The sequence below is a fragment of the Vulpes lagopus genome, chromosome 19 (genome assembly GCF_018345385.1).
Source record: "Vulpes lagopus strain Blue_001 chromosome 19, ASM1834538v1, whole genome shotgun sequence".
Lineage (NCBI taxonomy): Eukaryota > Metazoa > Chordata > Mammalia > Carnivora > Canidae > Vulpes > Vulpes lagopus.
The window spans coordinates 4,260,596-4,548,953 of NC_054842.1; the positions used below are offsets into that span (position 1 = coordinate 4,260,596).

Consider the following 288,358-nt stretch of genomic DNA (forward strand, 5'->3'; position numbering starts at 1 on the left):
CAAGGATAAAGGAAGCTGAGTCCCTGAGGGCATCACTGAACATTAGAACCAAGGCCAGCAACTGCCTATGCACCCACCTCTTAAGTGAGAGAAAAAACAATCTTCGTTGAAATCACGAACCCATTGTTTACTACTAGCAGCCAAATATAATATTTTTTTTAAAGATTTATTCATGAGAGACACAGAAAGAGAGAGAGAGGCAGAGACACAGGGAGAGGGAGAAGCAGGCTCCATGCACCGGGAGCCCGACGTGGGACTTGATCCAGGACTCCAGGATCACACCCTGAGCCTAAGGCAAATGCCCAAGCGCTGAGCCACCCAGGCGTCCCACTATTCCCACTTTTCCATCAACCAACCAGCAAGCAAGGAAAGTTCTCATTTCCTGAGATTTCTCCAAAGATATTTTGGCCTCAGGTACAATAAACAGGCCTTTATGACTTCACAATACCAAGACCTTGTGGGTCTGGTGACTCACTCTCCAGAAAACGCCCAGGATTGTAGCAATTCTGCTACCATCCTGCAGCACATGAGCGGGTCCCACAGTGCTGCTGCAAGTCTTGGACTTGGAAAAGCAGACTTGGACCACCACTAGGGAAGCTTAAGGATCATTCTCTCATCTGGAAACAGCTTTGAGAAGCCCACAGAAGCAAGGCCACTGCTTTTGGTATCTACCTGGAAAGAATTTACTGTGTAAAAACAAATTGTGGCTCTTAAGAGCAATAGAACCCCTATGTACCCACCCCTCCCATGTTTAACTGAAAAAAGAAACTTCCATCTACTCTGAATCCTCTGTGGGCAATGTCTAGTTGCAACCAAATACCCTGTTATAGTAGATATCCCTATCTAAAGTGATTTCAGCAACAGAATAAGATCAAAGGTAAATTATGTGCTTTGTTATCCACTTTCCTCTCCAGGCCAGAAAGTGAGGAAGCACTGAGATTCAGCTGGTGTGCCATACTTCCCTATCTAAATGTGGTCTCTAAACTAGGGAGCTGGAGAGATATAGACAACAAAGGATGCTCCTAAATAGCAAACTTTGATGGATCTACAAAACATGATCTCAACCAGGAGGTCACCCAATATTTCCTTCATTCTTTTCATTCATTCATTTTTTAAAAAAAAAAAAAATATATATATATTTTTTTTTTTTGAGAGAGAGAGAGAGAGAGAGCTTCAATCAGACTGAGATCCTGGCATTCTGAGATCGAGTCCTGCATTGGGTCCCTGCAGGGAGCCTGCTTCTCCTGCTGCCTATGTCTCTGCCACTCTGTCTCTCATGAATAAATAAATAAAATCTTAAAGAAAAAAAAAAAGTCTCGCGGGGGTTAGCAATGAGCCCTGAACTCCTTGGTAGCAGACTCTAGAACCAGTGCCTCTGCCTAGGGGTACAGGAGGATGAACATGGCCAGTGCCCTGAACCTGGTTTGTCTTCATCTATAATCTGGAAGCAGTAATTCCTATCAGACCAGTCATCTCTTCTTAAGCCAATGTTACTGGCCCTATGGGTTCTACTATGCATTTTCTGGTCCTTTTAGTTATAAGTAGGCAGAAAACACATCTACTTCCCCTTCTCTCTGCCCCTAGACGAGGTTCTGGATTGGCTACTCAACTGCTGACAGGTCTCTCATATTTTAAAACTTTAACACTAAACCTCAGAGGTTAAAATAGTCCAACAGTTGCAAGAAAGACAAAATGTACCATATGAGATTGTTCTGATAAGACCATGTTTTAATTGCCTATGACATGGATACAGCACATAATGGCTCAAAATGTAAGATTAAAGAAAAACATGAAAATGAGTTCGTGAATCCTTAATTTTAAGTAAGCTTCCAGCAAAAAAACCAAAAATAGGACCTCCCCCCAAAAGAACCCCGCCAAAAAAACAAAAAAGCAAAAACCAACCAAACAAAAAAAACCCACAGGGGTTAGAATCATTTTAAAATTGTATCTTCAAAACTAGCACCTTTCATCATCTGTCTTTTATTCATTTTGCTGTGATACAACTAAAAAGGCCCAAAAGTACTCCCCTCGGTCTCAAGTAACAGTTTTCTGAGAGCAAAAATGTCACTTTCTTTGTGCAGTGAAGGCTGGCATTTGGATGGGCTGGATCGGGTGGACAGGCTGGAACACTGGCTTCTTTCTCATTTCAGACAGTGTTTTCACTGCAGGGAGCAGCTGATTTCTTTTGATGATCTGTAAGGCCAGCTGGGTATTACCTATAAAAACAATTCCCATTAAAAAAAGGCATAAACAATACCACCACACACAAAGTAAGTCATCAGCATCATGAAACTAAGAGGTGGTAAGAGCAGTGGTCTGCAACCTTTGCTAGACACTGGAGCCACATCATGCCTCCATCCATCCCCAGAAATTCTTACTTAAGAGACCTGGGGTGTGACCTGGGCATAGGCATTTTCCAAAGCCCTAAGGTTTTTCTTAGATATAACCCAGCTTGCGAACTGGTCTCCAGGTAGACGGCATAGAAGAAGGGCGTGTGCGACCAATGCACTATCCCTAATCACACCTTTTATTTAGGAGGACAAGGCCAGCTGGGTACCAGGCACTTAACGCTATAAAAAAAACTATCAAAAGAGGGAACTATGTAAGGATCCCCATGATTCCAAAAGGAGGCATGATTTATTTTATTTTTTTATTTTTTTTAAAGATTTATTTATTTATCCATTCAGAGAGAGTGAGAGAGAGGCAGAGACAGGCAGAGGGAGAAGCAGGCTCCATGCAGGAAGCCCGATGTGGGACTTGATCCCCAGTCTCCAGGATCACACCCCAGGCTGCAGGTGGCACTAAACCGCTGCGCCACCAGGGCTGCCCAGGAAGCATGATTTAAAACTTTTTTTTAAAATTTAAAACTCTTGGGATCCCTGGGTGGCGCAGTGGTTTGGCGCTTGCCTTTGGCTCAGGGCGCGATCCTGGAGACCCGGGATCGAGTCCCACGTCGGGCTCCCGGTGCATGGAGCCTGCTTCTCCCTCTGCCTGTGTCTCTGCCTCTCACTCTGTCTCTCTGACTATCATAAATGAATAAAAAAAAGAAAAAAAAAATATTAAAAAAAAAAAAATTTAAAACTCTTAATATTTTAAAAGATTTCTTCCATTCGTGTCTCTTCTCTACTTCATTCTGTCTCTTACATAGGGCCCACAGTCTAATTTTTTCAGAAGCCACATCCTTAAAGGCTTTATGTGCCCCAAAGGTAGGACCTGGATTTAGGTCTGGATAACTGTCAGCAAGAACTGGTTTGCTGTAAAAGTCATTAATGACATTTCTATTCAAAATAATACAGTGTACAACTCTTAGCAACTGGCATTCGGACTCATGTTCTGTATTCAAGTCATTTGGCTGCCTAAGAGAAAGTTTAATTAGTAGGAATTAATTATAATTAGGTGTCAGAGTTAAGTAACCTCTACACCTAACACGGGGTTTGAACTCAAAACCCTGAGATCAAGAGCTGCATGCTCCTCCAACTGAGCCAGCCATCTCTGAAGGAATACAGTCCTAACTAGAGAGAATTACTTACCATTTTGCAGTTCAAGGTAGACTGCCAATAAGATGGCTTCAGGTGGCACCTCTTTAGGATGGATCATTGAAGCCGCCTTTGCTCAAAACAAAAAAAGACACCCATGAAAAACCATCAGCTTAAGACACAAACACCAAGTAATGCTGGGAGGCTGGGGTGAGGGTGGGGGAGTCTACCAATGACAAGTCAGCAGACTTACCTAAGCTCATTCCCACATGACCTCCTAGGAACTACTACCATTCTGTTCTGATGTCCCTCAACTACCTTTGTCCTCATCCCTACTGATTAAACTAGACGTGTACTTTTTTGTTAAATGATTCGTTATTTTCCTTTACCTAGTCCATGAATTCTTAATAGGGGAAAGCTTTTCTTCCCTCTTGGTTTTCACCTACTTGGGACTCTGCTTCCATGTCTTGGCTCTATTTGGTTTTAATTTATTTTTATTTTTATTTTTATTTATGATAGTCACACAGAGAGAGAGAGAGAGGCAGAGACACAGGCAGAGTGAGGAGCAGGCTCCATGCACCAGGAGCCCGACGTGGGATGCGATCCCGGGTCTCCAGGATCGCGCCCTGAGCCAAAGGCAGGCGCCAAACCGCTGCGCCACCCAGGGATCCCGTCTATTTGGTTTTGAGAAGGGTGATCAGACACTCCTGATTCTAAACTCCAGTCATTGGTCCAGGTCTCTTCACCACATGGTTACACTTATATTAAAACATGCATGTCCGGGATCCCTGGGTGGTGCAGCGGTTTGGTGCCTGCCTTTGGCCCGGGGCGCGATCCTGGAGACCCGGGATCGAATCCCACGTCGGGCTCCCTGCGTGGAGCCTGCTTCTCCCTCTGCCTGTGTCTCTGCCTCTCTCTCTCTCTGTGTGTGACTATCATGAATAAATAAATAAAATCTTTTAAAAAAAATGCACGTCCATTTGTTTTCCTAATAATGACTCAGTAGTGTGGGTCCCAAGTTCCCAACGTCAGCAATAAGAATTCAAACTTAAAAAAGAAAAAAAAGGGATCCCTGGGTGGCGCAGCGGTTTGGCACCTGCCCTTGGCCCAGGGCGCGATCCTGGAGACCCGGGATCGAATCCCACGTCGGGCTCCTGGTGCATGGAGCCTGCTTCTCCCTCTGCCTGTGTCTCTGCCTCTCTCTCTCTCTCTCTCTCTGTGACTATCATAAATAAATAAAAATTAAAATAAAATAAAATAAAATAAAAAGCACCACTAGACATGTTCACTATCTCCAGTCTTATGGACTGAAACAGTAAAAGTCTGTCAAATAAAATAATTTAATTGTTTAAGCAACATGCTGTTCTTTCCTGGATCTGAGAGTCACATCTCCAGCTAGCAGCTTCTGTCTGACCCAGTCCTGAGAAAAGCAGCCTGGCCTGCTCTGGTCAGCTGTGCCAAGATCATAGGGTTATTTCCTCAGTCTGGGCTCTGGGCTGCAGCCTTTTCCTGCCACCTTACTATCCCCTTGTATTCCCCCACCCAGTTTCAGGAGCTCTGGCTTCCAGGTTGTTCTGCTTTTTCCCTTCATCTTATCAGAAAATGTACTTGTAGAAACATTTATTAACCAGAGGTGGATGTGTGGGTAAGACAGGGACTCATCCTGATCATAAACAGGAATGCAAACAACAATAATCCAAATTTACCCAAATGCTAGAGAGGAGTGAAAGTACTGTGACTATGAGAGAGAAAAAGGTTTCTTTTGAATGGAGAGCTTCAGGGCAAAGGGCACCTGCCTTAGTCCTCTCAGGATAGACACTGGGTAGGCAGAAAATGGGGAGAAAGGCCTTGTATGCCAAGCTGTGAAGATGGAAGATGTCTAGGGGACCAGACGCTTGCTGCAGGGTCAATTCCCTGCAGCCTCAGAAGAGATTATGATGAGTGGGGACTCTTATCCAGGGCACACACTAAGTTCTTCATGCACGGAGCAGGGAGGCTTTTTTCCTCTTACCACGTCACTGAGGTATAATGACTCAGTTTAGAAAATGAGAGTTTACACTTCTAGGCCAAGCTTTATACAGGCAAGGTCATCTGTACAGCACTTCGTGGGTATTAAAATCTCCATTTTGCCTCCCAAGTGACTGGTTAACAGAGGTCATTTATTGTTCTTTGAGCTGACCAAAGTCTGCAGCTTTCCCTAAAATACAGGAATTCACAAGAGCAACTTTTTAAGACCTTTTTTTTTTTTAAAAAAGATTTTATTTATTTATTCATAGAGACAGAGAGAGAGAGAGGCAGAGACACAGGCAGAGACAGAAGCAGGCTCCATGCAGAGAGCCCGACGTGGGACTCAATCCAGGGTCTCCAGGATCACACCCTGGGCTGCAGGTGGCGCTAAACCGCTGCGGCACCGGGGCTGCCCAACTTTTTAAGACTTAATGGTGCTCTGCTTACTGGCTGTTCAGAATGGCTACTGATGGCTACTGGCGGGCAGACAACCTTGGAAACATCTCCGCGGAGCCCTTTCAAACTCTTCACGTCACTGTCCTGCCCTCCCAGGCAGGGCGGCCTCCCAACTAACAAAGGTCCAGCCACTGGATTAACCTAAAAACCAAGGGACCAAACAAAACAAAACCTCCTTCAGACCCTGAGTCAGGTCTGACCTCGTTTGTCTCTCCCAGCGTGGCAGCTGCCAGGGCCACCTGCTGTATGAGAACCTTGAGCTAGACTGTGCATCCTGTAAATTTAGATCAAAAGTCCTGTCTGCTGCAGTCAACTCCTTCCCAATCAACTTGTATAACTCAACCATACAAGTGAGATAACAGCAAGTATGTTTCCCTGGATAGTCCATCACTTAACATTTCTGATTTTGGATCAGAATGCCGACCAGATGCCACTAAGTTAACTAAATATCACTTGTGGTTATTTCCCACATGGTAAGATTCTTCACGGCTATACACAAGGTGGTCTTCATAGGAAGAACATTTCCAGAAGCCACTATCTCTCTTGAGAATAGGTTTAATTTCAATTTCAACTACTGTGACAAGTGTACAGGGACACGGACTCTCTCCTGTGCTGCTGGTGAATCTATCATTTGGCACAAACTTTCCATATTAGAAGACTTAAACCTACAGATGCTCAGGAGACCTACTGATGATGTGCCATTTCAGTGGTAGGATTCAGAGGTGTATTTTATTTCTATGTTGCCAGTGGCTTTCTTTAGTGTACGTGGAGTTTCTTTGGCACCAACTTTCTTCTGAAGTCTCCCGTTTTAGTGCTCCAGCCACACAGTACTTATCCTGCTATCCCATAACCAATGTTGGTTGCTTCTAGCTTTTATACGCACATACACAATTTTAAAGGAAAGGTATTAAATCTTGGTCTTTTCACTTAATATGTCTTGGATATCCTATTGTAATACAGAGTTTACAGCTGCACTGTGTTAGGCTGTATGGATGCACCATTATTTAAGTGAGCCCTCATTTAGATGGTTTCCAATCTTCTGAAATTCTAATTATTTTTTTAAAAGATTTTACTTATTTATTGACAGAGAGAAAGAGAGCACAAACAGGGGGAACAACAGAGGGAGAGGAGAAGTAGACTCTCCTCAAGCAGGGGCCCAATGTGGGGCTCGATCCCAGGACCTTGGGATCATGACCTAAATCAAAGGCAGACACTTAACTGACTGAGCCACCCAGGCACCTCTAAAATTTTAATTATTAAAACCTTTGGGGAAAACCCTTCATTAAGTGTCTAGATTCATTTGTAATAGCTGATCAGTTGTTTGCCTTACATGACTATTTTTAAGCTTGGAAAAGTAATACTCCAATTTTTAACAAGCTGACCAGAGCCTCAAACAAAATAACAAAAGCTGCCGTTTGCTGGCTGCTTAACAAGAGGGCTTGGCCCCGCCACCTCCAGCCTCACCTGATGGAGACACTTTCGAGCTTTGTCATATTCACTCCTCAGGCAGTAGGCGCTGCCAAGATTAAACAGCATCACGGTTCTGGCAGAGGTGACGGAACTGGGGTAGCACTGAGGGGCCCGCTTCCCAGCTGGGGAAAAAGAGCATGGACCCTGGTGAAGAGGCCGGGTCAAGGGCAAGAGGGGAAACCCAATCCACCACCCCAGCAGCTGCTCAGAATAAAGCACAGTGCTACTTCTTAGGCTGCCGAACGAAGGACACATCACAGAAGGCTTGAGTCTACATCTATGGGATGCAAACCAGGCTACTTTAAGTATTTACAAAACTTCTTACTCACAGGATTCCATTGCTTCATTTTCACCTTTGTCTGATCCTATAAAAACATGAAAATAAACCTGAGGAAGAAGGACAACAGAGTATATTTTCTAGAAACCTAATTTTTTCTTTTTATTTATTTTTTTACTAAATGAAAATCTAGTATCAAAGCGATCTGTCACAGTGTTTACTATTCATGCAGTGTTAGTTCTATTAGAAGATATCAGAAGGTACCACCCACCACCTCCCCATGCCTTCATAATAATACTGAACAAGGTGAATGCCAGTCTCCCTTCCTTAAAAACTGAACCATGATTTAAAACTGACTTCTGAATGCTTATTTCTACTTTCCTCTGACTGCAGATTCCCTTCAAGGAGAAATATACAGTATGAGAATCAAATTTTTCTAACATTATCACAACCTTTCAAAAGTGACAATTTATTATTTATTTAAAAGTCTTTCTTTGGGGATCCTTGGGTGGCTCAGCGGTCTAGCGCCTGCTTTTGCCCCAGGGTGTGATCCTGAAGTCCCGGGATGGAGTCCCACATCGGGCTCCCTGCATGGAGCCTGCTTCTCCCTCTGCCTGCATCTCTGCCTCTCTCCCTCTCTCTCTGTGTCTCTCTCATGAATTAATAAATAAAATCTTTAAAAAAAATAAAAAATAAATAAAAAAATAATTCTTTTTTCTTTCATTTTTAAAAGATTTTATTTATTGAGGGCAGCCCGGTGACTCAGAGGTTTAGCACTGCCTTCAGCCCAGGGTGTGATCCTGGAGACCTGGGATCAAGTCCCATGTCGGGCTCCCTGCATGTAGCCTGCTTCTTCCTCTGCCTGTGTCTCTGCCTCTCTCTCTCTCTCTCTCTCTCTCTCTCTGTCTCTCTCATTGGGCGCCTGGGTGGCTCAGTGGTTGAGTGTCTGCCTTTGGCTCAGGTCATGATTCCAGGATCCTGGGATTGAGGTCCACGTCGGGCTCCCCACAGGGAGCCTGCTTTTCCCTCTGCTTACCTCCCTGCCTCTCATTCTGTGTTTCTCATGAATAAATACATAAAATCTAAAAAAAAAATTATGTATTTGAGAGAGAGATAGCAAGCGAGAGACAGAGCACACCGGTGCCCACAGCAGGCAGAGGGCGACAAAGAAGCAGGGTCCCTGCTGAGCAAGGAGCATGATGCAGGGCTCCATCCCAGGACCCCGGGATCATGACCTGAGCTGAAAGTAGACATTTACCTAACTGAGCCAACCAGGTGTCCCTTTCTTTTTCTTTCTTTCTTTTTTCTTTTAGGTAAGTCATCTCTACAACCAACGTGGGGCTTGAACTCATGACCCTGAGATCAGAGTTGCATGCTCTTCAAACTGAGCCAGCCAGGTGCCCCTCTAGAGTGAGCACTTAGACCATGTGATAATCAACTCTTATGTCTACTCAGAAAACAATTACTACAAAATATGTACAGCTAAAAATGTAGAAAGCCAACCTAAAACTTCTTTCCCTTGACAACTATGCCTTTAAATCTCTACACATCCAGGAAAGCAGTGGAAATGGTGACTTGTTCTGATCAAATGTATCCTCACTAACCTTGGTCCTGCTCATTTGAAGAGATCCCTAAGGAAACATCAGTGACATTCTCCGGGTTCAAGTGAGTAATGGCATCAGATATTCTGTCCAGAGAGATGAGGGCTTCTGCAGCATATAAATGGCCCAAAAACCTAAGATGATAAGAAAAGATTCCAAAACAGGTAGTAGGTTATCACAAAAAACCCAATGTATAACAAGATTTGGTGTACACATGCTCACATATTTCATATATTTGAATTGAAATAAAAGTTTACAAATGGATCAATTAAAGGTCACTTAAAAAAATAAATAGGGCAGCCCCCATGGCGCAGCGGTTTAGCGCTGCCTGCAGCCTGGGGTGTGATCCTGGAGGCCTGGGATCGAGTCCCACGTCAGGCTCCCTGCATGGAGCCTGCTTCTCCCTCTGCTTGTGTCTCTGCCTCTCTCTCACTCTCTATCTGTGTGTGTGTATCTCTATGAATAAATAAATAAAATCATAAATAAATAAAATAATAAATAAATAAATAAATAAATAAATAAATAAATAAATAAAGGTCACTTGAATCTTATCTCTATAAAAATATCTTAAAATATACAATAATTTTTATATAGCTAAGCTGGAACACGTATCAAGAAAAAAGTTCAAAATTGGCAAATTTACTGTTCCGTTTATGCAGAAAATAACATTAACATAAGAAGGGAATGAAGTTCTAAAATAAGAGGCAGGTCCAAGGATGAATCCTCCAGTCTCTGCTGCTGGAAAAATCAAAAGACACCAGAGTACCAGACTGGACTGGTAACAGATTTGGGACAGATCAACTTTACTTCTATCCCAAAGATTCCCTGCTTTTCAAATAATCTTTTTTATGCCCATTGATGTTTTAGGACAGATATGCATCCTCCTGGCTTATAATAGCCTGCTTCTTCAGGTCTTTTACTTACAGGCCATGTTTCTCTATGATCACTTGATAGATTTTTCAAAATTAAAACAGAATGAGATATATATACCTTTGCTGAAAATCTTAATGACTTTTCCTACCTGAGAACAAAACAAAACTTCTATTTACAGTTTTCCACATTTGGTCCCACTTTTCTATATCTAGTCAATATTCCTACCCCCTCAAAAAAAAAAAAAAAAAATTCCTACCCCCTCAAAAATTGCTCTGATCCTACCAGACAGTGTCCCGGGCAGGGTACACCTGCTGCTCCCCCGGGGCCTGGCTTTCTGGAGCAAGCCTGGTTTCATCTCCACAAGTCAAAATCTACTCTAAGATTTTATTTTCAAGTAATCTCTATACTCCTTGGGGCATGGGAACCAGGGCAGCCTGGGTGGCTCAGCAGTTTAGTGCCTGCTTTTGGCACAGGGCGTGATCCTGGAGACATGGGATCGAGTCCCATGTCAGGCTCCCTGCGTGGAGCCTGCTTCTCTCTCTGTCACCCCCCCCCCCCACCTCTCTGCGTCTCTCATGAATAAATAAAAAAGAAAAAGAAAAAAGAAAATAACTGAGCCAGTTAGGCATCCTCTAGTCCTCCTTTTAAATGGCCAGCTAGGTCTCACCTGCCCCAACTGAATCTGTCCCCATGAATCTCAAATCCTCAAATTTTAGGCTTTCTTTTCTTTTCTTTTTTCTTTTCTTTTCTTTCTTTCCTTTCCTTTTCTTTCTTTTCTTCTTTCTTTCTTTCTCTCTTCTTTTTTCTTTCTTTCTTTCTTTCTTTCTTTCTTTCTTTCTTTCTTTCTTTCTTTCTTTCTTTTTCTTTCTTTCTCTCTCTCTCTCTCTCTCTTTCCTTCTTTCTCTTTCTTTCTTTAAAAGATTTTATTTATTTATTCATGACAGACACAGAGAAAGAGAGGCAGAGACACAAGCAGAGGGAGAAACAGGCTCCACGCAGGGAGCCCGACATGGGACTCGATCCCAGGTCTCCAGGATCACACCCCAGGTTGAAGGCGGGCACTAAACTGCTGGGCCACCGGGGCTCCCCTTTTGGCTCTTTTCAATATGACTTTTTAAGGGATTTATAAACACTCAAGGGCTCTTTAATTCTTTTTTTTTTTTTTTTAAGATTTTATTTATTTATTCACGAGAGACACACAGACCGAGAGAGGCAGAGACACAGGCAGAGGGAAAAGCAGGCTCCATGCAGGGAGCCCGACGTGGGACTCGATCCTGGGTCTCCAGGATCACACCCTGGGCTGAAGGCAGCGCTAAACTGCTGAGCCACCTGGGGCTGCCCAGGCTCTTTAATTCTTAAGCAATTTCTTTTAACTACCAGGGGCTGCAATGATCTTTTATTTTGCTTGTCCACCAAATACCCTAACAGAAATGACAAGTTTTTAAAAAATCAGTAACTTTAATTATGAGAAAATATAATTTAAAAATTTAATTAAAGTAGTATCCACAAGCCAGTAACACATAAATTAAAAGCCAAACACATACATTCAAAGAACTACTTCAAAAACAGATCACTTAGGGATCCCTGGGTGGCGCAGTAGTTTGGCGCCTGCCTTTGGCCCAGGGCACGATCCTGGAGACCCGGGATCGAATCCCACATCGGGCTCCCGATGCATGGAGCCTGCTTCTCCCTCTGCCTGTGTCTCTGCCTCTCTCTCTCTCTCTCTCTGTGACTATCATAAGTAAATAAAAATTTAAAAAAAAACAAAACAAAAAAAACAAAAACAGATCACTTAAAAGGAAAAAAAGTAATTTTACTTTGGAGATTATAGCTTATATACTCACAGGATGAATGAAAAAACAACTGTCCTAACGTTATACAGAGTATTTGTAGTGTTGAATAAAATTTCTAGCATGGGCATCATACAAAGACTCAAAGAATGCTGCATCTCATTCAGTCCCCATAAAAGGAAAGACATGCTTTAGCAGATTGTAGAATGACAATGTTACTAATCTGAAGTTTGAATAAAATTCCTATAGTCTCAATTCTTATTTGTCTATTTAAATTGCATTCCTTGAAGCAGATCTATCATGCTGACTAAAGTCCTTTTTCTGTGGGTCTTCTTCCTGAGGACTGACCTTATTTTTGGGACTAATATGCGAAAACACACTCCAGTCTGGCCTAGTAGTGGACACTAGAGAGTGCAAAGTTGCTACCTCCTGATGCTCAGTAGAGTGAACACTATTTCCCTGAATCTCTGAGGTACAGCAAGGCTAAAGAGCCTAACACAGACCTACCAAATTAATGTTTCAATTAGTTGTTGCTTTGTCTAGATAATATATCCCACTGGGGGAGTAGCAGCAATATGCACCACAAACTAACTGAAAACCTCCAAACAAAACGAACCCGGGACACACAGGGCAAGTCACACTTACTTAAGCGATCCTGACAGCTTGGGCTGCTGAAGAAGTTTATCTGCATGATTCAAAGCCATAAGGTTATCACCCAAAGCCAGAGCCACGTAAGCACTACAGGCAAGTATGGAGCATCTGGAACACAAAAGGGAAGGGTTGAAAACTTGAATTACAAAATGGACAATGGTTGTATCTGCTACTAAATAGTAAAGAATGTCCTAATTATAGCTGTGACAATCTGGACACTGGAAAAGAAGAGAGGAAGCCACAATAGTAATGGTAAGAATTAGGATGACATAGAACTACCATTTGAGGCACAGTGTGGCTATTTGCCTAAACCATCTTTAGCTTCCATCCAACTCACCCCCATCTCCAACAAAACCAAAAGGAGTTACAATATATACTTAGCCTATAAAAAAAAAATAACATAGTTAATGGCCTAGTGAGAATTTACTTCCCACAGAACATTTAACACCCTAGAAATAAAGCTACAGAGGCAGATATTCTTTCAAACTCATTTCACTAAGAAACACAATTTACTCATTAAAAAATCCATTTAGCTTACTGTAAAGTGTTCTTCTCTGAACCTGTTAAGTCTATAGTTCTTAAGCAACAGTATCAAGAGTAACTAAAAGAATTTCATTCATATGGGTACTATCACCCTAAATGAATATTCAAGAAAGAAACAAGGCTGAATAAATACATGTGAAGGTAAAAAAAAATTAAGTTATATTGACTTTGCTAAGGTGGGCTAGAAAGCTAAATTTCTGCTTGGTTTTCTACTTAACGGGCAGCTCATTTAAAACAGGCCCGTGCCTACGTCTTGGTGTCTTGAACTGTTTAGTGTAAGATGTCGAAAGACTTTTCTGTCGGATTGTCTCGGAGGTATAGCAGATCATTGGTTCAGAGGGAGGCAAGTCTGCTTCAAGGTTGTGAAGACTATTGACTGGCTTCTCTTGAATATTTTTAACTGAATTGGCATTTTCAGTAATAACTGCAATTTCTTTTCAAAGCATTTTATAGAGGGGCTCTTAATTTTCTACCATTAGTATATATATCTTTTTATTAAAGGAAAAAGAATGTTCCAAGAATAATAAAGAATAAAGAAAAAAAAAAAACAGGTCTTGCAAAAGACTTGACACTAATAGATCACCTGAATGTTAAACAACTGCTCCAAAAAGCAATCTTAAAATAAACCTCTGTCAAATAGAAATGAGGTCTGAATGGCCAACCGCAAATGACCCAACTTAGATACAGGGTTTTGAGTTATGTTTACAAATTACAGTACATATGTGTATCATTAAGTGCATTCGGGTTGTAATTTCATTCTAAGGAAGAATGCAACTTCCATAGCACTGCAGTTTTCTAATAATCTGAAATTCTTATAGAAATGGCCCTTCTAAAAGCGCAGCTAGGCAAATCCAGAAGTAGCTTGCTGTATACTCTTCACTGAATGAGTTCTGGTTGTTGGGACCTTGGAAACTTGGGATTGTTGGGATCTGGGTTGTTGTTGGGATCTACACAGAAAAGTAGACTGGCCAGGGAGGAGACACAAGGAAATTTAGATTTATGGCCTCAGGCTATAATTGTAGGTGCTGAAAGGGTGCCTAATGTGGTCCCTTGTTTTAGGAAGGTAGAGACTGAAACCCAAAAGTATTATAAATATATTCTGTAGCTTAGAGTATGTGATTAGAGTTAGGTCTAACATTTAACATCATGGACTCTGAATTCACTGCCCTTCCCATCCTATTACTTCACTATCAGTTCACAAGACTGCCTGAAAATAAAGTAGAAAGAAAAGATTGTTGTAGTTTTTCTAATGCGTATGTAACTGTGTATACAACTGTAGGTACTCAAGCTTGCCTCTTCATTTATTTATTTATTTATATTTTTTTATTAAGTTTTTTTTTTTTTTTTTTATGATAGTCACACCCACAGAGAGAGAGAGAGGCAGAGACATAGGCAGAGGGAGAAGCAGGCTCCATGCACTGGCAGCCCGACGTGGGATTCGATCCCGGGTCTCCAAGATCGCGCCCTGGGCCAAAGGCAGGCGCCAAACCGCTGCGCCACCCAGGGATCCCTCTTCATTTATTTTTTAAAAAAGGTTTTATTTATATATTCATGAGAGAGAGAGAGAGAGAGAGAGAGAGAGAGAGAGAGAGGGGCAGACACACAGGCAGAGGGAGAAGCAGGCTCCATGCAGGGAGCCTGATGTAGGACTTGATCCCGGGACTCCAGGACCACACCCTGGGCCAAAGGCAGGCGCTAAACCGCCGAGCCACCCAGGGATCCCTTGTCTCTTTATTTTTAAAAAAGATTTCACTTATTTGAGAGAGGGAGCATAAGCAGAGAGAACAGAGAGCAGGGAGAAGCAGACTCCCCTGAGTAGGGAGCCTGATGTGGGGCTCGATCCCAGGACCCTGAGATCATGGCCTGAGCTGAAGGCAGATGCTTAACTGACTGAGTCACCCAGGTGCCCCATGCTTGTTTCTTTAAAAGGGAAGAAAACAGAATGTAATCCAAACAAAGTTTAAATTTTCTTACGAAGCCTAGAATTTAAAATCTGAACCCTGTTCACAGGAGTAAGAGCCGGCAAGCAAGGTCCTTCTCAAAGGGATTTTTTTGAGAAAAAAATCTGGGCTGCCCTGTGGCCACAACCTCTGGGGAGCATCCTCTCTGATGGAATAAGCAAGGGCCCAAAGATGGAAGGCACTGACTAGTTAGCTCCTTTGTGCAGAAGCTCCTCAGGGCTTACTCTGTGTTGTGAGATTAGGATCACTTAATTTCCTCTTTTGGCTTATTTGTACTATGTTAAAATGGCCATGAACACCCATTCATCAGGCAGGTGTGTACTGCTTATGAAGAAAAGGACTTTTTTTTTTTTTTTTTTTTAAGAAAAGGACTTTTAAGGCCTAGGTCTACAGAGGCCCAAGACCACTATCAGCCTGGGACCCATATGAATGAAACTCAAAGTGTATTTATTTATTTGTTTGGTAAAGATTTTATTTATTTATTCATGAGACACACACACACAGAGAGAGAGAGAGAGAGAGAGAGGCAGAGACACAGGCAGAGAGAGAAGCAGGCTCCATGCAGGGAGCCCGACGTGGGACTTGATCCCAGGTCTCTGGGATCACACCCATGGGCTGAAGGTGGCGCTAAACCGCTGGGCCACCAGTGCTGCTCGAAAATCATAAAGTTTAATATCTGTTTTCATCTGTGATGTGGCCAAAGGTCAGGGCAAAATATAAGCCCCTTAAAAGCAGAAGCTTTGTGTTTCCTACACAAAGACAAGAGCAATTCCTCAGCATTTGTGCAGTAGGTATTACACAGGTCATCACTGAAGACCACAGCTCTGGATACCTTTTCACTCACTGCTCCAGGCACCCAGACCTCCACCTGTCTCAATGGTGAAGCTACCTCCTTCCCAGCTCCCACAGACAGGAGAGTCATCCTGCATGCTTTGGGGCCTATCATCTAGGACTGCCGCACGTCAGGCAGGCTCGCTGGGAAAAGCCTGCCCTGGCCTCTCCCGACAGTAGGGGGCTATTACTGCTCCAGCCCACTGTCAAGCCCACTTTGGGTCCAGAAATCAGTCATGTAAGATTGCAGCAGGTTCCTGTTATCCAGGAAGTCCAAACTACAGTTACGTACCAGGTAAAAATTTGTTTTCTTCAGCTTTTACCTCTTTTCCCAGAAGATATCATATCAAATCACAACAGTATAGAAGATTCTAATAATAATCTTTCTTTGCAAAAATATTTAAGTATGTGAATGCAGAACTCTGTGGCTGGCATTCTTATCAAGACTGACAGGATTAGCCAAGTTTCACTGCACAAAACTACAACTAACATTTATGGCTCCTCTTCCCTTAGTGCCTCACAACCAACCCCAACCTCTCACCACACTCACCCATCTTTCCTCTAGGAAACAATATTCCATTCTGCATAATTCCTACTGAATGGTGACACCAGAAGCACATAGAGATCTCTCTAGTAAGCCCCTGGAGAAATTACTTTACTTTCAAGAGTTGCTACTTAAAATACTGAACAGCCCCCCCCCCCCCCCCCCATTTCTTCGAGTCACTGTCCAATCTGCTTTACCAACCACACAGTGGATCTGACAGTTCATCAGACTGGAAGAACCATACCTCAAGGGAAGAGACACACTAGCTTCCCACCCCTCCCATCCCCCCCACCATGGAGGATCTGACTCAACCCCACACTCTCCTCTCCAAGTGGGAGGAGCTTGCTCTAGATTCACAGAATGCCAACCCTTGGAAAAGAAAAAACAAAAAAGACAGGAAAAAAGAAAGGGAAGAAATGGGGGTGGGGACTTTCCTTAAAGCATCAAATTACAGCAACAAGGCATATAAAACTAGGCATTAAAATCTGTCAAGTCAGATATTCCGTGAGTTAAGTGAATCTAAACCAAATGTTTGAAATAGTTTAACCCTTAATAAAAGAGGCTAAAATGGGGTAAATCTAGTCAATCACCATGTGTCAAAAGAAAATAAAAACAATCTTATGGCAAACATGTTTGAAAAACTGGCCAAAAATCCAATGAAGCATCTCTTCCAAGATGAATATGGTTACTAGATTATATAATTAAAAAAAAAATCGGGCGCTTGGCTGGCTCAGTTGGTAGAGCACTCCACTCTTTTTTTTTTTTTTTTTTTTTTAGCACTCCACTCTTGATCTCAGGGTCATGAGTTTGAGCTTTATAGTGCTATAAAGCAGAGTCTACTTTAAAATAAAGTCTGTCAACCTATTTCCATTTCTATAATAATCTCAAAAATGTTAAACTTGTCAACTTTCAAATCTTAAGAAACTTAAAAGTTAAATGTTTTTCACTTCATGTGCTTTGTAAACATTTTGCTTTCTAGTAACAGATCTGTGCAAAAACGCTGACAAACACACCCCGAAATCCAAAACAAATAGAAGCCCAACACAAAGAAGCTGAAAAAAGGCTTTTTCAACTAAATCTAGGATCTCAAATGACCCAGTCCTAACCTAGGCAGCAAATAAAATCCATAAAGTCATAGACAGCATTTTATATACAAACGGGACCTGAAGACCACCCAACCCAATTCGCTTTCTTGACAGAAGAGAATTGTAAGGCCTATAGGGGTTAAATGATTTGTCCAATGTCAGCAGTGGCCGTATGGGGCTTACACAGAATGACAGCACACTGAAGAATTACTCGAACTCTGCCAATTGATGAACACTGTTGATGATGTGAAGTAAGTGCCACACATACAGGTTTTCTTTGGTAGGGCTGATTATAGATGGATACATTTCAGCAGGACCACACACTCAGTTATAAAAGCAACAGGAGATTCAAAAGATTATTAGCTATAATTCTGTTTTAGGTATGTCTCATGAGCTACAACAGGATAACACTAAAAGAAACTGGATTTCCTAAGTACATGAGGACTACCTATAATATTTATATTATCAACCATTTGTTTGATTCATCTTCTCTCATAAACACTGGGTCATGGGAGGGCCCTCTTAATTGAATGGGAAATCATTCACTGAGTATTACATCAGATTCTAAATGAACTAATAAAAGTTCTATTATTTATGCTTGTAGAGTAATTTGATCTGAATGCTTCTTTTTTTTTTTTTTTAAAGATTTTATTTATTCATGAGAGACACAGAAAGAGAGGCAGAGGGAGGAGAAGCAGGCTCCATGCAAGAAGCCCGATGTGGGACTCGATCCAGAGAATCCAGGATCACGCCCTGAGCCAAAGGTAGATGCTCTACCACTGAGCCATCCAGACGTCCCTGAATACTTCTTTTAATCCATTTTTGAGCTTCTTATATATATACAAAAAAGACAAATAGAAATTTCATTTTTACTGTGTGCTATTTTTAATTTTTTTAAAAAATTATTTATTTATTTATTCACGAGAGACACAGAAAGAGAGAGGCAGAGACACAGGCAGAGGGAGAAGCAGGCTCCATTCAGGGAGCCCGACGTGAGACTTGATCCCGGGACTCCAGGATCATGACCTGAGCTGAAGGCAGATGCGCCCAACCACTGAGCCACCCAGACATCCCTATGATTTTTAATTTCTAATAGATATTTCCCATGTAGGCCCCCAAATTATTTCCTACCCTTTTCAAGTTCTGTTACACTTACTTCCGAGTTCTAGAGCAGCCTCCATTTTAGTTTTAGAGATTAAAAGTTCATTTAATATCACAATCTCAGAATGAGTAACAAAGATGTCCTAGAATATGCAATATTTAAGACTCAGTATACACCCAAGCTAGCTATTAAACCACTATGCAACAAGGAAATGTTAATATGTGATGAATCCTATGAACTTATTTCTTTCCTGTTAATAAAGCACTAGTATGGGGGCACCTGGGTGGCTCAGAAGGTTAAGTGTCTGCCTTTCAGCATCACAACCTGAGCTAAAGGTTGTGATGCTGGGGTCCTGGGATCAAGTCCCACATCAGGCTCTCTTTTCCGAGCAGAGCCTGCTTCTCTCTCTCTGAACCTGCCCCTGATTCTCGTGAATAAATAAATAAAATCTTTTAAAAACAACAAGGTACTAGTACACAAAAGAATTAAGTTGAGCCCTTACTTCATATCATATATAAAAATTAATGGAAAAACAGGTAAAAGACCTAAATGTAACAGGTAAAAACTATAAAACTCTTAGAAGAAAACATAAGGGGGATCCCTGGGTGGCTCAGCGGTTTGGCGCCTGCCTTCGGCCCAGGGCGTGATCCTGGAGTCCCGGGATCTAGTCCCACATCAGGCTTCCTGCAGGGAGCCTGCTTCTCCTCTGTGTCTCTGCCTCTCTCTGTGTCTCTCATGAATAAATAAATAAAATCTTTAAAAAAAAAAAAAAAAAGAAAACCTAAGGGCCAACCCTTATGACCTTGGATTTGGCAATGGATTCTTAGATAGGACACAAAAAGTATGACCAAGGGGCAACTGGGTGGCTCAGTTGGTTAAGTGTCTGCCTTCAGCTCAGGTCATGATCTCAGGGTCCTGGGATTGAGCCCCATGTCAGGCTCCCTGCTTGGCCAGGACTCCTTCTCCCTTTGTCTCTGCTTGTGTTCTCTCTCTCTCAAATAAATAAATATAATCTTAAAAAAAAAAAAAAGAAAAAAGTATAATCAATAAAAGAAAGAAAGAAAAACAAACAAACAAGAAGTGCCTGGGTGGCTGAGTCAGTTGGGTGTCAGGCTTAGTTTTAGCTTGAGCCATCATCTCAGGGTCCTGGGATCAAACCCGTGTTGGGCTTCATGCTCAGTGGGGAATCTGCTTGGACTTCCCTCCTTCTTCCTTCACCCCATCCTCCCACCACTCACGTTCTAAAATAAATAAATCTTAAAAAAAAAAAAAAAGATAAGTTGAACTTTATCAAACTAAAAAATTTTCACTTCAATTTTATTTTTTTTTACCTCAATTAAAATGAAAAACTTCTGTGACTCAAAGTTTACCTTCAAAAAAGTAAGAAGATAACTGATAGAATGGGAAAAATAATTGTAAATTATGATAAGGGTCTTGTGTCTAGAATGTATAAAGAACTCTTACAACACAATAAAAGGGCAATAACCCAATTACAAAATAGAAAGAAGATCTGAATAAACATTTCTCCAAGGAAGATATACAAATGCCCAATAAGAACATGAAAAGAAGCTCAAAAGCATTAGTCTGTAGGATGCCTGGGTGACTCAGCAGTTGTGTATCTGCCTTTTGCTCAGGGCATGATCCTGGGATCCGGGACCAAGTCCCCCATTCAGCTCCCTGTGAGGAGCCTGATTCTCTCTCTGCCTACATCTCTGCCTCTCTTTGTGTCTCTCATGAATAAATAAATCTTAAAAAATAAATTTCTTAAAAAAGACAAATAATCCAAGTGTCTATAATGAATGAAAGGATAAATAAAATGTGGTGTGTCCATATGATGAAATATTATTCAAAAAAACAAGTATGATACTTGCTACAACTTGGATAAACCTTGAAAACATTCACTATCCTACGTGAAAGAGGCCAGTCATAAAAGCCTCCAACATTGATTCCATCCATATGAAAGTCCAGAATAGAAAAATCTATAGAGCTAGAATAATTAGGGCTGGGGAGTATACTGGGGGCAAAGGGATGATAGCTAAGGGTTGCATGGTTTCTTTTTGAGGTGATGAAAGTGTTCTAAAATTGACGGTGGTGATGGTTGCACAACTATGCACTAAAACCTACTGGGTTGTAAATTTTAAATGGGTAAATTGCATGGTTTGTGAATTATATCTCAGTGTTTTAAAAACATAAGTTATCAGTAGAAAGTAAAAAAATGTTTTGTTAAATAAGATCTTAAAAATATACCCTTATAACTAATCATTGTATAAGAAAAACATTATCTCTCAAATGCATGTGGCAACATCAATATTTAAATCAAAGCAGATGGCCAAGATATCAGTCCTGCATAAGTGTCTCTATTCTTTTTTTTGTTTTGTTTTAAAGATTGTATTTATTTAAGAGAGAGGGAGAGAGCGAGCAAGCGAGCGAGCGCACACGCCCATGAGCAGAAGGAGCAGACTCCCCGCTGAGCAACAAGCCTGAAGACAGCCTGAATACCTTAGGATCATGATCTGAGCTGAAGGCAGACGCTTTACTTACTGAGGCACCCAGGTGCCTGAAGGGTCTACATTCTAATAAGATTCATTTGGAAATCAGGGCTTTTTTTTTTTTTAATTAGGGCTTTTAAGATAAAAATTTCTCGAAGAGATGGCTAAAATTATGGCATGTAAGAAAACTGGCATAGTAACAATATTAGACATTTGTAAAAACCATGTATCAACAAATACAAACAATTCAAACAGGGTTCTAAAAACTCAGAGCACCTGGGTGACTCAGACCCTTAAGCAGTTAAGCATCTATCTGCCTCTTGGTTTGGGCTCAGATGGTGATCTCATGAATGGTTGAGATCAAGCCTGACAAAGGGTTCTGCACTCAGCAGGAGTCTGCTTGAAGACTGCCTCTCAATCAACTCATGTAAACACGTGCAGTCTAAGATAAAGTAAAAACTCAGAGAGCACTGTCCAATAGAAATGTAACTGGAGCTGTAAAGCGTACTTTACATTTTCTAGTGGACACATTAAAGAAAGTAGAAGAAACAGGTGAATTAGTTTTAACATTTATTTTTTATTTATTTATTTTTTAAAGATTTATTCAGAGAGAGAGAGAGAGAGAGAGAGAGAGAGGCAGAGACACAGGCAGAGGGAGAAGCATGCTCCAATGCGAGCAGCCTGATGTGTGACTCGATCCCAGGTCCCCAGGATCAACATCCCCCTGTAGCGCACATAACCGCTGCCCACCGACTGCCCATATTTGACATATTTAAAATAATCCAATCTAAAATATCATTTCATGGCAGCCCGGTGCTCAGCGTTTACGCCGTTCCCCTGGTGTGAGCTGCAGAAGGTTAAGTGTCTGCCTTTCAGCATCACAACCTGAGCTAAAGGTTGTGATGCTGGGGTCCTGGGATCAAGTCCCACATCAGGCTCTCTTTTCCGAGCAGAGCCTGCTTCTCTCTCTCTGAACCTGCCCCTGATTCTCGTGAATAATAAATAAAATCTTTTAAAAACAACAAGGTACTAGTACACAAAAGAATTAAGTTGAGCCCTTACTTCATATCATATATAAAAATTAATGGAAAAACAGGTAAAAGACCTAAATGTAACAGGTAAAAACTATAAAACTCTTAGAAGAAAACATAAGGGGGATCCCTGGGTGGCTCAGCGGTTTGGCGCCTGCCTTCGGCCCAGGGCGTGATCCTGGAGTCCCGGGATCTAGTCCCACATCAGGCTTCCTGCAGGGAGCCTGCTTCTCCTCTGTGTCTCTGCCTCTCTCTGTGTCTCTCATGAATAAATAAATAAAATCTTTAAAAAAAAAAAAAAAAGAAAACCTAAGGGCCAACCCTTATGACCTTGGATTTGGCAATGGATTCTTAGATAGGACACAAAAAGTATGACCAAGGGGCAACTGGGTGGCTCAGTTGGTTAAGTGTCTGCCTTCAGCTCAGGTCATGATCTCAGGGTCCTGGGATTGAGCCCCATGTCAGGCTCCCTGCTTGGCCAGGACTCCTTCTCCCTTTGTCTCTGCTTGTGTTCTCTCTCTCTCAAATAAATAAATATAATCTTAAAAAAAAAAAAAGAAAAAAGTATAATCAATAAAAGAAAGAAAGAAAAACAAACAAACAAGAAGTGCCTGGGTGGCTGAGTCAGTTGGGTGTCAGGCTTAGTTTTAGCTTGAGCCATCATCTCAGGGTCCTGGGATCAAACCCGTGTTGGGCTTCATGCTCAGTGGGGAATCTGCTTGGACTTCCCTCCTTCTTCCTTCACCCCATCCTCCCACCACTCACGTTCTAAAATAAATAAATCTTAAAAAAAAAAAAAAGATAAGTTGAACTTTATCAAACTAAAAAATTTTCACTTCAATTTTATTTTTTTTTACCTCAATTAAAATGAAAAACTTCTGTGACTCAAAGTTTACCTTCAAAAAAGTAAGAAGATAACTGATAGAATGGGAAAAATAATTGTAAATTATGATAAGGGTCTTGTGTCTAGAATGTATAAAGAACTCTTACAACACAATAAAAGGGCAATAACCCAATTACAAAATAGAAAGAAGATCTGAATAAACATTTCTCCAAGGAAGATATACAAATGCCCAATAAGAACATGAAAAGAAGCTCAAAAGCATTAGTCTGTAGGATGCCTGGGTGACTCAGCAGTTGTGTATCTGCCTTTTGCTCAGGGCATGATCCTGGGATCCGGGACCAAGTCCCCCATTCAGCTCCCTGTGAGGAGCCTGATTCTCTCTCTGCCTACATCTCTGCCTCTCTTTGTGTCTCTCATGAATAAATAAATCTTAAAAAATAAATTTCTTAAAAAAGACAAATAATCCAAGTGTCTATAATGAATGAAAGGATAAATAAAATGTGGTGTGTCCATATGATGAAATATTATTCAAAAAAACAAGTATGATACTTGCTACAACTTGGATAAACCTTGAAAACATTCACTATCCTACGTGAAAGAGGCCAGTCATAAAAGCCTCCAACATTGATTCCATCCATATGAAAGTCCAGAATAGAAAAATCTATAGAGCTAGAATAATTAGGGCTGGGGAGTATACTGGGGGCAAAGGGATGATAGCTAAGGGTTGCATGGTTTCTTTTTGAGGTGATGAAAGTGTTCTAAAATTGACGGTGGTGATGGTTGCACAACTATGCACTAAAACCTACTGGGTTGTAAATTTTAAATGGGTAAATTGCATGGTTTGTGAATTATATCTCAGTGTTTTAAAAACATAAGTTATCAGTAGAAAGTAAAAAAATGTTTTGTTAAATAAGATCTTAAAAATATACCCTTATAACTAATCATTGTATAAGAAAAACATTATCTCTCAAATGCATGTGGCAACATCAATATTTAAATCAAAGCAGATGGCCAAGATATCAGTCCTGCATAAGTGTCTCTATTCTTTTTTTTGTTTTGTTTTAAAGATTGTATTTATTTAAGAGAGAGGGAGAGAGCGAGCAAGCGAGCGAGCGCACACGCCCATGAGCAGAAGGAGCAGACTCCCCGCTGAGCAACAAGCCTGAAGACAGCCTGAATACCTTAGGATCATGATCTGAGCTGAAGGCAGACGCTTTACTTACTGAGGCACCCAGGTGCCTGAAGGGTCTACATTCTAATAAGATTCATTTGGAAATCAGGGCTTTTTTTTTTTTTAATTAGGGCTTTTAAGATAAAAATTTCTCGAAGAGATGGCTAAAATTATGGCATGTAAGAAAACTGGCATAGTAACAATATTAGACATTTGTAAAAACCATGTATCAACAAATACAAACAATTCAAACAGGGTTCTAAAAACTCAGAGCACCTGGGTGACTCAGACCCTTAAGCAGTTAAGCATCTATCTGCCTCTTGGTTTGGGCTCAGATGGTGATCTCATGAATGGTTGAGATCAAGCCTGACAAAGGGTTCTGCACTCAGCAGGAGTCTGCTTGAAGACTGCCTCTCAATCAACTCATGTAAACACGTGCAGTCTAAGATAAAGTAAAAACTCAGAGAGCACTGTCCAATAGAAATGTAACTGGAGCTGTAAAGCGTACTTTACATTTTCTAGTGGACACATTAAAGAAAGTAGAAGAAACAGGTGAATTAGTTTTAACATTTATTTTTTATTTATTTATTTTTTAAAGATTTATTCAGAGAGAGAGAGAGAGAGAGAGAGAGAGAGGCAGAGACACAGGCAGAGGGAGAAGCAGGCTCCATGCAGGCAGCCTGATGTGGGACTCGATCCCAGGTCCCCAGGATCACATCCCCGGCTGTAGGCGGCACTAAACCGCTGCGCCACCGGGGCTGCCCAGTTTTGACATATTTAAAATAATCTATCTAAAATATCATTTCAGGGCAGCCCGGGTGGCTCAGCGGTTTAGCGCCGCCTTCGGCCCAGGGTGTGATCCTGGAGACCTGGGATCGAGTCCCGCGTCGGGCTCCCTGCATGGAGCCTGCTTCTCTCTCCCTCTGCCTGTGTCTCTGCCTCTCTTTCTGTGTCTCTCATGAATAAATGAATAAAATCTTTAAAAAAAAATCATTTCAACGTATAATGAATATAAACATTACTGATACATTTTACATTGTTTTTGGTAGTTTTGAAATCCCTTATTGTACCATACACTTAAACAGCGCACCTTTTTTTAAAAAATATTTTATTCATTTATTCATGAGAGAGAGAGAGAGAGAGAGAGAGAGAGAGGCAGAGACACAGGCAGGAGAAGTAGGCTCCGTGCAGGGAGCCCCAAGTGGGACTCGATCCCAGATCTCCAGGATCACACCCTGGGCTGAATGCGGCACTAAACCACTGAACCACCCGGGCTGCCCAATAGTGTAACTTTTATGTGCTTAGTGGCTCTGGTACTGGACACTGCAATCTTAGGGTTTAAGGAATCCATGTTATTTTTTTTTAATTTCTTCATTTTTTTAAAAGATTTTATTTATTTATAGACACACACAGAGAGAGAGAGAGAGAGAGAGAGAGAGAGAGAGGCAGAGACACAGGCAGAGGGAGAAGCAGGCTCCGTGCAGGGAACCCGATGTGGGACTCGATCCTGGGTCTCCAGGATCGCGCCCTGGGCTAAAGGCAGGCGCCAAACTGCTGAGCCACCCAGGGATCCCAGGAATACATGTTAAATACAAATAGGTTTTTTGCTGTTGTTAAGAAATTAAGTTTTTGGGACGCCCGGGTGGTTCACTGGTTGAGTGTCTACTTTGGCTCAGGGCGTGACCCCAGGATGGAGTCCTATATTGGGCTCCCCACAGGAAGTCTGCTTCTCCCTCTGCCTTTGTCTCTGCCTCTCTCTGTGTTTCTCATGAATAAATAAAATCTTAAAAAAACAAATCAGGTTTTCCTGTCCTGCCACCTTGTAAGTAATATGTAAGGGAAACTGACCATGTATCAGTCATTAGTGGTTAAATTATATTTCCCAAAAGAATATATTTAAAATTATATTAATTTTTGTAAAATTTAAAAATACTTCAAATTTTTTAGTAATCTCTACACCCAACATGGGACTCAAACTCACCACCTGAGATCCAAAGTCACATGCTCTACCGACTGAGCCACCCAGGTACCCCAAAATCTTAAAATTTTAATGAGATATAATTTATATATACTAAAATGCATCACTTTAAGTGTACAGTTTGATGAGTTTGAATATATACATGTAACCACTAGCCCAATTAAGATACAGAACATTTCTATCACTGAAGAAAGACTCTCCCAGTCAATTCCTCCCAACCACTGCTCTGATTTTTTTTTTAATTTTCATTTTTTATTTATGGTAGTCAGAGAGAGAGAGAGAGAGAGAGAGAGAGAGAGAGAGGCAGAGACACAGGCAGAGGGAGAAGCAGGCTCCTTGCACCAGGAGCCCGACGTGGCACTGGATCCCGGGTCTCCAGGATCATGCCCTGGGCCAAAGGCAGGTGCTAAACTGCTGTGCCACCCAGGGATCCCTGATTTCTATCAACATAGATTAGTTTTGTATAGTTTAGCCTGTCCTATAAATGGCATAAATGGAATGATATAGTAGGTACCTTATGCTGCATAAAAGAAACACAAAATGTTTGTGTGCAACAATTTGTTGCTTTTTATGGCCAATAAGTACTCCAATGTATACAGTAGATTATTAGTTATCCATTCTCCTACTAATGGTTACTGGGGCTATTTCTAATTTTTCTATCATGAGTAAAGCTGCTGTGATTTATTGTGTGGACAAGTTTTCATTTATCTTGGTAAGCACCAAGGCTAGCCCAGGTGGCTCAGTGGTTTAGCGCCACCTTCACCCCAGGGTGTGATCCTGGAGACCTGGGATCGAGTCCCACGTCGGGCTCCCTGCATGGAGTCTGCTTCTCCCTCTGCCTGTGTGTCTGCCTCTCTCTCTGTGTCTCTCATGAATAAATAAATAAAATCTTAAAAAAAAAAAAAATTTTCATTTATCTTGGTAAGTACCCAGAAATAGAATCACCTTTTATTTTGAAATTTTTAAGTCATAGCACTTATTTAAGGCTGTAGAATGTGTATGTGTGTGTATCTGTTTGCTTTCCTAATTGAATGAAACCAATGGCTTTGCAGAGCTCTGAGTGATTCAGCAACTGAACAATATTCTAATAGTGTTCATCTGAGCCTCACAATTAAACTTAGTTGATTTCTGAGATATTTCCTGATTTGGGGCAAATTTGTTTTAATTTTGAGAATATTCTTCTGTAAAACGATTTGAATTCTAATACAGAATCTCACAATTGCTTTAGGTGTCATCTGTCTTCAAAAATATACTTGAAACTTGGTTAGAATGAATATTTTTTGGAACCCATCTTCATTTATATACAAATGAAAAAAAAATCTAAGTATTCAAGAGGCTGTGAATCCATACTATAAGAAGTGGCCATTAGAACACACATGATAATTTACTGCATATTAGTTATGCTGGAAATAGAAAATGAGGTTTTACATTGATGTCTTGGATATTATAGGGCACAAAGGGTCAAATATAATAGTCCATAAAAGCTAAACTATACACTAGTCACAGACATTTCCAATCACATAAAAGAATTCAGGTCAGAAATGGATGGAATCTCTAAGAATTCCATGATCTTAACAGAAAACCAATCTACTCCGTCTTCTTCCTTCTACAGAAGACAGCTGGCTCCTGCCACAGAACTGCCCTTTAACACACCCAACTGCATTATGAGCTCTTATAGCTCTGAAAATTAGGACACAAATCTTTTACTACTCCTTTCCTGCACCATTTGTCTCCACATTACCATTACTACTGTCTTGCATAGCAGTTCTTTTTATAAATCTACCCTAAGGCTCCTTCCATCTTGTTCCATTTCCTTTCTCCCATCTGCTCCATAAGAAAAAAGGTTAATATATACCAGCAAACCCATCTTTACTTCACTTTATGATCATGGAATTCCCTAAGGAGACCCTCTGTCCCTGTCCACAAAAATAGGGAAGTAATTTTATTTTCTCTGAAAATCATCAATCCTCCTACTAGGGCATGTGGAAAGCAAAGAGTTGTGCCATGAAAGGTACAAAACTTAAAGAGGATGTATGCCACTCTGCACATACCCTTCTCTTTAATGCCATTTTCAGAAGGCAAAATTAATTTTCACAACTCTGCAGCTGTTCAACCATTACAGAATAATATACTTGTTAAATTGCATAAAGCCATCCTAAGATTAGTACTCAAATAAATTTGTAAAAATTAAACCAAATTTAAAATTGTTTAAAATACTTTATTCATTAAGGATTCTCCTTAAAAACTATGTACAATGATGTTCACTACAGCATTAATTTGTAACATCAACGACCGAAAACATAAACAGCTAAATATAAAAGAATGATAAATTATGGCATATCTATATAATACAATTCTATGCACCTATCAGAAAGGATGAAAAGAGCTTTGAACCAATACAGAGCAATCTCTAAAGATACATTGTCAAATGGGAAATCTCTTTTAAAGATTTATTTCAGAGCGAGTGAGCAAGCAAGAGATTCCGTGTGTGTGCCAGTATGCACACGCCCATACAAATGAGACGGGGGCCAGAGGGAGAGGGAGATGGACAGAAGCAGATTCCACACTGAGCGCAGAGCCCAAAACAGGGCTCAATTCCACGACCCTGAAATCATGATGTGACCTGAAATCCAAAGTTGGACACTTAGCTGACTGAGCCACATAGGCACCTCTTCACTGGCAATGTGTTACACTATTTTTATTTCCTTGCTATCTTATGACTCATATGATAATTCAATAAATTTTAATGAACTACAGATTACTGAATAAAACATTTAATTACCTTTGTCAGGCTTTAATAAAACAAAACTCTACTTTCAAAATCTTAAATGACCAATTCCTCATCTAACTAAACTTGAGATTTACGATTTTCTTCCATATAATCAGAGCATTAGTTCCTTCCCCTGATAATTTTTTTTTTTTTTTAAATTTATGATAGTCACAGAGAGAGAGAGAGAGAGAGGCAGAGACATAGGGAGAGGGAGAAGCAGGTTCCATGCACCGGGAACCCGACGTGGGATTCGATCCCGGGTCTCCAGGATAGCGCCCTGGGCCAAAAGCAGGCGCCAAACCGCTGCGCCACCCAGGGATCAGTTTCTTCTCCTGATAAAACCCAGGACAGAGAAAGCATTAATGCAAGTGAAAATTTATGGTACACTCTGACAGAATTAAATAAATTAAAAAAAAAAAAAGTTGTTGTTTAGGTGAACATGGTGCATAAAGCCCTTTGCCCATGGACAACAATGCCCTGTCATGAACACACTGATCTGACAGCATCAGAAAAAGGCACATCTTTATTTAAATGGAAAGAAAGAGAGAGAGAGGGGGAAGAGAGAGAAGGGCGTGACCAACTGGCCAATCTTCCTCCAAAAATACTAGACATGCAAGGAGGGGCATCACTAACAAGAATGAAATACCTTACTTTTTAAAGAGTTTGAAAAAACAGATATCCAAAAGAAAATAATCAGTTATTCCACCATGTAGGGATAATCATGAAGGTTTTGACAGATCCCTCTAAATTTTTTTATGCAAATAAACATATACATGCTATTTTATAAAAATGTAATTTTAAATTGTTTAGACAAAATCTCAACATTTTATAGTTTCATACTTTATTTTTTAAAAAATATTTTATTTGTTTGAGAGAGAGCACAAGCAAGAGGAGAGACAAAAAGAGAAAGAAGCAGGCAAGCTACTGAGCAAAGGCCCTATAATCCCAGGATTCTGGGATCATGATCTGAGTGCAGGTCATGGCAGATGCCTAACTGATTGAGCCGCTCAGGCACCCCTTTGTTTCTTTATTTGAAAATTAAATGAACAGATCTCTATCTTTTTTGCTTATATATAATACATTCTATTTTTTAAAAGATTTTATTTATTTATTCATGAGAGAAAGAGAGAGAGAGAGAGGCAGAGACACAGGCAGAGGGAGAAGCAGGCTCCATGCAGGGAGCCTGATGTGGGACTCGATCCTGGGTCTCTAGGATCACACCCTGGTCCAAAGGTGGCAACTAAACCGCGGAGCCACCCGGGTTGCCCTATATGATAGATTCTAAATGAAACAAAAATTTAGATTGGTGCTTGTGACAATGTTAGAAGAACACATGGGAGAATTATTTTCTAATCTTTGGAGGCAAGAAGGCCTTTCTACACATTAAATGAAATGGACAAAATGTAAAAAAGAGTGATAAATTTGATACTTAAAAAATGAAACTGTTTTACAACTAAATATCAAACAATCTCAGAAATGATAAAGGCCAATTTCTGTAATATATAAGAACTCTAATAAAAACAAAAAAGATGAAAAACCCAGTAAGAAAATGGTAAATTCTATGAAAAGGAGGTTCACAGAAAAACAGGTGCAAGTCATCAGTAAACCTTGTTATCAGATTGAGCACTCTGAGCAGATGGAAAGAAACAAAAAGGTCATATTTTCATTTCTCAGGGTACTAAAATATCACAAGAAAAAAAGAGACATCCCATATTTCACCACCTAATAACTAAGCTACTAAATAATATCATTTTTAAAAGATCTTATTTATTTATGAGAGAGAGAGAACGAGAGAGAGAGAGAGAGAGAGAGAGAGAGAGAGAACATGAGTGGGGAGGAGGGGCAAAGGGAGAGGGAGAAGCAGGCTCCCCACAAGCAGGGAGCCCAATGTGGGGCTTGATCCCAGGACTCTAAGATCATGACCTGAGCTGAAGGCAGACGCTTAACAGACTGAGCCACCCAGGCATCCCTATATCATTTTCTCCTAAGTATTTCCCATTTGCTTTTTTTTTTTTTTAAGACTTATTTATTGGAAGAGAGTGTAAGCAAGCGAGCAGGCCTATGAGCTCAGAGAGGGGAGGAGGAAGAGGAGAGGGAAGCAGACTCCCCACTGAGTGCTAAGCAAAGCTCAGGGTTTGATCCCATAGTCCTAAAATCGTACCTGAGCTGAAATCAAGAGTCAGATACTCAACTGACTGAGATATCCAGGCACCCCTCACCATCTGCTTTTGAAGGCAGTGTTTTTTCCTTTACCTCTAATTCCCTTGTACCTTTCACAAGGCTAAGGCTAGCACTGTTTGTTGGAAAAAATATGGTAATAAATGAAATATTTTCCAAAAATAATCTATTAATTTACAATGCTACCAGCAATGAATAACTAAATAAATATTTAAATGTACTTCTGTCACTCTTCTGCAGTAGGCAAGAATTTAAGAAATCATGGCTCTTAAAATAATGGTTCTTTGTTTCCATTTTAATTTAAGTTCTATTATTGAAATCACTCTTAAAAATAATGCTATACCATTCAGCCTAGTTTCAAAAATAATATGAAGAAATTATGGTCAAAACATATCAAAAGTATTTAAAGATAAATTTATAGAAAGTCAGCTAACTCCAAGGCAAGAGTAAAAATGAAGAAAATCATACTCATCATAGTCTAACTGCTGAAAAACAGAGACAATCTATAGATAGACAGAAAAATACAATGACTATGAACTTCTAATCAGAAATAACAGAGGTTAGGGATGCCTGGGTGGCTCAGCGGTTGAGTGTCTGTCTTTGGCTCAGGGTGTGATCCCGGGGTTCTGGTATCAAGTCCTACATCCAACTTCCTGCATGGAGCCTGCTTCTCCCTCAATGTCTCTGCCTCTCTCTCGGTCTCTCATGAATAAAGAAAAACTCTTAAAAAAAAATAACAGAGGTTGAAGATAATGCACTGACCTTTAAAAAGAGCTGACTGAAAGGAAAAATACACTCTACCAACCGAGAGAGTTCTGTTCTCAGCGAAAATATCCTCCAAGAATAAAGATGAAATAAAGACAATTCTTGGGCAGCCCTGGTGGCCCAGCGATTTAGTGCCACCTTCAGCCCAGGGCGTGATCCTGGAGACCCGGAATCGAGTCCCACATCAGGCTCCCTGCATGTAGCCTGCTTCTCCCTCTGCCTGTGACTCTGCCTCTCTGTGTGTGTGTGTGTCTTTCATGAATAAATAAATAACATCTTAAAAAAAGAAAGAAGACAATTTTAGATTTAAATAGTTTAAAAAAAAAACCCTAGGAAAATGAAGACCTGTATTATAAGAAATGTTGAAGGAAGATACTCAGAATGAAGGGAAATGGTATCTTATGGAAACTAGAATTCAGCTGAAAGTGCTAAGTATGTGGCTAAATATAAAAGGCTACTTTTTTCTTTCAGGATTTTTAAGTAATCTCTACATCCAGCATGGGGCTCAAATTCACAACCCTGAGATCAAGAGTTGCATGCTTGGGATGCCTGAATGGCTCAGTCAGTTAAGCACCTGCCTTCAGCTCAGGTCATGATCTTGGGGTCCTGGGATATAGCCCTGCATTGGGCTTCCTGCCCAGTGCAGAGTCTCCTTCTACCTTTCCCTCTGCCCCTCCCCCTGCTCATGCTTGCTCTCTCTCAAATAAACAAAATCTTGAAAAAAAAAAAAAAAAAAAAAGAGTTGCATGTTCCACCAACTGAGCCCACCAGGCACCTCTAAAAGACTGCTTTAAATTAATTTATCAAAAATAAATAAATAAATTAATTAATTAATTAATCTTTCTTTTCTTTTTTTTTTTTCTTTCGCTCTCTTTTAAAGATTTTATTTATTTATTCACGAGAGACACAGAGAGAGGCAGAGACAAGGCAGAAGGAGAGCAGGCTTCATGCAAGGTGCCCAATGAGGGACTCAATCCCCAGACCCAGCATCATGCCCTGAGCCAAAGGCAGATGCTCAACTGCTTGAGCCACCCAGGCATTCCTGATTTAAATTTCTTTTACATATGACTGTTCAAACCAATAAAGGGCTTATAGTGTACACAGACAAAAGTATATTTTACCCAAATTGACACAGATGAAATAGAAAATGTGAGGGGCATCCTGATGGCTCTCAGTTGTTAAGTATCCAGTTCACTGACTTCAGCCCAGGTCATGATCACAGAATCCTTGGATTGGAGTCCCACATTGGATTTCACAGTCAGCAGGGAGTCAGTTTGAGATTCTCTCTCCCCTTCCCTTTGCCTCCTTCCCTCTGCTAGCATTCCCATCTCCCCCCAATAAATAAATATTTTTTAAAAAAGAAAGAAATCTGAATAGTTCTCATCTATCGAGGAATTTCAATTCAGTATCAAAAATTTCCCACAAAAAATTTTTAGGCCAGACTGCTTCCCTGGTGAATTCTATTAAACATTTGAGGAAGTAATACCTATCTCACACAAACTCTTTCAGAAAATAGAAGAGGAAGAAGCACTTCTGAACTCATTTATATGGTCAAGTATAACCCTGAAACCAAAGCCTGACAAGAACATTACAAGGAAAGAAAAATATGGATCAACTTTTCTCATGAACCTAGAAGCAAATTTTTAGTTTTTATTTATTTTTTTTTAGAAGCAAATTTTTAGGTAAACTCTACCTCCAACATGGGACTCACACTCACGACCCCAAGAGATCAAGAGTCCTATGCTCTACAGATTGAGCCAGCCAGAAGCAAATATTCTTAACAAAATATTAATAAATCAAACCCAACAATTTGTAAAAAAGATAATACATTCTAGTTAGTTAGATAATACATAGATAATAAACTAGTTAGTGGGGTTTATCTAAGATTGAAAGGTTGGTTTAACATTTGACCTTCCATAAATACAATTCATAATATTAACAAAATAAAGAAGATTAAAAATAACATATGCAATATATGCTATATTAATTTTGTTTAGATACTCACTTTAAGTTTTCTAATTCCTGTTTTCTCAATGGAGAAGAAGGCGGAGCTGGAATGAATTTGTCTCCATCATGGCTTTTACTGCTAAAATAAAGATAGCTTCTGAATTATGAAGAGCAAATAAACAATTAAATATAAAATTTTGAAAAAAAAAAAAAATTTTGTTTCCCTATTCCCACTCCCATGCAATTTTTTTAATGCCAAATGTATACATGAGCAAAAAACAATCAATGAAAAATGCTTAGTAACTTGGCATCACCAATGTGTTAAAGCTATACTGTATTTCAGTTTCTTTCCTTCAATACACAATACTGATTTAAAAAAATTTTTTTTTTAAATTTTATTTATTTATGATAGGCACACAGTGAGAGAGAGAGAAGCAGAGACATAGGCAGAGGGAGAAGCAGGCTCCATGCACCGGGAGCCCGACGTGGGATTCGATCCCGGGTCTCTAGGATCGCGCCCCGGGCCAAAGGCAGGCGCCAAACCGCTGCGCCACCCAGGGATCCCGCTTTTAAAAATTTCTAATTGTAAACAATATCTCTACAAAGGAAACCACCCCTATATTTTCACACATTTCTCAGTCTTCTGATTGTTTATCACCTATAATAAAACTTAACCCCTGGAGGATAAAACTAAACCCCCCACAATTTTGTTTCAAATTTTCCTTAATAAATATATTTCTTGGGATCCCTGGGTGGCGCAGTGGTTTGACGCCTGCCTTTGGCCCAGGGCGCGATCCTGGAGACCCGGGATCGAATCCCACGTCGGGCTCCCGGTGCATGGAGCCTGCTTCTCTGCCTCTCTCTCTCTCTCTCTCTCTCTGACTATCATAATAAAAATAAAAAATAAATGGTTCATCCCTCATTAAAAAAAAATATATATATATATATATATATATATATATATTTCTTAAAAAAAAAATATATATATATATATTTCTACCATAACTTAAAAAAATGCTAGGATGAAAGACTTAAATTTAAAGGTGCCATGTGTAAAAAGAACTTTATATATAATGGAGCTTTATTATTATTAGAAGCTCTCATAATTTCTAGAGACTGGGATAATACTGAAATTATACTACAAAACTAGAAATTTAAAGAAATATTCTGGAGGTTAATGGTTTACAGTATGTTAAGAGAAAAGGCAGAGATTAAGAAGAAATGGTAAGTTTTAGGATTTAAGTATTCATTTTCTTTATGATTTTTAAAATAATTTTTAAAAAAGATTTTATTTATTCATGAGAGACACACAGAGAGAGAGAGGCAGACACATAGGCAGAAGGAGAAGCAGGCTCCATGCAGGGAGTCGGATGTGGGACTCATCCCAGAACCCCAGGATCATGCCCTGAGCCAAAGGCAGACACTCAACCACTGAGCCACCCAGCCGTCCCTAAGTATCATTTTAATGCAAGTAAAAACAAAGTGCGTCACTGAGTGCAACAAGATTTCTTTACACCTATTCCTCTTGTCAATGAGAAGCTGTTTCTTTCCACTTCTCTTCCAGTGTTCTCTCCTCACTTAGTCTTCGTGTTCTCTCTTCCAGAAATACTCAACATTCATATTTTCCTTTCTTATTATTCAAAACAGGGGATTTAGGGAATTCTGACTGGAGATTTTAGGAATTCATCTAAAGGACAAAGAGGCTTACAATGAAGTCCTTCATTCCCGAGGGGCTGCACCAAAGGGGGCCAAAGGGATTAGAATACCTGCAAGTTTCACTGCTTTCACTGCTCTCCGTGTTCCCACCTAACTGATTACTATTTTTAGATCCATTTTCCTGCTTTGGATCTTGCTGTTCTTCGGGTAACAGCAACAAGGCGTTTCTGAGACAAATGGCTGCAAACTCCATACTGGCTACAGGAATGGCTGAAGATTGTCCATCACTTAAAAGAACAAAACCAAATTAGCTAAATAATTTAAAAATAAATAAGACTTTTCAATTATCAGGAATAAAACTGATATAATTATAAATGAAAATTTGCCGATTGGTAGAAATTTGAAAATAAGCAATTATGAGAATCCTAAAGAACCTAAATCCTAAATATTACATATAAAATGTAAAATGTATGAATAATAGATTGCAAGTATACACATCATACAAGTTGTATCTCTAGGAATGGGACTAAGGACAGCAACCAACTTGAAGGTTATCTGCAATGTCGATGTTAATGTAACTGAAGAGTAATAGACAAGGAAAATTGTACTGAGGGCTGGGGCAAGTGTAGAAAGAAAGAACCGGAAAGAAAGGAAGTAGATTTTCACATCTGAGCCTTATTTTGGTTGATCCTTGCTTTCGAAAATGCTTAATTTTTAAGTTTTGTCTTATAATTTTTTTTTTGAGATTTTATGTAACTTTCTATTGGTCTGACACACCACACTAAACTTTATTAGGAAAAAAAGTGAAAAGTAGTAATATATATATTTTTAAAGATTTTATTTATTTATTTATTTATTCATTCATTCATTCATTCATTCATTTATTCATTCATTCATCCATGAGAGAGAGAGAGAGAGAGAGAGAGAGAGAGAGAGAGAAAGGCAGAGATACAGGAGGCAAAAGCAGGTTCCCCATAAGGAGCCTGATGTGGGACTCGATCCCGGATCCCAGGATCACACCCTGAGCCAACTGCTGAGCCACCCAGGCGTCCCGGAAAGTAGTAATAATTTTGAAGTTGTAGGAAATGATTCTTTACCTTAAGTCTTGAGAAAAAAGTCTGCATTATAAATTAAGACCAAAATATTGTGTGCCAGATACTATTTTAAAACTTTGGGGAAACTTTTATTATAACAATTTTATTTTTTGGAAAAGAAAAAAAATTCAGCAATTTTTTTACAAAGCCTACTACTTTAGAAATAATAGCAACTCTAAATTAGAATCTTTATACAAGATAAAGATGTTCATACTTAAAAGTTATTCATTTTTAAAAAAAATATTTTATTTATTTATTCATGAGAGACATAGAGAGAGACAGAGAGGCAGCGACAGAGGCAGAGGGAGAAGCAGGCTCCGTGCAGGGAGCCCGACATGGGACTCCATCCCAGGTCTCCAGGATCACACCCTGGGCTGAAGGCAGCGCTAAACCCCTGAGCCACCAGGGCTGCCCCTTAAAAGTTATTCAACTGAAAGTTTACATGTGACAGCTTTTTAATGCTTTGGTTACTTTTACGGATTAGTACCGTTCTCTCCAAATACTACAAATTAGCTTTAGGGACTATAAGAAAATACATAAATGAGGGACACCTGGGTGGCTCAGGGGTTGAGGGTCAGCCTTAGGCTTAGGGCATGATCCCAGGATCCAGGATGGAGTCCCACATTGGGTTCCCTGCAGGGAGCCTACTTCTCCCTCTGCCTATGTCTCTGCCTCTCATGAATAAACAAATCTTAAAAAAAAAAAAAGAAAAGAAAAGAAAATACCTAAATGAAAAGCATCAGTGATAAATTGCATAAAAAGGAAACATCAAGATGCCCTCTTCTGGACATTTTGAATAATGGTACTGAATAGAGCAGGGTCTCTTAGGGCATCGACAGTTTCAGCATAGATGTAATAAACTGAAATCCTACGTCAGGTAATATTCACTGCGAACGTATATATGGGCATCTATTTTTTTTTTATGGGCATCTATTTTTAGAAGCAGCAATAAAAGCCAGTTACAAAGTGGTTTCTCCTATAAAATGGTAAGTCTTAAGTATGTTCTTAAATTTCTTTCCTTTTTTCTTTAAATTTTTATTTATTTATGATAGTCAACACACACACACACAGAGAGGCAGAGACATAGGCAGAGGGAGAAGCAGGCTCCATGCACCGGGAGCCCGACGTGGGATTCGATCCCGGGTCGCCAGGATTGCGCCTTGGGCCAAAGGCAGGCACTAAACCGCTGTGCCACCCAGGGATCCCTTAAGTATGTTCTTATACAAAAATAACATTATGTGAGACAATATGAAGTATCTATATTTTCTCTTTGCAAAATACTTACTTATATACAGTATTCTGTATGGACTGTGATGCCAAAACTATTTTACGATGATAGCCTTGACCAACAATAGACTGTACAATTCCTTTCTTACTTGGAAGGCCTTTAGTTTCTTGTTCAGCAGTCTACAAAATACAAATGATTTCCAATTAATTTAATGCAATTACAAGACAGGATGTGAAAAATGATCTAATATTTCTCCAGTTAAACCAAGGAAGTTTCTAAGATCCATCAATGTGGAGTTTTGGTGATAAAGGAAAATAGGTTCTGTATTGAAGAGGAGTAGTTAATTAGTACATAGACCTAGACGTCTGTGATGCATGCTATACTGTATTATGAAGTTCGAGGTTATTTATTTATTTTTTTTAAAGATTTTATTTCTTTATTCATGAGACATAGAGAGAGGGCAGAGATACAGGCAGAGGGAGCAGAAGTAGACTCCATGCAGGAGCTTGATGTGGGATTCAATCCTGGAACTCCGGGATCACATCCTGAAGTGAAGGCAGAGGCTCAACCGCTGAGCCACCCAGGTGTCACGTTTAAGGTTATGCTAAGGAAAAAAGGCAAATCAAGATTGACTCAAGCGTTTATTTAGAATGATTTATTTAGAATATTATACATGGGGCAGCCCCGGTGGCGCAGCAGTTTAGTGCCGCCTGCAGCCCAGGGTGTGATCCTGGAGACCCTGGATCGAGTCCCATGTCAGGCCCTCTGCATGGAGCCTGCTTCTCCCTCTGCCTGTGTTTCTGCCTCTCTCTCTCTGTGTGTCTTTATGAATAAATAAATAAAATCTTAAAAAAAAAAATAAAATCTTAGAAAAAAAAAATTCTACATGCCAGGGACCATGCTGCATATTAAGGGCACTTTGACATCAGAGTAAGGAAACATAAGAGAGCCACAAAAACTCAGCGAAAAAGGGAAGCAACTCTGCCTTCTGAAACACATACCTTGTTCTTCTCCTTCTTTTTTTTATTTATTTGAGAGTGAGCTAGTGAGCAAACATGAGGTAGGTAAGGGCAGAGAGAGAAGTAGACTCCCTGCTGAGCAGGGAGGCCAACATGGGGCCGTGATCTCAGGACCCTGAGATCCCGATCCAAACCAAAGGTAGACACGGTACTGAGCCACCCAGGCGCCCCAATCTTGTCCTTCTTATTGAAAACATTAAATGGTCAACAACTTATAAATTCAGACAAGCTATATGTTAAAATTAACATGGGCACAATTCTCGCCTTCTAGGAAATTAAAATCCTTAAAGCCCTGAAAACATTAAACTGAAAATATACATTTTATGGAATGTAAAGTTCCTTACATATATATAGTATTTTGGGATATTTCACTAAGATGCATCATCTTACTATGGGAACTTGACAGTGTCCAAACTGCCTTTATCTTTCCTTTCAAAGTCCTGGAATTGTCTGCAAGTGGATTCCCAACTATCATTTTATAGTCAGACAGATTCTCATAATGCAGGAATAAACTGGAGCCAATTCATACGAACTTGCAGAGCTAAACTCTGCCCTGCAAAAAAGTCCTTCTCTAAGCACAATGTTTCTGTACTGTTACTTATTGCTCCTACTTTAAGTTTATTATGGTTATACTTCTATTTATGACTTCTAATAAAACAAGGGTTCACTTGCATATTCATTTGAAACAGAATATATTACATAATGCTTAAAAAATACAACATGCTTAAAAAAATACAAAACTGCTCTGTTTGGAAGAATTTTAAAAATATTTTATTTATTTGAGAGAGAGGGAGAAGGAAAGAAAATCTGAAGCAGACTCCACACTGAGCACAAAGCACAACTCGGGCCTTGATCCTACCACTGTGAGATCACGACCTGAGGAGAAACCAAGAGCTGGACACTTAATCCACTGAGCCACCCAGGTGCCCCTGTGATTGGAAATTTTGTGCTGAGGAGGCAGCCAAGCAATATTAATGAAAAATTACAGAAAATGGATATTCTGATCCATTACTGGGAGGGACTTCCATTCTGACTTCTTTTCCTAGTGGTGGTAATAAATTTATAAGGATTCATCCATATATTCTTTCCTGATCCTTAAGGTAACACAAGCTGATCAGATGGCTAGATTTAAAGATGCGACAGATGAAAACAAAGATGGGATGGAACTATAAATCCACAATAATAAAGTATACTTTCAATAATACACCAATAGGCAAAAAGTGTGTCAGATTAATCATGATGTAGAATTGCAATTAAAGGGATCCCTGGGTGGCGCAGCGGTTTGGCGCCTGCCTTTGGCCCAGGGCGCGATCCTGGAGACCCGGGATCGAATCCCACATCGGGCTCCCGGTGCATGGAGCCTGCTTCTCCCTCTGCCTGTGTCTCTGCCTCTGTCTCTCTCTCTCTGTGACTATCATAAATTAAAAAAAAAAAAAAAAAAAGAATTGCAATTAAAATATTACTTTACAGTGCCATAACAAATAGCACTCAACATATCTGAATTTCAGTAGCCTTCCCTTAAATTGCTTAAATATGCTCCCTACAATTGTCTATATTTAATGATTAGCAGATCTTCTCTCATATATTAACCTAGCCAAGTAAGCATAAGCCCTACTTTTGCCAAAAGCAGTCTGAAGCAATGTGCCAGATAAACAGGACATAAATCATCTCCTTAGCATCACAAACTTAAAACTTAAGTTGGTTCTTTTTATTCAAAAATGTTATTTCTGAAGGTGCAAACTGCTTTGTTCAGTATTCCTTCTTTATTGACGATATACATTCTATGGAATTTTATTTGGAGTTTATAATATAATCTACAATATAATATCTACAATTGGGATTTTGCTTTCTGGTTTTATTCAAGAGTGTTTTGGGGGTTGTTTTTTACTGTCTTTTAGGACACTTCAGATCCTTTTTAGAAGGAGAAGCATAGACAAAAGCTAATTATTTTTGACAAATTCCTTATTTGTAGCACAAATTGAATATTCTGAGATTCACCAAATTATGGCAATCAAGTCATCTTTACCATTTTTTTTTTAAAGATTTTATTCATGAGAGACACAGAGAGAGAGAGAGAGAGAGAGAGAGAGAGAGAGAGGCAGAGACACAGGCAGAGGGAGAAGCAGGCTCCATGCAGGGAGCCTGATGTAGGACTCGATCCTGGGTCTCCAGGATAATGCCCTGGACTGAAGGTGGCGGTAAACCGCTGAACCACCTGGGTTGCCCTACCATTAAAAAAAAAAAAAGATTATATTTATTTACTTGAGAGAGAGGGAGACTGCATGTGAGCAGGAGGACGGAGAAGCCCAAGCAGACTCCCAGCTGAGTGCAGAGCCCTTAGGCTGGGCTTGATCCCATGACCCTGATATGATATAGGTAGAACCCAAGAGTTGGATATTCAACCAACTGAGACATCCAGGGCACCCCTACCATTTTTTAAAAATTAGAAATTTAGAATTCTGAAGAATAAAATGGGGCGGGGGGGGGGTCATAATAAAATCCACAGAATGAAGACAATCCTAAAAGTACTATTTCTAAAAATAAGTATTTTAAAAAGAAATATTAAAAACCTTACTGTATTTCTCTACTCTTTGGAAGATATAATAATCCCCTGGTTTCCAGTAACTATTCAAATGAGATGCCTCCAACACTTAAATTCATGAATGGATTAAAGAGAATAAGCGATTTCTAGAGTTATTTTTTTTTTAAAGGATTTTATTTATTTATTCATGAAGGACACAGAGGAGAGAGACAGAGGCAGAGACATAGGCAGAGGAAAAAGCAGGCTCCATGCAGGGAGCCTGATGTGGGACTTGATCCCGGGTCTCCAGGATCATGCCCTGGGCTGAAGGCAGGTGTTAAAGAACTGAGCCACCCAGGGATTCCCCTAGAGTTTTTTTTGTTTTTTTTTTTTTTTTAAATTTTATTTATGATAGTCACAGAGAGAGAGAGAGAGGCAGAGACACAGGCGGAGGGAGAAGCAGGCTCCATGCACCGGGAGCCTGATGTGGGATTCGATCCCGGGTCTCCAGGATTGCGCCCTGGGCCAAAGGCAGGCGCCAAACTGCTGCGCCACCCAGGGATCCCCTATTTTTTAAAAAAGTATAAATACTCCCTAGAACTGTCAGGTAATTTAAGAATTATCCAATAAGAAAGTTGTCTTTTACTTTTTAAAAAAGATTTTATTTATTATTCATGAGAGAGTCAGAGAGAGAGGCAGAGACATAGGCAGAAGAAACAGGCTTCCTGGGGAGTCCGTCCGATGCAGAACTCGATCCAAGGACCTTGGGAACATGACCTGAGCGGAAGGCAGATGGTCAACCACTGAGCCACACAGGCACCCCAAGAAAGTTGTCTTTTAAAAGGCAAATTACAACTAAATAAATCATTAAAGCCCTTCAAAGATACCACTTATCTCTTTCCCTAGTGGTATACCCAAATCATAAACTACTTTTAAGTATCGTCTGAAAACTACCAGGCAAACATACTTCTCAATGGTAGTTTTTGCAGCTGTTTCTCAGGAAGTGCTGTTCAGCAGTAGGAGTACATAAACATCTATATCATCTATGGCAGGCAAATCTTAGGTGCCATACCTCCCAATCTCTACATGGCCAAAGGTGCAGCAAGGGTGGGGGGTGGGCAGGAAACGGGGTAATACAGGCATCTGGTAATTCCGATACAACCTGTCTCCTACCCTTCACTGACCACTCCCCACTTGAGATTCCCAAGGTTTCCACCAACCATCACATGCAGATATCATATGCAAGGACACCCAGGTAAACTGGCCTATTTCTCACAGTCACTGTGGACAAAGATGTGAGAGAGACAGCCTGATAATCCTGAACCATTCACTGAATCAAAAGTAAAGTGCCTAGGCACTGAAGGAAATGCAGTGTCATACAGTTCTTTCCACATTCATGGTGTTGGTATCAGTCCTTCTCTATCTGCGGCATGTACCACTCACACCAGCAGATAGATGATATGGCCCCTGCCCCAGGAGCCAATAGCAGCTAGCAGACCTCTATTCCAGCAGGCACAACCCTCTAATTGGCTTCACCTCTTTAATCTGCCTGCTGATACAGGCTGCTATACTTTAAGAACCAGAACGTTAACAAATGACTTTAAGAAACTAAACCTTTGTCCAATCTTTAAAGAACAGTTTATAAATTCCCTGAATTAAAAAGGGAATGAAGTCTTGTATGTTTCCAAATATTTTTTGCTATGTAACAAGTTGGGGGCACAGTATAGGTTCAAAAAGATACCCAAGGAGCACTCACCCCTTTATTTGCAGCAATGCAGCATTCAGCCAGCCTTAGCCAAAGGCGTGGATTTGCATGATAAACCTGAACAGCTTCAATCAGACACTCAAAGGCAGCAAGAGGTCTTCCAATGTGAAGAAGCTGAATGCCACAGTTATACAGCAACTCATACCTCTTGTTGGTTAGTAATGTACACATAGGTCGTCCTGAAAATTTTTTGCCTAATGATACAAATTAGGTAAGAAAGAAAATCATTAAAGTAACAGTTACATTGAAAACATTTATTCCACTAAATACTTAAATACTATCTTACTTAATACCAATGACCCCAGTGTGAAGTTGTAATAGCTCTTGACCAGTGAAGACCTTCGTCCCCAACCTCACAAATATTCTCCAGAGTCATCTCAGTTGTCTGTGCTGGTGTGGCCAGAGAAGTCTCTTCTCATTTGCTAGCTCCTCAGGCAGGCAACAATGGTCCAGAAAGGCAAAAAGAGAGAGGACCCACTGACTCCTATGAATCTTAAACCATCTTTCCACCTTTTTAGAAGACTGCACTTTTTTTAAACTTTAATTTCAGTTAACCATTTTATGTCATGTGCTTTTCTTAGCCAGAAGTATTTTTAAGATTTTTATTTATTTATCCATGAGACAGAGAGAGAGAGAGAGAGAGAGAGAGAGAGAGAGAGAGGCAGAGACACAGGCAGAGGGAGAAGCAGGCTCCATGCAGGGAGCCCGACGTGGGACTCGATCCCAGGTCTCCAGGATCACACCTTGGGCTGAAGGCGGCACTAAACCGCTGGGCCATCTGGGCTGCCTTAGCCAGAAGTATTTAGCTAATGTTGGTGAGGGTTCAGGGAACTTTACTATGAAAATAAAAATTAATATACCAATACCCACAATGACTATGGTTCACTTGCTTATTCAAAGTTTCACAGTCTATAATAAAATAAGACTACTTATGATTCTGGATGCATTTTTCATCAGTTTTTTTTTTAATTTAAAAAAGCTAAATAATTGCTTTTAAGCATTCCAGGTCAAGCATCCATACCATATGAATAATAAATAAAGTTATAGACTTTAGGAATTTGCTCAAAGACTGTCAGGTGCAAAAAAAAGAAAAATAAAAAAGATTGACAGGTGCTGCCTATAGTGAAACCTTGGAAAGAAGCTATAATAAAACTAGGGGTGCCCAGCTGGTTCAGTCTGTAGAGCATGTGAGTTTCAGGGTCATGGTTCAAGCCCTAGGGTGGGTTTATAGCTTACTTAGAAAAAAGAAAACCAAAACAAAACAAAACAAAGTTTAGCACAGTCGAGAAATCTTAGCAACATATTTTGCTGTATAACATTACCATATGTGATTACTGATTTTCAAGTCCATGAAAAAGTGAATGTAATTTAAATTTCCTTAATATTTGAAGTAGCAATTATTTACTAAAAATCTCGAATAAACCTGTTTGTTTTTTTTTTTTTAAATAAACCTGTTGATCAGGGTCAATGTTAACTGTAGGTAGGCACATACGGATGCATTTTGACCAGACACTTGATCACTATCTACCTATTTATTCTTTTTTTTTTTCTATTTATTCTTTTAGAAAAAATTACTTTTTAAATTCTAGTATAATTTTTGTACCATATTATATTAGTTTTAGGTATACAATACAGTGATTCAACAATTTTATATATCACTCAGTGCTCAGTTGCTTGCTCTTTAATATTGTGCTCTCCTCTAGTAGAAAAATATGACTATCCCCCAGCAATGGGCTCACCTGGATCAGTGCTGCCTGCACTCAGCTGTGCACAAACATTGTCATTCTCCTGTAAAGCCTTTTTAAAGTAGAAAATTCCCAGATTGTGCTTGCTCATGGCAAAATGAATGCAACCAAGATTATTCCAGAACATGCATCTCAAGCATTCACCTGAAAAAAAAAAACCACAAACAAATCTATCCTAAAATTTTACTGTTGATACATGCCACACAAGAACTGTCAATGAAACAGCAATTCCACCTAATCCTTATAGAAAAGTTTACAAGGCACCTGAAATTTGGGACATGCGAAAATTCTGTAAGCGCCTTTACTTTTAAAATCCTTTGTTTTAGGTGATAAACCAACCCTACCCATTGATTTGGTTACCCTGCTTAATCTTTTTTCTGATTTAATTTTTAATAATAGGCAAATGATACAATAGTGCAAAGGACAAAAAATACTTCTTAGTAACATTATATGTATTTTGTCCACAAAAAATATTATGTAGAAACTGGACAGAATAAGTATATATGGACACATTTACTATGGCAACATATTAATGAGTAGCAGGAATGCATAAAACAGAATACATAAATTCCTGCTTTTGCTTGTTAAAGTCTCCACTGTTCTTTCAGTTCACACTTCTTTATTTTTTAACTCTTTTTTTTTTTAAAGATTTTATTTATTTATTTATTCATAGAGACACACAGAGAGAGGCAGAGACACAGGAAGAGGGAGAAGCAGGCATCATACAGAGAGCCTGATGCGGGACTCGATCCAGGATCTCCAGGATCACGCCATGGGCTGCAGGCGGCACTAAATTGCTGCGCCACCAGGGCTGCCCAGGTGGCTCAGCGGTTTAGCGCCACCTTCAGCCTGGGGTGTGATCCTGGAGGCCCGGGATCGAGTCCCACATCAGGTTCCCTGCATGGAGCCTGCTTCTCCCTCTGCCTGCCTCTCTCTCTCTCTGCCATGAATAAATAAATAAAATCTTTAAAAAAAAAATAAATACTATTATGCTGAGCAGCTATCTTCTCATGCTTATTAGGCATTTATACTTCTTATCCTGTAATGTACACGCTGCTTCTTTCTTTTATCTATTTTTTAATTTGGTTACAGAGGTTTTTCCTATTGGTTACCTGTTAGTATGTTATAGAAATCTTCTGTCACATCTGTTTCAAATATTTCCAATGCCAGCATGTGATCTGTCTTGTGACCTGCTTCAGTGTGTAGGTGTTTAATGATAAACAAATTTTACATGATTATGTGGTTAATTTTAGTCGTCTTTTCTAAACTCTATGGTTCTTGCATTTTGGATAATATTTAATCAATTCCCCCAAATTAAAATATTCAAGTTTCCTTTAGCTGCTTTTATGATTGTATATTTCAACACTTCGTTTCTCTGGGCTTTCTTATGGAATAATGAAAACAATCCAAGCTTTAGTTTTCTTCTTCTAAACTGCTTCTCAAATACTCCAAAAGAACCTAATGAGTCCATCTTTTCCTCAATGATATAAAATGCTGGACTAGACTGACAAAATTAAGACTCAGGTTATTCAGGATGTCTGGGTGGCTCAGTGGTTGAGCAACTGCCTCTGGCTCAGGGCGTGGTCCCGGGATGGGGTCCCACATCAGGCTCCCTGTAAGGAGCCTGCTTCTCCCTCTGCCTACGTCTCTGCCTCGCTGTCTCTCTCATGAATAAATAAAATCGTAAAAAAAACCTCAGGATATCCAAAGCTTAATACTAAAATCTAATTTTCTTCTCATGTGCTTTAAAATTGAGCAATGATTTTTAAAAAGACCAAAACTAGGCTTCAGGGCAAGATAGTAAGAAATATACTAACATATTTAAAGGAGGCTGCCTCTGGTTGTGGCACTGTCAACAATTTAAGAAACATTCTATTCCCAGAGCTTCTCTAATAAGTGTATTTTATCAACAGCAAAAACTAAATTTTACATACAAGAATATTTTAATTTTTTTTTTAAACATACTTTATTTCATGATTGGAATTCAGTTAGAATTCTTGTCGTTCTCCAGACTTATTTTCTTTTATTATTATTATTATTTATTTATGATAGTCACAGAGAGAGAGAGAGGCAGAGACACAGGCAGAGGGAGAAGCAGGCTCCATGCACCGGGAGCCCAATGTGGGATTCGATCCCGGGTCTCCAGGATCGCGCCCTGGGCCAAAGGCACGCGCCGAACCGCTGCGCCACCCAGGGATCCCAAGAACAAATATTTTAAAATTAATAACTATAAAAATATCAATATATAAAATATATAATTACTGCATAAAAATCTCCCGTTAGATTTTTAAAAAATTTTTTATTTATTTTTGACAGTCACACACACAGAGAGAGAGAGAGAGAGGCAGAGACACAGGCAGAGGGAGAAGCAGGCTCCATGCACCGGGTGCCCGAAGTGGGATTCGTTCCCGGGTCTCCAGGATCGCGCCCTGGGCCAAAGGCAGGCGCTAAACCGCTGCGCCACCCAGGGATCCCCCGTTAGATCATCTTAACTGTTGACTAGTCAATTGCATGTCCTGCTCCTCACTCCACTGTAGAGCTTGACAATATTGATTCTGAAAACTGCATCAAGACAGTCCTAAGCAAAATTTTCTCAAGGATACTGAATTTTTAGCATGAAAGATCATTTCAGTGTTTGGGTATTATGGGCCTCTGAGGGGAAATTATGACAATAAAAACAGCAAAAATGAAAATTCAGAATTAAAAATGGGTACTCAGACAGAATATCCAAGTAAACTATAGTGGAACAAACTGCTTTTCTCCATTTTTACAACCCAGTGAACAGAACAGGCAAAGGGGCTGGGGGCAGTGGGTATGTCTGCAAGTGTGTTCTTTGTATCTGAATAGAATCTAAAATAAAAATTACCCAAAAACTTATTCATTCTTTGTATTTTAAGAGTTTATTTATTTATTTATTAATGAATGAATGAAAGAGAGAGGGCAGGCACATAAGCGGGGGAGGAGAGGTGAAAAGAAGTCTAAGCAGACTCCATTCTGAGCACAGAGTACCACATGTGGCTCAAACTCACGACACTGATACCATTACCTGAGCCAAAACCAAGAGTCAGACGCATAGCCAACTGAACCACCCAGGCACTTCCATCCTTTGCATTTTAAACTTGGTGTAAAGCATTTTCAATAGTTTTACTTCATTTCTTGAATAAATGGATTTTCCTCCTTTCTCTCCAAAAAATAGCAATGATATGAACTTAAAGCCCCAAATTTTACCTTTTGTTTTTCCAACAGTATTAAGCAAATTTTTTTTAAAAGATTTTATTTATTTATTCATGGGAGACAGAGAGAGAGAGAGAGAGAGAGAGGCAGAGGCACAGGCAGAAGCAGGCTCCATGCAGGGAGCCTGATGAAGGACTCGATCCTGGGACTCCAGGATTACGCCCTGGACCAAAGGCAGGCACTCAACTGCCGGGCCACCCAGGTGTCCCAGTATTAAGCAATCCATTAAAACTCTCTTTCTTGGGACGCCTGGTGGTCGTGGGATTGAGTCCCGCATTGGGCTCCCCACAGGGAGCCTATTTCTCCCTCTGGCCTGTGTCTCAGCCTCTCTTTGTATCTCTCATGAATTCTTATTTTTAAAAACCTTCTTTCTTATTAAAAAATAAATAAAAACCTTCTTTCTTTTTTATTAATTTTTATTTATTTATTTTTAAAGATTTTATTTACTTATTCATGAGAGACAGAGAGAGAGAGAGAGGGAAAGGCAGAGACACAGTGGCAGAGGGAGAAGCAGACTCCATGCAGGGAGCCTGACGTGGGACTGGATCCTGCGTCTCCAGGATCAGGCCCCGGGGCTAAAGGCAGCGGTAAACTGCTGAGCCACCAGGGCTGCCCCGAGGAGAAAGAATCTTAAGCAGGCTCCACACCCAGTGCGGAGCCCAATGTAGGCCTCCATCCAACTATCCTGAGATCATGATCTGAGCCAAAATCAAGATTCAGGTGCTTAACTGACTGAGCCATCCTGGTGTCCCTCATTAAAACTTTCTAATTAGAAAATAAATAATAATTTTTTTCCTAACTTTATAAAAATATTTTTTTGAAATATTTTTGACATAGTTAATAGTCTAAAAAATCATCATATGCAAAAAAAATCATCATATGCTCACAGCTTTATGGGAGAAAAGGGATAAGTATAAACATTATCAACTCATTTTCTTAAAACGTCTCATTTCACAAAGTAAAAGCCCAAGTACCTACGTATTGGATCTAATTTGTAAGCTAGTATTAAAAAATAAAATGAGGGGTGCCTGGGTGGCTCAGTTGGTTAAGAATCTGCCTTCGGCTCAGGTCATGATCCCAGAGTCCTGTGACTGGGTCCCATATTGGGCTCCCTGCTCAGTGTGGAGGGAGTCTGCTTCTCCCTCCTCACTGCTCATGCTCCCCCTCTCTCAAATAAAATCTTAAAGAATGAAAGAAGAAAACGAATACAATGAGGGGAAAGAAAAGTAAAAGAAGTGAGGCTTCTTCTAAAATGGAAAACAGGGGATCCCTGGGTGGCGCAGTGGATCCTGGAGACCTGGGATCGAATCCCACGTTGGGCTCCCGGTGCATGGAGCCTGCTTCTCCCTCTGCCTGTGTCTCTGCCTCTCTCTCTCTCTCTCTCTGTGTGACTATCATATAAATAAATAAATAAATAAATAAATAAATAAATAAATAAATAAATAAATAAAATGTAAAACAAATATGGGCACCTGGGTGACTCAGTTAAGCATCCAACTCTTGGCTTAGCTCAGGTCATAGCATAGGATGGGCCGAGCCCCAGGTTCTGTGCTCAGTAGGAAGTTTGCTACTCTCCCCCTCTCCCCTTCTGCCCCCTTACCCCTGCTCACACACACTAAATAAATAAATCTATAAAATAAATAAAATGGAAATAATAGAATAAATTTCAAGATTTTTCTGCAGCAGAAAAAACATTACATGTAAAAAAATTAGCAAAAATCACATTGAAGAGCACTGTAGGAAACAACAAAAGACAGAAGGACAAGAAGAAAATACCAGAATTTCACGTTTTCTTTTACCTGTTTTCATGAATCCTGGATGCTCAGCAATGTTTGAACTATTTAATAGCTTCACAGCTTTTCGATAATTGCCTCTTAAGTACTCAAAATTGCTTTTAAGAAACAGAGAGGGTGCAGACTGTAAAGAAAAGGAGAGTTAAAAAAAAAAAGAAAGAAAAAAAAAAAAGAAAAGGAGAGTTGCTTATATTTTGTTTTCAGATGCCTAATGAGAGATCATAATCATACTGCTATACTGGCATGTCCTGAAGAGCATAAATGAATCATTTAAGTCGTGATCACAAAAAAACTATAGTCTCAAAATTTTTCCTTGCTTTCACAATCTAAAAAAATTAAACTTATCAGAGAGCACCTTATCAACTGAATTAAGAGTCTGCCTAAAAAAATACATACAGTATATAAGAACACAAGACTGTCTTCACCTATTATACTACTAACTGAAAACCAATTTAACTAGGCCCTTTACTTCAATGACTATGAGAGACTGGAAGTCTCCCATATTTTTTAGGGTACAAATGCACCTTCATTAGAACCCAAAGGGATACAAACAATCATTCAATGCTTTCCCAAATAGGAAAAAAAAAAAGGTGTCATTCTATGGATGGAAGTATTGCCTAACAGAATGCCTTATTTTTGAGAGCTAATCTTCCTGCGACAAAAATCAGATTTTGGATGGTAAATCATGTTTCACTTCCCCTAAGCATCCTCCTAGTGGAGGATCACCTGTATAGTTCCTATTTAGAATGCATTTGCCTACAAAGATTTGCACACTGAACATCCAACCAAGAGGACATGAGGAATCCTGGTCTCATCATTTATTCACTTTAGCTTAGCTACAGGCTTTTTTTCTAAGTCCTTGTTCTTGCTTTGCTCTGTACCTCCTGATTTAGGTACTACTTCTACCCTGCATTACAATATTTATTTTCCTGTTTCTCCCCTGTGACTCTGGCTTCTGTTAAGGCAGGGATCATGTCTTTGTCTCAAAAAAGCTTTGATAATGGTTGGCTGGCTAGTTAGGCTTTTCCCTCTTAGCCTCAAGTCTACCCTCTCAGACCTTGCTTACAATTTGTTTTCATCAAAAATCACTTGAGTACTGACCCAGGGATTAATCTGGATCCTGTCTAGGATTTTGAGGGTCAATTTTCCTGAACTATTCCTATTACAAACTGTATCTCTTTATGCCTTCATGCTTAAAGTTAACAGTTTTCCTAAAAGCATCAAGAATGTTCACAATTCTGTCTTTTCCTTTCACAGTCTTAAAAAATTACGTATCAGTGGAGGAGTGGGGTAGAGGGAGTGGAAAGAAGGAGTAAGCTTATCTCAAATAGTCTAGCTTAGTCAAACTGAAGTTATTGTCAAGCCAAAGATCACTGGAAAAGGGCAGGTTTGGGCTACAGATGAACTGTTCATCTTTACTAAATGTTCTGAGTATAAACTAAAAAAATCCTGAAGTGTCTAATAGTAAATGTTTACACGAATTATGATAAACTACTCCCAGAATACTAAGTATTTAAAATGGTGGTTTTGAGGACTATACGCCAAGGAGAAATGCTTGGTTTAATTTTAAGTGAGGAAAGTATTAAATTATAGACACAGTATGATCACCACTTCACAACTCAATGTCAAGGTTTGTATCTAGTGGTAAATATACACTATAAGAGACTAAAATAATTTAAAACTGACAAACACTTATTGTACAAATAAGATAGTTTTAGGACATAAAAATTACAAATTGAAAAAAAAAGTCAAAAAGAAACTTACATTTCCAGCTGTGTTCATCACTGACTTGATTTCCCTTTTGCATGCTTTCAGGGACTTCATTTGGATATAAGCTCTCACTTTATACTATCAAAGGAAAATGTGAGTATGTGAGAACTATGATGGATTTTTTTTTTTTTTAAGATTTTATTTATTTATTCATAGAGACACACAGAGAGAGAGAGGGGCAGAGGCACAGGCAGAGGGAGAAGCAGACTCCATGCAGGGAGCCTGACGTGGGACTTGATCCAAGGTCCCCAGGATCATACCCCGGGCCGCAGGCAGCGTTAAACTGCTGTGCCACCGGGGCTGCCTTATGATGGATTTTTTAAAAGATTTTATTTATTTATTCATGCATGAGAGCCAGAGAGAGAGAGAGGCAGAGACATAGGAAGAAGGAGAAGCAAGCTCCTTGTGGGAAGCCCAATGTGGGACTCAGAACCCAGGATATCAGGATCATGATTGAAGGCTGACGCTCAACCACTGAGCCACCCAGGTACCCCAGGACTATGATGGATTTACACATGCTGAAGCAGTCTTATTTTCTAGTTAAAAGGAAATTCAACCCTATCTGTTTACAACATGGTTATACCAGGTACTGACAAAAGCAGGTTGTAAATTATCTTAATCTATTTTTATTATACTCATAAAAAACATCTAAAAAACAAACAAAAAAAAAAATGTGGTAGAATAAAATTTATATTTAAGTTCCACACAAAAATCCTAACAACTTTAAGCTTTAAAAAATTTATTTATTTTTTAAATACTTATTTATACATGAGAGACACAGAGAGAGAGAGAGGCAGAGACACAGGCAGAGGGAGAAGCAGGCTCCATGCAGGGAGCCCGACACGGGACTTGATCCCGGGTCTCCAGGATCATGCCCTGGGCTGAAGGCAGGTGCTAAACCGCTGAGCCACCCAGGGACCAACCCCCAAATTCATTTATTTTTAATTCAAGTATAATTAATGTACAGTATTAGTTTTAGATGCACAATATAGTGTTTCAGTAATTCTATAATTCCTATCAATTTTTATCTGCACGTGGCTAATTAAGAATGAATTTTGGGATCCCTGGGTGGCTCAGTGGTTTAGTGCCTGCCTTCAGCCCAGGGCATGATCCTGGAGTCCTGGGATTGAATCCCACAACAGGCTCTCTGCATGGAGCCTGCTTCTCCCTCTGCCTGTGTCTGTGCCTCTCTCTGTATGTCTCTCATGAATAAATAAGTAAAATCTTAAAAAAAAAAAAAAAAAAGAATGAATTTTAATAGTCTACAAACTGATTTTATCATCCAATACATTCCCAGGCCATTTCTCTCAATCTCTTATCAAGAAATTGAAAGATACTGCATTATCATTTTAGGCAAATATAGTCAGAAGAATAAATGTGCTTTTAAATTACAATACTTCAAAGCTAAACAAACATACATGCCTCGAATTATTTACTTCTTTCAACGATTTATCACATTCTTTATCATTCATAACTATTAGTAAATATACATGATAATAAAATCTCTCTTAGAGTGTATGCTACCTGATGTATCTTTGATTTTGCAGCTTCTATTAGGGCTCCACTTTCAGCTTTATGATTAAATCCGTCTTTGTTGGTGTTATTACCAGTCTGTAGTGGTAAAACAAAGTTAACCAAAATTAAATATATATATATTTTACCATTATATATATATATTTTTCACCATAATTTAAATCAGTAGTTTCCAAGGGAGCTAATCTGAATCCTCTAGAAAGCATTTTCGAACTACAGAATCCCAGGTCTCACTCTCAGATTCAGGTATAATAGTCTGGAATGAGTAACAGGAAACTTACTTTGTTTTGTTTTGTTTGGAGCAAACTACTTTTGAGAAGCTCCCATTGAATATAATGATATGCCAGGTTTAGAAAGCATGGATTGTACTCAGGCAAAACTCAAGATTATCTTTCTGAAACCCAGAACGGATCATGTTCCCTTTTTTGTCTTTTTTAACCTTTTGAAGCCCACATTTTTCTTTTTTAAAGATTTGTATTTATGTATTTGAGAGAGAGAGAGAGAGAGAGAGAGAGAAAAGACAGGGTCAGAGGGAGAGGAAGAAGCAGATTCTCCGCTGAGCAGGGAGCCTGACGCAGGCAAGGCTCAACCCAGGACCCTGGGATCATGACCTGAGCTGAAGATAGACACTTAACTGAGCCACCCAGGCACCCCCATGTCAGTCCCTTCTTAAAAACTTTCTCTGGTATAAACACTACCAACATCATATGCTAGACTCCTAGTTATCCTTCACAATGTCTCTTAGCCACTTTCAAGTATGTAATCCTATGGTTTTATTAACAATAATGACCATTTTGTATAGTGAATTATATTTCAATAAAGCTGTTAAAATATTTAATAACCCCAAATATTAACCATAAACTTTGATCACCTCAGAACACTTACCTCATTCTTCCCATTTTTGTTATTGTTACCCTGTGATATCATTTTTTCTAGGACAGCAAGAAGATGCAAAGCTTTCTCAGCTTGATAGGTTAATATATAAAGGTCTACAAGCAAAAAACACACCGCCTGGGCAAATTTTTCTTCTGGGGGAAAAGAAACAGGAAAAGAAAAGTTATAATCCAAAGTGAAGCAAACATACCAGACCACTCCTCCCCAAAAAGTTCTAAAGAGCAAAGACTAAGTTTTGTTTATGTTTTTTAAGATTTTACTTATTTATTTGAGAGAGAGAGAGAGAGAGAGAGAGAGAGAGAGAGAGAGCATAAGCTGAGGAAGAGGTAGATGGAGAGAGGCAGAACACTGAACAGGAGCCCGGTGTGGTACGGTGCTCTATCCTAGGGCCCTGGGATCATGACCTGTGTCAAAGGCTTAACTCACTGAGCCACTCAGGCGCCCCCTAAGAAAAATGGATTTGAATTCTACGGGATCCCTGGGTGGTGCAGCGGTTTAGCGCCTGCCTTTGGCCCAGGGCGCGATCCTGGAGACCCGGGATCGAATCCCACGTCGGGCTACCAGTGCATGGAGCCTGCTTCTCCCTCTGCCTATGTCTCTGCCTCTCTCTCTGTGTGTGTGTGACTATCATAAAAAAAAAAAAATTGAATTCTATCTAGTTGGTTGCTATATTCTATACTCAGCCACAATATAGATTAATAGGATTTGATGAATTGTTTCAGAAATCCTAAAGACCAGCTTTGTAGGGGGACCCAGCTGGCTCAGTTGGTAGAGTATGTGACTTTGATCTCAGGGTCATAAATTCAAGCCCCACTTAGGTATAGAGATTACTTTAAAAACAAAAAAACCAACAAAACCCCCAGCTTTTTGGAAACACATCTGTGTCATCCTAGAAGTAGAATTCTGATTTCTAGTTTTATAGAGAAAGGTCACAAGTTATACCATCTTCACCACGGGTATTTCTCCTGCCCAATCTGCCCAGCCACCACACCCACAGTACAGAAGAGGAGTATCTTAAAAATGCCTCCCTAGATCCATAGTAAGCAGCTGTTCAACCAGTTGACAGCAAAGGCGATCCTGTAACTCTTCTAAAGCCCCACAGAGGTGCCATCACACTCTACCTCTTGTCCTGTGGGGACTAATCAGCAATCAGGTATTTATAAATCAGGAACTGGCATTAGTGTTTTAAATTCAAAAGAAAGTAATGTAAGAAAAAGACAAAAATGTGAATCACAACTGAAATCTGACTGATTGTGAGTTGGAAACAAACAGCCCTAACAACCATTTCCTGAGTCAGGCTTTGCTACTTTATTTGCTCCCTCTTTGTTCCTTTGCCTTCACCTTTCTTACTATACTTACTCAAGGCTAGTAACTGCAAGCTAATTAAGATATAAAAAACGCTAAGATAGTCTGTACTATCTATTCTATAATTCTATAATTACCCACAAAAATGTCAGTGAGACAATGGACAAAAAAAAAAAAAAAAAAAAATTGTCCCTTAACATCCCCAAATACTCCTTAATACATTGTCCAAGTAACAAGATTGGGTACACTAGGTAGTGTAAAAAGAGCAGACAAAAATCACTAAATCTTTCCAATCAGAAACATCATTTTTTTAAAGATTTTATTTATTTATTTACAAGAGATAGAGAGAGAGGCAGAGACATAGGCAGAGGAAGAAGCAGGCTCCATGCAGAGAGCCCGATGTGAGACTCGATCCTGGGACTCTGGGATCATGCCCTGAGCCAAAGGCAGTCACTCAACCGCTGAGCCACCCAGGCATCCCAAGAAACATCATTTCTAACAGTTGTTTTTAAAAATAGAGTGAGGAGGAAATGCTGAAAGAAAACCTAGGTTCATCTAAAAGTAATGTCATTTTTATCTTTTCTGGCTATTAAGAAAATCTGACATAGCTTTTTTCTTTTTTTATAAATAGTAACAAGTAATTCCCTGATTTAGGTTAATTAGGTAAAAGTACCAGAGGCCATTGCAAGTATAAGAAGATACAGAATTCTTTTTTTATAGTGGGAGAGGGGCAGAGGAAGAGATAGAATCCCAAGCAGGTTCCATGCCCACCCAACTTAGGCTTGAACTCACAACTCTGAGATCAAGACCTGGGCTGAGATCAAGAGTCAGGCTCAGTCAGACTTAACTGACTGAGCCACCCAGGTTCCCTGAAAATAGGGAAATTTTCGACAGAAAAATTTTGACAGAACATACCAAAAGGTTCTATGAACTGGTAAAGCTTTTCACCAACTGCTATCGCTTCTGTGTACTGCCGCAGATGATAAAGAATGACTGCCTGATTGTAATACAACATGCTGTTCTCTACATCATCTAATCCATCCATTTCTTCAACAGCTGAGTGGACCTATGAAACAATCAACAAAGAATATGTTCTCACAACAGTAAGAAAACAAAGAGCAAAAATGAAAGAATCTATATGAATAAATAGAAACAACTCTGAATTTTTCCACATTTTTAACAGGACCTCTAGATTTTAATTATTCTCACATATTAAAAATTATTTTATTCATAATAAAATTCCATTAGGTAAGACGTTTTCATGGACTTTATGTAGTGCCTAGCACAAGGCAAGATAAGTCTCTTCCTTGCCACTGTGAAGATATCATCAATGTTTTAACTGCCAACATGGCTTCCAAATTGGATCCTCACTTTCTAGCCTCCCTGGGAGTGGGTAAAACTCAAAAGACCTTTCCCATATGCACTGTTTTATGCACTATGTATACATTAGCTGGATCCCATTTTGTAAAAACTAAAGTAAAATTTAAATGTTAGAGGTGCCTGGTGGCTCAGTGGTTGAGCATCTGCCTTTGGCTCAGCTCATGATCCTGGGGTCCTGGGATCGAGTCCTGCATAGGGCTCCCTGCAGGGCATCTGCTTCTCCCTCTGTGTCTCTCATGAATAAATAAAATTTAAAAAAAAATTTAAATATTAATAAACAATAGCTAACTACTTAGCTATGTGCCAGGCCTACTACATTAAACCTTTTATAAAAAATACCTCATTTAATCCTTATCATACTTCTAGGACATAGATATCATCATCATTTGCATTTTATAAATAAAGAGACCAGCACAAAAAGCTTAATTATCTTGCTGAAGACTTTACAGCTAGGAAGTATATTTTCTGATTTTCTTCTTAAGTTCAGGTTTTTGTTCCCACTAACTAAAAAAATAAAATAAAATAAAGGCTTTGCTAAAACTAACATTTACATCTAATCCCAGAAAAAAAAAAATCACAATACTTTGCATTTTAATAAAGTTTTGCAACCATTCTGTAATTTCATTGAACACTCAAAACTGGAATTCTATTTATATTAAAAGTAATCTTTCTTTGCCACTACTGTGATTAGAATAAATTATTTTCTTAAGGACTTACTTGAGAGTAAGAGACTGAGAGAAAGAGAAAGAGTAAGCAAGAAGGACCTCAGGGGGGAGGGGCAGAGGGCGAGGGAGAGAGTCCGAAGCAGGCAAGGCACTGAGCTCTGAGCCCCTGACCACAACCTGAGCCAAAACAAGAGTTGGATGCCCAACCGTCGTCACCCAGGGGCCACCGAAGATTGGGACAAATTATTGAGCAATATTAAGCAATCAACTCTAAGGCTGACACTTCCCTAAATTAAGCAGTGGGACTTTGATATACATGACGAACTTAACAACCTTGGTTTGGCTGACAGCAAGGAACCGGAAGGTCCATGACAGACTGATTTGTAATCAGACATCTGCAGACTTCAGTCATCTACACAGTGCGCTTGACAGGAGTACTCAAGTGTTAACAATTGGTCCTCTCAGACCACAAGCTCTTGCATCTCCTTGAGTTTGCACATTCTGTATAATCTTCACTTACCAAGTCACTAAAAACAGTCTCTTTAGAGAAAACTCAATTTCCAAAGAAAGACAATACTTCTTCATAGTAATGTAACAGAAAAAAAATGAGCTAAGAAAGGGTTAATTATTAGCCAGAAAGGGGACAAATTAAGGAATTTTGGTTTAAAAAAATGGTTGAGCTTATGACATAAATAACAGCCACATTTTCTTTTCCTTTTTTAAAAAAGATTTATTTATTTATTCATGAGAGACACACACAGAGAGAGTGAGAGAAGAAAAGAGAGAGAGAGAGAGAGGCAGAGGGAGAAGCAAGCTCCATGCAGGGAGCCTGATGCGGGACTTGATCCTGGTACCCTGGGATCACGTCCTGAGCCAAAAGCAGACAGTCAACTGCTGAGCCACCCAGGGGTCCCAACAACCACAATTTCTACAACTTACCAAAAACATCTAGTAAGTACTCTAGCCAGAACAAAAATTACTCGTTAAATGAGATAAAACATCAAGAAAAATGGAATAGATTATAAAGCTATGTAACTATGCCAAGGATATGACTCTGAACAGAAGTGTGATTTAAAGAAAGCTAGGAAAAAAAATAAAGAAAGCTAGGGAACACAGGTACAAACACTTCTAGGAAATACAGGGATTTGGGTGGTATGAGGGGAATTACTGAACCAGCCTCATTAAGAATAAAAGAAAAAAAAAAGACTAAAGGCTGGTTAAAGCATTTCAAAAAGCAGTTTTCTTTGCTTAACAGGAAGTTTGAAAAAAAAAAAAAAGAAAAAGAAAAAAGAAAAAAAAAACCAGGAAGTTTGCAGGAATCTCTTACTCTAGAAAAGTTTTTTTTTTTTTTTTCCTAGAAAAGGTTTTTAAGGATGAACTTGTACTCAAAGACCAAATAAATGTTCCCTGGAAGACACAGTCTATGGGGTCATATCGACAAGTGTACTAGATATCCACAAACATCATCTTTCCTTTGATTCTGGAGCTCCAGATAAAGTCACGGTTAATAAGACTAGAGAAATAATGAAATGTGAAGTCATATAAATTTGTGAAGACTGGGGTAGTTACAAAAACAGGCTCATAGGTCAGAAGGTCTGAGGGTGCCTGGGAGGCTCAGTCTGTAAAGTGTGCAACTCTTGATCTTGGGATCATGAGTTCGAATCCTACATGTAGAGTTTACTTTAAAAAAAAAAAGTCAGAAAGTCTGGTTCAAATCTTGTTCCTCCCCTTCCAGCCTATGTAATTAAAATTATTAGGCTCCCTAAACCTCAGTTTTACAACTGAGATAACAAGCAACTATCTCAGGATTTGAATGTGAGGATTATGAGATAAAACATAAAAAGCAGTTAATATGGAATTTGGAATCACATTAAATATTTGATAAACACTGAGTATTATTCTCATTTTCTCTTTTTTTAATAGTCTCTACACCCAAGTTGGGGCTTTAACTCACAACCCAGAGATCAAGAGTTGCATGCTATACCAACTGAACCAGCCAAGCACTCCTCTTATTCTCATTTTCATTGAAGAATTGTTTTTTGTTTTAAAGATTTTATTTATTCTTTTTATGAGAGATACACAGAGAGAGGCACAGACACAGGCAGAAACAGAAGCAGGCTCCTTGCAGGGAGCCCGAAGTGAGACTCGATCCTGGGACCGGGATCATGCCCTGAGCCAAAAGGTAGACGCACAACCTCTGAGCTACCCAGGCATCCCTTCATTGAAGAATTGTAATAGGGTTGAAAAAGTATCCGTGTAGGGATGCCTGGGTGGCTCAGTGGTTGAGCGCCTGCCTTTGGCTCAGGTCATGAGCCCGGGATCTAGAATCGAGTTCCACATCAGGCTCCCTACCAGGAGCCTGCTTCTCCCTCTGCCTGTAGCTCTGCCCCTCTCTCTCAGTCTATGTCTGTCATGAATAAATAAATAAATCTTCCAAAAGAAAAAAAAAGTATTCCTGTAAAGAATTAGGAAGAGCCTGAACAGGTTACTTATTTCTAACTACACCATGTTTAGGGTGATACCGTAGAGTAGCTTCATTCTTATAAAAAATTACAAAGAGCCTGAAGGGGTGAGTTATTTTTTTTTTTTTAAGATTGTATCTATTTACTCATGAGAGACACATACAGAGAGAGAGAGAGAGAGAGGGGTAGAGACACAGGCAGAGGGAGAAGCAGGCTCCATGCAGGAAGCCCAACGTGGGACCCGATCTCAGAACTCCAGGATCACATCCTGGGCTGAAGGCGGTGCTAAACTGCAGAGCCACCCAGGCTTCCCGGGGTGACTTATTTCTAACTGTATCACTTATGAGGGAGATACTTTAAAACTGTCTACAGCATGATGCAGTAATCAGAAGAATAGTCCATAAAGTCAAACAGGACTGAGTTGATAGAGCTCTTTTCATTTAAGAGCTTTGTGTCTTTGGACAATTTATACAAGTTATGTGTACCTCAGTTTTCCTTCTGTAAAATGAGAAAACTTATAGTAGTTGTTTCATAGGACTACTGGGAAGAATACATGAGATGCTGCACACAAGGTTCTTAGCAGGATCTTGTTCCATCATAAGCAATAAATGTCTGCTATGTGATCCTAATCATCATCATCATAATTATTGTTATTAATTAACAATAATAACTCCCTGGACTATCCAAGCTCTAAATCTGTGATGTTGCTGTTATGACCAAGACAAGCTCCAAACCATACATAAATCAGAATATCTTCTATTTAATCAATTAATCATGTCCTAATCCAAAATGCTAGAACAATCTGACATTATAATCAGGTCTTTTAGAGTTATAAAAAAAAAAAAAGATAATCTCGGCAGCTAATAAGCCTTTTCATTTATTTCCACTTTAATATAATTTTTCTCAAAACTCCAAAGCTCACTGAAATTTGGTATATTAGTCTATTCCGTTCAAGTTAAAAATATAATAGAAGGGGTGCCTAGGTGGCTCAATCGGTTAAGTGTCTGCCTTCGGCTTAGGTCATGATCCAGGATCCTGGGGTTGAGTCCCACATCAGGCTCTCTGCTCCAAGGGGACCCTGTTTCACCCTCTGCTAATTTTACCTCAAGCTAATTTTAAGGATTTTCTGTATAGATTATTCATAATGTCAGGCCAAGAATTTAAATTATTTTAAGAGAGGCATTTAATTCTAATAAACCAACTATTGGAAAAATTCTGAAATGATCTGTTTTTCCTGTCAGAGATTTAAAAAACTGAAAAGGTATACCTCGGCCAGAAAATAAAAGTTTGGTTTAGTTTGCCACTCCCTCTGCTTGTGCTTTGTCAAATAAATAAAATCTAAAAAAAAACCCCAAAAACCAATAGAAATTAAAGTTATACAACATACCTCTTATTTCCTGGAATAATAATTTCATACAAATAAAACTAATGCCAGGAGGTGCTTTAGATACATTAGAAACTGTGCTATCAATATCAGACATGTCACATTAATTTTCCTTAAGTATTTCTATTGCAAAATTGAGAAAATACCACCGTATTTTTACAGCTAAATTCATTTGTATATCACCTGATTCTTCAGCTGGTTAAGTGTTTGTCTCAAACTATCTGTTGTTGTTTGGTTATTTTTAAAAAACTCAGCCACTGCTGTATTCAAAATTATTTTATAATCATCTTTGTTTACATCTTGTAGGCAGGCAAGGTGCTGTAGACAGGCATCGTAACTTCCAGCCTAAAACAAAAAACAGATAAAATTACATATCAGCTTTATTTTTATTTTTATTTTTTTAATTTTTATTTATTTATGGTAGCCACACACACACACAGAGAGAGAGAAAGAGGCAGAGACACAGGCAGAGGGAGAAGCAGGCTCCATGCACCGGGAGCCCGACGTGGGATTCGATCCCGGGTGTCCAGGATCACGCCCTGGGCCAAAGACAGGCACCAAACCGCTGCGCCACCTAGGGATCCCACATATCAGCTTTAAAACCATATATTCATTTCCAAATATATTTCACTCTTCATTTGAAAAACCCTTTCAAAAGACCTACAACAAAAGTAAAACAAAAGATTTACAGCTCTCCCAAATATACTAATTGAAGTCACTAGATGAAGTAATATTCTTATCAATTAAGCAATTGAGATATGTCAATCTCATCTTAATAAAGCTAGAAAAAAATTGTAGATATTTATATCCTAAGACTTAAACTCTACTATCAATATTTGTGTAAGACACTTAGACAAGGACGCCTGGGTGGCTCAGTGGTTGAGTGTCTGCCTTTGGCTCAAGGCATGATCCTGGAGTCCCGGGACTGGGTCCCACATTGAGCTTCCTGCATGGAGCCTGCTTGTCCCTCTGCCTATGTCTCTGCCTTTCTCTTTCTGCGTATCTCTCATGAATAAATAAATAAAATTTAAAAAAAAAAAAAAACAACAACACATACACAGACACAGATATATACCTATATATGTATAAACAACATGATTTATATACACACATACGTATGTATATAGGTATATAATGCTAGTAAGGTATAAAAGCTGAGACTAGTGAAGAAAGGTAATGTGATTAATTATTCAAAATTTTAATTTCCAGTAAATACACTTTGAATACCCAAGTATCAAATTCTTCTGCTTACATGTACCTAACCTGATAATCAAGTAAGGTTTTTTTTTCCATATCATTTAATGTCAGAAAAGGTAGTTTTGACAAGAAATCTTTGGGGTTTCATTTTAAAGCATAGTCAAGATAAAAAATTGAACAAAACAGTGAACTGAAAAGACTGACCCACATATTTACAAGTCTAAGTTTTTAAGACTTAAAAACAACACTGTAAGAGTTAAAACATGTTTATGAAAACACAAAAACTTGGTAATGGCTCAAATTACTCCCATTCCTTTTACCATATTTAAACTCTAATTTTTTAAATGTTAAAACTAAACCTACTATCTAAACTAAATTCTTGAATTATTACAGAATAAAAATTATAAATTTAAGAATTAATTGTGAAAAGATTCATATTCGACAGATCCTAAACATGGAGCAGATGGAAAGAAGAAACTACTGCTTACTGTAAAAGCTTGGAAAGCACTGGTAGACAACTCTTTCTCTTGATCAGTGATCCCAGAGGACTGACTTGTCCCTTCATGTTTCTCTGCTCCCTGGTCTGCAAGCACACAAGTTTTACAGTTGTTTAGAAATAAAGCTAAAAGAAAAAAAAAAGAAAAAGAAAAAAAGAAAAGAAAAGAAAAGAGAGAGAAAGAGAGAAAGAGAGAAAGAGAGAAAGAGAGAAAGAGAGAAAGAAAGAAAGAAAGAAAGAAAGAAAGAAAGAAAGAAAGAAAAAAGAAAAAGTAAGTTATAAAGAAAAAGTAAGTTATACAGCGAACGTCCCCTAGTTTTCTTCTTGTCTTCTTCCTGATGAAGTTGCCACAGTTAGGGTTCTCTCAAATAATGGTATATTAGTGTTACACGTGAGTTAGAAGCCACTCCTTCAAAAACGTAAAAAAAAAAATGTTTCTCTTAGCTATGGTCAGGCACAATGAACACCCACATTTATGTAAAGATTTACATTTATGTGAAGATTACAACTCAGTCCATCAGGACATCTGGGCTCAGACTGTTGTGTTCGCTTAAAAATATTAGATCTGCTCCCCAGCAATATACTAATGTCCTACATATTCAAGAAACTATGCCAGGCTTTGGAGACAAAAGGAGATTATAAGTGTATATACAATACTTTAATAAAAAAGTTTATGATCCAGTTTATAATCTAGTAACATTAAACAATTAGAAAACTACACAAGAACTCCTAGTTAATTTCTAGGCCAAGAATACTTTCATAGGCTTAGAAATCCAAAAGCCAAGGTTAACACGTTTAAAAAGCTTCCTGAAGGGACACCTGGGTGGTTCAGTGGTTGAGCATCTGCCTTCAACTCAGGTTGTGATTTCGGGGTCCTGGAATCGAGTTCTGCATCTGGTTCCCCACAGGGAGCCTAATTCTCCTTCTGCCTATTGTCTCTGCCTCTCTTCACTTCCCATGAATAAATAAATAAAATCTTAAAAAAAAAAAAAAGAATGTATATGGATACTTAATCGTGTTAAGGAAGGACATTTATTTACTTTAAAAAAATTTTTTTAAAGATTTTATTTATTCGTGAGAGACACAGAGAGAGAGAGGCAGAGACATAGGCAGAGGGAGAAGCAGGCTCCAGGCAGAGAGCCTGATGTGGAACTCGATCCCAGGACTGTGGGATCACGACCTGAGCTGAAGGCAGCTCCTCAACCGCTGAGCCACCCAGGCGTCCCTCTATATGCATTCTAAGATTAATGATTCCTGCCCTAGAATTTGGTATTTTCAAAATTAGGTATTTTTTATTTGAGAACCAAATTCCAAAAAAAACATAAAAATCTCTGCTAAATCAAGTCTAAAACTACGTGGGTATAATACTTTTATTTATTTTTTAAAAGATTTTATTTATTTATTCATGAGAGACACAGAGAGAGGGAGAGGCAGAGACCCGGCAGAGGGAGAAGCAGGGTCCATGCAGGGAGCCCGACGCGGGACTCAATCCCGGGACTCGAGGATGATGCCCTGGGCTGAAGTCGGCACTAAACCGCTCAGCCACCCGGGCTGCCCTGTACAATACTTTTAACCGTTCTGACAAATGCTTCAAAAAAAAAAAAAAAAAAGTTTTCTGGGGCATCTGAATGGCTTGGTTGAACATCTGACTCTTGGATTTCAGCTCAGGTTATGATCTCCAAGTTGTGGGATCAAGCCCCTCATCCAGCTCCATGCTTAGCGGGGAGTCTGCGGGAGATTCCCTCCCTCTCTCTAAATGAATAAATAAATTTTAAAAAAGAAACCTTTCTCTTTCACAAAAGAAGAAACATCATCGATCCCAACATCTGGGAGCACAATTCAGTCAAATGATCTCATTTCTTCTGGTTTCTCTTTCTTAACTAAGCCTTCTTTACATACTGTGGTAGATAATTTATTGGGAGATGAGCTGACAGAAATCTTTCTTTTCCTTGGGATTTGGGGTCTCAACGTCAGGTAAGTGACAAGAACCTAAACCACGAAATCACTTTCTAGAGACAACACAACACTTATCTAGTTTTCACAAACTTTGAAGTTTGCTCTGTAAAATTACATAGCAGTAGCCTTAAAACATAGTTCCCATTCTACAGTAAGAAACATACCTGAGTTTTTAATTCTTTTTTTAAAGGAAAGGAGAAAAAGTGAATTATAAAAGTTAGTAAGAATAATTACTTCCAGGTAACCACATCTACAAAGCCAGTAAGAAAGCAGCATCTAGTGCATCAAAGACCATAAAAAATTTTAAATCCTTTAAAATCTTTCACCCTTTTCACATTTATTCAATGCAGTAATAATAATAATTAAGACTTTGGGAATGGGAATAGCAGGGTGGGGAGGAAAGTGACAGCACCTTGAGAAGGTATAGACAGCTATAATGCTATAGATTATTTTAACTTCATTTAATCTCAAATTAATCATGTTATTTCTTGCTTTTCCCTGAGATACTGAACTCAAAATATAAATTGTACTTACTCTAGATCAGTCTTTAGGGGCACCTGGGTGGCTCAGTGGTTGAGCATCTGCCTTCAGCTCAGGTCGTGATCCTGGGGTCCTGGGATCCAGTCTCAGATCGGGCTACCTGCAGGGAGCCTGCTTGTCCCTCTGCCTATTCTCTCTCTCTGTGTCTCTTATGAATAAATAAATAAAATCTTTAAAAAGGGACACCTGGGTGGCTCAGCAGTTGAGCTCCTGCCTTTGGCCCAGGGTGTGATCCTGGAGTCCCGGGACCGAGTCCCACATCGGGCTCCCTGCACAGACCCTGCTTCTCTCAGTATGTCTCTGCCTCTCTGTGTGTCTCTCATGAATAAATAAATAAAATCTTAAAAAAAATATCAGTCTTTAGAAACTATCCTCTACAATTTATAAGTATTTCCCACTTAGAAAACCTTCTTTTGATTTAAAAAAACCACCAATCAGGGGTCCCTGGGTGGCTCAGTGGTTTAGCTCTTGCCTTTGGCCCAGGGCGTGATCCTGGAGTCCTGGGATCGATCCCCACATTGGGCTACCTGCATGGAGCCTGCTTTTCCCTTTGTCTGTGTCTCTGCCTCTCTCTCTCTGTCTCTCACATGATTAATAAACAAAATCTTAAAAAAAAAAAAATAAACCACCAATCAATTTCTCTATTAATTTTTTGGATCCTTTTGTTCTCCAACCCCTCCCCCAATTTTCAATTTAGAAAATTGTCATATGTACAGAAAAGCTGAAAGAATATGCAATGAACACCCAAGGGTGCCTGCTGGTGTAGTCAGTCAGCTGAATGTCCAACTCTGGGTTTTGGCTCAGATTGTGATCTAGGGTCATGATATTCAGCCCCACATCAGGCTCCCCAGAGTCTGCTTAAAATTCTCTCTCTCTCCCTCTGCCCCTCCTGCTCATGCTCTCTCTCTCAAATAAAATAAATCTTAAAAAAAAAAAAAGAATATACAATGAATACCCATATTGTCTTCACCTAGATTGTTTTTTTATGTTAAGCTTTTTAAGATAACTGTCAATTCACATGCAGCTGTAAGAAATAATTTTGAGGGGCACCTGGGTGGTTCAGTCGGTTGAGCATTCCATTCTTGATTTCAGCTCAGATCATGATCTCAGGGGTCATGAGACTGAGCCCCATGCCAGATGGCTCCACACTAAGTGGGATGTTGGCTTCTTTCCCTTTGCTCCTCCCCCTGCACTTGAATGTGCATTCTCTTTCTCTCTAAAATCAATAAAAGTCTTCAAAAAAAATTAGGGAAAAAAATAATGTTGAGAGATTCTTTGTATCCTTTACCCAGTTTCCCCCTATAGTAACGTCCTCCAAAACCATAGTATGGTATCACAACCAGGATTCTAACAACGATATGGCCAAGAAACACAAATTTCCATCAACAGAAGTATCCTTCCTTTTAATTTTTTAAAAAGATTTTTTAAAATTTATTCATGAGAGACACAAAGACATAGGCAGGAGAAGCATGCTCCATGCAGGAGCCCAATGTAGGACTCGATCCTGAACTCTGGGATCACGTCCTGAGCTGAAGGCAGATGCTCAACTACTGAGCCACCCAGGTGTCCCAGTATCCTTTCTTTTATACTTCATAGCCACACTCACTTCCTCTCTGCCTCTCTACCCCTAGCAACCACTGATTTGTCGCTCTCCATTTAAACAGTCATTTCAAGAGCGTTATGTAAATGAAGATTCATAATTTTTAACATTTTGCCACATTACTCATTACTTATTTCTTTCACTGAATCATTTGAAAGTAATATGACATTTAACTCCCCTACTTCAACATGCCTCTCCTATTATTTAAAGATATTCTCCTACATAACCAAAATAAAATCAGACTAAGAAAGGTAATAATAATTCAATAGTATCATCTAACAAATTGTCCACTAATTTCCATTCAAATTTCCCTGATGGTTCTAAGACATGTCTTTTAACTTTATTTTTCCTTCCCAATCCAGGGACCAATCAAGGCTTACAAATTTCCTTAAATAGCTTTCATTTATTTTAGTCTAGAACACCATCTTTTTTTGCTTATCAAGTCACTAACGGTTTTATTTATTTTGTTCTTGGGTTTTTAAATTTTTTTAGATTTTATTTGACAGCAAGAGAGAGAGCACCAGCAGGGAAAGTGGGAGGCGGGGAGGGGAGAGGGGAAGAGGAGAAGCAGGCTGCCCACTGAGCAAGCAGCCAGCTCAATGCAGGCCCTGATTCCAGGACCCTGGGATCATGACCCTAGACCAAGGGAGATGCTTAGAAGGGAGATGCTTAATCCACTGAGCCACCCAGACACCCCTCTAACTGTTTTAAAAAGTCTAAGCTAGTTACCTCATAGAATGTTTCATATTCTAGGGTAGCCCGGGTGGCTCAGTGGTTTGGTGCCGCCTTCAGCCCAGGGCCTGATCCTGGAGACCCGGGATCGAGTCCCATGTTGGGCTCCCTGCGTGGAGCCTACTTCTTCCTCTGCCTGTGTCTCTGCCAATCTCTCTCTCTCTCTCTCTCTCTCGAATAAATAAAATAAATCTTAAAAAAATGTTTCATATTCTGGGTTTATCTGTTTCTTCATGCATAAAGTCTAACATTTATGGCAAGAATATTATGTAGGTGATATGAATATTAGTCTTTTTTAAATATTAGTCATTTTTAATATTAATACTTTAAGTTGGTTTAAAAATCTGCCTTTCATTTTAAAAAGGTGACTTTTATGTTTCAATATCTCCCAAAGAATATTCCGGGCTTTTTTAGTTTTACTTACCAACAAAAGCTCCATGCATCCATCAATAATGGAATACCAATAAAAAGAAATATGACCACTGCAAAGTATGATGCAATGGGCTGCAAACATAGGCATGCAAGGGTGATGCCACTATTTATGACTCAGAATAAAGAAGTCTTTAGACTATCAAAGTCTCGTGATATTTGAATTTCTTATTTATAACAGGGACTTTTTTTTTTTCCAGATAGAATTGTTACTTCCGCCTGGAATCCAAAGACCTCCAAAGCTCAAAGACAGGTGCAAAATGGGGATAAGAATACATTTTTTAGAGTTATTGGGAGGCTTTATTAAGAATATATGTGAAGTGACTGAAATGTATCTGGCAGATTAAGTCCCCATATGTAGCATAATAGTACAGAATTTATTATTTTCAACATACAGATGGGACCAGGTAGCACAGTGAGATGGAGACAATACCTGGAATTGATATAAGATGGCAAAAACTCTAGAGCCGCCTCTGAAATTAAAAGGATTATGTAGAAGTGGAACTGGGGCAAACGTCAGTTTCTCTGTTTACTAAAATGAGCAGCTCTATTAGGTGACTTCTAGAGTGCCCTCCAACTCAGAAATTCAGTAACCTCAAACAAGTTTAGAGAAATAGCTATGTTTGTTCACAAAACAACACTTATATTCAACTAAAGTATCAATGGAAGACGAATTTCCACATGGGGGGAAAAGGCAGATAATCTCATCCTCCAAATTTACTATTCAATAATTCCTACAACTACTACCATTACCACCACCCCAAGTGTCTCAGAAGACATTGTTCACTCCTTAACTCTGGCCATGCAGAAACACACAACATTTGCCGGGAATTGTTTTGTTTTGTTTTAACTATGATAGCTTGGCTTGTACATAATAAATCCAAGCCATGCATTCAATTAATAAATAACTCAGAGACCACTATGGGTCAAGCACTGTTCTAAGCGCTAGGGATGTAAACATGAACCACACAGACAAGATTCCAGCACTTGTGAAACTCAAAGACTCCTTGGGGAGATAGGATGCAAATATACAATTCCAGATGTGAATAATGTTATGACAATAACAAGGGTGTGTGAAAGAGGAGTGGGGATGGGAGGTGAGTTTGAACCTAAATCAGAAGTCAGGGATGGGAAGTCCTGAGGAAACAGGGCTCCAAATGTAAACTGCTTGCAGCTTTTAATTTTAAACATCCATCATTCTTTCTAGCCCCTACTATGCCAGGTTCTAGCTTGAGAAACTATCTGTTTCTCCATCTTACACTAACCTGCAATTTCTGCCTAACTGTAACAATAGCAGCTAACATTTATTGAGCACTCACTCTGTGTTACGTATTGTAAGCACTTCAAATAGGTTAACTCATTTAATCTTCAAATCAATCCTTCAGGAGCCTAGTGACTGCTTCTGGGTCTGTGAGGAGTCATTAAGCTCTATTTACATTCATGATGTGGGCTTTTGTTGTTGTTGTTAACATTCCAAATATATATAAAATTATGGAACACTTCATGAATTTGCATATATCATCCTCACACAGGAATTGTGCTAATCTTCTCTATATCATTCCAGTGTTAATACATGTGCTGCTGAAACAAGCATGACGTGAACATTTCTGATAACTATCTAGAAATCTATAGTCCAGGAGCATTTCAAAGAACCAGTCCTCCACAGAGCTGACTCTGGGAGTCCTGGATTGGCACATGGCAGTCAGTAAAGACTTCCAACTTCCCTCTCTCAAGAGGGAAACACGGTGCCATGAAAGCAGTACAAGCCTTGGAATCAGTCACATCTTTGGTCTGGTCTCCCCTTGGCCACCTAACTCTCTGCCTGGAGATGGGAAATACATATTAGCTCCCTTCCCCTTTCCTTTTGACAGAACAACTAACGATTCTTACAGTTTCTTAAAAAATATATACTTATTTCTGCACTTTAAACATACAACTTGGGACTCCTGGGTAGCTCAGCGATTGAGCATCTGCCTTTGGCTCAGGGTGTGATCCCGGGGTCCTGGGATCGAGTCCTGCATTGGGCTCCCTGTGGGGAGCCTGCTTCTCCCTCGGTCTATGTCTCTGCCTGTCTCTCATGAATGAATAAAATCTTTAAATAAAATAAAAATAAAATGTCTAAAAAAGAAAGTAAGAAAAAATATACAATTTAACAATGAAATTAGACTTAGTATGACTTGATTATGGAATAGCTCTTAGATTACTGTGAAATCCCTGGTAGACTACATGTTCTTTTGAGAAACCACTTAACACCAAGAACAAAATATAACTTGTGCTTAAGTGAACTTATCAAAGACTTAAATCTGCTCTACAAAAAAATGGTATTTTGGTATTAAAGTTAGTAGATAAGGAGTGCCTGGCTGGCTCAGTCAGAAGACCATGCGACTCTTGATCTCAGGGTCATGAATTTGAGCCCCACACTGGGTGCAGAGATTACTTAAATATATAATACTTTAAAAACATAAAATAAATGAAAAAAGTTAGCAGATAAATTAGTATTTCATTTCCACTTCAGTATACAGATAAATAAGAATTGAGTCCTAATAGGGAGGAGGAAAACTAAGTTTATTAGAGGAAGTTTAAAAGGACACTGTTAGGGGCATCTGGCTGGCCCAGGCAGTGGAACATGCAACTCTTCATCTTGGGGTTGTAGGTTCAAGCCCCTCGTTGGGTATAGAGATTACTTAAAACATGAAAAAAAAATTTTTTTTTAAAGGACACTCAAACAGCCTTTTCTTTAGAAAGCCAGGTGACATACATACATACATAATTTATTTTAAAAAATAAATAAAAATTTTTAAAAAGCCCAGTGATGAGTTATCATTAACCTATTTAAACACAACACATCTATTCTGCAAAACTTTCAGGTGTATAATAAGAGTAAGGACCAATTACTTTTATTTATTTATTATTATTTTAAGATTTTATTTTGGGGGCACCTGGCTGGCTCAGTTGGTAGAGTGTGTGCTTCTTGGTCTTGAGGTTGTGAGTTCAAGCCTCACATTGGGTATAGAAATTACTTAAAAATAAAATCTTTATTATTTTATTTTTTCCTTATATTATTTTATTTTTTAATAGTAAAACTGTTTTTTTTTTAATTTTTATTTATTTATTTTAAAAAAGATTTTATTTATTTATTCATGAGAGACACACAGAGAGAGGCAGAGGGAGAAGCAGGCTCCATGCAAGGAGCCTGATGGGGCACTTGATTCTGGGACTCCAGGATAACACCCTGAGCTGAAGGCAGGTGCCCAACCGCTGAGCCACCCAGGCATCCCTATTTAATTATTTTAAATTCTATTTTCTTTTAAAAGATGTTATTTGAGAGAGAGGGAGAGAGAGAGCGAGAGCGAGCATGTGAGCAGGGGAAGAACAGAGGGAGAGAGACAACCAGACCCTGCCCTGAGTGTGAAGTCCTATGTGGGGCTCGATCCCATAACTCTGAGATTATGACCTGAACCAAAACTAACAGCTGGATGTTTAATAGACTAAGACACCGGGGTGCCCCAGATTTTATTTTTCAAGTAATCTCTACTTAACGTGGAGCTTGAATTCACGACCCTGAGAGCAAGAGTTGCATGCTCTACTGACTGAGCCAGCCAGGTGCCCCAGAGCCAATTACCTGTAAATGTGTAAAAATGGGACATAGGATTTTGGGACCAGAAAGTGAAGAGTGTGTTCAGAGTGAAGCATAACCCTCAAACGCATGTACAACTGTCATACAATTTTAACAATGAACACACTTTAAAAATGTTTAGGAAACCCAAAATGTTTACTACATTTATTTTCCTCATAAGGAAGTACATACACTAAATTTAAAACAAATGTCAAAATTTCTTAGTTTGCCATCAAGCTACCTCCATACCTTCTTCTAAAATATACCCTCTCTAGGTTACAGTCTTTAATAGGACTTCTGGGCCCAACTGCCGAAGAGTGATTTATAAATACTTCAAAGCAACGGGAAATAACGCAATAATTCATCAACGCACTGAAGAGTTTAAGCTTCTACTTTCCATCATTATCCTCCAGGAATTGTAAAAGTCCCCTACAATCTTCCTGGGAAAGAGAGAAGCCAACTTTAAGATAAATAAATAAACCAGACTCTAAGGCTTACAAGAGACTCTGAAATTCCCATTTCTAGACATTTCAGAGAACTGAGCTCAAGAATTAGCCTTTTACAAGTTAATCAACCATTATTTTATCTGCATTTTTTACTTCAAAGTAAAACTTTAAAACAAAAGCACTCCCATGGGATTACTATTTTCTTTGTTATCTTTCTGTACTTTTCGAGTTTTCTGTAAGGGATAAGTGTTATTTTCATAATCAGTTTCTAAAACATTATTTGTAACTTCTGAGTTCTTACCAGAAAGAGCCTGCACATAATTCCACAATGTGTCTTTATTTGTCCAAAAGTAGTCTCCATTGCCAATTGTAAGAGTGTATGGCCGTTCATCCATTAGCTTGACTTTCCTTCTACTCTGGCTTAATGAACATGGTTGACCTTCCAGGCATACAGAGCTCTTAGGCACACAAACCTTGACACCCTTTAAACCAATAGGCTTCATTTTGAACCAAACAATTTTCTTTAGGTTTGAACTAAGTAGAAAAGAAATACGCTGCTTTTCCAAAACTGAAAGAAGTCAGTTAACTGAAAGCACAGACACATTCCAATACAGAATGTTAACAACTGAAATCTGATTGGAGGAGGGTCTTCCACACAAAGTACACTTTTAAAAATACAGCTCCAATGATGTTCAAGAAAGACATTTTTCCCCCAAAGGAATAAGGAATGTTAAGGCCTAAGAAAACCTACCAGTAAGGTCACAACGTAGTGTTGATGCCTTTGTGAAGGTAAGTTTAAAAAAAAAAAAAAAAAAAAAGCAGCATGCCGGTGCACCTGGGTGGCTCAGTGGCTGAGCAACTTCCTTTGGCTCAGGTCATGATCCTGGAGTCCTGGGATTGAGTCCCACTCAGGCTCCCCATAGGGAGCTCACTTCTCCCTCTGCCTATGTCTCTGCCTCTCTCTCTCATGAATGAATAAAATAGAATTAAAAAAAAAAAAATAAAGGATGCCAGTTCAAAGAAAAATAATTCAGGTTTGCCGAAGTCACCATACAGCTGAAGTTCACAAATCTCACATGTGGTTTTCTATCACTTGGACAAGTGTCTCTGACTTATCAAAATCCTACATATACCAGCTGATTACTACAAAGCTTAGAGAAATATGTGACCAGCAATGCCTGACTTGAGTACCTTGTCCATGAAAAATAGTCAAATAAATCATCCTAAAACACTGTTGGTATTTCCTTGGTCAAAAATGAAAGTTTCACGTTACTTTTATAGTTATATAGGGACACAGACCTTGTAAATCTCCCACTGCCCCTTTGATCTTTGTCTTTGGTTGGTCTCCCATCAACGCCTCCTCTACAATTTGATTGAAATACAAATCAGGGTGTGAGAACTGCTGGTAGATCAGTCACTGAGAAGCCACACAATCCAGAAACACAGGTTACTTTGTTACTCATGGAGTCTTTACCAATTGGAAACAGGGAATGGGAGGAAACTGGACAGATAAATTATCCCTTTTTTCTCTCTCATATGGACTATTCTGAAGTAGTTTCTCCTTGAAACCCTTTCAGAAAAATCGCTTATGCAAGTGACCTGCTCTGCCTCTTGGCTCAAGGTGAAACAGGAGCCAGGTATGTAATATACTACACCTTCCTTTCTTCTCTCACTTCTACTGTGCCTTTGTACCTTTCAAATAAAAAGCACTTTACCTGGGCTCTGCTTCTCAGAGATGAGCTAAAACATACACTTTACCTCAGTTGATACACCCAAGCTACAACTCTATGAGGTAAATAAATTAAGATGCTATTGGGGGCACCTAAGTGGCCCAGCTGGTTGAACATCCAACTCTCAGTTTCAGCTCAGGTCATGATCTTGCAGTTGTAGGATTGAGCCCCATGTCATGCTCCATGCAGAGTCTGCTTCAGATTCTTTCTCCCTCTTTCTCTTAAACAAATAAATAAAATCTTGAAAATAAAACTTTTTTTTAAGGTTTTATTTATTTATTCATCAGAGAGAGGCAGAGACACGGGCAGAGGGAGAAGCAGGCTCCATGCAGGGAGCCTGACGTGGGACTGGATCCTGGGACTCCAGGATCAGGCTCTGAGTCGAAGGCAGGCACTAAACCACTGAGCCACCCAGGGATCCCCTTGAAAATAAAGCTTAAAAAAAAAAAGCTATTAGTAAATTAGGCTGGCCCAGATGGTAGTGTGTACAACTCTTGGTCTCGGGGTTGTTAAGTTTGAGCCCCACATCAGGTGTAGAGGTTACTTACAAAAAAAAAAGGTTAGAAAACTGTTAGGATGCCTATTTTACAAATGAAGAAACTGAGGTTCAACTAAGAACCTTTCCTAAGGAACAAGTTTTTCTGCTCACCTACTACACCCAATCAGTCACAAATTCTGCCAGTTTCACTCCTTAAACATTTCTCTTTTCTGCCTCTCCTCACCATCCTACCACTTACGCCAAAGTTAATATTATCCTAGATTTAAAAAAAATTAGGGCCTGACATTATGTCATTTTAATCCTTTACTAATGCTGAGACATAGATACTGTTATCATTCTCGTTCTACACAGAGGAAAGCTGAGGCTTAAAAGGTCTTAAAATTTAACCAAGGGGCACCTGGCTGGCTCAGCTGGTTAAGCATCTCACTCATTTATATATGAGAGAGAGAAAGAGAGAGAGAGAGAGAGAGAGAGAGAGTGTGTGTGTGTGTGTGTGTGTGTGTGTGTGTGTGTAGGAGAGCGGGACAAAGGGAGAATCTCAAGGAGACGCCCTGCTGAGCATAGAGCCCCACAGGGGCCTGATCTCGCGACCCTGAAATCATGACCTGAGCGGACGGAAATCAAGAAACCACTTAACCAACTGAGCCACCCAGGTGCCCCAAATGTCTGACTCTTGATTTCAGCTCAGGTCTTGATCATAAGCGTCCCTGTTTGTTTGTTTGTTTTTTTCAGAGATTTTATTTATTTATTCATGAGAGACAGAGAGAGGCAGAGACATAGGCAGAGGGAGAAGCAGGCTCCCTGCAGGAAGCCTGATGCAGGACTCAATCCCAAGACCCTGAGATCACGACCTGAGCCAAACAGGTACCCCGTTTACATGTTTTTTTTTTTTTTTTCCGTTTACATGTTAATCTGTGTTTCATACCATAAGATTCATGACTAAAGAGATTGTTAGTGCCTGGCAAAGCAGGCCACGGGTAAATATTTACTGAATAAATTAATAGCACAACATGAGCTGGCTTTAGCTCTTCTCTGGGCTTCCAGTCTTGTTGCACTTAAATCTACCCCTCCCACACGGTGATCACTTACTTTCTTACCTTAATTAAGAATAAGCACACAATACCCTCCAGGACAGGGAACTGAGCCCAGGAGCTCAGAGATGAAGCAGCATATAAACAGACTTCGAGGAGAGTGTTTACCAGATAGAGAAGAGAAAGGAGGGCATTACTACTCAGCAGCTCAAAAGTACACAATGCTTTTGAAGAGAGTCATTTCTGGTGTGAAGAGCTAGGTGTGTCGATATAGAAACATCAGCCGGAAACAGACCAAGAAGTTTCACAAATAGCATTTAGGAGTGAGGGTTTGAGGCACACAAGATGGTACAATCTTAGGAAGTTTATAGGCACGGGAATGATATGTTCCAATTAGTGTTTTAGAAATAAAAAGACAGCAGTGAAAAAAAAAAATGGGCTGGATAGGAAGAGAACCAAACAGCAGTCAGAAAGCTGCTTAATGCGAAACAGACCACATTAAGAGATAAAGGCTAGAATCACAGCAGGTGAAATGGGGATGGACAGGAGAGATTCAAGGGAGCCACATTAAACAGTCATCTACTTAACACAAATTTAACATTACCTAGTTAAGAAGTTTCCTACAATATGGCCAATAAGCTTCAACCAAAGACACAGCCCCAAATAACTCTGGACCTTATTCCTCCACTATACGTATTAGATAGCTATGTTACATGGCAATATTACATATGTACTACCAATGGATGTGCCACTATGATAGGTCTGTCTCTCTCAGACTGAGCAGCTGGTCCTCAAAGGCAGGGAGTGTGTCATATCCAATTCTTGAACATCCAAGGCAGTGCCTGGTACTCAATCTCTGAGTGAATCAACAGGTAGAAGAATGCTCTTTGACAGGTAGGACTTGAAAACTAGGAGGGCTTTCGGCCTAAAAAGGTTATTCCAGGCAAGTGCAATGATATGGTTAAGTAAACCTGGGGAAACAGAGACACTGCCTTCAGTTAGGAAGATGTGGGTCCCTTGATCCAGCCTTGGACAAATCATGCTTATTTCCTCCTACCTGGAACATTCTCCTTATCCATTCCACCCCATTCCATATGGCTCACTCCTTCACTTCATGCGGTATCTGCTCAGATAGCAGCACCTCAGCAGAGGCTTTCTGTGACCAGCCTACCTAAAATTCTACAGCATACTCCATCATCATCGCTTTGTAAACCTTTCCTCTATTGTTTTTCTTCTCGGATTACCGATGAGACCTTTCAACAATTTCATTCATCTGCACCTATCTTAGGACTAGCTCACTTTCACTTCAAATCAAGTCCATCTGTCAGTTCTCGAGATCAAAACCTACAGAGTATTACTGAGACTCTCCTTTCTTTCTTTAAAATTTTACTGTAAAAAGTCTCAAGTGTTGACTGCTTGTAAGATCTGCCAGTTAAGTTCCCCCAACATAACTTATGCCACCGAGAACATTAATTTCTTTACAGGACACCGTAGGCGGACCGTCCCAGAGGCAGGCAGGAAAGAACTGTACATAACGTAATGGAGAAGATTCTAGGAATGGGCCAGTAAGTAATCCGTAAAGAAAATAATCGAAATTAAATTAATTAACCGTGAGGAACTAGGAGAGAATGGGTTGTCAACGCAAGGTATTACAGAGCACACAACGACGAGAGACACTCTAATCTTAGGTCTACTGGCGCAGTTAGGTAGTCTTCTCAAAGCTACCTTCACAGTCCGTCGCTGACCACAGGCAGGGTCCTGTGCGGCCAAGGAGCCCGGGCGAGTCCCATCCTGAGCCAGGGGACACGAGGCAGCTGCGCGCTCGGGCCCCACGGCGAACTTTCCACGTTCTGCTTCCCCCCTGGAACCCCGAAGAGCCTGTGAAGTGGCTGGTGAACTTAAGTCAGATATTCTGCAGACGGGGGCAAAGGCGATCGCTAGCGGCTTCATACTGCACTTAAGTAAAAACCTCTCGGATCTGGGCTGAAAGGCTCACACGTGGGACGGCTGCACGTCCAAACGACAGTCGCCCCGGGGTCCCCGCCGACTCCGCGCCAGGGCCAACCCACCCCGGGGTCCCACCCGCATCAGCGCCCGGCCGCGGGCGCCTCACCTGCGGGCTTGTCTGCAGCCATCTTCCTACCCCAGTTCAGGTTCTTCCCCGCAGGTGGCGTGGCCTCGGGTCCAGCCGCCCAGCCGGCTCCGGGCCCGGGCTTCGGAAAACCAGTCCACCCCGGCTCCGGACCCCCGGGGTCCGGCCGAGGAGCGGGCAAGGCGGCGCGCTGAGGAAGTGACGAAGGCTAGTTCGCGTCGTCTAGCAACAAGAGGCGGCGACCCCTGCCGGGGAGGCCCACCGGATCCCGCCAGGCGCGCCTTCCGGGCCGTGGCATCCCTGGACGCACCACTTCCGGGGGCCGCCGCGGGTGTGGGAACGGAGCCCGGCCACGCCCCACGCTGCGTCCCGGGGCGCCCCGCCCCCTACGGCGTGTGCGTGCAGGCGGCGTGCACGCGCCCGACCCGCTGCTCACGTGGCCGCTGGGGGCGGGGGGCGGGGGGTCTGCGCTCGGTCACCTCTCACCGCGCTTAAAATTCCCCAGTGTCTGGGTTTCCCTCCTGCATTTTACGTGGGATCACGGTAATGCCGCCTGGCCCCCGTGCGCCCGGTACTGCGGCCTGCGCTTGGCCTGTACGCTTGTCACGCGTTTCTCACAACTCTGAGAAGGCACGGTTGCAGTTCCTGTTTATTTTTGAATATATTTTTAAAGGTTTTATTTATTCATGAGAGACACGCAGTTCCCGCTTAAAAACAAAACATTTTACTTTAGGGGATCCCTGGGCGGCGCAGCGGTTTGGCGCCTGCCTTTGGCCCAGGGCGCGATCCTGGAGACCCGGGATCGAATCCCACGTCGGGCTCCCGGTGCATGGAGCCTGCTTCTCCCTCTGCCTGTGTCTCTGCCTCTCTCTCTCTGTGTCTATCATGAATAAATAAATATAAAAAATTTTTATTTTTTTTAAATTTTATTCATTTATTCATGAGAGACCGACAGAGACACAGGCAGAGGGAGAAGCAGGCTCCATGCCGGGAGCCCGACGTGGGACTCGATCCCGGGTCTCCAGGATCACGCCCCAGGCTGCAGGCGGCGCCAAACTCCTGCGCCACCGGGACCGCCCTGTATTTTTTTATTTCACCAGTTTCCCCCAAGGCCCCTTTTCTGTTCCGGCATCCTGTCAAGGACGTTATGTCACATTCACTCATTATGTCTTCTTAGGCTAATCTTGACTGTGTTAGTTTCTCAGTTTTTTCTTGTCCTTGGTGATTTTGACAGTTTTAAGGAGTACTGGTCAGGCTTTTTGAAGAATGCTCATTTAATTTGATTTGTTTCGTTCATGGTTATGAAGCTGGCATCCAGACATCCATCTTGTCAGTTCAGAACAGAAGCAGTCACGGTGTGTCCAGCCTCAGCTGGACCAAACACAAACGCAGAGGCCCAGCCCCCAGGGGTAGGAGTGCCTGCTGTATGGTTCTAAGGTAATCAGCACTACCCGAGAGATACTATTTCCAAATATACCTCATGAAATCATTAACATAAAGAATAAAGGTATTTTTAAGATTCCAAGTCTCTTGAAATGAAAAAGACCTCTGTGGAACGGGACAAAGTGGCACCAACCCTGCTAACGTGACTTCACGGCCCTCAGTCAGTGGGGTCTACCTTCTCGGGTAGCTAGGCCTAGCTGTTAGCTAGGACGCGGCAGGGGAGTCGCTTAGATCAGAGGGCAGAGAGCCTCTGTAGAAGGGAGAAGGCAGAAGGGACAAAAGCAGAGAAGGAATGGGTTTGTTTTGCAGAACCAGCAGTTCCAGCCAAGAAGACTACCCAGCTAGGTGTTCTACCTAATAGCCCCTTACCTGAACTAGTTTGAGCCACACTGGAACTGAGGATCTATGCAGAAGCCCTCCTGAGTTGTCTGGGTTTTTTTTTTTTTTTTTTTTTTAAGGATTTCATCATCATCATCATTATTTTTTTTTTTTTTTTTTAAGAGAGTGAGAGGGGGTGGGAGGGGCAGAGGGAGAGGGTAGCTCCATGGCCAGTGCAGAGCCTGACACAGGGCTCAATCTCACAACCCTGGGATCATGACCTGAGCCAAAATCAAGAACTGGACACTTAACTGACTGAGCCACCTTGGCGCCCCCAAGAAGATTAAAAAAAAAGTTTATTTTCTAAACGTTGCATCTATTCATGAGAGACAGAGAGACGCAGAAACATAGGCAGAGTGGGGAGAAGCAGGCTCCATGCAAGGAGCCTGATGCAGGACTTGATCCCGTGAATCCGGGATCACGCCCTGAGCCAAAGGCAGACACTCAACCACTGAGCTACACAGATGTCCCAGAAGATTTTATTTTTAAGTAATCTCTACACTCAAATGGGGGGTTGAACCATATGCTCTAGCAACTGAGCCAGCCAAGAGCCCTGTTATTTATTTATTTATTTATTTATTTATTTATTTATTTATTTATTTATTATTTTTTCCCCCTGAGTCGTCTTGAAGTTGCATTTAGCCCATTATAATACTAAGATCCCCTCCCACAGTTGGGGTTTGCTGCCATTTTTGAACATGCCTATATGTGCTGGCATGTTAACATGTTAGGCAAGCACAGTTGGAGCAGAGCCTAAGTAATATGTATAAGTTGCTTAGTGTATATGTGAGCTGCCTGCCCTGCCCACTAATACAATGAATAAAAGCATCCTATGTGGGCAGCCCAGGTGGCTCAGTGGTTTAGCGCTGCTTTCCGCCCAGGGCATGTTCCTGGAGACTCAGGATCGAGTCCCACCTCGGACTCCCTGAATGGAGCCTGCTTCTCCCTCTGCTTGTGTTTCTGCCTCCCTCTCCCTCTCTGTGTCTCTCATGAATATATAAATTAAAAAAAAAAAAAAGCATCCTGTGTTTTGAGAGCTGTCTCATTATATGTAACAAGTAATAAAAAGTTCTTTGCTTTCAACAACTTCTTTAGGTGATATTTAGTTTGATGCACCCAAAGCACAGCACAACCTTGAGTTCAGTTCCAGTTATACTAGGACTGTGGGTTTTTAGGAGGAAAACCACAAAACTGACTTGCCATTCTCATAACATCAAATGAAGCGTACATACTAGCAAACGATGATGTTAACTTTGCTCACCTGGCTCAGGTAGTGTCTGCCAGGCTTCTCCACTATAAAGTTACCTCCACACTACTCTTGGGAAGTGAGTCAGTAAGTGCAGTTCACACTCAGGTTGGAGAGTGGAGGATGTTTTAAACTCTATCTCCTGGGGCACCTGGGTGGCCTTTGGCTTAGGGTATGATCCTGGGGTCCTGGGATGGAGTCCTGCATCAGGCTCTGCGTGAGGAGCCTGCTTCTCCCCCTGCCTGTGTCTCTGCCTCTTTCTGTGTCTTTCATGAATAAATAAATAAAATATTAAAAAAATAAATAAACTCTACCTCCTGCTGTAAGGAATATGTGTGTAGATTATCTTCACTAAGGGAGATTTGTTTCGTCCCCGATTTAGTTACTTGTTAAATCATAAATTTTATGAGTATAGACTCATGATTCTGTTGACAACCCAATATTAAGTTATTTTGTTGCTGAAATTGTTTAGAGCTTTGTTAATTGGGGGCTTTTTCAGGTAGGCTCCTATGTCCCTTTAAAGTGGTTGCCCACTCTTCAAAAACTTTTTTTTAATTTTAATTTTTTTAAAGATTTTATTTATTTATTCATGAGACAGAGAAAGAGAGAGAGAGGCAGGTAGAGGGAGAAGCAAGCTCCGTGCAGGGAGCCTGATGTGGGACTGGATCCTGGGTCTCCAGGATCACACCCTGGACCTGAAGGTGGCGCTAAACCGCTGAGCCACCCGGGCTGCCCTCAAAAACCTTTTTTATTCACATTAACGTACACATAGAAAAGTGCACAAATTGTAAGTACAGTTTATTGAATTTTCAACGTAACCATAAAACTAGCACCCAGAGAAAGGACAACAAACCACCTGCATCTACAGGCGCCCCCCCCATGCTTCCTCCCACTTCTTTACAAGGGTAATCACTGTGATGATGGCTAACACCACGGATTAGTTTCACCTGTTTCAAATTTAATATAAATGGATCATACAGCATATTTTTATATATTTTAAAGATTTATTGATTTTAGAGTGAAAAAGTACATGGAAGTGTGAGGAAGGAAAGAGGGAGAGGGAGAGAGTCACAAGCAGACTCTCCACTGAGCATGAAGCCAGGGCTTGATCCCACAAACCTGAGCTGAGATCAAGAATTGGACACTTAACTGACTGAGCCACCCAGGTGCACCCATATAGTGTATTTTCTTTAGAGTCTAGCTTCTTTTGTTCAACATTATGAGATTCATCCATGATGTTGAGTTTGCAGTTCATTTCTCATTGTCATGTAATGTTCCATTATGTGAATTATGCTGTAATTTATTAGCTCATTTTATTGTTGAGTATTGGGGTATTTTGTCTATATTGGTTAAGGCCAATATGAATATTCTAGTATGTCTTTTGATGATTATGTTTGTAGGGGCTCAAGGGTAAGCTCTCCCAAGATAGGTCACTTTGGCATGGGAAAAACTTTATTTTTGAAACATCTCTCAGCTTCCTGCTAATGATTTTTTTCCTCTTTGTATCCTCAGACCCCTATCCTTTCCTTAGCTCATATAAGCCTCATGTTACTCACCGTTGTTGGAATTTCCATGTCTGTGTGGATTCCTCATATGGATGCTATTAAAGTTTATTTTTTCCCCGCTAATGTGGCTCATCTCAGTTTGATTCTTAGTCCAGCTAGAAGATCTTTGAAGGACGGAGGAGATTCTTTCTTGTAAACATGTTGGAGCTCACATAAAAAGATGCCTGAAGTGCTTAATGATCTTGCTTAAGGAAGGAGTCGCTCAATAAAAGGGAATTAGGAGGAACCTCTTAAATAATTTGGATTTATGCTAGATGATTTTTTTAAAAGATTTTATTTGCTGGGATGCCTGGGTAGCTCAGTCCCTGAGTGTCTGCCTTCAGCTCAGTTCCTGGGATCGAGTCCCACAAGGGGCTCTCTGCCTCTCTTTCTCTGTGTCTCTCATGAATAAACAAAATCTTTTTTTAAGTCTTTTTTTTAAGTATCTTCTTTTTAAAGATTTTATAAAAATCTTTTTTAAAGTATCTTCTTTTTTATTTTTTTTAAGATTTTACTTGCTTTACTTGCAATTTAGAATTTGATTCACTCAGGAAATAGGCAATTTAGTGATTGTCTTAATTTTTATCTAGGAGACAGGAGGATTAAAGCAAGGCTCGAGTTGTCATTGGTCAAGGGGCAGCATCCCTCATGTTAGAAGGGGGTGTTCCCTCATTTTTATGGTTGTGGAGGTCTTTGTTTCTGCCTTATTCCAAACACAGTCATGATGTAAAGTTCTTTGAACATTGCTCATATTCTGTGATTGTTGTTTGTGTCCATTTGGAAACATTCTGCTCTGAAGGATTGTTTTTATTTTCTTAGTAAGGCCTAGATGTCAGCAGTCATTTTTCACTTTCTCACATGTGGTCACTTTTTTTGTTCTTTCTCCTTTCATAGATAAGAAAACTGAGGTATGGGGCAGCCCCGGTGGTGCAGCGGTTTAGCGCCGCCTGCAGCCCAGGGCGTGATCCTGGAGACGCTGGATCAAGTCCCACGTCGGGCTCCCTGCATGGAGTCTGCTTCTCCCTCTGCCTGTGTCTCTGCCTCTCTCTCTGTGTGTGTCTCTATGAATAAATAAATAAAATCTTAAAAAAAAAAAAAAAAGAAAACTGAGGTATAGTTGTTAACTCACTTTCCCAAGTCACAAGATGAGTAAGAGACTATTATCTTAACCACTACATTCAGCTTTAGAGTTTATAGAATTTGCCTGCACTGAAGATATCTTGGGTCTCTTTTCTCACCTCTCAGTATTGGCAGTTATCCCTTATTCACATATAGGGTGACATCAATGATGGAAAGGAGTCAAATCAGAAGTGAGGGGCACCCAGCTGACTCAGACAGTAAAGCATGAGACTCCTGATCTTGAGGTTGTGGGTTTGTGCCCCACATTGTGTTATTTTATTTTATTTTATTTTATTTTATTTTATTTTATTTTTATTTTTCCCCACATTGTGTAAAATTATTTAAAAATAATTTTTTTAAAAGATTTTATTTATTTATTCACGAGAGACACAGAGAAGCAGAGACATAGGCAGAGGGAGAAGCAGGCTCCCTGCGAGGAGCCTGATATGGGACTCAGTTCCAGGACCCCAGGATCATGACCTGAGCCGAAGGCAGACACTCAACCATTGAGCCACCCATGCATCCCAAAAAATAAAATCTTAAAAAGAAAAAAAAAAAAAAAAAAAGAAGTAGGAGGTGGAAAATCTCAGTGGAACTTTGTTCTGTCACCAACCTTGGCTCTGCACTTTCCCTCCAGTCAGTGAACAGTGCCTTAGACTGGATGTGGTCCTCATCACTTGTGTGAGACTATCTCCAAGGATAGTTGTCAGCAGTTATTCCTGTCCCAATATGCATATACTACTCTTCCTCTCCCTTTGAAATTGAGCTGTGACTTGCTTTGACCAACAGAACACAGAAGTGATGTTGAGCCAGTTTTGGGCCTAGTCCTTCAACTTTATGGCAGCTTCCACTTTTCCTCTTTTGTTCTCAGCCACCGAGGTGTAAGGAAGCTCAGGCTGTCCTGCTGAAGAGAGACCATATGAAGGAGACCCAAGATGCCCCAACTGATAGCCTGCACCAAGGTTCCAGACATAAAAATGAAGCCTTCTTCTTTTTGTTTTTAAGATTTAATTAATATATATTTGAGAAAGAGTGAGAGAGAGAGTGTGTGAGAGCATGTGCACGAGAGCCAGGAGAGGGCCAGAGAGGGAGGGAGGAAGAAATGGAGAGAATCCCAAGCAGATTCAGCACTGAGCTTGAGCTGACACCAGGCTCAATCCCAGGACCCTGAGATCATGACCTGAGCTGAAACCAAGAGTTGGATATTCAAATGACTGAGCCACCCAGGTGCCCCAAGAATGAAACTTTTTTTTTTAAAGATTTTATTTTTTATTTATTCATGAGAGACATAGAGCATGCGCGCGCGCGCGCGCGCACGAGAGAGAGAGAGAGAGAGAGAGAGAGAGAGAGAGAGAGAGAGAGAGAGGCAGAAGGAGAAGCAGGCTCCATGCAGGGAGCCCGATGTGGGACTCGATCCCAGGTCTCCAGGATCACGCCCTGGGCTGCAGGCGGCGCTAAACCGCTGCACCACCGGGGCTGCCCATCTTTTTTTTTTTTTTTAAAGATTTTATTTATTTATTCATGAAAGACACACAGAGAGAGAGAGGCAGAGACACAGGCAGAGGGAGAAGCAGGCTCCATGCAGGGAGCCTGACATGGGACTCAATCCCGGATCCTGCGATCATGCTCTGAGCCAAAGGCAGACGCTCAACCGCTGAGCCACCCAGGTGTCCTCTTCTTGAAACTTTCAGCTCAACACAGTTGCAAGCTCAATATAGTCACATGAGTGATCCTAGCTGATGCCATATGAAGCAGAAAAACTGCTCAGTCAACCCCCAGAATGGCAAAAAATAAGGCATTGTTTCATTTTTTATTTTTGTTTTTAAAAAATAGTTTATTTATTTTTTCATGACAGACACAGAGAGAGCGGCAGAGACACAGGCAGAGGGAGAAGCAGGCTCCAGGCAGGGAGCCTGATGTGGGACTCGATCCCTGGACTCTGAGATCACGTCCTGAACTGAAGGCAGACTCTCAACCACTGAGCCACCTGGCATCCCTCATTTCATTATTTAATTTTTTTTTTTTAATTTATTTATGATAGTCACAGAGAGAGAGAGAGAGAGGCAGAGACACAGGCAGAGGGAGAAGCAGGCTCCATGCACCGGGAGCCCGACGTGGGATTCGATCCCGGGTCTCCAGGATCGCGCCCTGGGCCAAAGGCAGGCGCCAAACCGCTGCGCCACCCAGGGATCCCCTCATTTCATTATTTAAATCAATTTTTAACAGTTAAGATACAATTAACATACGATGCAATTCACCCTTGTAAAGTGTGCAATTCTGTGGGGTTTTTTGTACTTTCATGAGTTGTACAATCATCACCAATATCTAACCCTAACTTTTTTTTTTTAAGATTTTTTTTTTTTTTAAGATCAAGCCTGGGTCCAGTTTGTGCTTGGGGGGTGGAGCCTGCTTAAGATTGTATCTCCCCTGGGCACCTGGGTGGCTCAGTCAGTTAAGCCTCTGCCTTCTGCTCAGGCTATGATCCCAGTGTCCTGGGATCAAGCCCTGCATGTTGGGCTCCCTGCTCAGCTCTCATGCTCTCTCTCTCACTCTCTCTCTCTTTATTAAGAGATTAATAAATAAATCTACAAAAAGAAAATTCTCTCTCTGTCTTTCCCTCTGCCCCTCTGTCCCTCCCTGCCCCCTCCCTCTCATGCACATGAGATCTCTCTCCAAAAAGCCAAAAAAGATATATATATATATATATATATATTTTTTTTTTTTTTTGGTGGAGGGGAGCAGAGGGAGAAAGAGAATCCCAAGCAGGCTCTATGTCCAGCTCACAGTCCATGCAGGACTCGGTCTCAAGACCTTGAGATCATGAGCTGAGCCAAAATCAAGAGCCAGACCCTTAAACGACTGAGCCACCCAGGAGCGACCCAACTTCATTCTTTTGCATGTGGATGTGTAAGTTGTTCTTTCAAATCACCAGATTTGGGGGTGCTTTTTATGTAGCAATAGATAACTGAAACGCTATCTTCCAATTCTTCATTCCCCATCTGGTTCAATCAACCAACCAAGGTCTGTGGATTCTAACTTCTCTATATGATGGATCCTTCCATTCTCACTGCCACTCTATTCCCAAGTCATTATCACCTCTGAGACAAATGCCAGAGTAACCTTGTTATCCAGTCTTCCCCCTTCCAGAATACCTTCATTTAGCCAGAGATAGTTTTTAACATAATGCAATCATGTTCATGTCCCTTTAAAACACTTCATTGGGGATCCCTGGGTGGCGCAGCGGTTTGGCGCCTGCCTTTGGCCCAGGGCGCGATCCTGGAGACCCGGGATCGAATCCCACATCGGGCTTCCGGTGCATGGAGCCTGCTTCTCCCTCTGCCTGTGTCTCTGCCTCTCTCTCTCTCTCTCTGTATGACTATCATAAATAAATAAATAATAATAAAAAAAATTTTAAAACACTTCATTGCTGGGATCCCTGGGTGGCTCAGCGGTTTAGCGCTTGCCTTTGGCCTGGGGTGTGATCCTGGGGTCCCGCATCGGGCTCCCTGCCTGGAGCCTGCTTCTCCTCTGCCTGTGTCTCTGCCACTCTCTCTGTCTCTCATGAATAAATAAATACAATCTTAAAAAAAAAAACCCACTTTATTGCTTTTAGCACCAATTCCAAACTCCTTAAAATGACTTTTAAGAACTTTCATAACCTGCCTATAATCCCTTTTCAGCTTCCACCACATACACACCCTCCTTTGGAGCCAATGCCCATGTTTCCTTCCCAGGATCATTTTCTCAAGAATATGTTCTTGACTGCCAAAGATTGTGCTAGCACCTTTCAAATCTTCTATTGCACTATGGAAACAATCTCTTGGTATGAATCCCCTCTTTAGGGATCCCTGGGTGGTGCAACGGTTTGGCGCCTGCCTTTGGCCCAGGGTGCGATCCTGGAGACCTGGGATCGAATCCCACATCAGGCTCCCGGTGCATGGAGCCTGCTTCTTCCTCAGCCTGTGTCTCTGCCTCTCTCTCTCTCTCTCTGTGACTATCATAAAAAAAAAAAAAAAAAAAAAAATTTAAATGAATCCCCTCTTTATTACCTCAGTTGTACTCTCCAAATACCGTCTTTTAAAAAAATTTATTTTTTTAAGATTTTATTTATTTATTCATGAGAGACAGAGAGAGAGGCAGAGACACAGGCAGAGGGAGAAGCAAGCTCCCTGTGGGGAGCCTGATGCGGGACTGGATCCTGGATCCCAGCACCCCGGGATCACTACCTGAACCAAAGACAGCCGCGCAACCACTGAGCCACCCAGGTGCCCCAAAATACTGTCTTTATTTATTTTTTATTTTTTAAAGATTTTATCCGTTTATTTATTCACGAGAGACACACAGAGAGAGGCAGAGACACAGGCAGAGGGAAAAGCAGGTTCCATGCAGGGAGCCCGATGTGGGACTCAATCCCGGGTCTCCAGGATCACACCCTAGGCCCAAGGCAGCACTAAACCACTGAGCCACCAGGGCTGCCCCAAAATACTGTCTTTAAATATCATCATTATATTGATGCTTAGCAAGTATATCAAGATCTATGAATGCAGCATGACTTTAAGATAATGAGAATTCTGGGGCACATGGCTGGCTCCGGTCAGTTAAGCATCTAACTCTTGATCAGGTCATGATCACGATCATGCTCAGGTCATGATCTCAGTATTATGAGATGGAGTCTCACATTGAGCTCTGCACTGGGTGTGGAGCTTGCTTAAGATTCTCTCTCTCTCACCCTCTGCTCCTCCCCCTGCAAAGATGAGGATTTTTCAGTGTATTAGGAGTATTGACATTTTTGAATGGTCATTTACTGTTTCATGAAGAGGTTTTGCAAAGGTTGTTTCTTTTTGTCCTCAACATTCTTGTAATATGGGTATTAAAACCCATTTTATGGATGAGGAAATTGAGGCTCTAAGAAGTTAATAATCAACTTGCTCATCTAGTTAAGTGTCAGAACTGGAACTTGAAAAAAGGTCTTGGAATCTAGATCTTGCTTTTTTTTTAGGATACAAAGGGCTAAATCAAGTGTTATTCCCATAATCAAGCTTCAGGTAGAAAGTACAAATTATTTGGCAACCAATTCATCACAGTGAATACATAATTACTAAGAAATACTACAAAGGGATCCACAGTGAATACATAATTACTAAGAAATACTACAAAGATATGAAAGCATAAATGTTTACCCTTTTTGCCAAAGCAGTGAGATCCAAAGGGATCCAAAGCTGGGACATCAAGCTTATGTCCCAGCTTCACTTTTCTTTTCCTTTTTTTTTTTTTTTTTTTTTTTTAAGATTTTATTTACTTAGGGATCCCTGGGTGGCGCAGCGGTTTGGCGCCTGCCTTTGGCCCAGGGCGCGATCCTGGAGACCCGGGATCGAATCCCACGTCAGGCTCCCGGTGCATGGAGCCTGCTTCTCCCTCTGCCTGTGTCTCTGCCTCTCTCTCTATCTCTCTGTGACTATCATAGGTAAATAAAAATTAAAAAAAAAAAAAAAAAAAGATTTTATTTACTTATTCATGAAGGACACAAAGAGAGACACAGGCAGAGAGAGAAGCAGGCTCCATGCAGGGAGTCTGATGTGGGACTCGATCCCGGGACTCCAGGATCATGCCCTGGATGGAAGGCAGATGCCTAACTGCTGAGCCACTCAGATGTCCATCAGCTTCACTTTTCCTTCACTGTCTATTCAAGTCAAGCTTCTATGGCACACATTTAAAGTGTGCCAAGAATCATTTGACCCAAATCTGGTGTATTTTATAGGACCCTAAAATGGATCCAAACAGTGCTGAACACTCACTTCAGGTGCAAAAATTTAAGGAAGTGCCAAAAAATTCAGTAATCAAGACAAATCATATTTTAAGGCAATATTTTTAAAAATTAGGTATTAATGTATACATGATGAGCAGTATATCAATATTTTAAGTAAAGGCAGGATTGGTATTATTGATTTTTCTTTTTGCCTTGGGTTTCAATATGTCTCAACACAGCAATGTTAATGGTCCTCTCATACTAAAATTTTTGGTATTTTGGTCTTGGTGAATTTTTTGTATTCATTTTTATTTAAAAATATTGTATCAAAAAATTGTATCAATACATTATTTATCTTGATTGCTTACTAAGTTTTTTGGCATCCCATTAAATTTTGCTCCCAAGGTTAGTGCCTCACTTGCTTTACCCTATGTCTGGTGCCATATCCAAAGGTTATGTCACCAGATTGTTTGGAACACAATGACATTATCCAATTTTGCGAAATAGTCTTTCCTGCTATCTTACAGATGTACAAATTAGGATAAGTTCTGTTTTTTTTTTTTTTTTAAGATTTTATTTATTTATTCATAGAGACACACGGGGTGGGGGGGAAGGGAGAGAGGCAGAGGGAGAAGCAGGCCCCATGCAGGGAGCCCGACGTGGGACTCGATCCTGGGTCTCCAGGATCACACCCCAGGCTGCAGGCGGCGGTAAACCGCTGCGCCACCGGGGCTGCCCAAGTTCTGTTTTTTGTACAGTTGGGTGTATAAGTTAGTTTTGTTTTTAAAACAAAAACAACGAAATAACTCCAAACTTCATTTGGAGTTATACTTGGTATATGGTATACAGTGTGTAAGATAAAATTTTAAGCACACGACGCCCAGTTAAGTTTGAATTTCAGATAAATACTAAAAATTTTTTGTTATAAATATATTTCAAATATTGAATTGTTTATCTGAAATTCCTATTTAACTGTCATCCTGTGTCTCTCTCTCCCATTCCCTAAATCCGACAACTCTAGGTACATAGGAGTTGAGAACCATTTTAAAAATAAATATAAGAAACAAGAAAATTTAACTGTAACTAATTAAGGTTACAACCAGTGGGATGGATCCTCTCTGTCCTCAGGTCTCATTTTTGCCCTTGCCCTGTTCTGCTCTGCTCTGTATCACTGGGCTGACTCCAACAGGTTGTTTCCCAGGCTCCCAGGTCAGATGACTTCTGGCTAAGTCCAGCCGTGGGAGGTATTATTGGAAATCAGAAGGCAAGAGGAAGGGGGAAACCAGAGTGTTTCTCCTCTTCCTTCTCTGCCTCAGGTAGTCTTTCTGGTGAAGACTTCATCCCTCAACAGGCTCAGGGTAGTTCTGATTTTGCTCAATGACCCCAGCCCTTGGGCTCCATGAACACCTCTGGCTTCCTTTCTTTTCTCCCTGTGCCCCCAGAGGAGGCAGTAGTGGTGTCCTGCTTCCTGCTCTTGCTCTTTTGGAATTTTCTTGCTAAGGGCTGGGTTGCCTCAACTGCCTTGCCAGGTTCCTCAGCTGCTCCATCCAATTCCCTATAATAGGTTCCCTCTGGGGTTTTCTCCCGTTTTAAATGCCTAGAGTGGTTTCTATTTTCCTGGTTAGGCCCTGACCAATATAAATCCTTTGGCAAAAGATCTAGAAACAACATATTGAGTCAGGTAGTCTCTTCTTATCCCAAGCCCTCCTGAAGGATATTCTTTATTCCTTCTGGAGGTGTCCAAAAAAGTTTGTTAGCATTTAGGTTTGTGTCTTTATCATTGTTTCTGAACCATTAATATGCAAATAAAAGATATTGTTGATAGAAGTCTTAACAGTATACATGGGATTTTCATAATTATATCTAGTATCCTTAAAGTAATTATTCTAGGGATGCCTGGGTGGCTCAGCGGTTGAGTGTCGGCCTTTGGTTCAGGGCATGATCGTGGGGTCCTGGGATTGAGTCCCACATCGGGCTCCCTGCATGAAGCCTGTTTCTACCCTTGCCTATGTCTCTGCTTCTCTCTCTGTGTCTCTCATGAATAAATAAATAAAATCTTAAAAAAAAAAGAAAAAATATTCTATCACATAGCCTAGTGTTTTTGTGACTCTTTGGTACCATCTCCAGTGGAAATTTCTAATTTAAAAGTGAAGAAAAAAATGTACTATATTAAATATACTTTTATTAGACTCTAAAATATGATTTTAAGATTATTTCAATTATAAACATGGGAAAATTAACTACAGTTCTATCATCATCATCATCATTGTAATTATGAGATAGTTCAGAACACAAAAAATGAAGAATATGACAAACTTATTTACCACTCAGAATCAACAAAGTTAATATTGGCCACATTTGGTTTGGATAGTCTTTTGTAAAATATGCAAATCAGGGCAGCCCCAGTGGCGATGTGATTTAGCGCTACCTTCAGCCCAGGGTGTGATCCTGGAGACCTGGAATCGAGTCCCACATCAGGCTCCCTGCATGGAGCCTGCTTCTCCCTCTGCCTGTGTCTCTGCCTGTCTCTCTCTCTCTCTCTCTGTATGTCTCATGAATAAATAAATAAAATCCTTAAAAAAAAGAAAAGAAAAATATGCAAATCATTATTAGTACAGATGAGTCCCGGTTTATATTACCTTCCTGATTGCATTTCCTTTACTCCCTTCCCAGTGATATCCACTATGCTAAAGATAGTATGTATCCTTCTAGCCCACGTTTAATACATTTAAACAACACATTCATTCAATTTTATGTAAGTATTGCACAGATGATATTATTCTGAAACTTGCCTTTTTTAACCCAACTTTGTATTTTTAAAATTTTTTTTTTTTTTATTTATGATAGTCACAGAGAGAGAGAGAGAGAGAGAGAGAGAGAGAGGCAGAGACACAGGCAGAGGGAGAAGCAGGCTCCATGCACCGGGAGCCCGACGTGGGATTCGATCCCGGGTCTCCAGGATGGCGCCCTGGGCCAAAGGCAGGCGTCAAACCGCTGTGCCACCCAGGGATCCCTTTTTTTTTTTTTTAATTTTTTTTTTTAATTTATTTATGATAGTCACAGAGAGAGAGAGAGAGAGAGAGAGAGAGAGCCAACTTTGTATTTTTGATATTGAAATATATACTTATAAAATACATAGTATTCATTTTTTTTAATTTTTTTTTTAATTTTATTTATTTATGATAGGCACACAGTGAGAGAGAGAGAAGCAGAGACACAGGCAGAGGGAGAAGCAGGCTCCATGCACCGGGAGCCCGACGTGGGATTCGATCCCGGGTCTCCAGGATCGCGCCCTGGGCCAAAGGCAGGCGCTAAACCGCTGCGCCACCCAGGGATCCCAATACATAGTATTCATATAAAAGTTTATATTTATATAAAACATGTTAAAATATATATTTGTATTAAACTATATAGTGTATTTTAAAGGTTCAATATTCTCTTAAATGATTAAATGATTATCACTTCAGTATACTTTTGTAGCATGATTCCTCAGTAAGTCTTTTCTTTTTTTTAAAGATTTTATTTATTTACTTATTTCAGAGAGAGATAGCATGAGTGGTGAGGAAGGGCAGAGAGAGAGGGAGAAGCAGACTCTTAGCTGAGAAGTGGGCCCAACATGGAGCTTGATCCCAGGACCCTGGGATTAAGACCTGAGATGAAGGCAGACACTTAACTGACCGAGCCACCCAGGCACTCCCGAAGTAAAAGTCTTATAAGTAATATAGACATTAATTATCACCTTGATGGAAATCTACAAGTAGGATGTTCCATTTTATTTTATTTATTTTATTTTAGTTTTAAAAAGATTTTATTTACTTATTCATGAGAGACACAGAGAGAGAGACAGAGACACAGGCAGAGGGAGAAGCAAGCTCCATGCAGGGAGCCCGAGATGGGACATGATCCCAGGTCTCCAGGATCCCGCCCTGGGCTGAAGCCGGTGCTAAACCGCTGAGCCACCCGGGCTGCCCAGGATGTTCTATTTTATTTTATTTTATTTATTTTATTTTATTTTATTTTAATTGTATTATTTTATTAATTTATTAATTAATTAATTAATTAATTAATTTTGTGGGGCGGAAGATCCGAGGACTTTTTTAAAAAAAATCTTTTATTATTTTTTATTTATTTACTTATGATAGTCACAGAGAGAGAGAGAGGCAGAGACATAGGCAGACGGAGAAGCAGGCTCATGCACCGGGAGCCCGATGTGGGATTCGATCCCAGGTCTCCAGGATCGCGCCCTGGGCCAAAGGCAGGCGCCAAACCGCTGCGCCACCCAGGGATCCCCAGATGTGAGGACTTTATTTCCGGTCACCACCCCTTGGATGTTCTATTTTAGATAGAGATTCTGCAATGTCAGGATTCAATTTGGCATCCCTGGGATTCTTTTGTCTTCTCCTGGTGGTCCCAAGATAACTGCTATAGCTGTGCCATTGCCTGACAGTGTCCAAAGGAAAGGGAGGAAGGGGAGAAAAGAAAAACTTCCCTTTTCTAGCCTTTTTTCCTTACAGATAGGTGTCATATTCCATCAATTGTACAGCTCACATTTTTTTAACTACTAAAAACCCCAATTCCAACACTGAAACTGACACTTCCTTATCCCTTAGAATTTTTCTTTTACGCCCTTAAAAATAGCCCTTTTAAACGTAGACATAAAAGTTTTAAAATTATATATTATTCTTGAGTATACAAAATAGGAAAATAGAAATGAAATAAATTGGTTAAAGGTATTTTCAGAATGTCTTCTCACCTTAGTTCCACCCTAAATCACTTTTAAAATCGATGCCTTCCATGTCCATGTTTCCCCCCCAAATGTTACCCCCTGTGCCACAAGGAACACTGGCAGTGCAGCATCTCCTCAAAGTATGCCACTGTTTTCTCAAGAAGACCCATTCTGCATGTTGTAATTCTAGTACTTTCTGGATCTCACCAAAAGATAGTCACAAGGGGTGGGTTTTCAGATTATGTTTGTGTATACACAGGGTTGAGAGACACACTACACCAGTAGTCCAACGACGTTGCTTGTGAGATGCTATCAATTGTGAGAAGCCTGCCAATTTCAGAAATGAAAGAAAGATTGTGTGCCTTGGAATCAAGGAAGTATGGTGGAACTCACTAGACTCTCACCAACATTTCCCTTGGTTCTCATTGGCAAACTTGTTGCCTGCCTGCCACTGCATCAATCACTGCTAAGAAATGAGATTCCAACACATGCCTTGGATTCATCACACTGCATTCACAAAATATTTCTATGGGGAAATAAATAAAATCAGGAGTTTGTTAACTAGGAGGAATGTGGTATGGCTGCTGATATATTTACCTCTATTTATCTCTTCTTTTATTTACAGACCTTGAACTCATCTCTGATTTTCATTTTACAAAGTTGTACTTACAAAGTACAACTCACTCTTGAACATGATGCACAGTTATAAGAGTTTCTCTAAGATACATACTATACAGTGGGATGTAGCTGAATAATGGTGTACCCATATTTTTGGAATTTTTATTGTGAAACTTTCCAAATATGCCCCAAACCAGAAAGTATAACAAACCTCATGTGTCCATCCCCTAGCTTCATTTAACCCTAAACTTGTTTCATTTATCTCTTTCCCCTTGTTAGGTTTTTTGCTGGGTATTTTAAAGCAAATCCCAGACATTGTACCGTTCGCCTCTAAACACTTCAGTATGCAACTCAAAAAGGAACCTCCAAATATTTCCTTGCATGGCCACAATGGCATTATCACATCTAACAAAATGCAAATAATTATTTAATATCATTCAATTACCAAGCCATACTCAAATTTCCTCTATTGTATAAAAAATTCTTTTTGTAATTTCTGTTTAGAATCAAGATCAAACAGGATCCGTTTTATTTGGTTGTTATGACTCTTGTGTTTCTTATAAGTCTTTTAAGTCTTAAGTTTCTCTTAATCTAGAACAGTCCCCTCCCCTTTTATTTTTCCTTTCATTGACTTGCTGATGAAATTAGAGTCTAATGTAAAATCCCTCCTTTGAGATCTTGTATATTGCTTCCTTGTGGACTGCATCTTTCATGCTCAATATTTCCTGTGGACTAGGGGTCAGTTTTAAAGGTTTGATTGAATTATTATTATTATTTTTAAAATATTTTATTTTATTTTTTTAAAGATTTTATTTATTTATTCATGAGAGACACCCACACACACACACAGAGGCAGAGACACAGGCAGAGGGAGAAGCAGGCTCCATGCAGGGAGCCCAATGTGGGACTCGATCCCAGGTCTCCAGGATCAGGCCCTGGGCTGAAGGCGGCGCTAAACCGCCGAGCCACCCGAGCTGCCCAAAAAGATTTTATTTTTAAGTACTCTCTATACCCAATGTGGAGCTCGAACTCACATCCCCGAGATCAAGAGTCGCATGTTCCACTGACTGAGCCAGCCAGGTGCCTCAGTTTGATTGCATTATGATTCAAAATTTTTTCCTGAGGATCCTTACTAAGTGGTGCTACTATGTACTTTCTGTAACCACATCAGAAGGCACGTACTGTTGGTTGCCCCACTTTTTGTGACATTAAGATTGATCATTGGGGGCAGCCCGGGTGGCCAGCGGTTTAGGGTCTGCCTTCAGCCCAAGGGCCTGATCCTGGAGACCCTGGATCAAGTCCCATGTCAGGCTCCCTGCATAGAGCCTGCTTCTCCTTCTACCTATGTCTCTGTCTCTCTGTCTCTCTGTCTCTCTCTCTTTCTCTCTCTCTGTGTGTTTCTCTTGAATAAATAAATAAAATCTTAAAAAAAAAAAAAAGATTGATCATTGGGTTTGGATGGTGACAACCTGATTTTTATACATTTCCTATCAGCTTTTCTTGTAGCTGTTTTGGCAGTATTAATGACTAGTGCCTGAATCAGTTACTTCACTAATGGTTGAAACAATTTCCTAATTTGGACACTCCTGCATTTAACTAGAATCAGGGCTAGGTGAGTGCCTCCTTGAATTTTTCACTCTAGGCAATTGACTCACCTAACCCTCATCCCAGCCCTAGCCAGAATTCTTCTGTACTGAAACTCTTTCCCTTATCCATGGGGATATTAGGCTATACTGAAATTCTATTTATATTAGAAAAGCAGGAATGTTTAGTTCAATTTTCAGAGGAATAAATTGATGGCCTGGCTATCTCTAGGACTATTTCCTTTCTAAAAAATTATTCTGAACTCATGACTTTTTATATATTCAATATGTTTTAATCAACTGCAGTCCTTAACCTTTTTGAAATTAAAATTATTCCATGTGTGCCTGTGGAAGCACACAACCCCAATGATTGTTTGCTATTATAATTCTACCATGCTTTTAATCCCTTACTTGGCTGTTGTTGTGTTTGTTTTTAGATACATCCTCATGTTCATCAATTTCTTTGTTTATCCTTGCTTCTTTTTTAAAAGAAATAGCTATTTGAGATATCATTCATAAACCATTAAATTCACCCACTTAAAGTGTGCAGTTTGGTGGGTTTTAGTATCTTACCAAGTTGTGCCACCATCACCACTACCTAATTCCAGAACATTTTGTCTCTCCCCGAAAAAACCACCCATTGCTAGTTCTTTCTTACTCCTCCCATGACCTGGCTCCTGGCAATCACTAATCTGCTTTCTGTCCCAGATCAACTATTTGAGGATGTGCCTATTCTGGACATCTTGCACAAAGAGAACCATACAATGCTTTCTGTGACTGGCTGTTTTCACTTAGCATAATGTTTTCAAGGTTCATCTGTGTTATAGAATCCATATAAAAGCACTCCATTCCTTTTCATGGCTGACAAATATTCCATTGTTTGAAAATACCACATTTCATTTATTAATTCATCAAGTAATGGCCATTGGGGTTATTTACACTTTAGGGCTATTATGACTAAAGCAACTTCGCCTGTTTTAATTTATCTTACCTTTTTTTTTTTTTCTAGCAATCTCCACACCTAACATGTTTTTTTTTTTTTTAAGATTTTATTTATTTATGCATGAGAGACACAGAGAGGCAGAGACATAGGCAGAGGGAGAAGCTGGCTCCCTGAGGGGAGCCCGATGCAGGACTCGATCCCAGGACCCTGGGATCATGACCTGAGCCAAAGGCAGACACACTCAACCACTGAGTGAGCCACCTGGGCATCCCAACCAACGTGGGGTTCTAACATCAAGAGTCACATGTCCCACCAATTAAACCAGCCAGGTGCCCCTCTTTTCCCATTTTAATTTCTTTTTAAGTTTAAAAATATTTAATATTTTATTTTTATTAATTTTATTTATTTTCCAATCTGGATGCCTTTTTTATCCTTGCCTAGTTTCCCTGACTAGAACTTCTATTACAACTTTGAACAGGAATAGCAAAGGTGGACATCCTTGTTTTATTCCTGATTTAAGGGGGAAAACATCAAGTATTTCACCATTAAATATGTTAGTTGTGAGTTTCTTATAGATGCTCTTTTGTCAGGTTCCCTTCTTGTTGAAGTTTGTTGAGTGTTTATGTTTTTTTTTTAATGACAAGGTGTTGAATTTTATTTTATTTTTAAAGAAGATTTTATTTATTTATTCATGAGGGACACAGAGACAGAGAGAGAGGCAGAGACATGGGCAGAGGGAGAAGCAGGCTCCATGCAGGGAGCCTGATGTGGGACTCGATCCTGGGACTCCAGGATCATGCCCTGGGCTGAAGGCGGCACTAAACCGCTGAGCCACCAGGGCTGCCAAAGGTGTTGAATTTTATCAAATGCTTTTTTGTGTCTATTGAGATGATCATGGGATTCTTTTTTTGGGGGGGGAGGGGATTCTTTTTTCACTTTAGTGATATGATGCATTAAAATAATTATTTTTCAGATGTTAAGCCAAACTTGCATTCCTAGGATAAATCTTTCTTGATCATGGTGCATCATTTTTGGGTTGCTGCATTTAGTTTGCTGGTATTTGAGTGGCCATGTTTTTCTCTTCACACACTTTAGTTTCTACTTTTATGTTTTAAATTCACCAATAAAGAGTGAACCTGGAAAACCTTAGGCAACCCTCCCCTGACCCCAATAAAGGCAAAACCCCAGGCCTATGCTCTCTCTGTCTGTACCCGATCTCACTGTATGGCCCTGGGTGTGCCACGTATCCTCTAGGACTTGTGAGTAATAAACCTTGGGTTTTTTTCAAAGCTTCCTTTTTTTTTTTTTAAACATTTTTTTATTATTTATTTATGATAGTCACACAGAGAGAGAGAGGCAGAGACACAGGCAGAGGGAGAAGCAGGCTCCATGCACCGGAGCCCGACGTGGAATTTGATCCCAGGTCTCCAGGATCGCCCCTGGGCCAAAGGCAGGTGCCAAACCACTGCACCACCCAGGGATCCCCAAGATTTTATTTATTTACTCATAGAGACACACATACACAGAGAGAGGCAGAGACACAGGCAGAGGGAGGAGCAGGCTCCATGCACCGGAGCCCGACGTGGGATTTGATCCCAGGTCTCCAGGATCGCGCCCTGGGCCAAAGGCAGGTGCCAAACCACTGTGCCACCCAGGGTTCCCCAAAACAGATTTTTTAAAAAAGATTTTATTGGGCAGCCTGGGTGGCTCAGTGGTTTAGTGCCACCTTCAGCCCAGGGCCTGATCCTGGAGTCCCGGGATCGAGTCCCACGTCAGGCTCCCTGCATGGAGCCTGCTTCTCCCTCTGCCTGTGACTCTCCCCAACCTCCCCCCCTCCCCGCCCGTGTCTCTCATGAATAAATAAATAAATAATCTTAAAACAAAATATTTTATTTAATTAATTTGGGAGGGAGAGAGAGAATGAGCTAGGGAAAGAGAGTTTCAAGCTCGACGCAGGGCTTGATCTCAAGATCCTGAGATCATGACCTGAGCGGGAACCAAGAGCCAGGCACTCAACTTACTGAGCCACCCAGGTGCTCCAATGGAATAATTCTTTGAGAGCGGTATTTGAGTTGGTTCTGATCCCAGGCAGGCTCCTCCTCTCTCTCTTTCCCAGGTTCTCTAGCTGGCCTATACTTTGCCTGTACCTATATTATTCTCCTCCCACTTGTGTTTCACCGCAATCTCTTCTATTTCTGAGAGAACCTCAGGCTTGAACGTCTCCACATTGATAGCAAATGAAGTCAGTTCCTTTGGGAAGAGAGTAAGAGCTGTATTTTTATTTTTTAAAAGATTTTATTTATTTATTCATAGAGACACACAGAGAGAGAGGCAGAGACACAGGCAGAGGGAGAAGCAGGCTCCATGCAGGGAGCCCAATGGGGGACTCGATCCCAAGTCTCCATGATCATGCCCTGGGCCAAAGGCAGCGCTAAACCGCTGAGCCATCCGGACTGCCCCTAAGGGCTGTATTCTTCATCCCTCTTCCCTTAGGCAAAATCTCTGAGCTGTTGCTCTGAAGAGTGGTGTAGCGTTGGCACGCTTCTCTCTGAGTGACATTCTTGCCCTAGGAATTGAGCACTCCGTAGAGAGGGCAGTAACATCACATCTGGGCTTGCCTCTTCCGTGGAACTACTGCTTGGGGAGCTGAGGCAAGGACAATCAGAGCCCAGTGGATTCTCAGTGGCGCCACCGCAGGGTAGAGCCTCAGTGCCTAGGTGGGATCTGGGCAGAAGAAAGAGCCCTCATTTCTCAGCCACATTCATAGGAAGTGAGCCTCAGCCACAGATTGATGGGGACAAGATGAGAAATGCTAATGTCCTGCCCCTCATAGGAAATACCCCATGTAGGAAATAGCTAGGGGAGGAGAGGGAGCCATCTGTTCTTTCTTGGCTGTACTGGTTTTGAGTGTCCATCTTGCTGAGTTTGAGTGGGGGAGGGAGGGAATGGGTCTCAGCTTAAATACCATAGACACTTAGTGTTTGCACTGAATTTTTGTTCGTTTGTTTTGTTTTGTTTTGTTTAACTAAATGTTTCTTGGTAGGCTTTATGTCCTCAGGACCATTTCTAGAGATTTTATTTTAAACATTTTATTTATTTATTCATGAGAGACACACAAAGAGGCAGAGACAGAGGCAAGAGGGAGAAGCAGGCTCCATGAAGGGATCCTGATGTAGGACTCGATCCTGGGACTGTGGAAGCCAAAGGCAGATGCTCAACCGCTGGGCCACCCAGGTGTCCCCATTTCTAGAGATTTTAAATGATTTTGTTGTTTTTTTTTTCTTTTTCAACAAGAATCAGCTTTTTTATTTGTTTATTTCTTGCATGTGAAGTATCCCTCGATGACATCCTTGGCCTGCTTTGCCTTAAATACCATGCAACTGCAACCAACCATTTTATGGAGTTTTCTCTCTGTTGATTTTACAGAGGCCTACCCATCCTCCTAGTTTCTTGTTGTCATCAGCTTTAATTTGGTGTTCAGCACAAAGGGCATCCATCCACCTGACATACATAGGCTCATCACTGTTGGATGCAAGCACACAGAGATGGGCTTGGAGCTTGTCTAAGACTTTGGCCACTTAGCAAATTCCATGAGCTAGGCCGCTGTGGATGAGGGAGGTATTCAGCATGTCTTGCAAAGCAGTGTGAACACCCATTACAGCTCCAGCAGCCATGCCTTCCTCAGCCATGGCAGTAGGTTCCTGGGGGAGCTGAATCTTGAGCACACCTGAGCCTCTGCCTCAATGAGACTCACTGTCAGTGTCAGGGAAAAACAAAGACTGATTTTGTTTGTTTTAAAGAAAAATGTTCAACAGTTACACTGAAGAGGTCCACAGTATATATATATATATTTTTTAAGATTTTATTTATTTATTCATGAGAGACATAGAGAGAGAGAGAGAGAGGCAGAGACAGAGGCAGAGGGAGAAGCAGGCTCCACGCAGGGAGCCCGACATGGGACTCCATCCAGGTCTCTGGGATCACAGCCTGGGCCGAAGATGGGGCTACACCACTGAGCCAGGGGAGCTGCCCCACAATGTCTTTATGGTACTCGTGGGAGTCTTCCCCTCCACCCTGGTTTCTTGCATCACACCTTTGCTTTCTTAGTTTCTTTTCCTAATCTAGAAGTCCAAGATATATTTTGTTAGAACTTTGTTAAATTAACATTTGTTGAAGAAATACAAGATGTGGATGTTGCTGTGGTTCAACTAAAGATTATGAGAGAAATAAAAATAGACAAGGATTTTTACTCACAAGACCTGGAGGAAGTACACAGTATGTGTCAAGGTGCCACTTGGGAAGGTCAAGGCAAGTGCAGGCAGAGAGTGACAGGACCTGGGACACACGACTTTATCACTCTCCTTGGGTGGGGTGGGCTTTGGGGTTCCTGAGTGAAGGCCAAATTGGTCAATTCAGACCCAAACAGGTGGTTGGGTTTTATTTATTTATTTTATTTATTTATTTTTATTAATGAGAGACACACAGAGAGAGGCAGAGACATAGGCAGAGGAAGAAGCAGGCTCCCTGCAAGGAGCCTGATGCAGGACTCTATCCCAGACCCCAGGATCACTCCCTGAGCCAAAGGCAGATGCTCAAATGCTGAGCCACCCAGGCATCCCACCATACCTTTTTTTTAAAAAAAGACTTTACTTTTAATCAATTTTAGAATTTTAGAAAAGTTGCAAAAGTATTTCAGAAAATTCCCACATATTTGCACTTTGCTTCACCTAATTCTAGCATCTTACATGACCAAAGTACAGCGATTAAAACCAAGAAATTAACCTACTATTATCTAACATACTGAACTTATTAGAATGTCAGCAGTGTTTCACTGATGTCCTTTTCCTGTCTTGGGATTTTACAGAGCTTTGAGCTGTTATTTCTCTTTAGTGTCTTCTAATCTGACAATTTTGTAGTCTTTCCTTATCTTCCAAGACCTTGACATTTTAAAGAGTATTGGTCAGGAATTTTGTAAGCTATCCATCAATTTGGGCTTGTTTGATGTTTTCTCATGATTGGAATGAGGCTATGCATTTTGGGAAAATGATTTTTTGTCTTTCTCAGTGCACCGTATTACGGAGTTTATGACATTGTTATGCTATTACACCTTGGGGTACCTGGATGGCTCAGTGGGTTAAGCATCTGCCTTCAGCTCCAGGGGGAAGCTGTTTTTCCCTCTCCCTGCTCTTGTGCTTTTGCTCACTCTCTGTCTCTCCTCAAATAAATAAAATCTTTTAAAAAAATTGTCACAGGTTAACCTTGATGATTTGGTTAAGCTACAGCCTGTACAGTTTCTCCACTGTAATGTTACTATGTTCCCCTTTTGTTCATAAATATCTTGGATAATATCTAAGATTATCTGAATATCCTGTTTCTTTTTATTTTTAAGATTTTATTTATTTATTCATGAGAATACACAGAGAGGAGAGAGAAGCAGAGACACAGGCAGAGGGAGAAGCAGGTTCCATGCAGGGAGTCTGATGTGGGACTCCATCCTGGGTCTCCAGGATCACACCCTGGGCTGTGGGCAGCGCTAAACCACTGAGCCACCGGGGCTGCCCAATATCCTGTTTCTCCTCAAATTTTGCCTGCTGATTTTAGTATCCACGTTGTCTGCAAGGAATTAATACAGTGGTACTTATCTAATGTTGATTTTTCTCTTTCCCTCCTTCTATCTACTTGTATTAGTTGGAATTCTGTAAGAATTCTTTCCCATTTATTTATTTATGTCAGTATAAGTTTATCATTTTTATCTTATTCTATGGGTTATAATCCAACACCATAAATTTATTTTAATACTCAAATTGTTCTAACTCTGGCCATTCAGAACTTCTTCAGGTTTGGTTCCTCTTCCTTTTTTTCGGCATTTCCTTGCTTTCTGGCACCACAAAATATTCTGTATTCATCTTATATTTTCCCTGCCACAGCCCTTGAATCAACCATTCTCCAAGGCATTCTGGTTCTTTTACTGAAGAATGGTATAGAGAAACCAATATCTGGGTGCTAAGTGTGCTCACTACTACTGAGATCTCATTGCTTCTAGGCTCCTTCTGTGGAAAATGCTGGAAATACATGTATCTCTACTAATCCACACACATATGCATCTGTGTTTATTTTTTTTAAGATTTTATTTATTTATTCATGAGACACACACACACACACACACAGAGAGAGAGAGAGAGAGAGAGAGAGAGAGAGGCAGAGACACAGGAGGAAGGAGAAGTAGGCTCCATGCAGAGAGCCCGAGTGGTACTCGATCCCAGGAGTCCGGGATCATGCCCTGGGCGGAAGGCAGACACTCAACTGCTGATCCACCCAGGCGTCCCTGCATCTGTATTTCTATATAACTCCATCTGTATACATATTTTATAACCATGATTTTATGCAATATCTCTGATTCCAATCCAATACTATGGGGTTTCTTATTTGTAACTTTTTTTCAGTGGTGAGAAACCAGCCTCTCCATTGTACACAATATTCTTACTTATTTATTCATAAAGTATACATAAAGTACCCATACTCCTTTGAAAAATACATTTCTATCTTAGATTACAGTGTTTATATAGCATTTATTTTCATCTTTAATTTTTTTCTATTTTTTAAAAAATATTTTACTTATTTATTTGAGAGAGAGAGAAATAGAGAGAGAGATAGAGAGAGAGAAAGCATGAGCTGGGGGAGGAGCAGCGGGAGGGGGAGAAGCAGACTCCTTGCTGAGCAGGGAGCCCAATGTGAGGCTCGATCCTAGGACCCTGAGATCATGACCTGGGCTGAAGGTAAATGCTTAACTGACTGAGTCACCCAGGAGCCCCCGTCTTTAACCTTGTATTATGCAGTAAGATCCTGTTTTCTTTTCTTTTCTTTTCTTTTTTTTAAGATCCTGTTTTCTAAGATTACTTAGAGTAGCTCTATGGACTGAGTCAGCCAGGTACTCCACAAGAATACCTTTTTAAATTTTTTATTTATTTATTTTATTTATTTATTTTTATTAATGAGAGACACACAGAGAGAGGCAGAGACATAGGCAGAGGAAGAAGCAGGCTCCCTGCAAGGAGCCTGATGCAGGACTCTATCCCAGACCCCAGGATCACTCCCTGAGCCAAAGGCAGATGCTCAAATGCTGAGCCACCCAGGCATCCCACCATACCTTTTTTTTAAAAAAAGACTTTACTTTTAATCAATTTTAGAATTTTAGAAAAGTTGCAAAAGTATTTCAGAAAATTCCCACATATTTGCACTTTGCTTCACCTAATTCTAGCATCTTACATGACCAAAGTACAGCGATTAAAACCAAGAAATTAACCTACTATTATCTAACATACTGAACTTATTAGAATGTCAGCAGTGTTTCACTGATGTCCTTTTCCTGTCTTGGGATTTTACAGAGCTTTGAGCTGTTATTTCTCTTTAGTGTCTTCTAATCTGACAATTTTGTAGTCTTTCCTTATCTTCCAAGACCTTGACATTTTAAAGAGTATTGGTCAGGAATTTTGTAAGCTATCCATCAATTTGGGCTTGTTTGATGTTTTCTCATGATTGGAATGAGGCTATGCATTTTGGGAAAATGATTTTTTGTCTTTCTCAGTGCACCGTATTACGGAGTTTATGACATTGTTATGCTATTACACCTTGGGGTACCTGGATGGCTCAGTGGGTTAAGCATCTGCCTTCAGCTCCAGGGGGAAGCTGTTTTTCCCTCTCCCTGCTCTTGTGCTTTTGCTCACTCTCTGTCTCTCCTCAAATAAATAAAATCTTTTAAAAAAATTGTCACAGGTTAACCTTGATGATTTGGTTAAGCTACAGCCTGTACAGTTTCTCCACTGTAATGTTACTATGTTCCCCTTTTGTTCATAAATATCTTGGATAATATCTAAGATTATCTGAATATCCTGTTTCTTTTTATTTTTAAGATTTTATTTATTTATTCATGAGAATACACAGAGAGGAGAGAGAAGCAGAGACACAGGCAGAGGGAGAAGCAGGTTCCATGCAGGGAGTCTGATGTGGGACTCCATCCTGGGTCTCCAGGATCACACCCTGGGCTGTGGGCAGCGCTAAACCACTGAGCCACCGGGGCTGCCCAATATCCTGTTTCTCCTCAAATTTTGCCTGCTGATTTTAGTATCCACGTTGTCTGCAAGGAATTAATACAGTGGTACTTATCTAATGTTGATTTTTCTCTTTCCCTCCTTCTATCTACTTGTATTAGTTGGAATTCTGTAAGAATTCTTTCCCATTTATTTATTTATGTCAGTATAAGTTTATCATTTTTATCTTATTCTATGGGTTATAATCCAACACCATAAATTTATTTTAATACTCAAATTGTTCTAACTCTGGCCATTCAGAACTTCTTCAGGTTTGGTTCCTCTTCCTTTTTTTCGGCATTTCCTTGCTTTCTGGCACCACAAAATATTCTGTATTCATCTTATATTTTCCCTGCCACAGCCCTTGAATCAACCATTCTCCAAGGCATTCTGGTTCTTTTACTGAAGAATGGTATAGAGAAACCAATATCTGGGTGCTAAGTGTGCTCACTACTACTGAGATCTCATTGCTTCTAGGCTCCTTCTGTGGAAAATGCTGGAAATACATGTATCTCTACTAATCCACACACATATGCATCTGTGTTTATTTTTTTTAAGATTTTATTTATTTATTCATGAGACACACACACACACACACACAGAGAGAGAGAGAGAGAGAGAGAGAGAGAGAGGCAGAGACACAGGAGGAAGGAGAAGTAGGCTCCATGCAGAGAGCCCGAGTGGTACTCGATCCCAGGAGTCCGGGATCATGCCCTGGGCGGAAGGCAGACACTCAACTGCTGATCCACCCAGGCGTCCCTGCATCTGTATTTCTATATAACTCCATCTGTATACATATTTTATAACCATGATTTTATGCAATATCTCTGATTCCAATCCAATACTATGGGGTTTCTTATTTGTAACTTTTTTTCAGTGGTGAGAAACCAGCCTCTCCATTGTACACAATATTCTTACTTATTTATTCATAAAGTATACATAAAGTACCCATACTCCTTTGAAAAATACATTTCTATCTTAGATTACAGTGTTTATATAGCATTTATTTTCATCTTTAATTTTTTTCTATTTTTTAAAAAATATTTTACTTATTTATTTGAGAGAGAGAGAAATAGAGAGAGAGATAGAGAGAGAGAAAGCATGAGCTGGGGGAGGAGCAGCGGGAGGGGGAGAAGCAGACTCCTTGCTGAGCAGGGAGCCCAATGTGAGGCTCGATCCTAGGACCCTGAGATCATGACCTGGGCTGAAGGTAAATGCTTAACTGACTGAGTCACCCAGGAGCCCCCGTCTTTAACCTTGTATTATGCAGTAAGATCCTGTTTTCTTTTCTTTTCTTTTCTTTTTTTTAAGATCCTGTTTTCTAAGATTACTTAGAGTAGTTCTTTTCTTCCTCACCTTTAGTGAAATTTTGTTATTTATTTATTAAAGATTTTATTTATTTATTCATGAGAGACACAGACAGAGGGAGCAGCAGGCATTCCGTGCAGGAGCCCAGTGTGGGACTCGATCCCAGAAATCTGGGACCACGCCCTGAGCCAAAGGCAGATGCTCAACCACTGAGCCACCCAGGCGTCCCTGTTTTTTATTATAGTCCAGGTTCATGTGTTAACTATTTGTATTATATCTTGGATTCCCAACACATCTGGATAGGTCTTAATTACTTGTTTATTTTTGGGGGGAATGTGAAGGGCATGTAAACATTATTATGGCTCTATAACAGAAAGGTATTCCCAAAGAGGTATAACTCTGTCCTCATCTGTATTACTCCATTCCCATTCTCCTCTTCTTTTTACCCTTTTCCAACCACTCCTTATAACCAATTTCTTAAATTTCTACGCATTCCCTCCCATTAAAAAAATAGTAATATGTGAGTCTGTCTGAAATAGACACCATTAGTCACCTATTTCAACTTGTCTTCATCTTCCAAAGTCATACAATCTCTGATTTTAGCTGGTCACATAATGACCTGGATCATATGGTTCCATTTTCCCAGTCTCCCATGAAGCTAGGTGTAACCACATGGTTAAATTCTTGCCAGTGAGATGCAAGGAGTTAAAATTCATTTGGCAGCTTTGGGAAAACTGCTTTAAAAGATTGATACATATCTTTTCTCTCTCTCTCTCTTTTCACCTAGTATTCTATCCTGCTGCTTAGAATGTAAATGTGATGGCCAGAACTCCAACAGCCATCTTAGACCATAAAGACAAGAGTTCTGGGAATGGAGAAGTGGAAAGCTTAAAGAGCTTATGTTCCTGATGATATTTTAGAGTCTCCATACCAAACTGGATTTGTGTATCTATGTATATGTGTGATGATGAAACCTTATTATATGTAAGACATTCATTTTTTAAAGTTTATTTATCTTTTTTTAGTAATTTGTATATAAAGTGTGGGACTCAAACTCATGACACTGAGATCCAGAGTTATGTGCTCTTCTGACTCAGCCAGCCAGGAACCCCAAGACTTATTCATTTTTAATTTGTATTTTCTATTATATGCAGCTGATATTAATCCTAACTGTTCAATGTCTAAATCAAACTAAGCAAATAGATCTAGATCTGATTTGATTTTTTGTGTTATTTTAAATTTATTATTTAATTATTTACAGTCCCATGTAAATCCTGTACCAGGTCAGAATGAAAGCAGTACGTTTATGTTAGAGCCTATAGTATTGTGGGGGCGCGTGGCTGGCTCAGTCAGAAGAGCATGCAACTCTTGATCTTGGTGTTGTGAGTTCAAGCCCCACATTGGGTGTAGAGATTACTTAAAAAAAAAATCCTTGGTATCATAATACAGTCAGGATTAATATATAGTTGGTGTTGACATGTACACTTATGCTGGTAATATATGGCTATCTCAAGTACTGAATGAGAAGCATCTGTATCATATTAGTTGGTAAGCATTTTGAAAATCACAAGTAAGAATTGCATTCGCTGATACACACATTTAACAAACAGTTATGGAATGTTTTGTGCTAGGTGTTGATGCAATAGAATGAAAATGAACACAGGCCCTGTCTACTTACACACCAATGAGGCTAAAGACATTAATCAAAACAGTTGTACGTGTCTATACACATGAATATATATTATGACAAATGAGAGTTCGAAGGATGAGAAAAATGCTGTTCTGAGAGTACATATTTGTAGGAGTGGAAAGCTTAAAGTTTAGGGGTTCCAAGTCAGAAGAACAGGGAGAGCCTGAGGAGGCTGAGATCTGAAAGCTGGGTGGTAGTTAAAAACGTAAAGGGAAAGGATGCCTGGGTGACTCAGTGGTTGAGCGTCTGCCTCCAGCTCAGGGTGTGATCTCAGGAGTCCTGGGATCGAGTCCCGCATCGGGCTCCCTGCATGGAGCCCTCTTCTCCCTCTGCCTGTGTCTCTGCCTCTCTCTGTGCCTCTCATGAACAAATAAATAAATCTTAAAAAAAAAAAAAGATAAAGGGAAGAGCATGTGCAAAGGCCCTGTTGTGAGAGGGATCCTGGTGTGAGGGATGAACACATGCTCAGTGTGGCTCGAGCAGAGAGAACAAAGCATAGGATGAGGTCCATGAGGCAGGGAGGAGTTAGACTGTGCCTGGCTATACAAGCCATATTATAGAGTCCCATAAGGATTACTGTCCTTTATTACCTGATGCCCAATATTTTGAAAACCATTTTTTTTAATAATTTTTATTTATTTATGATAGTCACACACAGAGAGAGAGAGGCGCAGAGACATAGGCAGAGGGAGAAGCAGGCTCCATGCACCGGGAGCCTGATGTGGGATTCGATCCCGGGTCTCCGGGATCGCGCCCTGGGCCAAAGGCAAGCGCCAAACCACTGCGCCACCCAGGGATCCCTGAAAACCATTTTTTAATGCATTTTTGTTCTTTTGTTGTTCTATTTAACTTTTCCTTAAGGTTACCTAGGATTCCATGGTTTGGATGTGTCTTGATTTACATAGCCAATACTCCACAATAATCACTGAGGTATCCTCATATTTTTTTTTACCATTTCAGTGTTACCATCAACATCCTGATATATATATATATATATCACTTTTTAAAAATGTTTATTTATTTGAGAGAGAGTGAGTGCACGAGCAGGATGCATAGAAGAAGAGGGAGAGAGAGAAACAGACTCTCCACTGAGCAGGGAGCCTTTGGGGGGCTCGATCCCAGGACCCTGGGATCACGCCTTGAGCCAAAGGCAGACAGACACTCAACCACTGAGCCGCCTAGGTGCCCCTAATCATCTCTATTCTCAAGAAATGCCTCCCACAGTCTTTGCCCATTTCTACAGAAATTGCTAACACCTGCTAGCACTCACATGGTCTCCATTTCTCTATGTATTTGCCACGTATGTGGCTTGAGTAACAGATAAATTGGACAGTACCTGTCTGGACTTTTGACTTTGCTTATCTACCCTGAACTTAAAAACAAATTTACCATTGACCAACAGGTGGCACCATATCCCAAATTACAATACTACATTGAGGATAGGCATTCTTTTTTTTTTTTTTTTTTTTTAAAGATTTTATTTATTCATTCATGAGAGACAGAGAGAGGCAGAGACACAGGCAGAGGGAGAAGCAGGCTCCATGCAGGGAGCCGATGTGGGACTCGATCCTGGGACTCCAGGATCACGCCCTGGGGCCAAAGGCAGGCACTTAACTGCTGAGCCACCGGGGCTGCCCAGGGTAGGCATTTTAAGACAGCTTTCTTTGGGAAGCCTGGGTGGCTCAGTGGTTGAGAGCCTGCCTTTGCCCCAGGGCATGATCCTGGAGTATCAGAATCAAGTCCCATGTTGAGCTCCCTGCATGGAGCCTCCTTCTCCTTCTGCCTGTGTCTCTGCTGTGCTCTCTCTTCTCTGTGTTTCTCATGAATAAATAAATAAAAATCTTTAAAATAAAAAAAAAAATAAAACAGCTTTCTTTGAGAATGTCTCGTCTGACCTCCCTCTGGAGTGTCAAGTTTAAATATTGTGGATCCGGGATCCCTGGGTGGCGCAGCGGTTTGGCGCCTGCCTTTGGCCCAGGGCGCGATCCTGGAGACCCGGAATCGAATCCCACGTCGGGCTCCCGGTGCATGGAGCCTGCTTCTCCCTCTGCCTGTGTCTCTGCCTCTCTCTCTCTCTCTCTCTGTGTGACTATCATAAATAAATAAAATTAAAAAAAAAAATAAATATTGTGGAGCCAGTCCCAATATGAATTTAAAGAACCTTATAACAAGTAACCAGATAGTGAAATTGGCTGTGGTTCCTCCCCTGTTCATTCTGTATTTATTGAGTGTCTACTATGGATTAGCCACTGCCTCTCTGTAGAAATAAGTCTTATGACTTGCTTCCTTTTTTTTCCTTTTCTTTTGATTTACTTCTAACTGGACTGCCAGATATTTCTGTCCATGACAATCTCATGTGTCTCCTCCTTAGTTCAACTGGTTTAGTGTCAGAACTTACCAACTGGGCATAACCTCCCACCTTTGCCCTTTCACTTATCAGTAATACAGAAGGAAGAACAATAGGACCACAAATCCTTTCTCTACGCAAGTACAAGGAAGCCAATGCCATATAATAGTATAGCAAGCAAGGCAAGAGGAAATAAATCAAGATAACTTCTCTTGTAGGTAACTTTGATTGTTCTGGTTCCTTGTTACTTTTTAACTTCCTTGGATGATTGTAGTCATATGTCATAAGCCCTTCAAGGAGCTGAACCTTGCTTAGTGCCACCAGATGCTGGGAAATCTGACCCAATTGTCCTTCCATCTTATCCCATTGTACTTGCAAACTGACAAAACTATCTGATTCCCTGTGATGGCATTTTGCTTTATTTCATGTCTCTACCATTGTTGATTCAAAGCATTTTCAGCCCATAGTCTATATATCAAGATCCCTTTTTGAACTATATGGTGACCACTCTGTGAAGAACTTTGTCCCTGGCAAAGTATTAGAGGATGCAGAAAATTTTAAAGTAGGGAAAGTGGAGAAAGAGTTTGACAGTTTAGTTTCAGTGAAAGATCACAGCCCTGTTTACCGAGGTGGGAATCCCCTGCTGGTTTGTATTTTCCTTTAACTCTTTCGAGAGAAAACGGAAACTGAGAAACCAGCAATGTAGGGTTAACCTATTTTTGGTTTGTGAAATTCAAAGCAATTCTTGTTTTCTTTTTTTTAAGTTTTTTTTTTTCAATTTTTATTTATTTATGATAGTCACACACACACACACACACACACACACACAGAGACAGAGAGACAGAGAGGCAGAGACACAGGCAGAGGGAGAAACAGGCTCCATGGACCGGGAGCCCGACGTGGGATTTGATCCAGGGTCTCCAGGATCGCGCCCTGGGCCAAAGGCAGGCGCTAAACCGCTGCGCCACCCAGGGATCCCCAATTCTTGTTTTCTGATCACAAACTTCACGTTTATCTGTGGATAGTAATTTGTGTACACAGTGCAGAAACAACATAAAGCTCTGACTTTATTCAAAGTTTGGCAAATATGGGAACTTGGGTGGCCCAGTTGGTTAAGCATCTGCTTTTGGCTCAGGTCATTAGGCTCAGGTAATGATCTTGGGGTCCTGGGATTGAGCCTTGTGTCAGGGTTCCTGCTCAGCAAGGACTCTGCTTCTCCCTATCCCTCTGCTTCTCCCCCTGCTCATGCTTGCTCTCTCTCTCAAATAAATAAAGAAAATCTTAAAAGAAAAAAAAAAAAGTACAGGTCCAGCACTGTCCTGGAAAAGCAAGTGGCCTGAACTTCAAATTTGAATTGCCCTTCTTTGTCACAAATATAAGACAATGGCTGCTATTTTCATTTAGGCCTCCTTTTCTTTATCTATGAAATGAGAGGATTAAATAAAACAATGTAGGGAGAGATGTGAAAGATGCTGAAACAGAGCCATCAGAGCCATCTAATGACTGAGTGTGTGCAATGGAAAAACAAGTGGATCTATTTAACCAAACTCACTGGGTAATCCTTGTCCTTGAGCACTTTTGTAAGTCTATGAATTGTAGAGAGCAAAGCAAATGGCTCTTGCCCACAGACATGCAGATAAATTTCTATATGTGCAAATGCAATCAAATTCCCTATCTCCTCAAGTTCTTCTAGTTTTGCCCCAATTTGTAAATACATTTCAGCATTATTGACTGCTTATATATATGCGGATCTTTGAATAATTCTTTGAACCAGTTGTAATATCTTAGTTCTCTAACTTGTCAGTGAGTTAAGTAACATCTTTGACCTATACTTTATTTTATATTTGCATGAGAGTCAGGAATTTATTCTGTAAAACACTAGCTGTTAGCAACAATTGCTCAAAAGTCCAATGTGGGGGTGCCTTGGTGGCTCAGTTGTTAAGCTTCTGCCTTTGGCTCAGGTCATGATCCTAGGGTGCTGGGATTGAGCCCTGAGTTGGGCTCCCTGCTCAGTGGAGAGTCTGCTTCTCCATCTCCCTCTGCCCCCTCCCTGCTGCTTATGCTTGCTTCTGCTCTATCTCAGATAAATAAATAAAATCTTAAGAAAAAAAAAAGTCCAATGATCACAAATTATTTGGTCAAGAAACCATATATATATTTTTTAGTAGAATACTATGGTAAAAGTGATAAATTGCTTCCCAAGTTGCTTAACTTAGTCCATGTGATAATTATAACCAGGAATATGGACAAAAGAGATCAAGTGCTAAAGAATAATGCGTTTATCAAATACTCCAGGTGTCTGCTTTGAGTTAAGTAGAACTTGTAGTTGAAGGTGCTTTCTGAACAGAAATTTTTTTTCAAGATTTTTTTCTTTTTCCTTTTTAAGAATCTATTTATTTGAGAGAGAGAAGAAGGAGCAGAGGAAGGAGCAGAGGAAAAGCAGACTCCTTACTGAGCAGGGAGCCCAACTTGTGGCTGGATCTGGGGACTCCAGGATCATGACCTGAGCCGAAGGCCAATGCTTAACCAACTGAGCCACAGAAATTTTATTGGCCAGGTTTGTATCTGAGATTATTCAGAGTGAAAAGATTTCCATAGTAGGAACTCTTTGCCCCCGCTATATATTAGTAATATGCCATCTGTGTCTACTTTGGGCTTTTTGCAGAGAGAAGTGGCTGTGACTTACTGCACTGGAGTGGTCTCACCTAAGACCACACTGCAAGAAGTGATGGTAGAATGGAATTTGGGGCGGGTGGCCTTGAGAGAAGGAGTACATATGGGAGGAAGGAATTCTTACATGAATCTTCACAAATCTGGAGTAAATCTTATTCCTTTCCTTTACTGTGTATCTTTGAAAAGCTGATTCTATAATCTGAAAAAAAAAAAGAATTTTTAAGGATGGGGTAGTTGGGTGATAGACATTAAGGAGGGCACGTGATACAATGAGCACTGGATGTTACATACAACTGATGAATGATGAATCACTAAACTCCACCTCTGAAATTAATACTACACTATACATGAATTAACTTGAATTTAAATTTAAAAGTTTTGGGATCCCTGGGTGGCGCAGCGGTTTGGCGCCTGCCTTTGGCCCAGGGCGCGATCCTGGAGACCCGGGATCGAATCCCATGTCAGGCTCCCGGTGCATGGAGCCTGCTTCTCCCTCTCCCTGTGTCTCTGCCTCTCTCTCTCTCTCTCTCTGTATGACTATCATAAATAAATAATAAAATAAAAAAAGAATGCTTTTAAAAAAAATAAATTTAAAAGTTTTAAAAAGAAATTTTATGGCCTGATCTCCCTGAAATCAGACCTTACCATTAAAACTTATATGCAAGTTGTTTATTTGGGGATGTGATCCTAGGCAACTTGAGTAAAAACAGGGATGGAGGAAAAGCCGATGCCTATGCTCATGTGTATATGTTAGGGTTTGGAACTAGGGCAGATGGGGCCATCCTGTACAAGGCCCCATCCCCTCCCAGCCCTGGCAATATACTTGAGATTTCTCTAGCTTTTCCTTCAGAAGGAATATGTGCCTTGTGTAGGTTATGGCTTGGAATTAGGCAGATGTGGGTACCCCCAATAGCTCACTCCCCAATCAGGCCTCTCCCTGTAGCTGCCCTGTTTCAGATGCTTGCCCACCCTGCCCCCCATGCAGAGACCATCTGCACTCTGTCTACCAGCCTTGTGCTCTCAGGGCCCTTCAGGCCTGTGGGGCTCAGACCAGTCCTTAAAACCCACGTAGCCTCTGGGGAAGAGGGTGTCCATGCCCAGAAAAATCTTTCTAGGCATCAGGTTTAAGTGATAATAGTTTGTTCCCATTTAGACTGGCTGCCTGAGGCATTCCCAAGCTTTCTCAACCATCAAGGCTCCCAGATATCTGTTACTAGAGGGTACTTGAGCATCCCCCTTGCCCAGCAGTGGGGGATATACACATGTGTGTAGGTTAAGACTTGGAATTAGATAGATATCAGGTACTCCCAACAGCCCCCTCCATGAAACGGCCTCAAGATACATGGTCCTGTTCTAGGACCTTGGCCACCCTAACCTGGGCAGCTTGAACAGGCACAGTATGTAGCCCATCAGTCTGGTAAGGGCACCAGGACCTCCAGACTGTGTGCCTGGTGTCAGTTGAGAATCACCCCAGAGCAAAGAAAGCCCATTCCACAAAAATCCTTCTAAGGCAACATTCTTCAATTGGTGACAGTGCCCATTTGGACTGGCTGCCTGATGAAGTCCCATGCTCTCCAGTGATCAAGGCTCCCAGGTGCTTCTCGTGGCAGACTATCTCTGCAGCCAGTCAGAACCCGCCTTGGCAAGACAGTCCAGATTCTCCAGCTTTATCATAAGGTGGGATAAGTATGTACATTGGTGTGTATATTAGACCTTGGAAATAAGCAGATGCCTTGTACCCCAACAGTTCATCCTTTGATCAGCCTATCTGGACTTTTGCCCAATTGCAGGTCCCCGGCTACTCTGACTTGCAATGCTCCTGAATGAGCACTATGGATTTTGATACTGTAGGATGGATAGCCAAGACCCCACAGGCCTAAAGAGATCGTTTGGTCCTTAAACACCTGCACAGCATTGAGCAGAGAGACCCTCCCCCCACAAGGTTCCTTATTAGGCAGTAGGTTTAAAACTGGGGACCTACAGTCCCCAGGTGGACTAGTTGCCAGATGTGTCCCTGGCTCATCTGCCCTTCTTCTTGGTGGTGGGGGGATATACTTCATAAGGAACAGCCTCCTAGAAGGGCTATTCAGGGTGTTACAATATACATCTTGAGCTCCAAAAGCCTGAAAGGCACCTAGTACCATCAACCTTGAGGGACCAGGGCCTCAAATGAGCTGATAGGGTACATATTGTGCATGTGTCAGCCAAGTCAATGAGGGTTACCAGTGACCCAACAGAACAAGTGTCTAAAGAGACCAGGTCACGAGAGCAGGCTGTTGAACAGACAAAACACTTATCTCCTTCCAAGCCCCTAAGCAATACAAATACACATGTAGATTCCTTCCACAAATAAAGCAGGAGGAGTCTGGACTACCTTGACAAGATGGGACTCTCTAACAGAGGTGGGGCTGAGCCCACTTGTCTGGACTGTCCTCTCAAAGGGAAACCACAAATGCTTGACAGCAAGGGGTCAGGAAGGACCATCCTTGAGCAGACTGTTGGAGGGGCACCCGGGTGGTTCAGTGGTTGAGCATCTGACTCAAGTCCAGTTCAGGTCATGCTCCGTGGGGAGTCTCCTTGACATTCTCTCTCTCCTTTTGCTTGTCTTGCACATACTGTCTTGCTAAAATTAAGTAAATTAAAAAAAGGGGGGGGGGTGCTTGTACTTGGCAGTACAAGCATCCACCCCCTTCCAAGGCCTCACCTACACAAACTCACATACCTATTCCTTCGGAAGGTGAAGCTGGAGCAGCAGGGACCGCCTTGTGCAGTGGGGGTGTCTCAGGCAGCTGGGGCTCCTCCAACGGGGAACACCTGGTCACCAGGGGGCCTGGGACCCCATCGGGTCAGTGCAGACAGGGACTGAATGGGGGCGGTTCCAAGCTGCCATCTTAGAAAGACGGGCTTCCTCATCTGCTGCCCAGAGCCCCAGCAGGTGGTTTGGGACCCAGGGAGCTGCTCAGGCTCCCAGGGTCTGGCTGCACCCAAGAAGCAGATGCGGTGCTTAGAGCACATGCAGGAGACAGGCAAGCACCCTGTGGCCAGAGTCTGGGAAGAGGCCTAGTGGAACAGGACAGGCGGGTTGAGGCTGCTGCTGGTGTTTTCTGACAGCCGCTCATCCAAGCCCTGACCTACACAAATGTGTGTATTACCCCTAGCTGGACTGCCTTACCAGGCACTTGGCAGGCTGTTGGGCTACCTTCAACAGGAGACACCTTGGAGGCTGGAGGGAGCTGGAGATTCTATCAGGCAGCTTGTCCACTTGGTATGCGGACTGGCACTGCCATTTAAAACTGCAGCCTCAGAAAGATTTTTTTGTGGGAGTTCTCCCAGCCCCCTGAAGGTTATTCAGGTGGTTTGGGGTAGAGTGGATACTGTACTGGCCTGAACCCTGCCAGCTGCACCCTGCTGGCTTGGCGATGTGCCCACTGGACATGGATGTGCTGCTCGTGTCAGTGGGTCTATGGATCTGAGGCAGGGCAGCTGTAGGAGAGGCTGTGTCCTGTTAGTGGGCTATCCTAAGTATGTGGTATCCTCATAATTCCAAGGCACAACCCACACTGAAGTGCATATTCTCCCTGAAGGCAGATGTGTAAGAAAGAATCTGGACTGTCCTGAAGGGCAGGTGCCCTTTGGAAAGGTCAGGCTCCCCTCCAAAAAGAGAAACTGAGGAGGTCTGATTGCTGGAGAAGCCCAGAACCCGTCAGGTAGTCAGTCTTATTGGTGACTTTCTATCTCCATTTTTTTTTTTTTTTAAGATTTTATTTATTTACTCACAAGAAACACAAAGAGAGAGGCAGAGACACAGACAGAAGCAGGCTCCATGCAGGGAGCCCAATGAAGGACTCGATCCTGGGACTCCAGGATCATGCCCTGGGCCAAAGGCAGATGCTCACCCAAATGCCCACTGTCTCCATTTTCAATGTAGCTCAGAAACGGTTTCCTGGTATGGTTTCCCTTCCCCCCTGAGGCCGTTCAGGTGCCCTTGGTGGGCTGTCAAAGTGCACACGCGCCATCTGGGCAGGTGAATGTGTCAGGGACCTGGTACAAGGCGAAGCCTGCGAGTCTGTTCACAGGGCTGGGCAGGTGGGGTGCATGCCATCTGCCTGTTTCCAACCGCTAATCTACATGAACCTGCGTATACTCCCTGGAGGCAGAGGTGGGGGGAATCTGGAAGCTTGCAATGGCTGATTTGTACTTGCTGACTAGACTCCTCTGGCAGGCATTCAACTGCTGAGCCACCCAGGCATCCCTCACCCTCTGAATCTATATCACTTGCAATCTTAATCAAACACAATCATATTTTGTGACTGTTTCTCCTTTGATGCACATTCTTTTACACCATATGTTAATCACCAGTATAAGCAGTCATATTCCTAATATTATCATTGTCAGCATGAAAAAGGAGGCTCTTCAACATGGGACCATGTGCAATCACCAACTCACCAGAAGTCAGTGCAATCCCTTGACAATTACTTTTCCAAGTAGAGCTTCCAGGATACAGGCTTACATAGCACTATCAAGCATGCATTCCTTTGCCAAAACATCAGAATCCATGGTTTATCATTATTTTAGGGAATGCGTGTTTTTTTTCTTTCAATTCCTGCAAAATTATTTTGACTTTATTAGTTCAAAATGCTCTTTTCTTGTGTTCAGTGTTCAGTTTTCCAATGTATAATTTACATTTACTACATTAACTTTCAAAAGTCCAATGTGAAATACATCTTTGGTTCCTTTATTTTCTTTAACCTCGAATGGTGTTTTTTCCTCCTACTGTCACACCCATTGTCTATTTTAGTTTTATATGCTTCATTGTCTGAGTTCCTTGGTTTTCCTTTGACTGCAATAGATTAGTGTGAGGCTGGTGGAGGGTGTACTTTCCTGGACCAGTTTTCCAACTTAGGTATAACTGGTTGAGGAAGTATCAAGGCCATGGTCAGAGATTATACCAGAGGTGTAGGCACAGGTGTAACAGTAATAAAGGTATTTTGGTTCCCTTCCACCAACATATCCTTAGGAACATGTTTTCCTTCTGTCATGAGAGGCTTGTAGGCTCCACTCTCTTTTTTGATATTGGGGAACCACCTAAGTGTGGAAACTCAATGTCGTGTTTCCTCAGTTGGTTTCAATAATCCAATTCTATAGCTGACTAAGGAATCATAGCCACTAGGATGTGTGGTATTTACTCTACTTCAGCTGTGTTGTCACCATAGATAGGTGATCAGGATTGTCCCGAGAATATTAGGATGCCTGGGTAGTTCAGTGGTTGAGTGTCTGCCTTCGGCTCAGTTAATGATCCTAGGGTCCTGGGATCAAGTCCTGTATCAGGCTCCCTGCATGGAGCCTGCTTCTCCCTCTGCCTATGTCTCTGCCTCTCTCTCGGTATTTCTCATGAATAAATAATTAAAATCTTAAAAACAAAAAATCAGAGTACTGGTTTCAGTAATAGCTCTAGCTTGGGAGTGGTCTTGACATAGCCCTTCTATGTTTCAACAGTGACACCTTGTGGGGCAGAGATAGAAGACACTGGGTCTCAGAACTAGAGCAGTTTTCTTTCATTACTTCGTTTCCAACTTGCTTTTATTTTTTATCCCTTGGACTTTATGGAGGTATAAGTGACAAAGTTGCGATCTCTTTAAATTGTGCAATGTGATATTTTGATATACATTGTGAAAGTATTCCCACCTTCCTTCACCTTTGTGTGTGAGAACCTTAATTTCTCTTTAGCAGATTTCAATGCTTTCATTAGATCCTCTATTGTTCATCTTATGACTGAAAGTTTATGCCATTTACCAACCCTCCCTTATTTCCTGTCCCCAGCCTCTGGCAACGACTATCCTACCATGTTTCTGTGAGTTTGATTTTAATTTTTCCCCCTCTGAGTCCACATGTAAATGGTACAACACTGTATTCATCTTCCTCTGTCTGGCTTATTTCACTTAGCACAATGCCCTCCATGTTCATTCCTGTTGTTGCAGATGACAGGGTTAGCTTCCTTTTATGTCTGGACTTAGATACACATAAAATTGTGTATTTTCTGTCAGCAGACACTTGGGTTGTTTCCAAAACATGGCTATTGTGACTAGGGCTACAATGAACACTGGGGTACAGATACCTCTTTGAGATAATTACTTTGTTACCTTGGATATGTACCCAAAAGTAGGATTGTTAGATCATATGGTAGTTTTATTTTTAATTTCTTGACAAAACTTCATTTTCTTTTTCAGAATGGCTGTACCAGTTTACATTCCCACCAAATGTGCAAGGGTTCCCTTTTCTCCACATCCTTGCTAGTGCTTCATATTTCTTGTCTTTTTGATAAGACACGTGTTCTAACGGGTGTGAGGTGATAGCTCATTGCAGTTTTTTTTTTTCATTGCAGTTTTTTTTTAAGATTTTATTTATTTATGCATGAGAGACACAGAGAGACAGAGGCAGAGACACAGGCAGAGGGAGAAGCAGGCTCCATGCAGGGAGCCCGATGTGGGACTCGATCCTGGGTCTCCAGGATCAGGTCCCGGGCTGAAGGCGGCGCTAAACTGCTGAGCTACCAGGGCTGCCCTGACATATGGTTTATAAATATTTTCTCCCATTCCATGGGTTGTTTTTCTGTTTTGTTGATGGTTCGTTCTTTCTTTCCTTTTTGCTGTGCTTTTTAATTTGATGTAGTCCCACTTCTTTATTTTTCTTCTTGTTGTTTTTGCTCTTGATGTCAAGCCCAAAAACTCATTGCCAAGACTAATGTCAAGGAGATTATCTCTTATGTTTTCTTCTAAGAGTTCTTCTTAAATTCAAGTTTTTAAGCCATTTTGAATTGATGTTTGGGTATAGTGTAAGATTGGAGTCCAGTTTCATTCTTTTGCAGTTGGATATACAATTGTTGCAATACAATTTACTGAAGGGACTTTCCCTATCATTTCCCTATTGTATATTCTTGGCTCCTTTGCCAAAAACTAATTGACCAAATATGCATGGATTTATTTCTGGGCTCTCTATCCTATTCCATCAATCTATGTATCTGTTTTTATGCCAATACCACACTGGTTTGATTATTATAACTCTGTAATATAGCTTGAAATCAGAAAGAGTATGCCTCCAGTTTTGTCCTTTCTCCAGATTTTTGGGGCTATTTGGGGTCTTTTGTAATTTCATAAGAATTTTAGAGTTGTTTTTCTATTTCTGTAAAAAATGCCATTAGAATTTTAATAGGGATTGCATTAAATCTATAGACGGCTCTGCATAGTATGGACATTTTAACAATATAACTCTTCCAATCCATGAACACAGGCTAGCTTTGCATTTTTGTGTCTTCTTCAGTTTCTTTCACCAGTGTTTAATAGTTTTGAGCGTATAGATCTTTCATTTTCTTGGTTAAATTTATGCCAAAGTATTTTACTATTTTTGATACTATTATAAATGAGATTGTTTTCTTAATTTTGCTCCAAAAGTTTATTGTCAGTGTGTAGGAATGAGGTTGAATTTTTTATATTTTGTATTTTTAAACTTTATTAAATTGTCCATCTTTCATTCTTAAAGCAAGGTTGATCCTTTGGATCATTGGATCCTTTGGATTCTCTTCCTGAGCCTACCATGGAAGGACACAAACATACAGTGCATACAATGTATCATGTATACTTGCTAAATATATATATGTTGGAACCTATAATTTATATGTTTGTATATTATATATGCTTAGAATAACAAATATTCCCAGGTAGTCTCCTCTCCAAGTATTAGCCAGACCCAACCCTGCTTATCTTTTGAAATCAGGTACATTCCAGGCAGTTTGGGCACAGACACAACTGTTTAAAGTGAATGTTAAAAATAGATACATACAAAAAAACAAGTGACAAAATGGTGATATAAAATATATGACAAAAGAATATTTTTTTCATAAACAAAGAGCACTTATAAGTCAGTAAGGCAAGAAATGAACAATCCAATAGGAAAAGGGTGAAAGGATAAAATAAGCAGCTACGGAAACAATACAAACAACTAACACTTAAAAATAGTTGTTAGGGATGCCTGGGTAATTCAGTTGGTTAAGTGTCTGACTCTTGATTTTGGCTCAAGTCATGATCTCATGGGCCATGGGATTGAGCCCCACATCAGACTCCACACTCAGCGAGGCATCTGCTAGAGATTCTCTCTCTCAAATAAATAAATCTTTTTTTTTTTTAAATAAATAAGTCTTAACAAAAGAGTTCTTATTTTATTTATATTCAAGTTATTGAACATGAAGATTAAAAACATAGTGAATGCTACTCTTCATCTAACAGGTTAATAAATATTAAAAATAAAATATTAAAAATAAATATTAAAATCAAAAATCAAAAATCAAAAATATAATTTTTTAAAGTAAAAGATATTAAAAAGCAATAAGTAAAAAATAAAAAATTAACTAAAAATTAAAATTAGTATGAGGGTGAGGTGTGAAGAAACTCTCACAAACTGCTAATGGAAACAGAGAAAAATTTTGGAAGGTAATTTAGTAATATAATACATATTTAAAATGTACATAATTTATAATCAATAATTTCATTGTTAGGGATCCTTGGGTGGCTCAGTGGTTGAGCGTCTGCCTTTGGCTTAGGGCATGATCCCGGAATCCGGGATCAAGTCCCACATCAGGCTGCCTGCATGGAGCATGCTTCTCCCTCTGGCTGTGTCTCTGCACCTCTCTCTCTCTCATGAATAAATAAAATCTAAAAAAAAAAAAATTCCATTGTTAAAAATTTATCAGTGTTTTACAATCATTTTTTGTTTATATATAATTCAAGATGAATTCATTTGTAAGTAATAGAAATCCAACTCAAACAGGTTCAAATAACAATAGGGTGGTGGACCTCCCTCCCACAGACAGGGTGGGCTTTAGCTCTGGTTTGATTCAACATCTCAGTGATACCATTAGTTTCTTTATAGCTTTCCATCCTTGACTCTCTGCATGTCAGTTTCATCCAAAGCCTAATACCCCATCAAGGTTGCAAGATAGTAAAAACTCCCAAGGCATAGCTGACATGTGCATTCTTTATGCCAAAGAACAACTTTAAAAACCCTTCCTATAGGGAGTTCTCTGTTGTATGAGTCTTTAATTCACTAATATGGAATCTAGAAATTCTGTTTTACAGCTTGCTGCATGGTCAGTGCCCTTTCTGGGCATTCAGATGGAACTTGGGGACACGAAGGTACAAGAACCATGCAGAAGCCTTATGGCAAGGTACTATCTCCAGAGGCTACAGTTGTAGAGGTTCAGACAGAAGACCCCTGGGCCCAGCACCCTTTGCCTGTGGAGTATTTGTGCTCAGTGGGCCAGCAGTGATATTTTCCCTAGAGCAATTATGCAATAGGATATATTCTGCTGTATGGCCCTGAAGCCTGATTTTCTGGCCTTTTCAGAAATTCTGTGAACTCCCTGATATCCGTCAATACATTTATTTTCTGTTTACACTATTCACAGTTCATTTCTATTGTGCAAAAGCAAGAACTCTGACATACAGAGAAATGTTTCTGCATCAGATCTAAAGTAAGGAAGGTCATATTCACAAATTCTCCTAAAAGAACAAAAAGATGTTTCTTTCTCTGAGACCTCTGGCAAACCTTTTTTATCTCTCAAAAGCCAGAGTTGGGTCTTTTTTTTTCCCCCCTGAATTACTGGGGCTTGAGGATGGGATTACACTAATGATCTAAGGCTCAAGCCACATCTTTATTCCTTAAAGCTTAAAATAAAGGACAGAGAGAGAAGTGAGGACAAACAGGTGAAGATTAGAATACTTAAAGAGGATGAATAAATGAAGGTATATGGGAGGTAGGAGGACCTTGACATTTACCAGATAAAGCAACTTATCTTAAACCCTTTAGTTGTACTTCGTACCCTGCCCTTGCACATGTATTCCTCTTTGGTGCTCTCATTTCCATGGGAACACTTGTCATGTTGCTGCTGGTCACCACCTGGAACTCCTAGACACAGTCACTAAGACAGGATGTAGCTCCTTCTTCCTGGGGTCAGCAGAGGTGTGAATGAGGGGCCAGTTCTTTGCTCCTTCATTCTCCATTTAGTAAGAATTGGGGCAACAATACAACAAACATGACAATGCCTTTCTCCTAAGTTTTTGAATTTATTTTATTTGAAAAAATATTTTCATTTTTTTATTCACAAGAGACACAGAGAGAGGCAGAGACACAGGCAGAAGGAGAAGCAGGCTCCATGCAGGGAGCCCGATGTGGGACTCAATCCCAGAATCATGCCCTGAGCCAAAGGCAGATGCTCAACCACTGAGCCACCCAGGCACCCCACTTTCTCCTTAGTTTAATGGAAAAGTCCTGATGAAATTCAACCCTCATTGTTATACTCCACGTCCTGATTTTTCTCCCCTTTTCTTAGCCACCAGTCTCTTTATTTTTTTCATTTATTTTATTTTTTCCACCAGTCTCTTTAAACAATGCTTCTTTCTCATGCCTCAAAGTCTTCATTCATTCTTTGGAACAACCCACTCCTTCGAATGGACTGGACTATACTCCTAGCAGTATATTCCTCAAAATTTGGAGCCTGTTCTGAACAGTATATTTCTCAAGAGTGAATCTCTCTTGTTACTGCTGATGTTTTGGGCTGGATAAGTTTTTGTTGTGGGGCACTGCATTGTGAATTGTAAGTAGCATCACTGGCTTCTACCGACTAGATGCCAGTAGCATCCCTCCCCCATCATTCTCCGCCCCCTCAAATTGTGAAAACCAAAAATATCCCCAGATATTGCAACATGTCCTCTGGGAGACAGAATTACCTCTCACTGAGAACCACTAGACCAATATCCTGGGGAGACTGTGATGGGTTAAAGCACTGAAGTCCACTCATAGTCCAAGTTTGAGTAGGGAACTTTGACTACCCAGGCCACAAAAAGTAGATAGATGAGTCACTTTGTTCTCTTACAGGTGCTGCATGTTACTGTTGAATCATTAACAGTAAGACAAATACTAATTTTGACAGACTACAGCCTAACAACACAGTAAAATATATTTTTTTGTCTGCCCTATAATTTGTAAGGCAACATCTCTCATAATGAGGTATTACACATTATTAGTTTTAATCCACCTACGTTGCTTCCAAATGCATCTTCTTTGGATCATCCCTGAGCAATATTCCTTTTAAATCCTTTAGCTATTCATAGCTACCCATGATTTGTCAGCTTTAAATGACATTTGATGATATCATTTAAATATCTTTTGATTCTCATCACCTATTTATCAAATTACTTATTCTACTTTTCCTTTCTGATGTTTTCAATGTACCATGAAATATATCCAAAAAGTAAGATAGATTAATGGATAGATGGATAGAGGGAAGATTAGGTAGATGTGTGATAAAGATAGATACATGTGGTAATAAAATGTTAATATTAGAATCTAGGTGGTGGATATGGAGATGTTCCCTTTAAAATTCTATACTGTGTTTGAAATTTTATTTTTTTCACTTTTTAAAGATTTAGTTATTTGAGAGAAAAAGTGTGTGCAGGCAGGGGGAGGGGCAGAGGGAAAGAGAGAGAGAGAAGGGAGAGAAGCAGACTCTCTGCTGAGCCCCACACAGGGCTAGATCCCACGACCCTGAAATCATGACCTGAGCCAAACCAAGACTGGGCACTCAACCTGCGGAGCCACCCAAGCACCCCTGAAATTTTAAATTCACTTATTGGGGGTAAAAGAACACAGGAGCCAGACTGAAGGTGCTTCCATTGGTCAAATCTTAGATGAAATAGAGTATCAAAATACATCATGATAGGAAAAGATTATGATCTACTGAAAAAATAAAAATCCATGAGTCCATGATGATATAAACAAATATATAACTGAATGAATAAATAAATGGGAGAAAAAGGAAAATTCTTCCTTGTTAAATAATGCCAACTAATAAATATAGGAGGAATGATGGATAAGAAAGTTTCCATTTTGCAACCATCATAGAAATAAGAGGTCCAGGCAAGAATCATCAAAGCATGAAAAAAACAGTGGAAAAATTTGTAATGAGGAACAATATATTTGTACAGTTTCCCAGTATATTACAACAAATTAATTACAAAGACAAAATAGTAATTTTTTCAGGAAGAAAACTCATGGACATAACCTTAAAAATATCAGTGTTTATAGGCACCTGGATGGTTCAGTCAGTAGAGCATGTGACTTTTGATCTCAGAGTTGTAAATTCAAGTTGGGGGTAGAGATTACTTAAAAATAAAACCTTTAAACAATTAGTATTTATTAAGACTGCAAATTTTGTTAATCGCATACTAGACTATGTGCTATGATTTATATCTTTACTTGCTCAGTCTTTTTTCTTAGAGTATCACTGTCAATTCTTTCCTTCTTCCTGATAATATATTTTTTCTTGAAACCTCTATCATATCAGGTAGTGTATCTAATCTCATCTATTTTTCTTTTTTTCTCTTGGGGAGCTTCCTTCTGGAGCCCTTCATCCCTGGCTACTCGGTAGGTCTGTTGCACATCTGCTGTTTTAGGGCTTTCCTTAACTCCTAGACCTCTCCCTATGAATTATCTCCCAAACTATCCTCTGTGAGGATAGAATCAAGACCTCTGTACATATATACAATATATACAATAGATTAATAGGTTGGTTACAGAATTCTCTTGATTTAAATTTTGCTTGGCATACAGTGGAATTCAGAGATATTTGCTGAATAACTTAGTATGGTCATCCTAATGTTATCGATGCTTTGTACCACAAGGCTTACAGGGTTCGTTTTTTAGTACAAGATCATAAATATTAAGTAACCAAAGATAACTGAAATTACACATACTCTGTGTATATACATAATTTTCTTATGAAGAAACACAAGTATGTTTAATATGAAGAGACACTAATAACACTTAGTAACTGCTCCCTGAATCTGAAACAGAGCTAATGTATGTTTCAGGAAACAGACTAAAGACATATTCTTATATAGCTGTAAAAGCAAATTAACAACAAAAGTCAGGGTGAAAGGGTGGGCGTGCTCCTTTTTCAACTTGAAATACTTAAATAAATATTGGATTTTAGTGAAAATAGGAGTCTTGAAACATGCTCTCAGTGTTCAGATGCCCACCAGATAATTTTCAGCTCTCCAGAAATGTTTATTTCTATTCCATAAAGCATTTAAAAAATAATTTGGATACTTTATTCTTAGAAGTTATCTTACTGAAGTGAAATGACTGTCATCTAGGAGACACTCTGGTGGAAAGGAGCAGTAGTTATTTCAATGTGAATGGTATTAGAGAAGTGGCAACTGATGGAAATATGAGCAGTAGTATATAGGATGAGAGCAGGTTTACCTAGGGAGTCATTCTAGATAAAAGACTTAATGGTGTCCCTACTTATTTTTAAAAATCTTGGTGCCATAACAAAGAGATAGAAGAAAGGGAAATTAAGAAGTCGATTCCATTTACAATTGTACCAGAACCCATAGAATACCTAGGAAAAAACCTAACCAGGGCAGCCCAGGTGGCTCAGCAGTTTAGCGCCTGCCTTCGGCCCAGAGCCTGATCCTGGAGACCTGGGATGGAGTCCCACATCAGGCTCCCTGCATGGAGCCTGCTTCTCCCTCTCCTCTCTCTCTCTCTCTCTCTCTCTCTCTCTCTCTCTCTCTGTCTCTCATGAATAAATAAATAAAATTAAAGAAAAATTTAAAACCTAACCAAAGAGGCAAAGGATCTGTACTCTGAAAACTATAGAACACTCATGAAAGAAATTGAGGAAGACACAAATAAATGGAAAAATGTTCCATGGTCATGGATTGGGAGAAAAATATTGTTAAAATATCTATGCTCCCTAGAGCAATCTACATATTCAATGCAATCCCTATCAAAATACCATCAACTTTTTTCACAGAGCTGGAGCAGATAATCTTAAAATTTGTATGGAACCAAAAAGACCCCGAATAACCAAAGGAATGTTGAAAAAGAAAAGCAGGGATGCCTGGGGGGCTCACTGGTTAAGCGTCTGCCTTCAGCTCAGGACATGGTCCTGGAGTCCCGAGATCGAGTTTCATATTGAGCTCCCAGCATGGAGCCTGCTTCTCCCTCTGCCTGTGTCTCTGCCTCTCTCTGTCTCTGTCTCTCTCATGAATAAGTGAATAAAATCTTAAAAAAGAAAAGAAAAAAGCTGGTGGCATCACAATTCCGAACTTCAAGCTCTAATACAAAGCTGTAATCATCAAGACAGTATGGTACTGGCACAAAAGTAGACAACACAGACCAATGGAACAGAATAGAGAACCCAGATATGGACCTTCAACTCTATGGTCAATTCATCTTCGACAAAGCAGGAAAGAATATGTAATGAAAAAAGTCTCTTCAACAGATGGTGTTGGGAAAATTGGCAGCCACATGCAAAAGAATGTAACTGGACCATTCTCTTACACCACACACAAAAATTGACTCAAAATGGATGAAAGACCTATATGTATGACAGGAATCCATCAAAATCCTAGAGGAGAACATAGGCAGCAACTTTTGTGACCTCAGCTGCAGCAACTTTTTTGCTAGACATGTCTCCAAAGGCAAGAGAAACAAAGGCAAAAATGAACTATTGTGACCTCATCAATATAAAAAGTTTTTGCACAGCAAAGGAAACAGTCAACAAAGCCAAAAGACAACCAACAGAATGGGAGAAGATATTTGCAAATGTCTTATCAGATAAAGGGCTAATATCTAAAATCTATAAAGAGCTTATCAAACACAACACCCAAAGAACAAAAATCCAATCAAAAAATGGGCAGAAGATATGAACAGACATTTCTCCAAAGAAGATATACAAATAGATAGAAGATATACAAACAGACACATGAAAAGATGCTCAACATCACTCAGTATCAGGGAAATACAAATTGAAACCACAATGAAACACCACCTTAAATGTCAGAAAGGCTAAAATTAACAAGTCAGGAAACCACAGATGTTGGCAAGGATGCAGAGAAATGGGAACCCTCTTACACTGTTGGTAGGAAGGTAAGCTGGTGCAGCTACTCTGGAAAACAGTATAGAAGTTCCTCAAAAAGTGAAAATAGAGGTACCCTGACCCAGCAATTGCACTACTGGGTATTTACCCCAAAGATAGAAATGTAGTGATTCAAAGGGGCACCTGAACCCCAAAGTCTATAGCAGCAATGTCCACAGTAGCCAATTATGGAAAGAGCCCAGATGTCCACTGACAGATGGGCAAAGAAGATATAGTATATATACACAATGGAATATTATTTAGCAATCAAAAAATGAAATCTTGCCATTTGCAATGACATGGATGGAACTAGAGGTTATTATGTTAAGCAAAATAAATCAGAGAAAGAAAAGTATTAAATGATCTCACTCATATGTAGAATTTAAGAAACAAAACAGTGGATCATAGGGGGAGGGAGGGAAAAATAGAACAAGAAATCAGGGCAGTAGACAAACCATAAGAGAATCCTAATCATGGGAAACAAACTGAGGATCGATGGAGGGCTTGGGAATAGGGGGTTGGAGTAAGTCGGTGAGGGGCATTAAGGAAGGCAAGTGATGTAATGAGACTGGGTATTATATAAGACTCATGAATCACTGAACTCTATCTCTGAAACTAATAATACACTGTACGTTAATTAATTGAATTCATTTTTTTTTAAGATTTTATTTATTTATTCATGAGAGACACACACAGAGAGAGAGGGAGGCAGAGACACAGGCTGAGGGAGAAGCAGCCTCCCCGCAAGGAGCCTGATGGGGACAGGACTCGATCCTGGATCCTGGGATCACACCCTGGGCCAAAGGCAGATGCCTAACTGCTGAGCCACGCAGGCGTCCCAATTAATTGAATTTAAACTAAAAAATTTTGGTGCTATGTAGACAAAATTTACACTCCTGTATGTGGAAAAAATGACTTTTTTTTGCATACATTTTAAAATTTTTTTAGAAGTTAAATATGCAAATAGATTTAAGAGACAAATAGTTCTTTATTACATACTGCAAAAAACCCAGTGCCTCTGCCCAGCACCATTCCCTGCTTTCCGTTCCTTACACAGGATGTGTCTCTACAGGTGACACAGGGGTACCATTCTTGCTGTTCTTGATTTCATTGTCTCTTTGTTTCTACTCATCTCCTCCCCTGAGGCCGTCCCCTGTCCCCTGGCTACCCAACACTCTAGAGTGTGGAGTAAGGAAGTGGGGACACCGCATTAACCCTCTGCCCTTCACTCTCTTTCAGACCCTTCCTCTCAGCACCCAAAGGCCTTCTCTTTCTTACATTGTGGGAACTTTCCTTCCATCAAACCTATTTACTCTCTTATTCCTTTAAAAAGCTCTTTTTTGTGGCCTCCTTCTGGGCTTGGCTACTATAAGCCTCTTTTTCCTCAACAAATCTTGATGCCAGGGGCCCCTGGGTGGCCCATTGGTTAAGTGTCCCATTCTTGATTTCAGCTCAGGTCATCATCTCAGGTTCCTAGGTTTGAGCCCAGCAGGGAGTCTGCTTCTCTCCTTCTGCCCTTCCCCCTTCTCTGTCACTCTCTCAAATAAATGAATAAATCTTAAACAACATCAGCAATGCTTAACTCCTCTAGAAATCATAAGTGCTTAATTTCAGGCTATTGTCTCAATATGGACTTCAAAAACTCTGTTTTGAAACTTACCTGTTTTCAGTGGGGTTCTATCCTTCTAAAGAGGCGATTACTTCCATTGGTTCAATCAGTGGGGATAATGATGGGCTTACCGGAACTACAGATTATCAGGGAGGAAAATCTACTGATTTAATATCCTTCCTCCCCAAACATTACACTGAGACTACTATACTTTATGCATGCATTTTATGGAGTTTCACTACACAGATGGAAAATCAATGTTACCATTAAGTTTGGAAGCAAGTGAAACTCATTCTTGGAATGGATCACTGTTGCTCCTTAATATCCAGTCTCCCCCTCCTTCATGGGCATGGAGAAGACTACCTTTCCCAGTCCCACTGCAGTTTGATGGGACCATGTGAGAGGTTCTAGCCAGTTAGATCTGAGTGGAAGTGAGGGCTGAGGCATTGAATAGCTGCTGCATGATGCCATAGATTTCTTCTTCCCCGTTGAAAGTGGCATCTCATGTTGAGATAATTAGCTGTCTTATATAGGACTTTGTGTGCATAAGAGACAAATGTGTATTTTGTTAGGATACTAAGATTTTGAAATTGTTTATTATCAGAACACAAAGGTATCTTATCCTAATATACCGTCCTTCTTTGGCCACTGGCCTACTGCCTAATTAATGATTATTGCCTAATTAACAACACTGGTGTATGCCAAATTCTTCTCAAATATTTATTTATTTATTTATTCATGAGCGACACAGCAGCAGAGACACAGGCAGAGAGAGAAGCAGGCTCTCTGCAGGGAGCCCGATGAGGGACTCTATCCCAGGACCCCGGGATCACACAGACACTCAACTACTGAGCTACCCAGGCGTCCCTGGCTTATGCCAAATTAATGAGGGTATATTACTGAGAAAGGCGTTGTTACTTTGATAGTAGAAATCTGAATTTTTTTTAAAGCAGTGAAACTGATTTAAAAAATATTTACTGAGTGCCTACCACATGCCAAGTGCTGGGTACAACAGTATTAAAAAGAAAACACAATTTGCTTACATTCTAGTGGGGAAGTCAGACAAAAATTCAATCAACAACAACAAAAATATTTGCTAGTTCGGATAAATGTTTTGAAGGAAATAAACAATGGCTGAATTAGACATTAACAAAGGGGGAATCTAAATGGTATGATGGAGAGGAGACATTTCAACGTATGTATATGAAGAAAGTGAGGGGGGGAAGTATTGTCATATTTGGAAAGAAAGATCTTAGTGAATTTGAGAACTGAAATAAGACCAATGTGACTGGGCAGTAATAAATGAGGAACAAGTGACAAAATATGAAACTAAAAAGATAATGAAGAAACAGATCACACTATAGTAGGGTTTGGATTTTATTTTAAATTCCATCAGAGAAAAAAAAAATAAATTCCATCAGAGGATCACTTTAATCTTCCTTTTACCGATGCCATACAGTTAACCACATCTATGTTCATTCCCCATCTGCCTCAACAAATGATTTATCCCACATCTTTCTGACAGTTAATCCCTCTCTCCTACCCTCCCAGTTATGGTTACCCTTTCTTCTCCTCCTTTCATGTGCTTTGCGCCTTAGGCTCTTCTGATTCTTCATTCTCTCTCCAGTGCATCATTTTTGTCAACCAACCTATAAGATACTCCATCATATTCTGCCTTAAAAATATACCTACTCTGATCCTATTTTTCCTAATTGGTAGCTTCTGACCTATTTCTATCTCTCTGTGTTCCTTTATAGTCCCAGGGATTTAAAAATAATTTGTAGGCTGACTGCTGATTCCAAAACAGGACCTCTCTCTGAAGCTCTAATCTCATAAGCCCAATTGTGAATTTATTGACTCCATTTGAATGGCTAGGTACAAACACTCCCCATCACCTGCCCCCATCAGCGGATGATCAGTTTTCCTTGTATTAGTAAATGATTCTACTGACCACTCAGAAATTCAGGCACTGAAGCCAGGAGCCATCCGTGGTCACTCTATTCTCTTCACCTTCCTATACTGATTATCAGTAAATTCTTCAGTTTGTAACTCAAAAAACACATGAATTTAGCTCACTCCTGCTAATGTTAGCTTTCTTGACCTCTTGCCTGGATTTCTGGCATGATCTCATGACTTGCCTCCTTACTTCCACTTTGCCTTTCTTTAATACATTCTCTACTTAGTAGCCAAAGTGGCTATTTTAACTTAGAATTTTTTATTAATAAAAAAACACACAAAAATTTGGTGAAATAAACTTTTATAACAAAAGTAGCATATGCTCTGTAAGAAACTTACATAAAAAAGATAGGCAAAACCCATAAGTAGAGCTGATGGCTGTCAGGGGATGGGCAAAATGGGTGAAGTGAAGTGGGAGAGGTTTCCAGTTATGGAATGAATAAGTCATGGAGACAAAGGGTACAGCACAGGGAATATAGTCAATGGTATTGTAATAGCATTGTATGGTGACATATGGTAGCTACACTCGTGGTGAGCAGAGCATAATTTGCAGACTTGTAAATCACTATGTTGTACACCTGAAACTAATGTAACATGGTGGGTAAGCTACGCTTCAATAAAAAAATTAAAAAATGTAGCAAAATTCAACTATTACAAAAAAAGGTAAAAATAAGAAAATAAAAAAATATATTTCTACTTCCAAAGATTACAACTGCTAACACCTTACAGTATAATTCTAGATTTTTTTGTAGTACAGATACACATATTTTGTATTTGTAATCAAAGTGAAATACTGGGGCAGCCCCGGTGGCGCAGTGGTTTAGCGCCGCCTGCAGCCCGGGGTGTGATCCTGGAGACCGAGGATCGAGTCCCACATCAGGCTCCTTGCATGGAGCCTGCTTCTCCCTCTGCCTGTGTGTCTCTGCGCCTCTCTCTCTCTGGGTCTCTCATGAATAAATAAATAAAATCTTAAAAAACAAAAACAAAAACAAAAACAAAGTGAAATACTGTAACATATACTATTCTGTGACTCAAGTTAAACATTTTTGCTTGGAATATATCATAGATGATATTATGTACTTCATACTACATCCCATCAAGAGGTACAATATCAGGTTGATACACAGGGTGGCTTTTTTTAAAATGTAAATTCTAGGGGCCCCCTGGGTGGCTCAGTGGGTTAAGCATCTGCTTTGGGATCAGGTCATGACCTCAGGGTCCCTGGACCGAGCCCCGTGAGCGCCCTGTGACGGGCTCCCTGCTCAGCTGGGAGCCTGCTTCTTCCTTTCCCTTTCCCTCCCCCTCTCCCCCTGCTCCTGCTCTCTTTCGCTCATGAATTGTCTCTCTCAAATAAATAAAAATATCTTTGATAAAAAAATATAAATTCTATCATGCCAATATTGCTTAAATTCCATTTATCGCTTCCTTTGCATTTATTCTGTAATACAAATTCTTTAACTAGGCCTCTAAAGCTGCGATTGATGGATGCCTGCTTACCCCTCCGATTTTTATTTCATTCCATTCCCCATAGGGTCTTTACATTTTTGCCACGGTTTGCTCCAAGTCCCAGAACAAGGGCGGTGCCTGCGCCCTGGGGCCCTTGCACTTGCGCTCACTCGGCCTGGGAGGCCACTCTCCCCTGGCCTCGCCACTCTCCCCTTCTAATGCCAAGCACCTGTCACACCGCAGGTCGTACGTGAACCTTCCCAGAGACGCCTTCTCTAATCCTCTTGTTTAAATCAGGGTCTCCCATGGGACCCTACCATCGCACATCCCAAGCACCCCGCGTTGCGGACCGTGCCTTGTCCACCTTACCTCCTGCGCCCTGACCTGACCGTGAGCTGCACAGTGGCAGGACACTGGCTCAGCCGACTCACTGCGCGCTCAGTCTCTGCGCTTAGCGGTCCCTTCAGTGAACTGCCGTAGGTCACAATAACCCTGAGACTGCAAGGTGGCAGCACCTACTTCAGAGCTGTGCGAGCGGAGGAACAGCGACTTGTGCGCCAAAGCGCTCGGACGGGCCCAGCACCCGCGGAAGGAGCCGGCTCCTCGCCGCGCGGCCCACGCCGGGCGGGGCCCAGACGACGCTGCGGGGCCGGCTGCCTCACGTGACCGCGGCGACGCGCCGACTGCGCCTGCGTGGGGGCTCCCGGAAGTGGCCGGACCCAAAGCCCCGGCGGAGATCCCGTCCGTCGGCTAGTCGGTCCGCCCGCCCGCCCGCCTCTCGTCACCGCCCCGCGGTCTGTGCGGCCCGAACAGCGGCCGAGGTGCTCGCCATGGCGACGTTCATCTCGGTACAGTTGAAGAAGACTTCGGAGGTGGACCTGGCCAAGCCGCTGGTGAAGTTCATCCAGCAGACGTACCCGAGCGGCGGCGAGGAGCAGGCCCAGTACTGCCGCGCGGCGGAGGAGCTCAGCAAGCTGCGCCGGGCCGCGCTCGGACGCCCGCTGGACAAGCACGAGGGCGCGCTCGAGACGCTCCTGAGGTGGGTGGGCCTCGGGCCGGCGGCGGGAAGGTGGGCCGGGCCGGGCCGGGCCGGCTGCCCCGCGGCTTCCTGCGCCTGCCCGGGGCCTCCCTCACCCTCGCCCTCGCCCTCGCCCCCGCGGCGGGAGCGGGAGCCGGAGCCGGGCCGCCCCGCCCCGCCCCGCCCCGCCCCGCCCGGCCGGCCGGCGTAGGTGTGGTCCGCATTCCTTCCCGGTGAGCGGGAGCGGCCGGCGGGCCCTGCTCCCCTCTTCCCGCTCCGCGGCTCCCCAAGCCGCTCCCCTACCGGCCCTGCACGCCCCAGCGCCGCAGCCCCTGGTCGGCTGGGGCTCGGCCACCGTCCACCTGGGACGCACGGTCGGCCCCGACTGCACTCTCTTGCCACATCTTCCTCGAAGGAATTCTCACTTTTTGGGGTCTTCGGGACTCCACCCTGCCCCCACTTTTGCATCACCGCGAAAACTTTCTTGGCCAGGTTGAGCTTTCGTAATAATAGTCGTTGCTTGAAGGAGTGGGATTTGGGGCCCTGGAACGAACGTCTAGTACTTACTACATTTCCTTTAATTTGAGATGAGCGGTCTTAGATTCATCATGAGCGAATGACGGAAGATCACAAAGGTTAGGAGCTACAATTATTTGAAATTAGGCTTCAGTGACAGAGTGTTCAAGATCGGCTGTTTAAAATCAGTTTGCTCACAAGCAGGTGTGCACATGGAGTGGATTTGTTACCTGAACAAAAACAGACGCCTACGAACTGCTGTATTTTACGAGGGTTCCGTTTGTGGTACTTTTAGGATAGGACGACGACATTCTTAGAGTACTTTTTTTTTTTGTAAAAAACTTCCTTTTGCCTACTTGGTAGTGTGTCTCATTTCCTATGTGGAACATGTTCTGCTTGTTTCACAGGGAAACAGCTGTATTAGGATGCAAAGAGAAGCCCAACTAGTTTGTTCTCGTGTCTGAAAACTCTAGGAATATTGCTTCTTTAGCTTTAAACATCACTGGAGATCATCTTGCATCCCTGATGATTCCCTAAGTATAGGTGAGCTTTGTCCCTGTTTTGGAGACATGCTCCCTCGCAGCTCTACTGTAATTACAGTGGTCTAGAGTACTCAGGATCTTAAATAGGACAGTGCTTTTCTCATCTCTGGCAAAAGTCCATGGGAGGGGACGCCTGGGTGGCTCAGCGGTTGAGTATCTGCCTTCTGTTCAGGTCCTGATCGGGGGGTCCTGGGATGAGTCCCGCATCGGGCTCGCTGCATGGAGCCTGCTTCTCCCTTTGCCTATGTCTCTGCCTCTCTCTGTCTCTCATGAATGAATAAATGAAATCTTAAAAGTACGTGGGAGGTCTCTGATTGGATTGGCTTGTGCCCATTTATGATAATGGGAAATAGGGGAAATAGGCTAATTTAATTGCTCTTGCCTGAGTCACGTTGCTGGTTTAATTTTTCCATCCCACATGGATCAGAGCGGTATTAATGTGGATTGGGAAAGGGCTGGTTCCCCAAAAGGAGTATATTGACTAGACTGCTCAGAGAGATTGTGACCCTTTGGTGTCATTTTTAAAGATATGACTTGGTGGCAAAGATCATTAGTTTGGTACTTAGTTTGAACACTTTGTTAAGGTAACCTAGGAATTCTTAGCCGTTTTTAAGAACTAACATACTTTTAAGAAAATCTCCAAAGTGATTTTTATGTAGACAAAATAGTATTCAATGAGAATTTTCTACCAGTAGTATTAAAAAGCATGACGGCGCTATGACATTGTGATAACAGTCTTGTTAAGTAGATTAAATTTGGCCCTAACTCTTAAGGAGCTTGGAGTTTTCAGAGACAATTGGTGCACAATTTTAAGGCTGAAAGAAAAGAAGGGATGGCGGTTTCAATAGGATTTTGCTGTGAACCTTAAAATCTTCACTCATTTGTTCAATCCTTATTCTTTTCTCAGGCATAAATGTGAAAACTATTCCTAGGTACTAGGGCTGTTGTGGAGATAGTGTCTTTGAAACCATGTGTCATCAGTCACCTCTGTATTATCCTTTTCTAGCCCATTCATTTAACAACTGTGTATTTTTTTCATTTCTTGCCCTTCTAGTGTGTTAGGATAAGCTAATAGATAGGCTACATTCTGTTAAATTTTAACATGGAAGTGTGTATAAAATTTCCTTGAGCATGTATGCTATAAAAATGAAACAGTTGTGAGACGGTCAAGCAAGAAGAATATCTTTATTTTTTGAAATTTTGTTATTTTTATTTTTAAAAAATTTTATTAATTGAGAGAGAGAATGAAACCTTGAGAGAGCATGAGCAAGGGGAGAGGGGTAGAGAGAGAGAGGGAAGCAGACTCCTCGAGGAGCAGGGACCCTGATGCAGGACTTGATTCCAGGACCCTGGGATCATGACCTGAGCTGAAGGCAGATGCTTAACCCAGTGAGCTACCTAGGCACCCTCACATTTTATTTTATTTTTTAATATTTTATTTGTTTATTCATAGACACAGAGAGGCAGAGACATAGGCAGAGGGAGAAGCAGGCTCCATGTAGGGAGCCCGATGTGGGACTCGATCCCAGGACTCCAGGATCATGCCCTGGGCTGAAGGCAGACACTCAACCGCTGAGCCACCCAGGCGTCTTTAGAATTTATTTATTTTTTTTTAAAGTAGGCTCCACACCCAGCGTGGAGTTCAAACTCATGACCCTGAGATCAAGAGTTGCATATTTGCCAGCCAGGTGTCTCTGGAATCTCTAACTTTATTTTTATTTTTTTATTTTTTGAATCTCTAACTTTAATAATTATGTTTCGGCAATTGTGTAAACTGAATGTTAATTTACATTTTTTGAACTTGGTGAACTTATTTTATTTTTTAAAAAATTTATTTATTTATTAGAGCACATGTGCATGCAAGCTGGTAAAAGGGCAGAGGGATAGGGAGAGGGAGAAAATGTTAGCAGACTTCCTATTGAACCAGCTGAGCATGGAGCCCAGAGCAGTGCTCATCCCATGACTCTGAGATCATGACCTGAGCTGAAATCAAGAGTTGGATGCTTAATTGACTGAACCACCTAGGTGCTCCTAATTTAATGAGCTTTTAATAAAATTTTTGAATCAGAAGGTTGGAGCTAATTTCTGAAGAATAGAAGCTAGCTTGATAAGTCCTGGTACCCAGCACAATATAGAGGTCCTGTGATGGACTTGTCTTTTTATTGTTACTAACTCATAGAGATCTATTAAGATTTCCTAAAAAAAAAAAAAAAAAAAAAAAAAAAAGATTTCCTAAAATATCCATTTGTACTTGTAAGTATGATATTGAGAATGGACATTATCTTTTACAAAGTTTATTTAACTAAAAATTGATTAGAACCTTGGTAAACTTTAGGGTGATCAGAGGGAAACCATGCTGTTTTTTTTTTTTTTTTGGGAAGGAAACTTCAGGTATGAGTGCCTGTGTCTTTTGTGGCAGTTAGGTTTTTTTTTTTCAGAAAGCTTCCAGTCTTCTATGAAAAAGCCTGGTTGTCAGCTTTCTGAAATTTGATCCAGGGGAATGGAGGTTGGGGATTTTAGCAATCATATATGCAGTCTTATACCACCTAGTTTAGTGTGATACTTGTATTAGGGTTGGATTTAGCTGCAAGTACTAGATCTTAAATTATCAGTGAGTTAAATAACGATTGTATTCTTGTGTAGAAAGCTGGCGGTAATTCTGGTTGTCGGGATGGTATAGTGGTTCTGTGAAGTTCATCAGGCTTGAGTGTCTTCCAGCTATCTGTTCTGTAAACCGAGAGTCATTTTCAAGGGCCAGATAGTAGTCATACCCAAGTTTCAGATAGTAGGAAAGAAGAAGGGAGAAAGGAGGCAAAAGGCTCAGTTTCTGGAATATTTCCTGGAAACTGCCTCCAACACCCCACTCATATGTTATTGGCTGTTCATATATGTCCACATCTCCTAGGAGGATAGAAAAAGGAATTTTTATTAAGGGCAGTCATATACCCACCTGAAATCTGGGGTTCTTTACTGAGGGAGGAGAGAGAATGATGCAGGCAGTTAGCACTCCAACCATAGCCTCTCTGTCTGCTTCTCCCCACCTTAGCTGTGCTAGATATCCCTAACATTTTCCTCAGAGGAGTGGAGCTGGGAGACTAAAGGTGTCTTTCAAAGATTTTCAAGCATACCTTCTCTTCCCAGACTCATGCTAGATTCTTTCCTTGAGTATCTCATGTTTCTTAATTTCTGGCTACTCTGGCATGATTTGGTTTATATTTTGTTAGCTCCCTCCCCTCTAGGCAGTCAGATTTTCTGCTTTCTCTCTCTGCTTCATTCATCCACTTCTCACCTTTTAGAAAATTTCCTGAAACCTCTTGTATACTATTGTGCTGTTTCCCATTGTCTCTCCTCGTGCATTTACATTTTTTAAATATTTTATTCCTTTTTTAAATAGAATTTTGGGAGGAAACCGAGAAGGATGTTTATTCAGATCTCTGGTTAACTGGAAGACAGTTAACAGGCTCTCCGCAGTGGTTTTATCAACTTGCATTCCCATCAGCAGGAATATGTGAATTTTTTATTCCTCCACATTTTTGCTGATACTTGCTAGTTAATAATTTAAATTATTGCTTTTTGTGAAATGATGGATGAGAGATGGTATCTTGTATTCACTACATTGCCCAGATTTCTCTGAGGTAGAACATCTTATATTTACTGGTCACTTAGTTTCTTTTAATGTGAATGGTCTGTTCTTTTTCTTTGTGCATTTTCTGGGTTGCTTGTTTTTTTTTCCTTACTGATTTTTAGGAGCTTTTACATTTTCTGGTTATTTATCCTTTTTTTTTTTTTTTTTTTTTTAAGATTTTACTTATTCATGAGACCCAGAGAGAGAGAGAGAGAGAGAGAGAGAGAGAGAGGGGCAGAGACACAGGCAGAGGGAGAAGCAGGCTCCATGCAGGGAGCCTGATGTGGGACTCTATCCTTGGTCTCCAGGATCACGCCCTGAGCTGAAGGTGGCGCTAAACCACTGGACCACCAGGCTGCCCTCTGGTTGTTTATCCTTTTCCCATCATGTGTATTGTAAATATCCATATTTAAGTCTTGTTTCTTAATTGTTTTTATGATGTTTGTCATACAGAAATGCTTGCGAAATGTTTTATTTTTATAATCAGTAGATGTAATTTTTTCTTATTCCTAATGTGCATGTGTTACATGTGATTTTCCCCATTGGTCAAATTTGCTAAGGGTTTGGGCCCTACCTTTTTTTTTTTTTTTAAAACAAAACAAAACAAATCGAGGGGCATCTGGGTGGCTCAGTTGGTTAACTGTCTGACTTCGATTTAGGTCATGATCTCAGGGTCCTGGGATGGAGCCTAGAGTCCAGCTCCCTGCTCCATGGGGACCCTGCTTGTCCCTCTGCCCCTCCCCTGGCTTGTCTTTCCTCCCTCTCTCTCAAATAAATAAATACAAACCTTAACCTAGTGTATGTTTTTTTGGTTTGTTTTCTGCGTTTGTTTCTCATTTTTCTTTTTCCCCTTTCTTTTTGTATTGAATGATTATCTTTTCATCTTTTGTTTTTCTGATACCTTTTTTTTAAGGACTATATGCTTTTTCTCAGTCTTTTGGTTACATCCATGGGTTTTGATATTAGTATTTTCATTGACTTTTTTTAAAATTTTTATTTATTTATGATAGTCACACACACACACACACAGAGAGAGAGAGAGAGAGAGAGAGAGAGAGAGAGAGGCAGAGACATAGGCAGAGGGAGAAGCAGGCTCCATGCACCGGGAGCCCGACGTGGGATTCGATCCCGGGTCTCCAGGATCGCGCCCTGGGCCAAAGGCAGGCGCCAAACTTCTGTGCCATCCAGGGATCCCTTCATTGACATTTTTTTTAAGAGTTTGTAGTTTTTGTTTTCCTTAACTCAAGAGTCATTTATGTAGGTTTTGTAAAAATTCTAAATTTGTTATTCTCTTGTGGGTTAATATTTAGTTTGTTGTGTTATAGTAATATTTTCATTTGTGATAAGTAAAGGTGATGGAACTAGTTTCATAATTTCTGAATTCTTTTTTCAAGCACTAGTGTTTTATAGATCAGGAAAGAAAATATTGCTTTTCCATTCTACTTCACAACTGTTGCTTACATTCTGATTGTTAGTTTGGGGAGGAATATATTAAGATAATTTTTAGTGCTAATGACATTACTAGAAGTTTGTTATTCAAACTGTTTGGAGGAAATTAAGATATGTAATAGTTGGCCCTTCATCTCAAAAAGTATCTGTACTTGGCTGACCTTGATTTGGCTCAGTAATTTTATTTCATAGATGAATAAATATGGTTTCTTTCTTTCTTTTTTTAAAAGATTTTATTAATTCGAGAGAGAGAATGAGTTTGTCTGCATGGTTGAGCTTGTACAGAAGCTTGTGTGAGCTAGGAGAGGGGCAGAAGGGGAGGGAGAAGGGAACAGAGAGAATCTCAAAACAGACACTCACTGAGCGTGGAGCCCAGCTAGAGGCTTAGTCTCATGATACTGAGATGGTGACCTGAGCCGAAACTATGAGTTGGAAGCTTAACCGAATGAGCCATCCAGTCTCCCCTGAATAGACATGATTTAAAGGAAGATTAAAAAAATCTGATTAGTTTTTCTGTGTTCTGACTTCTAATATTTGTTAAATAAAAAAGCTTCTTAGGACTGTCTTTATTCTGTGCAACCTTAAAGGAGAATCTTTTGCACACAGGAGATTTACGGCCATACAGTTGACTTTGTGGCAGAATTAGACAAATATCCTGACCTCTTGACTCCCTGACTAGTTATTTCTACTGTGCTGCAAAATGCTTTATTAATGATTCTTCATGTGATAAATTAGGTGACGAAAGATGTGTGAAAATGAGGTTCCAGAAGGATCTATTAGCTCTAATACGTGGTCCAGCTCTTTGTATTCTCTTGTTCTCTCGGTAGTCAGTGGCGACTAGAGCTGTATAGGTTGCAGTATCGCTTTGGCTGGTGTGGATTGATTGATTGTTCTCAGTCTTCACGTGTTCCCCTTAAACTTCAAAACTAGAATTTCTTTCCTTTGTTTTTTTTTTTTAAGATTATTTATTTATTTATTTTAGAGAGCAAGAGCGTGTGTGATTGAACCTGTGCACACACACAAGTCAGGAGAGGGGCAGAGGGAGAGACTTTTCAAGCAGACTCTCAGCAGAGAGCCTAACATGGGCTTGATCCTGTCACCCATGAGAATATGACTTGAGCTGAAACTAAGAGTTGAAGGCTCAACTGACTGAGCCACCCAGGTGCCCCTAAAACTAGAATTTCTAATGGAAGTTTGTTCTATACCTGCCCTTTGTATGTTCAAAAGGATGAATTCATTTCCTAGGTTTTTTTTTTCCCCTGTGAGCTTTTAAAAATTGAGCTATGGGTATTTGCTCTAAGGTGACTGAAGTTTATAAAGTTATTGGAGAACGTGTAAAGGTACTTCTGAATAGTTGCAAAATAATAATCTATAGCTATCATTATGTCACATATACTATACATCAACACTATTTTAAGTACTTAGCATGTATTGTATAATCTTTTGCCACATGCTTAAATTCACTGATCTATTACCTCACATTAGGAAGGGTTTGGAGAGGTTATTCATAACTTGCACATAGTCAAAACAGCTCTGAGTTGGTGGAGTTGGGATTCAAACTCAGGGTCATCTGACTTGCAAGCCCAAGCAAGTTTAGGGTTTTATATTGATAAAAAAAATTACTTCTAAAATATTAAAGGTATGTTTGGGTTCTTTGTAGCATTTTTTTCCCATAACACCTTTTCCTTTCCTTTCCTTTCCTTTCCTTTCCTTTCCTTTCCTTTCCTTTCCTTTCCTTTCTCTTTCTTTTCTTTTCATTTCTTAGATTTTTACTAATTTATTCAAGAGAGACACAGGCACAGGCAGAGAGAGAAGCAGGCTCCATGCAGGGAGCCCAACGTGGGACTCCATCCAGGGTCTCCAGGATCACGCCCGGGCTAAAGGCAGCGCTAAACCACTGAGCCACTGGGACTGCCTTCTTTTCTTTTTTCTTTTCTTTTCTTTTCTTTTCTTTTCTTTTCTTTTCTTTTCTTTTCTTTTCTTTTCTTTTCTTTTCTCTTTTCTTTTCTTTTCTTTTCTTTTCTTTTTTCTTTTCTTTTCTTTTCTTCTTTCTTTTCTTCCTTCTCTTTCTCTTTCCTTCTCTTTTCTCTTTTCTCTTTTCTTTTTTCTTTTCTTTCTTTTCTCTTTTCTTTCTTTTCTTTTCTCTTTTCTTTTCTTCTTTTCTTTTCTCTTTTCTCTTTTCTCTTTTCTTTCTTCTCTGGTATAGGACCCTGGTTTGCTTTCTTCCTACTTTATTAGAGGTATAGCCTGAGCTAGAATCTGCTGATCTAGTAAATCATATTTAAATGATAGAGAGGCGGGTAGATTCTTTTATTTCTGTTCTTGTTCCCTCTCTTGGAATTTTGAGACCTGAGATCAAGGTTGAATTACAAGGGGTGGTATGATGGAATTTTTTTAAGGAGTAGTTCATTGTATTTAGTGCTACTGTAGGAATAGCATTTTGCCTGTGGTAACTGCAGTTATCAATGGCTGCTTTCTTTGAAAAGCATTAGTTGGTCTCTCTTGGAGTTTACTCCATGTGAGTCAGATATTGTTGGTTTCGAATGACTGCTGTCCCATAGTACTTTATTTTATAATTTTTTATATACATTTTATAATAAGTTTTATATAAATTTTATAATTTTTGAGGATTCCATATAACTTCTGGTCACTCAAGTATAGGCTGTAAATGCACTGTTTCCCTACACAACTTAAGTTTTGAGAGTTGACCCCCAAAACTTTGAATAGAGTAGTTAAAAAAATTTTTGGACATTCTGTTGCCTTTCTTTTTTTCCTGATCCATTTGCAGAGAAAGTAGCTTCTTGCTTACCCTTTAGAACAGAAGTCAGCAAACTAAGGCCTGCCCAGCTGCCTATTTTTGTATTGTCCACAGCCACTTCTCTAGTGGACTAGGGCTGTGAGCCTTGGAGACCTTGCTGGAGTGTTCCCTTCTGTCGGATCTCCTTTATTCCCAGCGCCTTCCTCCCTAGCCGCTGGTCACATCTCACTGCTGCCCAGGGTTTGCTTTGGTGCCACCTACACTTGGCAGTGAATGTAGAATCTCAGACTGGGAATTGGTGACTCAGCAAATTGCCTTGTCTCCAGCCGCTGAGCCAGCTGCCCAAGTTGAGATGACGGCTCTCTGGGAGAAGATAAGGGTGTGCTGGAATTTGGGTGTCACTAGGGCCAAGAGTGAAGCTGACAGTATTGGGACCCTCTTTACCAGACTGGATACTCTTCCTTTGGAAATGGCTCCAGCTAATGACAGTTGGACCTACTGTGCCCCCTGTCTAAGATGGCCTAACTTAGATAAAGGAGCTATAGGTCAGGCAGGACTTTTCTTTGTTGTTGTTTTATAAGGACCTACACATTATCCTTGGTTTTGCCTTTTGCTTGGCAAAGCCTGCAATAGCCCTTACAAAAGTTTGTAAATCCCCACCCTATAGCCATATGGGCCTTCTTACCGTGCCATGCATACCCTCAGGCACACCGTTGCCTTCTAATGCCTCAGGCCCTTGGTACTTGCTATTCTGTCCTGGGCATTTTCTTTAGTAGCTCCTGTCCATTCTCAAAACAGAATTTTGAGTTTTACTTTTCAGAGATAAGGAAAAAAGTTACTTTTTAAAAACTTTGCATTTTACTGATTTATTTGTTTGAGGCTTGCAATAAAATGGTGAGCAAAGAGACCCAGTCTCTGCTCTCAGGGAGCTTAGAATCCTTTGAGAGAAAAGACATTTAACATAATTTTACAAGTAAATATATTACAAATTGTGATAAATTCTATGAAGGCAGAGTTCAGAGGCTTAAGAGATTATAAAGGGAGAGGGGAACTAATTTAAAACAGGAGTTAGAGTGACTGCCCTTATACCTTTTTCTATATATTTTTAAAGATTTCATCTTATTTACTAAAGATTCTATTTATTTATGAGAGAGTGTGGGCAGACACACATGAGTGGGGGAAGGGGCAGGGGGAAGGAATCTTTTAGGCAGGCTTCATGCTGAGCAGGGAGCCTGATGCAAGGCTTGATCCCAAGACCCATGAGATCATGACCTGAGCCAAAACGAAGAGATGGAAGCTTAACCCACTGAGCTACCCAGGCACCCTGCCCTTATAACTTCTGCCATCACTGTAGAACACCCTGGTCCATGCTACCATCATCTTTTTTTTTTTTTTTTTTTTTTAAGATTTTATTTATTTATTTGCTAGAGAGTGTACAAGCAGGGGGGAGGAGCAGAAGGAGAAACAGACTCCCCACTGAGCAGGGAGCCTGATGTGGGGCTCTGACACAGGGCTTGATCTTAGGAACCTGAGGTCATGATCTGGGCCGAAGTCAGACGCCCAACCAATTGAGTCACCCAGGCACCCCGCTACCATCATCTCTTGACTGGATTACAGTAATAGCTTCCTGACTGATCTCTCTTCTGCTCTTGCACAATTGCACATCAGTTTTGCACACAGCAGCCATGGATGATGACTCTGCGAAAACAGGTTAGCTCATGTTATTCTTTTGTCCAAACTCTCTGATGGTTCCTCTTCTTAGTGTATACAGTAGAAGCCAAAGTCTTAGAGTTGTACTCAAGACCTCATTACTACTTTGATTCCATCTCTTACTGTTTTCTCCTGCACTTGTTCTATGACCTTATTGGCCTGCTTGCCATGGCAGGATATTTTCAGTGATACTCCTGTCCCAGCTTCTTGGCACTTGATCTTCCATTGACTGGTAATGCTTTTATCTCACTTATCTACTTGCCTCATCACATCACCTCCTTCATGCTTTCTCTGTTATTTATGATGTTTTAGATTTTTACAAGTAACCACATATAGTGATTCAAGACCCCAGTCTCTTTTTTTCTTTTTTTTTTTTGTGATTTTATTTATTTATTAATGAGAGGCAGAGGAAGAGGCAGCCTCCCTGTGAGGAGCCCGATGAGGGACTCAATCTTGGGAGCTCAGGATCACGCCTTGAACCTAGGGCAGACACTCAACCACTGAGCCACCCAGGTATCCCAAGACCCCGGTTTTCTCATATTATCCCCTATAACACCTTGTCCTTCTTCCTTTTTTTTCTCTATAATCTATTTTTACTTTTTTTTTTTTTTAGATTTTATTTATTGGAGAGTGAGAGTGTGCACATGAGCAGGAGGAGGGGCAGAGTGAGAAGGAGAAGCAGACTCCTTGTTGAGCAGGGAGCCCCACATGGGACTTCATCCCAGGACCCTGGGATCATGACCTGAGCCTAAGGCAGACAGTTAACTGAGCCACAGAGGCCTCTATACTATATTTTTACTTATCTATATTGTCTATCCCTCTAAAAGTAAGCTTTACAAGGGCTCAAAATTGTAAATACTTAACTGCTGAATTTCTGTGTCCTAGAGCTGTGTTTGGTGCATTGTCAATTCTTAGTCTATATTTGTAGAAAGGGCAAGTGAATGAATGAATGAGGGAGGACTTTTTTTTTTTGTTTCAAAGATTTACTCATTCAAGGGAGCTTGAATGTGAGCTGGTGGGGAGGGGCGGATGGAAAGAATCTCATGCAAAGAGAAAAACTTCTAGAGAAAAAAAGTTTTCAGAGAAAAAAATAGGTGAAGGCCCTAAGCCAGTAGTGAGCATAGATAGACTAATGACTAGAATGTGTAGTGAATATTCTCAGATGAGGCCGAATAGTTGGGTAATGGCTAGATAATTCCAGACTCTGTCAAAAATTTTGTATGTAATTTGAAGAATAATAGGAATCCATTAAAGAGTTTAAGTATTTAATATTTCAGTGTTCATTTTTTCCCAGAGTTCATTTTTTTAAGTAGAAGAATACTCTCCTACATAATCATAGTACAACTTTCAAAATCAGGAAGTTAACATTGAATTGCCATTTAATCCATAAAACACATCCAGATTTTGCCAGTTCCCCCGATAATGTTGTTTACACGTGTGGGATCTAATCCAGGATCCTGCATTGCATTTAATTGGCTCTTTAGTGTCCTTCAGTCTGGAACAGTTTTGTTTTTCCTTGTTTTTCACAACCTTGACATTTTTAAAGTGTACAGGCTACTTTGTAGACTGTCCCTCAGTTAGGGTTTGTCTTATATTTTCTTGTAATTTATGCATTTTTGGACAGTAGTACCACCAAAATGCAGCTCTTGTGTTTTCTTTTTGTTTTTTTGTTTTGGTGTCTTTCAGGAAGAACTTGATTTTGATTTGTCCTGTGCTGCTAATGTTTAACTTTATCACTTGGTCAAGATGATATCTGTCAGTTTTGACCTTACAGTTTTTTTTTTTTTTTTTTAAGATTTTATTTATTTATTCAGAGAGAGGAGGGAGAGAGAGAGGCAGAGACACAGGCAGAGGGAGAAGCAGGCTCCATGCAGGGAGCCGACCGTGGGACTTGATCCTGGGTCTCTAGGATCACATCCGGGCTGCAGGCAGTGCTAAACTGCTGCACCACCTCGGCTGGCCATTGACCTTACAGTTAATAAGTATGTTGGTAATTAGTATTTCATGGGGAGATATTTTGAGTCTTTGTAATACCCTATTTCCATCAAACTTTTTTGCTTTAGCAGCCAGTGATGTATCTTACCTAAAACAGATATTATACTCTGAAAGGTGCCAACTGGCGATTTTTCTAACTCTGTTATATCTTCTCTTGTTACTAGGTGGCATTGAACAGTAGGTTAGCACTTTGCTGTTCACATATTTATTTGTTTTATTTGCTTCAGATTGGTATTCTTATTTTCCTCAATGGGTTATGATTTGTTGTTTATTTAATTTTTTCTGGATTTGGCTAGCAGGGGCCTCTTAAAGCTAGTTCTTGTGTCTTTGACATGTTCTTATTTTATTAGTGCTTCCTTAACTCTGACACATAGCAAGATGCTTTAGGCTTGAATCTTGAATTTTCTTGGTCTCAGGAATAGAATCTGCCATTTTTTTAAAGGAGTGTTGGCTCCAAAAGCAGAATATTACTCATCTGGGCTCTAGGTGTGCTTATTGCTGCTGAGGTATAACAGGGCTTCGAGACCCTTTCAGTATATACATTTAGGAAATACACTCACATACACATTTATACCTGTTTTTGTATTTCTTCACTATATTAAAAAATAAGTTCACACTGATATCTCCAATTCCAAGCAGAAGGGACAGAATTTATTCTAGCCATCTCTCTTCCCATGTTTGTAACTCCTTTCTCTTATAGTTAGAAACTTAGCTTACATTATCTTCAGTGTATTTACTTAATTGCTTAATTAAGTGTTTTCTGTTTGTAACCAAACTCATGGCCATGTCAGCCAAAAACTTAGTCTCAGATGTGCTGCCCCTCCCCCTGAAAAATTTGCCTCAACATAATAAAGGAAGAAGGAAAGATTACAGGCCAGTTAGAAGGCTTGTCCTTGGTTACTCGCAATCCCCCTTTGCTAGCTCAAAGGTCATCCTGATGAGAGAGAAGACTCCTTCATGTTTGATGATTATTCTGGCTGCTGTGTGGAGAACAGATTGAAAAGAATGAGAAGGAGCTCGTGGGTGGCTCAGTCAGTAAAATGTCTGCCTTCAGCTCAGGTCATGATCCCAGGGTTCTGGAATCGAGTTCTGCTTTGGGTTCCTAGCTCAGTGGGGAGTCTGCTTCTCCCTCAGCCTCTGCCCTGCTTCCCTCCACTTGTGCATGCCCTTTCTCTCTCTCTCTCAAATAAATAAAATCTTAAAACAAAAAATGAGAAAGGACTCAAACAGACAAGGGAGGTTGGCTAGGAGACGTTTTGATTTAGTCTAATTCAAACGAGGATAGAAGGTTTTTTTTTTTAAGATTTTATTTATTCATTTGAGAGAGAGAGAAGCACGCATGGGGGGGTGATGGGAGGGGTAGGGAGGAGCAGAGGCAGCAGGAGAAGTGACTTCCCACTGAGCAGAGAACCTGAAGCAGGGCTTGATTCTAAGACCCTGGCATCATGACCTGAGGGAAGGCAGAGGGCCAACCAACTGAGTCACCCAGGTGCCCCCAAAGGTTTTTTTTTTAATCCAGTATAGTTAACATACAGTGTTAGTTTCAAGTATACAATATAGTGATTCAGCATTTCTGTACATTACTAAGTGCTCATCAAGATAAGTATATTCTTCCTTTTTTTTTTTTTTTTTTTAAAGATTTTATTCATTCATGAGAGACACACAGAGAGAGAGAGAGAGGCAGAGACATAGGCAGAGGGAGAAGCGGCTCCATGTAAGGAGCCTCATATGGGACTTGATCACGGACTCCTTGATCACTCCATATGCCAAAGGCAGGGGCTCAACCACTGAGCCACCCAGGCATTCCAATAAGTATATTCTTAATGGGGAAGAACTTAGAGCTTTTTTTTTTTTTTTTTCCTATGGTCAGGAACGTGACAAGGATGGCCACTCTGACCACTTTTATTCAACACAGTACTAGAAGTCCTAGCCACAGCAGTCAACAACAACAAGATATAAAAGGCATTCCATCCCGTACACAAAAATCCCATTTATAATTGCATCAAAAATAATATGATATCTAGGAATAAACCTAAAGAGAAAAGAGATGAAGATCTGTACTCTGAATACTGATGAAAGAAATTGAAGACGACACAAAGAAATGGGAAAAAGTTCCACATTCATGGATTGGAAGAACAAGTATTGTTAAAAATATCTATACTGGGACGCCTTGGTGGCTCAGTGATTGAGCGTCTGCCTTTGGTTCAGGACGTGGTACTGGAGTCCCAGGATCGAGTCCTATATTGGGTTCCCTGCATGGAGCCTACTCCTCCCTCTGCCTATGTCTCTGCGTATCTCTCATGAATTTAAAAAAAAAAAATCTATATTACCCAAAGCAATCTACACATTTATTGTAGTTCTTACCAAAAATATCAACAGCATTTTTCACAGAACTAGAACAAACCTATAGTTTGTATGGAACCACAAAAGACCCAGAATAGCCAAAGCAATCTTGAAAAAGAAAAACTAAGGTGCCTGGGTAGCTCAGTTGGTTAAACATCTGCCTTTGGCTCAGGTTGTGATCTGGGAGTCCTGGGATTGAGCCCTGGGTAAGGCTGTCTGCTCCCTTAGCAGCAGAGAGTCTACTTCTCTTTCTCCGTCTGCCCCTTCCCCTATTTGTGTGTGCTCGCTCGCTCTCTTTCTCTCTCTCTCAAATAAACATGAAATCTTATGCTAGAGGCATCATAATTCTGGACTTCATGTTATATTACAAAGCTGTAATAATCCAAACAGTCTGGTACTGGCACAGAATAGATACATAGATCAATTGAACAGAATAGAAAACCCAGAAATGAACCCACAATTATGTGGTCAGTTAATCTTCGACAAAGTAGGAGAGAATATCAGTTGGTAAAAAGTCTCTTCAGCAATTGATGTTGGGGAAACTACCACTTTCTTTCTTAAACCATACACAAAAATAAATTCAAAATGGATTAAAGGGGAGATGCCTGGGTGGCCCAGTTGGTTGAGCATCCGACTCTTGGTTTCACCTTGGGTGGTGATCTTGGGGTCATGAGATTGAGCCCTGCATTGGGCTCTGCATTCAGCTTAGAATCTGTTTGGGATTCTTTCTCTCTATCCTTGCTCCTCCCCTCCGCATTCTCTCTCTCTCAAATTGGTAAATCTTTTTTTTTTTTTAATGTATTTTTATGTTTGAGAGAGTGAGTGCACATGAGAGAGAGCACAAGCAGTAGGGAGAGTGGTAGAGGGAGAAGCAAACTCTTTGCTGAGCCAGGGAGTCTGATCAGGGACTCTATTTCAGGACCCGGGATCATGACCTGAGCCAAAGGCAAATGCTCAACTGACTGAGCCACTCAGGCGCCCTGGGTAAAGAAATCTTTAAAAAAAAAAAAAAAAAAAAAAAAAGGACCTAAATGTGGGCCTGAAACCATAAAAATCCTAGAAGAGAACATAGGCTAACTTCTCTGACAGTGGTAGCAATTTTTTTCTAGATGTCTTCTGAGGCAAGAGAAGCAAAAGTAAAATTAATCATTAGGACTACATAAAAATAAAAAGGTTTTGCACAATAAAGGAAACAATCTATAAACTCAAAGATAATCGATGGAATGGGAGAAGATACTTGTAAATGATATATCCAGCGCAGGATTAGTGTGCAAAATATATAAAGAATTTATAAATCTTAACACCCCCAAAATAATTCAGTTAAAAAATGGGCAAAAGACATGATGCACAACAGACACATGAAAAGATGCTCAGCATTACACATCATCAAGGAAATGCAAGTCAAATCTATAATGAGTGTTGCCTGGGTGGCTCTGTCGGTTAAGTGTCCTCCTCTTGATTTAGGCTCAGGTCATGACCGAGGTCCTGGGAATTGAACCCTGTGACTGGCTCCCTGCTCAGTGGGAAGTCTGCTTGTCTCCCTTTCCCTCTGTCCATCCCTTCTTCAAGTGTGTGCATGCATGCTTTCTCCCTCAAATAATAAATCTTTAAAAAGTAAAACTATCATGAGATACCACCTCACACCTGTCAGAATGGCTAAAATAAAAAACATATACAACAAATGTTGGTGAGGATGTGGAGAAAAAGGAAACACTCGTGTACTTTTGGTGCAAACTGGTGCAGCCACTGTGAAGGACAGTATGGAGGTTCCTCAAAAAATTAAAAATAAGGGTGCCTGGGTGACTGAATCAGTTAAGTATGTATCCCACTCTTGATTTTGGCTTAGGTCATGATCTCAGGGTCATGAAATCACTGTGTTGGGTTTCACATTGGACATGGAGCCTGCTTAAGATCTTTCTCTTTCTCTATCTCCCTCTGCCCCTTTCCTGATTCACTTAAAAAACATTAAAAATAGACCTATCGGGATCCCTGGGTGGCGCAGCGGTTTGGCGCCTGCCTTTGGCCCAGGGCGCGATCCTGGAGACCCGGGATCGAATCCCACGTCGGGCTCCCGGTGCATGGAGCCTGCTTCTCCCTCTGCCTGTGTCTCTGCCTCTCTCTCTCTCTGTGACTATCATAAAAAAAAAAAAAAAAAATCTATCATATGATGCATTAACTACACTACTGGGTATTTACCCAAAAGAATATGAAAAACTAATTTGAAAAAAATATATGCATTGCTATATTTATTCAAACATTATTTACAATAGCCAAATTATGGAAGCATCCCAACTGTTCATCGATAGATGAACGGATAATGAAGATACGGTACACACACAATACACACAATGGAGTATTTCTCAACCATAAAAAAGAGTGAAATCTCACCATTTGCAACAACATGGATGGATCTAGAGAGTATAATGGTAAGCAAAATAAGTCAGAAAAATGCAAATGCTATATGATTTCACTTGTATGTGGAATTTGAGAAACAAAATAAATGAACAAAGAAAAAAAAGAACAAACCAAAAGGCAGACTCTTAACTGTAGGGAACAAACTGATGGTTACCAGAGGGTAGGTGGGTGGAGAAATGGATGAAGTAGGTGAAGGGGATAGAGTACACTTATCTTTTTTCTTTTTTTTTTTTTTAATTTTTTTAAATTTTAAAAAAGATTTTATTTATTTATTCATAGAGAGAGAGAGGCAGAGACACAGGCAGAGGGAGAAGTAGGTTCCATGCAGGGAGCCTAACGTGAGACTCGATCCTGGGTCTCCAGGATCACACCCCAGGCTGCAGGTAGCGCTAAGCCGCTGCATCACCGGGGCTGCCCTTTCTTTAAGTTTTTAATTCCATTTAACATACAGTGTTAGTTTCAGGTGTACAATACAGTGATTCAACACCATACATCACCCTGTACTCATCATGACAAGTGCACTTCTTAATCCCCATCACCTTTGTCACCCATCGCTCACTATCCCCCTCTAAGAAAGTGGTCCAGTTTCATTCTTTTGCCTATTGCTATCCAGTTTTCCCAGTGCCATTTGTTGAAGAAATTGTCTTTTTTCCATTGGATATTCTAACCTCCATTGTTGAAGATTAATTGACCATATAATCATGGGTTTATTTCTAGGGAGGATGGAAGCTTTGATGAACTGTTGTGACAGTGGTAGAGATAGAAGTGGACATAACCAAAGCATATTTGAAAGTTAGTAAACCTGTTTTAGGGTGTGGTGGCTTAGTGGGTTGGGCATTCAGCTGTTGATTTTGGCTTGGGTCATGATCTCAGGGTCATTGGATCGGGTCCTGCTTTGGGCTCTGGGCTCAGTGGGGAGTCTGCTTCTTCCCTCTGGCCTCTGCTCCCCTATGCGCCATTCCCTCCCCCCTTGCATGTGTGCTCTCTCTGGTATAAATAAGTAAATCTTCGAAAAAAGTCATTTTACCAGATATATTCATTTGCCCAATGGATATAAACAGTTACCTTAATAAGAAATAGTATTTTAAGAAATACATTTGTTCTCGCCAGATGTTAGTTTGCTTTTAGCCAATAATACTTGATAAGTATCTTTCTTTAGTGGTATGAGTCTTTGTTCACAGTTTTTTTTTATTGCATGCATTTTAGGTTCTGTTTTACACGTTAAAAAGTGTTTATGTACTTTAAGATGACTGAATTTGTGTGTGGACCACTCAGAGTAAGCATGAATAATTTTCATGTATTCTTAAGCCAGTTGTATATATATAAATATGCATAATATTTAGCTCTGGTAATTATAAATTCTCTTCTGTTTTTTAGATATTATGATCAGATTTGTTCCATTGAACCCAAATTCCCATTCTCTGAAAATCAAGTAAGTTATTGATTTTAATTTGTTTTAACGTTATATAATAATAATAATGGTAAATCACCTGTTTCCTCCCATACATGATATGTCTTTAAAATAAATGGTGCCACTTTACTATTTTTATGTTTTTATGAGACCTTTTGATATAAGCTAGAAGCTTGTAAGCACATCTGATAAGAATTGTGGGGTTTTTTTTTTTTTTAAGATTTATTTATTTATGAGAGACACAGGCAGAGAGAAAAGCAGTCTTCATGCAGGGAACCCGATGTGGGACTTGATCCTCGGACTCTGGGATCATGCCCTCGGCTGAAGGCAGACGCTCAACAGCTGAGCCACCCAGGTGTCCCGAATTGTGTGTCTTTTTGAAGAGTCTCGTGGAATTCTATTCCTGTCATTCTGTAGTCACTTCTGGATTTTTGTGGAGCATTGGACTGTGTTTTTTTTTTTTTTTTCCTGCAATATGATCATATCAGTATGATCTATTGACTAACAATCTATAACGTCCTTCCCTTTGGTTTTTACAGAATTAAGGAAGAAACAAACTATAATCGAGGAAGTGTTAGTTTATGTGTTTTAAAATTTGACACAAATTATGTTTGCATATAAAGTTGTAAGTTCTGATATGATTAGATGTTACATGGTAAGAATGCTTTCTCTTAAAAGCCAGCTATTGAAAATGGGTGATTTCTTAGTTTTTTTTTTTTTTTTTTTAGAGACATGTTAAAAGTTTTTAGTTTGTGTGACATTTCTCAGTTTTAAAATATGTAGTTTATGAGGGCATCCTGGGTGGCTCAGCAGTTTAGTACCGCCTTCTGCCCAGGGTGTGATCCTGGAGACCTGGGATCGAGTCCCACGTCAGGCTCCCTGCATGGAGCCTGCTTCTTCCTCTGTCTGTGTCTCTGCCTCTCTCTCTCTGTGTCTCTCATGAATAAATAAATAAAATCTTAAAAGAAATAAAATAGTTTATGAAAAGTAAACATTCTGTACTGAAGTTTTACAGGTGACATAATATCTTGAAACTTGCTTTAAAATACTTGAGGAAAAACATGTTTGGGGGCTAGGGGTGGGGCAGGTGAACCAAGAAGGACAAAAGGTCAGAACTGGTGATGGCTATATGGGGTTCATTATTTTATTCTCTCTAGCTTTGTGTATATAGAAAATTTCTCTAATCCTGAGTTGCAAAATTTTTGCATGGGATTCTAGTACATAATTTTAAAGGGGGTAGGTTCTCTTTAACCTTTATATTTGGAATATTTTAGAAGCAGAGTGAGATGCAGTTTTTTTTAATTAAATCAACTTTTTATTTATATATAGCATACATACAAAAGTGACTATATCATGTGTATAGCTTGAATATATATGTACAAGTACAACCCAAATCAAGAAATATTATCTCCTCTTATTCTCCCAAAGGTCATGCTTTTCCTACTTTGTCATCATGGAATAGTTTTTAATTTTATCTTCTGGGAAACTTGTAGTACTGACTTTGTTGCCTTTGCGTCTCTTGGCTTATTTTACCGTCATTTAAGTTTCTGTTCTGTTCAAGCCATTGTATGCTGTAAAGATGAATAAGATACTGTTTTCTGGAGAGAATAATGTGTGTATAATTATTGAGGCAGAATGGCTATTAGAGATATCTTAGTGCCAGTATTTTACTTTTAAAAAAGAAAATTTTATGGTCCCAGAAAAGGGAAAGGAGTTAGTTGGCTAGAGAGGATAATATTTTGACAAGATTGATCCTTTTCTTCATTGTGTATTTTTCTTCAAAAGACCTAATATTTAATAAGATCCAGGAAGGTAAGGTAATTTTCTGTTTTCTCTTTTTTATCAAGATCTGCTTGACATTTACCTGGAAGGATGCTTTTGATAAAGGTTCACTTTTTGGAGGATCTGTAAAATTGGGTATGTAATTATTTTTATAAAAATAATAAGAAACTTGGTCCAAACATGTTATTTTAGGTTTTTGAAATTGCTCTCCTAACAACTCTGTGCAAGTAATAAAAATTTTTATATTTTATTTTCTTTTTCATTTCAACTTTTAATGTTATTTCCAAATATTTGTAGAGAGCCTATGCCTTGCCAGGCACTGTCCTAGTTATAAAAATGAGTAAGACAAGGATGCCTGGGCAGTTCATCAGTTAAGTGCCTGCCTTCAGCCCAGGACGTGATCCTGGAGTCCTGAGATCAAGTCCCACATCGGGCTCTGTGCATGAAGCCTGCTTCTCTCTCTGCCTATGTCTCTGCCTCTTTCTCTCTCATGAATAAATAAAATACTAAAAAAAATAAAAATGAATAAGACAGTTGTATTCAGTCTGTCTAGGAAGACAACTGATCATTCTGAAATATAGTGTGTAGTGTACATGTGTATATGAACAAAGTTATGGGAACATAGATGAGGAAGACATGAATTCTGCTTGTTGAAAGAAAATGATGTTTGAGTTAGGCTCTGAAGGATGAATTTGTTTTCCCAGCTAGGAAATAACATTACAGGTAGAATATTATAACCAAAGGTCAGAAGAGTGAAGGTTTTTTTGATCTACTAGCTTGGCTGGTTAGCCTCTCTGTGCATTGGGATGCCTGGGTGGCTCAATGGTTGGGCATCTGCCTTTGGCTTAGGGTGTGATACGGAGTTCCAGGATCAAGTCCTGCATCGGGCTTCATGCATTGAGCCTGCTTTTCTTCCCTCTGCCTATGTCTCTGCATCTTTCTCTGTGTCTCTCATGAATAAATAAATAAAATATTAAAAAAAAAACCTCTCTGTGCATTAATTTTCTCATTTTTGAAGTGGGGAATAAATAGTATTGTGAAATACTATTTATCTCATTGGGTTCTTGTGTGGATTAGAGTGAATACACATGAAGTCTTTAGAAGAGTATACAATAAATATTAGCTGCAGTGAATAATAGTAATATTGTTTTTTATACATAATTACATGTAACATTTATAGTATGTATGCATTATAGAGTATATAATATAATAATGTACAGTACAAATTATAGTAATTATGTATAAAAAACAATATTACTATTATTCACTGCAGCTAATTAATGTAATTATTGTTAAGGCTCGAAACTATAGGTTGAATAGAGGATCATGGAGGGTGAAGACATTGAAAAGTAGATTATGAAGAGTTGGAAATATACTATGAATTTGTACTCTTCTCTCTTATATGTTAATAGCTAATGTTCATTGAGTCCTTATTCCGCCTAGGCACTATGGAAGGGGTGTCACACATATTATCTTACTGAATTCTCCAAAAGCCTAATGAAGAAAGGCACTATTACTACTAGTTGAACATACTGGTTTAGAAAGATTAAGTGACTTTTTAAGGTCATAAGGCAAGGATTTAATGAAGTGGGATGTGACTCCAGAAAGCGTAACTCTAGAGACTAGAGGATACAGACAGAACCAGTGAGGTACATGGTGAGAGTTAATGAGATTAGACAAGGTGGTTATATGTGGGTCAGAGAAGAAGTGGGTGTGAGTGACATTTCAGAGTTGAAACTAACTGGGTCTGCTATCTTTCAGAAAAGAGTAGTAGTTGAAGGTTGACTCTCAGATTTATAACTTGATTTGACTCTTTGAATATTTATTCCTTCCAGTAGGCAAGTTGAGTTAGACTTTTCTGTGTTACATCTGGGTAGACATTTTTTTTGGCATTTGGAAACTGGATTTAAAACTCAAAACTGGTAGAGACCTAGATGTAGGAACAATTATCATTAAATGATAATAAATCTATCTCCTCGTTTAGTCTATAGATTGGGGAAAATGTAAAAGCCAGAGCTAGGGAATATAACATTCAAGGGAAACAGAGGATGAGCATCCTGGGAAGGAGGATGAGAAAAAGCTTTCAGATCTCAGAGGAACCAGGGAAAAATAGAGACATGAAATTGAGTACCAGAAGGGGTTCAGAGGTCAGGTAGTCTAATGGTTTCCTGAACCTGGCTGCACATTAGAATTACCTGAGGAATTATGTGAAAGGTACAGATGTAAAGATACAAAATGCCAGATATGATAGGAATTTTCAAGGTACGTCCGTGGAATTAGTATCTTTGAAAATACCTCCAGGTCACTAATATTCATTCAGGTTGGAACATCATTGACAGAATTATTGTGGCAGAGGTAAAATCTTGTAAAGTTGGAGAAGTCACTTGATTTGGCAATGAAAGACGTTTCACTAGGTGCATGTTAAAGAAGCCACATTGCATCAGGTTGACGGGTGGAACAGAAGTGAGGAAATGGAAACAGCAAATATGGATTGGTCATTTCAAAAAATTTGCAGTAAAGATTTAAGGACAATGGAGCATTATTCTGAGAGGGAGACCAGATCAAGAAAAAGGATTTTTAATGCCAAATGGACAGGCTGAGAATAAAGTGCAGATGGCAGAATTAGGAGGTATTAAGTGAAATAGATTAAGTGATGAACCAAGTTTCTGGAAGAAGTGGGAAGCAAAAAACAGCATAAATAGAGCAGGAAGTAGTTCATCAAGGCATCTCCAGTAGCAAGTATTGGGATTAAGTGTCCTTCAGGAATGTGTTGGTTAAATAAAGCCTGGGTTATCCACTCATTGGAATATTGTGTAATTTTAGGGTACTAAGAAGGAGAATGGAAGTCTATTTTTGTTCACATGTAAAGCTCTGTTCGGTTTCTCAGTGCATATAAAAGTTATTTATACTATATTGCAGATTGTTGTGTGCAATCTAAAAAGCTGTATATAACTTGATTTAAAACTTTGTTGCTAAAAACTGTAACCATCCTCTGAGCTTTTGTGACTTGTAATCACTGATCACAGATCACCATAATTAAATATAATAATCATGATGAAAAAGTTTGAAATATTGTGTGAGACTTAACAAATGTGACACAGAGCTACAAAATGAGCAAATGCTGCTGGAAAATGGCACTGATAGACTTTCTTGATGCCACTAACCTTCAATTTGTGAAAAATGAAATTATCTGCAAAGCCCAATAAAGTAAAGCACAATAAAATGAGGTATGCCTGTAAGTTTGTCTTTTTGTGATCAGCATATTTCACTTAGCATAATGTCCTCAAGGCTTATCCATGGTGTAGCATGTGACAGGATTGCCTTCATTTCTAAGGTTGAATAATACTCTATTATGTGTAGATGCCACATTTTATCTGTTCATCCATCAGTGGACACTTCAGTTTCTTCTACCTTTTGGCTATGATTACAGGTGTATAAATACCTTTTTGTGACTGCTCTCAGTTCCTTGGGTATATACCCAGAAATGGAATTTTTGGATTATATGGGAATTTTATTTCTAATTTTTTGAGGAACTGTCATACTGTTGTCCACAGCAGCTGCAGTGTTTTACATTCCCACCAACAGTGCACAGCAGTTCCACTTCTTCCACATGTCTGCTCACAGTTGTTTCTTATTGTTGCTATTCTTGATAGTAGCTGTCCCAGTGGATGTGAAGTGTGTAGTTTCTTGATCAGAGTTGTATTTTAACAACATAATCTGCTAGCCTTCTGAGAGATGTATTGGCATAAGGGAGTGAGACTTGGAGGTGCTTGCATTGGGTTAGGTTTGTAGTAGTGAAGAACTGGTTTGAATGTGGTGAGAATAGAATTTTGAGGGAGGCAATGAGAAAACAGAAGTAATTTATTTGAATTTAAGTGACAATTGACAGAGAATGACTTTTCATTTGGAACCTAACAGCATTGTGGACATAAAGGGGGGAAAAGAATAACTCATTAACCTTTTGAATTTTAGATGATGGGAATATTGTGGAAATAATGCCTGGCAGGACAACGTTAGAAATATGGGCACTATTTTGGGTGAGAAAACAGATTTGGAAACTTGTTTTTGTGAGAGCCAATCTCTGAAACATTCATTTTCTTTAGAAAAATAATCTGATAAATTTTTCCTTCTTAATTTTTTACAGCTCTTGCAAGCTTAGGATATGAAAAGAGCTGTGTGTTGTTCAATTGTGCAGCCTTAGCTAGCCAGATTGCAGCAGAGCAGAACCTGGATAATGATGAAGGATTGAAAATCGCTGCTAAGCATTACCAGGTATGCAGAAAAGTAACCATGTAATGATCAACACTAAGTTGGATTAAATTGAAAATAATTTGTATTTAGGTTTGTAGATGTTTCTTTATACACAGATATTTCCTTGAAAAATAATGCCCTTTTTAATGAATTGATTAATACTTTAAAACCCTTAAACTACTTACCTATAGGCTAGCTCTATTTTTCCTCACCATTGTATACCCAGCACCTAGCACAGTGCCTGGCACATAATAAGGGCTCAGCAAATGTTGGGAGAACAAATGATTGAATGAGGTGAAGATCTTGGTAAATCCCCTTTAAATAATTGACCTCATTTAAAAATTTTGTACAATTGACCCTTGAACAGTGTGGGAGTTAGGGGTGCTAACCCCCTGTACCGTCGAAAATACACTGTAACTTTTGACTCCCCTAGAACATAACTACTAAATAGCCTACTGTTGACCAGAAACCTTACTGGTAATACAAACAGTCCAATAACATGTGTTGTGTATATTATATGTATTATATATTTTATTCTTACAATAAAGTAAGCTAGAGAAGGAGCACCTGGGTGGCTCAGTGGTTGAGCATCTGTCTTTGGCTCTGGGTGTGATCCTGAGGTCCTGGGATCATGTCCCACATCGAGTTCCCTGCAGGGAGCCTGCTTCTCCCTCTACCTATGTCTCTCATGAATAAGTAAATAAAATCTTAAAAAAAAATGAGCTAAAGAAAAGAAAATTGTATTAAGAAATACATAAGAGAAAATACTTTTACAATACTGTACTGTATTGAAAAAAATCCCCATGTAAGTGGATCTGTGTAGTTCAAACCTCTATTGTTCAAGAGTTAAATGTACATACTTTAATACATTTTTTTTCTTAGAGTGAGACACATCTAAAATTTCACCACTGTCGTGAAAGTTAAGACCTCTTACTAAGAAAATTTTAACTCTGAGACTTGGAGAGGTCGTATTTTTTTTTTAAAATGTATTCAGATATGTAATGTTCTTAAGTTAGCTAAATTTAGATTTTAGGTATTATTATTTACTAATATGGCATATTTTGTGGCAGTATATTACTAACTTTTATTTTGGTTTTCATTTAAAGTATAAACAGTTGCTGCTAAGTGATATGTATGATTATATTTTCATGTTTTATGTTGTAATTTATAAAGTGTGCTCATGTACATTACTGTCAGATAAACCTTGTTAATTCATGTTACATTAATGCCATTCTCATTTTACACGCAAGGAGACTGAGAGGTCAGAGAGTTAATAAAGTGATTCATTGGGGTTTCAGGTGTTCTGATTCCAAATTTTACAGAATTCCAAATGGTGCTTCCAGTGTTTTCATTAACCCTGGAATTTGCTTGTCCTAGAGGTAGAGTCTGAATTTTCCTGTTATTTAAGTTTATGGGTGAGATGAGGAATGCTCTTCTAAGAAAGTGAAAAGAAAATACATTTTAAGCAAATAAGATGCCCCACATTGTGGCTTGCCATGCAGTTTTGAATGGGCATGATGACAAACATGATGCATGTACCTTTTCTTTTTGAGGCTATAAAGGGCCAATATTTTAAAATGTTAAAATGAAGTAAATTTAATTATTTACTTTTCTATTACTGTAACTCAGTTAATTGGCATGTGATATCTTAGAGGGCATTCTCAATTACTGAGGACATTCCATCTGGGAGTAACTTCTGTGATTCATAGCAGGTCATCTAGTGTGATGGAAAGGGAGGAGTGATATTAGTAAGAAGACCTAGACCCTAGGCTTGTTTAGGCTGTTTTCCACCAAGATGTGTGTCCTTGGCTATGTTCTTTAATAACTTCTGTGGGCCTTCACTTCTAAGATTTGTGAGAGAGACTGGACTCCTTGCTGTTCTAGTCTGTGATTTTCTTAGTTGATTGAGCAAGTTCAGGTCATTACCTCTTGCAGTTGTTCTAGTTTTATAAGATACTTCATGACTTTAGAAAACATGATTTTCACTTTTAATACAGTTAACCTTGAGTCATCTCTGTGTTGCTTCTTTATATAACCCACAATATCTTTTAATCCCAGGCTAATGTCTTACTTTTTCCCAGGATCATTTATTTAGTAAAAGCACTTACTTTTGTGTTAACCTCAGCAAAATATAATTGGAAATAAGAAATCTGATGGGGAACATTTCACTAGGGACCTTTGAAAGCCAAATAAGAATCATTAGTAGTGGATAATAATGCTCTTCTTCAGAGTACTAGGTACCTGTACTATCTGAGGTTTTCTCTAAGTATGGCATGTTTAATTATTTGACAGATGAGTTTGTTTGGGACTGAAGTAAGTACTAAATGCATTTAATAATATTTTATCCGTGCCTCTGTTCTCATGTTAGGCTTGGGGAAGTATATCTAAAAATAAGTTTAATCAATTTGTCTCTAAAGTTACTGTATTTTTTGCTGCAATGTACTTTTAATCTTTGTTAAATCTTCTGTTAACTATATAGCACTTGAGAAAAATACCCTTGTTGTCTGTAGGTCAGATGTTTTAGATCTGTAACAATATAAAAATTTAAAAATAGTAACTGTTCAACTAAATTAACATTTGAAATGATTTGTGTGTAACAGAAAATTGTCTTACTGAGTTTCTGTAGATTTTAAAGAAGTTCTTTTTTCTTTCCTCTAGTTTGCTAGTGGTGCCTTTTTACATATTAAGGAGACAGTTTTATCTGCCTTAAATCGAGAGCCAACTGTGGACATATCTCCAGATACTGTTGGGACCCTCAGTCTTATAATGTTGGCACAGGCCCAAGAAGTTTTTTTTTTAAAAGCCACAAGAGGTAATTCTAATTTTTCTTCCATTTTGTTGCATTTGAAAGGAAGGTGATTAGAATATAATATGTTCAATGTAGAGCTTTATTCTCTGAACTTGACACATAGGTTATTGGAAATTTTCAACTTTCCTTTTCTGAAATTAAGGTGGTACAAATAAACATTTATGAATGTAGGCTGTATTTGCAGCATTTTATGAAGTACATAGCTATTGTCTTACAACACTAAACTCTGGTATAGTATTTATGTAGGTTTGTAACGGTTCAAAAATTCATTCATTCAGCATATATTAATTGGGTACCTACTGTGTGCCAGTCGTTGCTCTAGGCTCTAGATGAAGGTTGCAGACAAGCAGGATTCTTATTTTCAGAAAGCTTACATTATTAGTGTGAGGAAGATGATAAGCAAGAAATAAGCTAAGGTGATTTTATTTTATTTATTTATTTTAAAATATTTTTTTTATTCATGAGAGAGGCTGAGACATAGGCAGAGAGAGAAGCAGGCCCCATGCAGGGAGCCCAATGTGGGACACTATCCTGGGTCCCCAAGACCACACCCTGGGCGTGAAGGCAAGTGCTAAACTGCTGAGCCACCCAGGGATCCCGGCTAAGGTTATTTTATTTTATTTTATTTTATTTCATTTTATTATTTTATTTTTTAAAAGATTTTATTTATTTATTCGTGAGAGACACGGAGAGGAGGAGAGAGACTGAGAGAGAGGCAGAGACACAGGCAGAGGGAGAAGCGGGCTCCATGCAGGGAGCCTGACATGGCACTCGATCCTGGGGTCTCCAGGATCAGGCCCTGGGCTGAAGGCTACGCTAAACTGCTGAGCCACCTGGGCTACCCCTTAAAGAGAGGTAATTGCTATAAAGAAAATAAGGTAGATTATGTGATAATGACTGGTGGCTTGGCTCTGGGTAAGGATGTATGTAGGGGAAGTCATGCTAATTTTAGATTAATTAGTCAAGAAGAGTTTCTTTGAAGAGATCTCCTTTAAACTAGTTGCAATTAATAAGAAGGAGCATCTGGGCAGAGTCCCTGGTCCTGTGAATGAGGGAATAAAAACAATTCTTAGAAGGCATGTAAGTTAGTGTGAGATATTGGGATATGGTCTGAATATGTAAGTACAGAGGAATTGAAAATAAGAGAGCAGTCATCACGTGAAAGGAATATGAACTGGAATAGTTTCTTTCTTTCTTTCTTTCTTTCTTTCTTTCTTTCTTTCTTTCTTTCTTTCTTTCTTTCTTTCTTTTTTTTAAAGATTTTATTTGAGAGAGAGAGAGAAAGAAGAGAGCATGAGCAGGGTGAGGGGCAGAGGGAGAAACAGACTTCCCTCTGAGCAGGGAGCCCGATGTGGGGCTCTATTCTAGGGACTCTGGGATTCATGACCTGAGCTGAATGTAGATGCCTAACCGACTAAGCCACCAGGTACCCCTGGAATAGTTTTTTTTTTTTTTTTCTTTTAAAATAACAGCTTATAGTAAGATAGAATTCATATATGATAAAATTTACCCTTTTGAAATTTACAATCATTGTTTTTTAGTATATTGAAGGTTTTGAAACCATCACCACTATTTCTTATTTTAGAATATTATCATCACTGTAGAACAAACTCCAAACTCAAGTCACCATTCCCCCTTTTTTCCTAGCCTGTAGCAACCACTAATCTATTTTCTGGCCCTGGATTTGCTTATGAATTAGTTAAATTTTATATAGAATAATTGATTTCACTGATAAGGATATATTTTTTTTTTTTAATTTTTATTTATTTATGATAGTCACACACACACAGAGAGAGAGAGAGAGAGAGAGGCAGAGACACAGGCAGAGGGAGAAGCAGGCTCCATGCACCGGGAGCCCGATGTGGGATTCGATCCTGGGTCTCCAGGATCGCGCCCTGGGCCAAAGGCAGGCGCCAAACCGCTGCGCCACCCAGGGATCCCTGATAAGGATATTTTTTTTTTTTTTTTTTAAATTTTTATTTATTTATGATAGTCACAGAGAGAGAGTGAGAGAGGCAGAGACATAGGCAGAGGGAGAAGCAGGCTCCATGCACCGGGAGCCCGATGTGGGATTCGATCCCGGGTCTCCAGGATCGCGCCCTGGGCCAAAGGCAGGCGCCAAACCGCTGCGCCACCCAGGGATCCCGATAAGGATATTTTTTAAGGCAAATGTACAAACTTGTGATCTCAGTGTTACATTAAGTTATCATGATACATCAGACTATTTTTTTTTCTTTTTTTTTTTTCAGACTATTTTATATTTATTAAATTATAACGGTCAATTTAATATTTTATTCCAGATAAAATGAAAGATGCCATCATAGCGAAATTGGCTAATCAGGCTGCAGATTACTTTGGTGATGCTTTTAAACAGTGTCAGTACAAAGATACTCTCCCCAAGGTCAGTTATTGTTTTTGTAAACACTTGGTTATTTTGCATGTGGAAATACTTGGATGTTTTTGTGTATAAAAGGTGTGTTGAAAATTATGTTTTATAAAGAAACTTGAAATTTTAGGAGAGGCTTTTTGAGAATGTAGAAATAATTTTTAAATTTAAGATGCATAAAAATTCTTTTATATTTAGGGGATGCCTTTGTTTATGCTCTTTACTAAACTTGTTTTTCCAAGCTAAAACTCTTTGTGGAAATTTTTGAACCTCTGTCTCCAATAATTTTTACCACATGAAGGCATTGCGTAGTTCTGATGCATTGGTGATTTGGTTCGAGCATGAATACTTGAGTATGTTGATTAGTCACACTTTTAATTATTGTCCTGTTTTCTTAAAGATGAGTCTTAAAGCACAAAAACAGACATAAAGACAAAAGGAAAAGAAAAATTCATCCAGTATTTTGATTAGAATTAAGTTTTGCCAACAGGGATAGAAAATTGGGCTGCTATTGGACAGCTAAGGAAAACAACCATCTTAAACTACACATCACGGGAAGTATTAATTGTTTTAATGTAAACTTTTCCAAAGTGGCATTTGAAAAGACTAGTCAGTGATGATCATTTGTAACTGACAAAGTAGATGATTAGAGTAACAAACTCAGAATGGTTAAAAGAGGGAATTTACAGATTCAGTGAGTGAAATGTAGTATGTTTTTAACTACTCTTTCAGAAATATTCAGGTAATTAGTTTTATGTGTATAATAGCATATGGCTTTTGTTAGATGATCTTTTATAGGAGAATTTATTGATATATAAGTCATTCAGAAATCTTTGTAAATTATAAAATTGCAGACAATTTTGTAGTGAAGTAAAACATGTAAATATGTCAATAGCACAAATTAGTTTAGTCAGAGAATAGGAATTAATGTGAAGGAATTCCTGGAGATTTAAAATACACCAAGAGATCAGTAAAATTTGCCCAGGACTCTTGGATGTTAATACTGTTACTCCTGAAAAGAGCCTTGGGATCTTCTCTCACCTTTTTTTCATCTGAAAGACCTCATGTTCAGCTGCACAGTGTACCGTTACATCCTGTTGGGCCATTAGTTCAGTCGTGTCTCGGAGAGAAGAATGTCACCTTCAAAGACTTGGAAACTACTTCTGCAGCATTCCTGGTATTCCTTGAAAATCTCCTGTTTAAATACAAAATTGCTCCAGCCTTACCTTGAGAACTGGCATGAGTACAGTTTGAGATTTAGATGTCTTTTTTGCTTTTTTACTAATAAAGCTCATAAGGTATTTTCGTATTCTAGTTATAAAACTGGAATATCTGCAAATAGTGATCCAGGAAGCTAGGAAATTATTCACTGGGAGACAGGAAAGCAGATCAGGTAGTACTTGAGTTTTTGATTGTCTTATTTTTTTGTCTAGACCGTGATTGCTTAGTATATTTCTTGGATTTCATATGTCATGTGTTTCCTAAAGATAGCGAGGTTGCAGGCTAGGATTTGACATTTTGGAAGAGCATCTACCAATATAAGTGCTTCTCTGGTTCATGTGTTTGGATCTTTTAAAATTGATTTTGACTGGACTTATTTTCAGAACAAATTAGGGCAAAATAACACTTTATCATGTTAGATATTAGTGCATTTGTCTCTGCTATGTGTTTTGAGTAAATGGTCTGAAATGTTAGTGTTTATACTAAATAATTTTTATATGGCTAGAAATAATTTTTATTAAAAAATCTTGGGATATAAATTCAAGTGGGAACTTAATTTACTATCTTTTGTCTTTTAAACATGATGAAACAGTCAGCTATAGAGCATTTTCATTAGTATATGTGAGTAATGGTTGTTAGTTAACTCTAAGGGCTGGGTAAGGACTCATATGAAAGCTTCTAAAGCCCTGTGCTTTTGTTATTCCTCTGTGAATGTCTGTTCTCCTTCTCTTTCTAATGCATGCCTTCCTTTCTTTCTTCTTTGTAAACAAAATGTTGACTTCATGGCTTGATTGAAGACTTAAAACTTAAATTGGCTTCACTTAACAGTTCAAAAAAAACCCTCTTAATTTTAAGTGGAAGAACAAAATTGCACTCATTGAATTCAATTCCTGCAAAATCATGTGGTCTTCTCTGTTTACACCTAATGACTAACCTATCTCTAAACCATTAATGGGGTAATTCTAATTTCTGTCTCCTTTTCCTTTTTCTTCCTGCATCCCATGTTGTCTGTGGTGGTTTGTGTGGTTGGACTCTCCCCTGGTCAGTATTTTTATTTCCAGGAGGTGTTCCCCGTCTTGGCTGCAAAGCACTGTATCATGCAGGCCAATGCTGAGTACCACCAGTCTATCCTGGCAAAACAGCAGAAGAAATTTGGAGAAGAGATTGCAAGATTACAGGTGAGTGTTTTAGGAATAAATATTTAAGTAACTTGGCTCTCTGTTTTTTTCCTTAGTGATATTTCTGAGTTTGCCCATAAAAACTTTTCCACTCATTGCCCCTATCAGCAGAGAAAAGTGATTGTTTTTATCTTTAGGCTTTACTTGCTGGGTATTTTTTGAAGTCTTAGATTTTATCTAGAAATTTCATGTAAAATATATCTAAAAAATTCATGCAGAATTTGCATTCAGTTCTTTTGTTTATCCTTTTTTTTTTTTTTTTTTTTAAAGATTTTATTTATTTGAGAGCATAAGAGTGAGAGAGAGCATGAGCTCAGGGAGGGGCAAAGGGAGAGGGAGAAGCAGACTCTCCACTGAGTAAGCAGCCCAATGTGGAGCTTGATCCCAAGATCCTGGCATCATGACCTGAACTGAAGGCAGACACTTAAGCCTGAGCCACCCAGGCACTCCATTTCGTGAGTAAGGCTTCTTCTGGTTAACAGTAGGCTATTAATAGTTAAGCTCTGGGGGAGTCAGAAGTTATAGCAAATTTTTGGCTGTGTTGTGGTTGCTATTCATTTTTATTTTTATAGATTTTATTTATTTAATTATTTTAGAGCGAGAGAGGGAGGGACAGAGGGAGAGGAAGAGAATCTTAAGCAGACTCCTCACTGATCATGGAACCCAATGTAGGACTTGATCCCATGACCCCAAGATCATGACCTGAGCTGAGACCAAGAGTTGGACACTCAACTGACTGAGCCATCCAGACATCCCCCTGGGTCTTGATCCTGGAGTCCTGGCATTGAGTCCCACAGTGAGCTCCCTACTCAGCGAAGAGTCTACTTCCTCTACCCCTCCCCTCTGCTTGTGTGCGTTTGCTCTCTCTCTCTTATGCTCCCCCCTGAAATAAATAAATAAAACCTTTTTTTAAAGAAATTTTAACATTTAGGGATCCCTGGGTGGCGCAGCGGTTTGGCGCCTGCCTTTGGCCCGGGGCACGATCCTGGAGACCCGGGATCGAATCCCACGTCGGGCTCCCGGTGCATGGAGCCTGCTTCTCCCTCTGCCTGTGTCTCTGCCTCTCTCTCTCTCTCTCTCTGTATGACTATCATAAATAAAAAAAAAAAAAAAAAAAAAAAAATTTTAACATTTAAAATCCCCTCTGGAAAAAGCAAACTGTTTCAAATGTGAACAGTGAAAGATAGACTTTTTTCAGTTATAGACATATAAAAGTTTGTGACTTTGGTTTTAGCTTTAGTCCTAGGTCGAGAGTTAACCATAGAATATGGACACAAATTCATATCTTAAAGGGCTGTTCCTCTTTCCAGGTGTGATTGAAGACCTGGTGTGATTTCTTTCTTTCTTTTTTTTTTTTTAACTTGATTTGAGCTCAGAAGTAGGCAAACAGAACAAATAGATTTAAAAAAAAATGACTAATCAATCATATTCTCTCTAGTTTGTGTCTTAGAGGTACCCCATGAACCTGATAGAGATCATTAGATGGTCACACTATGAAACCAGCTTTCAATCATTGCTGTCAGCAATGGGGAAAAGATATATTGGTCATGAGCAAATAAGAAACAAAAGCAAAACCACAGAGTCAGGAAAAATCAAAACAGATAAAATAGCAATGAAGATAAGACTGTTGCTTGGGATTTTCTTTTGGGGCAAGAAAAATTGTATCTGGGCTTGAAGGGCTCATGAACCGCCCTTCCTGGACAGTGGGAAAGAGTGATGAAGCAAATATGGCCAGTTGGTAACACTTGTTGAACCTAAGTGTGTATCTGTTGTTACTCATTATTCTTTTGTTTCAATTTTTCTGTGGGCTTGGAAGTTTTTGAAATAAAAATTGGGAAAAATAGGTATACATATAAGGTGTACACTTCACCCTTTCTCTTTCCCTTCTGTCCTGTTCCGTCCATCCTTTTTTCCCACTGCCCCAAAGGTAATTTCAATTAGATTCTCATTTAATCCTTTCAGTTTTTTTCTTTGAAATACAAGCAAATGAATACACATGCATACACAATACACACAATGCATGTTCTTACATGTGAGGTACTGTGCTATATACAGTATTATATGTGTCTTGCTTTAATCATGTAACAGCATATCCTAAAGATCTCTCCATTTTATTTTTTTATTTTTATTATTTTTTAAGATTTTATTTATTCACGACACACAGAGAGAGGCACAGATCTAGGAAGAGGGAGAAGCAGGCTCCATGCAGGGATCCTGATACGGGACTTGATCCCAGGACTCCAGGATCATGCCCTGAGCCAAAGGCAGAGGCTCAACCACTGAGCCACCCAGGCATCCCTCTCCATTTTAATATAGCAATAGAGTGCTTGCTTTGGTAGCATATAATAATAATATAATAATAATAATAACAAGAGCCACAGAGATACCTTCTTTACTCTTATTAAGAGCTAAATTATATTTCATTGTATAATCAGCAGTTCATTGCTGTCCCCTGTTGCTGGATACTTGCATGTTTCCAAGATTTGCTACAAGTAATACTGCAGTGAATAATTATGCACACATGGCATTTTGTATTTCAGTGGATTTTAGCTCTGGCTTCCATAATCCTAGACTGAGGGTTTGAACAACAAAAATTTATTTTCTCATAGTTGAGAAGGCTGAAAGTCTGTGAACAGGGTGTCAGCGTGGTTAGGTTCTGGTGAGAGATCTCTTCCTGGTTTGCAGACCGTTGGCCATCTTCTCTCTCTGTGTCCTTACATGGGTTGGGGGAGGAGAGAGAGCAAGTTCTCTGGCTCATCCTCCTAAAAGGGCACTAATCCCATCATGAGGGCTCTGCCTCATCTAAACATAATCTTCCAAAGTCCCATATCCATGTACCATCACTTTGAGGGTTAGAGTGGCAACATACGAATTTTGGGGGCAGGGTGACACAGTTTAGAATATAGCAGCAGGTTTATCTTAAATTTCTAGAAATGAGATTGCTGATAGAATAATACATCTGTAATTTATTATATATTATACTTGGATCTTTGATGCACTTCAAATTTATCCTCATATGTAACGTATGGATCTCGTTTTTTCTTTTTCCAAATAGCTACCCACTTGTCACCAAACCATTTATTATAGTGACTTTCTTATTCCACTGATTGGAGAGTCTGCTTCTATCCCATACTAAATTTGTCATATATATTTGGGTCTATTTCTAAACTTTTTATTGTGTTTCATTGGCTTGTCTCTTCATGCTTCAGTTCCACACCATTTTAGTCATTGACTCTTTAGAATGTTTTAATGCCTGATAATCATCTCTCATTTTCTGATATCTCTTATCTCTCATTTCTGAATTTTCCTGATTCTTCTTACTTGTTTATGCTTCTATATAAATTTTCTTTTATTTAAATATTTACTATGGGAAATTTGAAAAAATATATAAAGTATGAATCATCATATGTCCATTGTCCAGCTCCAGTGATTATCAGTATTTTGCTATTTGTGTTTCATTTATTTATTTCCCCTTCCCCTCTAATTTTTTTGGAGTATTTCACATATATCATTCTTTTTAAAAAAAATTTATTTATTTATTCATGAAACACCCACAGAAAGAGAGAGAGGCAGAGACACAGACTGAGGGAGAAGCAGGCTCCATGCAGGAAGCCTGATGTGGGACTTGATCCCCAAACCTGGGACCACGCCCTGAGGTGAAGGCAGAAGTCAACCGCTGAGCCACCCAGGCATCCCCACCTATTTCATTCTTAAGTACTTTACTACTTATCTCTAATAGATAAGGCTTAAAAAAACAAAAACCCTAAAACTACAATGTCATCTCACCCAACAAAATTAATACTGATTAACAATTAATACTAGTAATATCCAAATCTAGTTTAGTTTTTCCCTGATTTTTTTCTATTCTAGTTTTTTCATAGTTGGTTTGTGCAAATCAGGATCCATGCAGGTCATCACATTGCATTATTTGGTCAACGTGTCTTATAAATCTTTGACTTCTAATGGCCTCCCTCTCCCCAACTGCCATATTGAATTTTCCTCAATTTCTTGTTTTACATGTTTCTTAAAAGATATCTGTGATGTCTGTTATCCTTTTTTGTTACTTGTGTAAATATTTCAATCTTTCTAAAAATGATTTTGAATTTTTCTTCATTTTCTTGCCTGAGTTCTGTCAGTTGCTGTTCCACATTCTCTTGCTATTCACCCACTGCTGTCTGGGCCATCTGGTCCTCTGTTCATGTTGTGTGTTCTTTCAATACTATGATTATATCCTTAGGATTTTTAGTGTATTTTAGTATTTTCAGTATGCTGTTTTCATCTGCTTTGTGACAACATTTCTTTGGTGAATTTTCAATACCTTTTGGAAAGTTATATGCTCATTTTCATCCTTTTTCTCTTGGTTTCTTTGTGTTGAGGCAGATGGGCTGCCTTTTTGGTTACTTGTATTTGAATGAGATTGATTTTAATAAAAGAACAGCAAGAGGCTTCCGATTTGAGGACTGGTCCTCTAGTAGTGTTCTTTTTTTAAAAAAATTTATTTATGAGAGATTTATTTATTTATTCATGAGAGACAGAGAGACAGGCAGAGACACAGGCAGAGGGAGAAGCAGACTCTCTGCTGGGAGCCCCATGCAGGACCCGATCCCTAATCCCAGACCCTGGGACCATGCCCTGAGCAGAAGGCAGACACTCAACCACTGAGTCACCCAGGCATCCCTGCTCTGTTGATTTTGCATCTAAGCTGGCACTCTAATTATTTAGAATAGTTTAGTTGACTTTTTTAAGGTTTTCCTGGTATATAAATACATCCCCTGTAAATGACCATTTTTTCTTTTTCTAAATTTTGTGTCTGATCTCATTTTTTTGATTCTGCAGTTGTTTTTGATGATACTATTTTATTTTTGAAAAAAAAAAATGCTTCTTTGTTGCCTTCCTCCGTTGGCTGAATAATTTTGTTCTGATCCATCCTTTCACTGTTGGAGTAGCTATTTGAGGTTCCTGCCTCCATGTGAGGTGGTGAAGGGAATGTTTGTCAGTAGATAGGTATGTCTGTGTTTCGAGACTCCTGTCTCAGGTTTCCATGATAGCTTTTAGAGTGTGTGATTGTGTATGCATGTGGGTTTTTTAAAGATTTATTTAATAAAGAGCACACACACACAAGCAAGGAAAAGGGGCAGAGGGGGAGGGAGAGGAAAAGCAGATTCCCTGTTGAGCACAGAGCTTGACAATTGGGCTCAGTCCTATGACCCTGAGATAACCATCTGAGCTAAAAATAAGGTTCACACATTTAACTTAATGAGCCACCTAGCCACCCTTCTTTTAATGTGTTTTAATTGCTAGTCCTTTGGATTACAGAAGTATTTGACAGCCAGCCTCCCTCAGTGTCAATTTATACTTTTTGGCTCATGGATTTCTTTTACTTTCTTGGAATCCATTCATGTATTTAGAGGAATGCCTGCTATGTTTATTTTTTATTCTTGTTATATTTTGTGATGGGATAACTTTTAGGTTATTCTGGTGACCACATTGCTGGAAATGTAAGTCCTTAGAGATTGTTTTGAAAAACAAATGCTTATTAGATCCTTGGTTGAGAAAAAGAAAACCTTTTTTTTAATATTTTCTCTTTAGCATGCAGCAGAATTGATTAAAACAGTGGCATCTCGCTATGATGAATATGTCAATGTGAAAGATTTTTCTGACAAAATCAGCCGTGCTCTTACTGCAGCAAAGAAGGATAATGACTTCATTTATCATGATCGAGTTCCAGACCTTAAAGATCTAGATCCTATTGGCAAAGCCACACTTGTGAAATCTACCCCAGTCAGTGTACCCATCAGCCAGAAATTCACTGGTATGTCAAGTATTCAGATACGCTTTAATCTTACTTATCTTTCTCCAGTTTAATCTTTTTTTTTTTTTTAGCTAAAATCATATAACTTCTATTGCATACTTGAGTATGATTTGTATTCATGTTGTTTGAAATGATTATGAGAATAAAAATGAAGTAAGCATTGTATCTATAGTGAAATTTCAAGATGGAAAGTAAATGGTAATAATGTATGTGTATACAACAGAGTCAGAGAATTTGAAACTGAGTAATGATAGACTTTAAGCTTTTGTCATTTTGTTAACATTTGTTAAGATTCTGCCATTAAAAGTAAACATAAATATGATTTTAAACATATAAACTTATGGAGTCATGGTTGTATGAGATAAATGTTATAATATCCTTGAATATTGTAGATGTATTCAATGTATAGTAGTCTCTAATTGAGATCCCAAGAATAATACTCTTAAGTTATTGGGAAAGGGTGATTATTTTACTTATTTCTATTTAGCAAACAAGATGTGTTTACCATGTGCCAGGGACTCTTCTAAGTACAGATACTAGCTCAGAATTCATATTCTTACAATAGTCCCATGAGATAGGTACTATTATTATCTGCATTTGACTGATGAGGTTATTGATATACAGAATGCTTAAGTAATTTATCCAATGTTGCAGAGCTAGGAAGTGGTGGAAGGACATGGAAATTAATCCATGGCACTGCGGGCTACTTAATCAGTTTAATCAACAGATGAACAGTTTATTTTCTTATGTGTAAATCTTCTTTACCAAAGGTCTTTAAACGTCAATGACAAACACATCTTAAAAAGTTAAGAAAATTAAGTTCAAAGAAAAAGAAAGCCTTCATTGTCATTGTCCTTGAATATAGTCATCTAAAAATTCTCTTCATTGTACCTTTAATAATGGTTTTGATTTTTATATATTTATAGGCTTTTTATGTGAATATTGGAAAAGGAATATGAGTATTCACTTTACAGATGGAGTTTTGTCTTGAAATTTTGTTGGAATTTTCATTCCTTATTTTAGATTTGTTTGAAAATATGGTTCCTGTGTCAGTACAGCAGTCATTGGCTGCCTATAATCAGAGGAAAGCTGACTTGGTTAATAGATCAATTGCTCAGATGAGAGAAGCCACCACTTTGGCAAATGGGTACGTAGAGCTTAACTTCCATAAATATGTTTCTAAAGTTTTAATGTTTTCTGTTTGATTGTTCTATAACTAGATTATGAACATTTTATTTTTTTGAGCTCGGAGCTGTACATCAAGGAATATGAAATAGCAAATACACATACACACTTCTTGTGGATATTATATTTAGCGAGCCCTGGCAAATGTATTTGGAATAAATTTGATTACTGAAATGAACTGAGAAGTTTTGACCACTAATTTGCATTTTAGGGGGTATTTATTTGAGAGAGATGAGAAGTAGAAATGAACTTCTAAGTTAGATACATGGTACATTCAGTATTCTGAATCAGTTTTTGTTTCTTGTGGATTAAGGCTAAAAAGTAATTCATTGGTTTTTAAAATATCTTAAGTATAATTTTCAATAAAATACAACTGAATATACACGCATTTTAAGTGTGTAGTTTAGTTCTTTCTGATAAATGTTCATACTCATGTAACCACCACCACTATGATCAAGATAGAGAACATTTCCGTCACCCTAAGAAATCCTTCATACCTCTTTCACCATAGTCCTTCTTCCCCTGGCCCTTAGCTGTTGCTGTTTGCTCCCTCTTGTTCTAGGTTTAGTTTTACTTTTTATACAGTTTAATATGAATATAATTATTATAATATATGTATTATATGTATATTCCAGTATATAGTACATTGTAGTACTGCTACAGTATATGTAGTATGCAACACTTATGGTGTATATAGCACATACAGCATATACTCAAAATGTGATGGGCTTCTTTGAATTAGCATAATATTTTTGAGATTCATCTATGTTGGATCAGTTTGATACTTTCTATTACTGAGCAGTATTTCGTTTTATGATTAAATAGCAGTTTGTTAATTCTACATTCATTGTTGGTAGACATATCAGTTGCTCTGACCATTGATGTACAAATCTTTGTGTGGATGTGTTTTATTTCCTTTGGGTAGATACTTAGGATTAGAATTGCAGAGTTGTGTGGTTGATGTATGCTTAACTTCATGCAGAATAGTCAGATTGTTTTCCAAAGTGGTGGTTCCAGTTCATGTTCCCACCTGCACTTTTTAGGAAACCTTAACACTTGGTAGCATTGTCAGTCCTTTCAGTTTTAGCCATTTTAGTGTGTGTATCAGTATCACATTGGGGTTTAATTTGCATTTCTGTGATTACTAATGACGTTGAGCAACTCTTCATGTGCTTTGTTAGTCATTCATATGTCCATTGTGCGGTGTCCATTGAAATTTTTTGCTCTTTCTTTTAAATTGAGTTTTTTTGTGTTCATTACATATTTTAGAGCAAGTCCTTTGTCACATATATGCCATTGAGAATTTTTCCCTAGTTTGTTTTCCTTTTTCATGTTTTTAATTCTGATGAATGCATAGATTTTGACCTCATTTTTCTTTTTCTAGAAAGAAAACTTAAGTTTACTCTAACATCCCCTCCATTGTGTAAATGTAATGACAGAATATTTATTACTGTGTTGTAAAATTGAGAACATCTGATGAAGATTCTGTGATTAATACCTAGATTCGACTGTGTAGTTCTGACATTCTACTTAGATGACATGAAATTACAACTATTTTGTATGTTGTTTCTGACTTGTCAGTGGCAATGGGACAATCAGATGTATGATAAAAGATTGTATTTTAAAAAATTTCTTAAAAAAAATTTATTTACTTATCTGAGAGAGAGAAAGAGAGCACAAGCAGGGTGAGAGGCAGAGGGAGAAGCAAACTCACTGCTGAGCAGGGAGCCTTATGCCTGGCCTGGTCATGGGACTCTGGGATCATGACCTGAGCCAAAGGCAGACACCTAACCAACTGAGCCCCCCAGGAGCCCCTAAATTTTTTTTTAAGATTTTATTTATTTATTAGAATGCACACATGAGCAGTGGGGAGGAGGGAATAGGGGCAGAGGGACAAGCAGACTGCCCGCTGAGTGGGGAGTGCGATGCAGGCCTCAATCCCAGAACTGTAGATCATGACCTGAGCTGAAGTCAGATGTTTAACCAAGTAAGCCACCCGAGCAACCAGCCTTTTAGAGCCAGCCTCTAAAAGGTTGTGTTTTTTTAAGATAGAATTTTTGACTTTTAATTACTTAGACTGGAAGAAGTTAAGTTTGAGCTGTGAGTCCAAGGTAGCTAGTATTTTTTAATGTTTATTTCTTACTTTTTGCTCTTATTTTTTATTTTTAAAAGATTTTATTTATTCATTAGAGACAGAGAGGGAGGCAGAGAGAGAGGCAGGCTCCCCGTAGAGCATGGAGCCCAGTGTGGGGCTTGATCCCCGAACCCCGCGATCATGACCTGAGCCAAAGGTAGATGCTCAACCGACTGAGCCACTCAGGCGCCCCATACTTTTGTTTTTAAATTCTGAATTGTGCACTTAATTCTTAACAGTTTTGTTTTAATTTTGCCAGACACTGATATTCTATTTTTTCCTTTATCTTTGTTTTATTTTTCCATTGATAAGGGTAATCCACTTTTTGGGGTGTGGACTCTTGCTATTAATTACGATATATAGGAGATGAATGTTTTAAAGATGATTTAGACTTTTAGATGACACAGTATCTCATCTTTTCAGGGTGTTAGCTTCCCTTAATCTTCCAGCAGCAATTGAAGATGTATCTGGAGATACTGTACCTCAGTCTATATTGACTAAGTCTACATCTGTGATTGAACAAGGAGGCATCCAGACTGTTGATCAGTTGATCAAAGAGCTACCTGAACTACTACAAAGAAATAGAGAAATATTAGATGAGGTATGTTTTAAGAGATTTGTTTTTTTCAAGTAAAAACTGTTTTACCCCTTGGTGTCCATCAGGGATTAGGACTGGATGCTTTCTTCTGTTGGATTTCATAGGGTAATACTCACCATCTTGATGAATTTACTATGGTCTGGAACTGCCTTTCAGCTTTAAGAGGCATTCTGATTGAGTGAGAATGAATTCATACATGTCTTATGGGTATATAAATGGACATAACAAACCTCATGTGACCATGATGTAATATTGATAAACTGTGAGAAATTACTATTACACAAACTGCTCAGAGCCTTCATAACTAATGATTTCTGTGAAAGATTAGATTTCTTGGTAAATGTGGACTTGGACTAAGGAAGTTAGGCCATCAAATGTTTTATAAGCTCACTGCATCTGTCTTCCAATAGAGAGGGGATTTTATCAATAGGAATGGAACACTAAAGTTTTTTGGCTAAAGTCCATAGTTTGACAATGTTATTCTTTTACTGTGCCTTGAGCTCTTTCTCCTCATTGACTCATTTCTTTCTTTAATGATCAATGCATTCAAAATGGTTATATTGGGTGTTACCAGTTTAGGAATCATATCTTTTAGGTGACTTCTGTTAACAGTGCTTTAATCCATGATGTTTTAATTTTTCAGTTAACTTTCTGAGGATATTGTATTTACATCATTTCCAAGTACTTTGGGACAGGATAGAGTACTTAAGTATAGTTGACCCTTGAACAACATGGGGTGCCAACATCCCCATGCAGTTGGAAATCTGAGTATAACTTTTGTTTTGTTTTTTAAAGATTTTATTTATTTATTCATGAGAGACACAAAGAGAGAGGCAGAGACAGGCAGAGGGAGAAGCAGGCTCCATGCAGGGAGCCCCATGTGGGACTCAATCCCGGGATTCCAGGATCACGCCCTGAGCCAAAGGCAGACGCTCAACCACTGAACCACCCAGGTGTCCCTGAGTATAACTTTTGATTTCCCCCAAACATAACTACTTAGAGCCTGCTGTTGACTGGAAGCCTTACTGGTAACACGAACAGTGTTATACAAAATTATATATTAACACATATTTTGTATACTATATATATGACATTACAAAATTAACACATATTTTGTATACTATATATATTATATATTACATTCTTAAAGTAAGCTAGGAAAAGGAAATGTTATTCAAATCAAAGAAAATAAAATTATAAAAAATCATACATTTATACTATTGTACTGTAAAAAATCACTAATAAGTGGACCTACAAATTTCACATCTGTGTTATTCAAGGTTCATCTATACTTAAGACAGTGTGAACCTTGGGGATGAGAATATTTACCTCTTAGGGTTTTTTTTTTTTTTTTTAAAGACTTTATTTGTTCCTGAGAGACACACAGAGAGCAGAGACACAGGCAGAGGGAGAAGCTGGCTCCTCGCGGGGAGCCGGATGTGGGACTGATCCTGGGACTCTAGGAACAATGCCCTGAGCCAAAGGCAGATGCTCAACCACTGAGCCACTCAGGCATCCTCCTTCTAGGGTTTTTAAAAAGGATTACCTAAACTAAAACAGTGAAACCTGTAGCCTATGGAACACATGGTATATGCTTAATAAGTGACAGCTATTGTTACTATGATGATGAGGGTTTTGTGATTATACTAACTGATTTGGTCATGGTGGTGGTGGCATATTAGCTATTGAAAAAGGTCAGGAAACTTAAAACTTACTGCAGTATTGGCCTGGGGAATCTGATTCATGAAGGGTTCTACATTATACTGTCAGTGTTACAGCCTCTTCTGATTATGTAGTCAATAATCAGAAAATTGAAAGCAAGCAGAATTGATGTTATATAGTTCAGTACCAAAGCCTTGCTGTACTGAGCTTGTTTGATATGCAGAATCTCAGACCCCCATCTCAGACCTTCTGAATCAGGATCTGCATTTAACAAGAGCCCAGGGTGATTTGTATGCACCATTAATGTTTGACAGACATTGCTCTTAGAGGTCTTAGCTTTATTCATGAGAATGCCTTATAGTCCTTTAAAATCTGTTGATTTTTGGGTCACACAAGCTTGTTACCTGGTGTTGCACTTGAAAGGATGTTAGAATAGTAGAGAGGCAGAGGGAGAAGAAAGTGGAGAGTGTTGTTTAAGATCACACGTACGGGGATCCCTGGGTGGTGCAGCGGTTTAGCGCCTGCCTTTGGCCCAGGGCGCGATCCTGGAGACCTGGGATCGAATCCCACGTCGGGCTCCCGGTGCATGGAGCCTGCTTCTCCCTCTGCCTCTCTCTCTCTCTCTCTGTGTGTGACTATCATAAATAAAAATTAAAAAAAAAAAAAAAATCACACGTACGTGAAAGCAACAAGTAGTAATTGATAGGGAGAAGACAAAAACTGGAAGATGCAGGTATATCAAATCAAATAGTAGACTGGGGCATTCAGTAAGTTATAGTAATAAACCATTATTTAATATTGGAGTTATATTTGGACTTGATTCTCAGCTTTGCTCTTAGCTGTGACCCTGGGCAGATTACTTAACATCTGCATGTCTCAGTTTCTTATCCAAGAAATAGGATAGTAGTATTTACCACATAAGATAGCCGTGAAGTGGGATCATGCATGTGCCTGCTAGTTAGTAGTTATTTAAATATTACTTAATTTTAAGATGTCATTGATTAGAAGATGCATATTTGATTTTTGAAACCAGCTTTACAGAAAAAGAACATTACTGTATGTCAATTGTGAGGAGCATCTTCACTAGAAATTTTAATGTTTAAAAAGCTTATAATTAAAAACTGGCATTAGTGTGTATGGCATTTATCTGTTGTTTTGCCTATCTTAAAAATGAGGTACTTTAATTTTTTTAAAAAAGATTTTATTTATTTGTGAGAGAGAAAAAGAGGGAGGATGAGAATGAGCAGGGAGGAGCGGCAAAGGGAGAAGGATAAGCAGATTCCTTGCTGAGCGAAGAGCCGGATGTGGAGCTTGATCCTAGGACTCCAAGATCATGACCTGAGCTGAAGTCAAATGCTTATGCAACTGAGACACCTAGACTCTCCTAATTATCTTATTGGATATTTCTAACAGCCTTGTGAAGTAGTCACTGTTACTCTGTCAGCTGTATTGGAGAGTCTCATTTTAAGTAAGTTGTGAGTTGAGAAGTAACGTGAAGTTAGTCTTCTTTTTGAGTGTTCATCTTTCTGGTAGCTTTTAGAAATTTAGTCTTGATTTTCAGAAATTTTGAAGTATCCACCAGTTTATTTTTAAAATAATACCATTTATCTTTGTTAGGGACCTATTGAGCCCTTTTAATTTTTGATCCGTGTCTATGGATTCTGTTTTTTTCAGTTATTTCTTTTTCTCTGCTCTCTTCTAATGAATTTCAGTTAGATGGGTGGTGGTTCTTTTGATGATGATCAGTTTTCATAACTTTCAACATTTCTTTTACTTTACTTTGTGCTCTCGTTTCTTTCTGGGAGACTGCTTCAGGTCAGCCTTCCAGCTCAGTAATTGGTTAGTTAGCTGTGTTTTTCAGCCATCCTGTTGAGTTGTTTTGTTTTTCATTTTATTGATACCTTTTGTTTTATTTTGTTTTGTATATGTTTTTATTGGAGTTCGATTTGCCGACAGATAGCCAGTGTTCATCCCGTCAAGTGCCCTGCTGAGTGCCTGTTACCCAGTCACCCAGTACCTTTTGTTTTCAACATATCTAACTAATTCTTCTTAAAAATCTCCTATATTTATTTCACAACTGCGTGTCTGTTTTTGAGGTAAAATTTGCATAACATAAAATTCATCATTTTAACCTCTTTACACTGTACGTGACAGAAGCTGTTAGTACATTTGTGATACTCTGCAAGTACCAACACTGTCTAATTTCAGAGTGTTTCCATCACCCACTAGGAAACCCCATCCTCTAGCAGTCACTCCTCATTCTCCTTTGCCCCTGCTCTTGGCAGTCTCTACTCTGATTCTGTTTGTGTGGGTCTGCTTATTTTGGACATTTCATGTAAATGAAATTGTAAGCAGTGTGTACACTCTTGCCTTCTGTCACTTAGCATAATGTTTCCAGGTTCATCCATGTTGTACCACCAGCACTTCATTTCTTCTAATGGCTAACACTTCATTGTATAGATGTGTCACATTTTGTTTATACGGAATTGTATCAGTAATAGATACTGGGATGTTTTGCTTTTTTGTTTATTAATAATGCTTTTTGTGAACAAGTTTTCTTAAGCACCTGTTTTAAATTCTCTTGAATATATATAGAAGAGTAGAGTTGTTGGGTCATACAGGAATTCGATGTTCAACTTTCTGAGGAACCACCAAACTATTTTCCAGAGCAGCAGCACCATTTGACATTCTTACCAGCAGTCTGTGAAGTTCACAGTTTCACATCCTTGCCAACCCATAGGTTCTGTTTTTTTAAATTGTAGCCATCCTTCTGGGTATAAAGTGGTATCTCATGGTTCTGGTTTAATCTTTATATATAGAAAATCCTAAAATTAATAGTTTGATAGGGATTGTACTGAATGTTTAGACCAACTTGGGGAGTATTGCCAATTCTTACAATATTAAATCTTCCAAATCAAGAAATGGATGGGATGTCTTTCTATTTATTTAGGTCTTCAACAGTGTTTTTGTAGCTTTTGGTATAAAAGTCATACACCTCCTTGGTTAAATTTATTCCTAAGTATTTTATTCTTTTTGATGCTATTGTAAATGGAATTGTCTTAATTTTCTTTTTGCATTGTTTGTTGCTAGAGTATAGATATAGAGTATAGATTTTGTATGTTGATTTTGTATTCTGTAACTTTACTAAATTTGTTTATTATCTCTAATGGCTATTTTGTGGATTCCTTAGCATTTTCTTTATATAAGGTCATGTAAACTACAAGTAGAGATAGTTCTTCCTTTTTTGAGTGCCTTTTATTTCTTTTTCTTAATTGCTGTAACCAGTATAGTGTTGAATAGAAGTGATGACAAGACAGATGCTCTTGTCTTATCCCTGATCTCAGGGTGAAGGCTTCTCAAGTTTCCTTATGTGGTTTTGGCTCTGGGTTTTTCATGGATGTCCTTTATGAGGTTGAGGAAATTCTTTCTACTATTTGTTGAGTGTTTTTGCTTTTTTAATCATAAAAGGGCATTGGATTTTGTCAAATATTTTTTTCTGCATCTTGAAATGATCTTATGTTTTTTTTCCTTCATCCTACTAATACAGAGTATTACATTAATTGATTTTCAATGTGAACCATCCTTGCATCCTTAGGATATCCTACTTGGTCATGGTATATAATCCTTTGCTTTTGTTCTGAGAGCAGGTGGGAGAAGGGGCAGAGGGTAAAGGAGAGAGAAAATCTTAAGCAGGCTCCATTTCCAGTGCAGAGCCTGACTTGGGACTCTATCTCATGACCCTGAGATCATGACCTAAGCTGAAATCTAGAGTGGGACACTTAACTGACTGAGCCACCCAGGTGTAGCGGCATATAATCCTTTTAATTTGCTCCTGGATTTGGTTTGGTAGTATTTTTAAATTTTTTTTTTTAGCATTTTCCATCTGTATTTATGTATCTGGTCTGTAGTTTTGTAATATTTTTGACTTTTAACTTGTGTATCCTTATGGCTGTGTCTTTTGTAAATAGCATGTAGCAAGAGTTTTTGTCTTAATTTTGTTTGACAGCCTTTATCTGTTGTCTGTGGAGGGTTAAATTCATTTATATTTGCTTATTATTCATATATTTAGAATCATTTTCTACTACATTTTGTAGTTTCTGCTTGTCTCTTTTTCATTCTGTATATTTCCTTCTCTTTCTTTGTTCTTCCCTGCCCGCATCCCCCCACCTTTTCCTGGTTTTATTGAGTAGTTACTTTCCTTCCTTCCTTCCTTCCTTCCTTCCTTCCTTCCTTCCTTCCTTCCTTCCTTCATAAACTCATTGTATACTTGTGCTTTTCTTCTTTAAAGTTTATTATGTTGTGTCTGGCTAAGGATTTTCTTTCATTTAAATTGCTTGATGTTGATATTTTATTGGATCCAGTGAATCTGAGGAACTTTATCTTTCATCCATCCTGGAAAATTCTTAGTTTACATTTCCTGGAATATTTCTTTTTCCCTATTTCATTATTATTATTATTATTATTATTTTAAATTTTTTATTTATTTATGATAGTCACAGAGAGAGAGAGAGAGGCAGAGACACAGGCAGAGGGAGAAGCAGGCCCCATGCACCGGGAGCCTGATGTGGGATTCGATCCTGGGTCTCCAGGATCACGCCCTAGGCCAAAGGCAGGCGCTAAACCGCTGCGCCACCCAGGGATCCCTTCCCTATTTCATTATTAACTCTTTCTGGGTTGCTGATTATATTTAAGTTGAATCTTCTTAACTTTCTTTTTTCTTTTTAAGATTTTATTTATTTATTTGAGAGAGAAAGAATGAGATCACAAGCAGGGGGAGGGACAGAGGGAGAAACAGACTCCTCACTGAGCATAGAGCCTGATGTGGGGCTTGATCCCATGACCGAGGTCATGATCTGAGCCAAAATCAAGAGTCGATGCTTGACTGACTGAGCCACCTAGATACCACTTAACTTTATTTTCCATGTCTCTTAATCCTTCTTATTTTCTTCCTCTGTGCTTTATTGTGTGTAATTTCTTTTGATCTATCTTCCTAGTTCAGTGGTTCTTTTCAGTTATACCTTAGCAGCTTTTAACTTGTCATTAGCTTCCTAATTTATTGTTACTTTTTCATTTCTAGAAATTCTAATGTAGTCCTTTTTCATTTCTTCCTGTTTTCTTTCTCCTATGTCATACTTTTAATTTATCTCTTATTCTAAAAGGATATTAAATATATTTTATATTCTTTATCTTATAATTCCAGTATCTCTGATCCTCATAGTTTGGTTCTGTGATGGTCAATTCCTTTTGCCAACTCTTGCTCATAATTGTTTGTTTCCTCTTGTGTTTGGTGGTTTGGTTTTTGTTTTTAATTTTTAAAACTTTTAATTTAGAATAATTTTAGACTTATAGAAAAGTTGCAGGTTAGGTACAGAGAATTCCTTCACCAAGCTAAAATCTTATGTAGCCATGGTACATTTGTTGAAACTAAGAAATGAACATTGGTACAATATTATTACTCAGATTTTACCACTTAGTTCATCAGCGCCCTTCTATTTCAAGATCCAATCCAAAATATTATAGTGCATTTAATGTTTAATGATTTTCCTTTTTTAAATTGTGAATTCACATTTCCTGAACTTATGTGGGAATTCTTTGGGGTCTGGGTTTTAAAGTGAATTCTAGAGAGAATTTTTATTTATTTATTTTTATTTATTTATTTTTTGTGGTTAATCTTTTTTATCAGAAGTCCATCTTAGGGCTTTGTGTCACATAGGTAGTGTGATTTCCAGTCCTAAGTTTAAGCTTTTGATTAGGAATCTTTTTTTTTTTTTTTTTAAATTTATTTATTTATTCATGAGGGCCACACAGAGAGAGATAGAGACATAGGCAGAGGGAGAAGCAGGCTCCTCACAGGGAGCCCGGATGCAAGACTTGATCCCGGATCCCAGCTAAGCCACTCAAGTGTCCCTTGGTTAGGAATCTTAGGTGATACTTCTTTTCTATTTAGAGCCAAGACAAGTAAATATCCTCTGTCAGGCAGTTTTCCTTTTTTTTTTTTTTTTTTTTTGGCAGTTTTCCTTTTTAAAGATTCATCCACTGAGTGTCACCCCTTTGAAGTGTCCCAGTCTGAGAGAGGGTTGTGTCTTTGATGTGACCTCCACTCATAGCAGCTCCACCTGTGTTTCTTGTCTCCTCCTACTGTTCCATTACATCTACACTCTAAGCCAATAGTGAGTTGTATCGTTGGTGAACTGTGGACAATGGACCAATTTTGGCTTATGGCCTATTTTCTGTATGATTCACTAGTTAAGGATGATTTTTATCTTTTTTTAGAGGGTTTTTAAAAAAATATGACAGAGATGGCCCACAAAGGCCCACAAAGCCTAAAATATTTAGTGTTTGACAGAAAAGTTTGCAGACATCTGCTCTAAGATGCCAGGGATTAACAGGTACCAGTACTCTAGCACTTGTTTTTTCTGGTAGATTATTAGCACTTTCTTGTATTTCTTGCCCCCTACTATTCTGTCTTCTCACATATACATTCAAAAGTCATTTTTTAAAAAAGATTTTATTTATTTATTCATGAGAGACACAGAGAATGAGAGAGAGAGAGAGGGGCAGAGACACAGGAAGAGGGAGAAGCAGGCTCCATGCAGGGAGCCTGACATGGGACTCAGTCCTGGGTCTCCAGGATCACACCCTGGGCTGAAGGCAGTGCTAAACCACTGAGCCACCCGGGCTGCCCTAGAAGTCACTTTTTATTTATTTATTTTTTATTTTTTGAAGTCACTTTTTATATGTTAGAGTCTAAATCTTTTATTTTCATATAGTTAGATTAGTATCTTTCTCCTTGTTTTGTATATATCTAAGGTCTAAAGGCTTCCTATTTCTTTTAATCTTAAAAAGAATCTTTATTTAAAGTAGCCTTGGTATATGGATATACATATAATCTTTTAGTTTTTCTTCTTAATTTTCTGAGCAAGGTAATAGCTAACAGTTTTAAATTTTATAAGACCTTGTTAAATACATTTAACTTGGATTTGTGCAACAAAAATTGTACCATTTTATATTCCAGCCAGTAAAGTAGGGGCATTCCCATCTCATCAATTTTCACCTATATTAAATCTGACCATTTAAAAATGTTTTAAATTTTTTTATACCAGAAATGATATTTTATTGTTGCTTTGCCTCTTTTTTAAAAGTCATTAAGATTGTTGGATGAAGAAGAAGCAACTGACAATGATTTAAGAGCAAAATTCAAGGAACGCTGGCAAAGGACACCATCTAATGAACTCTATAAGCCTTTAAGAGCAGGTAAAAATGTGATGTGCATAAATGGCTTTCACATGAAGAAATTCCCAATTTTTTTTTAAATTTTATTTTTAAGTTATCTCTGTACCCAGTGTGGGGGTTGAACTCACAATCCTGAAATCAAGAGTTGCATGCTCCACTGACCCAGCCAGCTAGGTACCCCTGTAAATTCCCAATTTAGATTCACATTTTTGCTTGATTAAATTAGAGTCAGTAAAAAAAAAAAAAATAGAGTCAGTTGTAAAACCCTTTTTTTGCTCTGCTATTGTGAAAACACAGGTGTTTTTCCTTAGTTCCTTGTAAGATTAAAAAAATAAATAACAGGTAATCCATGTTCATTCTAAGAAGTTCATATTCTTAAGAATTCTAAAAAAAAATTCTGTTTTGAAAAAGATTTATTTTAGAGAGAGTGCATGTGCATGCATGCTTGTGCACAGGGAGTGGGGGCTGGGGTTAGGGGATAGGAGGGAGGAGGAGAGAATCTTCAACAGATTCCCTGATGATCGTGGAGCTGGATGTGGGGCTAGATCTCATGACCCTGAGATCATGACCTGATCTGAAATCTAGAGTTGGATGCCCAACTGGCTGAGCCACCCCGGTGCCCCCAAAATTCTAAAAAATTCTTTAAAAAATAAAATTAAAATGATCCTGTAACTTTGTTTCCTTTTCCAAGCTCTGTGCTTTTTTTCTTTTTTTAAGAACATTTATATGACCACTAGCTAACAGCGGTTCCAGGAACTATTAAGCTCTATGCATATTTTTAAAAGATAAGTGAGATCATTTTTAAAAAGATGATTTTATTTTACTAATTTGAGAGAGAGACAGAGAGAGCTTGCACTCTTGTGTCCTCGAGTTGGAAGAGAGCCAGCGGGAGAGAGGCAGAGAGACAATCTCAAGCAGGCTCTCCATTGAGTGCAGGGCTCCATCCCATAACTCTGAGATCATAACCTGAGCTGAAACCAGGAATCAGATGGATACTCAACTGACTGAGCCACTTGTGTGCCCCTAAATGTTAAGGTCATATTACATGCATATGGGTTTATAATTTTATTTCACTTAGTAGTGGTTGGTAAAGAATGAGTTTTACCAGTTAATTTGAAGTCATATTATTATTTTTTAATACTTTAATTATTAAGATTTGTGCTTGTTAAGATTAAGTGCCTTTGAGACTTCTTTTATTTCTCTGTAAAAGGAATTAATACTATTGAGATTTTTTTTTCCCTAAAAATGTATCTGCTGTTCTTTTAAGTCAGGTTGAAACAGTGATTCTTTGAGAGGGGAATACTTTTTAAAGTAAGCTATAACAGTTTTTAGAGCGAATGATTTATTTCTATGTTAATGAGTTATAGGAAAGGATTAGACTGTCAGTTTTTATTTGGTAGACAATAACCACAAATGTATTTTAAGGTATAACTGCATTTTACCAGAAACAAAAAAGTGACAGGAGCTCAATTTCTATTATATAGTGAATGAGGACCCATGGAAGAGGGGGGAAAAAGTAAAGTTGGAGGGCAGAACTAAAATTGCTATAAGTAGCCTATAAATGTTACTGGTTAAAGTCACTACTGTGCTTTGGTAACATTTTTTCCCCCTGCAGAGGGAACCACCTTCAGAGCAGTTTTGGATAAAGCTGTGCAAGCAGATGCACAAGTGAAAGAACGTTATCAGTCTCACCGTGACACCATTGCTCTTCTGTGTAAGCCAGAGCCTGAGCTGAACGCTGCCATCCCTTCTGCTAACCCAGCAAAGACCATGCAGGGCAGTGAGGTAAGAAGATACATTTTGATGTGAGTGGTCATCTATTTATAAAAACTATGTTCAATGGGATGCCTGGGTGGCTCAGTGATTTAGTGCCTGCCTTCGGCCCAGAGGGTGACCCTGGTGTCCCAAGATTGAGTCCCACGTCAGGCTCCACGTCAGGTTGCATGGAGCCCGCTTCTCCCTCTGTCTATGTTTCTGCCCCTCTCTCTGTCTCTCATGAATAAATAAATAAATAAAATCTTAAAACAAACAATGTTCAAGCTATAATGAACACAATGAATTGCCAATTTCCTTTTAAAAATGCAGATGTAAATTGATGTTGTTATATTTGAAGTAGCATGATATAGACGCTGTGTAATATAATAGATTACATTAGTAATATTACTATCCTGTAATAATTTCTACTTATTGAATGTTTCTTATGAGCTCAGTAATGTATTCTAGATACTTTATAAGTTTGGTATTTAATTTAGGTTTTATAAAAGAAAGGCTTGGAAGCATAGAAACTTCCCTGAAGTGGAAGAATTGGATTTTGCCAGGTGCTCTTCTGACCATAAATTTTTTTTTTTTAAAGATTTTATTTATTTATTCATGAGAGACACAGAGAAAGAGAGGCAGAGACACAGGCAGAGGGAGAAGCAGGCTCCATGCAGAAAGCCCATTCTTTGTTGTTTGTTACATCATTCTCTACTGCCATCTACTATATTCCACTAGGACTAATCTCTGGAGGGAAAATCACCCAGCTGTGCATGTTAATAAGTGGGTAACATCATTATGACATTTCTGCTTGTTACAGGAAGGGGAAAATTAATAATAGGTCATGTGAGTCAGAAAGTACTAAGAGGAGAACATGCAAATATGCGTTAGTGGCTGATCACTGTAGTAGAGGTAGTAGTAAGATAGACCCTGAAGTGCGTAGGAAAATAAGCCAAGGGCAAGAAGTATTTGCTGAAAACTTCTTAAAAAGGTGAATTTCCTGGGATAGTAGGTCTCAAAAATTACCAATTTTGCGCCCTCCCTCCCTCCCTCCCTCCCTTCCTTCCTTCCTTCCTTCCTTCCTTTCTTTTTTTCTTTTAAGATTTTATTTATTCATGAGAGATACAGAGAGGCAGAGACCTAGGAGAGGGAGAAGCAGGCTCCCTGTAGGGAGCCTGATGTGGGACTCAATCCCAGGATCCAGGGATCATGACCCAAGTCAAAGGCGGACACTCAACCACCTAGCCATCCAGGCGTTCCATGCCTTGCCTTTCCACAGAAGCATTTCATGTATTTCTTCCACCAAGACTTTGGATACCTACTCTGTAAGGCACTGTGCTAGGTACTTTGAAAAATCAGCCAATGAATCATACACAGCCTATGGTCCAGTATGGAAGATTAGACCCATACAAGGAGAACTGTACCGGGTAGACATGTAGAAGTGTTGTGACTATAGAAAGTATGCTATGGGGGCAGCCTGGGTGGCTCAGCGGTTTAGTGCCGCCTTCAGCCCAGGGCCTGATCTTGGAGGGCCTGATCTGGGATCGAGTCCTGTGTCGGGCTCCCTGCATGGAGCTTGCCTCTCCCTCCGCCTGTGTCTCTGCCTGCCTCTCTCTCTCTCTCTCTCTCTCTCTCTCTCTGTATGTCTCTTACGAATAAATAAAATCTTAAAAAAAAATTATGCTATGAGGTTTTAGATGATGAAGCACTTAAATTCTAGGATTTCGGAACTTCTCTCTTAAGAGGCTTCTTAAGGGATTGGCACAGGACGAGAACAGTAAATAAGGTAGATAAAGTGAACATACACAAAATCTGAGGATGATGGAGTGAGTGGCGTGTCAGAGATGCTACTAGAGGTTCTGTGGAAATGCGCCCCTATGAGACTACATAGTTTAATGTGTGCAGAACCCAAATCTCTAAAGGTGGGGGGAACTTGAATAAAAACAAAGAATATCAATTAGATGCTTTAAGGAAATGAGAGGAAAGGAGAAGGAAGGTGGTTAGATTAATTTGTGAGGAACAGAGACTGCAGACCCATAGAATGGCAACGAAGTCTGGCCCTTTTTTTATTTTAGGACAAAGAACATCCCTGTTTAGTATTCTCTTTTCTCTCTCTCTCTCTTTCATTTTTTTTTAAAGTAATCTCTGTACCCAACGTGGGGCGTGAACTTACAACCTTGAGATCAAGAGTCGCATGCTCTACTGACTAAGCTAGCCAGGCGCTTCCTCTCCTTTTTGGTGTCTTGTACATGACTCAGAATTTCTCTGGCTTTTGTCCTTTGATTCTCCTGCTTTCCCTAGAAAAGCAAAAATGGTTTCTGCTGAGCAAATCAGAATAAGCGTGCACTACATTTTTATTTTATACAGTTATAGTCACAGTTGCTTTTGTTAACTCATAGTGGTATTACATAGGGGAAGAAAACATTTATAGTCAAATATGAAGTTATTTTACTGAAGTTAGATTTTCTGGATAAAAACAACCAAAAATTTTTTAGTGCTGTATTTATTTGTCCACTCATCATATGCCTTTGTCAAAAAAGACTTTAACATCATATGTTTATCAAAGCTATTTCAGATAGTTGTCATAGTTGTTGATGACACATTTTAGCCAGACTTTTTTATGATTAAAAGCATAGTCATTTGAATTCTGATTATTAAAGTGATACAGAGTACACTGTTTTTTTTTGTTTTTTTTGTTTTCTTTTTTTCCCAGAGTACACTTTTTATTAAGAAGTCTGATTAATGGAAGGGCTCTTTTTTTATCGTGAAGGGGCCTACTATTTATCTCTGGTCTCTTTGGGCATCTGTCTTTAAGATTTTGAAAGACTATGAAAAATTTTACAAGCTAAAAGTAATTTATATTTAAAGACCCTTTTTAAAATATGGAGGACCATTGCTTGTGATTGTGTACCTCTGATCATCAGGGGTATGGAATCTAGTCACATTTGGCCAGCCAAACCTTGGCCCTAGTATAAGTATATCCACTTACACTCACAGTATTGCATCTACCTGGGGTAATGGAGGAGTCCCTTTGGAAAAAAAATCTCCCATCTCTCCAGAGATAGTGTGTAAAGTAGCACTGTCCAAAGCTGTGTGCCCTTCTAGGACTTGCTTTCTCCCGGTTCACAAAGTCCTCTTCTAGATTAGTGGGTGATCTATATATGCAGCTTTTATTCTTAGTTTTTCATAACAGAAGTGTCTAGACAGGTGTCGAGATTGCCTGACATCTCTTTAGTCATTTGTTCACCAAACATTTGTGAAGACCTCCTATATGCCAGGAACCCATGGCACTATGGTCCCTAACAGAGAGAGATGGAAAACTCTAGGTTAGCTTTTGTAGGGTGAATGTGATCAGGTTCCTGCTGTTCTGTTGAGATATTGTCATGTCTGCCTTTTCTGAAAATAAAATGGCACAGTCTGAAAAGTAAAGCTGAAAATCTCATTGAGAGTATTTGTTCTGTGACTAAATGTGTTTGGTGCTGTTAGATGCTACGGAGAGCTTTATCGTTTTAACAGGGCTGGCGAATTATGACCTAAATCCAGCCTGCCTCCTGTTTTTGTATGGCCTGTGAGCCAAGAATGCCTTTTACATTTTTAAATGGTTGAAAAAAGTCAAAAGAATAATGTTCTATGACATGTGAACGTTACATGAAATTCAAATTTTAGTATCCATAAATAAACTTCTGTTGGAGCATGGTTACACTCCTTTACATTTTGTCTATGGCTGCTTTCACACTAGAAAAGCAGAGTTGAATAGTTGGAAAAGAGACTATGGCTCACAAAGCCAAAAATATTTTTTTTTTCTCCCCCTTCTGTTTGGTTCTTTACAGGAAAAGTTTGCAGCCCTTAGTCTTAAAGGTGAAGTAGAGACAGCTGAGGTGATGTCATCATTCCTGTCTTTCTGTTTGGCCTTATCTCCTTCCCTTCTGTCTTTTTTTACTATGTTTCAGCCATACTTGCCTTTTTTTTTTGTTTGTTTGTTTTTGTTTCCCTTTGAACATGCAAAGGTTGTTTCTGCCTCAGGACTTTATTTTTTATTTTTAAAAAATATTTAATTTATTTATTCATGAAAGACATAGAGAGAAGCAGAGACATAGGCAGAGGGAGAAGCAGGCTCCCCACAAGGAGTCCAATGTGGAACTTGATCCCAGGACCCCGGGATCATGCCCTGAGCTGAAGGCAGAGATGTTCAACCACTGAGCCACCCAGGTGTCCCTGCCTCAGGACTTTAACATTTACTTTCCTTCTGTTGGAGTCTTTCTTTCCTCTGTATGGTTACTGCTTCTTTTTCTTTAAAGCTCCAGATGTCAGTCACCCTTTCCCTTCCTTTGTCATTGTCTACTATATTGCTCTGTTTTTGTGTATTTAATTTTCCCCTCCCTTCCCCTGTCCACCACGTGAAGGAAGGACTCTGCTTTAGTTAATAGTTATATTTTAGAGCCTAGAATAGTACTCAGTATGTAAGGATTCAAAGTGTTGATGGAATGATAACTACTTGCAGCCTCACTTAATAAAGGGATGCAATTAATTGCAGTTGAAAACTAATTGGAGCTGTTTTTATTTTTATTTATTTTTATTTTTTATTTTTATTATTTTTTTAATTTTTATTTATTTATGATAGTCACACAGAGAGAGAGAGAGAGAGAGAGAGAGAGGCAGAGACATAGGCAGAGGGAGAAGCAGGCTCCATGCACCGGGAGCCCGACGTGGGATTCGATCCCGGGTCTCCAGGATCGTGCCCTGGGCCAAAGGCAGGCGCCAAACCGCTGCGCCACCCAGGGATCCCTGGAGCTGTTTTTAAAACATAGAAATAAACACAGCATTCTAATTATTATTTAAAAAATTTTTAAATTGAGGTATAATCGACATAAAACATGTTAGTTTCAGGTGTGCAACATAATGATTCAGTTGTTGTATATATTGTGAAATGATCACAATAAATTTAATGTCGGTCATCACACATAGTTCCAGAATTTTTTTTCTTATAATGAGAACTTTTAAGATTTACTCTCAGTGACTTTCAAATATACAGTATATTATTATTTTAAGGATTTTATTTATTTGAGAGAGTGAGAGAAAGCACAAGTTGGGGAGGAGAGGCAGAAGGAGAGGGAGAAGCAGAAGCCAGCTCCCCGCTGAGTGGGGAGACCAATGCTGGATTCCATCCAAAAACTCTGGATCATGACCTGAGCTGAAGGCAGATGCTTAACTGACTTAGCCACCCAGGAGTCCCACAATATAGTATTATTAACTATAGGTGCCATGCTGCATATTGTATTCTCATGACTTCCTTATTTAATTAATGGAAGTTTGTACCTTTGGGTTACCGCCCACCCCTGTCCCTCACCTCAGGCAGCCATCAGTTTGTTATCTGTTATCTATTATTTGTTATCTCTTTGTTATTTGTTACCTATTTGTGAGCTTGTTTTTCTTTTAGATTCTACATATAAATGAGATTATAGGGTATTTGTCTTTTTCTGACTTGTCATTTAGCATAATGCCTTCAAGGTGCATTCATGACACCTATGGCAAGATTTTGTTCTTTTTTTTTAATAGCTGAATATTCCTGTTTGTGTATATATACCACATCTTCTTTATTCATTTGTCCATTGACAGACATTTAGGTTTCCATATCTTGCCTGTTGTAAGTAATGCTACAGCGAACATGAGGGTGTAGAGATTCTAATTATTTATATATACTGTAACTTGATAACACATTAAGCCTCAGACTTGAGTGTATATAAGAAAATGTAGGTTGTGGTTTACTTTTCTTACTATTCTGGTCATTCATTTGTGGAAGCAGTTTAATCCTTTTTTGCTCTAGTCACTCTGTTAAAATTAGGCCAATATCATACAATCTAAAATATGGTTAAATTAGTATATATCACCGTTTAAAAAAAAAAAAAGGATGTTTGTCATACAAGGACTCTGTGTGGTGGTCTCAAAGTTCATTTATATATTGTTTCAAATGTCATTGTTTTTCAGAGATTTAGAATCATAGCATTTTGGAATACAATAGGACTTACCAATTACATATTTGGTTCTTTTTATCACTGATTAGAAAACCAACTACCATAAAAGGAAGTTAGCTGATCTCCATAGTGGACCTGACTTTAGAACCTGTGGTTCTATAAATTCTGCTGCAATTCTTTTCCCACCTTACTCTCTGCCATGTGCATGGTTAGTTCTTCACTGGTGAGGAGGTTTTATTCATGTGAGCCATGTCTGTCTTTCGTATCACTTATTAGCTAACTTGAGGTATTATCACCGCAATTTGACCCATTATTTGATGAGAGGTTCCTAGTTGTTCTACTATGGAAGAAGCATCCAATCTACTTCTAGATAATAGTGTTAGAGTGTCCCTGACTTTCAGCTTTGTTTTATAGACTTACTTATTTATTTATTTATTTATTTTTAAATTTTAAATTTTTTTAAAAGAAGATTTTATTTATTTATTTAGGAGAGACACACAGAGGCAGAGACATAGGCAGACGGAGAAGCCTCATGTGGGACTCGATCCCACGACCTGAGCCAAAAGGCTGATGTTCAACCACTGAGCCACCCAGGCGTACCAAGATTTTTTTTTAAAGCCAGTTCTGCATATTCTTATTTCTCCCTGAGCTTTATTTTTAGTTGATTGTTTTATTTTTTTTTCTTTCTAGCTTTTTTTGGACATAACTGAAAGATAAAAGGTGGGATTTTTTTTAGTAGCTAAACAGCCTTCACATACAGTCACAGTCATGGTTGAAGTTCCATTATCAGTTTAAATGTGACAACAGCTAATATTATCACAACCTTTTTTTTTTTGTTTTGTTTTAGATTTTGTTTATTTATTTGACACAGCGAATGCATAAGCAGGGGGAGTGGCAGCAGAGGGAGAGGGAGAAGCAGGGCACTGTCAGAGCAGTGAGCCCAATGTGGGACTCCATCCCAGGATTCTGGGGTCATGGCCTGAGGTGAAGGCAGATGCTCAATCTACTAAGCCACCCAGGTGCCCCTTGCTGCAACCTTTTAAAATTATATCCTTTTGTACCCCCCCCTAACAAAATATGTGACATAATTACAGGAATAGTTATCATTTGGGATGCCTGGGTGGCTCAGCGGTTGAGCGTCTACCTTTGGCTCAGGATGTGATCCTGGGATCCCAGGATGGAGTCCCACCTCGGGATCCCTGCATAGAGCCTGCTTCTCCCTCTGCCTGTGTCTCTGCCTCTCTCTGTGTCTCTCATGAATAAATAAATTAAATATTTAAAAAATAAAATAAAGAAATAGTTATTCAAAACAAACAAAAGAAATAGTTACACTTTAGCAAAATAAAAGATACTCTTTTTCTATTCCTCATTGTTCCTCTCTTATGTTAATGTTTAGATGCCTAAGCCTCTTTATACTGCACCAAAGTATAGAGTTAAACCATAAACCCTACCAGTTAATAATACTGGCTCTAACTGATTGAGTGCTTACCCTGTATTAGAAATTACATTGAGTACTTTAATGTGAATTATTTCAGTTTTCACAACAGTTCTGGGATAAGTACTATTATTCTTGTTTTACAGATAATGAAATTGAGTTTTCCAGGTAGTAAAGTATCCTTGGTTACATGGTAACTGAGTCTTAATATGTCCATTAAGGGAATATAGTGAGGATTGAAATATTTTTTTGCATGTAATTATGTTTCACTTTGATGGATAACTAGGTACTTGTTTTTCTCTATTCGAGTTTTGATTTAATTTTTTGTTATTTTATTTTAATTTTTTTTAATAATAAATTTTTTATTGGTATTCAATTTGCCAACATACAGAATAACACCCAGTGCTCATCCCGTCAAGTGCCCCCCCTCAGTGCCCGTCACCCATTCACCCCCACCCCCCACCCACCTCCCCTTCCACCACCCCTAGTTCATTTCCCAGAGTTAGGAGTCTTTATGTTCTGTCTCCCTTTCTGATATTTCCTACCCATTTCTTCTCCCTTCCCTTCTGTTTCCTTTCACTATTATTTATATTCCCCAAATGAATGAGACCATATAATGTTTGTCCTTCTCCGATTGACTCATTTCACTCAGCATAATACCATCCAGTTCCATCCACATTAAAGCAAATGGTGGGTATTTGTCATTTCTAATGGCTGAGTAATATTCCATTGTATACATAGACCACATCTTCTTTATCCATTCATCTTTCGATGGACACCGAGGCTCCTTCCACAGTTTGGCTATTGTGGACATTGTTGCTATAAATATCGGGGTGCAGGTGTCCCGGCGTTTCATTGCATCTGTATCTTTGGGGTAAATCCCCAACAGTGCAATTGCTGGGTCGCAGGGCAGGTCTATTTTTAACTCTGAGGAACCTCCACACAGTTTTCCAGAGTGGCTGCACCAGTTCACATTCCCACCAACAGTGTACGAGGGTTCCCTTTTCTCCGCATCCTCTCCAACATTTGTGGTTTCCTGCTTTGTTAATTTTCCCCATTCTCACTGGTGTGAGGTGGTATCTCATTGTGGTTTTGATTTGTATTTCCCTGATGGCAAGTGATGCAGAGCATTTTCTCATGTGCATGTTGGCCATGTCCATGTCTTCCTCTGTGAGATTTCTCTTCATGTCTTTTGCCCATTTCATGATTGGATTGTTTGTTTCTTTGGTGTTGAGTTTAATAAGTTCTTTATAGATCTTGGAAACTAGCCCTTTATCTGATATGTCATTTGCAAATATCTTCTCCCATTCTGTAGGTTGTCTTTTAGTTTTGTTGACTGTATCCTTTGCTGTGCAAAAACTTCTTATCTTGATGAAGTCCCAATAGTTCATTTTTGCTTTTGTTTCTTTTGCCTTCGTGGATGTATCTTGTAAGAAGTTACTGTGGCCAAGTTCAAAAAAGGTGTTGCCTGTGTTCTCCTCTAGGATTTTGATGGAATCTTGTCTCACTTTTAGATCTTTCATCCATTTTGAGTTTATCTTTGTGTATGGTGCAAGAGAGTGGTCTAGTTTCATTCTTCTGCATGTGGATGTCCAATTTTCCCAGCACCATTTATTGAAGAGACTTTCTTTCTTCCAATGGATAGTCTTTCCTCCTTTATCGAATATTAGTTGACCATAAAGTTGAGGGTCCACTTCTGGGTTCTCTGTTCTGTTCCATTGATCTATGTGTCTGTTTTTGTGCCAGTACCACCCTGTCTTGATGACCACAGCTTTGTAGTACAATCTGAAATCTGGCATTGTGATGCCCCCAGCTATGGTTTTCTTTTTTAAAATTCCCTTGGCTATTTGGGGTCTTTTCTGATTCCAAACAAATCTTAAGATAATTTGTTCTAACTCTCTGAAGAAAGACCGTGGTATTTTTTTTTTTTTTTTTTAAACTGGAAAATTTTTTTTTTTTTTAATTTTTTTTTTTTTATTTATTTATGATAGTCACAGAGAGAGAGAGAGAGGCAGAGACACAGGCAGAGGAAGAAGCAGGCTCCATGCACCGGGAGCCCGACGTGGGATTCGATCCGGGGTCTCCAGGATCGCGCCCCAGGTCAAAGGCAGGCGCCAAACCGCTGCGCCACCCAGGGATCCCAAGACCGTGGTATTTTGATAGGGATTGCATTAAAGGTGTAAATTGCCCTGGGAAACATTGACATTTTCACAATATTAATTCTGCCAATCCATGAGCATGGAATATTTTTCCATATCTTTTGTCTTCCTCAGTTTCTTTCAGAAGTGTTCTATAGTTTTCAGGGTATAAATCCTTTAACTCTTTGGTTAGGTTTATTCCTAGGTATCTTATGCTTTTGGGTGCAATTGTAAATGGGATTGACTCCTTAATCTCTCTTTCTTCAGTCTCATTGTTAGTGTATAGAAATGCCACTGACGTCTGGGCATTGATTTTTGTATCCTGCCACACTGCCAAATTGCTGTATGAGTTCTAGCAATCTTGGGGTGGAGGCTTTTGGGTTTTCTATGTAGAGTATCATGTCATCGGTGAAGAGGGAGAGTTTGACTTCTTCTTTGCCAATTTGAATGCCTTTAATGTCTTTTTGTTGTCTGATTGCTGAGGCGAGGACTTCCAGTACTATGTTGAACAGCAGTGGTGAGAGTGGACATCCCTGTCTTGTTCCTGATCTTAGGGGAAAGGCTCCCAGTGCTTCCCCATTGAGAATGATATTTGCTGTGGGCTTTTGGTAGATGGCTTTTAAGATGTTGAGGAATGTTCCCTCTCTCCCTACACTCTGAAGAGTTTTGATCAGGAATGGATGCTGTATTTTGTCAAATGCTTTCTCTGCATCTAATGAGAGGATCATATGGTTCTTGGTTTTTCTCTTGCTGATATGATGAATCACATTGATTGTTTTACGAGTGTTGAACCAGCCTTGTGTCCCGGGGATAAATCCTACTTGGTCATGATGAATAATTTTCTTAATGTACTGTTGGATCCTATTGCCTAGTATCTTGTTGAGAATTTTTGCATCCATGTTCATCAGGGATATTGGTCTATAATTCTCCTTTTTGGTGGGGTCTTTGTCTGGTTTTGGAATTAAGGTGATGCTGGCCTCATAGAACGAATTTGGAAGTACTCCATCTCTATCTTTCCAAACAGCTTTAATAGAATAGGTATGGTTTCTTCTTTAAACGTTTGATAGAATTCCCCAGGGAAGCCATCTGGCCCTAAACTTTTGTGTCTTGGGAGGTTTTTGATGACTGCTTCAATTTCCTCCCTAGTTATTGGCCTGTTGAGGTTTTCTGTTTCTTCCTGTTCCTGTTTTGGTAGTTTGTGGCTTTCCAGAAATGCGTCCATTTCTTCTAGATTGCCTAATTTATTGGCGTATAGCTGTTCATAATATGTTTTTAAAAACGTTTGTATTTCCATGGTGTTGGTAGTGATCTCTCCTTTCTCATTCATGATTTTATTAATTTGAGTCTTCTCTCTCTTCTTTTTAATAAGGCTGCCTAATGGTTTATCTATCTTATTAATTCTTTCAAAGAACCAACTCCTGGTTCTGTAGATCTGTTCCACAGTTCTTCTGGTCTCGATTTCATTGAGTTCTGCTCAAATCTTAATTAACTGTCTTCTTCTGCTGGGTGTAGGATCTATTTGCTGTTTTTTCTCTAACTCCTCTAGGTGTAAGGTTAGCTTTTGTATTTGAGTTCTTTCCAGTTTTTGAATGGATGCTTGTATTCCGATGTATTTCCCCCTCAGGACTGCTTTTGCTGCATCCCAAAGATTTTGAACGGTTGTATCTTCATTCTCATTAGTTTCCATGAATCTTTTTAATTCTTCCTTAATTTCCTGGTTGACCCTTTCATCTTTTAGCAGGATGGTCCTTAAGCTCCATGTGTTTGAAGTCCTTCCAAACTTCGTGTTGTGATTTAGTTCTAATTTCAAGGCATTATGGTCTGAGAATATGCAGGGGACATTCCCAATCTTTTGGTATTGGTTCAGACCCGATTTGTGACCCAGTATGTTGTCTATTCTGGAGAAAGTTCCATGTGCACTTGAGAAGAATGTGTATTCAGTTGAGTTTGGATGTAAAGTTCTGTAGATATCTGTGAAATCCATCTGGTCCAGTGTATCATTTAAAGCTCTTGTTTCTTTGGAGATGCTGTGTTTAGAAGACCTATCGAGAGTAGAAAGCGCTAGATTCAAGTCACCAAGGATAGGTGTATTATTATCTCAGTATGCCTTAACTTTGGTTATTAATTGATTGATATATTTGGCAGCTCCCACATTTGGGGCATATATATTGAGGATTGTTAAGTCCTCTTGTTGGATAGATCCTTTAAGTATGATATAGTGTTCCTCTTCATCTCTCACTACCGTCTTCGGGGTAAATTTTAGTTTATCTGATATAAGGATGGCTACCCCTGCTTTCTTTTGAGGATCATTTGATTTTTTTTTTAAATTATTTATTTACGAGAGTCACAGAGAGAGAGAGAGAGAGAGAGAGAGGCAGAGACACAGGCAGAGGGAGAAGCAGGCTCCATGCACCGGGAGCCCGATGTGGGATTCGATCCCGGGTCTCCAGGATCGCGCCCTGAGCCAAAGGCAGGCGCCAAACTGCTGCGCCACCCAGGGATCCCTTGAGGATCATTTGAATGGTAAATGGTTCTCCAACCTTTTATTTTCAGGCTGTAGGTATCCTTCTGTTTAAAATGATTCTCTTGTAGACAGCCAATAGATGGGTCCTGCTTTTTTTTTTTTTTTTTTTTTTTTTAATTTATTTATGATAGTCACAGAGAGAGAGAGAGAGAGGCAGAGACACAGGCTGAGGAAGAAGCAGGCTCCATGCACCGGGAGCCTGATGTGGGATTCGATCCCGGGTCTCCAGGATCGCGCCCTGGGCCAAAGGCAGGCGCCAAACCGTTTCGCCACCCAGGGATCCCGGGTCCTGCTTTTTTATCCAGTCTGAAACCCTGCGCCTTTTGATGGGGTCATTAAGCCCGTTCACGGTCAGAGTTACTATTGAAAGATATGAGTTTAGTGCCATCATGATATCTATTCAGTCCTTGTTTTTGTGGATTGTTCCACTGGACTTCTTCTTAAAGGGGAATTTTAAGAGTCCCCCTTAAAATTTCTTGCAGAGCTGGTTTGGAGGTCACATATTCTTTCAGTTCCTGCCTGTCTTGGAAGCTCTTTATTTCTCCTTCCATTCTGAATGAGAGCCTTGCTGGATAAAGTATTCTTGGTTGCATGTTCTTCTCATTTAGGACCCTGAATATATCCTGCCAGCCCTTTCTGGCCTGCCAGGTCTCTGTGGAGAGGTCTGCTGTTACCCTAATACTCCTGCCCATAAAAGTCAGGGATTTCTTGTCTCTTGCTGCTTTAAGGATCTTCTCTTTATCTTTGGAATTTGCAAGCTTAACTATTAAATGTGGAGGTGTTGAATGGTTTTTATTGATTTTAGGGGTGGATCTCTCTATTTCCTGGATTTGAATGCCTGTTTCCCTTCCCAGATTAGGAAAGTTTTCAGCTATGATTTGTTCAAATACATATTCTGGCCCTCTGGCCCTTTTGGCGCCATCGGGAACCCCAATTAAACGTAGGTTTTTCTTCCTCAAGCTGTCATTTATTTCCCTTAATCTATCCTCATGGTCTTTTAATTGTTTGTCTCTTTTTTCCTCAGTTTCTCTCTTTGCCATCAACTTGTCTTCTATGTCACTCACTCATTCTTCCACCTCGTTAACCCTCATCGTTAGGACTTCTAGTTTGGATTGCATCTCATTCAATTGATTTTTAATTTCTGCCTGATTGGATCTAAATTCTGCAGTCATGAAGTCTCTTGAGTTCTTTATGCTTTTTTCTAGAGCCACCAGTAGCTTTATAATAGTGCTTCTGAATTGGCTTTCTGACATTGAATTGTAATCCAAATTTTATAACTGTGGGAGAGAGGACGGTTTCTGATTCTTTCTTTGGAGGTGAGGTTTTCCTTCTAGTCATTTTGCTCACTGCAGAGTGGCCAAAAACAAGTTGTATTGGGAAAAGGAGAAAAAGAGAGGAGAGAAAGAAGGAAAGAAAATAGAAAAAGAAAAAAGATAAAAGGAAGAAAAAAAAAGAAGAAAAAGAGAAAGAAAAAGAAAGAAAGCGAAAAGAAAAGGGTGGGGGAAGCAAACAGAAATCAAAAGCAAAAAAAAAAGAAAGACAAAAAACCCAGAAAACCAAAAAACAAAAAACCCAATAAAACACGGGGGAGTATCTTCTGATTCTATATACTTTAAGTCTGTTGACTTCCCCTGGAACTTGTCCGTCTAGCTGGTCTTCTGGGGGAGAGGTCTGTTGTGCTTATTTTCAGGTGTGAGCACTTGGGGGGAGCTGCTCTGCCCCCTGCCTGGTGCAGGGCTTGGTGGGGGTGTTTACCCCGTGAGGCCCCAGGAGGAACAACCACAGTGGCGGGGCCAGCTCTGGAGCCCTGGAGTCAGCTCCCAGAGTAACTCCAGGGCTCTCCATCTGCAGGGCCTGGAGGCTCCGGGGCAGGGCTGCTGATCTGCTCAGCTCGGGGCAGGGGCGTCCTTGCTGTCCTGGGTCCTCCCGGCCTCTGCCTGTCCCGGAGGGAGGCGGATCCTGGGCTGTGTCTCCAGCGCCCTGTGCTCCGGGGCCTGCGCTGTTGGATTCGTGCTCCCGCCCCGCAGCCCCCTCCGTGGAGCCGCCGCCCGAGCCCCTCCGAGCTGCTCCCAGGTCAAGCCGTGTGCCCGCCGCAGCCCTTTAGGGAGCTCGGCGCACTCTCCCCCCGGGGCGCAGGTGTTCTGTTAGTGTCCCAGGGAGCCCGAGGGCATCCCCTCCCTCCTGGGGTCTTGCTCTAACTCCCCGGGAGAGCCGGGAAGATTGGTGAAGCTCCTGCTTCTCTGGGACGGAGCTTTCCTGTCCTGGGGGCACTGGCCTCGGGCAGGCCCGGTTCCTCGCAGGGTCCCTCCCCCTTGGATGCCTTTTGTTTCTTTATTTCTTTTTTCCCCTTCTTCCTGCCTTGATAGAAGCGCAAACTCTTCTCACTGTAGCATTCCAGCTGTTCTCTCTTTAAATCTCAGGCCGAATTCGTAGATTTTCAGGATGATTTGAAGGTTATCTAGGTAATTTGGTGGGGACAGGTGACTTGGGGACCCTACTCTTCTGCCATCTTGCCCCTCCCTCCTAATTTTGTGTTTTGAATGTGTAAAAATTCATGATTCAAAAGGTGCATGCAGAGAAATCTCATCTCTGTTCTTTCCATCTTGTTCCCATCCACTCTCTATAAGCAACCTTATTTATTAGTTTCTGGTTTTGTCCTTAGTGCTTTCCCTTTTGTAAAAAATACATATGCCTACATATATACATAATATATTATGTGTGCATGTCTGTTTCTGATTTCCTTTCTCTCTTACTCAGAATGCAATATGCTATATGTAGCTTTTGCACCTTTTATTTTCATTTAATGATCTATCTTGGAAGTCATTTGGAAACAAGATTTTGATGTACATTGTTGAACATCAGATTCCACTAGATCCCTGAAGCAGACTTGGCATCTCCATCTAGGTGTGATTTTTTTCTCTTCTTTCTTCTGTTGAGAGGGTCTGGGGCTTGAGGCTTCTTGACCTCTAGGAGTCACAGTTCTTTCCACTACAGTGGATGTTAAAGGTGGTGAATTTAAGATAGGACACTTAGCAGATATGGGTGGTAAACAGGCCAAAATTTGGAAGAAATTTTAGATTTTTCCTCAGGTCTTTAGTTTTCTCAAAGGAAGACTTTCCAAAGGACAGAAATGCTTAAAAACAGGCAGTAGATGGGGATATCCATTGGATTTGGAAATGCCACAGTAAGAAGATAGATGTAGATGGAGTTCATGGGTGTCCCCTTTTTCCTTTGTGTTTCCCATCAGCTTACCTTCTTGAGCATCATCAGGGCAAAGCACAGTACAGTACAGGGATTGGAGTTGCTGTTCTCCCTGGTGGCCCTAGCAAAAGTGCAGAGATGTGAATGTGAAAGGGGGCAGCTTGTGAGTGGCATTGGAAGGCACTTGGGCACTGTAACACTGTTACTCTACAGGGTTGTTTATGAATCATGTGGGTGCTAGAGACTGCCTGGGCTGAATCAGATGCAAAACTCTTAATGATATGAAGAGATGTACAAGAACTCTCTTTTCTCTCTTCCTCTCCCAGTGTATAAAATAAACATATACCTTATAGCTACCAGTGTCTCTCCATGTGTCTCCTTAGTTGGGAAAAATAGGGTATCTCCTTAGTTCACAAAAATATATGTTCTTCTACCTTGAAGCCATGACAGGGACATGGTATATAGTATAGAGTGGTTAAGAGGTTGATTTTTGGAGTTAGGCTGACTTAGATCTCAGATTTTGCTTCTGCTCCTTTAGTAGCGGTGTAACCTTAGGCATAACTTTTCTGAGATCCAGTTTCTGCATCTGTGGAGTAGAAGGAATAAATACATACCCGATGGGATATTGGAAGGATTATATTAAATTATATTTGTGAAGTGTTTAGGATAGTCCCTGGCACATAGTAAATCATTGTGCTCGCTACTGTTATCATAATTGCTGCCTGCTGTTCCAAGCTGAGTTCACTAAAGGTATAATGACTGTATCTAAGTAAACCTGATGTACAATTGATGCTTGGCTGTCTGAGAAATCATCTGACCCTAAGTGAACCTTTGTATATTATTCCCTTCTGGAAATTGGCTTCTGGGTTTTTTTGGGCAATTAAATGAAGGGATTTTTGTATTTTATTTTAATTGTTTAGGTTGTAAATGTCTTAAAATCCTTATTGACAAATCTCGATGAAGTAAAGAAGGAAAGAGAAGGGCTGGAGAATGACCTGAAATCAGTGAATTTTGACATGACAAGCAAATTTTTGACTGCTTTGGCTCAAGATGGTGTCATAAATGAGGAAGCTCTTTCTGTCACTGAACTGGATCGAATCTATGGAGGTCTTACAACTAAAGTCCAAGAATCTCTAAAGAAACAGGAAGAACTTCTTAAAAATGTTCAGGTAAAATTTATATGCTTTAGTAAGATTTATGTTTAAATCACAGGAAGGATAAACCTGGACTAAATATCTGTTTAGGATTTTGTTTTTTGTAAGTGCTACATATTAATAGAAATCTAATCATTATTGGTTATGTTTTGTTTCTTGCTGAATTTGTGGTATTTTTACTTTCAGAAAAGGTTTAAAGTACTGTGTTACCACTAAAGAATATTATATTCTGTAAATTTCAACTAATTTCAGCATGTAATCATATATGATTTTTGTATATAGTTAGAAAAGTATCAAAAATATTGTGAACTCTATTAATTTGGTAAATAAATGTAAATACATAAATCTTTCTTTTAACAAGGTCTCACACCAAGAATTTTCAAAAATGAAGCAATCTAATAATGAAGCTAACTTAAGAGAAGAAGTTTTGAAGAATTTAGCTACCGCATATGACAACTTTGTTGAACTTGTAGCTAATTTGAAGGAGGGCACAAAGGTATGAAGTACAAAAAAAACAGTTAAGCAGTACAGCTGGGAAAATATGGTTTGAGAAGTTAACTAATGTTTCTAGTTGGACATTATTCTTGAACTTCCTAGTTTTTAATGACTTTTGCTTCTGAGAGGCTTGTTATAAGTGAGAGAAAGCTTATGAAGGTGGTGATATTTCATGGGGCTGTTTGAAGAATGAATTGTATATTTTACCAGGCAGAAAGAGGGTATAGGAATTTCAGGTAAAGAAAACTGGTATAGAGATGTCAGAAGCTAGTGATACTTTGTGGGGGGAAAGAAAAGAAAGAAAGTTGACTAATAAAAAAACTTTTTAAAAAGATTTTATTTATTTGAGAGGGAAGAGAGCTTGCTCGAGTGAAGCAGTGGGGAGGGGCTCATGGGAGGGGTAGGAAGAAGGACAAGCAGACTCTGTGCTGGGCATAGAGCCCAACATGGGGCATCTGACAACCCTGACATCATGACCTGAGCTGAAATCAAGAGTCAGATGCTTAATCGACTGAACCACCCAGGCACCGTAGAAATTGAGTAATTTGAGTGGATTATGAGGGAACGGGAGTAGTCAAAGCTGATCTGTGATGGGGAAGAGAGGAGAGGGTATAGCCTTTATACTCTGTGCTGATGGTGCTAATGGATAATAGTAGACTTGTGATCTGCCTGAGTCTCAGGGTGCCTACTAAATTGTTAATTATTTTTTGCCTTTCCTTAATAGCTTGGGGGAATGATTATATTTGTTTTTACCATTGACTTTGCTTTTGAGGGAACAAGTGGTTTTTAAGTTTTTCAGATACATGATACCTTGTGTTTCAACTCTATAATGATTATTGAATAAAGTTATCTTGATACAAATACAGTGGATATAAAGTAAAGGCCTCTGAAGAGCGGGTAGAAATACTACAAAGCCTTGGAAATAGAAGAATAAGACACTTATTTTATTTTATATTATTTTATTTTATTAATTTATTTTATTGAGATTTTATTTATTTACTCATGAGAGAGACAGAGAGAGAGAGAGGGGCAGAAACACAGGTAGAGGGAGAAGCAGGCTCCATGCAGGGAGCCCAGTGTGGGACTTGATCCTGGGACCCTGGGACCATGCCCTGAGCCAAAGGCAGAAGCCCAACCACTGAGCCACCCAGGCATTCCTAAGACACCATTTTAATTTGATTTAAAACGCTTTGTTGAAATAGATAAGCTGAGAAAACTCTTCAGAGAGCCTTTGGAAGTACTTCTGAGGGTTTCTGAAGTGATGCTTGTATTTCTGAAGTGAATGTGCAAATCTAATCCTTTCACTTAATAGGTTTCATGTCTTTATTAAGTAATTGACTTTTCTTTAGCGATTGAGAGCATACTCATGATCATGAAACTTATAATTTGTTCCACTTAATTTTTGATGACACGTGTTCTCTAGAAATGATTTATTTTTATTTTTTTAGGAATATTAGATCGTATTTAATATAAAGGTGAATCTCCATAGTATGACTATCTCCTAAAGAGGATTTTAGTTCCTTAGCTTTAGTCGTGATTAACAAATGAGCTTTAGATTGTGTCCTCTTTAGATTAAAAAATTGTTCTGGTTTATTACTTGTATTTCTTCTTTGCTTACAGTTTTACAATGAGCTGACTGAAATCTTGGTCAGATTCCAGAACAAATGCAGTGATATAGTGTTTGCACGGAAGACAGAAAGAGATGAACTCTTAAAGTAAGTTTATTTTGTGTATCAAATTGTAGAGTACTTTTCTTTTGAAAAGTTGTACGTGGAGACTTTGGGTGATGAACTTGGCAGTATGAGGTAGGAATTTCCTTCCTTTCCTCCTGGACATTTCCAAAGCAATAAGCAAGCTGCATGATCTGAGAATAAACAAAAAGGAGTAGAAACTTTAGGTGTCGGAAGCACACTGACGTTACAGAAGTGACAACATGACAGTTCAGGATATCAGATCTCAGAAATGCCAATAAACATAAGTAGTTTACTTTGAAATAGCAAATAGGTTCCTTACATATAAAACTGAAGGTACGGAATATTGGGTAGACACGGCGAATAGCTTAGAAAACATCAGCTTATTGCCCTTCTGAAGGAGCCTGCTGAGAAAGCTGGAACAGATAGGGCTCATTCCATGCTGAGTGACCAGTAGAGTTGACATAGCATTGGTACAGAGATATTCTTAAAAAAGGTGAAAAAAATGAACAAAATTTTAATAAAACCTAATAGATGGAGAATATTCACCAGAATAACATCATAGAACAGATGAAAATTCTGAATGGATATTTCATCATGAATTAAAAAAAAAAAGGGGGTTAGGAAGCAATCACTCTCAGGAATATGATACACAGAAATGCCAGAGCCAAAGATGGTAAGGAGATAGGACATGATAAAATGTGAAGTGTCAGGTTTCAGGAAACAAGTAGAAGAGAGAAGAACAAAACCATCACTAATACAAGATGAAATGGGAAGGAGCAAAAAGGAGAATAGACAGTGAAGAAGATACAGGAACACATATTAGAAAAGAGGAAATCAAAGAAAATAAAGCCAAAGCAAATAAATAAATAAATAAATAAATAAAAAAGATTAGTGAGAAGATGATGGGCAAGGAAGATTCAAATATATGCAAAATTGAATTCCCCTGAAAGAAGAGAAACCAAAACCATGAACAGAAGAAATATTTAACAGTATTACTCAAGAATATTTTCCTAAAATAAGCAAAGGCTTGTTGAGAAGATATATTTTATGGTCAGGAAAAATGAATAAGAACTGTCAACACGAAGGCGTATTATTAGCCTTAAAAGATAATGGCAGAATCCTTTTAGGCAATTGGGCAAAAAGATGAAGTCCATTTATGAAAAGGTGAAAAGTTTAGGCTCATAGCACTGCATGCTAGAGGAGAGAGGAGTGATCGCTACTGGAGCTCAAGGGAAGCAAGTAAGAACCAAGGATTTTATATCCAGTCAGACTCTCCTGCACGTGTATACAGAACCAATATGCTCATTAGTCATGAAAGGGAAGAACTCAAGACTCTTCTATTCACAAGTCTTTCTTGAGCCCCACAGCTAACCCAACCGTTATTCACCTCTGTTCACATTTAAACTGTTCTTCATAGAAGTTGTTGGAGAAATGATCAAAGAGCTACCTCTCTCCACCTCCTAAGAAAGAGCAGTGTTGTTTTTACAGTTTTTCTACTAAACCTTAATCAAAGTGCTTTTTTAAATGATTTCTGAGGTTTAAAAAAACCCCTCCAAATTTAGTCTTGTTATGATTAGTCTTGTTATAGTTATGGTAAAGAAGAAAGGTACAGAACAGTATAAAGTATGCTTTTTTGTGTAAAAAGGGAGAAACTAAAATATACATTTGAATTGGTTTATTTTTGTGTCAGGAAGCTCTGGTCAGTTTCATAAGGAAGAATAGTGTGGATCTGGGGGTGTGAGTGGTGGAGTGGGAACTTGCAGACAAGAGTCTTTCACTCTTTAGTTTTTGAAGCAAGTGAACACATTACCTTTTCAGAAAGTTATGTGAAATTAAAGAATTAATGGAACTTCATAAGTTTTTATAGCCTCATCCAAGTCTGATTTTTATTTTTCTGACTGTACAGTCGAATTTTCAGATACATTCCCTGCTGCCCATCTTAAAAAAAAAAAAAAAGCTATAGGACCCTTTGCTCAAGCTTCGTCTTACAGAGATGTCTGGTTTGTAAAACAAAGATGGATCTGGCTCAGATGCAAGCAGGGTGAGGGCCTTGGAGCAAGACCTTTTGCCCCCTTTCCTTTCCTTCATCCAGATAAGCAGCTGCCATTGAGATGATTGTATAGGACCGTTAAATTCTGTAGCTCAGGACCAAGTGAGAGCCAAAAAAGATTTCTTAGAGGTTGGCAAACTACACTGTCCAGGTCAAGTCAAGCCCGCTGCTTATTTTTGTAAAGTTTTACCAGAACACATCCATGTTCTTCATGTTTTACGTATTTTCTATGGATAGCTTTGCACTAACAGCAGCATTCTTGTGTGTGTGACAGAGTCCTTATATTCTGTAAAGCCGAAAATACTTGCTGTCTGGCTCTCTACACAAAAAGTTTTGCCAACCCCTCGTTGGAATCATTTTATTGTCCATGATAATATACTTTCTAGTTGTATGTACTGTTAGTTTCTCCACTTAAATCTTCAGTGTATTATAGGCTAACATACCTGTTTTTAGAATTGTGTAGTGTAATAGGAGTTTATGGCTTAGGAAGAAATTTGGGGATATTTTCATTTTCAAATATTTCATAATTCATATCTCTAGCTTGAAAATTAGGTTGTTACTATTTGCATGTGTATTTCTATATTTATACTATGAACAAAATCAGTTCTGAGATAGTCATCTACTTGTCAAGTGGTTTTAGCTTAGTGATGAAAACGTAAATGAAGGATGGGAAAGTAGGCTGAATAGACATAACATTAGCTTTTATAGTTTATTTTGTTAAAATCACTCTTAATGCTGAGGGCCTAAGTTCCTTAAAGCATGTTTATTGACTGTAAAATAAAAACACAACAAAAGTATACATAAGCGTACATCTTACTGAACTTTGACAAACTGAATACAGCAATGCATCAAGTGCTTAGATCAATTCACAGAACATTCTCAGCACCACAGGAGCATCATCCATGCATCCATGCAGTCATTACCTACTTTCCCCAGGGCAACCATTGTTCTTACTCTGAGAATGTAGATGAGTTTCTCCTATTCTGCACTGTATATTAGTGGAATCACATGTACTCTTTGTAACTAGTCTACAGTCAGCATTGTGTTCGTGAGACTCACCATACAGTTGTGTGTAGTTGTATATCTTTAGTTTTCTTTTTTTTTTATCTTTAATTTTCATATTTGGGCATATTTCATTGTGTGAATATGCCATGAGCTACATATATATTCTACTGTTGTTATTGGAGTAGTACGTAGTTTTGGCCACTATATTATGACTAGTGTGAGCATGAATGTTCTAAAACATAAATCTTCAGTTTTGCTGGTAAAGAAGAGAAACAAAACCAAATGTCCAGGGCTGATGAAATAAATAAAGCTTCATCTGTGTAGTGAAAGTACTATGCAGTAACATACGCCATTTAAAATTTCCAGTAGCCACATTTTAAAAGCCAAATAGGTAAAGTTAACTTCAAAAATATATTTTGTTTAGGCTGGTAATACCCAAAATATTATAATTTAAGCATATAATTATAAAAATTATATATGATATATTTTACTTTTTTTCAGACTAAGTCTTGGAAATCTGGTGTGTAATTTCCCCTTATAGTATGTCTCAGTTCACACAGGCCACATTTCATGTGTTTAATAGCCACATGGACTAGTTTTAGATCCTGAGCAGATACATGTGGTGCTGTTGGGTATATATCTAAGAGTGAGATTGCTAGGTGAGACGGTATATATGCATATTGAACTTCAGTTGAAACTACTGGTTTTCCAAAGTGGTTGTACTAATTTATATTTCTACTAGTAGTGTATGAGAGTTGGTTGCTCTATATTTTTGCCATTAGCTGTTCTGGTGGTGTGTAGTGTTATTTCATTGTGGTTTTAATTTTCATTTTCTTCATGACTTATATGTCTTCTTTATAGTAAGTATGCAAAAAGAGTAAATATTTTACTCTGAACTTTACCTTCTTTTCACTAATGATTTAAAACTGATGTCAGTAATGATGGTTGTTGGCATCGAAATACTAGTAGGATTTTATTTCGTGTTTTTTGTTTATGACATTAGTCTCATGATTTAATAACTTTGAGTTATATAGGAAATTTTCTTTTGTCCTGTAAGTTTGTTGTCTATTGCAACCATCTCTGGAGTTTACCAAAGATAAAAATATTATGTTAAGGTTTTATGATATAATTACATATGTTAGATATATTTTTAATATACTCAAATATCTAATTAACTAATTGTAATTATATGAATTATAACAAAATAAAAATTTCAATATGATTAAATATATTTAGTGTATATGAGATATATGCATACATTATTTCAACATGTGACCTTTTTGAATTTTAATATTGATTAAAAACTTTATGTTGTAAGCACTTATTATAAACTTCAAAAGTTAAGAAGTATTTTTGGTTTCTTGATAAATGTGTATTAGCTTTCTTTATACAGAGAGTGACTGATTTGAGAGTGAAAGCATGGTCTGGGAGTTGCAGTTAATTGTTACCTCGGCAACAGGTGTTGTTGCAGACACTTACACGGCTTGCCACATTTACTTATCTGTTTATATGAATCAGTGCAAGTAGAAGTTGATCAATACCATGTGTTTCATGGGGTGTATTTTTAAAAAAATATTTTATTTATTCACGAGAGGCACACAAAGAGAGTCAGAGACACAGACAGAAGGAGAAGCAGACTCCTCGCAGGGAGCCTGATGTGGGATTCGATCCCAGGAACCCACAAGCACGCCCTGAGCTCAAGGCAGACACTTAACCGCTGAGCCACCCAGGCGTCCCCATAGAGTGCATTTTACCTTAGGGTTTTGGTTAGTGAGATTTTGGGATGGATTCCAATGTATTATTAGAGGGGACTTTAAAATATTTTTCTAAATTTTAATACTAAATTTTAATAGTCCTTTCAACAATCTTATGCATTTACCTTAGTTATAGATTATGAGGTATCTTCTTTTTAAAGATTTTATTTATTTATTTGAGAGAGAGCTCTCAAGAGCAGGGGGAGGGGCAGAGGGAGAGGAAGAAGCAGATTACCTGCTGAGCAGGGAGCCTGATGTGGGTCTTGATCCCAGGACTTGGGATCATGACTTGAGCTGAAGGCAGACGCTTAACTGACTGAGCCACCCAGGCACCCCATGATCTATGTTTTAACATAAAATATCTCAGTGCTGCGTTTCTTTAATATCTTCAGAAAATTTTCCTCAAGAAATTTGCATAATGGTTTGAATAGGTTAGCTTTCTCACCTGTTGTGTTTTGTTTTCTGTAAACACCAATATGCTATATATAGCTAGCTGACTGTGAGCAGTTGTGGTTTTCTGATAACTTTTAGATAGGCTAGTTAGTTATGTTAGGAGTTTCCCATCTAGAGGATGACTTCTTACTAGAGAGTAGGCAGTCTTTTAAAATGCTTTCCCAGTTTGACGTGTTCCTTACTCCAGCTATAACTGTGATCTCTGAAAAAGTTTACCTTTTTTCCTAGTCCTTCAGAAATAGAAAAAGAACTAACTTCATTTTATTGAATACTAGGAAAAAAGATTTAATTTAGTTCTAGTCAAGAACCGAAATGTATATTTTAAAATACCATCATTGTTTTGAGTCTATTTTCTGTTTCATATGTAAAGAGAAGAAAAGTTTTGAAAAGACCTGGTATTTTATATGTGTTGTTTTTTAAAATTGTTAATTCCTAACACTTGTGTCTTTAATAAGGGACTTGCAACAAAGCATCGCCAGAGAACCTAGTGCTCCTTCAATTCCTACACCTGCATACCAGTCTTCTCCAGCAGGGGGACACGCGCCAGCTCCTCCAACACCAGCGCCAAGAACCATGCCGGTTAGTAAGCAACCACATTTTTTTTTTTCTTCATAAGTTTATTTTTTATTGGTGTTCAATTTGCCAACATACAGAATAACACCCAGTGCTCATCCCGTCAAGTGCCCACCTCAGTGCCCGTCACCCAGTCACCTCCACCCCCCGCCCACCTCCCCTTCCACCTCCCCTAGTTCGTTTCCCAGAGTTAGGAGTCTTTCATGTTCTGTCTCCCTTTCTGATATTTCCCTCTCATTTTTTCTCCTTTCCCCTTTATTCCCTTTCACTATTTTTTATACCCACCATTTGCTTCGATATGGATGGAACTGGAGGGTATTATGCTGAGTGAAATAAGTCAATTGGAGAAGGACAAACATTATATGGTCTCATTCATTTGGGGAATATAAAAAATAGCAACCACAGTTTTTAAAGTTTGCTTGCTCGCTGTAAGATAAAACAGGAGGCTTTACATTGGAAAGATCCGATGGTTACCCGTTTTCATCAGGTGACCAACCTTCTGATGTTTTGTAATATAACTCAGCATCATTCATGAATTCGTGCCAGAAAAGGTTTAACTTGAATCTAGTCAAATCTTTATTTTTTATTTTTTATTTTTTTTTAAATTTTTTATTTATTTATGATAGTCACAGAGAGAGAAAGAGAGGCAGAGACACAGGCAGAGGGAGAAGCAGGCTCCATGCACCGGGAGCCTGATGTGGGATTCGATCCCGGGTCTCCAGGATCGCGCCCTGGGCCAAAGGCAGGCGCCAAACCGCTGCGCCACCCAGGGATCCCTTTTAATTTTTTTTTATTTTTTTTTATTTTTTTTATTTATTTATGATAGTCACAGAGAGATAGAGAGAGAGGCAGAGACACAGGCAGAGGGAGAAGCAGGCTCCATGCACCGGGAGCCCGACGTGGGATTCGATCCCGGGTCTCCAGGATCGCGCCCTGGGCCAAAGGCAGGCGCCAAACCGCTGCGCCACCCAGGGATCCCCTTAGTCAAATCTTTAGAACTACCTTTCAGTTTATAGCAAATACAGTGATAAAATAAGAAGTGAGACATTTGACTTTGTCTTTTCTAAAAGTGAGTGTCATGGAAAGAAAAAAATAGGTGTGGGGCATTCTGGTTTAAAAGAGACGAAAGATTCATAATAATCACACTACATGAACCTCTATTGGATCTTGGTTCATAAAAACTCATTTCAGAGCTTTTTTTGGTGACAAGTAGGGAAACTTGAATATGGATTGGATACTCGATGACATTAGGAAATAATTGTTCATTTCCTTAGGGTGAAATGGTATTGTGATTATGTAAGAGAATATTAGGACTTGTATGGTACAGTCTTTAGAACTTTACAGTTTTTTTTTTTTTTAAGATTTTATTTATTTATTCATGAGAAAGAGAGAGGCAGAGACATAGGCAGAGGGAGGAGAAGCAGGCTCCGTGCAGGGAGCCCGATGTGGGACTCGATCCTGGGAATCTGGGATCAGTCTCTGAGCCAAAGGCAGACACCAAACCGCTGAGCCACCCAGGGCATCCCTAGCTTTACAGTTTTTAGTCATGAAGTTTGCAACTTACTTTCACATGGTTCTGCAAATATGTAGGTTGATAAATACATGGCCATAGCTATAAAAGTAAACATGGCCAAATGTTAATAATTACTGTATTTAATTGGTAAATCTGTGCTTGTTTATTATACTATTCTTTTAAGTTTTTGGGTGTTTGAAATGTTTGTATAAAAAATTTGTGGCCAGGAGGAGATTATAGTAATAAACTGTACCTGATTTGTTCCTTCCTCCCATCTCAAACGTCTAACCATTGATGGGAGCAGTAATAAGCAGTAAATGATTAAATATTAGGCATCAGGAAGAGAGCAGTAGCTGTGGAATATACACAAATTAGAGAATTACTCCTCAGCTATGATACATTTCTAGAGTAATAAGTCAACATTTAAAAATGGAAATTAGAAATATATTTGGTTGGATTCTGGAGTTTCTCATATGCTCTTATTTATTTTAACTGATAGCAATTGTAATTTGACAGAAACATGAAACATTTTGTCATCAGTGTTGACTTTTTCTTACAGCCTGCTAAGCCCCAACCCCCAGCCCGGCCTCCACCTCCTGTGCTTCCAGCAAATCGAGCTCCTCCTGCTACTGCTCCGGCTCCAGTGGGGACGGGCACAGCCCCACCAGCTCCATCACCTGCTCCCGGCTCAGCAGCTCCCCCTCCACAGGCCCAGGGACCCCCATATCCTACCTATCCAGGATATCCCGGGTAAGGCTGAAACTGCATATGTGAATGAATTGACTAATGTTTCTAGTACCGGTTAATCTTTTAAAAACAGGGTCACCTCTTCTCTGAATGAAGGTATCATGAATGAATAAGCTACATTATCAGCTTACACAAATAAAAATAATGTTATAGGCACTAATTTGACCATTTCTTGTTTATGTTTTTAATTTTTATGTGCTGGGCTTATCTTAAATACATCTCTTCTTTATGGAATGCAGTATATGTTTCCTTGGTCATCTTTATTTTGGTGATAAGTGGATTGGCACCTTTTCTGGACTTAGCATAGCAAGACAGATAAGGCCTTGTTTATGTACCTGTACTTTGAAACATTGGCTTTCTGAAAGACTGTTGAACATGACTCTATCTAATTATGGCATGTGCTTTCTTTAAAGAAAAGCTTTCTTTGTGATAATTTTTTAATCTTAAAAATCCAGACATTTGACTACCTCTTAAGATGTTCTCCAAACTTTGCTTTGTAAGTACATTCTTTGAAATATTAATATTAAAACTTTGTTAACAGTGAATTTATGTGCATGAGAGTGAATATTGAATCTTGTGAATTAGGAATTTTAAGTTGCTACATTAAAAAGAGGGTTCTCATTTTTATTCCTTGTTAAAGAAATTTTTTAAAAAGATATTTATTTATTCATGAGAGAGAGGCAGAGACATAGGCAGAGGGAGAAGCAAGCTCCCTGCGGGGGGGAGCCCAATAGGGACTCGATTCCAGGACTCTGGGATCACGTCCTGAGCTGAAGGAAGACGCTCAACCACTGAGCCATCCAGGCATCCCCATTTTTATTCCTTGTTAACAGTTGAATAGTCTTATTTCCGTCAACAGTCTTATTTTGGGGATAGTATTAAACACTCTATATTCTTTCATCTCAAGTATTAATAGGATAGGAACACTTTTCTCTAATAAGTACCTTGAAATAGTTGTTTTTTCTTCCTACTGTTGTCTGCTGGACTGAGAAAAAGAGAAAAATGACTTTCTTAAAAAAACTTGGTTTTAGAATAATTGTTATGTTTCATTTTCCAGTATTTGATTTACCAATCCATTTTTTTGTTTGTTTTCTTTTTATCAGGTATTGCCAAATGCCCATGCCCATGGGCTATAATCCTTATGCATACGGCCAGTATAATATGCCATATCCGCCAGTGTATCACCAGAGCCCTGGACAGGCTCCATACCCAGGACCCCAGCAGCCTTCATACCCCTTCCCTCAGCCCCCACAGCAGTCTTACTATCCACAGCAGTAATATGTCATCTCAGAAGCTCAACTGGTTCAGTTCAAAGGGAAAGAAGTACCAACCCTGCAATAAATGTACTAAACTCTATGCTCTGGTTAATATAATGTACTCTGTTGTACCGAACACAGTGTATAATTTCTGTCTGTGGCTGAAAGCTAAAAACTGTGTTCCACATTTGATTGCACACTGAGAGATGCTGCTGTTGCAGTATAAACACTATAATAGGTATAATAGAATTTGAAATAAATTACATTTCTGTTCATAAAAGTTGAAAATGAGAAATTAAACCCACAAGTGAAACATTTGAAGTTATTATACTTATGTCTACATAAGCCGTGGTTGGGACATCAGATACTTATAATAATGGTTTAAGTACTGATATTCAAGAAAAGTAAGTTTTCTTTCTCTTTTGGTTTATCAGTTTGGTTTAATTTCCATTATACTATTTTGCATAATCAAAGCATTGTAAATCTTATAATTTAAAAATAAATTACTTAAGAACAGTTGTCATTGTTATGTTTTTGTCATTGATTCTCATTACTGTCTAATTTCTTTCTGGTATTAGTCTCTCATTTTATATGTACATAAGTTAAACAGATAACTGTGTTTAAGTGCATGATTAGTGCAGGTTAATGGGTTTATAGGAAAACCAAAAGAATAGTACCATAATTTATCTTTCATATGCTGATTAGTAAATAAATTTTGACATTTATTTTGAAAAGTCCTATAATGTGGAAGAAACACAATTGCTACCAAAGATTCTTCAAATAAATATACAAATAAATATGTATATTTAAAGTTTTATCATTAGTTTCTCCAAGAAATGGATGCAAATTCTGATAAATAATTCTTTCCTTTTTTTCATAACCTGGTTAAAATAAATACATATCATTGACAGTACTATCTAATGTAATGGAATTGTTTTAAAGAAAATTTACTGTACCCTTCTATTCCTTTTTCCACTTTACTGTCTTAACTTAGTAACATTTAATGCACAATGTATATGAATAGATGTAAGCCCTTTTTTATGCTCCTAAAGAATTAGACTGTTTTATAATTCAGGGAGCATACAAAAACAATTGTTGGGAGCATATGCCAGTTCTGGACGAGGCTGTATATTGAATATTAATCTCCGCTCTTTAGGATAATTAATCACTGTATAGACCTCAGTAAAAATAGTGAGACATGCATCATGGAGTGAGTAAATGAGAAAGGAATGAGTTGTCTAATAGTGGGATCTGTTTTGTTTGAGGTTCATGTCTGAACACAGGCATATGAGCAGATTTCCAATGCTGTTTATTTTTTAAGTCTTGATGGTCACCTTTTCTTGCATTATTGTTACATTTAAACGATACTGTCATTTGGTCCACTGTTCTTTTTTCCTTGACAGTTTGGGTTTATATTTTAAATGTTGGGCTGAAGGTGTGACTGTAAAAGGGAGTGTATTGGTTAAAAAATATATGTACATTAAAAAAAAACTTACTTTGTTGTTGTACGTAGAAAACGTGGCATGTTACTCTAATATAAATGACCTTTCCCATGGAATATGGAAATTGGCTTAAAGTCCAATAGTTAAAACCTTGGCAAAAGTAGTTTTTTACATATCATAGCTAAATATTATTAATGTAGAATCATCAAACTATGGCCTAGGCTTGTTTGATTCTTATGTAAAAGACATTAAAGTTCTACATTATTATTCAAGGTATCATATACTAATATGAAATATGCAATGAGAGTTAAGGGTATTCCAAATTGCTAGTTTAATCTTACTAATGCAGAAAAAACAAAAACAAATTGGCCTGAATATTCTCTTGGGGGAAAGAAGGCAGTAAGAAGAGTAAGCTCATTAGAGGGGCAAAAGAGGTTATAAGGTGCTTTGTAGCCCCATTCCCTGTGCTGAGCTAGGCCTGCTCCCAGAGAGCCATGGAAGAAGATTGTTGCGAAACTGTTAGAAAGGAGGCTCCAAAGCCCCAAGTGGTAGCCTCTTCCAGCATGCCTGACTTGCTCAAAGCCTTTTTAATGCAATAACGCAGACCCAGTCCCTCTTGACAGTTCACTCATCCTTTAGATAATTGAGGATACTTTATTTTGATCCCATCTGGGTACAGATGACCAGATTTCTGCAGCCCATCATTGCTGGGGCTGTCTTCATAGCCTTTCTAGTTTCACTAGGATAGCTCATGGAAAGAAGTTTCTCTTAACATCTGTTTTGCATTCTAGCAAACAAGGAAGCCCTCCCTGGGATAATTTTTGTTACCAGAATTTGCTCTCTGCTTGACTTCTGTAACACACATAATACCCTAAAAAGTTGTTAAGGGCAATGCTATTTATTTAGAGGTAGGAAAGCTGTCAACTCTGGTTCAGGTATGTTGTTATCTATGGCTTTTTGATTATTTTCCTAAACTAAAGAAACCATTCCCAGACCATTTATGTTTGGGTTTGGAATACTGTTTTTAAAGTGGACTGTAGGTAATGAAGCTCTGCATCGAGCTAGTCAGAAGTGGTGAAAAGCCTCACTTCTCTTATTTCTGGTTCCTAGTTGGAGACAAATGGCTTGACTTCTCAGTCTAGTGTAAAATATTGGTCTACTCCTATGTCCTTTGGTCTTTATTCTCGGTTAAGAAAAACAGTCACATATCACTGCAAACCAGTCAATCTTTGTGAGATATTCTTGTACCCATCCCCCTAGCTTCTTTGCAGTTTATAATCTCTCCTTCCCCAAGTGTAAGTAATTAAGAACAACAACAAAAAGACTTCACAGAACCTTCTGTCCCTGACATTCTAGCTCAGTCAGCAGCCTTTGTAGTAAAACAGATTATAAAAATGTTTTCCATTAGAGCTTTACAAAGTTTGCAAAAGTGCTTTATACACATTTTCTAATTTCATAAATAAAATGCAGTTTGTTAAGTAGGTTTCAGTTTGCTAATGGGGATTTTTTTTTCTTTTAATGATCAGTATATCTTGAAGAATCTTGCTACAACCTAGTGGCATCTCTCTTTGTAAACACTTCTGCAATTATTAGTTGATGTCACACTACAGAACAGGATACAAAGTAGGGAAAAACTGCTATAGTGTTAAAATTACTAGTTTAAAAAATAGACTGTAGAACTAAATGATTGATTATAAGATTTACATGGAAGAGCTAAGAAGGAAAAATTATATTTTTAAAGAAAAAGAGAATATTCAGGCTTTATTTCTGGTATGAAGTTTATATTTTTTAAAAAAATCCTATATTATCACACCAGAGATTTTAGATTCTTTTCTGGTTACAAACATTGCTGGTAGTTGGATTATATTTTTATTGTATTCATTTCTCTTAGGGGGAAAATTGTAAAGCAACAAAAAAGGTTCCAGATGAATGTATCCTAGAAATAAAAATTAAAAGATTCTTACTTGCTTGGAGTATGAATTCTTATTTGAAGTTTTATCCTTCAGCTTTATAGTTTCTGCAGTTTATTTGACAAATGGTGGTTTGGGAAATAAAATATCCACTTTGACTAAATGCATGAGACAGCGTTTGAATGTCTTCTTACAGCGGTCAGCCCCATACTTTATTATGAATGGACCATGTTTTTCATTACTTATGATTTGCCCTAGTTCTTTGAGATGAAGAATCTCTTTAAGTGTAATTTTGGGGGTTGATTTTTGGAAATGTGTAGCATATTATGTTCACTTGGTTAGGAAAGGGGAGATAGTGAAATGTGTTCATCTCTTATTTTTAAAGTTTTTTGAAATGTGTTCATCTTTTAAAACATTTATTTTCTTCCTACTGCCATGTTTTAAGGTCAGATTGCAACTGTTTTATTATGTAGCTCACAATGCACAATTTATCAGTAAATGTGTCAATGTTGTATGTCTTCCAAATTTGTTGAACAAGCCGGCCCCAGGAATGAATCAAGTCTGGATCCCTATTATCTAAAATTAATTTATTTATAAGATTTTACTTATTTATTCATGAAAGACACACAGTTAGAGACACAGGCTCCATGCAGGGAGCCTGATGCGGGACTCGATCCCAGGACCCCAGGATCATGCCCTGGGCCTAAGGCAGATGCTTAACCGCTGAGCCACCCGGTGTCCCCTTATATAAATTTTAAATACATCAGATGGGCATAGTTAAATCTTAACTTCTGTTTTCACTTATCTGGCATCCGGGTTGGAGAGTACGGAGATCACTCTAGGGGCTTGGACACCAAGATGTCTGTGATGAGAGGACCGTGGAGGCCTCAGGGCCCCTGCCTGGCAATGGGTTGTGTTGCAGCCTAAAGGGAAAGGAGCAGCTCCGTGTGCCTGGGTGGCTTTAGCATTTATTCTGGCACGTGGAGCTGGCTTAGGAACTGTGGTGAGCAGGCAGGAACTTGTCCAGACCCTGCACCTAGAGCCTCAGGCTACTGCCAACCAGTGTCCCCATTGGCTGACAGGCTTGCGTTTGTAGATAATCAGTCTGGGCACATCCAAGTTGTCTGCCTTAGTATCCTGCCTACAGGGGGCCCTGGCTTCTTTCTGTTCTGTGGTTCCCGATATTCCTTCTTGTTTAAAAGTTGTGTAAGTCCCTTTCAGCTAATGAACACCGAAGTGGTACAGGTGACTAGGTTCCAGTCTACTACCATTTTATCTCTTCTTGAGTTTTCTTGTAATTTTAACTCTTTTTACACATTTTGAAGCCCCTTGATTTAATATTCATGTTAATTATGTCTATTGTGAACATGAAATGACCCCTTTTCACCTTGTAATATATTTCTTTATTAACATTGCCACCATTGTTTTCTTTTTGGATGCTTTAGCAAAATAATTTGTGTGTGTTTGTCTTGGTTTTAGGTGTCAGATTTAGTTATTTAACCCAATCAGGTTTTTTTTTGGGGGGGGGCGGTAATAGGAAAGTTTAATTTGCAGCTTTGTTAACATTAATAATACTTTGATCTTTTGATCATTTTGTTTGGTATATTTTGTCCTGTTTCCTTTTGTCTTTCATTGGTTGGATTATGTTTTCTCTCGTAGTTATTTGGAACATTAATACTTTTATTTTCTTCCTCCTCTCCGCCTATCCTCAGGCAAATCTTGTCTTTTTTTATTGTTTTTTTTTTTTGTAAATATTTTTATAAGTGGGGTTTAGACTTAAATTATTGTTAATATACTATTCTTACAGTAGGCATCCTCTCTGGATTGTAATAATTGGCCTTTGCAGTTTGTTTCTATTTCTCTTCAGTTTTATATTACTCAGTTTACAAAATACATAAACATGACAGAGCTTGGTCTTCTTCCTTTTCTCTTTTTGGGGTGTCCTTTTAGCATTCAGGATGTTTGATGTTCTCTCTTACGTCAAATCCCCTAATGCCTCCAGTTGTATGACCTCTCTGTTGCCAGTAAGCACCAGTGGTGCCAGGCAAGGGGCCAGTGCCTTCTTTTTCTACCAGAACCTGGAAGAAGGGATAAAGAACCTTCATCCCTTCAACCTTCACCACCCACTACAATACACTGGGCTGCATAATACATTCTTTAAAAAATTAATACACTTTTTGAATAGTTATATACACGTATACATTTCAAAAGGTAAAAAACGAAACACAAAACATGATAAAGTGTCTCTTATTCAGTTCCCTTTCCTAGAAACAATCTCTGCTACCAGCACGTACAGAGTTCAGATTGTCTTTAGGTCATAAACTCCCAGAAGCAGATGTGGTGTGACCTTCGCTGGAAGGGATACAGTGAACCGTTGCATCTAAAACCAAAGTCTGCCCTGGCTTTGCCTTCTTTCACAGAGACCAAACCTGCACTTTGAGCTGGAAATGTCACAGACTTAATTCGAAGTTCAGGTACACCTGGTGCTATTTTGCATTAAGACATGTGTTGAATGATCACTTATCTCTATTCCCACTATGCTGTATGAGTTTTCATAATTACCCAGAGTATGTCTCATAATTTTTGACAATATTTACATTTCAGACTGATAATTATTTTTTATTTTAATTTTTTAAAAATGTATTTATTCATGAGAGAGAGAGAGAGAGACAGAGAGAGAGAGAGGCAGAGACACAGGCAAGTGGGAGAAGCAGGCTCCATGGCAGGGAGCCCGACGTGGGACTCAATCCTGGGACCTGGGATCACACCCTGAGTGGAATGCAGACGTTCAACCGCTGAGGCTCCCAGGCATCCCTGATACTTAATTTTTTAGCAAGAAAACTTTTAACATTGGATCATAGAAGATAAGCTACAGCTAAGAGAGAGAACAGATCATAAGCACATTTAATTTTCTTTTTACTCTGTGATAGAATCATGGCCTCCCAAACACATCTCTGTCTTACTCCTCAGGACCCATGTGTGTATTAGGCTGCATAGGAGGAGAATTACGGTTGTTGGTAGAATTAGGCTTGCTACCCTGCTGACCTTAAAGTGGGTAGTTTATCCTAAATTACTAGTGGGCCAATGTAATCATAGGTTGTCTTAAACGTGGAAAAGGAGGACAGACAAGGGACAAACAGATGGCAGCCTGAGAAGGACTCAGCTGCATTAACGCTGCTGGCTTTGAAGCTGGAGCCGTGGGAACATGAGCCAAGGAAAGTTGTAGTTTCTAGAAACAGGAAAAGGTGAGGGAACAGATTCTCCCCTACAGCCTACAAAGTGAACACTGTTCTGCCAACGCCTTGGGTGTAGCCCAGCAAGACCAAACTTCTGATCCTCCAGAAGCATCAGATTATTAGTTTGTGTTGTTTAAGTCACTAAGTTTATGGTCATTATAACAGCGATAGTAAGAGAATTATAATCAGTTTTTTTTTTTAAATTTTTAAAAATTTATTTATGATAGAGAGAGGCAGAGACACAGGCAGAGGGAGAAGCAGGCTCCGTGCCAGGAGCCCAACAAGGGACTCAATCCCAGGACTCCAGGATCGCACCCTGGGCCAAAGGCAGGGGCTAAACCGCTGCGCCACCCAGGGATCCCATCAGTTTGGTTTATTAATTGTTTCCCCATTGGGCTCCCTGCATCTCTTGGGAGCAGGAAGGTGGAGATTTACAAACAATGGTGACTCCTCAAAGGACATGTTGGCCCAAGTGTCAAAAACCAAAAGCAAACAAAATAAGCAACCTGGGTCTTTTTTTCTTGCCTTTTAGCACACCTTATAGCTGTTTGTTGAGAGGCAGACATGTTCCGTTGGGTAAGAGAAGCCGAGGTAAATAGGCCTTTAGGAAAAAAAAAATTAAAAAATAGGCCTTTAGTGAGAGGGTTTATATTTTTCTGGAGAGCAGTTAGATTGTGTTTATGGTATTCTGTAGGTTTGTAAACTTCAGTTTGTGGTGGCCGAGAAAAACTAAGGCCGTTCCACCTCAAGTTTAGCATAAGCACAAGTACAGCCATCTTAGGCCCCTGGGAATAAGAGCTGAACTTTACAGGAAAAACTGCAGATTGTCCTAGGCAGGGAATCCCATACCGGAAAGACTTAGAAAGCTTAGAATGCCCTCGGCAGAGAATCCCGTATCAGATCTTTTTTTTTTTTTTTTTTTTTTTCCGTATCAGATCTTAAGAAACTCCCCCTACCCCTGGGCAAGCAGAGCAGGACTAACTCCATTCTGCGCTAACCCCCCACACGACCTGCCTATTGCTTAAGGCTCTCCCTCACCCTAGGTTAGCTATTAAGCACACCCTTATCGGAAACCAGCACACATAGGAATGCGGGACCTCTGACCTTTAACCACCAAGGAATGAAAACCCCTCTTTTGCCCCCCAAACCTACGCGCCAATTCTAACCAGAATAATAGGCTAGTTCAAATGGTCACTATAGGGTGAATCGTAATTCAATTGGCCACCTGCGTGTGGACCGACATGACCGTGCAACTTTCTATGTATGTTACAATCTCATTGGCCACGGGCCCCTATAACACTACTATGCTTCTTAGTCTCGGGGTCCAAGTCCCTGCTCTGCTGTGTGGAGTATACTTGGACCCAAGCTCAAGCTTGTAAATAAGCCCTCATGTACTTGCATGGGCGTCGGCTCCTTGGTGGTTTCTCGGATTCGCAATCTTGGGCACAACAAGTTCCCTCTAGTGTCCTTGTTTTTTTTGTTTCTTTTATTGTCTTGCATTTCCCTAGGAACTCTTCAAATAGAATCCGGGCCTCCCAGTCCTCCCAGCTGTGGGCCTCTCATTATCTAGGATTCCTGTGAATAGGGCAGTCAGGCTGGAGGTAGAGGAGTGTGCTAGCATCCAGCTATCAGGCCGAGCCCGTGGCCCTGGGCTGTAACTTTCACAAGTGCCTCCCAGCCTTCCCCTGACCTCTTTGAAGACACTGAGGCTAGAGGACCCCAGAATGGAATGAATATTGCCCCTTCTCCAAGCTGGTTTGCCTCTGATGAAGTGGCTCCCCTTGAGGGCAGGCAGAGAACAGAACACTCCTTTGGTTCCTTTCCTTTTCCGCTGCTGGAAGTCAGAGGAGATTTTTCTCAATCTTCCCCCCCAACTAGAAACGTGGTGAGGCTCCTGGAGGCAAAACTCATGAAAGAATCACTTCCATCTAAGCCTGGCCTCCAGAAATTTTCAACTCTTGCGCTAGTTCACATTCTGTTGCAGCGTTTTGTCCACGCCTGTGTATTTTCCTCCCAGATCCTGGCTCCAGTGGCTTCTGCTCCTGGGGAGGGAGCTGTGATTTCCTGCCTTTGCCTTTCTCCAGTTTGGGGCATGTCTGTTTCCCCTGTGACCTCAGTTCTTTAAAAAGAATGGTTGGTTTTCAGTTTGTTCAGCCTTTTTCTTATGTGTGTATGGAGTGGTGATATCTAAGCTTTACACATGTCAGAGCAGAAACCGAGAGATCAAATGAACTTTTTGATATAAAAACTGGAGCCTAGGGGGCCTGGGTGGCTCAGTTGGTGAAGCTCTGACTCTTGATTTTGGCTCAGGTCATGACCTCAGGGGTTGTGAGATCGGGACTTGCGTAGAGCTGTGCAGCAGGGAGTCCGCTTGAGGTTCTCCCTCTCCCTCTCCCTCTGCCTCTCTTCCCACTCATGCATGTGCATGCACGCTTGCATTCTTTCTCTAAGAAACAAAACAGCAAAAAAACTCAAGCCTTTCTTAAATTTAGAGTATTATCTCTCTTCCACATGCTTTTTGATTGCCCTCTGGAATTCCTACTGTTATGATGCTCAATCCCCCCCATATGTTTTCTGTGTACCTAGCATATATTCAATAATATTAGCCATTATTTTATTTTATTTTATTTTATTTTTATTTTTATTTTTTTTTAGCCATTATTTTAATCTTCAAACTTTTCTTTCTAAATTCTGGGAGAGTTCCTTGAGATGATTTGGCCCCTTCCCCTTTTTCCTTAAGTAGGTTCTACATCCATCATGGAGCCCAACATGGGGGTCGAACGCACAACGGTGAGATCAATACCTGAGCTGAAATCAAGAGTTGGATGCTCAACTGGCTGAGCCACTTGGGCGCCCTGAAATGGTTTTTGTATTAGTTATAAGGAATTGGCTCACATATTTATGGAGGCAGAGCAGTTCTAAGATCTACAGTGTCAAGTCCTGAGAACCAGGAGAAGACATGCCTGACTCTGAGAACCCAGGCAGACAGCAGATTCTCTCTGGCTCAGCCTTTTATTGTATTCAGGCTTTCAGTGGATTCCATGAAGCCTGCTCATATTTGGGAGGGCAGTCTGCTTTACTCAGCCTACTGATTCAGGTGATAATCTTACTCAGAAATACCCTCACAGACACACCCAGAATAATGTTAAACTCAACCTGGGCACCCCCTGGCCCGGTCGGGTCAACAGGTAATATGAACTATCACAGATGTCTAATTCAGAATTCATTTTTCTCCAGCATTTACTCTTCCACACACCATCTCCAAAGCATCTAAAATTGGACTGTCACAGATGTATTTTTATTGCCATCTTCAGGGATCTCACATTTCCTTCCATAATGAAACACATTGACATCATGGTCGTTACTCTATTTCATATAATAGTGACTTGCTCAACATCCACTATACACTTCTAGTTCTAGGCACTCTACTTCATGTTTAAATAATAATTTATTACACTTCATAAGAACCCTATGAAAGTGATATTTTGATTCACACTCCAAACATGGGAGTCACTGGTTGTAGACAAGTTGAGCCACTTGTCTGTGGCCACATGGCTGCCTAGTAGTTGAGCTGGAGCTTGGGTGGCTCACCTATTGTCTCTGATCTTAACACCTCTAACGAGAGCTCCTCTTCTGTGCTGCTGTTGCTGCTGTTGCCCAAACGAGCTAACATTGATTGTCTGTCAGCTTCTAGGTCCTTTTCTAGGCTTTCAAAAATCCACTAACTTATCTGAGCAGTCACTTATGAAGTGGCCACTAGCTTCCCTCCAGTTTACAGGAGAGGAGAAAACAAGGCATAGAGAGGCTGAGTACCTGGGGCTGGCATGTAATGGAGCTGAGCCCTCATCGAGATGAGAAATTAAAGAGTTTCTAAAGTCTCCCTTGTTGCTTGGAGTGTATGTTTTATAAGAGGGCATTTGTTTCCATTTCTTTTTTTTAAAAGATATTTTATTTATTTACTCATGAGAGACACACACAGAGAGAGGCAGTGACACAGGCAGAGGGAGAAGCAGACTCCCCGCAGGGAGCCCGGTACAGGACTCGATGCCAGGACCCCAGGACCATGCCCTAAGCTGAAGGCAGATGCCCAATCACTGAGCCACTCAGGGGTCCCTTTGTCCCCATTTCTTACATGCATCTATCTCCTTACCCATTCATTTTCTTCTCCCTAGTAATTCAATGTTGTATGTTGAGAGACTACTCATTGTTCTTGGTCCTGGGAGGCAACTGTGCCCCTAAGGAGTTTCCAGTCCAGAAAAGAGTGAAGCTGGCCTGGAAATGATAGTGGGTATACGGTGGGTGTTATATTAAGGTGTGAATTTGTGTGAGGGTGCTCTCCATGTTTGCAGCTCCAGCGGGGTAGCTAAGCTCCCTGCTTGTTCCTGCCCCTGGAGTCGCTGGGAGCAGGAGTTGAAGAAAGTGGCAAAATCTCAGAGGGGATTGCTTTTTGGTGTAGAGGGATCACAGCTTTCCCAGAGGGTGTCTTGCTCCACATGAAGTGGGGCATCTATGTCCAGAGGGGCTGTGAGGGGCTGTGAGGGGCTGTGAGGGGCAGCATGGCATAGTGACCCCGTACCAGGCACCACCTTGGGCATTCATATGGGGAGTCAATAATGTCTGAGACGGAATTTCTCATCACCCTGTGGAATGGGCTTCAGTGTCAGAAACAGACTTCGAGGAATAAAGAATTGGATGTTTCTTGTGCTGTACTACTGTATCTGGGCCATCTCTGGGATAGCAAGGAATGTTTATGCTGTGCACAGCCACACTCATGGTTTGAGGACAGCAATGCATTTTGATGGATTGGCTGAGATCCTGCTGGAGAATTGGCAAGCAGAAATAAGGGGGTGTCTCAGTGCCTCTGCTGGGTACATGATGAGTTTGAGTTCAAAAGAGTAAATGGTTTTGCACTGGTCAGATCTGGGGGCTGGGAGAGTGGAGAGGAGGTAAATCATTTATGTGGTGGGCCTGAGGAGATTGATTTTTCTCATTCCCAGCAGGCAGCTCCCTGTGGGAGGTAGTGCCTGGATCCTAAATGGCTGCAGCCTGGTCATACCACATAAGGCCTAGGCTACACAGTTGCCCAAATTCTGGGGCTACCTATTTTGCTGTGGTGGAAATGAGCCCACTAAAGGCATGGGTGTTCTGGGGAGATAAAGCTATGACTTGGTCCTGGGAGAAAAGTCCTTGAGCTTTACTCGGGCCCATTTTTGAGGTACAGCAGATGGGTGGCTGAGAGACTGTGGAATCCCAGGGTTGAGGCCCTGGGCCTCCAGGGCTCTTGGAGCAAAGGTTCAATTGCTGAGACCTGCTTCTTAGAGCCAGAGCAGAGTTTCAGGGGGTTGCAATCCTCAAGAGCACGTGGCTGGCTGTTGAGACCACACCTACAGGTGAGGAGAGAAGGTGTAGAAGGCCCTTCCCAAGAGAGTTCTGGACTTCATAAGCAGGGCCTGTACATTCACAGTAGGAGTTGACAGACTTGAGTGGCATATCCCAACCCAAGGGATATGAGTTCTGAGACTCTCACCTCATGCCTCCTGGCCACTGATGCTGTAAAGACTGGGTACAGGTGGGTGAGGGGAACCAGTCAGAAAAGCTGGTTTTAGTGTCTCCAAAACAGGTCCTGATACAGTAGGCCAACAAATGACGATGTGTTTCAGGCCCCTGGGAAATGGGTGGTGGAGCCTGGATCCTGGGTGAGGGTGACCCTCGGTCTGTTGTTACTGGGGTGGCCTGGTTGCTCTGGGGAGAGACTTGCTCAGGAGGGACAGTGTGGTGAGCCAGTTATGCCCATCCTCAGAAAAGATGGTCCTGAAGAAGCACTGCCTGCCCATGGAAGATATACAAGGTATTTCACGGGCTTTTCAGCCATAGAGAGAAATTGTAGTTGGTGAAATGGCTGAGGAAGGCTGGGAGTGGGATCCAGGGAAAGTATACAGAGTATAGCCAGTCAGAAACCATTGGTGTTCCTTCCAACGATGTCCAGATGAATGAGAGAGACTTACCCTCACCTGTGCGTGTGTGTGTGTGTGTGTGTGTGTGTGTGACAGGGGAGGTGGTGCTGGTTCAGCGAAGGCAATGTGTGGGAAGCCAGAGGTGAGAGGGCAGCAGGTGAGAGACCTCACTTGGCAATAAAAGGGCCCAAGAGGGCTGTAGGCAGAGGAGTGATGTGGTCGGATGAAGTTTAGACAGCCCAGTGGGGAGAAGGGGCATGTCTGGACTTGCTGTGGAATTGCTTGGTAGAGTAGAGGCTTGTGATAAGTGGGCCAGGCACGCTAGCCAAGAGGCCCCTGGTTGCCATATTGTGTGGGTCAATTTCCATGGCCGTCGGCCCTCAGCTGACCTGTTAGGTCTTGCTTACATGCTGCCTTTCCCAGAAGCACTGATGGGACGGAGGTTTGCCCTGTGTGCTGGCTTCTCCTCCGATTTATCATTCCAAGTAGTGGCTATCACTGGTGTCCAGTTGATTATATTGGCCCCCTCCCCCTGAGTAAGTGCTCTAAACAGGCCTTGGTGTGTGTGGACACTGGAGCCAGCCTAACCCAAGCTTTCCCTTGTTGCCATGCAAACGAAGCCTGCTACCATCAAGAGGTTAGAGAAGCTGAGTACCATGTGTGGATACCCTCACTGATTTGTCAGTGATTAGGGGTCACATTTGGAAGGTCAGGTTGTGTAAGATTGGGCAAAAGAATGTGACATTGAATGTAGGTGCCATCTCTCCCATAACCTACAAGCAGCAGGGCTGGTAGAAAGAAAAACAATGGAATATTAAAGCAGCAGATTAAATTACTAACAGGAAAATCACCTCAGCTGAGTGGACTAAAGTACAGTCTCAAGCTTTAATACATTTGAATGGTCAACCAGTAGGGCTTGGTGCCCTATAGGCTATATTGGAGACCCCTGCTGAGGCACCCAATACTGTAAAGACATGGAAGTTGAGGGAGACAGCCATCACCTGGACTCCCACCCAGGATGAATGTGCTGAGCTGCTGAGAACACCGAGTCCCATCGTGACTGGGAAAGGTGTTATCTACTGGGACGTGCAATGGGATGTCCCTCTAGTATGGGTGGGGTGCTCTGCACTCTTGGGAGAGAGGGAACTGCTCTGTCTCTACTGGGATCCCAATGTCTTGCTGTAGCCAGGTCTGTTGAAACCACTAGACATGGGATGCAACACACCCCATTGACATGGGAAAAGGTAGGGGTTCTCTTGTGACATATCCTGCCCCAGTCCACTTCCTCATGCCTGGCAGCTGCCTCCTCTGGCCAACATGGATGGTATGCACAGCCTGATAAAATTTCCAAAGCTGCCAACCTGCTTCTCCTGCAGACCAGATAGATGGATGTTCTGTTTTCTACTGATATAGTCCATCTGGCTACTGTCTGTGCTCCCTCCATTGGCCTGGAAGCCTTTATAGCACAAATAGGAGCCATTGCTAAATTCACCCAATAAGTTTATTTATTTATTTATTTATTCCCAACAAGTTTTAAATACTAGCCAACAAAACATATCTTTAGGAGCACTGAAATGTCTTTAACAAGAAAAGCTGTCTTCCAAAATATGGTGGCCTTGGACATAGTTGCTGCATTGCAGGAAGGCACCTGTGTCACTATCCAGAGTGTTGTGTTCATACCTGATAAGTCTGCTACTGTATTTTCTTTACTAAATGAGGACACAGGTGAATACCCTGAGGGGTATGATCCCCCTTTACACTTGGGGGGAGTTAATAAATCAGTGGTTTGCATTATGGAGCTTTTTTTTTAAAATAAATATTTTATTTATTTATTTATTCATGAGAGACACACACAAAGAGAGGCAGAGACACAGGCAGAGGGAGAAGCAGGCTCCATGCAGGGAGCCCGATGTGGGACTCGATCCCAGGACCCCAGGATCACGCCATGGGTGAAAGGTAGAAGCTCAACCACTGAGCCACCCAGGTGCCCACGGAGCTCTTAATGGAAAAAACTGTTACTTGTGTGTGTGGGGTGTCATTATTTTACCCTGTGTTTTCTCTTACATGTGCCTAGATTGTTGCTATGGTATCTGCCTCCGATGCAGCCCGAGAACCACCAAACTGTCATATCCATGCTAATGAAACTCCTTGTGACCCCTTGGAGCCCATTGTGGAGTAAGAGGGATTGTAGGATCATAAGAGTGGGTCACAAGAGGTTAACCTTTGGAGGAGGTCATCCATTTGACCCATGAGCTGAACAGGGCATTTGAAAGCTTCTCACCCCCTCCTCTGTCCTCGAAATTTATGTTCTACCCACTTTTCTCACAGTGGGAGCCATTTTCAAGGATGCAGCCTTGAGAGAGCAGTGTGTTTTTGAGACCCAATGGTATAGGTGGCCGACCTATTAAGGTGTCTCTATAAACCTCCAGATTCCAGCAGTGAGTGTGGAGAGCTGCACATCTTGCAGCTGCCCAAGACAAGCCTTGCATGTCATTTCCCTTGCTTGTTAAAACTGCCACTTGCCAATCTGGAGTGGCCTCCCTCTTTGGTCTTCCCTGCCCGTGAGTACCTGAGAAGCTCCTGACTTGGCAAACCAACAGGGTTGAAGACTTGAGCTGGACTGCCCTGGGTTCCAGTCCTGGCCTTACCACCAGCCAGCTGTGTGATTCTGAGCAGACGCTTCTGCCACTAGCTTCCATTTCCTCCTGATGAAACAGGTACCAGTGCCTTCCTCAGAATGGCAGAATGCCGGGAAGACTGGCTCCCGGGAGGGGCCACACTGGGTTGTTTCAATGATTCCTAGTGCTAGGAGTTAGTTGGACAATTAGGAAGTCAAGGCCAAGGTTCCCAACAAGAAAACATGGAGTCAGAACAATTAAAGCAGCACTAACATCCCATTTTACAGCTTAGACAAGAGCACACTTGCACTATTTTGTAGCCTTTGCAAAAAATGGCTTCTGCAAAACGTCCTAAAATAAAACAACCAGGGATCCCTGGGTGGCGCAGCGGTTTGGCGCCTGCCTTTGGCCCAGGGCGCGATCCTGGAGACCCGGGATCGAATCCCACGTCGGGCTCCCGGTGCATGGAGCCTGCTTCTCCCTCTGCCTGTGTCTCTGCCTCTCTCTCTCTCTCTGTATGACTATCATAAATAAATAATAAAAAAAAAAAAAAATTAAAAAAAAAAAAATAAAATAAAATAAAACAACCACAAAACATTTGCCACCATCACAAGTAAAGGACAGTTAAGACCTAAGCCCCCAGATGTCAGCAAAAAAGAAGACCATCAGCACATTGACAATAACCTAACAGTTAGATATGTGACCAAAGCCCTGATTGGCACGACTCAGCACACCCTGATTGCTTAAGATAGTTCTGCAAAAGAGCTCAGAAGGACCCCTAGATTTGAATGCCCAAACTCCAACCCTCTCAGGTCTCCTCCCTCTTTTGGAGCTTTGTACTATCATTCAATAAACCTTGCTTTGCTGCCCACTGCTCTTGGTCGTCTACGTCTTCACTCGTTGAAGCGCTGTGACCAAGAACTATGGGCACTAATGGAGTAGAAATCCTACCACACCAGCACAGGCAAAGTCTCCCCTAACTTGTGGAGAACTGGGTGGGATTGTCGGCTTTTCTGTGACTTCTGGCTTATCTGAGCTTGGTCTTGCTTCCATTCTGTGCACGTTCAGCTAGGATGGGTCAGAAGCTGGCACTCCTGGCTTTGAGATCAGTGTCATTTCTGTTACATTAAACGTATTGGATTGGCCATTTTATTGAGATCCCCATGTTTTCATACACCCTGGAGATCGCCATAGCATTTTTGCCTCTGCAATACTACCAATTGGGAACCTTGCCTCGTGTGCAGAAGCTGCTCATTGGGTAGATCAAGCTAGGTTAGGATAGCTGGGCCCCAGCGACCCCAAAGGGGTCTGTGGATGAATTCAGGAGACCCATGTACTAGACTGGAGAAAGGTTGGAGCTTGACCTGTAACTGAAATACAGAATTTCCTTCAATTATAAATGGCAGTAAAAGGTCAAATGCTGACCTTTATAGTAGTGTCAGAGCCTGTGACTTTGTCACTTCTGGAAATCTCACCTATTTGCATATCACATCGCAAGAGTCACTGATTTCTCAAAACATCATTTATTCTCATCACTACTTTTTATTTATAGTAATAAGACTTGCCACTAGGCCTTGTTATTTATTGTGAAAAAGAAGCACGTATATTCATAGAGTCCCCACTTATTTAATAATTGTGTAAATAAATCTAGGTTTAATTGGTTTTTCTTGTAATCCTGTGTATTTTATCTTATGAATTTGGGAAGAGGTCCCTTGGCTTTACTTAGCAGCCGGTATGGTTAATGGCACAAAAACTTTTATGCATTTCAAGCAGTGGAAAACTTTCTGGGTAAGAACAGCGGTTTCCAGTTCGACCACAAGAGGGAAATATTTCCCAACTAATGCTTTAAAAGAACACTGCAGGGCCTTTTCTGTATTCCTTTTTAACTCTTGTTCTAAAATTGGTTCAAGTTAGCTTCTTTACTGCTAGCAATGTAATTGGGGCCCTGTCGTGAGGCTCTGTGGCTGATATGCTGCCAGGAGCTGAAGCGATCTTGTGCTGGGAATCCAGGTGGATGTGCTATGAAACAGTGAGTCTCCCAGCCCTCGAGACCTGAAGCTTAGAGCTCTACCTCCCCGCCAAATCCCAGCCTCGTGAAGCGGACGTGGACGATATATTTGGTTTTGTGATTCTCGTAGCTACAGACCCTCTATCAGAAATGTGGCAGAAAGTTCTCCATGAAATCAATGGCTGCTCAGAGAAGGTGTTGTGTTTGTGTGTGAGGGAGGGGGGGGGACAGAATTTAACAGGCAGAGAAAGGCCACTTGCTAATGCAGTGGCTGCCCCCAGGGCTGATTTTAATGGGAACAATTTCACGCGTTCCTTCTCCTTTGGCCACATCAGCACACAGGTCACTGTATATATTTAAGGGCTCAGAATGGAGGCCTAGAATGTCTAATTGCAAAGGGCAGCAGCCACTTTTACAAGTCAGCATGGAACCAAGGAACAGCTCTGCAAAGCCTCGCAAGCACTGAACTGGGTCAGGCTGAAGGAGACACAGCGAAGTGTCTCTGTGGGCCGGGTCGCCACGGCGCTGCAGCTGGCTCTGTGTTCCAACTCTCGAAGTAGCATTTGCTACCCTACCTGCTTCTCTGACCTTTGAGGATTGTTGGCTGTTATTTTTGCAGTTTGACTTACGGGCAGTACTGCCTCATTCACTCATTCATGTGTGCATGCACACATCTCCAGAAGACCTCATCTATTGAGAGCTGCCTGTTCAGGTGCTTTCCTGAGTGCGGGGCCATTCAGGTGCCATGGGGTGCTTGGCACATGTTGGGTAAAAGCGACCATTCTGAAGAGGGGCATTTCAAATCTGTCTGCTGCATGACTGTCAGGCAAGGTGTTGATCTGCTCCAAGTCTCAGTTTCCTCAAATATAAAATGAGAGTAATATTATCTACCTCATGAAATTATTGTGAGAACTAAGAAAACAAAGCAAGTACTCTGCCTGTGCCTGGCTGTTGTTATTAAGGATCACAGGTCATTGTGGTTTCATTTTGTTTTTGTTTTTTAAAGATTTTATTTATTTATTCATGAGAGACACACAGAGAGAGACAGAGACACAGGCAGAGGGAGAAGCAGGCTCCCTACAGGGAGCCTGATGGGGGACTCGATCCCAGGACCCCAGGATCATGCTCTGAGCTGAAGACTGCTCAACGACTGAGCCTCTGGGTGCCTCTGCTCACATGTTTCTTAGACTATTGAGAAATGGCATCTTGTTTACAAGTCTTCCTGGCCGAATTAATGTTTGTTGAAAAAAATGGGATCATGTCATTATATTTCAACCTCCCCTCAACTATGGAGAAAGAAGAAAAGCTCTTTCCTTTTTTGGAGTCCTACTGGGCACCTTGTCTCCTGTGTATTTGTCTGTGAGCCCAGTTCCTTCCTCATGAGACCAGGGTCCAGGGCTGGGGGGCTGAGGCTGCAGCAGGGGGTAGGTTGCAGGGTAGACGTGAAGTTCTCATTTGAAACTTGGCTAAGGGACACCTGGGGGCTCAGCGGTTTAGCGCCTGCCTTGGGCCCAGGGTGTGGCATGACCCCCAGAGTCCCAGGATGGATCCTCCCTGCATGGAGCCTGCTTCTCCCTCTGCCTGTGTCTCTGCCTCTCTCTGTGTCTCTCATGAATAAATAAATTAAAAAATATTAAAAAACCAAAAAAACAAAACTTGGCTGAGTGAGGGACACAGGCCCTGCCCTGGCCAATACGGAATGGTTTTGGAGAGAAAACAACTGTAATAAGCAAACCTGATATTTTTGACCACTTAAAAAAATTGGCTCCACATACAATAAAGCTGGGGAACATCACAGTTTCCTGGAACAAAGCAGCTGCCATTTCTTCCAGGGCACCTGTGAGGACGGGCTGCAGAGCCTGAGAGGCGGTCAGTGGCGTGGGCCCGGCAGGTCTGGCTTGCCTGCAGGCTACTGTGTTCTGGCTGAAAAAGAAACAAAAGGGTAACACTTCAGGACATGCTCATCTTCAAAAGGCTGCTTCCTAAAACTGCTAATTGTGCATGTTGAACAGGAACCCGAGGCTCCTGGCAGCCTCTCCGACTCCTCTTTGCAGATGTTTTATGGAGGTGATTTAAACCTTAGGCCTCTCTTCCTTTCCTCTCCCTGGTGAAGGATCTTGGTGTTAGTAACTCATTAACTTGTGTTCCCGTTATTCACCTGCTGTTGCAGTCCTCGCTTTCAATAAAGTGGCACAGCACTGTAGGGGGATGCTGAAGTCACAGAGGTGGCCTCAGTGGATGATCAACAGTGGTGGCAACCTTGCCCATTTAAGAACAGCACGTAAGGCAAAAATGAGCAGCAGTATCTGAAGTGCTGATGAAGAGCAACTTTCTAATATTCCCGTCCTGTGGTTCCACGTCAGATGGGAGCTGAGAAGGAGAAACAATTATGAACAATTTGGTGCATGGTTCTGGGATTCTGAGGGGCTTTGGGATGTGGAATCTTGAGATATTTATTCCACGGGCATCCTAGTGGCCTGCTTACGGATGAGGAGTACTTGGAACCTTCCATCAGGGAATAGACAGTCTTATGGGAGGGGTAGAGGGACAGTTATAGCAAGAAGTGCAACACAGGAAGAAATGTTGGGGAGGGCATTGTTCTGAATAAGGTTCAAGGAAGCTGGAAGCATACACAGGTAACACAGGAACACATGAAGGATAAGTTCTGTTCTGCTGGATTGGAGAAGGCCAGAGAGGAAGGGATCGTCAATGGCCACTTTGGCAAAGGTCCCCAGGAACACACATATGGTTAAAGTTGGGTTAGTAACTTGCTACGAAAAAAGAGAACACACATGACAGACAAGCAGGGAGTCTCTGGGTTCGGGGAGGCTTAGTACAGGATCTTGGCTTGTGTTTGGTAATTTGAGTGCAAGGAAATAAGGGATGTTTTCTGGAATGGTGGTGTTAGAAAGTGGAGCAATTTGATAACTAGCCATCTTAATACTTTTCATCTAGGAGGTAGGAGAAATGGAACAGGGTTAGAGAGATCACTGGAAAAGAAGCAATAGAGACTCATGTTAGCTTAGGGAGGGGATGTTTGGTCATTCTTGTGGTTGGACAGTGTCTTCGTTTTTATCTCTGTTCATGGATGATTATGGAGTGATATTGTTTTTGTTTTCTTGGAGTTCTCCACTGATGTTGATACTCTGAAATTGCTTTTTCATTAGAGGAGTATCACAGCCTAGCTGGTAGCAACTAGGCCAACTACTGGATAAAAATTCTTAGGGCTGCTTTTCTCAAAATGCTTGACCTGGGAACAGGAGGATGAGTAGGAGTTTTCCAGATCAAAAGGGGAAGACAACTCCAGCAGAGAGGGGTGTAGCTGGAGAAGAGAGAGGAAGACATTGCCTATCACAAGAGGCTGAGGACACACTGTAAGTAGCTCAAGATGCTGGAAGTGAGGGTGTGTGTGAAGAACCACAGGGAGAGAGGCTGAAGAGTCAGACAGGGCTGGAAGTGGAGGGCTTGTGGGTCTGATTAAGGAGCTTAGACCATATCCTTTTGCCATCTTTACCTGAGTGCTCAACTCAGAGCAGCTGGCCAATGATGTTTGTTGAATTGGGGTGGTCTTGGTTTTCCTTGTGCGTACTCTTCTCTCTTCCATACCATATATTACCATCGGGGCCCAGGAGAAGCTATGGAAGAACAGATATCCTTCTTGGCGTACAGATGTCCTCTTCTTACAGTAGCTCATAGAATACTATCATCACAGAGCTGGAAGCTTTCTCCTTTTGCAAAGGGGGACCTGACGCCTGACATGGCAAAATACTTGCTGAAGGCTGCACAGCAAACCATGAAAGAATGAGGACCTGAGCTCACATCTCCTGCTCCCAGAACCCATGCGTTAGTCACGTAGAACTTTCCTAAGTTCACGCTTACACAACTCTAGTTAGCCCTGCACCTCCACATGGCTCAGCCGTTGCAGAGACCCTCCTCCCACTAGTGCATGGAAGCAAATTCCAGCCACCAGAAGGAATCGATAAGGAATTCCATTTGTTACGTGACTCTGTTGAAGAGCTTTACGGGGCTATGATTCATGAGCTACAGTAATGCCTCTCAAAGTCTCTGTCCTCCACTTGGCTCAGCTTCTCCAGATGATCTCTTGTGCCAACACCCAAACTACTTTTCTAACTCCACAGTCTGGAGCTAAATCTTCTCTTGCTCCGTCCTTCCTCTTGTCTAGTTCTTTATTAAATGGGTGGCTGGCCTCTCTGTGCAGAGCCTCCTTACCTTCTTCCCGTCTCTCAGGACCCATCCCTCCTCTTGCATTAGTCAGGCCTGTGTCTGGCTGCATATTGCAGGAACATCATTACAGTGGTTAAAACAAGTAAGAGGTGTGTTTTTCTCCCCAGTCAAGACGTTCATAGGTGTTCCATGGCTGGTTCAGCAGCTCCTTCTGCCTCTCTGCTCTGTATGGCTTTCTTCCTCCTTCTCACAGATGGTTGCTGTATCTTTCGGCACCATATTTACATTCAAGGCCAGAGGAGGGGGGTATAGCCAAAGGCAAAAGATGTGTGCCTGCTGAATGTGTTCTGTTTATCAGGAAAACAGTTGTTTTTCCAGAAGCCACATCCTGTAGATTTCCACTTACATCTCATTGACCAGAAATGGTCACATCATCATCACTAGCTGCAAGGGTAGCTGGGAAGGGATGTATAACTAGCCACCTTGCAGCATTGAAAAAATAAGCAAGGTCATGTTACTGAAGAAGGGAAGACTAGACATTGGGTTAGAAGCTGGCAATGTCTGGCATACACATCTTCTAAATTTTGTATTACAAAAGGCTTGGGGGCTGATCTGGCAAAAACAGAGCTCTTCTCCACGTTGAGAAGAGGGTAAGAAGCTGATGAGGCAAAGTTATTCACAAGTGAATTAATATTTGCTCAAATGAGTATGACCCATTCTAGAGCACATTGATTTGTTTTCATTTGGCAAATTTTTAACCTATAAAAATAAGCTGGAAATTTAAAAAGACATTTCTGATAATTTGCCTATAGGCAGTTTTTTTCTTTTCTTTTTCTTTTTAAAGATTTTATTTATTTACACACACACACAGAGAGAGAGAGGCATAGACACAGGCAGACGGAGAAGCAGGCTCCATGCAGAGAGCCCGATGTGGGACTTGATTCTGGGTCTCCAGGATCACCCCAGGCTGAAGGCGACGCTAAACTGCTGAGCCACCCAGGCTGCCCGGCTGTTTTTTTTCTTAATGTGTTATAGCTAACATTAGGCTTAACTCTGCGAGATCTCAATTCCAAAAAGATAAGTTTGCAAATACAATCTACTTAGAAAGATTATAGTTGTCCTTCCCTTATTATACACTAAAATAAAATAATTACAGAGAGTAAAATCGAGCTCTTGGAATTGTAATTTCAACTCTCATCTTTGTCATTGTACAAATAGACATTTAAGTTTATTAGAATGGGTGCATTCCATTTGGTAGTGATCTGTTCTTTTCCATTTAACATTATTTTATAGACATGGTTTTATGGACTGACAGTTCAACATAGTTATTTTAGCAAAAATATAATATTCAGTTATGCTATAGATGACTTAGGCATTTCCTTTTGATCAGAAATATTTAAAAAATACTTAACAACTGATATGTCATTAAAACTGATCAATCAGAATAGACCAGGCTATGGAAACAGAGAAAGACCTGGAAACCCCTGCTGGGCCAAGCATCAACTCTTTTGTGGTTGGAATGTAGAACAGTCCAGGGGTCCATTTGCTGGTGGTGGTGGATTAGGTAGTGAATATTTACTAACCGATACAGAAGAACTGTAACAATTTAATAACAAGTCTTATCAGTTAGTGTATGCTGTGTAACAAACTATTCTAAAACTTAGTGATTAAAAAATACACTTAGCTCATTCTGTGCATTGATAATTTGTGATGGGGTCAGGAGAATGATTTTTCTGGTCTTGACTAGAGTCAATCATGTATCTGTGGTCTGCAGCTAGACAGTCAGATAATGTGTTTCTGGGTGTTGAAGGGATACCTGGCATGATGGGAGTGACTTGGCCATGTATATTTTATCCTCCAAAAGGCTAGAATGAATTTTTCACATGGCTGGATGGAGTTCTAAGAAAACAAGCAACTTTTTTGATTTTTTAAAAAGATTTTATTTATTTATTCATGAAAGACAGAGAGAGGGGCAGAGACATAGGCAGAGAGAGAGGCAAGCTCCCTGTGGGGAGCACAATGTGGGACTTGATCCTAGGACCCTGGGATTGCAACCTGAGCCGAAGGCAGATGCTCAACCATGGAGCCACCCAGGTGTCCCTTATTTTTAATTTTTTTTGTGGTATCTCAAAGAAAGTCTGTCTCTTTTTAAAAAAATAGTCAGTTTATTTGAGCTAAAAAACCAAAAACAATTCACATGTCCCCCTTGCTCCCCTCACCTCTGCCAAACACCAATCTGTTCTCTGTATCTATGAGCTTGGTTATATATATTTAGATTCCATATATAATAGAGACATATGGTATTTTTCTTTCTTTGGCTTATTTCACTAGGTATTATGTCCTTAAGTTCTATCCACATGGTCACAAATGGAAAGAATTCATTTTTTATAGTTGAGTAATATTCCATTGTGTGTGTATGTGTATATGTGATATACATATCACATCTCCTTTATCCATTCATCCATTGATGGACACTTAAGTCGTTTCCATATCTTAGCTATTGTAAATGAACTGCAGTGAACATGGAGGTGCATTTGTCCTTTTGAATTAGTGTTTTTGTTTTCTTTGGATAAATACCCAGAAGTAGAGATATGGGATCATATATGATAGTTCTGTTTTTAATTTTTTTAGGAACTTTCATACTATTTTCCATAGTGGCTGTACCAGTCTACATTCCCACCAACTCTGCATAGGGTTCCCTTTTTCCTCATCCTTGCCAACACTTGTGATTTCTAGCTTTTTTGATAAAAGCTGTTGCAATAGGTATGAGATGGTATCTTGCTCTGGTTTTGCATTTCCCTGATGATTAATGATGTAGAGTATCTTTTCATGCACCTCTTGGACATCTGTTTGTCTTCTTTGGAAAAATGTCTATTCAGATACCCTGCCAATTTTTAAATTGGATTTCTTTTTCTTTTTTTTTTTTTTTTTGCTGAGTTATAGGAGTTCTTTATATATTTTGGATACCAGTCCCTTACTAGGTATATGATTAACAAATATTTTCTCTCATTCAGTGGGTTGCTTTTTTATTCTATTGATGGCTTCCTTTCCTATGCAGAAGATTTTTAGTCTGATGTAGTTCCACTTGTTTGTCTTTGCTTTTGGTTCCAGGTACAAAAAATTGCCAAGACTTAAGTCAACGAGCTTGCCATCTGTGTTTTCTTTTCGGAGTTTTATGGTTTTAGGTTTCATGTTCAGGTCTTTTATCTGTTTTTGTTTGTTTGTTTTTTTAAAGACAGAGTGAGAGCAGGGGAGAGAGAGTGAAGGAGCAGACAGAGGGGGGAGAAAGAATCCTAAGCAGGTTCCACACTTGGAACAGAGCCTGAGTGGGGCTCAATCTCACAGCCCTGAGATCATGACCTGAGCTGAAATCAAGAGTTGGATGCTTGGTTGACTAAGCCATCCAGGCACCCCTTTTTAGTCCATTTTGATTTTTTTTTTGTGTGTAGTGTAAGATAGGGTTCCAGTTTCATTCTTTTGCATGTAGCTGTCCAGTTTTCCCAGAACCACTGATTGAAGAAACTCCCCCGTTGTATATTCTTAGCTCCTTCATTGTAAGTTAATAGACCATATATATGTGGGTTTATTTCTGGGCTCTCTATTATGTTCCATTGATCAGTGCATCTGTTATTATTCCAATATGGCACTCTTCTAATTAATATAGCTTTGTAATACAGTTTGAAATCAGGCAGCATGATGCCTCTGGCTTTGTACTACTTTCTCAAGATTGCTTTTGGCTTTTCAAAGTCCTTTATGGTTCCATACAAATGTTCTATTTCTGTGAAAAAATAAGTTGTAATTTTGACAGGATTGCACTGCATCTCTATATAGCTTTGGGTAGTATGGATTTATTTATCTATTTATTTATTTATTTTAAAAGATTTTAATTATTTGATACATACACACACACACACAGAGTGCATAAAGCAGGAGGAGCAGCAGAGGGAGGAGGAGAAGCAAGTTCTCCACTGAGCAGGGAGCCTGATGTTGGGCTCAATCTCAGGACCCTGGGATCATGACTTGAACTGAAGGCAGATGCTTAACTGACTGAACCACTCAGAGGCCCCAATATGGACATTTTAATAGAATTAATTCTTCCAACCCACAAGCATGGAATATCTTTCCATTTATTTTTTGTGTCTTCTTCAGTTTCTGTAATTAATGTCATATTTTAAGGGTGTAGGTATTTTACCTCCTTGGTTAAATTTATTCCTGGGTATTTATCCTTTTTTATGCAATTGTAAATGGGATTACTTTCTTAACTTTTCTTTCTGGTAGTTCATTATTAGTGTATAAAATTGCAACATATTTTTCTGTATTGGTATTTTATCGCTGCTTTATAAAAAAGATTTTGCTTATTTATTTGTGAGAGAGATAGACAGCACAATCAGGGGGAGGGGCAGAGGGAGAGGGATAAGCAGATTCCCTGCTGAGCAGGAAGCCTGATCTGGGCTCTATCTCAGGACCCTGAGATCATGACCTGAGCTGAAGGCAGATGCTTAACTGACTGAGCCACCCAGGTGCCCCTATATCTGCAACTTTAATATATTTGGTTATCAGTTCTAACAGTTTTCTGTTGGAGTCTTTAGGGGTTTCTCTAAATATCATCTGCAAATAATGACAATGTTACTTCTTCCTTCCCAATTGGATGCCTTATATTTCTTTTTCTTGTTCAATTTTTCTGACTGGGATTTCAAATATTATCTTGAATAAGAGTGGTGAGAATGGGTATTCTTGTCTTGTTCCTCACCTTAGGAAATATTTTTACTTTTCACCATTGAATATGATGTGGAAGTACATTCCCTCTATACTTGTTTCTTTGAAAATTTTCATCATAAACGGATATTGAATTTTGTCAAAGGCTATAACTGCATCTATTGAGATAATCATGTAAATTTTAGTCTTCATTGTATTAATATGATTATAACATTGACTGGTTTACAGGGATTGAACTATCTCGTATCCTTAGAATATATCCCATTTGATCATGGTGTATAATCCTTTCAATGTATTGTTCAATTCAGTTTGTTAATACTTTGTTGAGGATTTATATGTCTATGTTCATCAGGGATATTGGCCTATAATCTTTGTTTCTTGTGGCATCCCTGTTTGGTTTTGGCATCAGGGTATTGCTGGTCCTGTAAAGTGAGTTTGGAAGAATTCCCTCTTCTTCCTTTTTCTCCCTTTTTTTTTTTAAGAGTTTGAAGAGGATTAGTATTAATTCTTATTTGAATGTTTGGTAGAATTCACCAGGGAAGCCATCTGGTCGTGGACTTATGTTTGTTGGAAAATTTTTGATTACCAGTTCAATACTCTTACAGTGATTGATCTGTTCAGATTGTTTATTTAATCAATATTCTGTTTTGGTAGGTTACATGTTTCTGGGAATTTGTCCATTTATTCTAGGTCAAATTTGTTAGTGTATAATTGTACTTATGAGCCTTTGTATTTTTGTGATATCAGTTATAACATTTCTTTCTTTTCTGATTTTATTTATTTGAGCCTTTTGCCTTTTTATTGGTGAGTCTAGCTAATAGTTTGTCAATTGTGTTTATGTCTACAAAGAACCAACTCTTAGTTTCACTGATATTTTCTCTTGTCTTTTTAGTCTTTTTTTTTTTTTAATTTTTATTTATTTATGATAGTCACACAGAGAGAGAGAGAGGCAGAGACACAGGCAGAGGGAGAAGCAGGCTCCATGCACCGGGAGCCCGACGTGGGATTCGATCCCGGGTCTCCAGGATGGCGCCCCAGGCCAAAGGCAGGCGCCAAACCGCTGCACCACCCAGGGATCCCTTGTCTTTTTAGTCTTGATTTCATTTATTTCTGCTCTAATCTTTATTATTTCCTTCAATCTATTAAGTTTGGGCTTTGTTTGTTCTTTTTCTAGATCTTTGAGTAGTAAAGTTACGTAGTTTATTTGAGACTTTTGTTTTTGCTTCTAAGAGTAGGCAGTTATTACTATGAACTTTTCTCTTAGAGCTGCTATTGATGCATCCCATAAATTTTGGTATGTTATATTTTCATTTTTATTTGTCTCAAAGTATTTTTTGATTTCTATCTTTATTTCTTCCCTGACCCAGTGGTTTTTCAGTAGCATATTATTTAATTTCCTCATATTTGTGAATTTTCAAGTTTTATTTGTGTAATTAATTTCTAGTTTCATACCATTGTGACTGGAAAACATGGTTGATATGCCTTTAATTCCCTTAATTTACTAAAACTTCTCTTGTGGCCTAACATAGGAACTATCTTGGAAAATGTTTTATTGGCACTTGAGAAGAATGTGTATTTTGTTGCTTTTGGATGGAATGTTCTGTAAGTCCATCTGATCTAATGTGCCATTTATAACTACTGTTTCCTTATTGATTTTCTGTCTCAATGATCTATCCATTGATGTAAATGGGGTATTAAAATCCACTGTTATACTGTTGTCTGTTTCTCCCAATAGGTCTGTTAATATTTGCTTTTATGTTTAGGTGCTCCTATGTTGGGTCTGTGGATATTTAAAAATGTTATATCTTCTCACTGGATTGACCCCTTTGTCATTGTGTAACATTTTTCTTTGTCTTTTATTACAATCTTTGTTTTAATCTGTTTTGTTTGATGTAAGTATAGCCCCTCCAGCTTTCTTTTGGTTTCCATTTGCATGGAATATGTTTTTCCATCCTGTCATTTTCAGTCTGTATGTGTCCTTACATGTTTTTTTAAAGATTTTTACTTATTTATTCATAAGAGACACACAGAGAGAAACAGAGACAGAGGCAGAGGAGGAAGCATGCTTCTCGCAGGGAGCCCAATGTGGGACTGGATCCCCGGACCTGGGATCACGCCCTGAGCCAAAGGCAAACACTCAACTGCTGAGCCACTCAGGCGTCCCTGTATATGTCCTTACATTTAAAGTGAGTCTCTTGTAGGCAGCCTAGATGGCTTTTTAAAAAAAATATTTATTTATTTATTTATTTGAGAAAAAAGAGTGCGAGCAGGAGGTGAGGCAGAGGGAGATGGAGACAAGCAGACTCCCCATGGAGTGGGGAGCCTGATGTGGGACCCAATTCCAGGACCCTGAGATCATACCTCAGCCAAAATTGATCTGGACACTCAACTGATTGAGCCATCCAGGCACCCCTAGATGGGGCTTGTTTATTTACCCATTCAACCACTATGTCTTTTGATTAGATAATTTATCCATTTACATTTGAAGTAATTATTGCTAAGCATGTGCTTATTGCTATTTTGTTCATTGTTTTCTAACTCTTTTTGTAGTTCCTTTCTGTTCTTTTCTCCTCTGATGGCGTCCTTTGTCATTTAATGACTTTCTTTAGTAGTATGCTTATATTCTTTTCTCTTTATCTTTGGTATATAATATAGGTTTTTGTTTTGTTGTTATCATGAGGCTTACATATAACAGCATAAAGCTGTAATAGTCTATTTTAAGTTAGTAACAACTTAAATTTAATCCTACTCTAAAGCTAAACGTTATTATTACTCCCAACTATTATGTTTTTGATGTCGCATTTTACATCTTTTTATCTTGTATATCCATTAACTAATTATTGTAATGATGTTTTTACTACTCTTGTCCTTTAATCCTCATACTAGCTTTATAAGTGATTAATTTGCTACCTTTATATTTATCTTTTCAATGAGATTTTTTTATATGTGTTCTGTTTTAAATGGTTTATTTATTTATTTTTGAGAATGGGAGAGCAGCAGAGAGAGAGAGGGAGAGAGAGAATCTCAAGCAGACTCCCCACTGAGCATGGAGCCTGACATGGGGCGCAGTCTCATGACCCTGAGATCAAGACCTGAGCTGAAGTCAAGAGTCAAATGCTAAACTGGCTGAACCACGCAGGTGCCCCTATTTGTGTTCTTGTTACTAATTGACACCCTTTCTTTTCAGCTGAAAGAAGTCCCTTTAACATTACTTGTAAGATCAATTTAGTGATGATGAACTCCTTTAGCTTTTACTTATCTGGAAAATTATCTCTCCTTCAATTCTGAATGACAACCTTGCTGGGTAGAGCATTTTTGCTGGGGTGGCATTTTTTTCTTTTAGCACTTTGAATATATCATGCTACTCTCTTTCTGGCCTGCAAAGTTTCCAGTGAAAAATCTGCTGGTAGTCCTATGGAAGTTCCTTTGTGTGTAACAAGTTGTTTTTCTCTTGCTACTTTTGATATTATCTCCTTGTCTTTAGCTTTTCACATTTCAATTAAAATGGTATGTGTCTTTTGGGTTCATCTTATTTAGAATATCCTGGGCTTCTTGCATCTGGATGCCTGGTTCCTTGCCAAGGTTAGGGAAGTTTTCAGCCATTATTTCTTCAAATAAGATTTCTGCCCCTTTCTTTCTCTCTTCCTTCTGGGAGCCCCTTGATGCAAATATTATTCCATTTGGTGTTGTCCTATAAATCTTTTAAGCTATCTTCATTTTTTTATCCTATTTTCTTTTTGCTCCCTTCTCTGGTTGGGTGACTTCCACTGTCTTGTCTTTGAGTTGACTGATCCTTTCTTTTGCTTCAACAGTCTGCTGTTGAAACTTCTGTATATTTTTCAATTCAGTTACTGTATTATTCAGCTCTGAGCCTTTTTTTTGGGGTGTGTGTGTGCTTTCTTATATTATCTATCTTTTTGTTGAAGTTCTCAGTATGTTTATCTATTCTCCCTCCCATGTGCTGAGCATCTTTATAACATTACCTTGAACTTTTTCTCAGGTAAATTATTTATCTCTGTTTCATTAAGGCTTTTTTTTTTTTTTCTGAGGTTTTATCTCGTTCTTTCATTTGGAACATATCCCTCTGTTTCTTCATTTTACTTGACTCTCTGTGTTGGTTCCTATAAAGTAGATGAAACAAACACCTCTCCTCATCTCGAAGCAATGGCTTTGTGTAGGTGAATCTTGTTCAGGATTGCCTCAGTTCTTCATTGTGTCTCAAACCTTGTGCTTACTGAAGCAGCCTATTACATTTTTAATAGCTCCCAGATGTTGTGGATGTGCTATGCGCTGTCAGTGTTTCAAAAAGAGAGGATCTCAGCACCTAGATTCATGCTAACTGGAAGCCAGACCCTCAGGCAGCATCTTTTAAAAGCGCAAGTATATACAATCTTGTGGGACCAAAAGTATAAGCCCTACTGGCTACCATAACCAGGTGATCCAGAGGTGTCCCCTGGTGGCAGTTGCAAATATTGGGTCTCTAAATGAGTTTATCAGCTTTTTTCTGGGTGATACCAGTAAGCTGTAACACAGCGGAGGGATAGTGTCATAATGGCATCCGTTGCCTATATTTCTTGAGTGCAGCTCCAAAGACCAGTAAATGTGTCCCAAATTTGAAGCTTGTCCCTCAGGCTAATGTTCCTAGATAAGATGCCTCCCTCACAGAAAGCCTGGGGAATATGCCTTAGTCCATTGTCTGTGCAGTGCCCTGGCATTTGTAGCCTGCCAAGAACTGTCTCTCTAATTGCAAAGTCCTCAGGGACCCAAGAATGCAAGCCCTCCTTGGCCAGAGCCAATCAATCAAGGATGGTGGCCACAGGATGAGGTGCCAGACATAAAAACCAGGGCAGCAGCTATGCTTAAAGCGCTCCTCCAGGAGATGCTAGTGCTCTGGAGTGACATAGAGGGTTACTGTAAAGATAGCATCTACCATCTGAGATTTCTGGAAAGGATTACAGTCAGCACCTAGATGTGTATTTAATTAGAAGCCATGGTCATAATGATTACCTAATAGGCCTTTTTCACAGAAAGTCTGAACCCCTAGGTCTGTTGCCTCCTCTGTGTCCTGGGGGTGGGAGCTATTTAAGAACTCTTTCTTTATTGGTTATAGTCCTGTGATGCCTGCAAGTAAGCCCCACTGACCACCAGAGCCACACAATATAGATGTGTGCCTCCAGGTGGCAGCTGCAAAACTCAGGGTGCCAGACAGGGGTATGGACCTCCTTTCTGAGTAACATCAATCATTACAATTTCATGGTACCAGGAATCCAAACTCCCTTGGCCTTCAGAACCAGGAGATCAGGAGATGTTCCCTAGGAGGCAGCTGTAAAAATCAGGGTACCAGCTGCATGTAAAAGCTCCCTTCTAGGAGATACTGGTGCTCTGGAGCATGTCAAAAGGAGCATGAAGATAGCATCTCCAGTCTCTACCCTTGGAGAATGTTCTAGCAGGCTCCTTCATCTGTGTGTTAAATTAGATGACTGACCCTCAGGCTGAAGCTTTAATGTAAGTAGGTGAGTCTCCTTCACTTTAAGTCTGGATGCAATTGGATGCCTGTGAGCTGGGCCCTAGGGTAGGTAAGTCCAGGCACCCTGGTGAGTACTTTAAGAGTGGTTTCACAGATTACTAATCTTATGGGTTTTAAAACATGAACCCCATTGTTTTTCAAGGTGGAGTGTTTTGGGGCGCTCTTCTCTTAAGTGTATGTCTTAAAAGTTGAGATGCCCAACATGAGATTTGAGCCCTTTGCTCCCCTGGGAGAAGCTCTGGGGTTTTGAGTTTTCTCCCAATTGTAGGATGCTGGGTCAGGGGTGGGGTTCATGGTGAGAAGAAGCAAACAGGAAAGAAGAAGAAATAATGGGTGAAAAAATTTCAAAATAGTGTAAAAATTTTTAAAAATTATGTAAATGATCAATGAGTCTCAGAAAATGCTTAGCAAGATAAATACATACACACACACACCTGCGCATAGACACACAGAGACATTTCATTTACCAACTGCAGAAATCAAAGACAAAGTTAGGAATAAAGCCAGAGGGAGGTGAAAAAAAAATTCATGTTACCTAGAGAAGAAAAAGGATAAGAATTGCAGCACTCTTTTCTCCAAAACCATATGAGCAAAAAGAAAAGGGAGTAAAATGGAGTGACACTTTTAAATTGTTGAAAAGAAAAAAAGTAAAGGAAGAATCCTATTTCTAGCAAAAATATCTGTTGTATTAGTGTTCTCCAGAGAAGCAGAACCAACAAGTGTGTGTGTGTGTGTGTGTGTGTGCGCGTGCGTGTGCATGCCTGCACATGCATATATAGCACAGGCTAGTCTCCTAACTAAATTATGCTGGTAAAACTGAACAGCCACATGCAAAGGAATGAAATTGGTCCACTACTTTATACCATAGACAAATGGATTAAAGATTTGAATGTAAGACCGGAAGCCATAAAATTCCTAGAAGAAAACATAGACAGCAAGCTTCTTGACATCAGGACTGGTGATGAGTTTTTGGATTTGACACCATAAGCAAAGGCAATAAAAGCAAAATTTAAAAAGTGGGACTGTGTCAGACTAAAAAGCTCTGCACAACAAAGGAAACCATCCACAAAGTGAAAAGACAACCTACAGATTGGGTGAAAATATTTACAAATTATATATTTGATAAAGGCTTAACGTCTAAAATATATAGAGTATTCATAAAACTCAATAGCGAAAGCAAACTGATTAAAAAATAGGCAGAGGAACTGAATAGAAAATTTTCTAAAGAAGACTTACACAGATGGCCAACAAACACATGAAAAGGTGCTCCACATCACTCATCACTAGGGACATGCAAATCAAAATCATACTAGGATGTCTCCTCACACCTTTTAGAATGGCCATTCATCAAAAAGATAAGAAATAACAAGCGTTGAGGATGGGGAGAAAAGCAAACCCTGTGCACTGTTGGTGGAAGTAAACTGGTACCATTCTTTGGTGGTATGGAAGGCCCTTGAAAAAAATTCAAAATAGAGCTACCATATGATCCAACAATCCCATCCCTGAGTAGATATTGAAAGGAAATGAAAACAGGATCTGGAAGAAATAGGGGTATATTTATGTTCATTGAAGCATTATTCACAAGAGTCCAGGCATGGAAACAATCTAAGTTGCTGTCGGTGAATGAACTGATAAGGAGGATGTGGTATATATCTACAACAGAATATTGTTCAGCCTTGAGAAAGAAGACATCCTGCTATTTGCAATAATATGGTGGACCTTAAGGGCGTAAGCCATATGGAATAAGGGAAATACTGCATGGTATCACTTATGTGTGAAATCTAAAAATATAAAGTCCAATTCATAGAAACAGAGAAGAAAAGTCATTTCCAGAGACAGGGAGGAGGTGAGGAAAATAAGGAGAGGCTGGTAAAAGGGTACAGATTGTCAGCTACAAGATGATTAAGGTCTGAGGATGTACTGTAAAGCATGGAGGCTCTAGTTGATATCACTGTATTGTATAATTGAAATTTGCTAAGAGAGTAGAACTTAAATGTCCCCCCCCCCACAAAGTGTGAGGTGATTGATGTGTTAATTAACTAGCTAGAGGAATCCTTCTGCACATATGCACATACATCAGCTCAATACCAGATTTGTGTTAGGTAACTCTTCTCACAGCACTAGCTATGTAAATTTTGAGGCTTGAGAAAGGAGCATGGAACTCTGATACACATGCCTCAACCTATGACAGGTCTCAGATTTCATGGATCAACCATATACTAAGATACAAAAGGTGTTACTCCCTTGATCTGAGGACACAGGGGCATCCAAACATGTCTGAGAGTTCTCATAGAAGCTCTAGAAACAGAGCTGGTGAATCATGACCCCTCTACCTACACTATTTATTCATATGAGATCACAATTTCTATTCCTCTTACAATCCATCCATTTGAATTGTGAAGAATACATAGAATTATATATAAAAATTATGTCTAGATAAAAATTAGCCTAAAGTTGTTGAAGAAAACTCAAATGGCGGTCCATGAGATGCTAAAATTGAGGGGGAACAAAATTATGAGGGGAAATGCCTCCTACATGCTAAAAATAAACATTTTCACCCTTTAAAAACCATTCTCTCTTTAAAATAATCTTAAAAAAAAAAGACACGCAAGGACTTCTGCCACACTTAAATGCCCAAAGCAAATCCCAAAATCAGACCCAAGGACAAGGAAGCAGACTCTACCTCTGGACGGAGGGTGCTGCAAAATCACAATGAAAAGATAGCTATCCAGGGAAGAGAATAACCTGGGCCCTTTTTGCAGCACACTACCATGCTGATGTACCAGCATGGCTGGCTGACTGTCAGCTCTGTTTAAGCATTTATAATTTGCATCTTGGGGGACATTGTATATACCACTGCTATGAACATCACCATCTTGCTGATTTTACCATTCTTGGCATTAGAAAAATACTTACAAATTGAGCAGGGTTGTGGGATCTTCACTGGTTCAGGAATCATTTATGCACCGTCCCTCTGCACTAGGGTTGGCAAAAGCAGCAGGCACATTTGCCGGCAGTCCTGCAGAGAAGACACACAGCAGTGAACAGCACAATGTGGAACGTGGTTGCTGCTTTGGTAGCTGTGTGTGTGAGGGATCTGGGGCATGTACGTGTGGCCCAGAGGGAGGGATGTGGGTGGGGAATGTGAGCTTGCGATGTGTAAGGCAAGGCAACCAAAGGATAATGGCTGGGTTTATTTTTGAATTTTTTATTCAAAAAAGGTTTTTAAAAAAATTTATTTATTTATTTGACAGAGGAAGAGAGAGAGAGAGCACAAGCAGAGGGAGTGGCAGAGGGAGAGGAAGAAGCAGACTCCCTGCTGAGATGGGAACCCGACTTGGGGCTTGATCCGAGGACACCAGGATCATGACTTGAGCTGAAGGCAGAAGTTTAACCAACTTAGCCAACCAAGACCCCAGTGGCTGGGTTTAGATTTGAAAAATGAGTAAGCAGCATATCAATTGTGGTAAAGAGTGAATTCCAATAAGCACAGGCATTTCATCCCAGAAAATGAGGGTGTTCTGGGCAAGCGAACAAGCCAAAGAGAGACGGGGGTAAAAAGTAGGGCAGAGCCCTAAGTGCCTTTGACCTTTGTCATGGAGGCAATGCAAGACCACTGATGACAGACAGCCTGTGTTCTTGGGAAGATTCTCAGAATCACTACTCAAGAGTGTGGCTTTCACCAACGCAGGCCCTTTTGATTTCCTGCCATTGGAAACAGGTTCTTGGCCTCCAACCAGAGGAAGAGTTGCATTTCTTTTCTGAACACACTGGAGGAAATAAATTTGGCTTTACCTCACATCTTCCATCAAAGTAAAGTCCAGGTGGATCAGAGATTTAAGTATTAAAAAAAGTAAGTCATAAAGTGTTACTAGAAATGAGACTTGTTTTAATCTTAAAATGGGCAAGACTTTCCCAAGAATGATGCAAACTCAGAGGTCACAGTAAAAGAGATCTATGTATTTGACTCCATAAAGCACAAAGAAAAAATACCTCTGCCTTGCAAGAGCTCCATATGCAAAGTAAAAAACAAAAACAAAAACAAACAAACAAAAACCAACCACAAATTAGGAAAAAGAATATTTGTGATGTGGCAGGCCTGCTCTCTGGTTATTTAGTTTTCCCAATATCATTTTGTTGAAGAAATATTTTTTCTTGCTGATTCAAAACGTCTTTATCGTATGCTATGTGTTGATTTATATGCACTTACATTTATTCATGGATCTTTATTTGGGGTTTAAATTCTCTTCCTTTGATCTGTCTGTCTATCCTTTCATGCACCAGTACCTTATTATTTTAATTCCCATAGTATTGTAATATGTCTTAATATTTGGCTGTCTTCTTACACTGTTTTAAAAGAAGAATTTTTTTTGGAGATTTTTGCTCTTTTAAAAAAATTTTGTGTAAGGCACTTCCTATTTAAGAATACAGTACACCGTCTATTAACAAAGTCCTTTTTGGGGGGGAGCACCTGGGTGGATCAGTCCTTTAAGCATCTGATTCTTGAATTCAGCTCAGGTCCTGAACTCAAGGTCATGAATTCAAGCCCTGTGTTGGGCTCCATGCTGGGCATGGTATCTCCTTGAAAAAAAGATAGTGGTTTTTTTTTTTTTTTTTGGTCTGGCTCCCTCAGGGGTGATTTAAATTTTCTTTACATAGATTTTTGCACATGTTCGGTTATTTCTATATGTTTTATCCTTTTTTGGCTATTACGTGAAATTTTTCTTTCATGATACCTTCTGACTTGCTATTATTAAATTCTCTATATTAATTTGGTATCTATTCAACCTATTAAAGTTTTTATTTGCAACAGATTTACACTGTATAGATTCATTCTCATTTCATAGATGTTTGCAATAGATTTTCATTTAATTCTTTTTTACTAAAAAAAAAAATTCTTTTTTACTAGTTGATAATCACACCAACTACAAATATTAACTTTGCCCCTATTTAAATTTTTTTTGTGTGTTTAAAACTATTTCTGTTTTTTGTTGATTTGCATTGGTTAGCATTTCCAGGACCATGTTAAGTAATAAGAGTGATGAGGGTATTTTGTTTTGCCCCTGACTGTATTATTATTATTTTTAATTTTTAAAATTCATTTGAGAGAGAGAGAGAAAGAGAGAGAGAAAGAGAGTACAAGTAGAGGGAGAGGCAGAGGGAAAGGGAAAAGTAGACTCCCCGATGAGCAGGAAGCCCGATGTGGAGCTCAATCTCAGGATCTGGAAATCATGACCTGAGCAGAAGGCAGATGCTTAACCATCTGAGCCATCCAGGCACCTCTTTCCCTGACTTTAATGGGAGTTTCCTGTGTTTTTCCATTAAACATGTGGCTGGTTTAAAAAATTGAAATAGATATATTTATTACATTAGGGACACATTCATCAGTAGCTTCTGTGATAGCCAATTACTTTGGCTACCCAAGTATCTGGATGTACCTTTTCCATATGTGGAACATACTTATCTATCCGCCAAAGGGAACAGGGTCCCATTAGGGTCCTGTATCTGTGTCAAGGCCGGGATCTCTGAGTAATGCACAGTTCCATTTATCGGATCACAACAGGCCTCCTTTGGTCTGGTGGTCTTTAAGAGGAAAATAATCTAATCACAACATGGCCAATGTATATGACTCAGTGAACACAGGACAATCACAACCCAAACTCCATCTTGAAAAGGGAAAGTGGGAAATTCTGTAGACGTTGGTCCATGGCAGAGATAACACTGGGCTGTCATGGCAAATAGTTTCTTTTCTGGCTGTAGATTACATTTCATGGTTAGTCCATTGGAGATCACCTGCTCCTGCTCTCTGGGGAGAATGCCTTTGTTCATTGTCTGCTGAAGTCCCCAGCTTTTCCTGTGGGACATTTCTTCCTTGTCTGTTATTTCTCAAGTTCATAAAAGTACTAGACTCCCAGTCAATGTAGACTGCTGGCCATAGATAGAAAGTCCCTCTCTCGCACAATTCTGTCCCTTTCCATCTCTTGTGACTCTCTCTCGTGTAACTTGTGGGTGAAAGAGAAATAAAGGCAGCTGAAGCCCTCCCCACCCCCACTCCCAATTTGGAAACATCCCTAACACTTCATCTCCATTGGCAGGTTATTTGTCTTCTACTGGTGATGGTGTAACTAAGAGCTTTGTACGGAATAACCAGGATCATCAGATGAGCAGCCTGTGATACCACGTTTTATGGAAGATGTTAGTGATTGCTATGCACATCTTATGCAACCATGTCCCAATGTAAAAAACGGCCCATGGCAATTGTAAGATGCTCTCAGTTGTGAGATGCAAATCAATTTCAGAGATGTTAAAATGGGCAAAAAATGTGCATTTTAGATGTGATGAAATATCATGTCTGCATCTGAGCCATCTGCTGTCCTAATCTCATTTGGACAGTGTCTCATTTTAGGTTTCGCCACTTGAGGATCCCCACCTGTGGGTATCACATTCCGTTTAAATTAGGATTGTCATTTCATCATCCTCAAGCTTCTTTCCACTTGTAGCCCAAGGTTACTGCTCTTGCACCAGGAGCCTTGCCTGCTTTTCTACCAGCAGGAAGGAAGGGAGGGACTAAAATGGACATGATCTTTCCCAAATGTCCAGAAAGTTGCTCATATCATTTCTGCTTATATCTCCCCACCAAGAACTTAGTCACAAAGTCAAACTAGCTGAGAGAGTGTAGTTTTTATTCTAGGTGACCAAGTACCCAGCTAATATTCAGATGTTCAATTTCTGTAGAAGGAAAGAATGGATATTCAGGAGCAGCTAAGTTTCTAAAGTTTGTAAGGTAGCCTGTAAGATAGTCACTATTCTTACTAAGGATCGAATCAGCCTCAGAATGCATGTAATTTCATTAAATGCCTTTTTAGTATCTCTGGAAATGATTAGCCCCTAGCCCCTGACTTAGTGTGAGCCTCTTGTCCTGTAGTGCAGGATGCACACTGTCACTCTAAGCTTTGTAGCGGCTTTGCAGGGCATAATTTAGCTTTTGTTTTTGTGATTCTTTGGTTCAAATCTGGGCCCACCACTGGCATGTATCCCCAGGAGAGAACAGGGGCCATTGTCTGCTCTGCTCACCACTGGAAATCTAGCACCTAATATAGAGCGTGGCGTGTAGTGAGTGCTCGGTCAATTTCTAAATGAGTGGAGGAGCCATTCCTGTTTTGGGTAAGCTTTCTGAGGGAGAGCACAGCGAACATCTTTCTGTCCCCTCCCACCCAGCTCATCCCTCCTGCCCACGTGCTGCAGTTCCAGTTAATAGGACAGGTGGGTGGCTTCGGGTGTGTGGGCTGTAGCTCCAGACCTACCTCCTGGGGCCTGTGTGGACAGGAGGAACTTTGAATTAATGGTGGAGGAGAGCCCTGAGAGCCTTCGCAGACAGCGCTGGGTAAAGTGTACGAAGCCGTTGCTGGTGCCAGGCTGTGAGGCCATTAGCACAGGGGACAGGGCCCACTTGGAGAGACCTGGCCAATTACTGGGTGTGCAGGCGGCAGAAAGGTGCGCTCAGGTTCACACACGTCCCAGCCTGCTGGCAGGTTATCTAACATGGCAGGCCCAGGGTGACCCTCCTGCCTTTCGGAGCAGAGAGATGCCATTTAGCATTGTTTTGACTCTGGCAGGAGCAGCAAGCCAGGCTGAGAAATCTTTTCTTGCCAAATCATTAAAGATTGGGCTGGAGCCTCAGAAAACCTGCAAACTCGGGCCACTTGGCGGGGAGAGAAGGCCCACAGGCATTTCCTCACTGGAGGTCCTCTCACTTTTTTATGGCTTCCCTCGTGATCTCTTGGGAAGGGATATGGGGGGTAGGGAGGACAGGAGAGAAAAGAGGAGGTGGGGTGTCAGAGAGAAGATGGTGTCTCAGTGTCTCCCCACCTTTCTCAGGGACCCATGTGTCTGAGGGGTCATTATTTGGTCATTATTCTGGGTGTTTCTGCAAGGGAGTTTTGGATGGATTTGCATTTTAATTGGAGAGTAAAGCAGATTGTCCTCCATATTGAGGATCGACCTCATCTAATCAGCTGAAGGCCTAAGTAGAACAAAAAATGGACATTCCCCAGAGTAAAAAACTCCCCAGCGGACAGCTTTTGGACTTCATTCCACCGTCAGCTCTCCTGGGTCTCCAGCCTTGCCGGCCCATCCTGTGGATTTGTACTTGCCAGCTTCCATACTCACACGAACCATTTCCTTCCAATGAATCTCTTTCTATGTATATAGAGAACTGGAGAACTCTGACTAATCTAACCATCTTCCCAGTTGCTCAAGCAGCAATGGAGGATTCATTATTGACATACTTGTCTGTACTCCCAGCACTGAATCAGTCACTAGGTCCTGCTGACATCACCACTTCTGGGAGCACTCCCACATCCCTCCACTTCTCATCTTGCTGCCACCTCCTAGGCTGGTGGCCATCACCTCCCTCAGGGTGACAGCAGTGCCTGCTAACTGAGGTCTGAGCTAGTCTTGCTCCTTCTCCAGACACTATTTACAAGGCAACCAGACTAACTTTTACCAAGGCAGTTCTTACCCTGTCACTCAGCTATTTGAATGTCTGAATGACCTCACCTGATCTCAGGGTGAAGCCACGGGATTAGTTAGCTTTTGCTGCATAACAAATCATGTCAAACTTAGTGGCCAAACTAACAAGCATTTATCTATCTATCATCTATCATCTATCTATCTATCTATCTATCTATCTATCTATCTATCATCTATGTATCTATTTATTTATTTATAAGATTTTATTTATTTATTCATGAGAGACACACAGAGAGACAGAGACACAGGCGGAAGGAGAAGCAGGCTCCCTGAGGAGTTCGTGACTGTAACTTGGTTCTTCTGGCTTTGTGTGGACTCACTTATGAGTGTGGGGTCAGCTTGGGAGTCAGCTGGCAGCTAACTATATGGGAAGGGGCTCAGCTTGGATGGCTGGGCTTTGTGCCACATAATCTTTCATATCAGGATCTAGGAGAGGCTCTAAGAGAGAGAGAGAGAGAGAGAGGAGAGGCTGCAAGGCACAGAGAGGCCCAGGCTCAGAACTAGCACTTCACTTCTTCTGAATTCTTTTGGTCCAACTAAGAGAAAAGTCCAGCTCGATTCAAGGGAGGGAAATGGACTTCAGTTCTTGGTGGGAGGAACTGCAAAATCACATTGCAGGGATGCCTGGGTCTCTGCCTCTCTGTGTCTCTCATGAATAAATAAATACAATCTTAAAAAAAAATCACATTTGCAAAGGGCTAGATCCAGGGAGGGGTGGTAATTGTAACCATTTTGCAACCTACCAGAGCCCCAAGCCCTTACCCTGACCCATAAAATTCTTTGTGATTTGGTTCCCAGCCTCCTCTCCCATGTCCTTTTATATCACCTGTCCTCTCAGTCTTGGCACCCCACCCCAAAGGCCTTCCTTCAGTCTCTTGTTTCTGCCAAGTCCTTCCTGCCCTAGAGGTTACACACATGCTGATCCTTTTGCCGAAAATGCTGTTCTCTCATTCAGCTGGACGATTGGACCTCATCTTTCAGGTCTCAGCTGAAATGTTGCTTCTTTGGGAAAATCTTTATTGACTTCTTTGGACTACTAGATCAGGTTCTCCAGTTACCAGTTCACAGCACATCACTCTTTTCTAAGCATTTTTGTAGCAGTTGTGATTAAATAATTATTTTGAATGTTTGTTTAATATCTATTTCCTCATAGGGCATCTGGGTGGCTCAGTTGCTGAGCATCTGCCTTCGGCTCAGGGCGTGATCCTGGGTTCCTGGGATCAAGTCCCACATTGCGCTCCTTGCATGGAGCCTGCTTCTCCCTCTGCCTGTGTCTCTGCCTCTCTGAGTCTCTCTCATGAATAAATAAATAAAATCTTAAAAAAAAATCTATCTCCTCCTAAACTGGAGACACACCCCCCCGCCTGACTTTAATCAAGTCATCTATTTAACAAATGTTTATGGAATGCCAATTTTGGGCTAGGCATTGTGCTAAAGTGCTGGGGATACAGTGGTGATAAAAGTAGCTCCAGTTCCTTTCCTCAGGGATTTTATAATCAGATGGGGACACTATCATTAAGAAATAATTACCAAAACAGAAGTAAAATTGAACAAAGGTGGTTCTACAAAGAAGGGTTACGTGATGCTGTGAGTCTCTCTAGTGGGGCAATTTGAGAGGTAGGAGGTTGAGGAAGGCTTTGCTGAGAGCTGAGGTATGCAAAGTAAATGTTCACTAGGTGGGGGCTGAAGGTAGAGGAGTTTGAGTGAGGCAGCCGTGACTGGACTTCGGGGGGAGGCGGAAAGAAGCTGTGGGTACAGAGGACTGAAAGGGGAGGCTGGAGGGCACCCAACACCATACAGCATGAGGCTGCAGAATTAGGCCTGGATCATGCAGTGTGTTCTCTGCTGGGTTGAGGAGCTTGGGAGGGGGCCTGCCATGAATTTGGCTTTGAACATGCCTAGTTTGGGGTAATTTTGAGATATTCAAAAGTTGATCTTGTTTAGGCAGTTGGGTGTACAGGTTTGGAGTTCAGGGTAGGAGTTTAAGCTGAAGATGTTTATGTGAAGATATTGATGATAACTAAAGCCACAATCATACATAAGACCCTTTGGAAAGCAGCTTTTCTTTGTGTGTATGCGTGTGTGTGTGTGTGTGTGTGTGTGTGTGTGCATGTGCTTTGCATTCCTTTGGCAGTCTGGGAACACCTATGATTTTAAAGGTGTGGAATAAAATGCATAAGATAACAAAGGGAACCAATTATGCTATAATATAGTTATCAAAATATTAAAAATAAATTGGTGATATGAAAGTATATATGCTTCTTTATTAATTCATTAAATAACAATCCTCAGTGGCAGCTCTAGTAGTTGTTATAATTTCAAAGTAGTGATGAATTTAGATTTTGAGGCCTTTGCAACAAATGTTGTGTGGGGTGAAGATACCTGGGATTTTTATTGGGAACAAAGATACAGGTCCTGCTAATACTGTTGCGGTTCGTTGCCTGCATTCATAGTAGAAGGAATTGCTAAATTTCAGGAAGAGGTAAGTGAAAATACAGATGCAGTTTTTTTCATACTCAATTTCACTGACTCTCAAGGGGCCTGGGATCACAGGGTTAAGATCCTTGGTCTAGAGTGAGAGGAAGAGGGTACTGGGATAGAGTCAGGGACCACACAGGGGAGGGCAAGGCTGAAAAGAGGCAGAAGAGAATCCTGAGAGGTAGATGGAAAAATGAGGATTTTGTCTGTAAAAACCACGGGAAGCAAATGATCAGGAAGGGACTAATCAATTGTGTCAAATGCTAGAAAGTTCTGCGGCATGAATGATAAATATTTGTTAGAGTTGGTAGCTTTGTCTTCCTGTTAATTCCTGATGCATCACAGGGCACATGGTAGACATTGAATACCTGTTGAAGAAAGGAATGTGTTGTTGGCTTTCCTTACCAGATCTGGTGGGAAATTGCCTGGTGGAACAATCAGAGGAGCCTGTAAACTTCCTTAAATTGATTTCTTGACTGAAGGCTTTGGAGTCTGGAGAGACTTTGTGGGGATTAATCAGCTCACAGAGTTTTCGAGGCTCTCATTTGAGTGCCATGCCCTGGGGATGGAGGTTAGAGTGACCCCTACCCACCCAGGAGAGCTGGGTTTGAAGCTCTGTTCCTCAGGATGACACTCTGCTCTGCCCACAGCTGCTCCGAGTGGGTTCGCCCATTGAGTCACTCATACTCAGTGCTGAATGCGTCCCAGTGGAGGTGACTTCTCTGATTCACCTCCATTTTTGCATTTCCTTCTATACCCGGCAGCAGGTGGGTGCACCCATGTACTTGAGAGGTGCTCTGTTGTGTGCTGGGGGATCTGGATTATCACTTCAGATCTCTTGGCATTTGTCTAATCTCTCACTCTCTAGCACCTTCCCGTGAAGTGGGGTCATTCTTGTCATTTGTCTCTTACCATGTTCTGGTGCTGTGGGGGTAAGAGAGCTGAGTCATGTGTGGTTACCAAGGAAAGTGACTGTTAAGAGTTTTTGTCATGAAGTTTCTTTTTTTTTTTTTTTTTAAAGATTTTATTTATTTATTCATGATAGTCACAGAGAGAGAGAGAGAGAGGCAGAGACAGGCAGAGGGAGAAACAGGCTCCATGCACCGGGAGCCCGACGTGGGACTCGATCCCGGGTCTCCAGGATCGCGCCCTGGGCCAAAGGCAGGCGCCAAACCGCTGCGCCACCCAGGGATCCCATGAAGTTTCTTTACTATGGGTTTTAGCTGTTTAAAACAGCAGGACATTCCCAGGTGGTGGATGGGCTAACAGAGGCAAGGTCTTGGCAATGAGAATAACATAGTTTAGGATTTGGTGAGGACTTAAAACTCACTCAGTTCAGGATTCTTGGGTGGCTCAGCGGTTGAGTGTCTGCCTTTGGCTCGGGGCGTGATCCCAGAGTCCTGGGATCGAGTCTCACACTGGGGTCTCTGCATGGAGCCTGCTTCTCCTCCTTCTTCCTATGTCTCTGCCTCTCTCTCTGTGTTTCTCATGAATAAATAAATAAAATCTTAAAAAAGAATAAAACTCATTCAGTTCAAGGGGTTTCACCCTGTGTTCCAATGATCCCAGGGAGTTTCATGGGGTACCCTGAGGGCTTCAGGATCCAAGCCAATCAGATGGGATTCATGACCCACATGCCCCCCTGGAGCATCTCCTTTACATATTAGAGTATCTCTTATATATATTGAGATGCTCTACAATCATTTGAAGAAAGAATTCTGGTTATCAAAATGTTGAAAGTCACTGATTTAGTTCAACTCCCTTATTTTGCACAAAAGGCAACTGAAGCCCAAGGAGGTAGAATTCTGTGCCCAAGGTCATGCAGATGGTTGGCTGCAGAGTGAGAACTTGCACTCAGGTCGCATATATAGTCTTCTTAATGGTTTGATTAAGCCCTTACTTAAACATCATGCATATTACCATTTTGGCATGTGTGTGAGACACCAGGCTTATACATGGATCGTGGGTAATTTCTTTTAGTTATACATTCCCATGGTGAGTTTGCTCTGAAAGTGTTTGGGGAAAGATGCCTAGGATTCTTAAAATTTGGAAACTTTTTTACTTTTCTGGCTTAAGAAGCACAGTAAATTGAGTGGGACTATGAAGATGCTGAGTGTTTTTACATGCAGAGAAATGAACCCCAAAAGGAAATGGTCTAATGGGGTTTAATAAAGGTCAGCATTCCTCGGGGAACTGAGAAATTAATCTGACAGCTAAAACCTCTGAGGGGTTAATGGAATTGTAAAGCAGCAGTTCTGCATATTGAAAAGTCTAAAAATAACTCAAAGTCCTGAACTGCCTCTCGAAGCTGTGATATCCTCCATATGAACTTCCGCAGTTTTGTGCCAGGCTAGGCTACAACCTGAATTTATTCTGGCCGCATCCAGAAAGCCCCTGCGATACCTTTCAGCCATGACTACACACGGTGCGGGGAGAGAGATGAAAGCCTGACTGTGAATTATGTGCCAAATTCCCTTAGAGTGAATAGTGAGGGGGCTGTGTTGGGGTGTGTGAGCATTTGTGCCTGTGTGTGTGAGCGAGCGAGTGAGAGGGAGAGAGAGAGAGAGATTGAGAGAGAATGTTTGTTCAGTATCTCAATTTGACTAGAGCACGTAGGCCTCCTGATGCTTAAAACCTTTTAAAAAAAAATCTTGAATTTTTTTTGGTAATAGGATTTTGGGTAGCAGGACATGGTAGACTCATTTACAGGCCTTAGGGCTTGTTTCCTTCAAGCTCCTCATTTTTCATGTGATGAGCCCTTTGCAATCCAGAGGGGGAAGGTAAGTGGCTGCTCCTCAGACAGCTGAGGAAGTGGGCACAGTCTTCCCCAACCCCTCAGATGAAGTTGCCTCTTCTGGTTCTGTAGACACCTTCTCCCTCCATCACAGCCCATCCCACCTGGTGCTTGTCTGTCTCTCCCATTAGCCTGTGACTGTCCTGGTAGCAGGGACTCTGTCCTACTCAACTGTGATGTCCTGCACCCAGCAGAGGGTCTTGGCACATGGCAGGTGCTTAAGGAAATTTTTGTTGATGAATTGAATGAATGAATGAATGAATGGATGGATGGATGGATGAAATTCCTTAGTAGAAATTTTGTAAGACTCAACTTTTTCATAAGGAGAGACAGAAGGACATGGGAAAAAATTTCGAAGAAGCCAAACCTTTTCAAATTAAGAAACAACAATGTCTTTCATTTCCATAAGATTTATGATTATAAAAAAATGTTCATTTGATCCTCCTGATAATTTTGGAGACAGACTGGGTGGGTGCTCGTTTTCCCCGCTCCATGGATGAGGAAGCTGAGGCCCTAGGAAACTCAGCACTCGCTTGAGGCTGCCCAGCTGGGAGAGACCGGGACTCAGCCAAAGCTGGCTTCCTTATTCCAGGGGCAGGTGGCCTGCTGGATTGTCTTAGAAAAATCTCGTAGGAAATCTCTGAGTGAGAGAGAGAGCCAGGCATTTGGCAAAATAAAACCAGGTTAACATCTGTTGGGGGCTTCCAGACCCTTTGATGTGCTCTCACAGATCATCTCCTTGCCCCTCTCTACAACCCTGAGATGTTTCTGTTATCATCACTCACTTGCATGGACAAGGTAACAGAATCAAACACTCTGATCTGCTCCTATTACAAATCGATAAATGATGGCACTGGGGCTGGGTCCAGGTATCCAGTCACCTGAGTCCCAGATCCAACTGCTGTGCACCAGGCATCAGTCTAGAGAGTGGGGCGCAGGTCTGAGAGCACGAAGAAAGTCCCCACACCCAAAGGAAACTGGATCTTGTGTACAAGATGCAAGCATCCCTGGGCTGATGGCTGTGCTGGAAGATTCTGGCAGGGCAGGTTCAGAACCTGGGGGAGGGAGGGAGGTTGAGAAAGGAAAAGTCTTGCAAAAGATGAGAATGCAAGCAAAGCCAGAGGGGCAGGAAGGAAACAGTGATTTTATCACAGGACATGGGTGGAGAAGGATGATGTCAGCTAAACAAATGTAGAGAAACAGAACATATAGTTCTCCCCGTGACATGCCTCCAAGCTGCAAAATGTAAAGGGATGTTATTTTTGTATTTGTGACATTTTAGGTTTCAGCTACTTGCGACTGAAAAATGAAAAAAGAAGATCCCAAATCAACCTAACTTATTCGTTACTGAGTTAAGGAAAATGACAGAGGAAGGACACAACACAGAACTGCTAATTGCCATTCTTTGACAACACACGAAGACTGTCCTCGGCTTCTTTAAAATAGGCACTTTCTCACTTTGTATCACTGACATCACTGCTGAGAGAAAGGTGGTGAGAAAGGATCAGGAACCAAGCATCAGAGCGAGTTTAAGGAAATTAACATTCTCTTGCAGGGAAGGCCTGCGCACAGCGGGCCGCTGGGTTTGGGGTCACCGGGGAGGCTCCTTGGCCCTTGTGTCTCCTCTTCCATGTGTCCTTTCTCCCCAGGAGGATGACAGGGCTCTCTCCAGGCCTTAGCCCTGCAGTCAGGTTCTTTGAGGTTTTGACTGATCTCCGATTTAATTTTCTTTTCTGGAATTTCCTGATAAATCTCAGAGTAGGAACCAATATAATTTTTCCTTCCTCCTCAGTGAAAAGAGGGCAAGACCTGACAATATGTTTTCTTTGTGAAAGGGGATGAATTGAGATGTTTGCAGGGTAGGGAGGAATAAAAATAGGACTATGAATAAAAGGAGCTTGGAAGGTCTGATGAGTGAATCTCAAACTATCAGGAGTAACTGCCTCCATCAAGTTACCCCCCCTCCCTACCCTCGACCACACGTTCCTGCTGCATCACCCCTGCTCCCTCTTCTGCCAAAAATATTCCCAAACCTTCAAGTGATTGGGATCAACCTTGACCTGGCACTTACATGCTGCTTGGTGCTATAGGAGTTGCCAAAATCTAATTTTTGGAATGTTCAACATGTCTCTCACACAAATACAGAATGAAAATGTGTCAAAGATATAATTAACTCATTAACTCATGAGGGGCTCAGCAGGATGTTAAGGCTGTTTCCAAGTAGGGGTGGTCACCTGGAGGTCTAACTTTTCCTGGGAAAGGACTCTCCTTGGCTCTACAAGGCCCCACAGTGTTGCCTCAGCTCTTGTCTTTTGCCATCTTGGTCCCTGAATGGGGCAGATGAATGCAGGTGGGCTTAGCATGTCTGCTGGCTCATAAGGGCTACCACAGCTGTAGCTTTCCTGAGGTCACAGTTTCTTTTTTTTTTTTTAACTTTTTAAAAAATTTTTATTTATTTATGATAGTCACACACACACACACACACACACACACACACAGAGAGAGAGAGAGGCAGAGACACAGGCAGAGGGAGAAGCAGGCTCCATGCACCGGGAGCCCAACGTGGGACTCGATCCCAGGTCTCCAGGATCGCGCCCTGGGCCAAAGGCAGGTGCTAAACCGCTGCGCCACCCAGGGATCCTAAGGTCACAGTTTCAAGGAGCACTCTTTCCCCCTCACAGATCATAGTGTTGTCATAGACAGGATATAATAGATTCTTCCAAGAGGTGAGTGAGGCTGCTTTCTTTGGAAACTGAGCTGAGTAGAATTGATTTTTAGATGGTAGGTTTAAGATAAAAACAGTCAATAGATGAGATTGTGAGTTTGAATTTTGAGATCAGACTTGCAACTACTGAACTCCTTTGTTTTAGAAGCTCGCTTGATTTATTTGAACACATAGTAGGTGCTCAGAAAATGCCTGCTGAATGAATCATCTCAAGGATTTCCCTTAGGGCGGCAAGGACCCCCTTTCCAGGATGGGTGTGTAGAAGGGTTGGTAGGAGTAGGGAGGATGCCATGTTCATTGCTGAGGGCCATTTCTTGCTCTTACCCCCATTTCATATTCCAAGTCTTTTAAGGAAGAGACGAATTTGAGAATATTTCCTTTCTCTTCTTCATTTTTTCTCTTTGTGATATCACTGTCATAATCCTCCTGGTTGGCATTTTTCAGTGACTCACCACTTTGCTATTTTGGTGGCTGTACATTTCAGTAGATAATTGTCTTCCTCCTCTCCTGAGCATGACACCTGCTCACATCTGGAGACTTCCAACACAACAGATCCTTGCCAACGACTTGTTGAGTTTGGTACTAAGGGTGAGAGTCACTTATGAATGAAAGATGGAAACTGAAGCAGGAGGTGAAAAGATAGGCCTGCTCCACCAGACATGAGCTGTGACTTAGTCCTCAAAGTCCCCTGAGGCTCAGCTTTTCTTAGACATGAGGACAAGAGGGAAATCTGAGAAATGAAGGCTTCTACCCTTCAAACCAACCAATTCCTGTTCCAAGTGGGTTGACACTCTCAGGATCTTCGGCAAGGCACTCCTGAGGGAGATAGGGCTTCTCAGGCGATACTTCCAGAGCATGGTGTTCTGGGGTTTTGTGATGTCCTCAGTAGGTCAGAGGGTTCTTGTCCCCTCTGGAAAATCTCTCCATTTCTTTGGAGGGGGCTTAGGTGACCCCAAGAGACCCCTGCGACCCCCAACTCTCCTGGTAATAATCTTTTCTGGAGTCCACATGGTAACTCTGATCATACTTACTCATGGTATGTCTTGTATGATGATTTAAAATTCTCATTTAACTCTTGATATACTGAATCCGTGTATTTTCCTTTTTGCTATTTTGGTAACTTGGCTGATACACGGGTCCTATGACTACCTCACATGCATAATAAGAGGATTTTGTCATTTGGCAAGGATGGAGGACACTTCAGTGGGAAGGAAATCACTAACCATTAAACCAGAGGTCTAGGATCTTAGATCATAGAGATTCTCTCTTAGACCAAGTACTCCTGATAATCACAAAGGATGAAATCCTTGTTATTTAACTTTCCTGACATTTATGACCTGTCTCCCAAATAAACCCGTGTGTACTTTGAAACAGGAGCCATGCATTATTGTTCATTGAATTCCTCGTAGCACCCAGCACAGGGCTTTGCCGATGGCAAATGATCTATGACTATGTGATATAGTTTGAGGGTTTATGCTTGATCACAAGTCCAGGCTCACTCATTTCTTCATTCATTCCACACTAAGTTATTGAGCATCGGCTGTGTGCTGAGCACTGTTCTTGGCACTTGGGAATCAGTAGTCTCTGTCTTCTTGGATGTTATTTCAGTTAGAGGAGACACAATAAACAAGACAGAGGTGGTGACTCCTCAGTGTCCTCTCTGCAACCCTGAGGGCATTTTTCCCCAAGGCTTTTCTGGAGATTTATTGTAAAATGCTCCTGGCCCTCCAAAGATTTGTTGTCTTTTAAAAAAATTAAAAAAAAATCATTTTATCTATTTGCCACTTAAATATAGAAAAAACAGAATGGAAAGGCCTTGGGAAGAATCAGAACAACGCAAATGTATTTACCTCCCAGTGCTTCTAACACTTTGGCTTCTGGCTGCTTCTCATGGCCGATTATGGCTTCAAATAACAGATTTAGTAGGCAGAAAACAATTTCTAGCTCTCAGATTGAAGAAGTTGCAATAGAGAATCAGAAAGTTTGTTAAAAAATGTCTGTAATTTTTATTCCTTTATGTGGGAATTTTGATACATTTCAGGCTAGTCAAAATGATGATCTAAATAAACAAAATAGAGGCACCTGGGCAGCTCAGTCGGCTAAGCATCTGCCTTGGGCTCAGGTCATGATCCCAGGGTCCTGGGATGGAGCCCCATGTCGGGCTCCCTGCCGAGCAGGGAGTCTGCTTCTCCCTCTCCCTCTGTTCCACCCCCACTCTGCTGGATCCTGCTCTGTCCCTATCTCTGTGTCAAATAAATGAATAAAATCTTAAAAAAAGTAAAGTTTCTCTTGTTCTTCCTACCTCCTCATACTGCCAGCACTTTAGGGCCTCAGCGTGGGAACTGAGCAGGATTGCCCATTACCCACCTTTGTCCTGGTGGCACTGCCTCCGCAGGCGCCAACCTGCAGGCATTCGGTGTGCGGTGCAAAGCCCCCAGGGCCCGGGGGCTGATTACCCGCTTCTCCCTCTGCCTAGTGCTCAGTGGCGGGAGCGAGGATGGTAGTGCAGCAGTAAAAGCCATCACCACCCAGTAGAAGGCTGTGTGGGAGGGCTCCTTGCGCATGGCCTGCATCCTGTAACAGCTCCTGGGCTGGGCTGTTGTGTTCCCTCAGAGAACCACTTATAACTGACCAAGCATGTTCCAGAGGCTTCAGCAGACACCGAAAGGCGGCAGTAGTGATTATCTTGTCTGTTCCTCACATCCCTCCTCTCTATCCTCTGCTTCCCTTAATATAAAGGTCTGCTGCTTTGGCCTCTGGAAGCCCCTGTCTAATTGAATATTCGTCATCTTTCATGGAACAGAGCGAAAGTCAGAGGGCAGTGGGATAAGGAACTTGGCACTTGCCTAGCAGTGAACGAGAATGATATCAAGCCACTCAGCAGCAACCTCAGACTGTTACCGCTTGATGCGTATTATCCTCTAGTCGTGTTGCTGTCCTTGTGTCATAGAGGAGAAAACAGGGTGAGAGAGCTTCAGTGTCTTTCTGCAGGTACCTTTGTAAGCGGCGGAGGCGGACGCAGCCTCTACACCCGGGGGTCAAGCCTGTAAGCCTCCCCGCAGCGCCACGGGAGCTTCCCTCTCGCTCTGAGCAGGCTGAAGCAGGGTCCTGTGGACCCTGGGCTGGGCGGCGGGACGTTGTGCAATTTAGAGACAGAGCTGAGGCTCCTTCTGAGTCTGCGCCGGCTAATGAATGCCAGAGGAGTCCCCATCACCCCTCCTGGCTCCCCAGTACCGGTGCGGTCTCCCACCCGGTGCATTAGCATCACCTGAGAGCCTGTTAGAAACGCAGAGTTTCAGGCCCCAACCACACCTGCCACGTCAGAATCTGCACTTTCTCGGGCTCCTCTTGGGATTCAAACGCACACGACGGTTTGAAAAGCACTGTTCTCCCCAGATGTCCTTCCTCAATTGAAAGCTCGAGAAAGCTAGGTCGAGAGGCTTCTTTCCGCAGGAGGCCTAGGTCAGCCATAACAGCAAGCACCTTCCTTGTGAGGAAGGCCCCCATCATGGACTGACAAAGCCAGGTTCACTCCTAGTATTTATTTGCCGAGGAATGAACAAAATCGCCCAGGGAGATGCGCTCAGCAGCTGCCTGAGCGTGAGGCAGACGCTAGATGGCAATGGATGGTCGGGTATGGTCAGGCAGCCGGTGGGGCTCGGGCATGCCCAGGGTCAGGTGTGTGTGGGGGCTGCTGAGCACAGTTGGGTCGTGAGAGGAGATTGTTGGGATGATATTAAAGAAACTCAGATTTCTCCAGCAAGCCCAGGAAGGCTGTTTTGTGGAATGAAAGATTTGGGCAAGAGTAATTGCTTCTTTTTTGCCTCAAGCTATGTTAAACACACACAATCTCCCCACAGGAACGGGATTTCAGCAGCTGGGGATGCTGAAGCTAAAGGGAATTAACTGTGGGTAAAAAGTTCCTGATCCACTTCGTTCTGCTCCTGGAGGTCAGGGAAGGCAGCGGCAGCCTGTCTCCAGCACGGGTTAGTCAAAGCAGCCGGCCTGTGGGCGCATCCTTTCCCACCACGCACTGTGCTTGTAGGATGTGCCTCCCTCCCCGTGCGGCCCAGAGGCTCTGGTCACACTCTCTCAGTTCTGAAGGGGAGGAAGCAGGGCTTGGAGATCTGTTCAGATCATAGGTCCTGTTTCACTCCTGTGTCCAGCTCTTTGACTTAATCCAGACTGGGAAAAGAATACACAGAATCCTTTTGTCTCCTAAGTCCCATTTTTATTCTCCATGGGCTCCCTAGGACTAAACTCTAGGGTGGAGCCCTTTGACTCCCATGTTGGAAAGGCTGGAGTCCATTGTTTGACTTGGGGAGCTTGGCTTCCAAGAACAAAAGGCAAAGAAGTTTCCTGAAATTTCCCAAATTAGGAGGTCACTTTGTAGAGCCTGGCCCCTTTCACCCTATAGTGGTTGGTTCCAGTGGAAGAACTTTTGCAGAACTATTTTAGAAATTCATTTAAGAAACAGTAATGTTTTCTTGACTATTTGATGGGAGGGCGATCTGAAAAAATCCTGGAGCCCTGTCAGGTGGGTAGAGATCCATTATTCTTAGAGATTTCAGAGTTGAAGTTCAGGGTCTGGACTTTTTCTAGTTATTCTCTATTTCTAGTCAAAATTTAGGCTTGGCTGGACAGCTGACTTCTGCAGATGTCTGCAAGCCTATTGGTAATTGGGTTGCAGAATTATAAAAAGGATGTTGGGGATTGTCTTGTCCCTCTCCTGTCTTAATCAGATGGAAAAATGGAGGCCCAGAGAATTCAATTTTTAAAAAGATTTTATTTATTTATTTGAGAGAGAGAGAGTGAGAGCCAGTGAGAAAGAGAGAGAGAGAGAGAGAGCGCGAGAGCGCGAGAGCATACAAACAGGGGGGAAAGGCAGAGGGAGAGGGACACACAGACTCCCTGCTGAGTGCAGAGCCCTATGCAGGACTTGATCCCAGAGCCCCCAGACACTTAACTGAGCCACTCAGGTGTTTATTTTGGCAAACCTTAAATGAGTGCCCACTTTGTGCCAGGCACTGTGCCCAGGACGGAGCCAATACAAGGAGCATGAATACAGTCTCTATCTGTGTATAGATCAGTGATCAGCTTACCCATCCAGCTTCTGGATCAGCTGATGGCCCAGGTCTCCCTGCTGGTCAGTGGTGAATGGAGATACAGGAGCATGGCTTCTTCCTCCCTCCATCTGGCCCTCTTCCTCCCTCCCTCCCACTTTCCCTCTCTCCCTCCCTCCCTTTTTTACATTATATTAGTTTCCCTCTCTTTCTTCCTTTTTTTTTTTTTTTTGAGTTCTGTTATTTTTTAAACCCTAAGGTCTTTGTATTTACCAGGTGGAAGGGAGTAAGCAGCAATATTAGCAATTCCAAGGACGCGTTTGATCACTTCTGTCGTTCCCCAAAGGCCTCAATACAAGACATCGTGCTTTCAGACCCGAGGAAGCAAATTTTATTTTATTTTTTATTTGTAGGAACTTGCCTTGAATTCTGAGAGAGGAAAATAAACCAAGCTAATCAAGGTAAAGGCTTTTTTTTTTTTTTTGGCTTGAGGAAATACACCTCCTATGATAGATAACCTCAAGAATACCCTCTGGATGATGCTGTCCAAACTATAATCCAGCTGCAGTTTATGGTAGGCTTCTCTGATTTTCTAAGTTCTCAGTTTTCCTTCTCTTTTAAGGTATATATATATTACTTGAGTATATTTTGTGAGTAGAAGGAAATGGTGAATTAAAAATAAAGACATTACCAACCACAACTGCGAAATCACTGGAGAATGCCTGCACATATTACAAAGTGACATTCAGTGATATGAAAATTGCATGCAGATAGGCCCCTGGTCCTCCTCACTGTTCAGATCTGGTAAAGGCCACCGTCTGGGCCTCTGTGTCCTTGCTGATCAACATGAAGAAGTAGAAGCCCAAACATCAGGCACCTGAAGTTTGCATATAATCAAGCTTCTGGGCCTCTAAAAATCTTACATTTTATTCACAAACACAGGCATCTGCTACTAATTAAAGTATCAGGGTATAATTATACCCTTTCTTATTAGTAGATATGGAATCTGACAGTTGCTTAGATACAAAATAAGCAAGTGCAGATTTCGTTCTGTGCCCTTCACAGGCTGGGGAGATAGAACAACAGAATTTTCAAACGCTTGTGTAAATGAGTCTTGTTGCTCCGAAAATGTAAAGTTCTGAATTATCATCGGTAAATTTGCCTGGGAACAGATGTTAATCCCATCACAGCTCTGTGGCTTGAGCTTTCCTATCATTCAATTATTTCCCTGGCTTGGTCTCTTCCCCTCTGTACTGCACTCCAACCCCTACACAGAAAGCATCTGTCTTTCTAAGACATAGTTAAAGCCATTCTGGAATCTAAGTGTTGCAGGGAGAAGGCAGATGTGGCTTGTTCAGGGAATTCTGGAGTCACACATCCGGAGTGTCAGGGCTGTGTTGTGACCAGATCAGCCCTTGGGCTTGTCAAAGGGTCATTTCGGGCTCTGGAGTGTAGATTTGGCATCCTGGAGAGCCTCCCCATCATCCTAAGATATCCTCTCCCTCTCAGAGATACCTTTTTTTTTTTTTTAAAGATTTTATTTATTTATTCATGAGAGAGAGAGAGAGAGAGAGAGAGAGAGAGAGATGTAGAGACACAGGCAGAGGGAGAAGCAGGTCCATGCAGGGAGCCCGACGTGGGACTTGATCCCAGGACTCCAGAGTCACGCCCTGGGCCAAAGGCAGGTGCTAAACCGCTGAGCCACCCAGGGATCCCCTAGATATATCTTTCATCTAATACAATTAGGGAAATTTCCTGTTAACCCATCAAATGCAGGAATTCAGAGACCAGGTTGTTTTGGGGCCGCCTAGTATATCTCTAGTGTCTAGCATGGCACTCAGCACTTAGAAGGTGCTCAATAACTGGCTATTGAAAGAATGGGTTCCATTGACTTCCTCATAGGTAAGTCGCCCCGGGAGAGGTAATCTTTTAAACCTTAGTATTCATTTACTCCTCAGTGTGTGTGTGAATTGATTATGAAAAGACTCTCACTGCGGCAGGGCCGTGTTCTACCTTCCAACCTGGTTTTGTGTGGCCTGTGAGCTAAGAGTGGTCTTTACATTTTCAAATAGTTGGAAAAAAACCCAGATAAGAGTATTTCATGACACACGAAGCTTATATGAAATTCAAATTCCCATGTCCATAAATTCAAGCGTCATTGGAATGCAGCTATGCTGTTCATTTATATATTGTCTTTGGTAACTTTTGCACTCCTGACAGAATTGACCCTCTGTAACAGGGACTGCATGGTCTGTGAAGCTAAAATATTTACTATCTGGCCTTTTACAGAGTTAGCCAGCCCCAGAATAGGTCATTTGCTAGGGTTAGTGTTGGATATTGCAGGCTGTGGGATGCAGGGACAGAGAGGGTACAGGGATAAGTCAGAGGCCAGGTCAGCTGTGAGGGGAGAATGGCCGAGAGATCTGGGTGAACACCTCAGCCTTCCTCACACTTCTGCAAACTCTGGCCCTTCCACAGTGGAAGTTTCCAGTTTCTCATTGTAATTCTGATGCCCTCAAGGAATACAGTGATAATCATTCCTCAGACTGCCCCACTGCTTGGATGCAAAGGACTGTGTCTTTCTGCTGTTTCTTGGTTCTTGTAAATCCCGAGTTCAAAATGCTCTTTCTTGTCAAAGATATAAAATTTTGCTTTCAGACAGTGTTTGGGTAATAAATCTGTACACGTGAGCAAGTGGGAGCTGGAATTTGTCTTTGGAAAGCAATTGTCTTCTGTCTTTAGCCACTGCTGCTGTGCCACATCTTGGCTTCTGGGTAGCATTGACCCCACAGGTTGGATCCCAGAAGCTTTGTTTCTAAACTCCCAGCAAGGGTAGAGCCCTACCCTTCAGGAGAAGTGCCTTTGTGATTAAGCTGGGAAGGATGCAATCAGCCTATTTAAAGCCTTGATAATCCACTTGATCCATCCCAGTTATCCATCCAAATCCCATGAGACATCTTGTCTACCTGAGCCTCATTTCTCGGGGGTTAACAGGAGCACCTTGAGGACCCAGCGGCATCACATGGTTCTCTTATTAGCCTTCTAAGTTCTGAATTGGAATCTAATTTTCTCCAAACCCCATACTTTATTTGGAAAGGGGTTACTTCTCTGTGGATCCCTAGAGGCCTGACTCATCTATAGGTATAAAATATGCCCAGTGTCTTTTGATGGTGTATTTAATGGATTAGGGGTTAGATTTGCTTTCTGAGTGGCAGTGGTTAACACTGGTGTTGCTTACCTTATGAAGACCTGGGTTTTGAAAATCATAACCAATAAGAAGATTGTCATGTCTTTTTTAAAGGTTGACAAGCAGGGCTTTCTATGGGAGTACTAGCCAGTTATCTGATCTGAAAGGGTTTATTTTGAAAGCAATGTAGGAAATGGTTTGCAGATTGAAAATGTAAGTTTCTATTTCCTAAACAATACTTACCATCCATTGTACCTATTATGTGCTGGACATTTCTGTAAGTATTATGTATACATTTTCCCTCTAATTCTTACCCAAATCCCACAGAATAGATGCTATTCACTTCATCTTACAGAGGAGGACACTGAGACTTAAATAGAATGAATCTGCATTACCTGAGATTCTACAGACAGGAGATGGCATTAGGAGGATTTTATTTTATTTTATTTTATTTTTTTATTTTTTTAATTTTTTTTTTTAAATTTTTATTTATTTATGATAGTCACAGAGAGAGAGAGAGAGAGGCAGAGACATAGGCAGAGGGAGAAGCAGGCTCCATGCACCGGGAGCCTGATGTGGGATTCGATCCCGGGTCTCCAGGATCGCGCCCTGGGCCAAAGGCAAGCGCCAAACCACTGCGCCACCCAGGGATCCCCATTAGGAGGATTTGAAACCACAAAGTGTGACCTCAGGGCACACGTGCAGAACATCATGTGCTACCACCTCTCTGGGCTGATACTTTAGCACCTCATACTTTAAGGACAGATGGAATTTTAGAAAGAACCAAAATTCAAAGAAGTTAACAAGCAGGACTGTTGGAAGCACAGACCCAGCCAACGTGTGGTTACCTGTTTTCACTGGTACAGGGATCACGAATCCCCATGTTTTCTCTAGCTAAAAGTTTCCATCTTCTTCCTGACCAGAAATTTTAAAAAAAGGTTTAGTTGAAATTGTTTGTTTATTTCTTGTCTAATGGGTCCCAAACCTGAAAGAGATAAGAAGACATATAAAAAAAAGTCTATCTCCTATGCTGGGAGGTTTCTCACAGGCCTCCTTGTGGAAAAGCAGAGAAAAGCTAATGTGGTAGATTATAAAATGGTCACAGTTCTTCTGCCTCCCTTGTTCCCTTGAGTACCTCTTTGCTCTGTGACCTTGGTGCTTCTCATAGGTGGAGTCTATCCCCTGAATCTAGACTTGCCCCATGACCTGCTTTGACCAACAGAATGTGGTCAACTTGGCCCAGTGTCAATGCCCAGCCTAGGTCTTGACAGTTTCTCTCTTTCAGAAACTTGCTGAGGCACTATGTATGCAAACCCAGGCTGGTCTGCTGGAGCGGGAGAGACACGTGGGGCAGATGGGTCACCTGAGCAAGTGCAAAGGCCTGAAGATCAAGAGGTCTGATGCATATGAAGAGCAGTCTGGAGGCCAGACTGAGGGGAGAGTGGTAAGAAATGAGACTGGAGAAGTAGCCAGGAGCCTTGTATTCCATGATGAGAACTTTAGGTTCTGTTCTAGGTGTAATAGCAATGAGTGCACAAAGGAACAAAAGGACAAACGCAGGAGTGAACGGCCAGTTGGGAACAATGAAATTTACCAGGTCACATGAGTGGCTGTTGTCAGGGACAGCACATCTGAGACTTAAAACTCAAGAGGAGCAAAACCCACCCTGCTGCATGATAGGCTCAGCTCATAAGGAACAGGGCTAGAGAAAACAGAGACCAAGCAGCGTGCACCATGTAACCTAATCCCTGTTGCTTTCCTTCTGGTTCGGGATCGTCAGCCAACATCACATTAACTCTGATATTGATTACTGATTTCTGACATCCACGCTTGAAGGTTCAGCCACAGTGCTGTCATCGTTATCAGCAAACAAAAATAAATGAGAGGCCTTCTGCTACAGGGCTCCTTGGGCTGGTGTGGGAGAAAAGTCAAGAAATTATTATCAGTCCCATATCCAGATCTCTGCTGGCCCACTCAACAGAGATTTTTTTCTCTCCCCAACAACGTGAAAGAGATTTCTGCTATTATTGGATTTTGATAATATGAAGGTACCGCAATGCGGGAGAATGAATCTGGTAGCTTTTGTATCATAACAACATTTCAAAATTTAATGGCTTCTGATCCATCTGATGTGGAATGGTGTGAGTGATCTCAGCTGGGCTGTCACATAGTCTGTGGGCAATTAGTGGGTTGGTTTGAGACTGATTTAGCATGGACTCACTGACATGGGCTGGTGTCGGCTGGCTCAGCTGGGGCACATGGGTTCTTATCCTCCAGGAGGTTAACTTGGGCTTATTCACACAGTGGTTGTGTTCACTTGGTTCCTTGAGCAGTAAAAGAGGGCAAACTCCAATGTGAAGTCCTTTTTTTTTTTTTTTTAAGATTTTATTTATTTATTCATGAGAAACACACAGAAAGAGGCAGAGACATAGGCAGAGGGAAAAGCAGACTCCCTGTGGGGAGCCAGATTCAGGGCTGGGCCCCAGGACCCTGAGATCACGACCTGAGCCAAAGGCAGACGCCCAACCATGAACCACCCAGGAGCCCTGTGCAAGTGCTTTTTAAGCCTCTGCTTACCTAATGCTTGTTGTTAATGTCCTCTTGTCTGAAACAAGTTTCAGGGCAAGTCCAAATTCAAGGAATGGGAGAGAAGACTCTTTTGTTGGGAGGAACTGTGAAATCACATAGTGAAGAGTTTGTGACTATTTAAAAAATTCGTGATGATTTTTGCATGCAGTCTTTTACAGAGTATGAGGGAGGTTTTTTTGGTTTGTTTTGTTTTTCTTCTTTACCCACTTTCTTTTGAGAAACTAATTGTTTTTAAACTTGCTTAATTCCTTCCAGGCCAGAGGGCCTATGCTAAATTTTTGTGGCTGGCATAAAGCTTTATGATCTTATCTGTGCATATTGTATGTGATTGAAATTACAGGTGGATATTTTTGGAAATAACTTTCCTTGGAAAGTAAAATGACATATGACGATCGTATATAATTCACCAAATAATTTTCCTGCCTTTTTAACATTCTTAACAGAACATTATTCACTTAATCATAGTTATGCTATGATTAGTTAAACTCATACATCTATGTCAGACTCAGACAATCCCTATGGTGTGAGGCTGTGTTCCTCTGTCAGAGGTGAGCTGAGCATGTTGTTCAAAGTTAGCAAGAGAACATGATGCCTGGGGAGGGAGCTTCAGGTGTATTCCATAAGAAAACATACACCTCTAGTTTCTGTCTGTTGTAAAACAGATGTATGACCTTGTGAAAGTCGTTTAACTTTTCTCAGCTTCAATTTCTTTATGGATGATGTAAAAGCTGCCTTCCAGTACAGAAGTCTGTAATGGTTCCCCGGGCTTCCTAGATAGCACCACTTCTGCCTGCAGGTGGGTCCTTACCTCTTCTGGGACCAACAGGAATAGGTTTATCAGAACTTCTGGATAATTTAGATTTCTAAAAAGGGTTTTGAAAATTAAACCATTAATTGGATTGAGTCCCATTCTTTATAAAGGCAGGAGATGGAAATATAAGGACCTTACAGGGTGTGAGGGACTCCATTTGGGATGGGGAGGACTTGACTGTGGTCTCCTGTCCCTTGCGATCTGCTGGAGCAGATGGTGGGTGATCCATTGCAGCCTGAATCTTCAGCTGCCCTTTCACCCGGGCTGCTTTGCCCTTGGACAGAAGGCATAGGCTGGAGCGGAGTCTGTGGGTGAGACTGCAGCTTTCTACATGATGGCCTCTGTGGGGGGTGGGAGGGCTCAAACTCTAGGGACAGAATTGTCACATGCCGTATGGGATGCTCCCTTGGCACTTTCTGCAGCCAGTTATGCTCAAGGCAGGGGGGTGAAATAGTTCAACTCCTCGAGTGTTCAGAAAATGGCAGAAATATGTGAATTAGGCCAGGTGCCATACTGCAGGTGTGGTGGAGCCTTGGAGAAATGAATGAAGATGGCATGTTCCAGCTAAAGGCCTTTTAAGTCCAATTTTGAAGAATACCATGAGAAAAATATGCTTGTGGTCAGGTCAACAGGCTACCTTTTTGAGTCTCTTAAGGATTAGAATGAGTTTCACATGAAGCCAGGCTGCCTTCTTGGAAGATGAACCCACCAACTTTTTCTCCTATCTGCCAAATCTTACTTGGGTCCCCTGGCTCCTTTCCTTTCTTCTTCTTCTTCTTCTTCTTCTTCTTCTTCTTCTTCTTCTTCTTCTTCTTCTTCTTCTTTTTTTTTGTTTCTCATCTTCCTGGCTATGTCCTATCACACTTTGCATGCTGGAATTGCCTGGTCTTAGGAACTTCTAATAAGAATACTATTCTGTTGTGGGGGGGAGGGGGATGGGGCCCTACCACCTAACCTCTAAAGATAACCAAAAACCAAAAAAAATTTTCAAAAAAAAAACACAAAAATTTACAAAAACCCCACAAAAAAAAAATACATGACATGAAATCCTTCATTGGCAAAAACTTAGTGTAACAGCAATCCAAAGGCATCTACGTAAAAGTGACCGTTTACTGTACCAAAAGTTGGCGTTTGAGAACTACCTGACAAGCCCTTAACTGAACCACCTACTGTGTACTAGACCCTTGCACCCTACTAATACCTTGCCTGCACTTCTATCTGTGACTCTGTTCTGCAAGTAAATATAAGAATTAACATACGTGATAAAAAAAAATATATATATATTTTTTATTGGAGTTCAATTTGCCAACATATAGCATAACACCCAGTACTCATCCTGTCAAGTGCCCCCTCAGTGCCCATCACCCAGTCACCCCCACCCCCCGCCCACCTCCCTTTCCACCACCCCTTGTTCGTTTCCCAGAGTTAGGAATCTCTCATGTTCTGTCACCCTCTCTGATATTTCCCACTCATTTTCTCTCCTTTCCCCTTTATTCCCTTTCACTATTTTTTTATATTCCTCAAATGAATGAGACCATAAGTTTGTCCTTCTCTGATTGACTTGCTTCACTCCCCTGGCTCCTTTCCCATTCTCCTTTGTTTTTTGTTTTTGTTTTTCCTCCATTCTCCTTTGGGTGGAAATTTTGATTTTCTGTTCCTCACTTTGACTGGCTTTCAGGAACAACCCTTTAAGAAACCCCCCTCATGAATGCTGGGCTTTATATTGGGAAAAGTTGGCTTTATATTTGGGAAAGTGTTGAGCCAGATGCTGAGACATAGGGAGAATTTGACATTCTAGGATGCCAAGTGCCTCCTGCAAGGATGGCACATCTTCTTTCCTGGGGTGCAGAGGTGCTTCCTACCTTCCTTGGCCTCATTTTGAACTTCCCAAAGATAGCAGTAAGCTCAAGGAAATGAGAGTGGATGAGGTGTTACAAGTGGAAATGGAGTGTTGGATGGATTTGAGAGATATTTAGGAATTCAAATGGACTGTATTTGATGTGGGGGTGCTGGACAGGCTACTTTCTGGGCTAAGGCCCAGGTTTGTTTTGAGTAATAATGTGGCAGATGGTGCCATTTGGTGGGAAAGGGACTGCTATATAAGTAGAGGATGGCCACTACTGCCTTGAATGACTGTCCATAAGTCATTAGCCATCTTGATGCATCGTTTCCTCAAGAATAATTACCTCAAATGGTCCTTGACAGGAGCATACAGAGAAGGCTGGCAGCTCTAAATGTCTGCAAACAGGAAATAATTTGGAGCCACCATAGGACACCCCCTGGAATGCCAAGACTGGCTGCTATCCCCCGGCTTGGGCTGTTGAGATCAAACCATTGAGACATCATTGATGTGAACAAATGAAGAATAAATTAGTGGTCTTTGGAATGAATGATTGGATCTCCCTCAGACTCTATTGCTTGCCTTTCCTGGAAACTCAGTTTATTTTGGTCTGAGAGAGTACATTGCTCTGCAGCATCAATGTTCTCTAATGGCCAGTGCCCAGAGGGTGAGGTGAAACTCTCCAGGCTCTAGGAAGAGGCCAGTGGTAACACATGTGAGCCTTAGCCCAAACCTCAGAACTTGAATCTGGGTTGGCCCTCATAGGCTACCTGGATATCCAGAGTGCAATAGAAATCCTGGTTTCAGGCTCCTGTGGGCAGCCCGGGGTAAGGGATGGTGGTGTCTCTCCCAGGCAGGATCTAGCAGAAAGCCCAGCTCCTTTATCTACCATGCCATGGTACCAGTGCCTTGGGCCACATGTTTCAAGGTTGGCTGGCTTATGTGAAGAGAGGTTATCAGTGCAGAAAGAACAGGTTTGGGCCCTGCCAGAGGGAGAGAGTGTGACATACACACACTTTCTCTCCCCTTCCACATAAAGAAATTACTGCCAAGAAATGAGATATTTTTAGATAAATGTGTATTTTCTAGAGTACATCCTTTAAAGTACCTTCATATTTTAGTTGAATTGTTTTGGAAAGAAATGGCTTTAAAATGTATGATGTGACTTCTACTTTTCTTCAAGTGGAGTACTCTAAGATCAATTCAGCCTTAAAATATCTTTTTTTTATTTAGGAAAATTTTCAGCATATACAAAAGTGAGAGGATCGTAGACTAAACCCTATGTACCCCAAAGCCAGTCTCAACAATGATTAATTCATGAACAACCCCTATCTGTGTCCCTACCCTTACAGGGACGCTCCCTAGTCTGTTTATAATCAAGTGTAAGAAGGTATAGCTAAGGTGGTTAAAATTCTGTGTCACATAAGAGCAACCTCTCTCAAAGGCTGAGAGAAACTTTCCTACCTGGATCTCAATATTGGGTTTATCTTGGGCTTTTGTGCAGGATGTTTCTGAAGGACTGAAGTTTAGTGCTTTTATTTTTAAATTATGTATTTTATTTTAGAGAGAGACCATGCATCAGGGAGAAGCATAGGGACAGACTTCCCGCTGAGCATGGAGCCTGATGCTGAAACCATGCATCAAGATGCTTAGCCAGCAGAGCCACCTAGGCATCCCTGAAGGTTACCACTTTTTATCTCTTAAAAATGAGTATGTTTTATTGTGCTTTGGCAGTGCTTTTTTTTTTTTAATGAAGTCATTATTAATGGATGCCAAGAAATGGAAAAAATACTAATTGTTGAGAAAGGTTTTGAGACAAATAAAGAATTTCAAGTATACCCAATACATCTTATTGCATGAGTATAATGGAGCTTGTCTTGTTTTGAGGTTCAGCACCATTCCTGCTAGCTTTGCTCAGGAGCCTTTTCGAGGAATGGCATTCAGTTTTGCACCCAATGGCTCCAGACTGTGATGTGTTTCTTCTCTCACACTTTGCTCCCCTTTTGCTATCTTTTCAGATGACTTGATTGTTCACTGTCTCTGCTCTTTGCAATGCTTCTGCATTCATAACAGAGATGGATGGGACATTGCTGGGTTAACTAGAAACCACACTTGTTACATCAGTAACCTAGTGGTTTGTGTGAAATTGAATTCCCAAATCCCCTTTTCTAAAAAAGTGCATGTGAACTCTGTAAGCTCAGAGGTGTGGGCCCAGTGACAGGCTCTTCAGGATGAAGGGGCAGATGTGGTGTGTGCAGCTGGGGGTGCGGCAGGATAATTCCATTAAGTAGGATCATGAAGATGGGAAGGGAAAAGCTTGAGTGTCTTCTAGAAACTTTTGATGACTTGCAGTCAACTGTTCCTACCTTCCAGCATCTTCTAGCACCTTCCAGCACCCTTTGCATGATGTCACTGCCTGGGGTGTAGGGAGCATAAGCACGTGGATCCTAAGGAGCAAGCATTCTGGGCATTTGGGTGAAGTTTCAGCCTCCCAAACATTAATTGAAGAAACTAGCATGTGGAAGCTGTTTTACTCACTCATCTTCTCCCTTTATTCCCTCTTAATCTCTGCCTTCAGCGTTTTCCCTTTATATGTTATCTGCTGTTCACAAATGTTTGGCAAAAAGATTTCTTTACAGAGGAAAACCTGAAGGCATGCCATCAATCCTTGAATGCAGAGGGTGCTCAGAATGGGTTCTTCTGGGAAACAAAATGACCCTACTTTATGTAATTAGCTACATTCCTGAAGAGAGGACATGCAAGCTAAAGAGGCCTGGCAACAGGTGGCATCTGTGTTACAATCCTCTCTACAGAATGGCATATTTATGCTCTTGTGCTCTCTGCCAAGATCGGGATGGGGTGGCTGGTCCGCACCTCACTTTTCAGACAAGTAATGTGAGGTAGAGATTCAGGGCTTTTCCATCTTAGTGTTTGTGTCTTCCCTGGCCTGCCCTGGGACCCCCAGACTTCTCACCCCCTGAGACCCCCAATTCCTTCTCCTGTTTACCATAACCACCCTGGACTCAGCTTCCTGCCACACACCTGCCATGTGCAGCCATTTCTCTCTTCCTCTTCCCATCTTCAGGTCTCCTGAAAGCCCACACATTTCCAGGGTCCAACATTATGTCTTTTCAGGTTGAGAACAAGAGGTTTTTTCCTAGGTAGGAGCCTTGTGCAGAAGAAAGAGGTAGGCTGGGGGGTTTCATGGCTTTCAGCTCCATTTTGACTTGAAATAGAATTGATCTCATCAAAAGGTGCTAAGGGCCTGAAAACTAGCAGGTGTCCTGCCTACAGAGGTATCGCCTCCCTGGGCTGTGCATGTATGACACCCCAAGGATGGGCTTGTGGTGGAGAGCTAGGCAGAGAATGCCATTGAGGAGGCTGGCCTGGTGTCTGAGGGCAGGCCTGAACCTGGGGCTTTCCCGAGGAGGAGAGTCTTGGGCCCTGACTGGCAGGCCAGTAGGAGGCTCTGAGTGAGAATATGGTGATGGCCAGCAGTGTGGTGGTCGAGCAATCCCCTTCTTTTCCCTCCTTCCCATTTCCAATCCTCTCATGTGCAGGAAGAATAGATTTTGATAGTGATGACCCAGGACATCCTGACCCAGCCCTGAGACTGAGGAGGGTCCTCCATGCTGCCCTCAGAAAGTGCTAACAGAAGAGCCCATGGTTGGGAAGAACACCTTTTCTCCTGGAGAGGATATTATCGGTGGCACCTGTGGGCTAACAGCAGCCCTGTAAATCCTTTCGAAGTCCATATTTACCTTTGTGTTAATCTGTAACGTACTTTGAGTGCCCATCATGCACTAAGCATGGTGCTCTGGGCCTTACCCATTACCCCTTTAACGCTCAAGACAAGCCTATGGTTGGGACCATTATCATCTGTACTTTACAGATGGGTAAACTGAGGCCCCAAGCTGTGCAATCCTCTAAGTGTGACCCAGCTGGTGAGCTTCAGAGCTGAGGTCCCAGCATCAGGGCCCATGATCTGGAGCAGGTCTTGCTACCTTCCTTGTTTGAAGCCAGGTTGGACTCTGGTGTCGAAGCTGAGGATCTGCTGATGTTCTGGGGGCCACTTGTGTTTTCTCTTTCCTGTTGTCCCTGCCTGATGGCAGCCAGTTCTCCTGTGGTCTCTTGATTGCTCAGTTCATTGCAGAGGTGAGCACCTCTCCTCAGAGCCTCCTCAGACAAGACTGGCTGGCCTGATCTCCAGTTTGCCTTTGTTCCTTCATCTGCCCAGTTCACGCAGGCAAAACTGTGGTTGCCTTAGGCACAAGTTGTGGGAAACACCTTTATATCCCCTGTGGGGACACGAGAAATTTTTTTCTAAATAAGACAAATATGAAGCATGCCCGCCGTGCAGGCATTCTGTATCTGTGCTTTTCAGAAGCTTGCAAAATTCAGAAAAAGGAATGGGAGGGAGGCCTATGCCACCAGCAGCCACCTCCCACTGACAGTCCTATGGGTGGTCCGGACAAACCAGAGGTGGGGCTTCTCTAGGGCCAGGGCAGGAAGGTTTTGTGGGAAACTGGGTTTGTGGATCGGAGTTATGGGATGCAAACTTCAGAAGTCTTCCCTAAGCTCTCTGTGGGATGTACAGACCAAGGGTCCTGCTTCAGGTAGGGGCTTTCTGGTTCCTGGTGATAGGAAGCTGGTAGAGCATGGGCAGCATGGGCGTGAGTGTGTGTGCTAATGTGTGCTTGTCAATGGGGATTGCTAACATTAGTCACCTTTCTGACTTCAGCACCTGCAGGCTATGAGTCCCTGGCTGTTTGAAGACAGTACCCTCTATAGGGTAGCTTTGTAAACACTGGCAGTAGTTCACCAGGGTCAGGCTTCTGGAAGCTGTATAATCCACTATGGCTGCAGAGCTTTGTTGGCTTGAAGAACAATATTGTCTTCATTTTTGAAAGCCTACCCACTTGTATCCAAAATATCAGAGACCCAGTACTTTATTTATTTATTTATTTATTTATTTATTTATGACTCAGGACTTTTATTTTTATTTATTTATTTTTTAAAAGATGTTATTTATTTATTCATGACAGACACACACACACACACACACAGAGGCAGAGACACAGGCAGAGGGAGAAGCAGGCTCCATGCAGGGAGCCCAACGTGGGACTCAATTCCAGGTCTCTAGGATCACACCATGGGCTGAAGGCAGGCACTAAACCGCTGAGCCACTGGGGCTGCCCTAGACTCAGGACTTTTAAAGAGAAATGGTGGCAAACTTGGTTCAGAATATATATATCTTGAAAAAAGAAATTATTTTAATATTATTTTTATATCACATTGGCACTTTAAACAATTAACTATAATCTTGTAACATTTCCACATGTATTACCTTTGTTCCTGCTCAACACTTGCATCAACTCCCTCCCAAAAACATTAAAATAACCCCTCTTTGAAGCAAGGGAGTACTCTTCTTCCCTCCTTTTTTTTTTTTTTTTTATTTTTATTTATTTTTTATTATTATTATTTTTTTTTCTTCCCTCCTTTTCACCTACCCTTGGGATCTGTATCTCTCTCTTTTGGTAAGGTAATTAAGAATACATTTTATAGCCAAGATTTTTTTTTTGTTTGTTCCTCAGAGGAAAGAATCTGTGCATATATTCAAAATTAAAAGGATTAAGATGTCAAAATCTGGTACAAAGCAGAAACATGAATCTGGCAAGGACAATTTTCAGCCTAAACAAGATACTCCCAACAATGGAGACCCAAAGATAAGCTGCATTTGCGCTGGAACTCGATTCTCAGACATTAATGGCCTATAAAAGTTTTTTCCCTAGCCTGCCACCTGCTTAGCTAATTTGGTGTACTTCCTGCCCAAGGTAGCCATTTAGCAAGTAAGAAAATCTTGAACTAAACAGGCAGCAGTAATAATTCTTAAGAGACATACAGGTCATTTCCGAACTAAGTTTGGATTATTCAGGTTGGGACTTTTCCATCATCACAGCTTATAAACATGGTTTCCTAGTAGCTTAGATGAATGGAGCAAGTTACGGTCTCATCACCTTGTGATCTGTAGGAGTACTGCCAACACTGACTCCGTCTTTGGCTCTCCATCTTATTCTCCCCTTTGGCACACAGGTGGCACCACTTTAGATAACTAGTACAGTTCTATTGATGCATGGATGGCACCACTGTAGGTAGGTACATTATGACCTTACCACCATGCCCCTCACTCCATAAAAACTGGGGGTTAAGGCCTGCATAGTTGTGAGGAGTGGGCAGAGAATAGGGGCATCAGGAGAGCCGCATAGTACAGCTGCATAGTGGCCTGGATCAGTGGTCCATCTGCCTCTCCCCCCTCTCAGTAAGTTACCCTGAATAACTTTGTGTGAATGGTGTGGAGTGCCTTGCTTCATTTTTCAGTATTCAAATGCCTTCTCAGTCTGGAGGATACATTACTGACCCTCTTCAATCTTCGAAACACTGACCCCTTAACCTAAGTCTGTCATCTGATCACACAGCCTAACTCTGCATTGGCTCTGCACTGTTGGCATCTGGGGGAACAGGTACAGGTGAGTGGTTGAATGGGTGCAGAAATGGTCTCTTTTTTTTAGGAGAGCAATACAGCATCATGGGGTAGCTTGTTCTCTTTCTACATGTTGGAGGTCATAATGTACCCATTCATTCACCTATCCCCTCATTCATCCACCCATCCAGCAAACTCCTGAGGTCCCCATGAAGAGCTGGGAGTTCAGAGTCTGGCAGAAGAGCCAACAGTCCCACAGTGTTGAAAGAATTTATTTTGGGTAGACTGCTGGAGGCTTGGGACAGTTTGGTAGGTTGGAGGGGAGCATATAATTCAAATTAAATGATATCATGCCTGAATTTTAGAAGTTCTTTATTGAGATTCAATTTACATACAGCAAAATGAACACATCTTAAGTGTACAGCTTGATGACTTTTTGCAAGTGTATGCACCCATGTGGCCACTAGGACATTTCCCTCATCCCAGAAAATGTCCTTCCAGTCAATCTCCCCCCGCCCCCCCCCCAGAGATGGGCACTATTCTGACTTGTTTCCAAAATTGGCTTTGACTGATCTTGTTCTTCACAGAAATGGTATCATACAGCATGTACTTTTTTGGTCTTCTTCCACTCAACATAATATCTGTGAGGTTATCGATGTTGTTGCACGTATCTGTATCTTGTCCTGTTTCAATGATGGGCAGGATTCCATTGTATGAATATACCCAGTTTGCTTATCCCTTATTCTGTTGATGGGCACTTGGGTTGTTTCTAGTTTTTGGCTGTTTCAAATAAAGCTGCAATCAACATTCATGTACAAGTCTTTTTGTGGACGCAAGCATTCATTTTGAAGTGAATGAAACACAGGAAGACAATGAGAGTCAACAGATTTTTCAGTTATTTGATGTGATGTAACTCTTTATAACAGAAATCCAAGGCTGACTGGATTTTGACACAGGCTAAATGTGTCCCCTTTGAGATGTATTATCTCATCTGAATGTGTTCATCACACGAGGTTGTGTGAGGAATTGAATAATCATGGTGCCTTCAGCTTAGTCACAGATTTCCCTGCAGGAAGGGAGGCCCACAATAGGCCCCACTTTTGACTTGTTGGGGAACCAGAGACCCTTGGGAGTAAAGTTAAGAGGTTTCACCCTATGCTTAAGAGGGGACCACAGGATGCCCCACTCCTAGTGTGAATGATGGTGGGCGGGGTTGGGGTGGTCCTTGAATCTTCCTGTTGGTCCTGATTCCAGTTTCCAAACAACAGTTAAGGCAGAAGAGGTGATGGTGTGTCCTGCTCCAGTTGCTGAAGCTGGAAGTCAGCAGATCCTCCAGTGCCTGAGGCTCCCCTCTTCCCAGCTGCGTGTATGTGGCAAAACGGGAAGGCCAGTGCCTTGTGACAGACAGTTTAATCTTACCTGCCTGCTGTGAGGTACACTCACCATCCCAGAGAATAGCAAAGTATAAATTGTCTCTTAACACTGATAAACAGTAAGGAGGAGGAAAAAAGCCCTGACAAAATATTACAACTTAATTGTATTTCTCAGCTGGGTTCAGGAAATCTGCTTCCTCCTTAGGCTAATACTATTTACCAAGTCTCCCAGCCCCGCAATAATTATTTCTTTAACCCTTGGTGAGACAGCACCTTAGCATGGGACAGGACTGTACTGACAAGGAGGCTTAATGAGGCTGTGCCAGGTGCTCAGGTGGGGAGGCTAGCCTTCATTAGAGGCATGAATCACTGTGACTTCTGGCTTCCGGCTCTGGCTGTGAGGGGGAGAGGAGGACAGGCTGCCCCTGAGAATAGAATAGAGGCTGATGGGGAGGGGGTGGGGGTGAGGAGGAAGGCTTTCTGCTGGCCTGGTTTTCTAGTGCACAGGTGTTTGCAATTCTAAATAAATGTGCAGTGTCAGGACTCAACAGCTTATCAGCTGAGACTTATAATGAGGGCTGAGCAGGGAAATAAGATTGGCCCTCTCCGGGCACTTGTCATTATGTTGGATGGACCCAAAGTTGGGCCTAATTATGAAAAACGATAGCTGAGGGAACTGACTTTGGGGGTGCAAGAGACAAGGGGGTGGCCCCCTGTCAGAAATTTCCTGTACTCTAAAAATCTCCCTCCATGGAATCTGGAAGCTCACTACTCTGAACGTTGTTGTCTATTTACCCTGAAAGGTAGATAATTCACGTATCCTGGAAAATTTTGAAAAATATGATAGTTTGAATATCCATTCAGAAAGAGAGGTCAGAGACCCAGGGTAGCAGAAGCCTTTCTTCACAGAGCAATGTCTGTTGGCGACTCACAAAGGCCCCTCTAGTGGCCTTGGCCAGTGATGGCTGTTCACCTGGTTTATCATTCACTCCTGCACTTATCTGTTTGCTTGCTCATTTGTTCTTTCATTGTATTGTACACTTAGATTAAAATCTTAAGTCTTAGTTGTACTGGGTGGAATGGTGTCTTCCCAGAATTGATGTCCTTCCCTGACCTCAGAATGAGAACTTTTTTGGAAATGGGGTCATTGCCAGATGTAATTAGTAAAGTTAAGATGAAGTCATATGGAGTAGGGTGGGTCCTTCATCCAGTATGACTGATGTCCTTCTATGAATAGAAGAGATTCAGAGATATATATACAAAAGAAAGGCAGGCAGAGGTTGGGGGTGTGTGTGCATGTACAAGTCAAGGAATGCCAAGATTGGCTGGAAGTCTCTAGAAGCTAGAGAGTAAATGGAGCAGACTCTCCTTAGAGTCCTTAAAAAGGAATAAACCCTGCTAAGACCTTGCCTTTGGAGTTCTGGATCCCTGAACTGTGAAAGAATAAAATTCTCTTACAGTGTGCCACTAGTTTGTGGTGCTTTGTTCCAGTGGGAAACTAATATACTCACTGTGGCTTGCAAGGCTCATGGTTACTTTTCCAGCCTCATTTCTTACCATCCTCCCCTCAGTCTGGCCTCCTGACTGCTCTTCATACATGTTGAACACATTTCATCCTCAGGACCCTTGCACCTGCTGTTCCTTCTGCCTGGAATATTCTTCCCAGATAGTCCCTGCCTTGTTCTCATACTTTACTTAGTTCTCTGCTCAAATGTCCCTTTTCAGACATTCTGAAATCTAAAGCAGTATCTCCTTTGTCACCTTCTATCTCCTTGCCCTACTAATTTTCTTCCTAGTGTATATCACTAGCAGACATCACAATGTGTATATGCCCATTTTTTTTCCCTCCCTGCTTCCCCAACCTAATTGTAAGCTCTTTGAGGGCAGGGACCTTGTTTTGTTTACTGCTATATACCACAACAGCACTTGGCAAATAGTAAGTACTCAACAAATGTTTATTGTTAATATTACTTGTGCTAGGTGACCAAAACCAAACCCATTTCCTGTACTCATGGGGCTCATATTCTAGTAACTAAACACACGCATGTAAAGAATGATTGGAGTTAAGAGAGAGCATGTGAGTAGGATTTCACCTGGCTTGAGAGGCCAGGGAGAGATTTTCTGAGCAAGAGATACTAGAGATTTGATTGTGGAGTTAGAGTTGACCATGCAGGGAGTGCCAAGGCTGTGTGGTGGGAGGCAGCAGGGTATGTTTGATAAAGTGAGAAAGCCAATGTGGCTGAGAGCCAGGGGGGGAGTGACTGAGTGGTAGGAGGAACCCAGGGCATCCAGGGCCCTGTAGGCCTGGTGGTTATCATGAGTGATGGGAAGACTTTGAAGGGATTAAGAGTGGAGGAGAGCAGGAAAGTATGGCATGATTTGACTTCTGTTTTACAAAGTTCATTCTGACTACCATGTGGTCAATGCCTTGGGGTGACCAAATGTTAGGATGTTGCTGTGGTCATCTGTAGGGCTGTCTGGAGTTGGTAGGTTGTGACTAGGTCAGGAGCTATTCAGGATTCAAAATGGACAGGGTTTGGTAATGGAGTGCAGTTAGGATGTGAAGAGGAGAGGGTAATATCAAGGGGGTAACCTCAGGCTTCTAACTGGCACAATGGAAGGGACTATGGTACCATTCACAAAGTAAAGAACATTGGAGGTGTGCATGTGTGTATTGGTAGTGTGGGTGGCAGGCTGGGAGCAAACCTTGAATCTGTGACAGTTTCTGCTGCATTGCTGTGTTAGGTATACTCCACAAGCCTCAATGCAAATAAGAGGTGAAGCCTCTGAACAGGGCTCTAATCCGAGGTCGCTGTGCCTTTGTGGTACATTGGTGGGTTGGTGTCCTCCAGTAAACCATGGATGCACCATTGGATAGTCCCTCCCACACTGAGCGGGGGCTTGGTCGTGTGACTCTTTCTGGCCAATGGAGCGTTGGTAAACATTGCAAGTAGAGGGTAGAGAAGTACTTACACTCTGGGCCTTGTCCTCTTGGGAGTTGGCTGCCATACTGTACAGAGATTCAGGCAGACCACTGAATAATGGTCTACGTGGAGAGACACCCTGTGTGATGATAGGTCATCTTGGAATTCAGTCCTGGCCACGCTCCCACCCAAATGCAGTCACACAAGTGACCAGAGCCACACCGTGTGGAGCAGAATTCAGTCTAGCCACAGAACCATGAAGAGGAATAGATTGTTGATGTTTTAAGCCACTTGGTTTTGGGTGGTTTGTGATATGGCAATGGATAAATGAAACAGACCTCTTCCAACAGGTTAAAATGAGGGAACTGGGCTATTGTTGGGATTTTCTGAGTAGAGTCTCCTCTGCCAAGAAGTTTTCTTTTGTTACTTCTTTTACTTTGACTTCAGTTCCAGCCTGGAGGAGGGCAGTCTGTCTCAGGTGTGCAGGTGGCATCAGAGAGATATTATCTACAGGGTGGCCCTCTATCTCCCCATCTTCCTTGTTTCTAATTGTCCCTTCGCCATTCCTTCCATGGCCTGAATCTACACCTGGCTTTCCTCCTTTCCTTCCTGCTTCTTCCTCTTCTATAGCTGTGGGGAGCCCTCAAGGCTACAGAAATATCTGAAACTTGGATATGCATTATTGCCCGCCTCCCTCCCCCCATTCCTTTTGTCCCCTATCCTAGCACTGGAGCCAAATTAGGTCTCCTTTGTCTTTTAATGAACAGGTTTAGCCACTGTAAGCTAGCTATTATATTGGACTGAAAATGCTGTTTGTGAGCCATTGTCAACTGAGACCCAGGACCAACACTGACACCTCCTTAATTATGTGCCATTAATGATGTACATGCTGCAGTTAGGGGAACGTTGTGGATCTATTTCCCGCTTTAATTCTGTGCTGTGTTATATGAAATGCTAATGAGTCCAGAACTCTCAAAGGTCATAATCTGAATACGCTTTCTTTTCTTCTTTTTAGGGGAGTGGGGACAGGATTCAAAACAATTAAAATGAAATTTACTTCATCATTTGGCTAACAGTGTCCTTGACTATACTAATTACAGTGAGATATGTATTCATTTGCTG

The 288,358-nt window shown here is 40.4% G+C and overlaps 2 protein-coding genes, 1 long non-coding RNA gene, 1 other non-coding gene and 1 pseudogene across 10 annotated transcripts; 1 reads left to right on the plus strand and 4 right to left on the minus strand.

Annotated features, from left to right (window-relative positions):
- Positions 1-1,707: 1,707 nt before the first annotated feature.
- CNOT10 (CCR4-NOT transcription complex subunit 10) lies at positions 1,708-77,975 on the minus strand. 6 transcript variants are annotated; one of them, XM_041734458.1, is made up of 19 exons: positions 77,674-77,975; positions 62,974-63,068; positions 61,472-61,633; positions 56,313-56,463; positions 54,084-54,226; positions 53,190-53,276; positions 51,660-51,743; positions 49,902-50,019; positions 44,863-45,012; positions 43,115-43,317; positions 37,876-37,997; positions 35,607-35,783; positions 33,899-33,979; positions 12,596-12,709; positions 9,291-9,421; positions 7,739-7,774; positions 7,404-7,531; positions 3,531-3,606; positions 1,708-2,216 (listed from the first exon to the last, which is right to left on the minus strand). In XM_041734458.1, exons 1-19 carry the CDS (start codon positions 77,693-77,695, stop codon positions 2,065-2,067), a joined length of 2,232 nt encoding a protein of 743 aa, XP_041590392.1. In that variant the 5' UTR covers positions 77,696-77,975; the 3' UTR covers positions 1,708-2,064. The 6 variants fall into 6 exon arrangements, with proteins under 6 accessions (XP_041590392.1, XP_041590390.1, XP_041590389.1 ...); XM_041734456.1 differs by having other exon boundaries at positions 33,899-33,976; positions 62,974-63,107; XM_041734455.1 differs by having other exon boundaries at positions 62,974-63,107.
- On the minus strand, positions 69,724-69,832 carry LOC121479196. Its single transcript, XR_005984696.1, has one exon. It is a non-coding gene; the product is annotated as a U6 spliceosomal RNA (small nuclear RNA).
- A 22,336-nt stretch (positions 77,976-100,311) lies between the features above and the next one.
- Positions 100,312-100,687, minus strand: LOC121479126 (annotated as a pseudogene).
- A 20,876-nt stretch (positions 100,688-121,563) lies between these two features.
- LOC121478758 lies at positions 121,564-133,689 on the minus strand. The gene is made up of 2 exons (XR_005984581.1): positions 133,461-133,689; positions 121,564-121,808 (listed from the first exon to the last, which is right to left on the minus strand). It is a non-coding gene; the product is annotated as an uncharacterized LOC121478758 (long non-coding RNA).
- Positions 133,690-133,786: 97 nt separating this feature from the next.
- On the plus strand, positions 133,787-218,248 carry LOC121478756 (programmed cell death 6 interacting protein). 2 transcript variants are annotated; one of them, XM_041734031.1, is made up of 18 exons: positions 133,787-134,130; positions 152,840-152,894; positions 154,721-154,790; positions 158,800-158,927; positions 161,565-161,718; positions 164,016-164,116; positions 166,369-166,500; positions 172,090-172,312; positions 173,336-173,459; positions 176,055-176,232; positions 185,034-185,145; positions 186,740-186,909; positions 203,070-203,318; positions 203,665-203,799; positions 205,419-205,513; positions 211,210-211,333; positions 213,400-213,590; positions 214,691-218,248. In XM_041734031.1, the coding sequence occupies exons 1-18, from the start codon at positions 133,922-133,924 to the stop codon at positions 214,863-214,865; spliced, it is 2,625 nt and encodes an 874-aa protein (XP_041589965.1). In that variant the 5' UTR covers positions 133,787-133,921; the 3' UTR covers positions 214,866-218,248. The 2 variants fall into 2 exon arrangements, with proteins under 2 accessions (XP_041589965.1, XP_041589966.1); XM_041734032.1 differs by having other exon boundaries at positions 166,384-166,500.
- The last annotated feature ends 70,110 nt before the right edge of the window (positions 218,249-288,358 follow it).

Coding starts and splice junctions, on each gene's coding strand:
- CNOT10 (XM_041734460.1), bottom strand. CDS start 72,803: ATGAAGCCTATTGGTTTAAAGGGTGTCAAGGTTTGTGTGCCTAAGAGC. Junction 63,069..72,601: donor TTATGTGCAGGCTCTTTCTG/GTAAGAACTCAG, acceptor GTGTGCTTGCAG/ACCAGGGAGCAGAGAAACAT. Junction 2,217..3,530: donor CTACCTTGAACTGCAAAATG/GTAAGTAATTCT, acceptor TTGTTTTTATAG/GTAATACCCAGCTGGCCTTA.
- LOC121478756 (XM_041734031.1), top strand. CDS start 133,922: ATGGCGACGTTCATCTCGGTACAGTTGAAGAAGACTTCGGAGGTGGAC. Junction 152,895..154,720: donor TCCCATTCTCTGAAAATCAA/GTAAGTTATTGA, acceptor TTTTTTATCAAG/ATCTGCTTGACATTTACCTG. Junction 166,501..172,089: donor AAGAGATTGCAAGATTACAG/GTGAGTGTTTTA, acceptor TTTTCTCTTTAG/CATGCAGCAGAATTGATTAA.